Source organism: Carassius carassius, chromosome 16 (assembly GCF_963082965.1).
Source record: "Carassius carassius chromosome 16, fCarCar2.1, whole genome shotgun sequence".
Lineage (NCBI taxonomy): Eukaryota > Metazoa > Chordata > Actinopteri > Cypriniformes > Cyprinidae > Carassius > Carassius carassius.
In genome coordinates, this window is record NC_081770.1 from 21,747,758 (window position 1) to 21,981,754 (window position 233,997).

General features: G+C 37.4%; 12 protein-coding genes across 29 annotated transcripts; 7 read left to right on the forward strand and 5 right to left on the reverse strand.

The window, feature by feature from the left end:
- Window positions 1-1,609: 1,609 nt before the first annotated feature.
- tmem59l (transmembrane protein 59-like) lies at window positions 1,610-21,014 on the reverse strand. The gene is made up of 8 exons (XM_059569558.1): window positions 20,736-21,014; window positions 19,022-19,127; window positions 16,224-16,318; window positions 15,981-16,133; window positions 9,643-9,751; window positions 9,330-9,444; window positions 3,518-3,635; window positions 1,610-3,310 (listed from the first exon to the last, which is right to left on the reverse strand). Exons 1-8 carry the CDS (start codon window positions 20,898-20,900, stop codon window positions 3,152-3,154), a joined length of 1,020 nt encoding a protein of 339 aa, XP_059425541.1. The 5' UTR covers window positions 20,901-21,014; the 3' UTR covers window positions 1,610-3,151.
- A 743-nt stretch (window positions 21,015-21,757) lies between these two features.
- Window positions 21,758-29,035, forward strand: crlf1b (cytokine receptor-like factor 1b). Its single transcript, XM_059569559.1, has 8 exons — window positions 21,758-22,074; window positions 23,402-23,680; window positions 23,773-23,902; window positions 23,996-24,162; window positions 24,865-25,022; window positions 26,333-26,501; window positions 27,472-27,653; window positions 28,225-29,035. Exons 1-8 carry the CDS (start codon window positions 21,945-21,947, stop codon window positions 28,246-28,248), a joined length of 1,239 nt encoding a protein of 412 aa, XP_059425542.1. The 5' UTR covers window positions 21,758-21,944; the 3' UTR covers window positions 28,249-29,035.
- Window positions 29,036-29,452: 417 nt separating this feature from the next.
- Window positions 29,453-34,580, reverse strand: rex1bd (required for excision 1-B domain containing). Its single transcript, XM_059569560.1, has 5 exons — window positions 34,442-34,580; window positions 32,606-32,688; window positions 31,886-32,090; window positions 31,341-31,429; window positions 29,453-29,725 (listed from the first exon to the last, which is right to left on the reverse strand). Exons 1-5 carry the CDS (start codon window positions 34,442-34,444, stop codon window positions 29,653-29,655), a joined length of 453 nt encoding a protein of 150 aa, XP_059425543.1. The 5' UTR covers window positions 34,445-34,580; the 3' UTR covers window positions 29,453-29,652.
- Window positions 34,581-35,617: 1,037 nt separating this feature from the next.
- cpamd8 (C3 and PZP like alpha-2-macroglobulin domain containing 8) lies at window positions 35,618-79,654 on the forward strand. Of its 3 annotated transcripts, none has more exons than XM_059569561.1 (43): window positions 35,618-36,083; window positions 39,258-39,409; window positions 39,594-39,616; window positions 41,312-41,477; window positions 41,922-41,974; window positions 42,361-42,378; window positions 43,023-43,077; window positions 43,235-43,348; window positions 43,545-43,629; window positions 43,715-43,823; window positions 44,325-44,552; window positions 44,659-44,829; window positions 45,878-46,006; window positions 46,088-46,283; window positions 46,830-47,005; window positions 47,124-47,273; window positions 47,351-47,509; window positions 47,601-47,743; window positions 47,848-47,910; window positions 48,329-48,560; window positions 49,849-50,002; window positions 50,866-51,005; window positions 51,583-51,634; window positions 51,761-52,059; window positions 55,526-55,751; window positions 55,870-56,046; window positions 56,184-56,265; window positions 58,912-59,068; window positions 59,355-59,429; window positions 60,481-60,646; window positions 60,730-60,816; window positions 60,893-61,029; window positions 61,678-61,833; window positions 62,094-62,156; window positions 62,811-63,058; window positions 63,156-63,243; window positions 67,785-67,859; window positions 68,039-68,144; window positions 68,976-69,086; window positions 71,442-71,654; window positions 73,461-73,535; window positions 78,323-78,526; window positions 78,653-79,654. In XM_059569561.1, exons 1-42 carry the CDS (start codon window positions 35,980-35,982, stop codon window positions 78,514-78,516), a joined length of 5,607 nt encoding a protein of 1,868 aa, XP_059425544.1. In that variant the 5' UTR covers window positions 35,618-35,979; the 3' UTR covers window positions 78,517-78,526; window positions 78,653-79,654. The 3 variants fall into 3 exon arrangements, with proteins under 3 accessions (XP_059425544.1, XP_059425546.1, XP_059425545.1); XM_059569563.1 differs by having other exon boundaries at window positions 48,332-48,560; XM_059569562.1 differs by having other exon boundaries at window positions 35,619-36,083; window positions 78,323-78,512; window positions 78,636-79,654.
- A 920-nt stretch (window positions 79,655-80,574) lies between these two features.
- cimap1d (CIMAP1 family member D) lies at window positions 80,575-84,041 on the forward strand. 2 transcript variants are annotated; one of them, XM_059568710.1, is made up of 4 exons: window positions 80,575-81,436; window positions 82,479-82,589; window positions 83,139-83,252; window positions 83,412-84,041. In XM_059568710.1, the coding sequence occupies exons 1-4, from the start codon at window positions 81,388-81,390 to the stop codon at window positions 83,885-83,887; spliced, it is 750 nt and encodes a 249-aa protein (XP_059424693.1). In that variant the 5' UTR covers window positions 80,575-81,387; the 3' UTR covers window positions 83,888-84,041. The 2 variants fall into 2 exon arrangements, with proteins under 2 accessions (XP_059424693.1, XP_059424692.1); XM_059568709.1 differs by having other exon boundaries at window positions 80,580-81,436; window positions 83,409-84,041.
- Window positions 84,042-84,923: 882 nt separating this feature from the next.
- Window positions 84,924-86,148, reverse strand: cks2 (CDC28 protein kinase regulatory subunit 2). Its single transcript, XM_059568711.1, has 3 exons — window positions 85,959-86,148; window positions 85,547-85,674; window positions 84,924-85,411 (listed from the first exon to the last, which is right to left on the reverse strand). The coding sequence occupies exons 1-3, from the start codon at window positions 86,021-86,023 to the stop codon at window positions 85,368-85,370; spliced, it is 237 nt and encodes a 78-aa protein (XP_059424694.1). The 5' UTR covers window positions 86,024-86,148; the 3' UTR covers window positions 84,924-85,367.
- A 1,897-nt stretch (window positions 86,149-88,045) lies between these two features.
- On the forward strand, window positions 88,046-106,023 carry shc2 (SHC (Src homology 2 domain containing) transforming protein 2). Of its 3 annotated transcripts, none has more exons than XM_059569570.1 (14): window positions 88,046-88,189; window positions 91,467-91,697; window positions 95,512-95,582; window positions 99,760-99,820; window positions 99,913-100,032; window positions 100,841-100,894; window positions 101,016-101,067; window positions 101,161-101,287; window positions 102,166-102,343; window positions 102,759-102,852; window positions 103,260-103,427; window positions 104,241-104,530; window positions 105,489-105,628; window positions 105,713-106,023. In XM_059569570.1, exons 2-13 carry the CDS (start codon window positions 91,557-91,559, stop codon window positions 105,618-105,620), a joined length of 1,488 nt encoding a protein of 495 aa, XP_059425553.1. In that variant the 5' UTR covers window positions 88,046-88,189; window positions 91,467-91,556; the 3' UTR covers window positions 105,621-105,628; window positions 105,713-106,023. The 3 variants fall into 3 exon arrangements, with proteins under 3 accessions (XP_059425553.1, XP_059425552.1, XP_059425551.1); XM_059569569.1 differs by lacking the exon at window positions 88,046-88,189 and adding an exon at window positions 89,171-90,041; XM_059569568.1 differs by lacking the exon at window positions 88,046-88,189 and having other exon boundaries at window positions 90,068-91,697.
- Window positions 106,024-108,922: 2,899 nt separating this feature from the next.
- On the reverse strand, window positions 108,923-126,847 carry ankrd24 (ankyrin repeat domain 24). Of its 6 annotated transcripts, none has more exons than XM_059569566.1 (23): window positions 126,788-126,847; window positions 120,732-120,862; window positions 120,544-120,632; window positions 120,404-120,468; window positions 120,274-120,331; window positions 120,099-120,169; window positions 119,803-119,909; window positions 118,810-118,985; window positions 118,315-118,343; window positions 117,513-117,593; window positions 116,643-116,743; window positions 116,365-116,484; window positions 116,003-116,039; window positions 115,746-115,896; window positions 115,494-115,648; window positions 113,286-113,452; window positions 111,841-112,526; window positions 111,415-111,752; window positions 110,854-111,087; window positions 110,578-110,754; window positions 109,889-110,044; window positions 109,309-109,374; window positions 108,923-109,228 (listed from the first exon to the last, which is right to left on the reverse strand). In XM_059569566.1, exons 1-23 carry the CDS (start codon window positions 126,821-126,823, stop codon window positions 109,157-109,159), a joined length of 3,303 nt encoding a protein of 1,100 aa, XP_059425549.1. In that variant the 5' UTR covers window positions 126,824-126,847; the 3' UTR covers window positions 108,923-109,156. The 6 variants fall into 6 exon arrangements, 4 of the variants coding, with proteins under 4 accessions (XP_059425549.1, XP_059425547.1, XP_059425548.1 ...); XM_059569564.1 differs by lacking the exon at window positions 126,788-126,847 and adding an exon at window positions 124,266-124,756; XM_059569565.1 differs by lacking the exons at window positions 116,003-116,039; window positions 126,788-126,847 and adding an exon at window positions 124,266-124,755 and having other exon boundaries at window positions 116,643-116,762.
- A 3,201-nt stretch (window positions 126,848-130,048) lies between these two features.
- Window positions 130,049-168,112, forward strand: shdb (Src homology 2 domain containing transforming protein D, b). Of its 4 annotated transcripts, none has more exons than XM_059569572.1 (9): window positions 130,049-130,220; window positions 130,811-130,948; window positions 131,071-131,415; window positions 140,719-140,869; window positions 148,654-148,866; window positions 161,155-161,232; window positions 163,794-163,953; window positions 164,908-165,027; window positions 167,453-168,112. In XM_059569572.1, exons 3-9 carry the CDS (start codon window positions 131,077-131,079, stop codon window positions 167,637-167,639), a joined length of 1,248 nt encoding a protein of 415 aa, XP_059425555.1. In that variant the 5' UTR covers window positions 130,049-130,220; window positions 130,811-130,948; window positions 131,071-131,076; the 3' UTR covers window positions 167,640-168,112. The 4 variants fall into 4 exon arrangements, with proteins under 4 accessions (XP_059425555.1, XP_059425554.1, XP_059425557.1 ...); XM_059569571.1 differs by having other exon boundaries at window positions 130,811-130,863; window positions 131,003-131,415; XM_059569573.1 differs by lacking the exon at window positions 130,049-130,220 and adding an exon at window positions 130,418-130,496 and having other exon boundaries at window positions 130,811-130,863; window positions 131,003-131,415.
- Window positions 168,113-172,905: 4,793 nt separating this feature from the next.
- s1pr3a (sphingosine-1-phosphate receptor 3a) lies at window positions 172,906-177,609 on the reverse strand. 3 transcript variants are annotated; one of them, XM_059569577.1, is made up of 2 exons: window positions 177,491-177,609; window positions 172,906-175,417 (listed from the first exon to the last, which is right to left on the reverse strand). In XM_059569577.1, exon 2 carries the CDS (start codon window positions 175,309-175,311, stop codon window positions 174,112-174,114), a length of 1,200 nt encoding a protein of 399 aa, XP_059425560.1. In that variant the 5' UTR covers window positions 175,312-175,417; window positions 177,491-177,609; the 3' UTR covers window positions 172,906-174,111. The 3 variants fall into 3 exon arrangements, with proteins under 3 accessions (XP_059425560.1, XP_059425558.1, XP_059425559.1); XM_059569575.1 differs by lacking the exon at window positions 177,491-177,609 and adding an exon at window positions 176,655-177,227; XM_059569576.1 differs by lacking the exon at window positions 177,491-177,609 and adding an exon at window positions 176,419-176,648.
- A 15,434-nt stretch (window positions 177,610-193,043) lies between these two features.
- mier2 (mesoderm induction early response 1, family member 2) lies at window positions 193,044-203,465 on the forward strand. 3 transcript variants are annotated; one of them, XM_059569578.1, is made up of 13 exons: window positions 193,044-193,159; window positions 194,613-194,785; window positions 194,893-195,018; window positions 195,922-196,042; window positions 196,341-196,420; window positions 197,097-197,166; window positions 197,265-197,416; window positions 198,420-198,501; window positions 198,646-198,740; window positions 198,879-199,009; window positions 201,315-201,439; window positions 201,699-201,810; window positions 202,782-203,465. In XM_059569578.1, the coding sequence occupies exons 1-12, from the start codon at window positions 193,069-193,071 to the stop codon at window positions 201,776-201,778; spliced, it is 1,326 nt and encodes a 441-aa protein (XP_059425561.1). In that variant the 5' UTR covers window positions 193,044-193,068; the 3' UTR covers window positions 201,779-201,810; window positions 202,782-203,465. The 3 variants fall into 3 exon arrangements, with proteins under 3 accessions (XP_059425561.1, XP_059425562.1, XP_059425563.1); XM_059569579.1 differs by having other exon boundaries at window positions 198,649-198,740; XM_059569580.1 differs by lacking the exon at window positions 193,044-193,159 and adding an exon at window positions 193,171-193,635.
- A 3,783-nt stretch (window positions 203,466-207,248) lies between these two features.
- plpp2b (phospholipid phosphatase 2b) lies at window positions 207,249-224,649 on the forward strand. Its single transcript, XM_059569581.1, has 6 exons — window positions 207,249-207,727; window positions 220,235-220,386; window positions 220,609-220,871; window positions 220,953-221,010; window positions 223,871-224,047; window positions 224,184-224,649. Exons 1-6 carry the CDS (start codon window positions 207,667-207,669, stop codon window positions 224,319-224,321), a joined length of 849 nt encoding a protein of 282 aa, XP_059425564.1. The 5' UTR covers window positions 207,249-207,666; the 3' UTR covers window positions 224,322-224,649.
- The last annotated feature ends 9,348 nt before the right edge of the window (window positions 224,650-233,997 follow it).

The following is a 233,997-nucleotide window of genomic DNA, read 5'->3' on the forward strand; positions in this document are numbered from 1 at the left end:
TGCTTCCATTTATTTTAGTTGCCACAAAAAAGTCTGTTACGCTGACGGATATTAGAAACTTGTATTTGTTATAATAGGCCTTTTATTTTATTATCATAATCCTAATCATAGGCTTGTAGCGCAAAGAGTTTTACCGTTTAATACAAGTATTCTTCTAGTTATTTAGGCTATTATTTTAGTTATTTAAGATACCTAACAAATTATTCATTCTGATTGGTCTGATATTTCAAAATCCAGCGCTAGTTTCGCGCCTCTCGTGTCACGTGCAGCTTCCCGCTCGTTTCATATAACCGCAACGCCACGGTTGTAAAAATTACCTCAGATTCAAGAGTAACTTAGTTCTGTATTAATATTCTTGTATTTTTTTTCCGCCGTGGAAGCTTTAAGACAACACACAGGTAAGATTATAACGTTATTTGAATTTAATGTATTTATTTGCGAGTATAGCTATACAGTAATCGGGATAATGTGAAATCATCTAGTCATTATCGCAAAATAAACCGTCAGGGTGATACAAATCCCTGGCCGTACTTTAAATTATTCCATACCTAATATATGTGATGCAACTTTTCATACCTGTTGTAATTCATCGATTGTATTAGATAGAGCCAGGTGGGAAATGTTTCATCACAGCCGATGGGCACATGTGTGTGACAGGGTGTTAAATCTGAGGGAAGATGTTTTTGAAGAACAGTCTGCTGGACATCTCGCCTAAAATGTGCCGCTGACCTTCACAGGTTCGCACCTGCTTCACAGCACAGGTGGTTTGTTTTTCTGGAAAATAACTGTAAATGGTAAGAGATGCAATGCCTTTTTGGGATGTAAATGTCACAGAGTTCTGAGAAGCAGTTTTAATGTGTCATAAATGGGCTTTTGACACCTCTAATGTAATGCCAGGGTTAAATTGAGGGTATATAACCAGTGATTCATTTAAATTGCATCTGTGTGCATGTAATAAAATAACCCCCAGGCGTCTACTGTAATCTCTATGTGAGTGCGCTCTCTAGCGGATATAGTGTGAATGCACACGTTTGCACTGACATATACCTCGCACCATCAAGCATTGTAGATTCCACTATAGGCTAAAAATCACATTTAAAGAATTATTGGTAAATAATAAGAAAATTAGTTATATAAAAATAATTTGTATCAAAAAGCCACATAATGCCAGTAACCTTAAGCTCTAGAGACACTAAAGCTCCCCCTTGTGGTTAATGAATACAATTACAGTGAAATTTGACTTTAAAAGTGCAGATGACTTGAATGACAGAATGTGGTTGTAATGGATGAAGAAAGTCAATTTCAAACACCATTTCTTGAAATATACAGTGACTAAAATTCTTGTAATTAACATGTACTGTAACCCAATGGGTCTTTAACCATTTTCAGAACAAGGTGAGACAGGATTCCCATTACTCCCAATGTATACAATTAATTATTAAATGCCTGTAATAATAAGTACTGATGTATAGTCATATACATAAAATTTTACCTTATCACATTTGACCATAAAACAGTTCGTTAAACTTAAGCATTTTTGACTTTAGCTTTGGTTATTTTAATATTGACAGAATTTATCTGAACAGGAACTTGACCCACACCAGCTTAATTACAACATGAAAACACTTTATTCGTCTGATATGATGGAGTATCTTATGGGAAACTGTTCAAAAGAGAGAAACAAAAGATATTACTTGTATTTCATACATTAATGACGAACCAGTAGATATTAAATGGCTTATTAAGGTATCCCGACTCTTGATTTCTTAGTAATCTATGGTCATAATTACAATACCTACTGAACATTAAGCAAAAACACAAAGATCACAAGCGTACAGCAGTTTGTTACCAAAATAGATGGGATGATATATTCAACGTCTCCTACTCATAGCCTACTAGCATGCACTGTGACAAGCTTCAATGGGGAAAAATAGCAGCACAAGACAAATAGTGCCATGAAAGCCTGTCAAATCTATAGTCTAGTTACAAAAGATATTTGTCTAAGCTTGGTACCAGGTGTTCAAAACCAGCCCCAACTCCACCACATCGCTTTTTCGGGCAGAGATGAAGAATATAAGGGGAAAGGCTTTGGAATAATACAACAATTCACATTCAGTCTGAACAGCAAGCATTTTTCCTCTCTATAATGGTTTATGTTGGGAATAAATTTACAATTATGCCTCATGAAATCTAAAGGAGCTAAATGAGAGATGAAAGACTACAGGCATATGCTTTAAGCTTCGAATAAATACATAAATAAATACACATCATGCTTCCTTGACATGAATGTGATTAGTTTAGTCAGGCTTATTATGGATGCATAAATATGCATATGAAAATCTCCCTCAATACCTGCTCGCACACAAAACATCCTAAAGCCTATAAAGACAGTTTTTTAAATGTAACTATACAACTGAACAAAATTTTTAATTTTACTACCGCATTCACAATCTGTAAAGTAATTAAGAGTCCTTGTCAGTTTGATTACATATCAGTTCAAAGGCCGCATTCATGTTTTGTAAACGTTGTTACGAAAGCAGATCTTTCGCTAATTGGTTGCGTCTTGTTTTTCCGTTGCTCGTTTCACATCAAAGTGAGAATCTAGGAGTGCGACTCTCTCTGACAGATTACCTTCAAAGCTTATCTTCCAGTTCAAATGTGACGCTAATTAATAACGGGGAGGGGCGCTTTGAAAGTATTCATCGTAAAACTAAACGTTCACTGTAGTATCTAAACGCCAAAGCTTGACAAACAACCCTGCTCTTCTTTTGAGGTTGTAGCACAATCTACCGTCTGAGCCCGTGTTTATACAATGTGCTTTTTTAGTAATTTGAAAAGAACGTATTACAACAGCGATAAGAAATTAGTTGCGAAGTTCTTCGTGAGCTCTAGTGTATGTATACATTATAGTCAAAAATGTGTTAGTACATTATGTGAACAAGCACCTATACTACAATTCCATGAGGTTTTTCAAATTCAGTGAGAAGACTAGTATTCAGACAGGACATACGACGTAACCGATATAATAAATGTCATCATGCATGTTTTTTTGTAAATAGAAAAACAATGTAACTTCCTCTTAAATTGCGAGAAATAGCTCTGGAGATGAGTTGAACCCTAGTTGTCAAAAGTATCGACCTCTTCCATGCTTTTACAGCAATGTTTTGCTGAGGTCAACCTTGACCGGAAGTGGCCCCGCCTCCTTGCTCTCCTCCGATTGGCCGATTGTCATTGCGATCACTGGTGTCAAGTGATAGGGGTTGACCTTCTGGGTGTCATCAATGTACTCTTTATCTCCGTTGATGCTAAGCTGTAGATATAACATTGATTATCAACATTTATCTTGCCAAATTATGTATTCAAAACGCTTATTTCAAGTAGCCACGTTTTTGAAGAAGTCCATATATATATATATGCTGGATACTTGTTGGCTGCTTCTCTTCTGCTCCAACTCATCCATTTAAAGAAATATTCTCTCCTTGTCTGGTTTGTATTTCTATGATAAATGAACGGGTACCTGAGTCCTGATGTGCTGCTCGGGTGCCGTGACCAGACTGGCACAGCTCAGCCACAGCATCACCATGATAGACAGGAAGAGACAAGCTGCTAAAATCCAACGCGGCAATCCTGAGCGCCTAGGGGAAAGATACAGGAAGAAGTTACATATTGATGATGTATACATAAAGAAATTATGACACCTATTCTTATTACATAATTTCTACAAATTACAGAAATGATAGAAATACATAATTTATCTACTTTAAAAAAATGTTTTTAAATAAGGCATTCAATAATATACTAATAACCTTTTCAGCACACACTAATACATATTAGGGCCGTCAAAATGACTGAAAAACTAAATTAGAATTTTCTACTTAAATATTATATTTGAATTTAAACTGCATAATTTCAGTTAGGGGGGAAAAGCTTTTGGCATCCCTCCTGAGGCCACAAGAGGGTGCATCAGGTAAAATATTATGCACGTTTCTTCAAAGAGTAATAAAATAACACGACCATCTATGAAAAAAAGTAATGTTTATTAACCATATATAATTAATAAAGTTTCTTCATTAGAAAAAAATATAACAGGACCATGAATGTATGTAAAGTTTAATACAAAACCAATAACAAAGAGTAGGCTACTTTCTTCATTTAAAAACATGAGATACAATGGGATGGGAAAAACACGCCATAAAGTCTCGAGACATGTTTTTTAAAAGTTTAACTTAAATGAATTTTACATGGCTTTTGAAACATGCTGCTCTCTTGTGTGAGTATAACGCTGATAGATGTCCCTCTAGAAAATGTTATAAATATGTGGTCTGTGTGAACGGCTTTGTTTCAGTTTTGATGTAAACAATATCTTCTCCACACTTATGCTCTCGTTTCTCACAATATATTGAATGATCAACGTAGCAGCACCACATTTAGTGGGTTCAACTGGATAGGCTAACTGTTTTTTTTTGTTTGTTTCATTAAAATTAAAATGTCACTTTAATCGTCGCATTTTGTGCACCACTGATAAGGCTGCCTGATGGCTGACGCAGACCTATAATTCAAATGCAACGTTCGAATGTTGATTCTTTTTTATAATTCGCAGAATATTCAAAATTCTATATTTTTTTGACAGCCTTAATACACAATGTATACATTTATTATACATATTTTATTTTTTATTTAACAATGTGATTATAAATCTCTTTTACAAGAGCGTCCTGGCCAAGATTGACAGTAACACAGCTCACATGAGGTTAAAAAATAACATCCATCCATACTAGTGATGCGCGGGTCGTCTCATTATGTTTTTTCAAACCCGTAAAAACCTCCGTTTTAACAGAGTTTAAGATATTTTAGATTTAGTCCGAGAGCTCTCAGTTCCTCCATTGAAGCTGTGTGTACGGTATACTGTCGATGTCCAGAAAGGTAAGAAAAACATAATCAAAGTAGTCCATGTGACATCAGAGGGCCGGTTTGAATTTTTTGAAGCATCGAAAATACATTTTGGTCCAAAAATAGCAAAAATGACGACTTTATTCAGCATTGTCTTCTCTTCCGTGTCTGTTGTGTGAGAGAGTTCAAAACAAAGCAGTCTGGATATCCGGTTCGCGAACGAATCATTCAGTTCACCAAATCGAACTGAATCGTTTTAAACGGTTCGCATCTCTAATACGCATTAATCCACAAATGACTTAAGCTGTTAACTTTTTTAATGTGGCTGACACTCCCTCTGAGTTCAAACAAACCAATATCCCGGAGTAATTCATGTACTCAAACAGTACACTGACTGAACTGCTGTGAAGAGAGAACTGAAGATGAACACCGAGCCGAGCCAGATAATGACTCGTTCACGAGTGAAGAACCGGTTGCATCGGTTTTCGGATCACCAGTAGTTCTTTCGGACAGTTCGATTCAATAAACCGGTTGAAGAAAATGGTTCACCAGTTCTTTTGCGCTCGACGTAATGGCGTCATTGGCGATGACTGCAAGCCTTCGGTTTACCTGCGCTCATAACACTAGCACAGAATCAGTTCAGAATCAATCACCAAAAGAATCAGTTCGGTTCAGACGCTCTGTGTGTCAGTCTGCTTCACGCTGAATCACACATGCGCAGTATCATCAGCTCCTCGGTTCACGAATCGGACGCGTTTGACAGAAACGGTTCTTGACTCGTGAACGAGTCAGTCTTTCATTCGTTATCTGGCTCGGCTCGGTGTTCATCTTCAGTTCTCTCTTCACAGCAGTTCAGTCAGTGTACTGTTTGAGTAAATGAATTACTCCGGGATATGGGTTTGTTTGAACTCAGAGGGAGTGTCAGCCACATTAAAAAAGTTAACAGCTTAAGTCATTTGTGGATTAATACGTATTAGAGATGCGAACCGTTTAAAACGATTCAGTTCGATTTGGTGAACTGAATGATTCATTCGCGAACCGGATATCCAGACTGCTTTGATTTGGTAGAGAAGACAATGCTGAATAAAGTCGTCGTTTTTGTTATTTTTGGACCAAAATGTATTTTCGATGCTTCAAAGAATTCTAACTGACCCTCTGATGTCACATGGACTACTTTGATGATGTTTTTCTTACCTTTCTGGACATGGACAGTATACTGTACACACAGCTTCAATGGAGGGACTGAGAGCTCTCGGACTAAATCTAAAATATCTTAAACTGTGTTCCAAAGATAAACGGAGGTCTTACGGGTTTGAAACAACATGAGGGTTGAAGTTATTAATTACATAAATTTGCTATCTGGGTGAACTAACCCTTTAAGTCAATGAACGTATTTACTCGTGACAAAAACTGATTTGGCTTTATTAAAGTGTGTGCATGATCGCATTAAATAAATAGTCTAAATAAATTGTTCAGATTAACAAAGCACGAGGCTTTATCGGGGATTAAACTTGGAGTTATGTTCTGTATTCCAAATATGAAAACAAGCGTATATGCACCAATAACTGCGCTTTGTATCTGCTGATTGCTGATCGAGATTTACATACTTGGACAACTGACCATCATTTCATTCACAAACGAGATGTGTCAGTTCATTCAACTCTTTCACCTACGAGAAGATCGTATTCGTTCACTACATTCAACAAGTCACATGCTCCGTCACATCTTGAGTAACTCTTTTTGACAGGATGAAACAGTTCACAGAGCTGTTCACGAGCAGCGCATGCGCTGCTAATAGCGCGCTGCTGTGGGAGGAACTTTATTGAACGAAAAATTAGTCTTTTACTGTCTATGGTCAGTGGATTACGTAAACGAGAACAATTCGTTCACCTAAAAGATTTGCTCACGAACGAACCTTCATAGTGCAATAACCTATAGCCTATATTGATAAGGTTACGATACGAAGGTCTAAGTAGCAACGTAACTTCCGTGATGTCCCGGATGCGCAGGGCGGGTCGGGGCGGGTCAAGAAATTTTACTTTATTTGCGGGGCGGGCCAAATAATTTCATAAAAGCGGGACCCGCGGGTTGGGTTTTTTTCCAACCACTAATCACTAAGCATCACTAATCCATACATATACACACACACACCCACACACAAAAGGATATCAATAACTAGTCAAAACATCTGAAGAATCTGCAGGACATGGAGGATTTTTCTGAAGAACAGTTCTCAGTTTAACTGTTCAGAACAAACAAGGGACTCATGAACAACAATCACAAAACAGAAAGACAGTCATGGATCATCCAGGTAACAGCACACAGTATTAAGAACCAAGGGTTCCCAAACTTTTGAATGGGGTTATTTGAATAATTTCAGCAATTTTTCCTGTGTTGTGGACTAAATGTAAACATATTTTATGTACAATATCTTACTCAGGACAGTACTAAATAAAAAATAACATGCATTTAGTATGATCTCTCTTATTTTGTTAAAATTATTCACATTTTCACAGATTCTGCAAGGGGTTCCCAAACTTTCGCATGCCACTGTACAACTCACAACGATGTGTGAGGGTCTTGAGATTAAACAGTGTCTATAGCATGTAAACAGTGGGAAGATGAATGCATATATATATATATATATATATATATAAATAACTAACATCACCATAGTCCAGTACCGACATAAAAGTGGTAGCAACACTGCCATTTAAATATATATATATATTTTTTTAATGTTTATGTTTTAAGATCAAAATGTTTTTAAAACATTTTACTGTGACATAACACAATAAAACAACAACAACAACAATAAAATTTCTATGTACAGTCGTGGCCAAAAGTTTTGAGAATTACATAGATATTAGTTTTCAAAAAGTTTGCTGCTAAACTGCTTTTAGATCTTTGTTTCAGTTGTTTCTGTGATGTACTGAAATATAATTACAAGCACTTCATACGTTTCAAAGGCTTTTATCGACAATTACATGACATTTATGCAAAGAGTCAGTATTTGCAGTGTTGGCCCTTCTTTTTCAGGACCTCTGCAATTCGACTGGGCATGCTCTCAATCAACTTCTGGGCCAAATCCTGACTGATAGCAACCCATTCTTTCATAATCACTTCTTGGAGTTTGTCAGAATTAGTGGGTTTTTGTTTGTCCACCCGCCTCTTGAGGATTGACCACAAGTTCTCAATGGGATTAAGATCTGGGGAGTTTCCAGGCCATGGACCCAAAATTTCAACATTCTGGTCCCCGAGCCACTTGGTTATCACTTTTGCCTTATAGCACGGTGCTCCATCGTGCTGGAAAATGCATTGTTCTTCACCAAACTGTTGTTGGATTGTTGGAAGAAGTTGCTGTTGGAGGGTGTTTTGGTACCATTCTTTATTCATGGCTGTGTTTTTGGGCAGAATTGTGAGTGAGCCCACTCCCTTGGATGAGAAGCAACCCCACACATGAATGGTGTCAGGATGCTTTACTGTTGGCATGACACAGGACTGATGGTAGCGCTCACATTTTCTTGTCCGGACAAGCCTTTTTCCAGATGCCCCAAACAATTGGAAAGGGGCTTCATCGGAGAAGATGACTTTGCCCCAGTCCTCAGCAGTCCATTCACTATACTTTCTGCAGAAGATCAATCTGTCCCTGATGTTTTTTGGAGAGAAGTGGCTTCTTTGCTGCCCTTCTTGACAACAGGCCATCTTCCAAAAGTCTTGGCCTCACTGTGCGTGCAGATGCGCTCACACCTGCCTGCTGCCATTCCTGAGCAAGCTCTGCACTGGTGGCAATCCGATCCCGCAGCTGAATCCTCTTTAGAAGACGATCCTGGCGCTTGCTGGACTTTCTTGGATGCCCTGAAGCCTTCTTTACAAGAATTGAACCTCTTTCCTTGAAGTTCTTGATGATCCTATAAATTGTTGATTTAGGTGCAATCTTAGTAGCCACAATATCCTTGCCTGTGAAGCCATTTTTATGCAACGCAATGATGGCTGCACGCGTTTCTTTGCAGGTCACCATGGTTAACAATGGAAGAACAATGATTTCAAGCATCACCCTCCTTTTAACATGTCAAGTCTGCCATTCTAACCCAATCAGCCTGACATAATGATCTCCAGCCTTGTGCTCTTCAACATTCTCACCTGAGTTAACAAGACGATTACTGAAATGATCTCAGCAGCTCCTTTAATGACAGCAATGAAATGCAGTGGAAAGGTTTTTTTGGGATTAAGTAAATTTTCATGGCAAAGAAGGACTATGCAATTCATCTGATCACTCTTCATAACATTCTGGAGTATATGCAAATTGCTATTATAAAAACTTAAGCAGCAACTTTTCCAATTTCCAATATTTATGTAATTCTCAAAACTTCTGGCCACGACTGTACACGATCATTGGACCATTAAGCTGTTTGAACATTTAAACAAGTCCCTTTCACCTTGACATACAGCCCAGGAAGTCGTGCTCAGCAGCTGGGTCCTCGGCATGTTGGTTGACATGCTTTGCTTTCACCACAGATTTTGCCGCATTCCTCTCCCCATGTGACCGCCCACCTGGAAGGATGCAGAGGCAGCACTTTCAACATGTGGACATTGATTTTATGACCCTCCAGCTTTGGACAAAAGCACCGGATGTGTTGCAAATGAAACTCAAAGCTCAAGCTCTGGTCCTTGGCTCCTCTTAAATGAGCTTTCAGAGGAAAAAAAAAAAAGCTGTTAGCAAGCATCTGGGGTGAAAGCGGTCACTCTTACCAGTATGTGGTCGCTGTGTGTGGGAGTTGACTTTGGGCCAGGGTTTGTCGACCACATTGGAGCGTGGGGCTTGTAACTCAGGCAAGGAGTACTCAATCTCTGGCTGGCTCTGGGAGAATCAACAAACACAATGTCAAGGGCAGGAAACAGCATTATGGGATTTGCTCAGCAGAAAGGCTTCTGAATGAAACGGTTGGGTATCTGAACGTTTTGTTGTGGTGAGGATTTCAACACAATCATGCACAGAGCGGCAAAGCAGAAATACAATTTGCAGAGTGACAGAAAGATGCTCTGATTCTTACAAACATACAGATGATGAATAGCACAGTTATTTATGATGATGTCGAGGGCACGTTTCAAAAATAGGAGCAAAAACTAGCTGCTAATGCAGCTCGTGCTTGCGCCTGCATCACGTACAGCTAGAATGAGCTGAAACAGAATCCCAAGAGTAATCACTGATAAAAGTGTAATACCTGATTTGATGTCATTTGCAATATTGTATGAAACTGGGTCATCACTGCATGTTTGCATGGCAACAGTGATGTTTGGTCGATTTGAAATAGTTGGGGTCAAGAAAATTGTATTTATATTTAAATAATAGCTGAGGTATATACAATGCTGTTTCTTTTTTTCTATATAAATTAGAATTATATTAGCTATTAGAATGATTTCTGAAGGATCATATTTTATTTGTACATTTTATATTATAATAATCAAGTATTTTGTGACAAAAAAAATCTTAGCTGTTTAACTAATTTTATAACCTGCAAATGTGTTCTCAACAACATTGACAAGCAGCATACAGGAATATATATATTTGTTTACTTTTCTGTTTGTGTTGCACCTGGTAGCCACGCCCACAGTGGAATCTCATTGGCCGAATCCTGCTTGACATATAATACCGGTTTAGTGAATACCAAATATTGTCTAATTGGCTGTGATTTTGGCACTTCGTAAAGCATTAGTGCTCTAAAAGACATACTACTTCCCACTCAATTGTTGTCAAGTTGCACCCGGTAAGGACATGACATAAGACGGACAAGTCAACATTTTGGTTTAACCTATTCAAGAACCCTTAAAAGCTACAGTCAGCTGCTTCCAGCTTGAGAAACCATGCAGGAACATCATGTTAACAGAGTCCCTCAATTCCACTCTCAATTACGTGGCTGTCTGGCGGTGCTAAGCCACGCTGGTCAAACAGAGCACTAGACGCCAACTCTGACGAAAGCGAGGGAACTACTTGACTTGAATAAGAGCTTGTAAGCGGCCACTTTCAAGCAGGATCCAAAGGATGTGATTTGAAATCTGTCTCATTAGTCTACAACTAGATGTGTCCCTTTCTGCCCTCCATCTGTATGTGTAAATTAGTACATGTTTTTTCAGACTATGTTTCTTTAGTTCCCCCTTGAGATCTTATTAAAGAGAGATCTTTTCTTTCTTCCACTGAGTTCTTCTAAATCGGGCTCAGCAGAGCGGACCTCTGAGATACCTCTCTAGAGAGGCTCCAAAATGACCACAGAGAGGCAAACACACATGGTTTTCCATGTCAAGCTGCGGCAGACGAGAACGCAAGGAACTGTTTGGAGTGTCATGTTATTTCTTCAGTCTAATAGTCTGTAACTGGACGCATAAGGAGTACATTGGGATTGTACTTTTTACATATGTATAACTGACTGGTGTGTCCAATCTTAATTTCTAAAGATTAAAGGAATAGCTCAGACAAAATGAAAATGCTGTCATCATTTACTCACCCTCATCATGTTCTAAAGCCATATGACTTTCTTCTGCGGGGAGAAAATCTGAAGTCTGTTTTCTATGCGCTTTTTTATGCAATTACAGTGAATTACAGCAATTACAGGGAGTGAAGCTTTCAAGCATCAAAAAGGGTAAAAGTATCATAAAAGGTCTTTGTTTGACATGCACTATATTGATCTTGAGAACTAAATAGGTTGGATTAATGAACAAATCATTCAAGGGTGCTTTTCATGCACAACAGCATAACTCGCTGCTTAAAGGGGTGGTACACCCAAAAATTTAAATGACCCTATGATTTACTCACCCTCAAACCATCCTAGTTGTATAAGACTATTCTTTCAGACAAATACAATAAGAGTAAAAAAAAATGTCCTGGCTCTTTCAAGATTCATAATGGCAGTGAACAGGTGTCGAGATTTTGAAGGCCAAAAAAGTCCATCCATCCATCATAAAGTATACTCCATACAGCTCCAGGGTTTAATAAAGGCCTTCTGAAGTGAAGTGATGCATTTGTGTATGACAAAATATGCATATTTAAAATTTAAACCATAATCTTTAACTTCTGCTAACTGTCATACCCACGTTCATGAGAGTGGTTTTGCAGCAGATGACGTAGGGTGTATGTGTACCATAAGTTCTGGTGAAAATATCCCAGTCTTGCGAAAACGAAATTTGGTTTACTGCAAATCCTCAGACATTTTTCTTTACAAATCCTCATTCTGTACTTCAAATTTGTGACCTGTGTTTTCTTTTGCCCTCTCCTCTGCGCTTAATTTACACCAAATCACTATGTTTTGCTTTATTTCAGATGATTGTTTCAATCATGGTACTAGAGCACATTCACACATGCTCACTAACTGTGCTTTTATTCCTTTGACGAACTAAAAAACAATGAATTAAATTAGTATATGTATGAAATGAAAGAAAATAACTACATTACTACATTGATTGCACTACATGTTAGCTTACGTATTTTGCTCAAGGGCACCATAAATTTAGTCCACATGTTGTAATAAATTTCAAACCACAGGCCTAGAGCTATAGTTTCAGCCACACAACTTTGCGATATTGTTTGCAAATGTTTATAGGAACTGTGTTTCAGAACTACATTGCTAATGACTTGCAAACAGTGTTTTTCGGAGAGGCACCCCAGACTGGTTTTGCGAATAGGAATAACCTATTGACTGAATTTTGCTTTCTTACACAAAACTATTGCAAGATTTGCAAAAAACATATATAGCGAAAGAATCACTTTTATGGTGTTTTTGCATCCTTTATGAATGGTGTTTACATCATATGGAAAAGAAAGGTCACATGTCAAAAATTGTTTGTTTGTGTTCCATTGAGAAAATTTCATATTGGTTTTTAACAACAAAAGGATGCGTACATAATTCAAATTTTTGGATGAACTAATTCTTTACATAAACAAACATGGGAAAACATGAAGTCATGAAATGCAACATAGTATGGGCAATTTAGCTCTGCGAAAAGCTTGAATCTCGCAGTTGCGTTAATTGAAAGGGATGCTGTCAAAAATATTGAATCCAGATGTCAGCAAGGGATGAGAATCAAAAGGGGGAAAAATTAACATCTGAGGAAGTTAATGTTGACTGGCCACAGACCAATGGAATCTTGCCATTAGTGAAAGCGGTCTGATGTGCATCTGTCACGCATTACCGCAAAACTCGTCAAAGGTGATCAATGCAGCTTACGAGACTGCCAAGAAGACGAGGCCGAGATTGTTGACTTCATAGTAAACAATCCCATTTCCCTTATTAGGAATTTACTTGCTTTCTCCAAACTCATCTTTTCACATGTAGAAGCCATCCACATTGAACTGGTCTAGAATTTAAACAAGATGGGCGACCTCCTTCCAAACAAAAATCCATCGCACCAATCAGTGGCCATTCAGCAACGAGTCGTGTTTACCCTTCAGCTCGGAGGAAATAGTCTGATTCCTGTTGATTACCTCTGAGGGACTCATCAAAACCCTGGACAGAACGGACAAACATTAAGCCCAGACTGCAGCGTAACCAATGTCAAATGTCCGCCTGGTACTAATGTGAAACTAGGCTGCAGATCATAGCGTATATCTTGGGGATTGGGGGATTTTTATATGGCATTTTTTATTTTAATAATAAAAAACAAACAAATATCTGGGTTACAGAGGTATTTATGGAAGCCAATGGGTTGCACCAAGATGTAAACAATATGCCTGTTAACATGATTTTAGAGTGGAAAAATGCTTACTAAACTTTTGTGTAAAGTTATATCCAGTTTTTAAACAAACTTAAACTACTGTGCAATGATTTAAACAGCAGCTGAAATAATATGCAGAAAAATTTGTCAATTGCTTATAAAATTCAAAGATGCTTTTAAATTATCAAAAAATTGGCCAGATTCTCCTCTGTGCATACCTTGTTTTTCTTTTTAAAGAAAACAAGGGATAAGTCAAAATAATTTTTTGGAAATCAACATTTTGCCATAAAAAGTGTCAATTAAGCTAAACTTAATTACATAACCAAAATATACCACTCGCAAAAGCAAACAACCAGATTTAACATTTAAGCCAAAAAAAAAAGCATAGCGCTACTCCTATTCAAAAACATATTGCCTGAATTATTTGGTATTAAAATTTCTAAAAATACCCATTTTATGGTTTTATTTGGATGTCTAAATATTTCCACAAATGTTCAAATGAAATTTATGCTCGTGGAGAACTTGAGCGTCAGGAGAACTTCCACTGGAGAACAACAAGCATCAATCAAAGAGCCGAACAAGCTGGTTCATAAAGAATTTTACATTTGGTTTCTACCAATACTACTTGCTAGTTATCAGATTTTTTTCAACATGCAACTTCAGGGAAATTTGTGCAGTGCTGTGGGAAGCACTTGGGGAAGGTCTTTCTGAAGTGCAAGAATTCCCTCCAGACTTTCTGACCAAGATACGTTTCATTAGTTCCTCACAAAAATCAAACGGATAATAACATAAATCACATTTATGGAGGAAACTTTCAAAATCCGGCTCACACCCCGTCAAGTCTAAAGTTCCATATTCTGTCTTTTATGCTGTGCTATTTTTATTCCAGTTGTGCAGAGGTTCACGTAACTGAAAACTGCATCATCTGGGCCAAATGCACACCACAGCAGGTCTGTTGAAAAACAATCTGTTTTCCTTTCTCTGTTTAGATGCCTGAGGCAAAAAGCCCATCATTAGTGCTCCACTTCCCCCAGAAATTGAGTCTCGCTGTTTGGACAAAGTTCTGATTCCATATGCTCGATTTAGCGCATAGGTAGCACGATGCTACCGTTAAACTTTGGGTTTTCACAGTTTGTGCAATCTCTGGCCTGCCGCAGGACGGCTATGGAGGTTCTCTCTCGCCTCTTTTCCTGTCACGACTGTTAAACACATTTATCAGGGCTGCGACTAAACTGAGAAATCATGGATGGGTTTGTAATGATGAATTTCTAAATTTCTATTTGCTCTGGTTTATTTAAGTCACACTTTGTGAAGTGAATTTTTTTACATAACTATCTTTATTCACAAGATGTTTTTGCGGTCGTCTAATGATTGTAGTTGGTTTAGAAACAGCAGGAATCTCACAAAAACATGTCAGGCTATGGATACGGTTGGATGACCTCCAGGGAGAATAAGGTTTCTGATTTAACATCTTTGAAGAACCAGCCCCATGTTCTCATATGATCCCAATAGTGGAGTGATGTGACCGCAACCTTCATAAAACATACCAGATCTTTAAAACCAAGAGCATATGAGAGTCACTGGTGGAATCTTCACAGGTCTCATAGGGAAAAACAATTCTGAATGCATATAATAAAACTCAAAACATTTGAAATGGAGGAGAAAATGCTGTGGCTTGTTTATTCTTAATTTATGATGCCAAGAGCATAGAAAGCATTTGATTAAAGAATTTGGTCTATGTCTGGTTAATAAATGAAATATTTCATTTTTAATGTGTAAAAATGTATTAATTTAATATTATTAAACATTTTTCATTAAATATTGTACATTATTAAACTTTTATTATTAAAATATATATTTTTTATAAATCATGTTAATAAAATTGTTGGATAAGAGAGTAAAAAAAAGAAAAATGTAATAAATTAAAACATTATAAATTTAGTTGCAATTATACTTCTTACAAATGGGATGTTATTTCTCGTCATTTCTCATAACTCAAAGTAGAAAAACTGTTTCAAGCAATAACTAATTTAATGAAAAAAAAAAACTTTTTATCTTTGAGACGTAAATTCAGTAATAAATATATATATATATATATATATATATATATGAGACAATAAAAAAACATTTCATCAAATTACTAAAACTTATTCAAATGAAAACTGGGGTAAAAAGTTAATTCTAAATTTTAATAAATATTGTAGCATATAAATAATACTAAAATAACACAGGAACATTTTGTGCAGTTCATTGTAGAACTTTAAATGTTTTCAGGATTTTTTATTTAACAAAACTGAACAAAAGTTGTGTCACTGTTTAAAGCAAAACTAGTCGAGAACCACAGTTGAGGTTTACTCAGAACACAAAGACACCGACGGACAAACCTGAAACACAACAACCTTCCCATCATCAGCCTGCAGGTAGAACGTCCAGGTGGAAGAAATGAAGCTCTGGGCGGAGCTGACGATGTCATTGCACCAGCTAGACACGGCATCCATAACAGAGATGGGCTTGGGCCGGTTGGTCAGGGCCTTGAGCTGCAGATCAAGCCGAGAGAAAGTTAATGGAGTTTGATAGAGATGTCAAAACATCACTGCAAGCCCAAAAGAAACAACCGAGAGTTGTACCTTCCTCCGTTTGATCTCCGGCTCAGCGGGTTGGCTGGCACACCCCGTGCTGCACGCCTCCTGCTCCAGCAGTTTACTGTAGGCCTCCTGGCATGCTGCACACACACACATAAACGATACCTGTCAGGCGGCTCCATCTCCATTCAGCCCTCCCCACGGTCAAGCAGTCATCAATATCAACAAACATCTGAGCAGCAGCATCCTCCCGCACAAGAAAGCGCAGGATTGATTTTCAATAAAACAGATTCCCTCATGCCTAGCAGTTTTCCACAGACAGCTCTGTTTGCCACTAGCACACAATACCATCTCTAGATAAAAATGAGCGCTATCAGCTTGTCTGCACGCTCTACAGTATATGTCCTTGGGCTATGTGTACTTCATTCCAAAACATAAGCGTTGTCAAATGCATTTTGACAGGCAAAAAGATACAGTTTTTGAATTTGGGCGCACCAATTCAACATATTTTAGTGGTTCTTAAGCGCTGTTTGAGTCCTCCTGGGACGTTTGTACTTACAAGCGCTGGAATCATAATTACTGCATGCGTTTAAGAGATTTCAGACAGAAAAAAAGGACTTTAGGTATGGTCAAAACTTTCCTTATTCTGCAGATTTTTAGCAAAAAGACTGCATTTACACTGCAGGTCTTGATGCCCAAATCCGATTTTCTGACTATATCCGATTTTTTTGACGACCCGCTTACACAATCTTTTAAAAGTGTCCAGTATCCGATTTTTGCATTTACACTATACACTGCTGAAACTACCAAACGTAGACGTTCTGACCCGGAAAAGGAAGTAAAACAGCACGAAATACAATGGATGCAGATGCAAATAAAATTATACAGTGTTTTGCTTTCCACAATATTTTGAAAAGTCAACAAAAAAGTCAGCAAAACATTGGTCTCGTACGGCGGAGAAAAAAAGAGGAGAGCCCTTGTTGCAGCCTGGGCGAATTTTGCGCCTATAATAAGTCATGTGATCTCAGTTGGTGCTGTCCACCTGAGTTGACGTCATTTTTTTTTATGACGTACGACTCGCATTTACTGGGGAATATCCAATTTGTCTGCTTACATGGCACACGCAAATGCACGTATCCGATTCATATCCGATTTATTACCACATATGAATGAGGCCTGAATCCGATCGGAATTGGGTCACTTGAACCATGCAGTGTAAATGGGGTCTATGATTGGGAATTCAGCAATAGAGTGAAAGATAAGGTGGTCACATTTACTGTTTGCCAAATTTTTGCTGAAGAAATCCAGGCATTTCAATAGCAATGTAGAATTGTGTGTGAGGGTGAATGATTTCCACACAGTTTCAAGTTGGTCACACTGATTTATTGAGTTGAGCAACAAAAAGCAGCTTGCTTTGAAAGTGACTTTTTTGTGAGCTGCGTTTCATACAAGATTACACTATTGATGATAGACAGGAAAACTTTTGCAAATGTTAAACTGTGTTCAAGTCCTCTTGGTAAGTTTGTGTCTACAAGCACTGAAATCCGAGCTATGATATTAGCTCAATTTTGGGGCAAAAAACTGGACTCAAGCCATGCTAGGTGTACATGACTTTCTTCTCTAAGAAGAACACAATCCGTGTTATATAAAAAAATATCCTGGTTCTTCCAGGCTTTATAATGGCAGTGAATGGTCGCAGAGATTTTGAAGCCCAAAAAAACTGCATCCATCCATCATAAAATGTACTTCACATGGCTCCATCAATGCATTTGTGTAAGAAAAATATAGATATTTAAAAGTTTATAAACTGTAATCTCTAGCGTATTACTAACATATTCTCACCAGAGTTTACGCTACACCTATGTCCTACATTATCCGCTGGAATGCCACTCTCTCATGAATGTGTGTACGACAGTAAGTGGAAGCTAAAGATTACGGTTTATAATAGTTTAAATATGGATATTTTTCTGACACAAACACATCAATTTGATTCAGAAAGCCTTTATTAACTCCCCGAAGCCATGTGGAGCACTTTTTTGATGGATGGATGCACTTTATTAGACTTTAAAATCTCAACAGCCATTTACTGCCATTATAAAGCTTGGAAAATTCAGGACATTTTTAATGTAACTCCAATTGTATTCATCTGAAAGATAAAAGATATATACTCCTAGGATGGCTTGAGGAGGAGTAAATCATGGGATCATTTTCATTTTTTGGTGAACTATTCCTTCAAGATGCGGTCACATTTACTGTTATTTCAACAGTAACAGTACAGTACCATCAATTTTTTGTGCGTGAAATAAGAGACATTTTTATTTGAAGGTGAAAGAAACTAAAACTGTAGCTTGGTAAGCTACAAGCTAATCATAATTTGAAGTAGTTAGATACAATTTACATAACTGAGTCCAAAACATTGTACAGGGAGTATTTTTAACATCTGTTCATGTTCAATGATTAAGACGTGTTGGCGCCAATAGCCTTGTGGGCAGCACGTCGACATACAGCGTCATTGGGCTTTGGGAGTCCTGTGTTTGAATCCCAACTTGAGGACCTTCCCCGAACCCCCCCCCCCCCCCCACTTCCCTTCCCTTCCCTTCCCTTCCCTTTCATTTATGATTTGTCCTATCACATTACCGGCAAAAAATGCTAAATAAATAAAAAAAATAATGATTTGAACACTACATATGAGTAAGAGGAACATTTAGGACAAACTGACTCACTAGAATTAATCTGTCTTTACAAACCTTTACTGTTTAGGTGAGCATGTTTGATGTAGTTAAGTTAGTAGTGTAGGAACTTTTAGTTAGCTACTTCCCAAAACTGGTCAAAATTGTTCATACCTCCCTGACACTCTTCCTTGCTGGTATTGATGCCTGTATTTCCATTCACAAACTGGCAGATGGAGTAGAGCCGGCAGCCCCGGTGACAGGCATTCATGATGGAGTCCTGTAGGAATAAGGTAAAGGCTACATTCAGAATGTATTTTTTTTGTAGATTGATGTATGTAACTCCAAGAAAAACTTTGATTGGTGTTCAGATTGTTTTTTATCCACAGGGTCATGTGGTCACATGGAAGTTTTCTCAAAGGATGTTTAATTCCTGAAAATGATTATGCAAGATGTGACATGCATACGGTTTTTCTTAAGGCACATCAGAATCGAGGATTGATTGTGGGTAGAGACAGTAGAGCACTGGATGATGTTTAAAGACAGAAGGGCAAAGTGTGGCGATTCAAACCCTTGGGAGGTCAATTCATGACCTTTAGAGTAACAGAAGTCACCTGACCCTGCAAGAACCTTCAGCATCACCTTCAGAATTGACAGGAAACTAAATAAAATGTATATGTTTACATTACATTTGTTGAGTGGGGACGTTTGCTCTGATCTTTTTTTTTTTTCAAATCCAGGACCAATGACTCGTATGATCCATTTTCTTTATAATAAATTAAAAATATACAACTCATGTAGTCGGATTTTCTAACGAATTATGATTCACAAAAGCCATGTATCTTTAGTTTATCACAGTCACTTATGAATTAGTTAGAGCGGTTATTGACTTGCAAGAACTTTATTACTTTCATTATGTTCCACTTGAAATAAATTACGATTCGTTTCATTATGAGCTTTGGTAGTATTCTATAAAAATGAACGAATTAAAGTTACATTTTAAAGTCTCTATAAAGTATGTGAGAAGTTATTTAAATACACCTTTTGCGATACTTAAATAAAACGTAGCGTAATTGTTATATCCGTTATGTCCATATCAAATTATTGTAAAATTGTTTTTAAGGGCAGTTAAAGCTAGAATTTATAAGAATAAGAATCGTTCAAATTAATTCTCATCCCAAAGGATGCACCATCCTAGTGCGAAGTGATGCAGGCAGTAAGAAAAATAAGGATCTCATTTTATATATATATATATATATGTATATATAAAACAAAACAATTTCTTCACATGATTATACACAAGCTTAACGAACGTAATTAATCGACGTCGCCCTCGGATATGGAGCTATTATCAATCCACGTCTTTACAAGCGTTTATGGGCCAACATCAAACAATAGAGACGCGCTCGCGTGCTTCTATTGCGCGCTCAGTTTTGCGCATTTGGAACGTGGAACGTTCGTTGCGTTTAAAAAACATCCGAATGACAGATACAGCCAGACAGGTCTACATTGACCGTTAAATTCATGCGTCATAAAGCATCGTTTTCGGCCTGTTCTTGGTGGATACAAAGTGATGTTAACGTTTCCATGTGGTGCCAGGAACTGGGACACAGAGATCCATGAATCGATTAAGAATTAGTTCGAGATGCTGCCAAATAATGCTCCCATCTTTGCGCAGTGTCTTTGCGCAGAACAGTTTTGTCAAAACGAACCCTGCACGTTCCCTATAGAGATAATCAATTCCGGAAATACTTTATTTATTTATTCGCGTCTGCAAATGGCTGCGACTCTGCTGAACCAGTAGTAAACGCAAAATCCTATTAAAACGCATTTTTTCCACAGGCCGTTACCATATAGTACTGCAAAGCATCTGGTACGTGACACTTACTTTGGCGGGGCTTTTGTTTTTGATGGACATCTGGCATTGCTTTTTGCAGTAATTGATATCGCCCAGTTGGTTGTCAAACAGATCAGTTGATGCGGCCGCCAACGCCACCAGAATCAGAGAAACGAGCGCGGGAACGCCGCGCACCCTGCCGCCGAACTGGAGCATCTTTTTTCCGCAGGATTCGGTGCACTGGTGCGTCTCGAGCGGTCCCTGCCGTAGCTGCTTCGGATCGGCTCTATCAGCCTCGTGCCTTTGATGCGCCGTGTCGTCACTCCTCACATCATCACGCACGCGCTGCGCGTCTCCAGCCAGTGCATTGCACTGCAGCAGATCGGATAAAACGGATAGAAACAATAGGGAAAAATATGTCTAGTTTTTTAATGTAAATAAAAACAGCACAGATGTTTCATTTCTACCACATTAAATACAGTTATAATAAGGGACTGGAATGATCTCATTCGGCCAGAAATTAAACACAAATTAAAAACAATAATTAAATAATAATAAAAATAATTAACTCCTTAAAATAGTGTAGGCTATACTTTATATAGGCTATACTATCTAAAATAATAATAATACGAATACTACAATAACAATATAACAATAATGTAAGCATTTAACTTCTTAAAATAGTATTTTCTATTTACTACTAGTACTACTACTTTTCTAAAATTGTATATTTTAAATTTAAAAGTAAAAAAAAAAAAATCTTATTTTCCTCATAATTGCCAGTTCGTTGTAAAGTAGCACTGGGTTTGGAGCTGCATTGCACAAATCAGACCATTATAACTATGCGATGTAGACAAAAATTAATCGTGTGTATTGGCTGTCTTTTCCCTAATGAACAGCAGACAAAGGGTTTTTTTTTTTTTTTGGAAATGGGTTGTTTCATTATTTTCTGTTGTGGCAAACTTAATATACAAAAAAAATTTAAAAAAAAGAAAAAGAAAAAAGAAAAGAATACACTGGCTGCAGATGCGCTACTAATAATGACTTGTGGCTGTGTGGTAAGACATAGGAGGAGCTTCAGAAGAATAAACTTTTTCAGTTTTTGAGGCGTGCACTATGTTGATTCTTCTCCAAAATTGAGAGTGAAGGTGAATCTGAGCGTCCTCATCGCATAATGGTGCTTTCCAGAACCAGTAATGATTTTTACGAGGCTTTCTGGTGATTGAGGCTTTTAATTTTTAGCAATTCCTGTGAAGGAGAATGGATCATGCGTGCGCGCGCTCCCATCAGCATGACGAGAATCGAGTTGAGAGCGCGCGCGACAGACGAATGGCAATTCTAGTCGTCATGTTGTTTTTTGTTGCGGTTCTTCCATATGCGCTCACAACACGTAAGTACAGTTTGAAGTGTATTTGAAGTTTACTTTGAAGTAAAGTTATTTAAGATGTCTAAAAACTTCTCTTCATTTAAAGGTCTTGTCGGAGGTGTTTATGTTTTCATTTTCATCTCTACTCATGTGTATATGTCATATTTGTCTAAGTTTACGGTAAAATTCAATAGTTAAAGAAAGATATATTCATTTTAACTGTGGTACAATGACAGAAATGTTCTGAAAACTCATACTGTTTAAAGGCAACCTTATAATCGTTTACAGCACTAATAATAAATTGTATTTAGAAGAAACCAATGGAAATTAATGCAAAAGTGTGTAAAGACATGCTATATTAAGATGTAAATAGATCTACAATAGGATAATAACTGTATTAATAAACAGAATAACCTAAAGTAAAATAAGTCGAGTTATTGACAAAAATAGCTCGTCTTGGAGTGCATTACTGCCTTTTATAAAACAGTCACTACGTGATAAGATTATCAAGGATAAAAATTACTCTATTTAAAAAGCAAATTCATTAAGTTACACATCCTTCCGCTAAAAGAGATGAAAACTGTGGACATGATTGAAAATGATAGTGAATAGAATTGTTCATTCACTGGTCAGTTTTCATTGATTTCATTGGTCAGTTTTTCCAAACAATGCTAAAGGATGAAATGCTTCCAATAAGGTAAGTCTTTCCTAACAAGTACAGTATGATACACTCTAAAAAATAAAGGTGCTTCACGATGCCATAGAATAACCTTTTTGTCTAAATGGTTCCATAAAGAACCTTTAACATCTAAAGAACCCTTCTGTTTGACAAAAGGTTTTTTGTTCTGAAAGAAGGTTCTTAAGATTATAAAAAGGCCAGATAGAGATGGTTCTTTAAAGAACCTTTGACTGAAAGGTTCTTTGTAGAACCAAAAATGGTTCTTCTATGGCATCGATGTGAAGAACCTTTTAATTGCACCATTATTTTTAAGAGTGTAGTTTATACATTAATTTTTCAGTCTTGTTTTCTCAACTTTTCAGTGTTTCTTAGTGTCCAGTGGCACATGTTAAAGAGTTTGTCTGCCTCCCACCAGGAGCAGAAATGATCTGCATCAATACTCGGTTTCCCTGAAGGCCAGTAGTAGGCTAGCTCTTCCAATCCAGCCATCGTTCCCTCTGAACATTTGTCTTAAACATGAATAAATATGAGCTCTGTGGACGCACAAGACAAATATTTACAAGATGGAAAACCACTTAAGTTGCTGAAAAATGACCTTGACCTTTCCAACTGCGGTCATAAATCCAGTGGTAAAATTGCTGGAATCATGAAATCTCTTCTTCTGACCCCCAGACTTGGCTGTCATATCCCCCCAGGATCCAGTGCTTCATATCGGCTCGAGTTTGACTGCGGTGTGCACCATTAGTGCTGAGCTGGAAATAACAGCTAGATCCTTGTACTGGACGCTGAATGGAAAACGCTTGGCTAGAAACACTTATAAGGTCCTTAGTCCGACCGAATCCAGCGTCACACTCCATCAACTCAATGGCTCCATGCAGCGGTCAGGAGACAACCTGGTTTGCCACCGAAGCAACGGAGAAGTGTTGGCTGGATCATGTCTTTATGTTGGCTGTGAGTTTGTGAACACTTCCAGCTTGTTTTTTTGCCATGTGTTTTTGAATATTCATGCTGTCCTCTTCTTTTTATTTTAATTTGACATATAGCACCCCCTGAGAAACCCGTCAACCTGACATGTTGGTCACGAAACACCAAGGATCTCAGCTGCAGATGGAGTCCGGGAAGTCAAGGAGAGACATTCATCAACACCAAATACATCCTCAAGTACAAACTAAAGTGAGATTTTGACACCAAAAAAACTTTATACCCACACCTGTTTTGCAAGAATCCCTTTTAATATGCAACTCTTCCATTTGTATAACCATCTAGATGGTACGGTAAAGAGAAAGACTGTGAGGAATACACAGGACAGCTGTATATATGCTACGTTCCTCGTGACCTTGCCATTTTCACACCATATGAAGTTTGGGTGGAGGCATCCAATCAGCTCGGCTCTGCCACTTCTGATGTCATCACCTTAGACATTTTAGATGTAGGTAAGTAAGTCTAAAATATATTAGTTTGGTGGAAGAAATTGAGTTTGAGATCAAGGTGACTTTGGATAACTTCATGCTTACTAACTTGCACAAAACCATCTGAGTCTTGCATATGGTGTGCACACACTCGTCTGCGAGAAAAGATTTTTACAGACTATAAAAAACACTTTCCAACAGTTGAAACGTTTCCAAAAGGCAACTCGTGAAAATAGTACTTTAAAGGTCAATGGGCAGCTGAAAGTCTGTTGGCAATTGGTTAAAATTCTAAATCAAATGACTTATTTGACATACCAATGCATTAATCGAATTAATCACAATTAAACTACATCCATCAATCAGCACTTTTTGCTGAGAAAAGCAAAGATATTACATTACTACATCTTTAAGGCCTCATTTCCTCATCTTCTGAAACAATAAGCTCTGGAATTCTCCATGATTGGCTTTGCCCTAAAGGCAAGCTTGATTAAAAAACGTAGCAGTGGAGCACGACCATTTCAAACAACAATGGAAACGGGAGATTGCCGTAGTTACGGCAAAATATCATCTAGCTAATGATCGTCGAAGAAAGTTTATTGGGAGATTCAATTACAAGCAGGAAGGAAAGGAAGAATAGTTTAACAGTTACCTACTTTTATTGGGTTTAATCAAGAGTTCCGAAAATTACTTTCGTACATGTTTGATGTTGTGAAATATTCCTTTCAGTAACTACAGATCCGCCTCCTGATGTCCTTGTGAGCCGCGTTGGAGATCTTGAAGATCAGTTAAGTGTACGTTGGGGCAGTCCTCCTGCCCTGAAAGACTACCTATTTCAGGCCAAGTATCAGATACGATACCGTGTGGAGGAGAGCGACGAATGGAAGGTATGGCTGGAATGGTTAAGTCCAGACGAGTGCAAATCCTGCTCCTTGAGGGCCAATGTCCTGTAGAGTTTGGCTCCAGTCTGCCCCAACACACCTGTCTGAAAATCTTGAAGACCTTGATTAGCTGGTTCAGGTGTTTAATTGGATTTAGAGCAGTTCCAAAAAAAGGTCTTCACAGCAATGACCATTACTCAAGAACCATTTTGGGTTTCCAAAGAACCTTTCAGTGAAGAGTTCTTAAAAGAACCATGTTTTAGTTCACTCTTAAAAATAATGTTTCTTTATTAGCATCGATGGTTCAATGAAGAACCTTTAACGTCCATGGAATCGTTACATTCCACAAAGTTTTTTTTTTTAATGTAAAAATGTTTGTTAGTTTTTTTTTTATGTTTTTCACACTAAGAAAATATTTAACTGTTCACTGAAAGGTTCTTCCGGAAACCAATGGCTTTTATGTGAACATCACTAGACGTTCAAGGTTCTTTATGGAACCATATATACCAATAAATAACCTTTATTTTCAAGAGTATGGAGCAGGATTTACCACCCCTGTTTTAGTACAAAAGAGAGGGGGTGTCCAATCCTGATCCTTGAGGACCACCAACCAGCAGTTTAGCTCCAGTCCTAATTAAACACACCTGAACCAGTTAATAAAGGTCTTCAAGATCACTAAAAACTTCCCAGCAGGTATATTGGAGCTAAATTCTAAGATGATGCAGGAAAATGGCCCTCCAGTATCAAAATTTAAAGGAACAGTTCAGCCCAAAATTAACATTCTGTTAATCTTTAATCAGCCTCATGTGATTCGATGCAAATTTCCTTGTTCTGTGGAACACAAAATTAGAATTTTTAAGAAATCTCCTCGCTACTCCTTTCTTAACCTTACCCCAAAATGATATCCTGCCTCATAAAGATATTCCACACGACTTGTGTGCTATATATTCTATGCTATATATAAGTCTTTTTAACTTATTTGATCGTTTTTTTAATTGAATGATTCATTTTTTAACTGACTAATCCAGTTCCAACATTCAACTCACTGACGCAAGGATCCAACACTTAACATCTCACTGGAAGGGACGATTATCAGCTATAATTACACTCTTTCTTTTCAGAAACCTGTCTATATTATATTGGAATATAATGCACTAGTCCTATGGACCAATATAACAATGTTCTTTTAAACCTGCATAACTTAAACAAGGTTTGGAATGACACGAAGGTAGGAAAAGACAGAGTTTACATTTTTGGGTGAACAGCTTTCCACATACTTAGATTATTTGTCATTTTTATTTTCTATTTCTCATGAGGTCATAGATGATGCTGGGAACCAGACGTCTTGTCGGTTAGCGGGTCTCAGGGCCGGCACAGTGTATTTCGTCCAGGTACGCTGCAACCCAATAGGCATCTATGGCTCAAAGAAAGCAGGTATTTGGAGCGACTGGAGCCACTCGACTGCTGCGTCGACACCTGGCATTGGTAAGTTTAATCAAAAAGTAATAAAGCAGTGTCCCTTTACTTCACATTAGACTTCTGCATCACAAAGGCTAATTAGATTCAAACCATATGTAAACATTGAAAAAAAACATCAAGCTACTTGATAGAGATCTCTTACAAGTGGATTCAAAAGACTTTAGCAAAATGTCAGAGCGCTTTAGGGGACAATTTATGAATTCTTTGGCCTTTTTTTAGATGAATAAATTAAAAAAAGTCTTTAGAGAATGTTCAGATTAAAGGGCCGGTCAACCTGAAACTTAGTGGAAACAGATTTGGTTCTTAAGAAATTATGTTACATGTCTTGCATTAAAGAGAGGATCTTATTAAGCTCTGTTTTATGCCAAGCAATATGAGTTATTGGTAAGTCTGAGCTCCCCCTCCTGCATTCTGTGTTTAATGCTTCGTAGCTCATTAGCAGGGAGCTGGTAAATAGCCTATTATTCATGGGTAGGTGCACATCGCTCAAGGCAACACTGCACAATCAACAGCATTTAAGCAACTATCCTCAACTGGGGTTGAATTTAACAAATGTCTTACAAATGCATTTATCAGATGATTCACATTTAAAATATGTAGATTCATTTAATAAAATCTAATTATGGGTACTGCATAGGTGATTATGGGTGATAGACTCCAAATTGAAGAATCCCGATGTACTTAACACATTATACACAATATTGCTAGTGACTTAAAATTAAGCAATGGTGTGGATATCGCCTTTAAATTTTCTGTAAACAATGTGTCACCCCATATTGAATACTGTCAAAAGGATGAAAAATAAATGAATAAATTTTTATAATTGACCAGTTCAAGTATATATATATATATATATATATATATATATATATATAAATAACTGAGTATTTGCCACCAATATTTACAGTTACAATTTGTATAATTTCTCACCAAAAACTCTAATTTAATATCACATTGATGTATTGTCATTTCCCAGACAGGTCACATATTGGTTTGTGTGATTCGAAGCCCAGCGAGCACAACTCAACGCTACGAAAGGAGCTTAAGCAGTTTTTCGGCTGGATGCGGAAACACTCTTACGGCTGTACGGACGCCAGCATCAAACTCTACGACCAATGGCGTGTCTGGCTGCAGAAAGCCCAGAAAACGCACGACCAGGTCAGTAAGGACAAAACTCACCTCTTTATGCGACATATCAAGACCCGTTGGCACACATGATACAGGCCCTGTGCAGAAGAAAAAAAACCACCATGTATTTTGAAGTTTTATGTGCCCCACAAAAAAATAGAACCAAAAGATCCGTTTATTCTTTTGATCAATAGGCTCACATTTGCTTGCGTTTACTTATATCGAAGCATCATATAATCTTCAGACGTTACCACAACAGAGAGGAAACAGCCACTCAAAGTAATCAGCTGGAATGCTAATAAATTCCTTTTAGGTTAGACTGCGCGGCAAAGCTTCAGCTGCGAACCGAGCCCGAGAAGTCTTGTGTGGCGTTCTCGAACGCTAACCGACATCCGTTGCACGCTCTCTGAACCGATTCAGTGGTTACTGTTGCTTTGGCACTGACGACTGTTGGGAAACTTAGGTCGCTTCATTAGTCACACTGTCCCTTTGAAGAACACGATGTAACTGCCACAAGAATGGCTGGTACCAATTACGCTTCTCTGTCCCCATATATCAACTCGTCACATTCACTTGTAAATGCCATTCTCTTGCCTTTCAGGTACTACAAAGCGGTAAATCATAGTGAAACTCTAAAGAAGGCTTGGGAGAGTTTGCGGGGGCCTGCGACAAGGGTTTTATCACTCTCCAGTGCTTGAGACTTTCATTTGGATGAGCCAAGACTCTGAAGGGATCTGCAAGGAGCCTGTCGTTTGGCGACATGATCTACTGTTTGCCTCCTGCTGTAGTCCCCATCAAATACGTCAAAGGAAGCGCTTTTGTCTCAGACATGTTATTTATGAGGGCATTAAAAACAAAGAAAGACTCCAAATTATGAGAGAGCGTATAAAAAAATAAAATAATAAAAAAGGAGATAATGGGGGATTCTCTCATTCTTATTGACCTTTCATCCAAAAATAAAAGACCTTTGCAACTCAACACAGACAACACAAAACATTTCTAGAGAATTCGGAAGCAACACTTTAAGACTGTTTAAATATTTGTGTCTTAAACTGATAGTTCGCTTATAAAGTGAATGTGAACTGGGGCTGCCGAACTCTACAATGAGCAAAAGCACAATAAAAGCATCGTAAATCTGACTTGTGGTTAATTCTTCTGAAGTCATATAATAGTGTTGTGTGACAAACACATTGAAATTTGAGTTGTTATTCACTGAAAACCATGATATCCTTCCAAAAGCTAGTTCATGAGAGAATTTGAAATGTTGTGAATGAATCGTTCTTTGGAACCAGATCTTTTGAATGAATCAAAAGTTCCAGTTAATGCGCATATCTGTATAAATCATTCACAAATCTTTGAGTTCATTTAACTAATATGTCTTTAGAAGGCTGAATATAGACACATGGACCACTTTATGGTCCTTTTGTGTGCTTTTTGAAGCTTTCACATAAGAAATAAACTCACACAGGTTTGGAATGAAATGAGGGTGAGTGAATAATGACAAACTTTTAATTTTAGTGCACTGTCCCTTTAATTGTTAAACACTCAAGTTTAAATTGGTATTTGAAATGCAATTTGCTATTTTTTGACCTCGGTGTTAAAAACATCATGTAAATACTGTATCATTATGTATAAATAGTTTTGTCTGTATAAATGTCTTCAAAATATTTAAGGAATCATATATTTTGTAACACATTAGCCTTTTCTGAATATTATTATTATTATGCGAATAATAATTAATGTTATTTACATTCAGAATGAACAGATAAATGCTTTAAATGAACATTGTGTTGGTTTAGCAAACAAAATGTCTTAAGCTATTCTGAAGGTATAAAAAATAATGAAATAAAAAATGCCAGACTCTCTTCAATAAAAATATGCATTGCAAAGCGTGCATCAGCAGCAGCAGCAATGCACTCTGTCTATGCAACGCCTGAGACAGCGATCAATACTTCAGATGACTCTTCATTAGAAAGGAAAGTTCATAGAGGATCTGAATCCATCTCTGTCTCCTGAGACTGACTGAATCTCACTCCGGCTCCTCGGAGTCGTACTTGAAGTCTTGCAGAATCTCACTCAAAGCTGCTGAATTCTTTATGATACTGAAAGAGATGGAGAGAACAGAAATGTTTTTTTTTATGAGACTTAGAAGAACAAAAGGTTTTAACCATTAATCTGATGAACCAAGAACTGTACATCAAAACCAGGATGAAACATTACAACAGTGATATATATATATATATATATATATATATATATATATATTTATATATAAAGTCATTGTCAGGTGTTAAGGAAAAACTTGCACTTACTCCTGTTCATTTATTTTATTGATCAATTAACATTTTTTCACTAATATGCAAGAAACAAACAGCTAAATATTTAAAGCATAATAATAAATACTTTTTATTTTTATGGTTGATTTTTTTACACAAACGAGTGTACATTTTACATATATATACATACAGTGTGCCATGGCCGGCTCTAGGTTATTTGGTGCCCAAGGCGAGAGAGACCCCACCCCACCGGCGGTGGGGATAAATCTATTCCCCCCTCAAAGTGATCAGTGCTACTACACTAGTGGCGAGACGGCTCACAAAACTTATCGCGAACTCCGTGGTTTGATTAAAGTCCATTTTATTTTAAAATGTGCTACTTTGGCTGGCTCTGATATAGCTGCCGCTCAGCCTCTCTGTATTCATCACTCTGCAGACTTGCTTCATGTCCCGCCCACGGCGCTATCTGATTGGTTACACCTCACGAGTAATAGCCTATCAACACTTGCGAGACGGTTGAAGCCGGTCCGCTGGGCAGTGGAGTTGCTAACTTGGCATTTCGTCGCTAGATTTAGCGACTAGCGACAAATCTAGCGACTTTTTGGCCAATCATTATTTAGTCTCCGAGACTCTCTGGTGCTGCCGTACGAGCGCGAGGTCTCTCTTTCCCAGCGCGAGCCTCTCTCTCTGCATCTGCGGTGTTCAGCGAGTGCAGAGAGGAGCAGTATTATATTCTGTTGCTTTCTAACTCTATTTTACAAGCAAGTATAGCCGACATCAGTCACAGCACAACCACTGACTTTATCGTATGTGTATTTGATTTCATTAGTGCAGATGTTTGAGAGTTGGTTATGTACGTTAGTCTTAATGGACCACGTTTCAGTCATCATAATATTAATTCCGTTGAACAGAAACATTAAAATATAGTAATAAAAACAGTTTTGGCTAAATTAAATTGCAGTATTTGAGCATAGGGAGGCAATACAATACGACGCACTTACGTCATAAATATGCTAATTAGCGCATGACGTCATCTAGTTCATGTTCTCATGATTTATTTTTATGAATTAAAATGTTTCAAAACACCCCCCAACCCCCCCCCCTTTTTTTTGTTCACAAATCGCACCCTGGTTATAATCATCAAAATTAAAAGAAATAAACATTTGAAATATATCAGTCTGCGTGTAATGAGTGAATATAATATCCAAGTTTCACTTTTTGAAAATGGAATTAGTGAAATAAATCAACTTTTTGATATTCCAATTATATGACCAGGCCTTGTATACACACACACATCATTCATTAATATTAATTTTACACATGATTACTAATCAATATAATATAATATATAAAATAAGTAATTTAATTAAACAAATTACAAATTAATATTAAATAAAACCATTTTCAAATATGCTAAACATATATACAGAGTTGCACTTACTCCTGTTTGATCTCACGGACTTTCTCTTGGAAATCCTCATCTTCTGGGTGATCCTGGGCATTCTGCTTGGCCAACTGTAACTTAGCTGTCTGCAAAGTCATAAATATAGATAAACATTAAGAATACAGTAACCAATTACAGAACAGATACATTTGGTTCAATACCGTTTCAGTCTTATGCCTAAAGAAGGGGTGAGAAAAATAATTATAGAAAGCTAATTTAAGTTATGCAGGACTGAAATGTCTAAGTAACCTACATTTCTAACTAAATATGTTTGACAGTGCACATCCTAACATTCCTATAAAATATCTTAATGACCCAGCGCACGTCTGAAATGCTGTATCCCATAAAGCAATGCACTCAACTTTTCATTTCCAACCTGATGAATCGACTTGAAGTATCTGCAGCTTCAATGTTTAATCACTCATTATTTTATCAAATTTGCAATGAAAAGCAAATTAGATCTAAAATAGATTAAATCTGTTTACAGTGCATATTGTGTCATGTTAGCCAAACATTTGAAAAAAAACAACAACATTGCCCACCAGCTCTAGTTTCTCCTTCTCTTTAATCTGCATTTTGTCAATGTGTTCGGAGAGGTCGGGCCGGTCGAAGTCTTGGTGCAGTTGCTCTTTAATCTGCAGAACCTCTTTGGAAATGCCGCAGAATGCTTTCGTTATCTCATGTACCAGCTGTTTGTAGTGCTCGAAGTCATAGTGGGGCCCTGTCCTTAAATACGCCTCATGACCCCTGAGAAAAAAACAACAACTCTGTTACCTCAAATAACCTGTGACAAACAGGCAGATAGACAGACAGACAGAGACAGACAGACACAGAAACAAACATACAGACAGAGATATTGACAGACAGACAGACAGACACAGAAACAAACATACAGACAGAGATATTGACAGACAGACAGACAGACACAGAAACAAACATACAGACAGAGACACAGAAAGATAGACAGAGAGACAGATTTATAAACAGACAGAGATACAGACAGACAGAGATATTGACAGACAGACGACAGATAGAAAGAGATATTGACAGATAGACAGAGATACAGACAGACAGATAGACAAACAGATAGATAGAGATATAGACAGATACAGACAGACAGACAGACAGACACAGAAACAAACATACAGACAGAGACAGACAGACAGAGACACAGAAAGATAGACAGACAGAGAGAGACAGAGAGAGACAGAGAGACCAAAACAAACATACAGACAGAGACAGACAGACAGAAATAAACTGACTCCTCAAATAGCTTGTATGCCTCCACACGCTCAGCTTGAAGTACATAAAATCTTCTGACCAAATTTTTCAAATCTGTAGGTGCCTTTAAAAAAAGAAAAAATAGAATAGATATAGAAGTCACAAACATCTAAAAGACTAAGAACAATATGAATCCCTTGCTGTATATATACATATTTATATACAGTATTACTAAATAGTCAAAAACATGGTTATATTTTGTTAGCGACATAATTGTAAATGCAATCATAAATATATATTATTCTTTTGTTAATATGTCACTTTATTACTACTAAATTATGTATATGTAATAAATGTTAATATGTAACTGCATGGTCACACTTTATTTTAAAGGGTTACTTTAGCCAAAAATATAAATTGTCATTAATAACTCACCCTCATGTCGTTCCAAACCAGTGAGACCTCCGTTTATCTTCGGAACACAGTTTAAGATATTTTAGATTTAGTCCGAGAGCTCTCAGTCCCTCCATTGAAGCTGTGTGTACGGTATACTGTCCATGTCCAGAAAGGTTAGAAAAACATCATCAAAGTAGTCCATGTGACATCAGAGGGTCAGTTAGAATATTTTGAAGCATCGAAAATACATTTGGGGCCAAAAATAACAAAAACTACGACTTTATTCAGCATTGTCTTCTTTTCCGTGTCTGTTGTGAGAGAGTTCAAAACAAAGCAGTTTGTGATATCCGGTTCGTGAATGAATCATTCGATGTAACCGGATCTTTTTGAACCAGTTCACCAAATCGAACTGAATCGTTTTAAACTGTTCGCGTCTCCAATACGCATTAATCCACAAATGACTTAAGCTGTTAACTTGTTTAATGTAGCTGACACTCCTTCTGAGTTCAAACAAACCAATATCCTGGAGTAATGCATGCACTCAAACAGTACACTGACTGAACTGCTGTGAAGAGAGAACTGAAGATGAACACCGAGCCGAGCCAGATAACGAACGAACGAACGAACAATTGACTTGTTCTCAGGTCAAAAACCGGCGGCATCAGTTTTCGGATCACCAGTACAAAGAACCGTTTCTGTCAAACGCGTCCGACTCGAGAACCGAGGAGCTGATGATACTGCGCATGTGTGATTCAGCGTGAAGCAGACTGACACACAGAGCGTCTGAACCGAACTGATTCTTTTGGTGATTGATTCTGTCCTAGTGTTATGAGGGCGGGTAAACTGAAGGCTTGAATCAAGGGCAATCATCGCCAATGACGTCATTACGTCAAGCGCAAAAGAACCTTTCTGGACATGGACAGTAGACCGTTCCCACAGTTTCAATTGAGGGACAGAACAGTCTCGGACTAAATCTAAAATATCTTAAACTGTGTTCCGAAGATGAACGGAGGTCTTACGGGTTTGGATATATATTGTATATATATTTTTTTAATATTTATGCTTTATAAGAAATAAACAGCCAATATGGCAATAATAGGCATGCTAATAAGCAACTGTCCTGCTGAAAAAAACAACAACAAAATTTGTAATGGTTTTGTAAAACCACTAATTCCTTATTAAATATGTCTCAGAAAACACTACAAGTAAACATTTGTTAATAATTTTAATGGTAAAAAGTTGATGGTTTGTAATAGCTGTAATGGTACTTGAGGTGGAAACCATTAGAATTTCTGTGAAGTTTTTTTTTCGGTTAATATTGAGAATTGGTCCTTATACTAAAGTGTTACCAACCTTATTGTATTCAAATTCGATTTCTGCATAGACTAGCTTTAGCAAATTCGCTAAGTTGTATATATTTCTATTAATTTAATATTCCTAAATGTGATTATATGATACAAGCTGAGTTAAAACGAACTCACCATGTTGCTGTCACCGTGCTTTCGGCGTTTTCGTAGCTTGGCAGATAAATCTTCAGACCAGCAACATGTGTATATTTCGTTTAGTCACGCAGCACGCTGTTGCACGCACTTCCTGTTTGCGGTTCGCGTAATACAACGTCATGTGACGTCACCTCAATGCTATTGTGCTGAGACGAAACTCAGAGGACTTTTTTTTCAGCGTTGGTTTGAGGCAGATACCTTACTCAGTTGTTTAATGAAAATGGCCACTTATAAAATTATGAAGAATTTCTTTTGTCGTTTTAATATTCCCATTACCTCTAAAGAATTTGCTATTGTGTTTCAAATGACCCCCTATCCTTCTTGATTTTGTATCAGTTCCAAATATTCTGGTTTATTGGAATGCTTTTGTGTCCGATATTCCCTGGAGGAAAGTTTGGCTGATTCCAAATAGATACTTAGTTACTAATAAGATGAAAGAAGTTTCCTTTCGAATTATCCATCGTTAATATCCTATTATTTTCTTAAAGAAATATAAAAAAATATATTTATACAAACTTTTCTTTTTGCAAACAGCATGTAGAGAATACATTTTTACGTATAATGTCTTATGACTTGTCTTAGCTAATAGAGGCATAACTTCTTAATATCATATTACAATAAATATTTATAGTAATATTACAGTAAAATATTTTCTATATTCTATATATTCTCTATATTGTTCTCTATAAATGCCGCTTTTAATTAATTCAGTGTCTTAAAAACATAAAACTGTCATTTATAAATCACGTTCTTATAATATCGCTTTATCCACCCCACGCTGATATTAGACGTCTCGCGCTTAAAGGACCACGAGGGGGCGCAAGTGTCCTATATTATGCTAAAACCTTATTGCGCTTCCATATCAAAATGAATTCAAACATTAGGTTGAAGTTTTATATTTTAAAGCTATACTTTTATTATGCCAATATGTATGTCAGGCTCAGTTAAATAATATTTAGGTTACATTATTAAAATGAGTTAAATTAATGCATGCATTAAATTAATTCATGCATCACCTTAAATTAATGCATGTCGCTAAACATTAACCGACAAAAGCAATCGGATCTTTTCGGTCAGGGACCGTGCAGTCTTGTCTCTACTAGCTCAGAGGGGCTTGTTCTGACACACCACTGAATGAGACAAAAGCCTGAAGGGTTCAAAGGGGCAAAAGCAGACTGCCCCGGTTACATTACAGCATGTGGAGCTCAGCTCGCTGGATCTGATGTGCATTAAATACCGTGCTACACAAGGGGTGGGGTGGATGGAGATAAGTTTTAATGCTGAAATATGAGCAATCGGAACTAAGGCGGATAAATACAGCAAGCCAAGAGGGATTGTCTGTACGTTTGGAAAGGAGTTTAAAAAAAAAATCAGTTGCACGGACGCAACATTGGCAATTGGGATAAAAACGTTGCACGCGCTGCGCCGGAGACTCGTGCTTTCTCCTCGTGGATTCTTGAGTTTGCACTCGAAGTTGTAACTAAGAATATTTGTGGAATACACGCCGGATAGACTAAATGAAGGACAAAATGAGAGTGTTGCATGTGCACCACAAATCCTGGACTCTGTGGACTGTGTTCATGGTGTGTGTAATGAGTGGAGTTCATTCACAAGAAAGACAGTAAGTATGTTTGTAGCGCTCTTTTATGAATGATACCGAACCTCTGTTTTCATTTCAAGCACGAATGTCTAAAAAAGACTTCAGTCAGGTGATAACGGCATCCTTCAGTAGTTTGTCGCTCGCCTTTGGAAATGTTTTGTGGTGCAACAACAAATAAACTCAGTAGCACAGCTGCTGTTGATGTGTGTGGGTGTTACTAACGTGTAATCCGTGTATCATTGCTAGCAAAAACTCGATGCATTTACTAGTGTAACACACCATGGGGATCCTCTTCAAAGACGTTTTCATGTAGTTGCCAAGATTTTTGAGTTTTGTTGTAACTAACTGTAGTGTCTGTTATTTTGAATGAAACTTTGGTCACCATGGTACAGTACATTTTTGTAAAAGGTGGTACAGCTGACATTGTTATTTACAAACTCCCAAGAGAAGTTCTTTCAAAACAGGTCATTATTATGTTTCACGAATAACAAGCATTTAAAGTTTATGTCATTGTCTTAGTCAGATATCTCACTGTTGGTAAGATCAAGAAGCAACATTTTCAGCTTTAATGCTGCTATTGTAGTGAGATAAATATATGTGCAGAACTCAATTTTTTTGTCCACATGTTCTCGAGAATACATTCCAGTTCACTTTCCCAAGGGTATAGCCTATTAGAAGACTTTCTTAGTGGACTAGAAGACTGATTCTTTTGTAGGACACTGGGTTCATTTTTCTTATCAAGTGCCATTTTCACTTTAGGGTTCTTCTTGGTCCTTTGAGAAAGTTATTGATGTTGCATTGATAGTAATGTTGTTGTCCAAGTTTGATCGTTTTTATTGATGCTGCAACGTCAAACACTAAGTTGAACCTTGTTCAAACCTCTTAAAAGATTGGTTGACAGGATTCCTTTTGGGTTAATTGACCCAAGACCTGTAGAAGTCCATGAATTTCATCCTTCATACCAGGGCTGGGCAGAGCTCAGTGTCTGTACCTGTTACACTTGGTTGTGCCAAGTATTTCAAGCACCAGAGAAAAAGGTCAATAACTAGCTTGCCCTCTCTGACAAAGAGCTACATTCTCTTGAGTCAGCCAGTAGCGGTTCCTTTCCTTCCTTCAACAAGATAGTGCTATCATGTAAACACTGAATAGTTTTATGCCCACCGCACACATGAGAGTATTGTGAGATCGGGAGGTGAGGATCAAATGCAGTCAATTCCACGTAGATGCCTTGGAAGGGATTTTCTCATGCCTTGAGACTTAAATTGCTTCTGGCCTTGCTGAACCGTAATGCCAACCACCTGATATCTCACACTCAGGCATGCTATTAAACTCAAGGACACTGAGCTGCCTGGGTTTATTTGGGCATGTAATGGGTCAGAGAGTCACCTTCCAAAATTTTTCTCATCGTTTAAGGTCACTGGAACCAAATTTGTTACTGGATTTGGGTAAGTAGTCTAGACAACTTAGATTCCAAAGAGGTGAAAAACACTTACAGAATTAGTTTAGACTTGGTTAATTCTATAACAACATTGCCTTGACCTTTGTCTTGACATGTCTTTGAGAAAGTCCTATTAGTTTTAATTGCATTGACCCCCAAAATTAGGTTTAATGCAGCCCTTTTATGCTCGCTTTCTTTGCGCTTTCTTTTAAGAGTAAAGGCCAACACACCAAACATTTAAATGAATCACCAAAAAATGGTCTAAACACTGCAGATATTAAAACTAATTTTTCAGTTTGAACTAAAATCAGTTACTCCAGAGCTGTAGGTGGCGCACTCCACCGTTCAGAAGCAATGTTGATGTTCAGCATCTTCTTTGAATAGTCTTTTTTTCGCTCAAAATATTTGCAGCAAAACAAGTGTGTCAAACCTCCCCCCAACAGTCATTTACTGTTCCCTACTTTAGGCCACTAATATAGTTCATTTGTGGAAGTTAAAGAAAATGAGTAAGTGAATTTGAACACTGAGTGCACAAGAAATTGTCGCTTTTGCATTGTTTGTGCTTTCTGTTGAACTGTCACCGTCCCACATCAAAAACAATACCAAAACCTTTTATAACTTTGCCTAAATGCATATCGTCGGAAAAGTCTCAGGATTCCATATTTGGTATTTTGTGATAGAAGTAATATTTTAAAAACAATTATAAATCTGTGAACGAACAATGCATTAAAAAAAAAAATTCAGTGGCCACTGTTTTTGATATAACGCCTAAATAAAATTTAATATAAATGTTTTTTTTTATTATTATTATTATCAACTTCAATTTTGGAACATTACTTTAGACATATTTCTTTAATTTTATAGTAGTTTTAGAGTCAAACCTATGATGTAAAATATATATTTTCTATAAAAATAAAACTTTATAGTCGGTACATTTTCATTACATTAAATTTAAACTTTATAACTTTTTTTGTATTTAATTTGTATTTGTATTTTTCTGTATTCCAAAGCATTAATGAATTATAACAATATAAGTTTGAATAGTGCATATTAATGTCTGTGTTGTGGGGGGGGGGGTATTAAATGCACGCCATTGATCATACATCTCTAGCCATTGATTATACATTATTTGTACATTCATTATTGCAGTGCATGAGTGCACTTGATAATGTCCACTACAAATGGTGCTCACTTGCTCACTGTCACCCACATGTTCACTGTACCTCGAAAATGGTCTGTAACCTACAATGGTTTCCTCAAATAGTGCACTATATTAGGGTATGGGGTGTTTTCAGACACAGCCCTAGTCATGGTCCTGCAAAGTGCCTTTGGAGTCCCTTTTCAAAGTGGTCAACCCCTCATTGTAAATGAAGTAACAAGAGCAATTTGTTATATTAGAAGATTTGGTAGGCTAAATTGAGTAGTCGGGGGGCCGTAGTGATCAGCCTTGGCCCTTCACCTTGCGCCCTAATTTACAAACTGACTATTGATCTGGAATTTATTGTTTCTTTCTCACAACACCCAACATGGGCAACAAAGAATCACAAAATACTTGCCAGTTTGTGTTTGAACTTCTGATATTTGTTTTATGTTTTCCCAAGTGGTAAGGTGGGGACCCTTATTTGTTTGATTTGTGTGTCCTATGATGTGAGATTCAGATGTATGCTCTAGACAAAACAAAGTGTTAGCGTAATTGGTACCTGGAGTCTTGTGATGTAAACACACACAGCTGTTGCTCTCCGTCCTTTGATTCACAGAGGATACCTGATTGCCGCACCATCTGTGTTCCGTGCCGGTGTGGAGGAGGCCGTGAGTGTGACCATCTTCAATGCAGTAGAGGACACACGAGTACAACTGCAGCTCAGCGTCAAGGGCGAGATTGTGGCTCATAGTCATGGCACTGTTCGAGGTTCGACTGTTTAAGCTTCTTTTCCATAAACTATGTCAAATTAAATATTGGCTCCAGTCTTATGATCATAATTTCTGATTTATTCAATGAAGCCCTTTATTTCACTATAAATTCATGCATTGATGCAGAAATCTTGGTGCTTATGCAGATTTCAAATTAACCTATCATTTATTTTTCATTTCAGATAAAGGCACCATCAAAATAAAGGTGAGACAATCATATGCCAGTTTTAGACCATACTGTATAGTCCTTAAAGTGATAGTTCACCTAAAAATAATTCTGTCATTAATTACTGACCCTCTTGTCGTTCCAAACCCGTAAGACCTTTGGTCATATTCAGAACACAAATTAAGATATTTTTTATGAAATCTTAGCGCTTTCTGACCCTCCATAGACTGAAACACAACTGACACGTTCAAGGCCAGGAAGGTAGTAAAGACATTGATAAAATAGTTCATGTGATGTCAGTCATTCAACCTTATTTTTATGGAGCTACGAGAATATGTTTTGTGCGTAAAGAAAATGCAAAACATGCCTGTGTCGTGAACCTGTTTCGAAGTCTGACTGACGTTAATGAGGACTATTTAAACAATAGCCGCATTTCCACTGTCGGGCCAGTGCGTGCCAGGGCTTAAAACGGGCTAGGCTAATAGCCTCGGGCCAGTAGCACATAGGCCAAAATACTGGTGTGTTTCCACAGTCCAGCCTGAAGCTCTGCTGCGCTTCACTAAAACCCGCCCTTTACACGTCTCTCAGAAACAACGTCATGCAACCTCATCATTTAACCAACAAAGAGAAGTTATCAGAAAACTAAGAAATAAGTCACTGGAACTAGCGCAATCAAAAAATGAACATGATAAAAGCGGCAGTTTGTTTGCATACTTTGTTAGATATTTAAATCCAAAACATCTGTGTTTTACTATAATACGGTGATGCATCATAATGAATTCATTTATCAGGATTGAAAATTTGTCACACAGAAATAAAGAGTTATGAACAGTCTACTTATTCAGTCTAGTCTGTTTCTGTTTATTTGAAGTCACAGTAGCCTATATACATCACATTTTGAAAGAATTATAATTTCTATATTTTTATAAAAGCTTCCGAACAAAAACTAAACGAGACAAATGACAGATAAAATATGATACTAAATAAATACACGATTGTGATAGAAAATAGGAAGCTGAAGTCTGATTTCTTCAAAAGGTCACATTTACCATGTTTACAATGGTAACGTTAATACCTAGCGTGCATAGTCTTTTTCATCACTTATAAAAATTTCTGCCTTGTATAGTGATTATAATCCACATCGGATCGAATCGCGTTATTTCAAACACTCGCTGATGACTGAAAGTGAGTTTTAAGCTCAACTTATTTTAAAAAGTTTTTGAATGGTGGTGTTATAGCTGTAAGCTTTATGTAATGATCCGCGGCTCTGACTCCAGATGAGGAAAAACTCCGCTTTTGTTCATAACCAGCTGGCCCGCATTGGCCCAAGGTTTTCGTCGGGCCAAAAAACTATGGCCGTTGGCCCCGAGGAAGCCCAGACGATGCACGATCAAGCCCCGGAAGTGACCGTGGAAACGCAACTGGCCCTGGCACGCACTAGCACGCCCGCTTTAGGCCCTACAGTGGAAACGCGGCTAATGTCCCTACTAACTTTCTGGGCCTTGAACATGGTGGTTATGCTGCTGTCTATTCAGGGTCAAAAAGCTCTCGGATTTCATCAAAAATATCTTAATTTGTGTTCCAAAGATGAACGACGGTCTTACTGGTTTGGAACGACATGAGGGGGGAATAATTAATGACAGAACTTCCATTTTTGGTTGAACTAACCCTTTAAAGTAGCATCTGCACTGAGCTCAATAAGACCTTTATGCCTAAAAACCACAATGTTCCTAGGTGCCGTCAGATCTCAGAGGCCAGGCACATTTGAAGGTTTGGGGGAACCGCCAGCTCAATGAGGGTGGCTTCATCTTCCACAACCACACCACTGTGACGGTGGATAGCAAAGGCACAACTGTTTTCATCCAGACCGACAAGCCAGTCTATAAACCCCGGCAGAAAGGTCTCTCTCCTTTCACCAAATGGGAATGGGTTGCTGATGATGCTAACTATGTTTGTATTGTTAAATGTCTCAATACTGTTGATATTGGCTGTGTTTAGATTTCTAGTATACTACATACACACTGTATACGTCCTGCATTTTAAAAAATGCCAAAAATAATGCAGCACTAAACACTCTAAAACAGTAGATTGTGACATTGATGTGACATGACCTCCATACAATTCCATTTGTTTGCTTTTAAAATAATAATTAACAAAATATAAACAAAATATTGGTTAGATGTCATATGAAAATGCATATGATGCATACAGAAAATGTGCTTATTTTGCACACTGTACCTCCTGCATGCTATTCCAAACATAGCTAAATAGTGTCATGAATAGCTTTGCAAAAGAAGTTGAGTTTTAATAAATTATTATATGTTTGTTTTTCTCTCCTTTCTAGTTCTTATAAATGTATATGCTGTCACACCAGACCTAAGGCCGACCAGTGAAAAGGTGAAATCCTGAAATGTTAAATTATGCTTTGTATTAGAGAAGCATTGTCCTATTTACCATTAGCAGTGTTTATTTAGAGTCTAAAATCTTATCTTGCAAACATTTTTAGAAAGACGCAATAGGTAGTTTAGCTCTACTACCTTCATCCACATACGTCAAAACACAAATTACAGAAACACGTTCACCAGAGACACTTAGAGACAAGCTTTTTTCCAAAAGTGGCTCCAGCTATAGTGTGTGGAAAATATAAGTTTGCATGCCGGCAAAATTCTGCAAAACTTCTCTCAGATGCAGGATTGATTCAAATATTGAGGAGGTTAAAGTAGATGTAGTTATACAGTTTGTTGTCCTTATCCCCCTAATCGCTTCTTTGTTTTGTTTTACAGATTGAGGCTTACATAGTGGTAAGTGGAGGCTGTGGGGTGGACACTGCTCTGGTAGGGAAGCATGGTTGGAGTGTTTCTTTCCCAGCAGGGTCCATGTTGCACAGCTATAGAGCTTCACAATTGGTCGCCGGTGTTGGGTTTGACCCTAAAGCAGATGCTAGCGGGCAACTAGGAAGATAAAAGGGAGCGACTCTTCATGAGGCGTTGCCCCCCCACTGCTCTGTGCTTAGCTTCCATCTCTTTCCCACATGCTGCTTGGTCTTTGAAGCGTCTCTGGGGCAAACACTGTTGCTCAGTTCCAGAAAATTCTTCTGAAAGCTGTGCAAATGGCCAAAGGGGGACCAGAAAAAATGTTTGCTATGTATGCGATGTTTCATGTTTATGTTAGTTTGGCACTGTCGGCCTCTGGCTCTCGCTGGAGGAAGTGTCAGTTGGGGTGTGTGTAGTTTTGCACTGATTGACGGGCTCCTGGAGTGTTGACCCTTTGAGTCAGGGCGAGGTCAGTTTGCTTGAAAGCATCATTGGATCTGAGACATGTTTGCTTAAGCTTGGTTCTTTGCTGCCTTTTTATGAGTGTAAAGTGGCCTCTGGATTTAAGGCAAGCAAATAAGCAAGAATGCTTTTACCCCATACTGTTTAAGATTACCACTTTGTTTACCTAGGACCCCAGAGGATCCCGCATAATCCATTGGAAAGCTCTGAAGTCTGTATGTTGTGGTAAGAATTGTTACTATTTATTCCTTTGACTATAATCAGGCTTTTGTATAGTTTAATAATGTTGCAATCATTGCATAATCACACTGTACAACTTTAGTTTATGTGACTGCCACCATGATATGTAATAAGCTTTGATCACCATAATATTTTCTGTTAGGAATTGTCAATATGAGTTTTCCACTATCAGACCAACCAGTCTTTGGCGAATGGTTAGTCTTCGTGGAGATGCAAGGCCACACATACAACAAGTCGTTTGAAGTGCAGAAGTATGGTAAGGATTGATTCAAATAAATGTAACCACACAAAACAGTAAGTCATCTCTAAAACATAGAAACTTAATAACACTCTAAAGCCTGAATCTCTAATATTCCATCATTTTTATAAACTCATGTTTTTACATCAAGGACAGTTTCAAACAATTTGTTTAAAACTAAATGATTTTAGTCTGTTTTTTTTCTCTTGAACAGTCATGCCCAGGTTTGAGCTCATCATTGAGCCCCCTCCCTACATTCGAGACCTCAATTCATGTGAACAGGTCATAGTCAAGGCAAGGTAATGGGACAAAAACCTGCCTGACATCTTAAGCTAATAATTTTATAATAGCCTTCAATTTCTTACTCACCCTGCCTTTTTCCAGGTACACCTTTGGAAAGCCAGTGTCGGGCAAATTAACAGTTAATATGACAGTCAATGGCATAGGCTACTACAGACATGAAGTTGGCCACTCAGTGGTGAAATCAATGGAGGTGAGCGCATGATAAAGTATTTCTTTGCTGAAAAGTCTTGCATATGTTCTGCTTTCATGCTGTTGATTCCATGAGGTTCCTTAACTTGCTCAACCAGTGAAACTTTTTTAGTTGAGAGAAGATTTGGAAGCATGGCTGCACTGGTCTGTCAGGGCTCTATCCCAAATGCCAGCCTCACCCTTTGCGGTCCACCTTTAATTTCACACTTGTAACAACATGCAGACTGTTGAGTAGTAGTCCACTGTAATGTCTAGACCAGTGCAAGCTCAGCAAAAGAAGACGTTGGTTTCCACTGAGGTGTATTCCATAGCCACTCCTTGTGGTCTGCATGGACAAAACTGCAAATCCAAATTAAAAATTGCCAATTTGGACAGTGGGGAGATTGACCAGCAACCAATCAGTGTTAACCAACTAGTCAAAGTTGGTCTTTTTAGCACATGTCCTTGTAACATCAAAAGTAAGTAGCAATTATCTGCAACAAGTTTCTTTTCTTATACACAGATTAAAGGCTCAGCCACTTTCAGGCTCTGCGTGAAGGACATGATGCCCCTAGAGGTTACAGACCATTTCAGAGGTGCAGTGAACATGTGGGTGACAGTGAGCAGCGTGGATGGCGGACAGCAGACCATGTTTGATGATTCAACGCCCGTCTACAAGCAGCTCATTGACATCAAGTATTCCAAAGATACTCGCAAGCAGTTCAAACCTGGTCTGCCCTACAAAGGGATGGTGAGAGGAGGATCAGTCTTCTGGTAGAAAACAGATGATGTTTCCTTTTATCCTTTCTACTAATCAATGCTAAATTGGAATGATCGTTTTTCACCACTGACCCCAGATTGAGGTGACCTATCCTGACGGGAGCCCAGCGGAAGGAGTACAAGTGCGGGTTAAGGCCGAACTTACCCCGAAGGACAACATCTACACCAGTGAGCTTGTCTCACGCAATGGCAAGGCCACTTTTGAGATCCCCTCCATCCCCACAGCTGCCCAGTATGTCTGGCTGGAGGTCAGTGGGAGGGATTTGGAGATTTGTTGGATCCTTCTTTTAGGGGTGGTGAAGGGTAGCCAACCTTCCTGCAGATGTGATGTCACATAAGCCACTTTCACACTGCACATTGGTTCCGGAAAATTGCCGGAACATTGCCGGGTCACCTTCTATGTGAACGCAACACGTCCCGGGATTGATTCTGGGAGCGATCAGTTAGTTCCACACTTTCCGGGTTGATGCTGAGATTGTTCACCAGCTTAAGTGAAAGTTAACATGCCTAGCGTTTTCGACTTGTACATTAGACGTCACATCATGATGTCACGTGTCTTTATGGGACCTTTACAGGTTGTGTGTGAAAGCACGCACATGTTCCGGGTAATCACTGGCAGTGTGAAAGGGGCAAAATCTAGTGACCCTGGGAACAATTGGCGGAGCACATTACCTGTGTAGTTTCCGGAATCGCAGTGTGAAAGGGGCTATGGACTACTTTGTCTATCACCTTGGTACTTTTCTGTGCCTTTACCATGGTAGTTCCCTTGCTAGTTCCCGTGACTCCCAGGTTGGTCAAGTGCCACTGGGATAGTTCCTCTAATGTAGGGGTGTCCAAACCTGTTCCTGGAGTCAATATCCTGCCGAGTTTAGCTCCTATCCCAACACATCTGAACCAGCTAATCAAGGTTGTAAGACTCAGTAGAGACCTCCATGCAAACGTGTTTGATCTGCAGGAGACTAGCCCTCCAGGAGCAGGATTGTATACACTTGCTCTAATGTCATTTTCTCAGTAGAAGTATTGATCTAATCCTGGATTTTATTGACCATGAATTTTGGTTTGTTTGATCAATGAGAAGGACATGTTTCGGGTAAACTCTAAGGATCAACATTTGCATCTGTGTAAATCTGAAGTTTGGTGCAATATGATTTGTGAAATACAGGAATGCAGTCTAATTGTTTTTGTATAGCTCTTCACCAATATTTTGGTAGTAGTAGCACCAAATACAGTGCAAGTCACAGTACCTTCTATTTCTAACTTTCAGATTCAGTTAATTTCTTTTCTTTTTGCTTGCAGTCAAAAGTGACTGCCATTGATGGAAGACCTGCAGGAGACCAGTATCTCCCCAACTATCTGTCCATCAGTAGCTGGTATTCTCCTAGCAAGTGCCACATCCAGCTCCTAAGTCCCAGTGCTCCTCTTGTGGTAAGAGACACTGCCAATATAATTAGCGATCCTTGATAAGACAAACAAACTTTAATCGTGGAAGCACCTGTTTGTGCCTAGATTGGACAAGAAGCAGAGATCTCATTGAAGTCTACATGTCCCTGTAACTTCACATTGCATTACGAGATCGCCTCTCGTGGGAATATCGTGCAGTCAGGTCAGAGACATGCCAAGAGCTTGGCCCCCCGTGAAAAAAGAGCCACAGTCACCTTTGACGCAAACATTCACACCACCACAAAACCGCCTCGAGACACAGGTCAGTATTATTGCAATAACTGCAATATGCCTTTTTCAGTTTAGTGTCTTATGGGCACTTTTGGTCATAAAATATGTTGTTTTAAAATAGTGTTTGTGATACTGTTTTCTGTGATTTAAATGACATTTTACACTTTTATCTTGCTATGGCTGATTTTACAGATACAAAAATGTATATCATAAATACAATTCAATTATATTTTCACTTTTATTTTGCATACTGTGACAAATGACAAACAATACAAATATTCACCTTGATTTTCTTTGTTTTTGTCTTTAATCTAATGGTCTTTACTTACTAACTTAATGTTGTATACTAGATAATTCATAAAAATGTAGTGGATTTGTTACTTTTATTCTAATTTTTATTCTAATTCAACAGTTTCGTATACTGCGCATTGTTCTGAGAATAATATTTCTTATTTCATGACACAGTGTTTTGAAACATTAATTAAATAATGAAGCTTACCTTTAGCTCATAAAGGCACTATTCCTCTTTTTCCTCCCCATTTTTGTCTGTCCATCTTTATGTCCTCTGTCTGCCCAGACTCTGGTGTGTCCTCTTCTCAGGCTGAAACAGACAGCTGCGTATCGGTTCTCCATTTCAACGTGACTCCCGCCATGGCCCCCCTCAGTCGCCTACTGGTCTACTATGTTCGGGAAAACGGAGAGGGTGTGACTGACAGTCTGCAACTTCCTGTGCAGCCCCGTTTAGAAAATGAGGTGGGTTAGGTTGAAGCTCACTGCTTAATAATCTGGTTTCTAATTTATTAAAGGCACAGTTCACCAACAGTTCTTTCATTGTTCACACCTTCACCTTGTTCCAAACTCTTTTCTTAAGGTCTCTGTGTCTTTGTCCTCAAACGAGTCGATGCCGGGCAGTCCAATCAGAATGAAGGTCCGAGCAGAGACTGGCTCATGTGTGTGTGTAGCTACTGTGGACAAAAGCATGTACCTTCTGAAACCAGGCTTCCAGCTCACTCCTGAGAAGGTCGGTTCCCATATGAACCTTCAAACATGTCACACATAGCTCAGAAATGGTCTTAACAGTTTCTTCTGGGATTGCAGGTGTTCAAGGAACTGGCTGAATTTGATGTATCTGATGCTTTTGGGGTACCCAAAGATGAGGGACATTTTTGGTGGCCCGGCTTGTCATCGCGAAGACGACGTTCTTCTGTGTTCCCATGGCACTGGGACATCACTAAAGATGCCCGTTTTGCTTTTACTGTGAGAACATTACCGTCTCCCATTTTTTCAAAGAACACAAACCTCTAGTGTAGATATTAAAGGCTAATATGTTTATGTAACTCTATTGTAGGAGACAGGGCTGGTGGTGATGACCGATATGGTTGGTCTGAATCACAGGCAGAGTGGAGGGATGTACACGGACGAGGCCGTGCCCGCTTTTCAACCGCACACCTCCACATTAGTGGCAGCTATGCACCCCCGATCTGGGACACGGTACATATACACACAGTGTCTGAAATTATAAAGGTTAATCTGACAGGGGGTTGTCTCTAAGGTCAGTAAGAGAGTCGTTTCTTATGCCAGTGTGTTTTTTTCAGGGCAGAGAACCGCAGGCGTACGTTCTTCCCAGAAACATGGATATGGCATTGCTTTAATGTCAGGTAGGAAAATAGTACTTTACGGAACTAAAATTATATAAATTTAAGATAAAAAAATAGTTTTTTTATTAAGCATTAAATTGATCAAAAGTGACAGCAAAGACTAAACAATTATATTTGAAATAAATGCTGTTTGTTTGAACTCTCTATTTAAAGTATCATGAAAAAAGACTCCTATTTGCACCACAATTGTTTCACCATTGATGATGACAAGAGATCTTTCTTGAGCAGCAAATCTGCATATAAGGATCATGTGACACATGGAGTAAAAAAATTGCTACTGAAAATACAGCTTTGCCATCATAGGAATATATTATATGCTAAAATATATTCAGATAGAAAAAAGTTTTAAACCAAAAAATGCAGCCTTGGTGAGCTTATGTGTGTGTATAATTTTGCAAATTGTAACTGTGATTGACAGCAGTGTTACTGGAGAGGCTGAGTTACGTTTGGACATCCCTGATTCCATCACCACATGGGTGACGGAGGCTATCGGTCTGTCTGCTGAAAAGGGTCTGGGCTTGGCTCAGATGACAGAGCTGCGCACATTCAAGCCCTTTTTCATCGACTTCACCCTGCCATATAGTGTCGTCCGTGGTGAACAAACCAAAGTCCCACTGACAGTGTACAACTACCTTCCCACGTGTGCTGAGGTGTGTGCATGTGCTTTTACGCAGAATAATACAGCAACATTTGTTACAATCTTAAAAGATTCATGATTTTTTTTTGTGTGTTGTTCTTTGAGGTCCACTTAAAATGTTATCAAGATTTTTACATCAAAAAAACATCATAATTTAGAAGCAAAAGGCTATTTTCTGTCCGGTTTTTACCCCCCAAATCTGAACACTCTGTTTGAATAAACGTGGTGGATTTTAGACTCAGAAGTTAACGCCCACTGCTATTACTGGCTTAAAGTTGTTTATGTTTGACAGTCTACATCTTTCAGAGATGGAAGTAATGAAAAACGTAATGAAAACCGTTACTCAGTTACATTTACAATATAGTCGGCACAGCATTGTCTTTTAGTATCAATCTTTCTGAAAATCTTGCATCGAATTGTGCCTTGTTTGTAAATGAATCCATGGTAAATGTCAACAAAAGAGAAAGTTCTTACTGATGCGGTCTGGCATTTCATTAAAAATAAAGATCATAAAATAAAATCTATCGTTTGGTTTATGCATAGACCTGCGTTTGCCTCTCTCAATATTTACACTACATGCGTGATTCGGTGGGCGGGGCTAAACAGGCAGTGATGTAGAAGCAGGCGTTGATCTTCTGCGGAGGCCATGTTTAGCCGTACTATTACATAATACAACGGTATATTATACAACCTGACATTTTAATAGATTGGCTTAAATATCAGCTATTTTTGGACTACCAATATAGTTTTGAATTCTGAAACAGGATGTTTTTATAGCTCAATGACCTCTTATATATCAGTGTTATCATAGAGAATTGGGGAAAATAAGTAACCAAACAAGACACCCTAGCAACTGCCAAGCAAACTTGGAACACCATAGTAATTAAATAGCAATGCTTTGGCACCATGGGAATGGATTTTGCATGGACAAGCACCATTTACATGACACTTGCATGTCTTTGACTACCATAGATTCTATGTAAACCATTTTTTGCCTTCATATCAAGTGGACTGAAATGTTATTTAGTATAAGCTTTTTTTTTTTTTTTTGACTTGAGGTATGTGCAGAGAAAAGATTTGCAGCAGTGTTGGCACTGAGAGGTTTTAGAGTTGAATCCTTGAGGAACGATGGCAGGCAATGAGATAGGCAGCATGGAGAATGTGCAATGCACCTCAGAAATTCCCCAGAATCCTTTAGGAGCCCTTGGGAGTTCATGCATTATAATGCGAAAATGCGGAGCGCATGTGTTTGTATGATAAGGAGAAACTCCATTATTTATTTTTACACTCATTCTCCATAGGTCCATGTGAAAGTGTCAGTGCCCAAAGGGATCAAGTTTGTGGGTCACCCAGGAAAACACCATCTTACCCGGAGAAAGTGTGTGGCGCCTGGGGAGGCCACGCCCACTTTTATAGTACTGCTCTTTTCTGATCTGATATCTGCCAATATCACAGGTTAGTCCATTGAATACTTAATCAATAGGTAAACCAAATATTTCACAGAAGCAGTATTATAATTCATAAAAACTTGACGAGGTGCATCTTGGGATACTTTTTAAACTGTATTGAAAGAGTTAACCTGTATGCTGGACACTTGGATCACAATGTTTTTAGGATCATGAGAAACAAATTCAGTTGCCTGGTAGTTTATAAATCTTCTGCTTGCTTCATGTTTGACAAGAATTGTGTATTTGTTCTCACTGTTGTTTACAGAATGTTTATTACAACAAGACATTGCAAACATTCTTGGGAATATTAATCAATCATTATCGCATATTTTGACTCTTTGACTTGTTTCAGCCTGCAGTTTCTTAAATGTACTGCCATTCTGGCCTTAGCAAAGCACAGCGGCCAAATGAAACCCTTGTCATTGACTTATCTAATGACCCATGCTGGACAACAACGATGTTCTTTTTAAGCTATCAGACATGGAAAAGTACATAAGGGCATAGAAGTGGGGGCCTTTTCTATGCATCTCTGTGGCATGTCAATGAATTTGCAGGTCAGTGCTGGCCAATGGGCCCCCCATGGCTCTGTCCTAGTCCCCCTGGCTCCAAGTCCTTCCTTCTCACTACACACATACAAAGGGGCTTTGCTGGCAAGCAGCCATTCTGCTGCGAAGCCATGTGTGTATCCTATTATCCCCAGGCCATCAGGGTCTCAGAAGACATTACAGGGTTTGCTGCCAGAAGTCTCCCATGTGTGCACTTTTACATGTATACTTTTCCAAACACCAACTCTTCCCCACAATGCAAATAAATCATTTTCAGTGTCGGTGAGTTGTGATCTGTCATTTCTCATATTTGTTTTCATGGCAGCTCGCGCCCTGGCCTACAGTGAGCCAAGTTGTTGCTCCGATGGGCTGCAGTCCAACAAAGCAGGCAAAGTGGGTGAGGAACAGGAGGACAGGAGAAGCCCTGCGGGAATGGACTATGTGCGCAGGAGTGTACTGGTAGAGGTGGGAACCCTGGGTCTTACTGTTGCTATATATTCTGTTGCAAACTGGTGTATTATGTAAGCATTCCGATAGTTTTTTAAAGTACCGGTTGATTGGCTGAGCACTGTATAGTAAGCACTGGGAATCGGTTGTTGCTGTGTTCCAGACCAGAGAATGTGATTGCTACAAAGTTAAAGGATTAGTTCACATCCATTTTTATTTTCTTTAGAAAATGACCGATCGTTTCACTAGGTAAGACCCTTATTAATCAACGGGTATCATGTAGAGCACTTCGAAGCTGCATCGAAACTGCAATTTGGACCTTCAGCCCGTTCAGCCACCATTGAAGTCTACTATATGGAGAAAAATCCTCTAATGTTTTCCTCAGAAATCTTCATTTCTTTTTGACTGAAGTAATAAAGAAATAAACATCTTGGATGGCATGGGAGTTAGTAAATTATCAGGATTTTTTTTATTCTGGAAGTGAACTAATCCTTAAAAAAACGTGTAGAGGAGTAATGTGATTTGCCTGGAGCAAAGAGTGTGTTTTTTAGCATTTCGTTTGCTTAAACATCCCTTGTTCTTGCTTTTTCTATAGCCTGAAGGTTTACCTAGAGAGTACACATACAGCGTCTTTTTCTGTCCAAATGGTAAGGTCTTTCCTGTTGTTTAATAGTTCTCTAATTTGTTCATAATGATAGTAATGAGTGAAGAGTGGGGAGTGGGGAAAGAGTGGGGAGTTTATTCTCCAATATTTCTTCAATGACATTTTGCAGAACGAATCCATATCTCCACACCCAACAAATATGAGTATCAATACGTCAAGAAGCCAGCGAAAGTCACGCACATACAAGTGGCCATCAAAAGTCATAACGACGCCCACATTGCCCTCTCGCCCAGTGCACATGATGGCACCGAAATGGTGGAAATTGTCTTGGGTGGGCGGCAAAACTCACGCTCCTGGATCTCACGGGGTAAGATGGGAGAGCCTGTAGCCAGTGCCCCGACGCCAGGAATCCTATCCTGGGATGAGTTCCGAAGCTTTTGGATCAGCTGGAGAGGAGGGGGAGTGCAGGTATGTTAGACTTGAAAACATTAGGAGATGCAGTTTTTGATTTGATGGCTAAGGGTGCACACACACAAGTTCGTTTGACTAGTGTGATCACTCATTCCATGCAGTTTGTTTAGCCATCCCTGGCTCTGTTGGAAGAGCTGGGCCAGCCAGAGCACAGTTCAGTTGGGCTTGGGTGTGGTAAACGTGTAGTGTGAGCACTAACCCCACCCGAGTCCGGAACTTGAAGTGATATATCTGCAGTATATTGTGAGAGGGCAAAGTCCCAAAGAGTCCCAAATGACTCAAAATAATAAACATTAACATTACATTTACATTTAGTCATTTAGCAGCTGCTTTTATCCAAAGCGACTTACAAACTAATAACTTTAACCACAGTTAACAAAACGATGGACTCCACTGTGAAGTTTCCCACTTATGAAGTCATGACTACAAGCTTGTTGCATTGAAATGATTTGTTGTCAGAAAGAATAAAATGTTATATTCCATTGGTTGATAACCATAAACATTCACCGCGCTAGATAGTCAGCTTGCTCTCAATTCTGGAATTTTGGTTCAATACTTGCTTATTTCACTGTTTATAATGCATACAATATGCTTAAAATGATTGTTCATATATAAATAGGCACCACAAGACAAAGTGATGTAGTTGTTGTTGTAAAAAAAAAACTAATAAAGAATAGCATTGACAGCAATTGTCCCCTCCACATGTTTAAAGTTTATGGCCCGCCTAACTCTGATACTCGAGTATCAAATAAATCTCTGTGTTTCCCAGAAGTAAATACGACTTGAGAGTTTGTTCATGTCCAATGTCTAATTGGTAAACTCGTATTTATGATAATTCCAATAGCACTTGAAGGCAACATAAAGAGTGCTCCGGCCTGAAAAGTAAAGTGCAATGTGAGTGCAGGCCAGCGGTGGAGTGGGGAGGGGGCACAATCGCGTTAGGACTTGGTTCAAGGCAACCATGCCTAGTGTGAGTACACCCTAAGATATAGATGGCATTTCGGGATGGGAGTTTAGGTCAAACTATAGGATGTAATATGATTTATACAATTTTAAGACCACAAGTTAGATCTACATGATTAATCATTAAAAAATTGTGATCTCGATTCAAAAACCCACACAATCTTATTTCTAAATGACAATGATTTGTCTGTGTCTAATAAAACATTGACAAAGTCATATCAGAACATTCAAATCAGTGTTCGCACTGCCACTATCACAGAGAGAGCAGTTATCATGTTTGGATATGAAACCGCTTCACAAGCAGTCTTTTCAACCACACAGTATTATCTTACAGTCATTCATATTATCGCAGATGTATTGGGATAATAGTTTATAGTTTGGATATAAATACTGATGTCTATGGTTGCAATTAAAATGGAAAATATAAATTCTCGCTTCAAATTGGTGCTTCAAATAACATTTGTGGATTACAATATTTATTTCATTGTTTCACCAGTAGGTGGTGATAGACAATTGTAAAAAAAATTTTTGTCATCGATTCACTCATTCCGAGCGCCAACCTCCCGCTGTCTCTCGTGAGGCCAATAAGGAAGTGACTAAAACTGCAATTCATCGACTGGCCGCTTGAGGCTGGCTGCAAAAGGGAGTCTGTTCCATAGACTCCCCATGTTAAAATGCCCAACTTTACAGCAGGAAAAAAAATGTTTACAGCCTGGTTCAAAAAATGATTTTGGTCTAAATAGCTAATTTTGCCCTTCATGACAACTGTGAGGGGGTGAATTTTTTTATAACTCATCCGTTTAAATTATATTAAGACTTAAAGTTCTGCATAATTAAGGGCGTGGCCACTTGAGTGAGGGAGATTGCCGCTGCTGACACTGCCGTCGTGCTAGGTGGGCGTGGCTACAGCAACTAGCTCCCGCCTTTTTGCCCATTTTTGATTGTCCGGGAGAGTCGCGTGGTGACGCGCTGCCAAGATGGCGACGGCCCACTCTACACACTTTAGGCTTCAAAAACTCTCTTCAGTAGTCTACGGGTGATGTCACGGACACTACGTCCATATTTTTATACAGTCTATGATTCATTCAAGAGATTTATTTAAAAAATGCTGATTTTTTTCAGCAACGGAACAAGTGAAGTATTTATGAGTGAGTCATTGAATCATTCACTCAAACATATTTTTAAATCAATTAATTAAACATTTTCTAAATAGAATGGGGCAATACATTTTTTGTCTCTGCCTCTAGTAAATTACATATTATTTTGCTTAGTTAAGAATCGTGGGAGAACTGTGATCTCTGTTTAAAAAATAAAAATAAAAATTATGATTCTCAATTTATCCAGAGTCTTGCAGCTTTACCACAAGTGGTTGCTGTCATCAAACTGAGCAGGTTTGTTCGGACCGTGGAGGAAGTGGCACTTAAGTTTCACTTCGGTAGGGAAAACGTTTAGCTGAGTTACAGTTCACGTTGGGAGAGCGCAATTTAGCAACATTTATGAATATCAAAAATCCATTTGGTACGTTTTGTGAGTCTTTTCCATTTGGTAAATATCTGGGATGATAGTGAAAAATTTTATACGACTTATTGATGGAGTTGTGTTGTGCTACATTTCTAGCTTGTTACTGGAAAACTGGCTACACCATTTTCAGAACCGCTCAGCTAATGTCATGCTATTAAAAAATGTAGTTGTGTTAGTAGTCGCTATGTTTAGTTAGTTGCTCCCCAATCTAATGAGGTCATATTCTACTGGCTAATACCATTGCAAAGACCCAGTGATTTATTATCATTGAGTAGCTCTCACTGGCACAGAAATATTCACATCCAGCACCTCTACTCTGTTGCACTGGTATATTGCTTATAGCTGGGGCTAGATTTGTTTTGAAAGGGACCTATTTTCATTGTTGGATGTTGAGTCATGTTCCATTGTACATGTCTAATATAATAACAAATCTTGATCATATAGGGAGACTGTCTATTAATGTGAGATTTCAAACTGAGTCTATGTAGGCTTAAGGTGATGTTGGTAGCTTTTGCCAAGATTTGGCAATTGTTTTTTATGAGCACCCTGTGCCTGTTAAATGCAGTATTCATCAAACTGCTTTTTGAGTAGAACTTAATTGGTTTCCATGTTGTTATTGAAATAACGTGTGTCATGCTTGTTTTTACTCTGAATGAGTGCATGCCTATCTCCGGCATGTCATGCATGGATCAGTTCATCATTTTGAAAGGGTGTTTCCGAAAAATAAATATTTGGAAAGAGGCCTTTATATATTAAATAAAAAACACCTTCACAGTGCTTCTCAGTTTATATTCGTCACTGTATTAATCTGGTTTTCCAGATGGACCACTTGAAAAGTGTCTAATTTTTTTTAAAAACAATTAAAAAAACTATCTATCTAGGACTAAACTATCTAAGATAACAAACTATCTTGCCCTAGCTGTATACCAGTTTATCACTATAGTCTAGTTTTATGGTTACATAATCTTTCTGGTGATAGGTGGGGCATGGCCTAGAACCATCCAGTGAGACCCTGATTCTGCAGTGGGCTGGACCACTCCCTTCTCAGGTGTGGCATATTGGTTTCTCCACTGGCTGGGGTTCTGTAGGTGAGTTTAGGATCTGGCGCAAAGAAGATGCAGATGAGAACCACAATGAGGCCTTCACTCTGGGAGTCCCCCACAATGTGGTGCCAGGCTCAGAGAGAGCCACCGCCGCCATGATTGGTGAGAATGAATTTCTAGTGTAGCCACTAGCCACCCAGCAGAACAAGCAACTAATTCACCTTAAAGTTTCTTTAATTTAGACATGCAGTTGCTATTGTGACAGTCTTTTGTGGCCCAGGTGATGTTATGGGGCCTACTCTCAAAAATCTCGACAAGCTCCTCAGACTCCCCTTTGGTTGTGGGGAGCAGAACATGATCCACTTCGCTCCCAACGTCTTTGTTCTCAAGTACCTTCAGAAAACCCATCAGCTCAGCTCAGAGGTGGAGGCAGAGGCCACTGACTACCTACTGCAAGGTACAAGACAAGACATGCTTTCATTCTTAAATGTGTCGTCCTGATTATTAATCTTCTGAAGAATTATTTTAAAGTGATTGAAGGTCTGTATGAACGCACTGCAAACAATGCCTTGGGTCTTCTAATGTACCTGGCAGGTTATCAGAGACAACTGACATACAAGAGGCAGGATGGTTCCTACAGTGCCTTTGGGGAAAGAGATTCCTCCGGAAGCATGTGGTAAGCCTCTACTGTGTGAAGTCTGTACATGCTGTGTCTGCTAAGAAGTTGGCTTTAATTACAATAGCGTAAACCATATTTTAGTTTCTAGTATGGCCTTTATTTAACCCCCCTTCTCCAGTCAGAGAAAGGTGAACTTCACAAACATCCATGTTTCATTATTTTTCTACAAATCTCTTCATATATTGACACACCCTTCTACTCTGTTTGATTTATTATAGAAGCTAAACCTCATATTGAAAGCATGTGGTGTTTGTGTTCCCTAAGAAAACCCAAAGAAAAATGTTGTCCTCATGATATATATTTGTTTAGCACAAAAATATTTGAAATGATTCATTTATTTAAGCATGGTTGTCTGACTTTTAATAGAGCCTTGGATTGTAAAATGCCAAACTGACTGTACCCTGGAGCCTTATTAACGAACTACTAATAAGCTCCCTGAATCCAGTCACTGGAGTACAGATTTATTGGTTGTTTTGGGGGATTTCTTCCCGTGGTTCAGAACAGACATCATTAACTATGCCCTCTGTGAGGTCAACAGACCCCTACTCCCACTATATTGCCTTTTCCACCACTGGACAGACTGGAGTTACAGGAAAATGAAGTTAGCCTTGGATGTTGGAATAACAAAAAGTAGGGTGCATACTTAATCCCTGCTCCCCCTCATTTCTGTATAAACTTGCATGACTACTCATTTTAACTAGTTATTAACCAGTCATCCTGAAAAGTAGTCAACTACACGGCAGGCTAATGTTTATCTTGTCCTTGGTTTTTGCTGTTTCTGGAAAGTGCAATGCTACATTGGCAGAGAGAATGTGGGTGGAGAAAATGTTTGCACAGTTAAGCACAGGTGAGAAACAAGAATGAATTGAGAAACCTTGACACCACTAAGAATGCTGCATTGGGTACTGTAGTTGATGGGCAATTCCATTTTAAAGCTGCTAGGACATGGTCCAGTAGGTATGTCAAACCCTCTTCCAGATTGTACATTCGTCTGAGAATGCATATAAGTCCGAAACAACCCTGCTTTTGTTTCTGGTCCAGTTTCAGCTACTAGCACTGATCATTTATTGCCAGGTGAACAGCAGCTCCAGAGCTGGGTTAATATGTCCCAGGTTGGGCTGAATGATAGGACAGGAAATTGTGGTTCCTAATGAAAAGATTGGCCATAATGGTGCAGCAAGTATTTAATGTCCCCATCAGCGCCTTGGTGCCCGAGTAATGCCAAGGCCTTCAAACCTAATCTTCTTCAGTGGAAAGAGCAGCTAATGTTCAGGAACACAGTGGAAACTTTTATTTATAAATGCCTGGAAGGTTGGTGCAGCTTTAGCAGAGTTTCGTAATGTGTGAGGATGCCTTCGAAAGTGGAGGAAAGATGTTTAGACCTTGGACCAGATCTGGCAACCCATCTTCTGGCATCACTTGCTGGCATCGGCATGTCTGGATCCAATGTGAGCCACATGCGGCAGTAATCTACCCTACACCCTCCAGCAATCCCACAAACTCCTGTAAAGTTGCTGCAGAATTTGTTTTCCTTTAGTTCACCTAAAACTAAAAAAGTAGTTTCAAACCTGCTTGACATTCTTCTGTGAACCACTTTTTGTGAAATGTTAAATATATTGGGTTAAATATGATAGGGATCTAGGCTGCCGGGATCAACAACAAATGCTCTAGACGTGGAGGAAGAAACCCAGATTAACACAATGCAGGTCAAATTCTGTTGTTGGGGTGCCTTAAAACCACATTGAAAAATTATATGCTTAAGGTTAGTAGCTCCTCACCTCAAGTTTATGCATACTTGGAGTGGTTCACCACAGATGTTTTGGGATCATTTTAAGAGCCCTGTTTGCCTTGAGAGTCCTGGCGGAGGTTTCTAAGCATTCCAAAGCATTAGGTAAGGCGACTTCTTACAAGGGTTATATTGTGAGAAAGGCACCTTGCAAACCTCTGACTGAACGTCTTGCGCAAGCCTACCTAAAAGAGTCAGGGGTGTCCCCTTCACTTTGCTGCTCTTTATATCATCCAAACATTTACTAGAACCTTTCCCCTAGGTCAGGCAGCTAAAGTCTCTGATACATATTACTTAACATTATAAAAATTCCTGTAGGCTCAATGCTCCAGTCTTACAATCTCTCTTGGGGAACATAACATTCAAGGCCAGGCCTGCAAGGACTCTGTAGTGTTGTTTGGGTGTTTGTTTTGACATCCCTAAAGCACATGCAACAAAAAAATCCCTGATTGTTTTTTTATTGACCTTTATTTTAAGTGAAGTCACTTGTATCATCATCTGGCCGCTTTTAGGAATGTCGTCATGACATGCCATGTAGCGTTTACAACAAATAAGCACATGGTTTGCATGTTTGTAGAGACCTGGTACAGTTGACTCACAGAAGTGAAAGCATTTACGAGACAAAGTCACTCAGCATTTCCATTAGCTGTTTCTTAAATCTGTCAAAGTTCATCCTCAATTGGAACCCATACTTTGAATGCAGAAAAATCTACTTTGTTCGCAATCACACTCTATTATGCAGCGTGACGTCCAGGCAAGAGTTTGCGTATGTTTGACAGACTTTCCAAGACTGATTTAAAAATCGTTTACAAGTTGTCTGTAATGGACTCACAACATAAGACATCTTGGTCCTCCAGGTTGACTGCATTCGTACTGAAATCATTTGCTCAATCACGTGGCTTCATCTTCATTGATCCTGAAGAACTACGTGCTGCCAAATCCTGGCTGATCACTCATCAAAAGGAGGAAGGATCATTCCCAGCAGTGGGTCGGATCCTCAATAAAGACCTGCAGGTACATAAATGGAGACTTACTTTTTGTTTAATACTGAGCAGTTTGGAGTATCTCTGAAATTTGAGTGAGGTGGGTGAACTGGGAAAGGTCCATTTAATTTGTGATGGTTTAGACATAAGTTTCTACAATAAGGATAGCTTGGACCAAAAAACGTTTACACTTGATCCTTTTAGAAGTCCTAGAAAAATCCTTAGCTTTACAAGTTCTAATCAAAGTATGGAAGAGGTAATAGAGGTGTTTTTTGTCATCACCTTGATGAAAGTTGCTCTGTTCAATTCCTTTTAAGGGTGGGATTCATGGAAAGATCTCCTTGACTGCGTATGTGGTGGCAGCTCTTATGGAAACTGGGATTACAACCGAGGTGAGAGATCTACCACATCTTCCACATCTTGTTTATCCTGTGTCTCATTAAGCAGCGAAGTCTCTTTTCGCACAAATTTCTGGGATCTGTGTTAAGAGGGCATTCCTGTTTGTGAGATGATGGATGTTCTGGCAAAGAATCAACAGTATTTCTTTCAGCCTTGTGATAGGTAATCTAATATGGAAGCTTGCTGTCTAAATCTAAAGATTTATGATAAGAACATGCAGAGACAATGGAATTCTTTTGAAATTTTCACCCTGCCTACATTCCTTTCTTCAAACCTAAGAGATTTGACAATGCTATTAAAACCACATGAAAACCAAGTCACGATTCTATACATTGGCCAGCTAATGCATGCAGTACATGTTCATTGCCATTAAAAGTGCAGAATTAGGGCTGTCAAAGTTAACATGTTATTAAAGTTTTTTTTGGTTTGATATTATAACTGATTGGAGTTAGACTTGTATGATAAAGCTGATCTTGATTTAAATAATTTAACTGTTTGACAGCCCTAAAATGAATAGGTTCAGTCATTTGTACAACCTGTGATTTCATTAACAAAACAGCACCCACTAATTCCCGCTAAAATTAGCTTGGTTAAGTCTTGCCTACCTGCTCTCTGATGTGTCACTTTGGTAATGTGTAGCATTGCAGGCTTCAGAATACAGCCAAAATGAGTCACTTCAAAGATTCACTACTTTCACTCTCAAATCGACTTGATGAAAAGAATACCAGTCAGATTAGCGTGCATGGCTGCTCAGGGCTAGCGTCCAGCTTCCATGAGAAAAAGGACATATGGTACAGATAAAAGTCAGTCCGTTGATGCTAAACAGATGAAAGATCATTAGGGAGGTTGTATGTTTCTTAGGAAGGAAAAGCTGAAGGATTGGAATGGATTGGTAGTGAAGGTATTTGAACTTTAGCACAAGAAACACCTGCTAGCTGTGTAAAAGCTTACATGCTACACGTTAGCAACACCTACAAGTATGTTCAAATACACTTATTAAACAATTAATTCTCCTTATTCTGCTCTGAATGTTTTTATATTCAGGAGGAGAACGTTGCTGTGGCTAAAGCTAAAGCGTTTTTGGAGAGCAACACATACTCTGCTGATGACCCATATACTACTGCACTGTCCGCGTATGCACTTACATTACTCCGTAGTCCCTATGCTCCATTGGCTCTGCGCCGACTTAACCACATGGCCATCACCCAAGGTACTTTATTAACATGTATTAAAATACAGTTGTTGGTTGAGCTTGGGATGTTCTTGATCCCAAATGTTCAACTGTCTTTGCAGATGGCTTCACTCATTGGAGTCTTACTGGCAGCACTGTAACTGATGAAGACACGTTCATGGGCTTCAGCGATGGCCTCTCCCAATCAGGTATCCATCAATCATCAATCAGTTAATCAACTTGCCAACAATATTCAACCTATTAAACTTTTTTCTGCTTTATTAGTTGTTTCGGCTGAAGTTGAGATGACAGCTTATGGTCTACTCACCTACACACTTCTGGGTGATGTGGCATCGGCTCTACCTGTAGTTAAATGGTTGTCGCAACAAAGGAATGCCCTTGGTGGTTTTTCCTCAACTCAGGTGACAAATCTGTGTTATGTTCTTCAGTCCTTGATTTATTGTGAATAAAAGATGCATGTTATGATGGTTTACTATATTTACTTCATGTAATGAAGAATGCAAATTTTCTGTCTGCCCCCCACACAACATACTTCATTTGCTAAGGATCAAAAATCCTGTTTCCCACAATTTCCCAGATTCAACCTGTGAGCTTTTTTTTGTAAGCTTGCATGCTGCCCTGGTGACTTCATGTGCCTCTGCAAGTCTTGGAAATTATGAAAATAAATCTTGCAATTATTGGATGGGTGGACTTCAAATCAGTAGGGGTTGGGGCATCAAAAGTAACTAGCTGTTTTATGGATGGTAACTGTAATATTATTGCTGAAATCTGATTAGTAATTCATTACTAATAGTTAGTGCACAAAGTAAAATTACTACTGTGACTAGTTACTAACACTGACGATGATTGGGATAAAGCGGCTTCAAACAGCAACGGACTGCTTTTGTACTGCTTAAAAAGTGGAAAGTTGATGACAACAAAAAATCACACATCAAAATGACATGCGCCTACTCTATTGTTAAAAATAAGGTGGATACAGTAAGTAGAGTACATTAGATAAAGCATAGGCTAAACGTTATTTTCTTCTGTTTTTTTTTTTTTTTAAACAGGATACTTGTGTGGCATTGCAAGCCTTGTCTGAATATGCCATCCTGTCATATGTGGGTGGGGTCAATCTCACCATATCTCTGGCTTCCACTAATCTGGATTTCCAAGAAACATTTGAGCTCCAGTGGGACAATAAGAAGATTCTGCAAAAAGCCGTGGTAAAATAGCAAATCACCCACTAATGCTATTGACATTTTTACATTCTACTGTCAGAGAGGTATTTTCAGTGAGGGCCTGAACTTGATACGCCCCTCCTTTCAGCATCTGCTTGGCACATCACTCCATCTTGTGATTAGCAGTGTCAGTTTAAATGCGTGTAATTTGGATGTTGGACAGGGGCCAGGCGGTTAATGTATTTGCTTATACTTGCACAGTTAATCTGATTGATAAGTCTTGCATTCTCTCGTACTTTGTTCAGATACCCAGCATTCCAACAGGACTGTTTGTCAGTGCTAAAGGAGAAGGCTGCTGTCTAATGCAGGTACTATTGGTTTCTGGCAAACATAATCCCACATTCTCTCCATGGATAAACAATTGTACTCTTCCTCCTCATCTAGAGGCGAATCCCTCTTTGGACAGCCAGCTCTCTTTCCAGGGGAAATTCAGTACTAATGTTCACATTCTTGCCTTTAGAATGGAAAGATCTGGTAAAACTTAAGCAATTTTGTGCCAGGGGTATGTTCTTTCTCCTGTAATCTACCCCCTAGATAGGATGGTCTAGTGTAATTTTTTGGGTAAGATGTCCCTCAGAAACAATAGACCCATTCTGAGCCACGTAAACAACCAGAACCATGTCAGCACCTTGACCTAGAACGTTCTGTTCGTAGGTTGTTTGGAGAAAGAAATGCAAATTTTAAGAATCTTGCATCTGTGCGCAAACAAATAGTTAACAAAACCCCTTACACCAAATACTACATTTTGGCATGTAATAAGAATTATTTGTGCATAAGGACATAAATCAAAACTTTGTGTTAAGTGGTACAGTTTTCTCATGGTAGGCAATTAAATGGACAAAAAAAATCTTTAATATTTATTTATTTATATCTGCTTTAAAATTTCTTTGAAATGGGGTACTAGATAAAGCCATGGTGCTATAACCTCAAAGTATCAATTATGTCCTTCTCTCCATCTTTAGATTGATGTATCCTACAATGTTCCTGATCCGGTGGCTAAGCCTGCCTTTCGGCTTAAAATCGATCTCAAGGAACCCAGACAGGAACATCACATCCAGCCATCGTCACGACACATGTCTCCTCGGTCCCGTTCTCGTGCTGATAATCGATCAGAGCTGAGCCGCAAACGAAGAGCTCCTGTAGATGATGAAGACCCTGCGGCCCACCAAGACCATTTGGACTACCGCGTTTCTTTAGAGGTTTGCACCAGGTAACAACATCATTAAAATGATTTGATGCATTTTAGGCCTATTTCACTTGATTTGTTTGATATGAAAGAATAACTAACTCCAAATGTACCTCCTCAGGTGGCTGCATGCTGGCTCATCCAATATGGCTGTCTTAGAAGTCCCTCTTTTGTCTGGCTTCCGTGCAGATATCGAGAGTTTGGAGAGGGTGAGATTGCCCTTTTTTGTGTATTCTCTCTCTCCTAGAACTTGCCATTGTTTGCCACATTCACATTTTACAACATTCAAAGTAGACACAAGATTGACAAGGTGTCTCTATAATAGGCCAGTGCATCTCTCTCGCTCTTTCCTTGTCTACTTCTCAGCATGTGTCCTCTTGGCAGATGAACAGAGTTTACATCTGGAGGCCATTTCAAAGGAGGCAATATGGCGTGGAATTTATCAGTCTCTTCACTCTCTCACCAACACACACAAACATAAACACACACAGAACACTCAACACTCTTTCTTATTTGTATTGTGTCAAATAAAATAAAAACATGAAATTATATATGAAACACATTTTATATAATATATCATGGGCATTTCCTCCAAGGAGACAAGGGAGGCTGTGTCTATTCAAAATAATGGGTGAGAAATAAAACAGCGCCAATATTACAAAATATAGCATTAAAAAGTGTGTAAATGTCCAACAGCGACACCTAAGTTCCAGCAGGAGTCCGTGTCTCTCTCGTCTCCCCCTGAGCCCACAGAGTTTTAAAAGACCCCCTGAATCATGCCGTGAGTTTGTTGCGGGTAAATGAGAATGAATGGGATAAAGTCATGTGAGAGGAGGCAGTGCTTTCATCGTGATGTGACTGGACATGACTGGTTATGCTCGGCTGTGATTGGTTCATGTGATAAATCCCGCCTCTTGTGTTTATGCTTGTTCCACATTCACAATTCAGTCTGAATTAATAATATAATGGCATTAATGGGGAAAAAAGTAAACAACTCATCAACTTGGATATAACCACTTTGTTACATCAAAATAAGACTTGAAATGGCATAAAACATGATCTGTGGGAGTTTTTAGTGAGCTTGGTGAAATTGAAAGTAAATCTCCACTTCTGTGACCAGTATTTACCGATCTTTGATGACTGATGATCCATAAAATTCAAAAATTGTTGAAAGTGTAAAGAAGCCATTACAAAGAATAGCTGAACATTAGTTCACAAATAAAATATATTGTTTAAAATATTATTGCCTTGAGTTATTATTTTGGAATAAATGCAAAGGCCGGAACACACCAAGCAAGCAACGGTCAGGTTAGTTTGTTTGGTGTGTTTCACTAGTCGGCTCTCGTCGGGCTCACTTTGGCAGCAGTTTGCCCCATTCAACATGTTGAAAAGGCATCGGGACTGTCTGCGCTCTGATTGGATGTTCAGTTTAGTAAACAAGTCTTTAAGAATTAAAGCGAAAGTGATGAAAACAAGCATGTAAATGAAGTCGGTACAGACAGAAGGCTGTTTAAATGTTACGTGATCTTTCCCAGTAATACGCAAATGTTTTCATTACAACATGAGTCACTTAAAATGATTAAAGTTATCAACATTACTAATATTCAAAATGTTAAGCAAGCGCTGCTTTGTTTATGTTTCGCATATCTACGTTCTCGTATATCTTTGTTTCGGTTTCTCCTTTTGAATGGTGAATATGTATACTATTGATAGCCTCTGATGTAGACCATTAATTCCTCTCACACATGCGCAAAACGCACGTTAGTTTGCTGTCTGCTGTAGTCTGTGTGGTGTGTTCGAGCGTTTCTGCTGCGTGTCAGTTGCGTGACGGCTGCTTCGCGTTTTCTGTGTCTTTACACACCAGAATCATGCCTGACGCGGCGCTGGCGCTACTGTAGGTGACATAGAGGGAGGGCGCCGACAGACCAGGATCTTGTCTTCACGACAACAATATCTATACTTCATGTTGAGCATAAATATAAAGCCTACTGATAAAGGACACCGTCAGCAGTATTGACGGCAAAATAGACTATGTTTGACAGGTGCAATATGCCAGTGTGTCACCGGCCTAAGGTTTTCAAAAGGCATCACACGAGTGTGAACATCACTACAACTAGGAAAAAAACGATTGTAATTCAAAAGCAGCTCCCATTGGCATTTAAACAGACCTTTGCTCTTAATTCCGATCGGTTCAACGCAATAACGAAATCTGAGCAGGTCTAAAAACTGAAACTGTTGATGCTGCAATTTGGAAAAGTTATATATATATATTTTTAAATATGAGCAGGCCTACAAGCTGGGATTGGTAATGCTGCACTGTAATCATAGTTATTTATTTATATTTTTCATTATATTTTATTATATGATATGGTTTGAGACTGAGAGTATTTTATTTAGTGGAGAACATTGCAAAAGTATTTTATTTCTTATTCTTTTTTTTAATATATATATATATATATATATATATATATATATATATTATTATTATTAAAAAGTATTTTTTTAAAAGTGTAAACAAATTGTTAAAAAAGTTTATAGTAATAAACAACCTGCATTTTAATGTTTGCATTTCTTTCCCTTACTGTACCGAAAATGAACCGAACCGTGACTTTAAAACCTAGGTGCGTACTGAACCGTGATTTTTGAGTACCGTTGCACCCCTAATATGTAATAGACCAAAATACAGATCAAAGTATCTACTTCTAAACAAAAAAATAACTTTTATTCTAGCTAGCATTCTTTTTTTTATCAACACTTAAATATATAGGTAGGTTTCATAAAAATATGTAATTTTGAGCAAAAAGGTGAGAAAATCAATTTTTTTCAGAAACTACATCTAGATAATATTCCATTTGATTACGATTATGCATAAAACCATTAAATTGCTTCCATTACACAGCCATATACCACTTCTTGGATCATCATTTGACTAATTTTACATTTATATGTCTATAGTTGATGATTGCAATATCTATCATATGCATCCGTTTACATAAGAGATCGCTAGTTTTTTCGTCCTGTTCAAGTGTGTTTTTTGTTCTGGTTGTTTTGTACTCATTCAGAAGATGTGTAATAGCGCCCCCGAGTGTATAATAGTGAAAACACAAAAAGCCGTAAAAACTTGTCAGTGACGGGGAAGCGTTGTCTTCTTAATGATGAGATAACTCGTCAATGTTGGGGAAGGAGTTATATATATAATCTGATAGTGTAAGTAATGTTTATTTAAACAAGAAAATGTGACTGGGACATGGATTTACTTGTGACTTACAAATCTTAAAAATGTGGAGTTTGCCTCATTTCAGAACACCACCACACACCACATACGTGACCTAATTCTCAAGAGGTCAAGCAGCTCTAGTTGGGCTTACAGACCATCCAGAGGCCCATAATGTCCACAACAGTGGCCTGTAACAGGAAATGCTTATGGGGGTATGGGGCAATTAACCCCACCTCCCCCTCCAGCTGGGGGTATGTGGATAAATGGAGTTTGGTTTAGGTCACCTTTGCTGTCCCCAGTCAACTGATTGTCCCTCATTAGTCATGTTATAGGTCCCAGGCCTCATGTCCTCCACGCTAGTAAACCGACGCTACCACGGGAGCTGTATAACATGAACCGACTCCGAAGCTCACCGTGGTGGAACATGTCTCATTAGCGCCATTAGCTAGTAACGAGCTGGCTTTACACAGCCACCTCTGGCTGGCTCCATGTTTATTGCACGACCTCGGCTGTTCACATTCCTTGTTTCGCTATGGGAAGCAAGATTGCTTACACCGTCATGTCTCATTGTTTTAATTTATAGTAAGGGGGAGGACATGCTTGGAAGATTGTTTGCTTCTCATATATTCCACAGTGAAAATCAATATTTTTTACAACGAACGGTGAAGTCAACAGTGTTGTTTATGTATAAGGCTATAAATGTCTAATTACAACAACGATCTTTGGTCCCTAAGGCAGCAAGATTCCTTTTTTAGACTTTTTATTTTGGCAACGCTAACAAGCAAGGCGTTTTTTCCTGAAATCATGCTCTCTGCTGTGGCTTTTGGACAAATCAAATCACTCTTGGTCATTTATTTGGGGCTGCAGTCACACTGTGTATGTTTGTGTGTGTTTATGTTCGAAAGTGTCCTTGTGGCGCCAGCTCACACTGGGCCTCTCATAAACTGTGTCCGAGCACTCACCACCTTTCTCTTTCACACACACACACACAAATAGGATGTTAGGGTGCTAAACAGACCCTGATTAAAAATATCTTCAAACACCTCATGGAAGGAAGCGCTGTAAGATACTCACGTAATGAGTGTATGACATGAGCAAAATTTTGATCAGTTCAATTTCATGAAATGTGCAGTGAATGATATTGTTCATTGACAGGCTAGTTGAATTGTTGTGACAGCTAGCAGGTTTGAAAAGTCAGATATACAGTATGAAGGTGAAGAGAAATTCCTGCATTAGTCAAGTGTACCAGTCAGATGTTTACTTGTATACAACTGTTAACTACATAGAAAGTGACTTTCTCTTTAACTTGCAACTTTCAACAGAGTTAGCTAAATGCTAAATGAAAAATCTTGGTTTAGACCCAAAACTTACCTGGCTAACCAAATTAGCCACATTGAAAAAATGGTTTACGTGTATTGTGCTTGTACTAAAATATAAAACTATTTATTAAATTATATTTGAGCTTATTTTAGCATTTAAGTTAGCATTGTTCACAGTGCTAAATAATCCTCTTTGTAATCATTCTGTTCCCAGCTGTTGTTGGATAAGCGAGTGGGGCTGAAGAGATATGAAGTAGACGGACGAAAGGTTCACTTCTACTTTGACGAGGTGAGTTAATGTCACATTACTACATCTTCGTATAGCTCTAGCAGCACTTTTACATAACATGGGAGCTGTACCTTAAAATACTTGAGGTTAAAATCTCATATATCTCCAGGTGTTCTGTCAGGGGAGTGTATTAAGGATTTGTCATTGTAAAGTCCGCTGGGATCTTGTCTTTTCCACAGATCCCAAGTCAGTGTATGACATGTGTGGCCTTCAATGCTGCGAGGGAGTATATTGTTGGCAAAACAGCTCCAGTGCCAGTGAAAGTCTATGACTATTATGAACCAGGTGAGTCTGGACCATCCTACTCCATATAAAAGAGAATTGTGGTGGCACCACAGTACAGCAGTATTTGTTTTGACGGTACTCTGGTATATGAATATGGTAATCATTCAGTACCATGCATAGCATTTACAAGGTATTTCAAATAAAAACAGGGTATTATCATGGTTTCATCACCAAGAAGGCAATAAAACCTTGGTTGCTTTATAAGTTGAGTCAGAAATACACTAATTACAAGTTCCCAGCCCATGAATGACTAAACAAAGTTGTATGTACAATTGGAGAAACTCTAAATTTTAGATATGTGTGTATGAATGTCCTTATGGTGAGTTTAAAACATAGTGGAATGCAAGTTTGTTGTATTTGTTAATGAATGATTTTACAAAATATTATTTTAATTGATTATAGTTCTGTTTGGGCTACTTCAGTGTTATTTTTCCAACTTCCGAATGTGACATTGTAATAACTCTTTAGTACAAGCTTCCCAGGAACACTTGAAGGCAGCATATTATAACAAGTTCTTTTATTTGAAAAATCCAGTGGAAAAAAATCATGGACAACACATTTTTCTGTTGAGATTACAGATTACACTTAACAACCAACAAGTAGTGTACCAGTGTAGTTCGGTTTGTGAGTAAATGACTCTTATGAACAACGATTCTTTTCTGAATCAGAAAAGAGCCTCACAAATGAGTCACAAACAAATGTCTGAATTTTCTAAGTCGTTACTGAAATTTCATAAAGTTTTAACTTTTCGTTTTATCCAATCTTTGTGTTTTTTGAATTACATTAATTTTGCACAAGACAATTTTACTGACTTTGTGTGTGTGTATACAGCATTTGAAGCCACTCGTTTCTACAATGTGAGCGAGAGCAGTCCACTAGCACGAGAACTATGTGACGGCACCACATGCAATGAAGTGGAAAGCTCCAGCAATCACTGGACAGGTCAGTATTAGGTATCATTTCAACCGGTTGACCGTTAACCAACAGTAAGAACTTTGACCGATTAATACAATCATGCAAACGGTTTAAAGTCATTTAATTAAAAAAAAAATTTCAGTAATTTATCGAAATATTTTTTTAAAAATCTGCCGCATGGTTAAAATATGCTATGCATATAAAATTGCGTTTTTGAGAGAGAAAAACACCAAGAAATCACTCTGACTGACCACATATTCAGATTTTCAGCAGCTACTGAACTGGGTGTCCACTTGGTCGCAAATTTTATTATTTAATTCAAAAATGACATGTGAAATGTTCACAAATATTATAAACATAGCTATGCTATTTTTGTTCCCCTCACTCCACAACAACAGCATTCAGAGAAGAACAAGAATGAAAAATATAGGCTATAAAATGACAAGCCAAAACAAATTAATTTAGTCTAAAGTGAAACTGAAACCTACATTGGATCTCTTATTTGACACAAATCCAAATGCTTCCATATTCGTGATGTATTTGAATGACAAATTATTTATCATGTAGTTCACTCGTGTTCCAATATCCACATAAAACAAAATGTTTTTGGTATAACATCATGGCTGTATGGTGATAATGCTTAACAACACAGATTGTACTACATATTTAACCTGAGCAGTGTGTTTATTTCTATATGTTTGGCTGACTGTATTTCATCATGGTAATGAACAGGTTGCATTTTCAAGTTAGAAATGCTTAACTGCGTGTACGTGCAGCACAGGCGCAATCACTTGAATAGTTTTATCCACTTGAACAGTGGAAACAACTACTCCTAGTCATACAGATAATCGACACTGTAAAATGTTTGGTTGTATTTGTGTACATTCACAATAAAAATAAATCTTGTGCTTTTGTAAATTGAAGGAAAATAGGATGCCGCCTTCTGCCGTCTCGGTTTCCTTTCGCGCATCCAAAATATAAACCAAAACTCTGCATACTTTGTACAGTTTTTCTTTCATTTTGTTAATTTATTAAGTGAAAATATATTTCTCATATAGGCATATTTATTCATTATATTTAGGCTCGGCTATCTAGCTTTATTGTCTTTTTCTCCGCTTGCAGTAGCACTGTAGGTACATGTTGTGATGTGACCATGTGAATTGTGTTCTGTTGCTTGCTGCTTTTTGCACAGATAAAATTAATTCCTGGAAAACTAATTTTGGTATTTTTGACAGGTAACAGACACTTATCCTTTCTAATTTAATTAAATTCTAATTTAAATTAATTTTGTCGGTTAATGGTTAATAATTGGTTGTCGGTTAGGAGAAATAACAGAATTGAACATCCCTAGTCAGTACATGTTTGTCTCCTAGTATATATATACATATATATACACAGTACAGACCAAAAGTTTGGAAACATTACTATTTTTAATGTTTTTGAAAGAAGTTTCTTCTGCTCATCAAGCCTGCATTTATTTGATCAAAAATACAGGAAAAAATGTAATATTGTGATATATTATTACAATTTAAAATAATTGTTTTTAAATGTATTATACTTTAAATTATCATTTATTTCTGTGATGCAAATCTGAATTTTTAGGATCATTATCACATGATCCTTTAGAAATCATTCTAATATGATGATTCATTATCAAAGTTGGAAACAGTTCTGCTGCTTAATATTTTTTCAGAACATGTGATACTTTTTTATGATACTTTGATGAATAAAAAGTAAAAAAAAAAAAAAAAAAAGAAGCTATGTTTTTAAAATATAAATATTTTGTAATAACAATATACACTACTGGTCAGTCATTTGGGGTCAGTAATTTTTTCTTTATTTTTAAATAAAATCAATACTTTTATTCAACAAGGATGTGTTAAATTGATAAAAAGTGATAGTAAAGAAAATATATTATTAGAATTTTTTTGAATAAATGCAGTTCTTTTTAACCTTTTATTCATCAAATATATTAGACAGCAGAACTGTTCCAACACTCCTAATAAATCAGAATATTAGAATGATTTCTAAATGATCATGTGATAGACTGGATGTTACATGTGACACTGAAGGCTGGAGTAATGATGCTGAAAGTTCAGCTTTGCATTACAGGAATAAATTATTTTTTTAAAGTATATTCAAATAGAAAACTATTATTTTAAGTTGTAATGATATTTCACAATATTACAGTTTTTTTCTGTATTTTGATCAAATAAATGCAGGCTTGATGAGCAGAAGAAACTTCTTTCAAAAACATTAAAAATAGTAATGTCTCCAAACTTGGTCGGTACTGTATATATATATATATATATATATATATATATATATACTTCTAATTTCAAATGCTTCATATTAAATGACCCATTCACTCTCCCACTCAAGGCTTTGTGCAAGGTGGCCAGTGCAACAACATTTTTGATTGTCCAGAAGAAGAACACTACGAGCGATGTACGTGTTATCGTGACTGTGGCTATGATGGCGAGCCCGTGTGTGGTTCTGATGGCCAAATCTACCAAAACCAGTGCCAGATGGAGGTGTCCGCCTGCAGGAATGGCACACGGATCGAGCAGATGCCCTTCAGCCACTGCCCACAGAGTAAGTTCTACGACCTCCCTGCATATTTATGGCCTAGAAATGTTGACAAAATCCTGTTTTTTTTTTTTTTTACACAATTTAAGGACCCAAGCTTTGTAAACCTGTACCAATCATTACAAAACTAGTTTTTGCCAAGATTTTTGCCATGTGATCTTGAAACAGTTGCTACCCTTTCTAGTAACTTTAGGATGTAGTCATGCTCGTTGCATAATTAGAGAGACGTTTTTTCCGTCCTTTTAAGAGGTTAATGCGTAGGACTTTTTGATAAACACAGGCATGAACATGTGAAGAAGACTGCAGATGTTTCAGCCAAACACATCTCCAACCTAAATCACCGTAATGCGTTTTAGAGCTTTCATAGGGTTGTTTTGGTGTGTTGATGAGATTCATATCTTGCCACTTGACATCCGGTTGATGTTTTTTTTTTCATATCACAGACAAGATTAAAGCCTCATCCACTTTGTGCATCAAAGAGAATCAAAGTGTTTTCAGTACTTTGCAATTATCCGTGTCCAGACAGGCCCTTATTCAAAGAATCAAACCCGTGTTTTTGCTACAGAGAAAGACTGAGGTGTGTGTACCTGCTCTGGTAGGAACATCTGTTCAGGTGCTGCAGTTGCAGATGATATAAACACATGCATATACTCATACACAAACCAGTATATGGTGTATTACAGGGCTCCCCAAATGACAGAGTGCTTTTGTCCGGGGCCCTTTGACAGAGAAAAGAAAGAGGGAGGCAGAGGGTTAGAAAAATCCTTTCACATTCCTTTCCAACGAGCGGACCAACAACAAAGGGGCTTTCTTGTTTTACAGAGGACCAACATCGGGAGGGGGACACAAAAATGGTTATGCGGGACACCAGTGCCAATATGGTAGAGCGCAGTAGCATGTTTAAGGCTGAATAATTATTTTATTTGCAGGTGCACTGTTTTAAACGAGGGAATAGTATTTGGAATTTTAGGAGCCATGCAATGCAGGTTCAATGCACAGATTATAAATTACAAGCAGATTTGGTTTTAGTCTGCTGGTACGGTTATAAATTCACAGTGATTTTTCTGTAACATTGTGAATGTTGTGATTATTTTAATTGTTTCATTTTAAATTTTTGCATCAAAATTCCTACAGATTAATTTCAGAATTGTTTGGCAGCTTGATTGATTTCTGTAAATCAGTTAAAATTGTTTCAAATAGTTCAAAACTCATCAGCAATTTCTATTTTGCATCATTAAAAAAGTTTATATATTTTGAAATCAGGTTTTGTAAAGATACATTTGTCAGTTTAAAGTGTCAATAGATTTAGTTCAGGATCATTGGTGCTCTTTCTAAAAATTCAGAAGCAAATATTTTGCTGCTTAATAGTGTGATTCATTTAGTGAATCAGTTAAAATAGTTTGTTTCAAGGGATCAATTCACAACCATTCAGTGTGTTTAGTTTTTTTTGTGCAAATAATTTTCAAATATGCTTCCATAACATTTTTCTCATACTAAAATGTTTTAGTAAGACTATAAATAGGGAAATATTGATTTTTATTACCACGTGTTGTAAATTGGCCCATGTAACTAAATTTATTTAGTGAAAGCATTGTGGAAATAGCTGAAACAATGGCTGTTTTCAAGAATGTCTCATAGCAATAGATAACAAAATATCAGACCATCTGGTATCAAAAGTTCAAACAAATGCTATTAGAGTTGTAATTGGAAGCCAGATGTGAAACACTGAGCAACCAGTGTATCTGTTTCATAGGTAAAGTACTGCATTGAACTTTAATTTGACCTGTTTATGTGTGCATTGTCATCCTACAGTGGAGGTGGCCGTAGAAGAGCGAGAACATGGTACAGGAGAAGAACCAGAACAAGAACCTATACTTATTCCTGCAGGTATCATCTTCTCCCCTCTTCTACTTTTCTTTGAACACATCTGCATCAGTGCCCTGCAGGTGTGAGCGTGTGCCACACATGGGCAGGTGTTGAAGAGTTCAGCGATCAGATGCTACATGCATAGAAGCTTATGCGTGCACAGGCTTGCATATCAACCCAGACTACATTAATGCTCAGATAATTAGTATCCCAGCCTCTTGTCGCTCACCTCGCACCTTCCCGTATAGGGCTTGGCCTGTTCAAACACCATTAAATGTTAGAAGTTAGCTGGATTTGATATGTACAACTGAAACAGGTTGAAAATCAATGCTGAAGTATTTTTGGAAGGATTTAAATCCAGAATATTCTTGATTTTATTGCCCTTATTGGAGTCCTTTATAATATATGAAAACTGAATTCAAGTGAATTACCAATTAGTTCAAAATACATTTTCTAAAACCAAGTATTATCTTGCAGAGTTTTGCTTGTTTTGATTATGTTTGGATATTTTATTGGAAAACAGGACAAAAGCAAATATATATGCAGTGTATTACCCTCATTGGAATGAAGCTAATTTAATGAGGAAAAACATTACAACCCATTAAGTAGCGAAATTAGCACTTAAGGCAAGTTAGAAGCACTCATGATATCACATGCACTTTCAGCTAGGTATGTGTGTAAGTATGTGTCTGTGTCCTCTGGAAAACTCCCAGACTGATTAGACAGTTTCTTGCAGAGCTGTTAAGACTTGCCTAGTGTTGTGTTGGGCCAAGAAAATGTGTCTATAGGGCTGTGGTTGTTGGGGTTCCTCAAGGTTATGGTTTTGGCCCGCTTTTATTTATTTATTTATACGTTTCCTTTACCTAGGTGCCACCTGTTTAAATGTTTGCAGGAATTTACAGTTCTTTTTTGCTTGAGGTAATTACCAAGTTTGTTTGCACCCTATTAATGATTGAGATGACTTTCTTGGGTTTGCCAATTGAAAATCTGTTTGGAAAACTCACACCATCACCTGTGTAGCAGAAATGTGTTTTGGAATCTGAGAGCATTTCCTTGACACAAACCTAAATGTTTTTCAAAGCAGAATTTCTGATGCAGCGATGTCTTATTCTGACCTAAGCTAAAAAAAAGAAAAGAAAATAAATAAATAAATAAATATATATATATATATATATATATATATATATATATATATATATATATATATATATATATGTGTGTGTGTGTGTGTGTGTGTGTGTGTGTGTATATATATATATATAGTACAGACCAAACGTTTGGAAACATTACTATTTTTAATGTTTTTGAAAGAAGTTTCTTCTGCTCATCAAGCCTGCATTTATTTGATAAAAAATACAGAAAAAATATATAATATTGTGATTATTACAATTTAAAATAATTGTTTTTAAATTTATTATACTTTAAATTATCATTTATTTCTGTGATGCAAAGCTGAATTTTTAGGATCATTATCACATGATCCTTTAGAAATCATTCTAATATGATGATTCATTATCAAAGTTGGAAACAGTTCTGCTGCTTAATATTTTTTCAGAACATGTGATACTTTTTTATGATACTTTTGATGAATAAAAAAAAAAAAAAAAAGCTATGTTTTTAAAATATAAATATTTTGTAATAACAATAGACACTACTGGTCAGTAATTTGGGGTCAGTAATTTTTTTCTTTCTTTTTTTTATAAAATCAATACTTTTATTCAACAAGGATGTGTTAAATTGATAAAAAGTGATAGTAAAGAAAATATATTATTAGAATTTTTTTGAATAAATGCAGTTCTTTTTAACCTTTTATTCATCAAATATATTAGACAGCAGAACTGTTTCCAACACTCATAATAAATCAGAATATTAGAATGATTTCTAAATGATCATGTGATAGACTGGATGTTACATGTGACACTGAAGGCTGGAGTAATGATGCTGAAAGTTCAGCTTTGCATTACAGGAATAAATTATTTTTATAGTATATTCAAATATTATTTTAAGTTGTAATAATATTTCACAATATTACTGTTTTTTCTGTATTTTTGATCAAATAAATGCAGGCTTGATGAGCAGAAGAAACTTCTTTCAAAAACATTAAAAATAGTAATGTTTCCAAACTTTTGGTCTGTACTATATATATATATATATATATATATATATATATATATATATATATATATATATATATATATATATATATATATATATATTCAATTCAAGTTTATTTGTATAGTGCTTTACACTAATACTAACTACTTTACAGAAAATTAAGTTTCTACAAAATTTAGTAGTAGCTTATCAGTGGTGACTGTCAGTTTATGTGCATATGGCAGAAATGTACGGAAAAATCAATTAAAGATGTAATCAAACACACGATGAACACTATTAACAGCAATTATTATAGGATGCAATCAAACTTATAGCAAACATTTGGTAGTTCTATATGTTGTTTCAGGGTTAGCATCATCTGAGGTCCACTGAGGGGTTTGCATCATCTCTTCTCAGGTGTTCTGGATCCAGACTGGAGCTTGTGTAAATCCTAGTTACCACGGGATGTAAATCCTGTGGCAAAATGGAGAAACAAATAGAGACGTAATTAGTGTAGCTGCTGTTCCAACCAAGTAAAATTTATTTGTTTAACCCAAGCTAAAGAATAATAATGTGAATTTGATGAGATATAACTTCAGTCCAAAATTATGAGATGCATTATTTGAATGCTTGGTGAAAGATGTGTTTTTAATCTAGATTTAAACAGAGAGAGAGTGTGTAGATGTTTAATCTGGTCTCGTTGACATATATAGTTAAGTATCATCAGCATAACAGTAGAAACTAATCCTGTATTTTTCTAATAATATTAACAAGGGGCAACATGTATATTGAAAACAGCAGAGGACCTAGGACAGGTCCTTGTGGCACTCCATATTTTACTGGTGATAAATGAGACGACTCCCCATTTTAAATAAACAAAGTGGTAGCAATCGGACAGGTAGGATCTAAACCATCTTAAAGCCTTTCCTTGAATACTGGGAATTCTTTGCCCTTGAGTTTTGTAATCGATCTATGAATATATCATGATCTATGGTGTCAAACGCATAACAATGAGATGCAGCCTTGATCTGGAGAAAGAAGCAAGTAATTTGTAATTTTAACAAGTGCAGTTTCTGTGCTATGGTGGGGATATATATTTGAATGTTGCAATAATGTTGAAGGATTATATGGAAATAAGTAGATTTCGGTTTCAGGTATAATTCCAAACTCCAAGAAGGACATGTATTATCCTTGATGATTAACTGGTGCTGAGCAGCTGTGTTGACAAAAGCCTATAAACTTAGATGTCTTTTTCATTTCTATGTTAAAGCTTTGCAAACATTCTCTGTGGAAAGATAAATGAGTTAAGACACCCAAGCTGTGAATTCCTAACATGAGAGATACATTTACACACTTGGTCTATTTAAACATATGACGCTAATAGAATCAGCTTGAGCTGCTTATATATATATATATATATATATATATATATATATATATATATATATATATATATATATATATACAGTCGTGGCCAAAAGTTTTGAGAATTACATAAATATTAGTTTTCAAAAAGTTTGCTGCTAAACTGCTTTTAGATCTTTGTTTCAGTTGTTTCTGTGATGTACTGAAATATAATTACAAGCACTTCATAGATTTCAAAGGCTTTTATCGACAATTACATGACATTTATGCAAAGAGTCAGTATTTGCAGTGTTGGCCCTTCTTTTTCAGGACCTCCTTTTTGTTTGTCCACCCGCCTCTTGAGGATTGACCACAAGTTCTCAATGGGATTAAGATCTGGGGAGTTTCCAGGCCATTGTCCCAAAATTTCAACATTCTGGTCCTCTGAACCTCTTTCCTTGAAGTTCTTGATGATCCTATAAATTGTTGATTTAGGTGCAATCTTAGTAGCCACAATATCCTTGCCTGTGAAGCCATTTTTATGCAACACAATGATGGCTGCACGCGTTTCTTTGCAGGTCACCATGGTTAACAATGGAAGAACAATGATTTCAAGCATCACCCTCCTTTTAACATGTCAAGTCTGCCATTCTAACCCAATCAGCCTGACATAATGATCTCCAGCCTTGTGCTCTTCAACATTCTCACCTGAGTTAACAAGACGATTACTGAAATGATCTCAGCAGGTCCTTTAATGACAGCAATGAAATGCAGTGGAAAGGTTTTTTTGGGATTAAGTTAATTTTCATGGCAAAGGACTATGCAATTCATCTGATCACTCTTCATAACATTCTGGAGTATATGCAAATTGCTATTATAAAAACTTAAGCAGCAACTTTTCCAATTTCCAATATTTATGTAATTCTCAAAACTTTTTGCCACGACTGTATGTATGTATATATATATATATATATATATATATATATATATATATATATATATATATATATATATATATATATATATATGCGCAAAGAACGCCCCCTACTGGCCATTTTGTACATGTATTTTAGTTTTGGATAAGTAGTCTGGCAATGGATTTATTTGCTAACTATATTTATTTAAAATGTTATTTATAATTAACAACTATAAAAATGTTACTTAAAATACACAGACACGTTTTAGCAAAAAGTAAACTAGGCCCAAAACATACACTTGAGGTACATCACAGCCAAAATGAAAAAAAAAAAAAAACTATTTTTTTTTTTCTTAACTTAAATTCCAGAATATCTAAATGTCCCTGAAACAAATCAAACAATGCTTTTGTTGAAGATGGAAAATTGTTTTGCAGCATGTGATTTATTTAATAGGAGGGGAGGAGCCAGGCTCTGTAGCGGAAGTGTCCTACTATTCTTATGAGTACGGCCCAGACACTGACAGCTTTTCACCAGAGAGTGAGGAGAAGTTAATTCCTATAGCAGAACAAGAGGAGGCAGCAGACACCAAACAACTGGGTGGACATATCCTCACAGTGGACACAAAGGACTCACCTGAGCGATGGTGAGATACAACCCGTTTACCAGTCAATTAAAGGACTATTTCTTGACTTGTCACTTCAGTGTCACTTGCGTATATAATATAAGCATCAATCTTTTGTCTGTTTCTCTGCTTCCTCTACAACAGAGACCCCTGTCCATCAGCAGCAAATGCAGGATCTCCACATTGTACATTCTCTGTGAATATTTTTGTGTGTAAGAAAGGCTGGTACAGAGCAGTGGACCCAATCTGTTGCAACGAGATGACAGCTCTGAGTGTGTATGTGTGTGTTCGGAAAGGGAGATAATATCAGTTCTCCTCTCTTTCATTTTTTAAATCCATTTCCATAGCTCTTTACGTTTAGTGATGGTATGACGTTTCCCTGTATTCCTCTTAAGTCAATCTCTTGTAATCTAGTTTTAATAGTCTAGTATTTATGTTTGTAAGTATAATTTACCCAAAAATCAAATATTGTGTTTTTGTTTTCTATCTGTGGTATTTATTTGTGGCTAGTGCCTTTGTTCGTTCGGTTATAATTTTTTTTTTTTTTTGTCAGTTCCTCAGTCAGCTCCTTCCTTCATTCTAAACACAATCTACTGGTGTGGCTTTACAACCCATTAAAATGTGTTGTAATCGACCATGCACTTCAAGAGCAGAAAAAACGCACAAGATTTAAGGTGTGCGTTAAGGTGTGTAGCTACTATTTTTACTTATTGATGTCTGACTTATTCATTGGAGAGGAGACTGCAACTGGTAAATAAGCTTCTTTCCCAAGTCACCCTATGTTAAATTAGTCTCTGCATCACAGAAAACAAACTCTGTTACACAAACTGGAATATGATTTGTACAGAATATAAGCTATTTTGACTAAACCTCCATGCTAAATGAAAATCGGCAGGCCCACATGAAATCTGCACTTTTAAACAGAATGCCTCTAATGTGATTATTCAAGTTCACTGAATAATTTAATGATGCGTTAAGGTACCAGTAAGATTTTATTACTCTCAAGGCCCATTTAACATACTCTACTTTATTACAATTACCCTAAAATCAATGCAGAAAAATGCAGATATGCAATGTGAAATTTGAAAATTACTGTAAATTTTGATGAACTTAAAAGGACATTTGGAAGAAAGTCAATGAGAATAAACTTTGTATGCAATTTGTATCATGTGTGTAATCTTTGTTTTATGTTTGAATTACAATTTGCATTCTGTCTGTTCTATATAATATGCAAAATTATTATTAGTGTTTTTACAGTAAGTATATGTATAGTAAGTATGTAAGTAAGCATAGTAAGTTATAGTATACTGAAAATACCATATTTGTATTTTGGGTGAAATTTTCGAAGTAATTTAGACTAGCATTGCTCACAGTCAGTTATACTGGTGAATTTGGTTTGCGATGATTCTCCAGTGCGTAAAGGCTGAAGTATACTGCGGTTTTAATGCAAACGCTTAGCAAATGCATTCAGTCTAAAGTGTAGTATTTAAAAAGTTGCTCTCTTATCTCCACATTCAGAATTGCTAAATTATCTCACAATTGCAAGTTCTAAACTCAGAATTGTGAGCTTCCAGTTCTTTTTTTTCTTTTCTCTCCCACAGAATAAAACAATAAAAAAGGTTATTGCGACCTTTTAGCTCAACTTTTCTGATCTTGCAATTCTCCAAAGTCAAAAATGGGAGGAAAAAAAAGTCACAGTTGTAAGACACAAATTTGGATTTGTGTAGATTTTACTCATGTGTCATGCACAGTACAGTATGCATACCCTAATGTATGCTTAAAAAAAAAAACCTTAGTATACTTTGGGTTTATTATGCAGAGCAGTCGTGTGTAATCACAATATTACTTTTTGAGCACAAATTCTTCCTAAAAGTAGATTTTTTTTTATGTTAAAGTTGCATTTTTAACAGTTTTTCAAAGCTCTCTGAAAAAACATTGACCCCACGTGTTGCTGTATACTGGGTCAGCTTGTGATAGTTTGCCTGTTGACATCCAGCTCTGGTTACCACAGCACTGTTAATCTTTAATATTTGCTTACCGGTCAGTGCAGTGGTGAACATGTTCACCTCTCATGCCCCGAGCTTTCAGGTCCTGCAATTTTTTTAATAGCTCTCCAAGTCAATGCATTTCAGTTGGACAGATGGGAATATGGTATGTATTCACTTATAGGTCCTTCAGAAGTTTGTAACTTCTCAAATTCCGTAGGCCTTTTCTATGCAGCTTTGCAGGGGGGCCCCTAACTGCTGGTCTCCTAAGCGACCCATGCTTGATGGTCCATCTCTACTCAGATGAACAGAGTGAAGGCATGAAAGAGAATCGAGAGGAGGAATTATCTGATGGAGATAGTGTTACATGAAGTGATGGCACCTTTGTGCTTCTGTCTCTCAAACGCATGTGTATATTTAATGGGTTTGGTGGCCCCTGATTGAGTACTCCAGGTTGAATGAAGATTACTCCAAAAAGTGTTCAGTTTTCCACTTGGGCGGCTTTAGTTAGATCTTTGGACGGTGGAGAACTTGACTGGACTTGTCCAGTCCAAGAGAGGTCAGAAGGCAAGATTTGTGCTGCAGAGAACAGCTGATATTGTGCTGCTAGGAAGATGAAGAAGTTCTACTAACCATCACCTCACCTTTGAACGTGGATGTTTTGAAGATCTAGACCTACTTGAGTTTTTGCAAGTAGCTGCTTGCGTTTTTAAATTGTCTGGAAAAACTGATGCTGGCGTGAACATTAATTCCTTAATAATTGCTTGTCCTTGAGCTCTGTTTACTCGAATTCTCTGGAAAAGTTGGCATAGAGATTTGATAGTAAGTAGGCCTATGTCCAATTTTGCAGGAAACGGACAACTTAGATTTGTAGAAGGGTTAAACCTTCAGTCCCAAATGCAATCTTGACTATGAGTGATACGGAGAGGAAGCGTCCGGTCATTGCTGGCAGAGAAAAAGGTGAGTTGTTTTAATGTATATTTATTTGTATATACGATGTACTAAACAACGATCTCACCTTCAATTTAAGAAAATTATGTTTGAAGGAACTATTGGTGAACGGCGCGTTCAAGCTGATGTACAAACGAATAGCACTGGGACTATTCACTGTTTGTATCAGTCCGCTGTGCTGTACATCGTTAACACCAGAAGGTGGCGACAAATGACGCTCTCAATGAGTGAATTCATATATCTTACGGATTCGTTAAAAACGAAACGTAAATGTCGCTACCGTGTGTTGCTCAGAGACGGTTGATTTTACTTTTTCTACCTACGTTTGGAACTACTTTCGTTGGCGGAACAACAATAGACAGTGCCGTCTAAAATACAGGTTACTCAATATTGACTCCTTGAATAACATAACTATTGTTCTTTTAGTTGCAGTATGCTGATTCTAAATTTAAACATTATTATCTTAGTAAACCTAAGGGTTTTTCTTTCCACTTTTTTGTAGCTGCTTTGAGATAGAATTTGTGAAGTCCAACTGACCTTTTTCCAAAAAAAAAAAATTGATTGTAAGCAACACACAGCAGTGTTGTATTTTGAAACAAATGCTTCCAATGTACTCACACCCCCATCAAATCTTAATTTTAACTGAAAAAGAGTTACTTTTTCCTTCAAAGGTCACGCGTTCAGCAAGGTTACAATAACTTTGTGCCCAGGCCTGTCAAAACATGCTGAAGTAAATGTGAAAGAATGTTCTGTGCTCCCAGAAGCCCTCCTCGTGCACACAAACATTTGTGGGCTGATGTCATGGCATTCCCCTGGTAGTATCAGAGAAGATAGCCAAAGGCATTGTCTGTCCTCCACTCCAGGAAAAACCATCACGCCACTGCGATGAGCTCACATTCCTGCTGGGCTGCATCTACAGGGTGTGGATCTCCGTCACAACTGCCTGCCAAAAAATGCATCACTAAATATTTCTGATTGCAAGTAGCGGGCTGTGCATATGTTGTATGTGCATGACTACAGTATGACGGCTGTTTTCCATTCTTGTTTACAGGGCCAGGACCTGGTCGATACATCCTTCCACCGGCTATCGGCTTTGTAGGCCACGATTTCACCAAGTCAACAAGTCCTGCCTACTCCTTCCATGGCAGGATGAGCAACAACAGTACGTTTATATGAAGTTTCAGTTAAAATAAATGAGCTCGGTGGGAAATGACCTTCATGAGCTTTTCTACAAATCATCTCTGTTGATGTTTTTACTCAAGTCATTTAGTTCTTAAACCTGTATTTTGCTAATGTCACCACTAGAGTGAGACAGACTACTGTAAATTCCCACTGTTGTGCAATGCTGTAGATCAGAAGTGATATTTTTATTAATACTAATTTGAGGTTACTTTTATTTTTTACATTTTTACAGATATTTAAGGTAAACTATTTTTAAACTATATTAAAAATTAAGTACTTTTTCTTTTTGCAATATAGTACAGTATGGTGCATGCCTTGGAACTTAGATCAATTGTATTTTCATGCCTTCCCATTATTAGACTGGATTACTTAACATTTAACCTTTTTGTCATTGCATATGATAAAATAAATCAAAAGGCTCTTAAAACCTACAAAGTAGCAGATAATTACACATTTGTGTGTAATATTTTATGTTCATGTGTGTTTAACAGTTCTGTAATGCTGTGTTTATTCTGCTTTGATTGTACAGTGCATAGCATTGACTGCAGTCCAGGGCCTAAATACCATATCGATGCCAAACTGACTCGCTTTGGGAGAGACGGCACTCCTGCCTATTCCATACATGGCAGGACGGAAACTCGAGGTAAGTCGGTTATTTCGAAGTGTCTTTCTGTTGAAATGGTTCCTTATTTACTGGTGGATTGAACCACTTCATGTTGAAACCAGCAGGAAACACTTAGCTGGAATGAGCTGACTGAGTTTGACAGTTTCTAACTCTTACTGTATCTGATAATTACAGCAGCAATCTACTCCACCCCTGGACCAGGAGCATACAATCCTGAGAAAGCCTCTCTGTGCAGCATCCATCGCAATCCACCGTCCCACACCATGGGTTATCGAACACAGTATCGCTCCGTGGACACCGTACCTGCCCCAAACAAATACACCCTCCCTTCTCTCATGGGCTCCGGTGTGTTGACCAAAGCATCCAGTGCCAGTTACACCATCTCTGGGAGATGCAAAGCTGGGGGTCCGTCTGAGGACTTATCTAAAACTCCTGGTCCTTGTAGATACAACCGCACAGATCCCAGTGTCTACCTCCCGAGGCAGCCGGCGTTCTCTATTCTGGGGAGACACGCTGCTGCGAGGGCGTCCACAGCGTTACCTGGTCCTGGAAGTCATAACCCAGAGAAAGTGACTGTGCACAAGCCCACACCTCCTGCTTTCTCTTTAGGGATCAGGCACTCTGAGTTTGTGACCCCTTTAATAGTAGATTAGTAGTATCTTGAAGGCTACATATAGATATTTTTCTGTTCGGTTTGAAATATTTCATTGCATGTTTAAAAAGGTTTGCCATTTCTCGTCTCATATAGTGAACTCTGATCATGCTTAAAAAAAATGATTTCTAGTCTTTTGAATATTGCAGAAGTGAGCATAACTATAATCATAATTTAAAGATATAAAAAATTCCATTGACTTTTTACAAATGACAAAATCACAAAAAATCATTTTACAGAACTCAAATGAAACAAAACCATTAAAAATTATAATACAATTTATGATAACCGAAAAAAGGTTTTAAGTTTTCAGTTTAGTTGAACCTTATATATTTATCAAATAAATAGGTAACACTTTAGAATAATGGTCCATCAGTTAATGTTAGTTAACTACTTATCTAAGCAAGAACAATCCTTCTACAGCATTTATTATTCTTAATGTTAATTTGAACATTTACTAATGCATTATTCAAATCAAAATTTGTGCTTGATAACATTAGTTAATGCACTGTGAATAAGCATGAACTAACAATGAATAACTGTATTTTCATTAACATTAACAAAGATTAATAAATACAGTAATAAATGTACTGTTCATTGTTTATGTTAATTAATGAATTAACTAACATTAACTAATGGACCCTTATTCTAAAGTGTTACCAATAAATATATTTATACGTAAATTAAATTATACGAATATATATATATATACATTTAAAATTTTTCTAAATATATACAGTATGTGTGTATTTAAATGTACACAGTACACACACATATATTATGTACACAAAAACTTTTATTTTGGATGCATTTATTTGACTTATTATTATACACATATACACTGTATAAGAAAAAAATTATGAATTGTATTTTTTGTGTATGATATCAATAAAATATAAATACAGTTCCCTATGGGAACCCTGAATATTTGCTGTTGCTTTACATGAAACGCTCATCATTGTTGCATCATTGACCATTGTGTACATTACTTAATGTCACATTACACAGATAACAAATTAGGATGCAAATGAGCAACAAAAAAAAATATTTATTGATTTGTCTACAACAAATGAGTATCAAACAAACATTGACTGCTCAGCATACAGGTTGGAGATGTTAACAACAGCAGTTCAGCAACAAACAAAAAAATCATCACAGTGTACAACAAAAACTATTCCTTATATTCACAACGGGGGCGATTTACTAGTCCTGAAACACCATCCAACTTATTTTACGTGACTTAAGTGTAGATCTAACACTTTTTAACACTTTGGAGGAGGAGGCAACCCGTTCCCCTCTGGGCTCCCGTTGCCATCGGTTCTCCGAATGAAAAAGGGGACGGGAAGGAGTCACATTTCATTGCCATAGATCTGCAAATAATAAAACTTATATACAAATCACAACTTTATGGAAAGAAATGCAATGCAACGCATGGTCGGAGTCGACCAAGTAGTGTAACTTCCAATGACAATCTTGAAATCTCATTCCTTGGGGAGAGGTCTTCGGAAAAGCAGAATATGAGGCTCTGTATGGGGGGAAAAAATGGGATGTTAGGGTTTAGGAGAATGAGCAGCTTTTGTGAAACAGTTTCTTTAGGCTGCCAACCTAGCAATAATGAAGCTGTCAAATAGGGTTTTAAAACAGCCCATAAGTTACCAACCTGGTTTATGGATCATGTAATGGATCCAGCCCTGACTCTGCTGGACTCCCAATCCTCTCCATTCCTCCTCGGACATTAAATGGGAGGACGGCACCAGTTTGGAAAGCTGCTTGGGAAGCATGACGTGTCTATGAGAGGAAGGAGTGGGACGATGTTAGTTTGACTAATATTTCATACTTCACGGCTCTTCAAACCATTTTTCCAAGCAACATAACGCGGTTAGGACGACAGAACCAGGGATATAATACATTATACATTGTAGAATACAAATAAATGTTGAAACGCACCCTTTTCTATCATTAGCGGATGTTTTTAATATATATTTTTCAAAAGTGAAACCGTCAAATGACATAACAACGGTCATTATGATGTTTACGTCAACTCGAAAGTGATCTGTTTAATAATTCCTCACCTGTACTCGTATTCCTCGTCGGAATACTTGTCGGAATAGTAAATCTGCTTCTTCGCTGAAGACATTGTGGTTAAAGGCTAAATTCAGGGCAAAACCAAGGTGAAATCCCAAATAACTCACTCAGGGTAGTCTCTCGGTGTTTTCCTGAAAAGGCGCCGCTTCGGTTTTGAACTCAAACGGTCCCTCCCGCGCTTCTGATAGGCTGAGCCACTCTTCGTTTAGGCCCCGCCCCCTCCACGCGCGCCTGCGTTTGACAGCACTACAGTAATGGTTCTCTGGTCAAGTTTGCCAAACACTCACAACGTGTACAAAATGATTTATTTCGCAGTTTATTTTCAGTTCGATATTCAAAGGCATTATTTATCTTGAGACCTTGTTTTTCATATAAGATTTTCTTTTCTTTTCAATAGTATGACTTTTATAATTTTTTATTTTAATTTACTTAAGTTCAACCGTGTGAACAACGTAAGTGTGAGACTGAAGTGTGAAACCCCAGGATGGTGTTTATGCTCAGAAAGTGTGATTTATACAGATCACTCACTACTTTTCTCTGATGACCTTCTATGATGTATGATAGTGGTAAATGCGTTAACCTTTTCTTTACTCCAAAAATGTCTCCTGACAGCACTTTTGCACGATGGCTCGTACTTTTGCCATTTATCCTGTCAAACGACCAAACAACTCATAGACTTCTAGAGCACACATCACTATTATCCTGTGGATTTTACATAGCCCATAATTACACATATTTTTTTATCATTAACCAATATATTTTTGGTTTTAAGTAGGCTAATTTCAGCCCTCCATCAGTGTAAGTCTGAGGGAAATAGCATTTTACTGAAATAGACAATACACACCATTTTGAGTAGATGTGTGACTTCAATGTTATTTCTGTTAAACAAGCATGGTTATAAAATGCTTTTTTACTGTATAACAACTCTGTAATGAGCATCTAAAGTCGCCAAAGCCAATTACTTAACACCATGAGCAAAGATACTGGAAAGTGATGATGTTAGAAGATGTTCACAAGATTTAACAAGCGTCTACAAGAGCAAATCAGAACCGCACGTGTGACACACAACTGAAAGTTCATCAAGCTAGAGGAGACCAAAGGTTAAAAGGATGAGTTAAGCAACTCTTGCATGTAACAAGTGATTTAACAAGATTACAAGCTTCACATTTCGCAAAATCAAAAATTTCCAGTTAGTGTTTCAAGCTTTGCTCATGAAACTCGTGAGAAGTTGTGACAGGCTAAGTTAGCTTTTGTTCGAAAATACACAAATGGCCACATTTCAGATAGAGTTGTTTGAGCTGGCAGAGGTTTGCTCCATCTTTTTTTCTTCTTTTGTTTGTTGTCATCTATTTTTTTTTCAAATGGTATAACATTTAATGTCATGGCTGCTGATTTGACCACAGTGTTCCTGTGACCTTTTTAACAAGCACATATCGTTGCAGTACAAAATCAAGCAGAGCGAGGAAGGCATCAGAAAGCTTCTTTACTGTCTCTGTTGTATCTCTTATCTGTTTATGTGACAATATATGACTTATTTGGTGTGCGTAGTGTTTTTTTGTTGTCATGTTGTTTATCCAGTGGGAGTGATTCTTGGTTTCACAGTTCATTTGGTTTCTTTTTTCTCCATGTGGTACTCTTTTTTTTTTTTTTTTTTTTACTTAAAAAAACTTATCAGGCTTGCTAGAACTTTAACTAAAGGTTAACTTCAGTGACTCTTTTGTTAATGAATTGCACATTGTTTCCGTTTCACAAGTAACACGTAATAACTTTTCATGTTCAAGCAGTGAATTGAAATGAGGAATGAATGCATTTGTGCATGTTTTAAAGCTACACTATAACAGTCTGTTAGAATGAAAATATACTTTTTATACTCGGGCAAAATGGCATACTAATGAAATTCATGCCACCTTTTAGGAACTCTTAGCAGCACCAACATTAGCATCATCATTTTCATGTTTGAACGCGCTTAAATTTATACAGTGTTTAAGCATTTTGCAACTTTGCAAATATTGACATTTGTATGCGTTAGACCAGAAAACCGGTAACGTGATTGGGCATGTCATTGTAGGAGGTGTGTGTATGTCATGGTGTGTGTGTGTGTGTGTGTGTGTCCTGGTGTGGTTAGAATGGTTTCTCTCACTCTTTGGGCTGAAACTTCACATCTCTTGACTCTTATGTGCTTTTACATTGCAACTTGCAGCAGACAGCACTAGATTTGGTGAGTTGTGATCGGCTTTCCTCTATCTCTATCTATTTATTTTTTTTCATCTTTAATCTCCACATGTCTGTTTTTAGTGTAAACATTAATAGTTATATTGCGATGCATTGGTGTGAAAGTTTTATATGAGGATGTGGTATGTGTGAAATGTAGAAAATGTATTTTTATTTTGTGGTATTTTTTAGGAAAGCTAATATTAATAGAGCGTCTTCCCCCACGTTGACCACATTTGATGTTTAATGTCATGTTATACTACACGGCAGATAATGAACTTGCTGTAAATGTCACCTGTTGGATGCTATTGATCTATTTATGTATGTGACTTTTAAACAGGACCGTTTGAGTAGGAATAATTTTTATCAGATTAAAAAGTAGTATTTTCCACTTTGACACGAAATAATGTAGTAAATGCAGCTTTCCAGTATATTTATTAGTTAACTCAAACAAACGTTATAATAAATAGAAACGTTTCATTTTATATTTTATGTTAATCTATGCAGTTAGCTTAATGATTATGCTGTAATCAATGAAAAAAAAGAACTAAAAAAAAACATTTTGTTGATTAAAAACAATCAATAAAATGTGTTTAGTACCATATTACTGTAGAATTGCACTCGTAAGTTTACAAACCCCACTTTTTTCATGCATTTACCCTATTATGCTAAATTTACAGAGGTATATTTATAAACATTTCTTTTTAATAAAATGCAATATAAATACATTCAAAAAAAGTTTTTTTTTGTTGTTGTCAATTTTAGTGCTCTGAATGCTTAAGGCGGCAATGTACAATTTGAGGACATGCAAAAGTTTCAGCTAAATATGTATAAATTAACTTATTTTCACTGGTGGAATTCATGTAACTGCCTTATGTCAGAATGATTCTTTACAGTTATAAAGAAAAGGTTTTATGATCCTACTTATTTAAAAAGTTATATATATGCATCTTGCAGTTTTAAGATCTCACTGTATGCCTTGATGAGCCTCATTTTGAAGATCCCATCTGCATAGTGGATTTTAGAGAAGTGTGACAATTCACGTTTAACTCCGTTAATCTACTTAATCTAAAATCTGAGATTAGATTAGATTAGACAGTTGCATCCTATGGAAAATGGTGAAATATAAAGAAAGGGTCAGAGTGCTCCAGAACTGAACATTTTTGGCTCCCGGATGAGAACCAGACCGTAAATCAGTGAAGTAATCTTGTTTTCTCTTTTTCCTGATTCTATTCACTTTTATGTTCTCCTCTGTGGCTTTGTTCGTAGCAGAGATATTGATCCAGACCGTGACCCCGTACATACACTCTCACTAATTGCAAATGTTCATGGTGACCCCATTCTGGAAGCTAAAGTACCCCAGCTAGGCATGCAGTGTATGTAACAAATGGAAAAACAACAACAAAATCTCTGCACAACACCTCTGAGAGGTCACCAAAGAGCTGTTGAATTAGGAAAATGTAATACTTGAAAAAAGGCACTTGTGAGTCATGAAGCAAGCGTGAGTCTTTGTCAACACCACAAAACTGAGGTTTCCACCAAAATAGTCCGTACACATAGGCAATGGTAACGGAATATAGAATATTTTAGTGCTTCCTGTTTATTCGGCCTTGTGGAGTCTTTGCGTTTACTTTTTGGGCAGTTGCGAAAAAAAGTGACGTCAGAGCAAAAGTAAGAGACTATTGGTCAAACAGGCACAGCGTCTTGCGCAAGTCCTGTAAATGTGACAACTTGGATGTTTTCTTGACTTCGGCAGTGAGAGAGAAACCAGAGAGAGTCTCAGCAATTGTTTTATTATCCATACTGCAGCAATATGAAGAACTCTCTGTGAATGAAGAAGCCAGTAATACTGTTGTGAGGTATTTAAAAAGCTCATTTAATCTATGTTAACTGATGTAAATTATGCGTTGACATCTTGAGTACTCATAAATGTACACTGACTGTGTATCCAGCTACTGAGATGATATACGGTAGGTCTTTATTTTCTGCTTGAAGTAATCATTGATGTCTATAAATCCTAAATAAAACTATCCATTGGCAAAGTCCCAAGTTTATATCCTGGTCTGTAACATGAAAGGCAATAAATAACTTAAGCTATAAGCTCATTTCATGTTTTTAAAAAGAGAGTTAATAAATTTTCATGAACTCACTCTCAGATCCTTCTTTCTTCTGGGGAAGAAAAAAGAAGATATTTCAAATGATGTTTTATGATGGCTTTAGTTATTTATTTTAATGTTAATGAACAAATGTACTTGTCGGGATGCTAAAAATAATGCTAAATGTTTTAATAGCGCCACACTATCATCCTGCTGGCATGGGAGAAAGTATTGCAGCATTCTAAACATAACATGCATTGCCTTTAGCTACTAAAGCTAGCCGTAGGACTGAATGGCATTGTATGTATCAGATTGTGTGTAGGTGAATAAGTGCAAGATGCTGTGAGGAGGTACTCAGGCAGATGTGCATTAGCTAATGTTGCCTAAACGCAGCTGGGTTGGGCAGGGCTAATAGACGGACCATAACACTATGACATCATCAAGAGAGTGGGGGAAGCTGGGCTGAGAGAGAGAGAGAGAGAGAGAGAGAGGGAGAGAGAGAGGGAATGAAGAAGAGAGGGAGGGATTAAGCAAGACTCAGTAAGGGACAGAGCAACTGTCAGAAAGCAGAGAGAGGCAGAGAGGACGGAGGGCTAGACTCAGAACCTTGCGGATTTCTCCTTTGCTTCGACTGCATCTTTCCTTGTACCTTTCCCTAGCCATCCCCTCCTTCCCCTCCCTCTCCCCCCCCCACTGTCCTCTCCTCTCTGGACCGCTCCTCCGGGCATGCTACTTAAGCCAAAGTATGGACGCTTCCGGAACGACTCTGTGACCTCCTCCGACGACCTGATGCAGAGCCTATCCATGAGCAGGAAGGTGGTGGCCACGCCGGTGGCCTCCTCATCCACACCTGGCTTGGAGCTGCCGCCCCTGGAGATCGCTGCCCTTCCCCTGCCTTCGGCCCAGGTGCTGGCCGACTCACCCGGGCTGGACGGCGAGCAGGACAGCACCACCACCTTCTGCATGCTCATTCCTAAGATGCCCCAGTGGAAGTTCTCCAATTCGTTGCTCAGCCGTAGCCCGTCCAATAGCAGCTCCAGCTCCAATTCCAGCAAGGATTCCGGCAGGGCGCCTCCGACCGATAGTTCCCCTGCTGGGGGGGCGACTGCTGCCAGTGGTCCTGTGGCTAGTCTTGCAGCTGTGTTCAACTCCTGTGACCCTGTTTGTGTGGGCCCATGTTCCCTACAGGCCGCCAGGAGACAGAGGGCCAGTCCGAGAGAGTCCAGCGCAGGGGCCACCGAGGGGAGTCCAGGGGGCTCTGGGAACTTCAGGACCGGGATGAACCGGAGGACCAGGGTAGAGGGAATGTGGCTAGGAGATAACTTCACCCAGAAGGGCAGCTTCGTCAACAAGCCCTCACAGGGGTGGTTGCACCCAGACAAAAAGATCAGCAGCACGGGAGCTTCGTACATCGTTAGGGTGAGTCCCCTGCTTATCATCTTGAAATCTCACCATGCTTTGCCGCCTAGTGTTGTTTTTCAGGTCTGCAGTGGTGTCAATAGGCAACTCTGTAGTGTTATCGACAGTCATTCATTTACGTTCACTGCACCATCTTATGCAGCTCTGAAGTAGCCGAGAACAATATGTCCCCCCTACACTCAGCTTACAAACAACTGCAACATCTTGTCCTCTCAGAAGCTGAGTTCAGGCAAAGCTGCTTAGGATATGAGAACAGTGGTGCTCTATTCAGTGTATTGGTTATGTCAGGGTGCAGTAGCTTCAGGGGAAAAGAATATACAATTGAATCCAGATATATTGCTTTGTGTGGTACAGCGGCTGCATCAGAGCAGGAGGCAGGCGTGAGTAAACAAACTGCAGATGTAAACAACTAAACAAGAATTGAAGGGAGGCAGAGGAGGGTCTCATTGTTTACGACTGAAAATGAGTGATGGCTGCTAATAAAATTTATACTCGATCCCAAGATGGACATTTGTGCAATTCCTTAATTTTCCCTTTTGGGGTCAATACAGATTCTTATTTGCATGTGTTTTCTCTTAGAAATAATAATGAAATTTCAATTAAAGGTAGCGTAGTATGCTTATATAAAGACAGAATGTTTAATGCAACCATTTCAAGCTGATGTTGAGTATAAAAACATTGAAAACGTATTCCTAATATATTTGATTCTTTGTTTAGTTTTGCTGAAGTAGAAAAGTCTGTAATAAAATTGTGAAAAAATGCTAACCAAAGACAGCTACTCTTGCAGTTTGGTAGATAGTTGTGGATATAAGCCAATATCTTCAACTATTGGCTGCATCTCGGCGAATCAAGGGTTCCAAACGTTAGCAGACTATTTGACGTCAATAACAGCGATCCTCTTTCAACCCACTTTCTCACCCCTCCTCCCCTGCAGTCTCGTCTACCCCACCGTGTGTTGTAACAACACGGCCCTCTCTCCAGCAGCCCGGACTGGGCCTGCGCACGCTCCTTAATTGCATTACACAGGCACCATTCATTCGTTTATTCAATTACATTTAATTACAGTCATTTGTATCACATGTGTTGCAGAGGAAACAGGCAAGGGGGGGGGGGCTGTTAGCCAAATAACACTGTTGCATGATGGTACACCTCAAATAAAAGGATTTTAGATCAGGCCTACATTTTCTTCTATTTTTTCGGCCTATTGTGGTGAATGCTAGCGGCTTGATACGTAAAAGCATTTTAAAGTGTTGTTTTCAAATCCCAATCCGAATTTACATTTGTGAATAAGTAGTACTTGACTAAATCAGATGATTCCTATACGACAAACATTATGAGAAAGAACAGAAGACTACAAGAAGCAGACATTTAAAAGCAGCCCCTATACATATATGTGAACCATAAACCACCCTGGGCATTTCCTCCAGCAAAAACGTTTCCTGTCTTAGAAATAGGTGTGTGTGTGTGTGTGTGTGTGTGTGTGTGTGTGTGTGTGTCTGTGTGTGTGTATATGTGTATATATATATGTATATATGAAAAAACAAGTGAGAAACATAATTCAATGTACAGTAGCTGTTGTAGCTGTGCATGTGCAAGTTCATGATGGTGTTTTTTGTTGTGAGGAGAGTGTTAATTTATCATGCAGCATAAGAGCCACAATGAGGCCTTTGAGAAGAAGAGGAAGCAGAAGGGTTTCTGTAAAACTAAAAGGAAGAAGCCTAATCACACTGATTGAACACTTCCCGCTGCCGACTAATCTAGTTAAGAAGTCTGCAATTGCTCGCTTTGGAAAGAAATGGTCTGGTGTCAAGATATACTCTGTAAAAAAAAAAAAACACCCTCAACTGACTAAAGCTTAAAGGTACAGTACATCCAAAAATGATTTTTTTTTTCACCTTTCAAACTGGTATGATTTTCTTTCGTCTGTAGAACACAAAAGAAGACATTTTGGACATGTCTCAGTGTTTTATTTATTTATTTATGTGTTTGTTTGTTTTTTGACCTCATTGACTTTCATTAAAAAAGCAGTTCTTGAAAATATATTTGTGTGTGTGTTTGTGTTCCAGAGTGGAAATAAGAGAGGTTTTCGTTTTTTTAACGTATGGGACCGAAAATTAGGGATTTTTTTATTTTTGGGTGTACTGTCCCTTTAAGACAAAAGGAGAAGATGTGAATGTAGTGTTACAGGGACTGATTTATATTCATAAAAGAACTGTTTCAAGGTCATAATCGGTTCTCGGGACTCCCCCGAAGATCTCCTGTACAGTATTTGTTGAAGAATAAAACACAGAGTTGATTTCAGGAACTAAAACATTAAGAGCTAGTGTCTTAAAGTTATACAGTAGTTCACGCAGCAGTTCATTTACTCACCTTCATGTCGTTCCAAACCTGCATGACTTTCTCTCTTCTATGAAACGCAACGGTGACCATACACTGGAAGTCAATGGGTTCCAGTGTTGTTCAAAAAAGTCATTTTTTGTGTTCCACAGAAGAAAGAATCTCATACAGGTTTGGAGCGTCATGAGGCTGAGTAAATGGTTTCCTAAATTGTCTCTTTAAAGGGTTAGTTCCCTTTAAGTTGGTGATTTACTCCAAACTATAAATAACTAGTGTAACCACTTTGACTCAACCATAGGCCACGTGATCTGTGCTTTGGGTTGAGGTGGGTGTAGGCCTTCAAAATCCGTTACCAAGCCTAAAACAACAAAAATGATCTGGGATTAGCCTCTGTAAGCATCCGTAACCACAAACACCGTTATTCAGACATATGTCGCATTGTCTGTGGGGGTGGGCACTTTGCAAGATGTTCCTGCGACCCTTTTGAAGGCATTAGTGACTAACTGCCAAATTGATGTTCCCCTGCACCTTCATCACTTTCCACGTCCCAGAAGGGCCAGACTGCAGTGATACCTCTTGCCCGGTCCACCCCCAGCAGCCATGATGCGGTTATTGCCGTAAATCTCCTCACACTTCGCAGTAATTACCTTCCCCAGCACAGCTATTATGCCGTCTTTTTCAGAACCACTGAGAACAAGCCGTCTTGCTGAAAGTATACGTTTAGTATTTATCTGTAATTATGTGCCTGTATATCTGTAAGATAATAACTTCATAGTGTAAAACAGCTTCAGTGATTTGAATGGGGGTTTTTGAGAGCGCTCAAACTAGACTGTCAGTGAAAATGTCCTTTGATCTCTTTCTGTACAACAAAAGTGTTATGATTGATAAGTAGCCTAACTTGCAGGGATTTTACTCACGTTAACTTTCAATGTTAAATTCACATTAAATATAAACTCAGTCATATTGAAAATATGTTATGGCATGACACCCATATCTGTTAGTTAAGTAAACAGTCATGTTTTTTATGCATAGTTAATAGATTTCATCATTATGTTACTTTGACCATCGGCCACTATGGATCAACACAATATATGAAGTTGAGAACCAAGATATTTCATGATTTTTCAGCTAATACGTTTGAGAATGTTTCGAATAAAAAGGAAAAAATAAATAAATCATAAATGCTGTTGTGGCTGCTGTGTGTCACATGACACCCCCCACCCCACCAACTCGTGCCCCCTCAAAAATAATGAGTGAATGACGCCCCTGGCTTAAACCATCCTTGTGTTTGTGAGCGAAAGAGAAACAATTGTTGCTTTTGTTTTCAGCGACTAAATCATGGACTTTGGATCTTGCCAACAGGAATTAGATACATGTTTCCATGAAGCAACGATGACCTTTGGGAAATTGAAAGTAATTATGTATAATGAAAGTAATGTGTGTCATTTTGTGTTCTCCTTTGTTTTTGTTTTTGCAGTACATGGGCTGCATTGAGGTTCTGAAATCAATGAGATCTTTGGACTTCAACACTAGGACACAGGTCACAAGGTAAAGTGTTTTTTTTTTGTATTGCTCTGAAGTCTAAACCTTGATCGATTGTTTTTTTTTTTTTTAGATTTAGATTTTATTACACACCTTCCTTTTTTGTTTTGTTCAGTTAAAATTGTTTGCTTTGATGAACTGAATCAATTTCCTTGAATTTTGTTTTATTTTTTATTTATTATTTTTATTTCATTTTCAGATAATACTCTTTCAGATAATGATTTTTTTTGGTCTGTTTTTTTCATGTTTATTATTTTCTTTTTGTTTATATTAGAATTTTCTAACTTTTAATTTTAGAACTTTCAAAATTTTAACTCATAATTGAATTTTTTTTATTACACATTCACCTGTTTTTGTTGTTGTTGTTGCTTTGCTGAGCTGAATCAGTTTCCTTGATATTTATTTTATTTTAATTAAAATAATTTTATTCATTATTTTATTATTTTCATTATTATTTCAGTTTATACCCTCTATAATGATGTTTTATGTGGTTTTATGTGTTCATTTTTTTTGTTTATCTTAAAATTTTCTAAGTTGTATATCTCACAATGTAATTTTATTTGCTTTTGTTTTATTATTTTATTTTATTTGTTTTGTTTATTTTAGCATTTTTTATTTGTTTTTAATCACAAATATCTCAGCTTCCATATTTGTAATTTGTTTTTTTGTTTTGTTTTGTTTTGTTTTGTTTTGTTTTGTTTTGTTTTGTTTTGTTTTGTTTTGTTTTGTTTTGGAGAATGATTTGGTATGTTTTCTGTTTATGTAATGACGGATGATGGTATGAGAGTTAATTGTGACATTATGCTGTTTTTATCTGAGTGATATGCTTTCCACAGAAACAACAGATTATCACTTTGCAGCTCTTTTTTGGCACCAAATCGTGTTTGCATAAATGTACGTCTACATTCATATGTCAGCTTGCTAGCATTAGTTCTTATGTGTATATTTATTTATATGTGTAGAAGCATGTGCATTCTTGTAGGGGTGGTGGGGCGGAGCTCCAGATTCCCGAGTCCCTCTCCCTGCCCTTGCTCATCAATCAGCAGTAACCCGAACCCTGTGGCCCACAATGAACTTAAAGTGCAGATAGCACAGGCGAGATGGAGACGGAGTGATACAGCCATGTATTATTAACGACTCTCACTAATGACTGAGGAGGCCTATTGGGGCCTAAGATGATGCAGATTGCACGGGGTGGAGTTAGAGTTGATAAACACAGAGGACTGGAGAAGAGTGATTGTTTTGAGTAGAGAGCGGCAGTCTGTTATGACATTATAATGGCTGTAATGGGAATGCTTGGAACAGGCTGCATATTTAGCTTGAAACTATTTTGCAGCAGAAACGAATGGCTTGTAAATCAGCTGATTTGCAGCACTCCGGGGAAAGAGGGAGTGTGGAGTGTTGTCATTGTCATGTAGTGTGGCCAATGAACAATTTTTAATAATATCCAAAAGGCAAAACATACACAGATGCATAAACTTGCAACAGAAAAACCAAAATGCAAATGATCCCAATAACATCATAAAGAGCACAGCATTTATTGGAAAGTCCTTTGCTGGGACAGTTGGCACTTTTTAAATATTAATGGGTTATTTGATAGCACACTGGTGTTTCAAAGTCACTCAGTCTACTGTTGACCTCATAACCCATGTGCCCCTGTGCCAAACGCTCTGCTGCCATCGATATGGTTTCATAAATGACACTTTTTGTTTTAATTAGTTGTGTTAAGGCATCCATCAGTAATCTCTAAGTTTAGGGTTTTTCAACGATTTCAACAATCATAGATGTTTCTATTTTTGATTCGATTAGTGTTTTTGTTCATATTTTATTTGATTATGTTTTGTTTATGAATTTTGTTCTGCTTTGCTTTGCTTTGATTTGTTTTATTTTGCTTTGCTTTGGTTTTGTTTGTGGGACGGTATTTGTTTTTTTATGTATGTGTGTTTTTTCTTTGGGTTTTTGTTTTCATTTTGTTTGTTTGATTATTTGATTTGTTTTCTTTTGCTTTGATTTGGTTTCATTTATTCTGAGATTTGTTTTGTTTATAAAACCACATTTATTTATGTATGTTTTGTCTTTCGGTTTGTTTTTTTGTTTTGTTTATGCGTATTTATTTCTTTATTTATGGGTGTATGTTTTGTTCTTTGGCCTGTTTTTGCTTTCTTTAGTTTTGGCTTGCTTCTTACATTGTTTTTATTTGTTTTATTTTATTTTACTTTGATTTGGTTTTCTTTTGATTTGCTTTGATTTGGTTTGTTTGCTTTGTTTTGTTTTTGACACAGTATTTATTGATGTATCTATGTATGTTATGTCCTTTGGTTAGTTTTCTGCTTTTTTTAAATTAGTTTCCTTTTGCTTTACCTTTTTGAAATTGTGTCCTATGATTTTATAGTTTTGCTTTGCCCTGTTTATTATTTTATCCATTGACAATATACTGATGGTCCCCTGTTTGATGACCTGGTCTGAATAAGCATTATGCTTAGGCTCAGACTCATTCCTCATTTATTTTCACACTGTAGTTGCACTGAAACACATGGGAAATTGTTTGTTATGGGTTTTTTGTACAACCCGAATTCCGGAAAAGTTGGGACGTTTTTTAAATTTGAATAAAATGAAAACTAAAAGACTTTCAAATCACATGAGCCAATATTTTATTCACAATAGAACATAGATAACATAGCAAATGTTTAAACTGAGAAAGTTTACAATTTTATGCACAAAATGAGCTCATTTCAATTTTGATTTCTGCTACAGGTCTCAAAATAGTTGGGACGGGGCATGTTTACCATGGTGTAGCATCTCCTTTTCTTTTCAAAACAGTTTGAAGACGTCTGGGCATTGAGGCTATGAGTTGCTGGAGTTTTGCTGTTGGAATTTGGTCCCATTCTTGCCTTATATAGATTTCCAGCTGCTGAAGAGTTCGTGGTCGTCTTTGACGTATTTTTCGTTTAATGATGCGCCAAATGTTCTCTATAGGTGAAAGATCTGGACTGCAGGCAGGCAAGGTTAGCACCCGGACTCTTCTACGACGAAGCCATGCTGTTGTTATAGCTGCAGTATGTGGTTTTGCATTGTCCTGCTGAAATAAACAAGGCCTTCCCTGAAATAGACGTTGTTTGGAGGGAAGCATATGTTGCTCTAAAACCTTTATATACCTTTCAGCATTCACAGAGCCTTCCAAAACATGCAAGCTGCCCATACCGTATGCACTTATGCACCCCCATACCATCAGAGATGCTGGCTTTTGAACTGAACGCTGATAACATGCTGGAAGGTCTCCCTCCTCTTTAGCCCGGAGGACACGGCGTCCGTGATTTCCAACAAGAATGTCAAATTTGGACTCGTCTGACCATAAAACACTATTCCACTTTGAAATAGTCCATTTTAAATGAGCCTTGGCCCACAGGACACGACGGCGCTTCTGGACCATGTTCACATATGGCTTCTTTTTTGCATGATAGAGTTTAGTTGGCATCTGCTGATGGCACGGCGGATTGTGTTTACCGACAGTGGTTTCTGAAAGTATTCCTGGGCCCATTTAGTAATGTCATTGACACAATCATGCCGATGAGTGATGCAGTGTCGTCTGAGAGCCCGAAGACCACGGGCATCCAATAAAGGTCTCCGGCCTTGTCCCTCTCTGAATCTTTTGATGATGTTATGCACTGTAGATGATGAGATTTGCAAAGCCTTTGCAATTTGACGTTGAGGAACATTGTTTTTAAAGTTTTCCACAATTTTTTTACGCAGTCTTTCACAGATTGGAGAGCCTCTGCCCATCTTTACTTCTGAGAGACTCTGCTTCTCTAAGACAAAGCTTTTATAGCTAATCATGTTACAGACCTGATATCAATTAACTTAATAATTAATCACTAGATGTTCTCCCAGCTGAATCTTTTCAAAACTGCTTGCTTTTTTAGCCATTTGTTGCCCCCGTGCCAACTTTTTTGAGACCTGTAGCAGGCATTAAATTTCAAATGAGCTAATTAAGTGGATAAAAGTGTAAAATTTCTCAGTTTAAACATTTGCTACGTTATCTATGTTCTATTGTGAATAAAATATTGGCTCATGTGATTTGAAATTCCTTTAGTTTTCATTTTATTAAAATTTAAAAAACGTCCCAACTTTTCCGGAATTCGGGTTGTAAGTGTGTGTGTGTGTGTGTGTGTGTGTGTGAACACAGGGAGGCCATCAACAGGTTGTGTGAAACTGTACCTGGAGGAAAAGCTGCCTGGAAGAAGAAAGTAAGAGAGAAAACTGTAGCATTTTTTATTATTAAGCTTAAATCTAAGAAAATGTAGTGACATCCAAATGTTTGTTTTGCTGCCCTTTTTAGACCACCAATAAATCCCTCCAGTCTGTTATGGGGAAGAGTAATCTACGTTTTGCTGGAATGACCATCGGCGTCAACATCTCTATTGATGGCTTGAGTCTCCTCGTCCCAACCACACGACAGGTCGGCCTCCTCTCATCCTCGATATCCCTTCAAATCCTATCAGAACAAACAACTTTTCTCACTTGTTTAGCTTTGGAAAGTTTGATTCATTTTAGAAGTTCCTCTGCAGCACTGTAGTAAATAGTTCAATGTTTTGACTTAGCTGCTTAAATGATTAGATCTCCCAAAAATGAATATTCTGTCATTAATTACTCGCCCTCACATTGTTCAAAACACGAAGGACCTTCGTTCATCTTCAGAACACAAAGAAATATATTTTTGATGAAATTGATGAAAGCTTTTTTCGTGAATAGCGGCCAAGACTAACTCGGAAGAGAAAAAAATATTGAATAAAGTGACTATTTTTGTTTTCTTTGTGCACAAAAATATTCTTGTAGCTTCATAAATTTAAAGTTGAACCACTGATGTCACATGGACTATTTTAATCTCCTTACTACTTTTCTGGACCATAAAACTTTTCAGTTGCCTTGCAAACTCTCAGCTCTCAGATTTCATCAAAAATAACTTAATTTGTGTTTCGAAGATGAACGATGGTCTTTGAGGTTTGGAACGACATGAGGGTGAGTAATTCATGACAGAATTAAAATTTTTAGGTGAACTAACCCTTTAAATGAGGATGTTTCTAATTTTCCAAGTCATATGTTTGTTGGAAGTCTAATTAAGAAGTTATTTGTAGTAAATAGTTATTTGTTTAAAAAGTAGCTTCAAAACTCTTGTAGTTCCTTGACAGATATTTATTTATTTATTTATTTGTGCTGAATATTGATTTGAAGACATCGCATCATCTCCCTCTCACCTCTTCATGTAGGTGATTGCCCATCACCCCATGCAGTCCATATCTTTCGCCTCTGGTGGAGACTCGGTGAGACCTCTTCTGCACATTTAATGCCTCTTCTTTCCACTCTTACCATCTCTCTCTCCACTAACAAATGCCACCTGATTCTTTCTCTTGATTCTTTCTCTGATTTCATCTTGTGCTGCAGGATACACCTGATTATGTCGCTTATGTGGCCAAAGACCCTGTCAATCAAAGAGGTATTCTATTTCCCTTTGATTTTCTGTTTTACTTGTTTGTCACATGCTATTTTGGCTATAGATTTCTGACACATCTTTTTCTCGTCCCTCTAGCGTGTCACATACTGGAGTGCTGTGACGGTCTCGCTCAGAATGTGATCAGTACCATCGGCCAGGCTTTCGAACTGCAGTTCAAACAGTACCTACACAGCCCGCCCAAAGCAATTCCCACCATGGATAGGTGAGATTCACATAATTTTGCATAAACCATATTGTCTGTTTGGGCTTTTGAATGCATCACAACATGAAAATGACGGTCATTTGTTTCACCTGCAGTTAATACTGAGCTTCAGTGCTGAGCAGTTTTCGCAAGGTTGAAACAGGATACACACGGCTTGTGTTTCACACAGCCATCCTGTTTTGATTCAAGGCCGTTATTCAAAGCTAAATTCATTTAAGGAGCTCTCAGAAACCACACGACTGCTCAGTGTCACATCATTAATGGATCATTTCTTTTATTTCGTTCCGTTTCAAATCATCATTGTAACATGTGCTTTCTTGACTTTAATATAAACAGTCTTCGAAAACATAGTGGGCTGCCTTGTAGTCTACTTCCCTATACTGGCAGCATCCTAACCAAAACAGAAGTGATTCGACTTATGTGAACCGCTATACTAAGGCAACAGCTGTGTGTGTGTGTGCTGTTAGCATGTTGCTAAGCTAACAATATCGAACTCATAAGCTGCAAAAGAGGTCCATTTCCAATTGTAAAAAATGATGTTTAAAGCACATCTCACACACAAAAGCCACTTTTCTTTTGTTGTTGTTGTTGTTGGTTAATTTGGTGAGTTTGCATGACCGAATTGAACCTGTAGGGGAAATTGTTCACCCTCGCATGAAATTCCCAATTGCTATTAAGGTGACTGGATTTTGCTCACTCAGAACAACGGTAGATTTGAAACCCAGCTTTATAATCATTAAACATAAAGCAAAAACAAATATTAGGTAAAATCTTTAAGTACACACTGCTGGATAAAAAAAGGATTTATATATTTATATTAAATCTACACTTACTTTCACTGATCTCTAAGACGCTGAATAGCTTTATTTGATGGTTAGGACCATACGAACAGAAGAGTCAGCTTGGGGTGATGACGAGGAAACTTCCGAGCATGATTACTACAACAGCATCCCAGGAAAGGAGCCACCTGTGGGGGGAGTGGTGGACTCTAGACTCAGGCCTCCTGCGGGCCTACTGGGACACGTCCATACGCAACCACAGAGCAAAACCGCTCAGGTAAACTTCATTAGAGATGTGTGTGGATTTTTATCGCTGTCTTTTATGAAGTTTGTGGTTTGCGGAGACAATTCGCTAAGGTTGGTCTTAATAAAGAAACAACCATTTCTGTGAGCGGTGTTAGTTAGCATAACGCTAATGGCTTCAGGCAAATAGCTGTTTATGTATACAGCACATTCTGTAATACAATCTGAAAGCTCATATGCCATTTGAATGAAGTACCTTCTGCACTGCAAAAAAAAAATCAATATCTATCTATCTATCTATCTATCTATCTATCTATCTATCTATCTATCTATCTATCTATCTATCTATCTATCTATCTATCTATCTATCTATCTATCTATCTATCTACTCATGCCTGGATCAAAGCCAGTTCTGGAAACTGATCTCAGACCTGTGCTTATTTTTTCAGACGGGGTCACCAGCCAGAAGAGATGCAGACAGCCTCTCTGCCGCCCAGTTATGCTATGAAGCGCACTGGGACACGGAGAACAACAGCAGCTCAAGTGAGACGCCTGGTGGTTATTTAGCAGCCTAACGTTACTCTTGTGACATTTTACAACTTTGAAGAGATTTCTGAGCCTTTTACTGGCTTTGATATTCCAAATGTTCCCTTCTAATTGCTTAGTTATTTACACTCTTTAAATAAAGCTTCCTAAATGGGGTTTTTGCAACAATGCCATAGTGGACAACAGGGGTCTTCAAACCTGTTCCTGAAGGGCCTTAGAAGAACCATTTAGGTTCCACAAAAAATGGATGTGTATTCTAAAGAACTTTTTCAGAACCTTTTTTCATCCGAAATGTTCTATGGGTGTTAAAAGTTCTACATGGAACCATCAATGCCAATTAAAAACGTTTATTTCTAAGTGTCTACTGTAGTAACCTGTTTATTTTCCTTTCACCATTTCTGTAGCTTTGACTTCCGATGGTTACCTCCGAGCAGACGGTCATCCTATAGGTAGCCGCGATTACGAGGAGCATCTGTATGTAAACACCCAGAATCTGGACAACATGGAGGCCTCAGTGGATGCCCGAGGAGGACGCAGATCTGAGAGTCCAAAGAAAGACATTTTTGATATGAGTGAGTGAGTCCATTACCAGAGTGCGATTTGTGAAAAAAACAGAGGGGGGGATTGTTTTGAAACATTTTAATTCATAAAAATAAATAATGAGAACATAAATTAGATGACGTCATGCGCTAATTAGCATATTTATGACGTAAGTGCGTCGTATTGTACTGCCTCCCTATGCTCACATACTGCAATTTAATTTAGCCATATAATTTAGTTATCAATAAAACTGTTTTTATTACTATATTTTAATGTTTCTGTTGTCAGACAAAGGAATTAATATTATAATGCGACTCGTATAATTACACTTCGACACGGCATTAGATCTGGCTTTTGTTCACACAGCGCTCGTCCCGGGTCGAACACGGCAATGTTACTAGGTCCCCGACCCGGGGTTCAATGCTGGAATCAATCCCGGGACGTGGTTGCTTTCACACAGAAGGCGACCTGGCAATGTTCCGGCAATGTTCCAGCAACATGCCAGGTCGGACAAGCAGTGTGAAAGGGGCTAGAGAGGCAGAGCCAGCCAAAGTAGCGCATTTTAAAATAAAATTGACTTTAATCAAACCACAGATCCATGATAAGTTTTGTGATCCGTCTCACCACTAGTGTAGTAGCACTGATCACTTTGAAGGGGGGATAGATTTATCTCCACCGGGGATAAAATTAATTAAGCAGAGGCGGGGATACGTTGACCAGAAAGGGGGAAATCCCACGCGTCCCCCCCGGCAAATCGCACCCTGTCGATTACAGATGACTGTCTTATGATTATATAGGTTTGATGAATACGTTAACTACCATTCATACTGTTTCCAACCCAACAGGGCCATTTGAGGACGCCCTGCGTCTACACGAGGCTGGAGGAGTTTGTATATTGGAGGACAAGTGGCCCAGTCCACCGCGGCGCCGGGCCCCCGTCGCCCCCACGGAGGACCAGCTGCGGCGGGAGATGTGGTACCATGGCCGCATGAGCCGCAGGGACGCAGAGAATCTGCTGGGCCGAGATGGAGATTTCCTGGTGCGGGACAGCGCTACTAACCCGGGCCAGTATGTGCTGACTGGGATGCAGTGTGGGCTCCCCAAACATCTGCTGTTGGTGGATCCTGAAGGAGTGGTGAGTGGCGCTTCCAGCTCAGTTTTTATATTGTAGATTTTGATAAGGATCCAGTTTTATGTAAGAATTAGGTTTCTAAGAATTCATAAAGTAATCAATGAAACCCCCAAGTTCTCTTGAAAAGGAGGATTGGGGTATGTTGTACAGGTATGTGGAATCAAAGTATATTTCACTATTCATATGAAAGCAATCCAGGCCTTATTTGCCTGACAAGTTGTCTATTAATAATGTCTATTACTGATTTGCTTGATTGTCATAGTTCGGTAGATGATAACAACAACAATAATAATTAAAGATTATATTTATATAGCATACATTTTTTTGAAAAAATACACAAAATAAAAAAATAAATAAATAAGTGAAATAAAACAGATAAAAAAATTCTAAAATTATGTTATTATTATTATATATTTAAAAATAAATATTTTTATTTGTATAGAAATGTTCATAAATAAAATGATTCACAGGACACAATATAAAAGTATTTTGATAAGTATATTAAAATTTAATAATTCTACAAAAATAATTAAAAACTAAACAAATAAGAAAAAAATATTGAAATGAGAATACAATACTATAAATTGTAATGCGTTGTATATTATAATATATAATAATGTTATTTAAAAAAACTGAAGAAAATAACTACATAAATGTACAGATAAATATGCTAAAAATTTAAAATAGGAATTATTATTAAAATGTCAGTAATAAAATAAAAACGGAGATTATAATAATAATACTTTTCATAATAATAATAATTATTATTATTATAAATGTTAGTTGGCTAAAAAAACTAAAAACTTAACAAAAAAGGGATACAATTCTAAAATGATTTTTATTATTATTATGAACAATAATAAAATTTTACACCGGCAAACCAATTATGAAAACACCCTTAAACCACATCAGTCTATATTTTCCTTATATGGCCTTCATTTCTTAATTCATTTTTGATTAGGTTCGGACTAAAGACATGCTTTTTGAGAGCATCAGCCACCTGATCAACTACCACCTGACTAACAAGCTGCCGATTGTTGCAGCAGAGAGCGAGTTACACCTCCAGCAGGTGGTCTGCAGAAAGCCCATATAGAGTACATGGTAAGAGGTTTGCTGCATTTGTCTACAGATTATCAAAGCTGTTTGGTTGGGGAATTCATAGCTTATGTATTGTGTTTTTTTTAGGGTGCAAAGCTGTCCCCTGTGCTGCCAATCTAGAGGCCCCACACTATTGCCTTAAACAGACTCTGAGCTTCCACTGGGACTTGTGGGATATCGCTGTTCCTTAGGGACTGACCCCAAACAGCTTTCAGCATGTCTTGCTCAATCCACCCCTTCTTCAACAGAGGAGACCCGAATTGAGAGTTTGGCATTGGGAAATAAAGTGCTTGTGAACACTTTTTCCCAGGAGACTGTTCTTGGCATTGCCTGTCAGAAATGTGAACTTACTGTATGTAAAACACATGAGACTGATTCCCTTCTTTTACATCCATATGAGCGCTAAATGTGATGTATTCAGTAACCGTGGCTCTGATCTTCTCTGATGGTCACCTCTGAAACTCTGAACTTCATTGTGTTGTGCTTCCCAACAGTTTGCTGTCAGGATGCAGTATTCGTTAAGGTCGTTGTATAAAGCTCATAAGCTCTAATGCAGTCTTTTCAAATGCACATGTTTAATTTATGAACTCAGGACCAAACGTTTGGGTCATGCTCATGTGATATTGCCCTTTAGTGATTCAGACATCCATTATACTCCACAAATATTCCATTTCTCTTTTGTGTTTAGTCACAAACAAATACCCACAATGTGTACAGTTTTGTTTAAAGGTGCATTCGGTGGTTTTTTCGTGCTCATAAAAAAAAAACGTGATCACATAAACAAAACATAAGTGTAAATTTGTGGGCAAAGAAGGTTTGCAAAATTTGGGAAATATTTCACCTAAAAGTGCGAGACATTTACAAAAAAATCTGCCAATTTTAGTGGAATGGTGTGTGCATACCAAAAGCGACTCAAATATTTGCATCGTGTTACTCCCTCTAGATTACACACAGTATGTTTTATGTTTTACGTGTCATTAATGCGAATAAAATCATTGCAAAATGCTCTTTCTGATACAACTGGATGTGTCAGACTGGATTATTAACCGCTGATTGACTTGCGCGACAACGCAAATTTAGCTTTCCGGTTGAAATTTTTCAACTTGCACGGAAGACGCTATTGAGGCATATATTGCACGGTTCGTGGCAATCGCACCGCCTGAGAGAATCTGCTTCTATTGTTGTCTTTGCATTGACTTTGTATGTAATCTACTCATGCGAATAATACTCATGCTCACTTTTGGTCTGCACATACCATTACTTGAAAATTTCCCACTTGAGTTGAAAATTTAAATTTTTCAACTTAAGCGGAAAACACGATTGAGACAAATCGTGTTCACCGCGATTGCTTCGCTCATTTCACATCATTCGTAAATTTGCAAATCTGCATGTATTTGCTATTGACAATAGTAAATTTTCCCTCAAAAATGTTGATGCTAATTGCTAATGCATCCCTTGCTAACTTTATTATTGGACCCTAAAAAGTAAATTCTCATCAATCCTGTAGATACGCTAGTAGCGAAGTGTAGTCTGGTGATGTGAAAAACAAAATTAGACAATGAAACTCATTGCGCATTACCAGTGAAGATAGCAGGAGAATCTGTCCATGTACAACTGAAAAAAGACAAAAGAAAAGAAAAAAAAACACCACAAACATCGGTATGGCATACACAAGTAGAAAGATTTGATGATGCGAAAAAGCATTTGGCACCATGTGGCTTTGGTACTTAGTAAAGTAAACAAAAAACAGCAATGCTAACGCTAGCTAACTACTGAATGCACCTTTAAGGTCCTCATATGTATTATTACGCTGTTTATCTGGACACAAAAGTCAACCACAAACATTTTTATATATATATATATATATATATATATATATACACATTTCAATAAATAGTTTGTAATGTCAAACCATCTTATTTCAACCTAAAAGCTGCTCTCTGGAGAAATGTCATCAACTGAAACCTGCCTCTATAAATGTAAAAATATTCTGCTTGTATAAAAAGAAGAGTCTGGCTCACTACATTGTATAAAGAACCACATTTTTTTGTCTTACCCCACTATCCAAAAAGAATATTCCAGTGCCTTAAAAGTTTTTATTTTTTACTTAAAAAATCCTTTCACTTACTTGGGGTTTATACATCCTTTCTGCATCCTTGTTTGTGTTATTAAGATCTTGTATGCCAGCAGCTACATTTGGTATAGCATAGCACACTACTCTATTAGAATATGGCAGAAATAGAAAGAATAGCCAGGGCTTTTCTAGTTAGCATATTTCAATTAGAGTCAGATAGTAGATGCTGTAGCTACATCATTCGGGTCCAAAAAGCATCTTTATCCTCTGACAAGCATTTAAAAGTATCCATGAGTTTTTTGTAAACAACATATAAATCACAGATATTTTGAAACACATACTTACAAGGCTCTTGCTCCAGTCTAGCAACTGACATTGAGATAAATGTTAATGCTAACGGCTAACTGTCTCCAGGTATTCTAGACCTCATTGCCACCACGAAAACTACTTTACTTTCTCAGGATGTTGTTTCTCCATGCTCTGTTACTCTGATCTAAAAGCATTCTCAATAAAACTGAACAGCAAGGGAAAAGTTAATGTTTGGTTTATTTTTTAAAGAAACAGTACTCCCAAAAGGCAAATGTTGCCATCATTGCCCATACGACTTGCAATGTTGGTCACAAGTCATATGGATTATTTTATGATTTTTTTGTTATTTTTGAGAGCTTGCCATTCAAATGTTTGTGGTCAGGTTTGATGCTTTTGAAAGAAGTCTCTAATGTACAACAAGTATGCATTTGTTTGTTGCTCCAGAATTTTTTTTTACTATTATCAATGATGAAAACAGTCATGCTATCTAATATTTCTGTGGAAACCATGATGCTTCTTTCAGCACCCTTTGATAATTAGAACATTCAAAAGAGTGGCATTTATTTAATAACAAATACCTTTCGTACCATAAATGACTTTTCTGTACCGTCCACCTTCATTGTATGGAAAAGAGCAGCTTGGACATTCTGCCAAGCATCTCCTTTTTTTTTAACAGAAGAAAAAATGAATACAGGTCCAACTGACTTAACAAAGTTGAATTTTACATGAAATATTACTCTGATTTTAAAAGGAAAAGAAACCTGTACTAACAGAAGTGCTCAGCTGTTTGTGATGAGAAAAAAATGCGTATTTTTAACACCACGGAAATTCATCATAACATACTTTTTTTCCACAAAGTAAATTTTGACATACAGTACTGTGAGAGGCCTGCAGAGAAAGTGTCAACCACACAGTTACAAAGAAAGGAACATCAGCAGCATTTCTCCGTTTATTGAAATGTGGTACAAAAGTATTTGTGTTGTCCCTCATAAATCATCACACACAGGAAATATAATCATCTCTATAATCATCTTCTCATCCACAGCTTCAGTGCCTCTTGTTGGCGGTACACAGTGGTGATATACTTCGGTTCAAGGGTACTTAAAGCAGTCACTTGAACTCTTTGTATTGCTGTCAGTTGCAAAGCACTAATTTTGACCTTTCTGTGTCATACGGAGGATTTGAAGCAAAAGTGCCTGAACCTCTTCATCCATCCGGCCCTGTTAAGCCATAAACAGTCACATAGGTATGTGTAACATAAGACGCTCCTGTAGATGTATGGTTGGGATTTGGGTCTCACCTGTACAGCAGCTAATAGATGAGAGCGATATACTGAAACGACAGTCTTGTGTTTGCGCTCCCAGTCCTGAGCACAAGATGAAAGGAAAGACTTTAGATGTGTGTTATTCATTTAAAAACACACACTTTTAAAAATAAAAGCTCTTTATTGGCAATCCATGGAATCTTTCCATGCCGCAAAAGGTTCTCTAGAGTGGAAAAAGGTTCTTGAGATCATTAAAATGTTCTTCACACTAAGAACAACATGGTTCTTTTCACTGAATGTTTTTTAGGGAAGCAAAATCGGTTCTTCTACACTCTTAAAAATGAAGGTTGCAAAAGGTGGTCTTCACAGCAATGCCACAGAATAACTTTTTTTGGATCCCCAAAGAACCTTTCCTTTAAAAGAACCTTTAGTTTCTTTATGTGAAGAACATTTAAAAAATCTGAAGAATTTTTGTTCCACTGTAAAGAACCTTTTGAGCAAGGTTCAAAGGATCTTACAGGTTCTTCATGGAACCATCAGTTATGCCCATAAAGAACCTTTATTTTTAAGTGTGTAATTATCAATAGGCTGATAAAGCAAGGAGCGTTACGCTCACCTGGAGTTGCTGTGTTAATGCGGTTACACGGTTCTGCAGTGCTAACTGTTGTCCAGGTATCCCTGAGGACGGTGGCGATGGAGAACGTGCCAGTGGAGGAGTCAAAGCCCCCAGAGCCTCCTTCAGATGAAAAACTTCCTTAGACAACTCTGTGATCTGCAGGAAAGTGGTAAGAAACCGTAAAAAGAACGAAACAAATGCCCATATCATGGATTTTTGCATCATTCACAGTGATCTGTGATAATGGACAGGCACTAAAGGGTTATTTTGATGGAATTTACTGATGCACTTCTCTGATTGGTGGAGTTTTTTCCAGAATTATGGGTAATGTAGTTTTTCACCACTAATGAACATGCTTATGTACTGATGACCTTAACAAATATATATAGCTTTGATTAAAAACTTTGTAGCTCACACTAGGTCTATCTTTATGGTTTATAAGCTGATAAAAATCAATTCTCCTATTGAAAAAATGAATGGCATTTTACTTCCAGAACCTGACTGCTGCACTCTATTCACAACTCCTCTCCTGTGGCCTCATGGGATAGTTAAGTGTCCATTAGATGTGCACTTCAGAGTCTCACTGGAGAGATACTGTTTTATCAATACTGTTAATTCGGACATACTACAGATTGTATAGTATGGAAGTAGGCATATTCGGATACAGCCAAGCTTTTTTTCCCTCACACCTTGCGGTCTTTCTCTTTTATGAGCCCCTGCGAGTCTTGGATGTCCTGGTGCAGCTGTTGGATGTGGGTGGACTCGGCCTGAAGATCCTCCAGCTGCTTTTTAACTGCCTCCAGCTGGGATTCAGCCACCTGACGCTCGCTCTTATTAAATAAAGCCTCCCTCTGCACCTGGAAAACCTGCGGAAGGAGACTTTTTTTTAAATAAAACTTGGCTTGTTTTTAACATGTGCAAATAGGTGGAGTGGAAACTGTCATAACATCAAGGACAACACACACCTCAGTGCAGGTCTTCTCGTGCTTGCGTGCTAGATCGGCTAATTGTGCCGTCAGAGTATTGATCTCAGCCTGAAGCGAGAGTCTCTGGGCCTCATTGTATTCTTTGGACACCAGTCCCTGTTCTAAAGCTTTCTGCGATCGCAGCTCTTTCAGTTCCGTCTCTTTTACACTCAGGGACTCCTGAGCCGCTCTTGCACTCTGCAGACTCTCTTCCAGAAAGCGCTCTAGCTCTGTCTGAAGTGAGGAAGAATCAAGCTCAGAAACCATAAGAGTGTCCAAACCTGCTCCTAGTGGGACAATGTCCTGCAGAACTTAACTCCAACTTGCCCTTACTCCTTAATTAGGGTTGGAGCTAAATTCTGCAGGACAGTGGCCCTCCAGGACCAGGAATGGACACCACTTTTCTATGCATAGGGGAAAAAGCATTTCTGTAGTATATTATTCTTTATTCAAATGCGTGTTTTAATTGAATCAAAGTGCTTTGTGAATAATTTTGATTGAGTCATTAAAAGGTTTCATTCGCAGATTGTACAATGCGACATTTTCCCAATTGTAACTTACTTTGACTTTATCATGTTCTTCCTTGCTAACCGAGTCTTTTTGCACAGCCTGCAGCTCGGACTCCAGTCTGGCGATCTCAGTTTGAGCTTGCTCACGCAGTGCCCGCTCTGCTTGGAGCTCTTTTTCTGTTTGCGCTAACTTCTGGGCTATTGCGGAGAGCACCTCCTGGTGTTTCAATAATGGTACTGCATCTCTCAGCTGTAGTGCATCCTGAGCTCGGCTTTCTCTCTCGGCACAAAGGCTGTCCAGAGCTTGTGCTGCCTCTTGCCTTGCAACTTCCAGCTCCTCCTGTATCGCCGCTAAGGTCCGTCCGCCTGGCGACAGGTGCAGGGAGTGCTCTGATTGGTCAAAAATGTGATTTATTTTTAAAGGCAGGAATCAAATGGTTATTTCGGAGAGTCTCAGAGGGACAACAAGTGCACTCACCAGATGCAATGGAAACCTCCGAGCTCTCGGAAGGGTCCTCGTCGTCTTCATCTTCACCAATCTGGGATGGAGGGCGGAGCCTTTCCAGCTCCAGTAAGGCTTGGTTGAGTCGGGTAGCCACTTCGGCTCGTTCTTGAGCTAGCTGGTTAAGCTGAAGACCCAAAGTGACCTGAACCTCCTCAAACTGACCTCGAGGGACGCTCTCCTTCAACAGCTGCTCAAGTTCTTCCACCCGTGCCTGCAACCTGTTCACCGGCGCTCCCTCGCCCTCCTTGTGCCCTGCTGTCTTGCATTGCTCCAGGGCTTTTTCCAGCTCTTCCACCCGCTTTTTAAGATTCACAACTGTCTTGTTCTCCTCCTCTCCCTCTTCTCCTTTCTCTTTATCCTGCAGATCTGCCTCAAGTTCAATCACCCTCTGTTTCAGCTGTTGGATGGTGTCATTGTCACCTTCACTAAGCCCCTCCCCATCTGTCTTTTTGCTAGCTAGCTCTGCCTCGAACTCCTGCTGGTTCTCCAGACTTGCCCCTTCCTCAGGGAACTTGGAGCCCCCTTCAGGCTTCGCTCCTGGTTCCTCCAGTGAATAGACCCCCAGACGCATCTGTTCTTTGAGTTCCCCTAACTCGGCCTGGGCTTGGGCCAGCTGTTCCTCCAGAGCTTTTTGATCTTTCTCCTCTTTCTCCTCAGATCTAAGGAAAGCAACCGTTAGGAAAGCACATTTTTTAATTACTCAACAGGTTTCATATGTGCATAAGTGACTGATATTAGTTTAGATTAGGTAAGTTCCAGTTTCAACTCCAACAACTTCCTAGTAATAGAGGTAAGAAATACCAGAGGCTAATAATATCACAATACTTAAGCCATGAAATTATATTATTGTGTAATTTATATTTTCAACTGCAGAATGTCAAGCAGACCGACTGACCAACATTGTTATAAAAAAACTCTCAATTGCATGCACCAGTATTGGCACAAAATGTTTTAGATTTTATTATTCAGAACCAAAATGTTTCATATTTGCTATTGTATAATAAAATATTGATACTTGGAATTCATGTATTGACACAATGTCGCCAAGCAAAATAATGTGATACTATAACATACTGATTTTGGTTATGGTTACGTTTCCTAATTTTCATTTACATAGGTTTATGTATTTTTTTTTTTAGGTAAGTGTACATTTTCTATCAATAGTGAAAGATTTTTTGTTCATTTTGAGGAAAGATTGTGTAAAATTAGGATTTACATTCTTTGCAGTTTTGCAATATAGCTGAATTCTGCAAAGACAAAAAAAAAAAAATAATAATAATAATTATTATTATTATTTCAGACAAAAATGCACCAAATGAATAGATACAGACAACATATACAGTAAAGTAAGTGCTTTCTGAATCATATCAAGAAAAGATTGACAAAATATTAGTCTGATCTAATTTTAACCATATTACCCAGGATCCTCTGCGACGCTTGAGGCTTCAGTTGAAGCCTGGGCTCTTGAGTATTTCTCCTGTAGTTCCTCAAACTCTCTCCTTAAAGATTCATACTGCGCAGTGGGAAAAAAATCTGGGCCCGAGCCTTGCATATCCGTGTCATCCTTCTCAAACATTTCCAGCATCTGCAGATCACAACACAATAGAGATAAAAATATTGCAATAATTAAGATATTTATTGGTTTTCTCTTTTAAAGACTGCACATGTAGTTGCCATATGTTGCCTCAGCCATTATCCTCATAGCGTTCTTTGATCTGTTTGTTTAACCCTGGACTTCAATCAAAATACAACCCAGTTTCGGAGGACCTTGCCAAACATGGCTGATTTATGTCAAATGTGCAGTTTTAAGTAATATATTTGCTACAAACACTTTCTACTAAGCTCATCTGAACAAGAAAACATGAGTTTGCCGCACATGTTCCCCTAACATTTTCCACAAGGGCTTTGTAAGTGGAATGCATTATTAGCACTTCACATACATGCCATGCTATTTTTACCAGAATGCAGTACCACACTGATCTGATCAGTGCTATTATAATGTCAGCTGTGATTTAGCTTTATAAATAAGCACTCTGTAATTAGGAATTGTGTGTCAAAGTATAATCTCAAAATGACTGAAACATCATTTATACAACCAACTAGTAATATGGTTTAAGGTTTATCACTTTTGAGGTGGCGCTGTTATCAAATTGATGTAGTGTGATCAGTGTGAGGTGACAATGGCACATACAAAATTTGGTGTAAATATGTCGAAGCTTTGATGAGATACAGCTTCAGAAGCAGTTTGGCATTACTCCAGCAAATTTGTTCATGCATTAAACAGAAACCGTTTCATCCACCTACACGAAGTCCATATTGAATTTGGTGAAAATCAAACCAGTGGTCTAGGAGGAGTTCGAAAAAGTAGGTTTTTAGAGAAAATCTAAAGGGAGGGTAAGGAAGTTTCGGCCGGTTATGGGAAAATTGGTATCAATGTTCTCGGCATGATCCAAAAAAATTATCAAACTCAGTATCATGATAATAGAAAAAACTAATCAAAAGCTATTAGAATTTTTTGAAATTCCACTAAATATATATATATATATATATATATTTTGGATCACAAGGTGGAGCTGCCCTAAAAGTTTTTGAGTACCTTCAGGGCATGCTACTGAAGACACATAATAAGTTCATTGACGATACACCAATGCTGTTGTAAAACATAGCATTTTTTGTCAAAATTTAAAATGGCTAATGCCCAAAATGGCCAACATTTTGGGCATTTGGGTTTTGTTCTATATCGTACTGAATCCTGTGAATTTTGGCCAAACCGTTCAGAATTTATAAGCAAAATATAGACATTTTTCATATCTCCTGACCACTAGGTGGCACTGTGCCGAAATTGTGCAGTTAGCCTCAGATCATGGTTGTCAAAACACGCACCAAGTTTGGTCTGGAATAAGCGTCACATCCACTTTGTGAGCTATTTGACAAATGGTTCAATTTTCATGACCTTTTGTTTCTTGCCCTTACAGTTCTAAAGATATTAGCACAAACGTGAGTGCAAATTTGGACAAGTGGTGGAGCTAGAGGGTTTGACTTAGAGACTCCAAATTAGGTGTGGTTAATGTTGGGGCTGTCCTCTATCAGTGTGCCAAATTTCTATGGGCTGCCTTAGATTTCCAGAGCAGAAGAATTAGAAGAAGAACCTTCGGTGCTTGGCCCCTAATAAATAAGAGATTATATATTTTCTTAGGTTAAATTTTTTATTTTATTCTAATGAATTTTTTTTTTACTTTGTTGTTACAATTAAGTTTAAAAATAAGTTAAAAATGAAGTGTATATTTTCAATGTTAATGAACAGTGATGAGAATGACTGTTGAGGATGCAAAAAATACAAAAGTAAAAACATCTATATCTGGGCTACATACATAAACAGCATCAGGTTGAACTAGCGCACGTGTTGTGTGTTCACATCTTTAAATCTCTAAAGCAGAAGAAGCAGGTCAGATGCAGTATGTGGTTAGTGCATATTTATCGTGCCCATCTGAATAACCTTTAAGAAGCTACTGAAAACACATAGAAACACAGACAATGAGGTCAGCGTTCTGTATGTGTGCGCATGCCTGTGATTTAGTGCTCTGCTTGCATTCTGCAAATGTGTGTTTAAAGGAGAGAAACTCCACCTGCACTTTGAGAACCAGGTCGGCATTCTGGTTGGTCAGTTCCTCCACTTTTCTTCGAAGCAGCTCTACAATGGCAGGATTCTCTTGAGATGCGCCCTCAGCCGGAGAATCAGCATCCAGACCTCGTGACTGCTTAGAAAGTAACTTCTCTGCTCCTGATGCGACATAAACAGAAATGTTCCACTTAATTAGCTCCAGGACTTTTTCCAGCTCTGCCACTCACTTTTGTGACAGGAAGTGTTCTTGGCTCACCTGGGAAGTCCAACATGTCATCTGAGTCCTCCGTGTCTTCAGAGTCACAGGTCACACCGCTCACCTGAGCCGCTCTCAACTCCTCCAGCTCGGCCAGCAGTCGGTCACGCTCGGCCTCAACCTCGCGCAGACGCTCTCTCAGAGAGTTTAGCTGCAGAACATTTTGATAGTTAGTAATAACTGCTATATGACAAAAATCCCACAAACTTAAAGGGACAGATTCCCCAAAAATGAAAAATCGGTCATAATTTACTCACCCACGAGTTGTTCCAAACCTGTATTAGTTTCTTTGTTCTGTTAAACACAAAATGAGATATTTCGAATAATGTTGTAAACCATTATCTTCCATAGTATATGGGGAAAAAAATTGTATGGAAGTCAATGGCTACAGAGTCAACTATTTTGGTTACCAACATTCTTCAAAATATCTTCTGTCTTCAGCAGACAAAAGAAACTCATACAAGCTTTTGTTGTGTGGTTTTTCTGTTATTGAGAGGAAAGCATGCAGCACATATTTACATATTCATCATATTACTTTTTATTTTTATTTTTAACCCCATTTTGTTTCCTTTCAGTGGAAATTGCTAGCACGTTTATTATAGTTAAAGAAGTGCAGTACCTCCTCCAGGGCTGTGGTGGCGCTGCTCTTCTGCTGCTCCAGAACCTTGATTTTCTGCAGCAGACGACCTCTCTCCAGCCTGAGCTTACGGATCTCTTCAAAGACTTCCTCGTCCTCCACCTGCCACACAAACACACATTGAAGAAATAGTCTTAACGCAGAAATAGTCACATGGAATACTGCGCAAATATGATGACCTGTGACTGCTGACTATGGGTTATGTTGGCCAAATTACAATTACAATTCGTTATAAGTTTTTCATATTGGTCATCACTCACAAGGTTCTCAGATGGGGGAAGTTGGGTCCTGGGGGCAGGAGAAGGCAGGGCGGGGCTCTGTGAGTCAGGTGATTGGGTGGGGACAGGCGTGCTTGAGCCGTCTGAGGAAGGGGGCGGGGCCTGCAGAATTATTAAGCATAAGCCATGCATATTTAACTAAAACAATGGATGTCCTTCAAAAACCATGTGTATGATACTAGTGCCCTATGACTTCTGTGATATTGAAAACACAAAAGGAATCATGGAATTCAGTCATAAAAATGGAACTGAAAATATAACAACGAATTTAATGGAATTTTGCATATTTCAGACGAATTAATCAAAAGGGCTCTGCACTTGATCAAACTGTGATGTGGACTAATGTTTGTAAATACAAAAGGAAAAAAATGATATTTAAATTTGAAGTTATATACTGTATTAATTAAAAAGAAAAAATTTAATTTGCGATAAAATAAAACTGATTTAACAGGGGTCAAGATTAAGAACAAATGAATCTGTGTTGCGCATGTGTTGTGAACAACTGTACTTCGTAATTTTTGAAAACATTCTCAAGTGTGCATAAATATGAACAATCCACACAATTATTACTTAATAAGACCCAGTGCCATGCATTTAAAGGAATAGTTATACAAAATGAAAAATCTGTCATACTTTTATGGTGTTTATTTCTACATTTGCAAGCTTGAAACAGAGCAGTGTAATCATTTATTAAAAAATGTTGTGTTCAACAGAAGAAGAAAAAAAAACATGAGGATGAGTAAATGATGACAGAATTTTCAATTTTGGGTGGACTATCTCTTTAAGAGCTTTTTTTTTTATGCTTTCCCTTTTTAAATTTCCCATTTCCATTCCATTCATGAATTCCAATACCTGAGCAGGAGATTTTGGAGGAGGAGGGGCTTTCCTTTTGCGGGGTGTGGTTCCACTAGATGGGGGATTGGGAGGAGGAGCCTGACGGTGTGGGCGGAGTTTCAAAGATGGACAAGTTAGTAAGCAAAGCAGCAGCAGCAGTGTTAGTTAGATTTGTAACATGTGCTTCTGTCTCCAAACTACTGATTCGACTTCTTAAAGGTGAAGTGCATACTTATGTGATGTTAAAAAGATAGTGTGCCATTTTTTTCTATGTTTAAGTACTTTTCTATTTTCCAACATGCAGAGACAACTATATGTAAAGATGTGGTCACATTCGCGAAATTAATTTTTATTAGTAATAGTGTAGCGACACATAAAGCACCAGTCACACAGAAATCACTCTCAAACCAAGCAGCTTTCTGTTGGTCAAAACAACAAATTTTTAGAACCTGTTGAGTGAAAATTATTTGCCCCCTTTGCAAAATTCACAATTGCACCGAATTACTATTAAAATTACAATTTTGCCTATGAAAATTTGCAGAAGACGACCACAATTTAAGACAATATTGGAGGAAATTTTAAAATATTTTTGTAATCCCACATGTTGCCACTAGGGGTCCAAACATTACACACTTCACCTTTAAATCAAGCTGTCTGGATACCACAGTTAAGATACTCTCAGATGTGTAATAAAATCAACTATATTTGTGAAAAATTGGTATTTTACAGCAGCATAATCCATCCCTGACCATCCTTGAGGATTTTCTGTAGGGTAGTTATTTGTATGCATGTGATAAAGTGTTGGGAGAGGTCTTTTAACAGTTACCTCTTCACTCGAACCCTCAGTGGCTGGGAATGCATGGGACAGAAATAAGAAACAGACAGCAGTGCGGTGAGACTCACACACACACACACACACACCATCACTCCAAACAAACTCACGTTCAAACACATAACTATATATAATCTTCCCGTTCCACCACATGCTCACAGTTGAATTAAAAAAAAAGGCAACATGAAAGCAGACAGGCAGCACATTTATCACTCTGTCAGGTGGTACGACCACAGGGGCCATTTATTAACACTGGGATCCATTTCCAACTCAGAGCGACATATGTTTCCAATCGGCCTTTGTAACTCGAGTTAGCAAACTTCTCTGTGTACCCAACTTAACATCTGCTTTTTAGTCTCTCCTCTCAGATTACGAGCGTATCCAAATGAATATGGGGGCCAAACATTAGAGAACCACTAGGGACCAGATGGTCCCTCTCTCTCGAAGGAATTAAAGGTGAGGACCAGATGTGTATGTGGTTACCTGCAGAAACGCCTATGTTCTGCAGAAGCTGGGTAATGTTGTGGTTGCCGGCGGTAATGCTGTAGTGGGCGGAGTTGTGGCCCAGGGCATCGGTAAGATGTGGGTTAGCTCCGCCTTTCAATAACACTTCTACAGTCTCCATGCTGTCACTCTCACAGGCCAACATCAATGCTGATCTGCCTCGAGAAAAGAAAAACACGAGTTGAAACCCAGATGTCCAATATACAGTATGAAATCCCCTAAGTATATTTTATCTATTTTTTCTGTTGAAAATGACATGACAGTTTTATTTTTCAAGATTAAACTGAAGGACTAAAAAAAAAAAGAAAAAAAAACATTTTCATTATATACATATATATATATATATATATATATATATATATATATATATGTGTGTAAAACAAATGATATTATATATCAGGGTAATTGTAGCTAAGTAAAACTAAAACCTATAATCGACTATTGTTACTTGATATAAAATGAACTGGAATAACAAATAAAATATAGAAAAATATAGAAAACTTGTTTTAATTCAGCTAGTTGCTGAGGCACAATTTCTATCAATTTTTATTTAAAGTTGATGTACTAAAAGAAAAACCTGAAAAAAACCTAATGAAAATACAAAATAATAATAATAAAACTTTAAAATCAGAATAGAATATAAACAAATAACAAAAAATTCAAAAAGTTAATAAAAGCTATAATAGTATCTCTGCCAAAATGAAAGATATATTTTCCCCCCTGCTAAATACTTCTATTTCGATTTAAGTGATTTTACTTTTAGTCATTTTCAACTTCAGCTTATTTTATTTCAGTTAGTTGCAAACACAACATTTCTAATTTTTTTTTTTTCATCTAATATGCATATCTTATTTGATTTAAAAAATGCAGTAATTTCCAATTTGGTAAAAATAATATGAATTAAATCAAAACTACATTTTCAATCTTTTGTGCACTTTATTTTGTATACAAGCTGTTTAAAGTATACCCAACCTGCCCTGGCTGTCCTGTATATTAGGATTGGCTCCTCGTTCCAAAAGAAAGGCACAAAGTTCGACTCTGCTCATCTGGGCAGATAGAATCAATGGAGTTGACCCATCCTACGAGAAAACAATAAGTTAAACCTCAACTCACTGTACTTAACATTTGGCAGATACTTCTCAGTGTCCCTATGGATACATGCATACTAATAAAAAGCATATCCTGAATGTCACTTCAGATTAAATCTACTGCCAAATGTACACATATAAATAATCCTTTTACTCTGTGTTGTGTTCTGTTGAACTTACTCCATCTTGAACATCAAGGTTGGCTTTAAAGTCCCACAGAATCTCAGTGCAGGACAAGCAGCCACTTACAGCTGCACAAAGACAAAGACAGAACAACATCTGAACCAACAACAGCCTCGTGCTAACGTCCAGATGCAATGTTCAAACGTTTGAATACTGGAAGAGTTTTTATTACCAGCATGGTGTAAGGACGTCCTCCCAAAACTGTCTGTGGCTTCAACAGGCATCCTCTCCTGCAGAATGAACATTATAACTATACTACTTCAGCATCGGCTCTTTCTAGGACTTTCCTTCATGACTCCTACCTGAAGAAGCCTCTTTAGACAATCTGACTGTCCATTCTTAGCAGCAAGATGGAGAGCATTAAACCCTACAGAGAGAAATGAATGCATCTCTTTGAGACCTACAGTAGAAGAACCTTCATTACTAGTACACTAAACCGTACCAGTGCCGTCTGTTACACTGATGTCCACCCCATGAGAGAGGATGACCTCCAGACATTCCAACCGTCCTCGAGACGCACAAAGATGGAACCTGTGAAATTAGCCATTTCTGTCATTGCTCATGTGCTATTGCTTGTCAAGTAATTAAATAGATTTACAATATTTAAGTTGAAATCAGAGGTCCACTCACGCTGATTTGCCCTCCGAGTCCAGTTTGGACGGGCAGAGAGCTTTCTTCACCAGCAGGGTGGCAACTTTTTCTGGGTCATTCTGCTCTACAGCCTGCAACAACCTGTCATCTGTCTTACTCCAGTCCTGACTCTAAAAACACACAAGACACATTATATTAACACAAACACACATTTTTTATTTTATTTTATACTTTCCATATTTGACCAAAATCTACTACACAAGTTATACATTGTCAAATTCTTCAAATACAGTAACATGAAATCATTTTCTTTAGCAGTGTTTTTAAAGTTTTGTAAATGTGCTTTTAAATGAACAAGATACATTTTTGTATTTAAAAAAAAAAAAAAAACTGTCAATAGCACATTTGTGAAATGGCATGTTGTTGTGTCATTACCACGAGATGTCACATTATCCAAAACAACAAAATATTTACAGATACATATAGAGCAGCACCAAATTAAGAATTTGGTCCCACTACTTATTATTTTGTAACCACATTCCCTCATTTTAGTCAAATTGTGCTGGTGTTGTACAAAATCGTCCCTTTTTTTAAGTATATGGCAACCATGTTTTACTAACTAGTTCCCTCCTTTTAATTAAATCGTGAACATGTTGTATTAACATGTACTTTGTTTTTTATTAAATCGCAACCACATTGTACAAGTGTGTTCCCTTGTTTTAGTTTTACTGACTCATTCATTCAAGCTGAATTGTGAACACATTAAACAAATGGGAATTGACTGGCAACCGACTTCTTGTTTACACTTTTACGCACGTGCCCAGTGTGGATGAATGGTCACGTCACACGTGACATACGTTTTCGGTTATGTAGTGTAGACGGAGATCGTTTCTGAAACGCAGCTAAAACACCAGTGTAAACGCGGATCGTTTTAATTCTAAAATGCCAGTTTAAAACTAAAATGGGAAAACGTGTAAACGGTTCAGGAGAGAACTTTTAATTATTTTGCATGTCCCCAAATTAAAGATTTAAACCTTTTTTTATGTCTGGTCCATACAAAAAATAGTTTTGTCCATGAATTTGTTTGTATGAGTTTGAATTTTCCAGTCTGATTTTTATTCCCAGTCCGCCCCTCCTGTAAATGAATGGCAAAGACATGGTTTCATTTACAACCCGAATTCCGGAAAAGTTGGGACGTTTTTTAAATTTTAATAAAATGAAAACTAAAAGACTTTCAAATCACATGAGCCAATATTTTGTTCACAATAGAACATAGATAACATAGCAAATGTTTAAACTGAGGAAGTTTACAATTTTATGCACAAAATGAGCTCATTTCAATTTTGATTTCTGCTACAGGCCTCAAAATAGTTGGGACGGGGCATGTTTACCATGGTGTAGCATCTCCTTTTCTTTTCAAAACAGTTTGAAGACGTCTAGGCATTGAGGCTATGAGTTGCTGGAGTTTTGCTGATGGAATTTGGTCCCATTCTTGCCTTATATAGATTTCCAGCTGCTGAAGAGTTCGTGGTCGTCTTTGACGTATTTTTCGTTTAATGATGCGCCAAATGTTCTCTATAGGTGAAAGATCTGGACTGCAGACAGGCCAGGTTAGCACCCGGACTCTTCTACGACGAAGCCATGCTGTTGTTATAGCTGCAGTATGTGGTTTTGCATTGTCCTGCTGAAATAAACAAGGCCTTCCCTGAAATAGACGTTGTTTGGAGGGAAGCATATGTTGCTCTAAAACCTTTATATACCTTTCAGCATTCACAGAGCCTTCCAAAACATGCAAGCTGCCCATACCGTATGCACTTATGCACCCCCATACCATCAGAGATGCTGGCTTTTGAACTGAACACTGATAACATGCTGGAAGGTCTCCCTCCTCTTTAGCCCGGAGGACACGGCGTCCGTGATTTCCAACAAGAATGTCAAATTTGGACTCGTCTGACCATAAAACACTATTCCACTTTGAAATAGTCCATTTTAAATGAGCCTTGGCCCACAGGACACGACGGCGCTTCTGGACCATGTTCACATATGGCTTCCTTTTTGCATGATAGAGCTTTAGTTGGCATCTGCTGATGGCACGGCGGATTGTGTTTACCGACAGTGGTTTCTGAAAGTATTCCTGGGCCCATTTAGTAATGTCATTGACACAATCATGCCGATGAGTGATGCAGTGTCATCTGAGAGCCCGAAGACCACGGGCATCCAATAAAGGTCTCCGGCCTTGTCCCTTACGCACAGAGATTTCTCCAGTTTCTCTGAATCTTTTGATGATGTTATGCACTGTAGATGATGAGATTTGCAAAGCCTTTGCAATTTGACGTTGAGGAACATTGTTTTTAAAGTTTTCCACAATTATTTTACGCAGTCTTTCACAGATTGGAGAGCCTCTGCCCATCTTTACTTCTGAGAGACTCTGCTTCTCTAAGACAAAGCTTTTATAGCTAATCATGTTACAGACCTGATATCAATTAACTTAATTAATCACTAGATGTTCTCCCAGCTGAATCTTTTCAAAACTGCTTGCTTTTTTAGCCATTTGTTGCCCCCGTGCCAACTTTTTTGAGACCTGTAGCAGGCATTAAATTTTAAATGAGCTAATTAAGTGGATAAAAGTGTAAAATTTCTCAGTTTAAACATTTGCTACGTTATCTATGTTCTATTGTGAATAAAATATTGGCTCATGTGATTTGAAATTCCTTTAGTTTTCATTTTATTAAAATTTAAAAAACGTCCCAACTTTTCCGGAATTCGGGTTGTACTACACATAGGCCTACTGAAGCTCACAGTGTTTTCAACCTCTGCTGCCTCAATATAGGAGTACACGAGCACATAAACATAATTTCTAGAACTGCTCTGTGTAACTGTATTTAAGTTGATGTATATGCTTTTATTTATTATTCTTTAATTTTCACAAATTTAGAAAAGTAATCAAAAAGTACTCAAAAGTAATTAGTTACATTACTTTAATAAAGTAATTGAAAAAGTTACACCACTATTACATTTTAAACAGGGTAACTTGTAATCTGTAACCTATTACATTTCCAAAGTAACCTTCCCAACACTGCATTGTACATATTCATTCCCTCTTTTCATTAAATTGTGAACATGTTGTACAGATTAATTCCCTTGTTTTAGTGAAATAAGTTGAATAAACTTGTTTATTCGTTTAAGTTAAATTGTGAGCACATTTACAAATACATTTTCTCTTTAGTTACCCTGCAAACACAATAAATCGCGACCGTGTTGTTATAATTTGGTCCTTTATTTTAGTTCAGTTGTGACCACATTGTACAAATTTGTTTGCTCATGTTAGGTAAATCAATACCAGATTAAATCATGGCCATGCTGTACGAATTTGTTCCCACAATATACATAAAACAAACTAATTAATAAATTCGTTTTTTTTTTGCACATCTTAGGTAATTTTGCTTGTGTTTTCCTGCTCCATTCTGCTCCATTTATCTCGTTTTAAGGTTTTTATTGATATTTTTACCTAAAAAAAAAACCATAACATGTCCATGTGTTCTGTATAGCCTCACTAGGAGGGCCTGTACATACCGTAATCACGCCGTAACACATGCAGAAGCTTTTCATTGGGCTAAAGATGACATGAGGATCCATAGAGCTCAGAGGACGTGTGAAACCTCTGCTTCTGTCCACGACCCATCCACTCTATGTGCTCTCAACAAGGACGATAAATACTTTCGCAAAAAAAGTTCAAATGAACTGAACCTGAACACAACCACTCCTCACGCTACCAAAGCCCTCAGAAAACAGCCAAGGTTATAACTTTGTGTCTAATCTGTCTGTAAGACGAAGGCCTAAACGCTACTAATTCTGATTATATATCCGATTGCTGAAATCTGTCCTGCAAATGCAGCTTTGTCGTGTGCAACTCTTGCTATGCCGTCCTGTTCTGCTGTCTGCAGAGATATACGGCACACACTGCAGTCACTGCCTGGCGCACACACACACACACACACACCTCCCTGTCCCGTTGTCCTTCTTTTTTACTCTCTATCCCAATTCTGTCTCACTTCTCTGCAACCACCATAGGTTTTACCGTCCACACACTGTTCCCTACGTCTCACGTCGCGGCTAATCGTCCTCTGTTCCCAAAGCTACTGTATTAGCATCAGGGGACGGTGAGAACTCAGCAAACACAACAGCGAAATACACAGTCAGCAATCAGACTAAACGAGGTATAAAAATACCCACAGATTGTGTTCTGCAACCCCTCCCAGTGACTAGAAGTGCTTAGTAGTGTATCACTTTTATGCTAAGTCAGTCTGATTGAAACACTTCCTGTGATGCCATACAGATGCTGTAGAACAACAATATTGTGATTTTTAGTCAATGTTTGTTAGCTTCGAGGTCAGTTATATGCTAATGCACTCCTAAAAGTTGATAAAACTAGATTTTAGCAAATATTGGCATGTTGATGCAGTTTTCTTGTTATAAATATTGATGACTCATCTTTCTTACATATAGGCATAGCAATATTTTTGACTGAAATGCTCTTTTGAACTCTACTATTAGAGGAGAACTGGGCCGGTTGGGTAAAGTATTTCACTTCTGTAATGTGACATGTTTCGAGTTAAACATTCACCAATATTAACAAATGTAGGTCAGGATGTGATTCTTAACCTCATCTGGATCATGACAACTTGTCTCCAATTTTTGCAATAGATAAAAAAAAATAAACAAAGAAATACTTATTGTTATTGCTTATTACCACTAAACATATTAACAAGCTTTTGTCAATGCTAAAATTAAAAACGCTGAGATTAAGTAAAATATAAATACAAGATAGAGAACTTTAATGAAAGAACTTAAATTAATAATTTAAAGTGAAAAAATAACAAAGATGACAAAGGCACATAACAAAATTATTAAAGAATTAAATGAAAACTGAAAATATAAGATTTTCAGTTTTCATTTTATTAATAAATATTATTTTATTAATAAATAGTATTATATTAATAAACAGTGTGTATGTATGTATGTATGTATGTATACTAAAATTACACTGTTATCATTACTGTGACTTGCAAAAAACAATTAATAATTTATATTTATATTCATTTTAAGAATTTATATTTATTATAATTTATATGTATTTATTTTAGATGCTTTTGTTTGTTATTTATGTATTATTATTACACAGTTTTTTTATAATTATTTATTTATTTTTATATAATACATACACTGCATTATATTTTATCTATTGTGAAACACCATTTATATACGTTTATATTTGCTATTTATATATTATTCTTGCATATGCATAATTCTTATATATATATATATATATATATATATATATATATATATATACATGCATTAGTAAATAGTACTGTAATCTACTGTAATGCATAAAATATATTGCATTTTATTTAATTTTTGTCTATTGAGAATCACTACTGAGAATAATAGAAATGATGGGGAAATCTGTTTAAATATCCTTTATGCAAAATACAAAGGAATATAAAATAAAACATAAAATTAGCTTTATTATTTTTTCCCCACCCATTCAGACGAATAAAACTTTTCTAACACACATATATCTTTCTTTGACTTCATGACCCCACCGACAGCAGACAGTATGTGGACATCTAACCCAGACCTGAAGTTTGTTCAGAACACATCCAGCTCACTTTCTCTACCCTACAGTGGCTCATCTATCCGTGCATCCCAACACAACACGAGGATGGTGTATTCGCCTTCACACACTGGGCTCAGATCCAATAATATAATGTGTTATGAATATTAGTGAATATGAAGGTCCATAAAAGCATCTAATTATGAAGAGCACAGAATACATCATATCCTGAGTCTGAGTGAATGAATGTGTTTCAATAATTGAACACAATAGTCGAGGTCTCTGGTTACAGATGTCTTCAACTGCTAAACACGTTTGCTCATACAAAGTCACAAGTCACCAAAATACTTAAGATATCTAACAACCTGAATACTATATATATATATATATAAAGTTCTGTAAACATAATGGCTCATATTAATAGACACACATACTTAAGTAAGAAGACTAGCACACTTAGCACATGACAGGCTCTTACCTCTGACTTCTTGAACTTTGCTTTTAATGTTTTCATCTTGTTTTAAATTATGTTCATGAGCTGTTATGAATAAAACACATTTAAAAAAAATGTACATTAGGAAATTAAAATATATCCTGTTTTACAAACACATGCGTCATTTAAGTCTCATAAAATGTGAATAAATACAAAAGTTTCTGTGAATAATTTGTTCCATAAGTATGGCATTAAGTCGAAAGCAGCTTTGCGTCGTTGTTTATTTTAGTATAATTATTTATTTTGAATAATTATTCTTGCTCTAAGCATATTTTTGATGGAGACTCAACACTACAAGTCATAGAAACACATAAGCTTTATACAGAGGGCATTAAATAAAACTAGATCAATGCAGAATGACTTACATTCAGTGTTTGATGGGATTCTTCGGCGTTCCTCAGGTCTGCTGTATGGATGTACTGTGGTGGGATGCCCTGACGTCATTTGCAGACTTCACGCCTGTCCAATCAGCGGTGAGGGGCGGGCAGTAGCGTCTTGATTGACAGATCCGCGCACCGCATGTTTCAAACTTCAGGAGTCTGGTGAGCATCACCGAGACGGGCCTTTTTCCCCTGATATAAAACAGTGTTAAATAATACAATAAGGTTTCTGACTTTAATATAAATTATTTAAGATATAAAAATGCTAAAAATAAATATAAGCCAATCAGATGAAAGCGTTTCACCTGACGTGTCTCAAATATTGCTTTGCATCGACAGGAAACTCATTTGAAGCAGATATGATTATTTTCTTTTAGCTGGTGAGTATTATGCTATATTTTAATTCATTTACCCACCCATTGTATTATCGATTATATAGTTGATTATTTAAAAAGTGCATATAAATTACTGAAATTATGTTGTTACTGTAAGATATATTGTTAAAAATAAGTACATCATAAAATTAGTGAGGAGAGTGTGCACGTGGACATTATGTGGCACATATGTAGCGAGTCAGAGGTGACAATACACATGAGTGACCGCGTGAGGGCGATATAAGCCCAAACATTCTTGCAGTACAACACAATAGGAAATATAAAATCCAATGTATATATGCAATATATTTTATATTACAATGTCAAATATACAGCATTATGTATTTTACATATAAAATAATGTGAAATAAGTTGAATTATACAACAATGTATATATGTGTGTGTTTGTGTGTATGTGTGTGTATATATATATATATATATATATATATATATATATATATATATATATATATATATATATATATATATATATATATATATATATAATAAAACTGCTAAAAAGGACCTGAAAATATATTTAAAAATATAAACTGTAAAATACTATAATACTGTTAAAATATTTCATTATGGTATTACTTCTCATTTTCCAGAAGTAGGTCTTATACATATTGTGTATGTAAAAGTTACTTTTATTCCAGATTTACTTTTCATAAATCAAAAACTGTGATTAGCCTCAGATACAAAAAAAGAAAGAAAAAAAGCATTTGCCCTGCTAAAGCATTAATAAAAAAAAAAAAAAAAAAAAAAAAAAAAGTCTAAATCTATAGATGAATGTATAGAAATGGTTTGAGAGCGTTTACTGGTACAAAAATGCACATTTAAACCTAAAATGTTTAAATCATATATTAACATTTTTCCTATTCCCTCTTCAGAGAAGAGCAATTTCCCTCTCTGTACTGGGGTTTTCTTTGTCCCAGGAGGCCCTTCCTCTCTCTAACATGTCCCTGTTTGAAAGGGGCAATTTAGAAAAGTGAGGGGAAGATGTGTGTCAACGCTGGCTGGCGATGGAGGGGCTATGACCTCATCCTTCCCTCCATGTGGGAGAAAGAGAGAGTGAGATCATGGCTGTCGTAAAAACAGCTTCTTTATACAGTGAGGTTTTAACGGCATGAGAAATATATATATATATATATATATATATATATATATATATATATATATATATATCATCTGCTTCTTCTTTGTTTGAATTCAATTAGCATCTGAAGCTCATTAAGACATCTGTATGAGAGGATGGCAGCCGCAAGCTAGCGGCGCAGATGTGCGCTTGTTATTTGTTGTGTGTTATAAACGATTAGCCCTGGGCCTCAGTTTTATGACTTTCTACCTCCGTGTTCAGGCTCCACAGATGTGTAGCTGAGGAGGATTCTGGTGTGCAGAACATTCACACACCTTCACATTCACATCATTAACACAGTGTGAGACTGTTAAAGCAGATCAACGACACACGGGTGAAAACTGGTGGTGGAGCAGTTTTTCATTTATTAATCAGAATCTCTATCTATCTATCTATCTATCTATCTATCTATCTATCTATCTATCTATCTATCTATCTATCTATCTATCTATCTGTCTGTCTGTCTGTCTGTCTGTCTGTCTGTCTGTCTGTCTCTATCTATCTATCTATCTATCTATCTATCTATCTATCTATCTATCTATCTATCTATCTATCTATCTGTCTATCTATCTATCTATCTGTCTGTCTGTCTGTCTGTCTGTCTGTCTGTCTGTCTGTCTGTCCGTCCGTCCGTCCGTCCGTCCGTCCATCCATCCATCCATCTATCTATTGTTCCATCCATCCATCCATCCATCCATCCATCCATCCATCCATCCATCCATCTATTCATCTTGTTTGAAGAGGAAAATGTGGATTAAAAGCACTCTTAAAGTTCAGTTTATTTAAAGTTAGCCTTTTAGCAATTAATTAATCAAACAAATAGATTAATAGATGAGCATTATAGCAGGTCGGGGCTAGTTGTCACAATGGGAGTTTCTATAAAGACTAGGCTATTTCAGTGAAAGGGGGTTTAAGTACGAAGTCCAGTTCAATTATGCTATAATCCCATAAGAGTCTGTTTAATGGCTGTACTTTCACAACTTACCCCATTAGAGTTTAAAAAATAAACCAACTAAAGCCTATTCACTGGAGTGTTTTTTTAATTTGTTTATTTAATGCAGTTAACAGTAATGAATCTTAAACTGTGCCAACATAATACACCTACAGTAAGCATGTTTTCAGATCTGTGCCTTGCAGCTTCTAAAAATGTTCGGCTAAAGGGAAAATACAGCACCGCTGGATGTGAACACCTCCCCTTTAAACTCTCTCTCTCTCTCTCTCTCTCTCTCTCTCTCTCTCTCTCTCTCTCTCTCTCTCTCTCTCTCTCTCTCTCTCTCTCTCTCTCTCTCTCTCTCTCTCTCTCTCTCTCTCTCTCTCTCACACACACACACACACACACACACACACACACACACACACAGCCGGACGCGTTCATAAGAGCTCTGTTCTTCTTGTATTATTTTCCAGCAGCGAGCGCGTTCTTCATCGCGTTCCTGGCGCCTGCGTCGTTGTCCTCGTGCAACATTCTAACATTCGCGAGAACCGCGTCAGGAGTTCCACGAGAATATAACGTTGAAATCCAAAGTGTGAGTATCCCAACTTTAGTCTCATCAACAGCTTTTAATCTGATCTCAAATCATCAGCCGTGATATTTAGACGAAGTATTCGTCATGTCAGCTAGGAAATGTTTAACGTTGACTGAAAGTGCGAGTCTCCATCATTTAGTTTACGAGATAAATTCCAAGCTGTTGTGCGTTTTCATTTGTTCTTAATCGAAATTTAATGTTGATGTTAAGGTTTTTCGTGAAATAATGTGTTTTTATGGCGGAATTGAAACGGTTTATTGTGGGTATCAGAAGCACGTGCGAATCTCTAGTTTGTTTGCTTTCGTTCTTAAACAGCTTGTTGCAGCTGCTCCTCTTTGAAGCAGTTTTACTATCTACCAAAGTTAAAAGCTCATCTATCTATAATAATTATCTATATAATTATCTATCTATCTATATCTAATTTAGCAGTTGAGCATTAATCATTTTCTGTCAAGTCTGTGGTAGGACATCATATTGATTAGAAGACTGTTACATACACACGTTTATATTGAAAAAGTGCTTCTCAGATTTAATAATGTGGATATTATTAGCTGAATATGTTATTACATTTTTTATTTCTGCTGTTGCAGGGATGTTGAGAACCTCAAGGTCTTTGCTGTCCATGGACCACCTGTAAATCCAGGTCGGTATGTCCAGGGATCGACTGTGTTTGAGGACCACAGCTGTGCCTTTGAACTGAAACATGAATTCAGTGCATTATTCCCAAGGTATTCTGCTTAGTTTGTGGATAAACATATTCTAAATCCCTGAGTTCATTATAGGTCACCATTGGACTCTTTAAGGACCTTTGCAGTCTTTGTGTCCTTCCCTGTTGGACATTCACCAACAGCATAGAATGGCAAAGTGGTTCAAGGACTATTTAAGTTTCGGGAGCAAACGTGTTCCCCCGCAGCCGCCAAAACCAGACTACAGCGAGAGTGAGATATTGAAGGCGTATCGTGCACAGAAGAATCTTGACTTCGAAGACCCTTATGAAGACTTCGAGAACAGAGCTAGAAATGACAACGGGTCGAATGAAACGTCCCACATGGGCTTCGGCTCTCCTCTGAAATCCTCGAGTCTGGATATCAAGGTTGTGTCGCCAAAACATCGCCTCATAAAGGTGGACTCGCAAGACCTGGGACGGAGCAAGATTCTCCTAAGCTCTGTGTCTTTAGAGGAACCTACAGATCCGGTGAGTTATTTAAAACAGTGGTTCTCAAACCTGTCATGGAGGACCCCTAGCTCTGCACATTTTGTATGTCTCCCTTATCTAACACACCTGAATCAGCTCATTAGTAGTTACATGATTTGGTGTCTGATAAGGGAGATATACAAATTAGGGCTGCACGATGTGTCGTTTAAGCATCGAAATCGCGATGTACGAATCCACGATAGTCACATCGCAGGATGTGCGATGTAGGCTGTCGTAGTTGATCTGTTATTCATTAACTGTACGGGCCAGCTGCTCCCCGGCCCTTGACGAATGTGATTCGCGGATTAATTGCACAGCTTAACCATCATAGAGTGAAAGTTTAGTGTTTTTAAGTCCTGTCAGTTTAACAGGGCAGAGAGAAAGAGAGAGAGAGAGAGCGCGAGAGAGAGAGAGACAGCGCGCAGGAGACTTTGACTTTTAACATCTCTTTAATTACAATCTATACCAGAAATGTATACACCTTCAACACCTTAATACATAAATAGCAAAACCTTTAAAAAAAAAATAATAATAAAAAAGCATATTTTACAGCAATACATCACATCCTCCCTCTTCATTGGGTTTACATAGAACATTTTCAACACCCCGTAAATACAAAAAAGAATCAGTATCATTCACCAGTTCATAATACTTGTACTCCATAACCAGCCTACTCTTTACCAGAGCTTTGAACATGTCCAAAGGATCATTTTCACTATTGAACTGCATTTTCCTCTTTCTTGTCAGCCACATTGCCATTTTTGCCTTACCAAATAAAACATTTATCAGGACAATTTTACTTTTATTTGAGGTGCTATTTTTTGGACCAAAAATAAAAAAACTATTTGTAAAAATAAAACCAAAATCATGACTCAGGTTATTTAACACACCCATAATTCCTGTTAGCCTGGGACATCCAATAAATATGAAACACTGTTTCTGGTAGCCCACAAAACAAACACTCCTCTCCTTGCAAAGGATTGAGATGAACTTTATAACGGTTTGTTGCTAAAATCCCATGATTTTCCATTACAAATCTCCACTTCTTTTCTCAATTGGTTTCTTATACAACGTCCTCCAACATCCTTTTGGAGAGGACTCTGATTCAAGTAAATTAGTCCATTTGGTCTCTGGAATATCTTGCAATGCTCTTAAATTTAAGTATTTCACGCATACCAAATAAAAAGCCTTCTTTGATATTGTGTCAAAATGACCAATTTCAGGTATTTTAAAAGACCGTAATCTTCCATCACCGTCCTGCCAATCTCCTACATTTACACCCACCCTGATGCTGGGGAAAACAGTTTCAACCATTTCTGCTTGCACAGGTACAGTAAAACACTCCTGCAATTCAGTTAATAATTTTTCAACAATCCTAACAAAATGAACACCAATCCTCGAGGCCAGTTTTTCCGCAGCAATCCATTTGCCCCCCGACTGAAGCTGACCGATTTTACATATTCCTGCTTTAACTAAGCTTGCACATACACCTTTAGATTTTAACATCACGCTAGATAAAAGAGGATTAAAAATCAAAGGTTCTTCCAGCACCCACTTATGGGTTACTTCGGACAGCTCTCTTTTAACAATAAATATTTGCCACACATTTAAGACTGATTCATAAAAAGGAGTCCATTAAAATCTACTTCCTTCAAATTCATTAAGAATAGGTGTCTATCCAGGTTCATCCGCCCAACTCTTCTTAATAAAGCACAAGCTATTTCAGTCCAGTTCTGTGGCTGATTATATAGGAGTCTTTTCACAATCTGCAGTCTGAACGCAGCGACCTTGGACTTAATGTCCATGAGGCCTTGACCTCCTTCACTTAACTGCAGGTACAGTACTGATTCTCTTAGCCAGTGTTGTCCATTCCCAAAAAAATTTACCAACACTCAATGAATTTCTTTAATAAAACCATCTGGTGGATTTAAAACAATTAATTTATGCCATAAAATAGAGGCCGCAAGATTATTAATGACCAGTACTCTCCCTCTATATGATAATTGAGGTACAATCCAATTCCATTTTGATAACCTCTTACAAATTTTATCATTAACGCCTTCCCAATTTTTCCTTTGGTATTCTTCTGAACCCAAAAAGATGCCTAAAAACTTAAATCCATCTTTTTCCCACCTTACATTTCCAGGGATAACAGGTTTTACATTGATATGACCACATTCCTTTTTTTCCGTGCACCAAAAAGCTTCGGTTTTGCTCCAGTTCAGTTTAGCAGAAGACGCTCTCTCATATAAAGAGATACTGTAAGTAACAACATCAATATCTCTTTGATCTTTCACGATCACAGTTATGTCGTCTGCATATGCTGTTAACTTAAACGCATTGCAGCTACCATCTACTTTTAGACCAGACATTTCCTATCTCAACATGCATAGGAGTGGTTCCACTGCTAATGCGTATAACTGACCGGATAGTGGGCATCCTTGTCTTATGCCTTTAAGCAAACTTATTGGTTTACTTAACCCACCACCTATTTTTAGAATACAAGAGGCATTCATATATAAGAGTTTGATCCACGACATAAAACCTTCTCCAAACCCAAAAGCAGTCATTGTATCATACAGAAAACCATGATCCACTCGATCGAATGCTTTTTCCTGGTCTAGGAACAGTAAACCAACATTCACTTCCTGTAGTTTAGTGTAATCTAAAATGTCCCTTATCATAAAAATGTTATCATATATGGATCTTTCTGGTATGCAGTAGGATTGATCTTGATGTATTACGTCTCCTAATACAGTTTTCAGCCTATTTGCCAACACTTTAGCTATTAGCTTATAGTCCGTTGTAAGAATTGACACAGGCCTCCAGTTTTTAAGATCACTCAAGTCCCCCTTTTGGTCTTCCCCGTTGGCAACTTGTGGGAAGGCGTTTTTCTTTAAAACACTCTTGGATCACCTCATACAAATCTCTTCCGATGTAGTTCCACATAGCTTTAAAAAAGTCCACTGATAGTCCATCGATTCCAGGGGCTCTTCCCGCCTTCATCTGTTTAACGGCATCAGTCAACTCCTCAAATAATAGAGAACTGTCCAAACTCTCCCTCTGTGTTTTAGTCAGAGAAGGCAACTGCTGCAGAATCTGTGAAACACATCCAGGATCCGTTTCTTCCTTTCTATACAAGTTTGAGTAAAAGTCCACCGCAATCTTTCTCATTTCTCTTGCCTCAAAAGTCTTTTGTCCATCGGGTTTTGTCAGACAATACATTTCATTTTGTTGTTTTGATACCTTTTCTAAATTAAAAAAAATATGCAGTGGGAGCATCGATCTCATGAACAGATATAAATCGTGATCTTATCAGGGCACCTTTTGCCCGCACTTGCAACAAATCTTCTAGATCTCGTTTCTTTTCACCCAAGATGCCAGCTGAACATGCATTAGATTCCTGAATCATTCCAGATGTAATGTATAAAATCTCTTGTTCTATTTCAGAAATTTTCTGTTTTATTTTTCTTGTTGAAAAACATAAATACTGCTGACAAAATATTTTTATGTGTGTCTTTCCTATTTCCCACCATTGTTTCAAATTATCAAAATCATTTTTCCTAGAAACCCATTCCTTCCAAAACATTTCAAATTTCTCAATGAACTCTTTTTCTTTCAACAATGCAGTATTAAATTTCCAATATGGACTTTTACCTTTTGCTTGATTCAAAACAATATTCACTGTGATAAAATTGTGATCTGATAGACAACATGGAAAAATATCACACCCCATTATTCTATTATTTTCAGCACACTTGACATAAAACCTGTCCAGTCTGGCTACACTTATCCTTCCCTGCGAAACTTTGGTCCATGTAAAGTGCTTCACCTCTTTATTCCTGTCTCTCCATACATCTACCAAATCATTCTGAACTATAAAACTTTTTAAAACAGCAGCTGATACAGGATGTGGTTCTTCATTATTCCTATCTACCAGAAAGTTAAGAGAACAATTCCAATCCCCACAAATGATTAACATACCATCTAAAGTGTAGCTTTTTAAAAACTCTCCTAGTTTTCTAAACATGATTATTTTATCTGCCCCTTTATTTGGCGCATAAATATTTATAAAAACGAATATCTGATTTTCAACCTTTGCTTTCACCATCAAAATACGTCCTCTCTCTATTTCTGTTTCTGATAAAATGTTAACATTAAGATGAGTTGCAAATAAAATAGCTACACCTGCACTAACATTTGTGCCATGGCTTGAACAGAACTTTCCTTCCCACCACAAATTTAACTCCGATTCATTTTTTATATCACTGTGGGTTTCTTGTAAAAATATAACTTCTGAGTCTTTAAGTCTAAGAAACTCCGAGAGTAAAACTATTTTTCCTCCATCCCTTAACCCATTAACGTTCAGTGATCCTAATCTAAGAATCTGCATGGCAGGGAAGATGGAAAAAATCAAATGACAGAAAAGAAAAACAACAATTAGGATATATCCCACACCCATGTGCTTTATTTTTTCCATTTTGACAATTTTACGTTTTCTTTCTGAGTTTTACGTACGTTTGTTAGAAACTTTTTTTAGCCGAAATCGTTTCTGTTTTGAAATGACCTCGTAGCCCGTCGACTTCTGTGCTTTCACCACGGATTTTATAAACTTATTAACATCTGGGAAATATTTTACAACATCAACTTTTTTCCCTTTAGTTAAATCCAGAAAAGCATTTAATTATTCGACAGAGTACACCTCCTCCACCGCCTGACTACAATCAATCTCCGAGAAAACCGAACAATTGTCACTATCCCCCAAGTCTTCATCACTGTTTTCACTCTCCATAACCACATTATTCTGTAGCATGCTAACACTCGCAACCTCTTCAACATACACACCTTCCTTCTCCACAACATTCACTACATCCCCCAAAACAATCGCGCCTACAGCCTTATCACCAGCTGGCATAGATGAAATAAACTCACTCACCTCCGACTTTGAGCTTGGATCTAAAGCACTCTTCTCGGGTGGAGAACCAGTCTGAGGGATAACGCTGGGTTTCTCTGCTGAAACCGTAGCCTCCGAATCGTTCTCGTTAACCGCGTTTGTCTTTTGTTTTTTCCCTGGAATCATTCCATCCTTTTGCGACAATGGGCCTTTTTTTTTTATCTTGACTTTCGCTTTTTTCGCTTTGCACTGTTTGCTTATCCATTTCGTTCTTTTCATTTTCTGATTGTATCTTATGCGGGCACATGAACTTTTTATGTCCTAAATCCCCGCATTCGTAACACCTCAAGCTATCAGTTGTTGCAAAAATCATATAGGAACTGTCCCCGTGTTGAATACGAAACGAGATGTCCAATTCCTTAGATTGCGCGTTTAACAACATGAAAACTTGTCTTCGAAAAGACAGCACATGTTTTAAAGCTGCGTTCTTACACCCGAGCGGCAACATTTTAATGGATCCAGCAAACTTTCCAAAACGACTAAGTTCTTTTAGAATTTGCTCGTTGGAAATGAATGGCGGAGCATTTGAAATAGTAACCCTGGTAGCGGGTGCGCGCAAAGGGGTTACTTGCACCAGGGAATCGGCAACAACAATTCCCTTTTCAACAAGGCTGTTTACAAATTTTTCCTATTTTAAAAACACCACTACCGCCTTGTTCATTCTGGATGCCGATGCTATATTTTCGTGCCCCACAATCTCGCCCATTGCTAACAGTACATCTTCTACGGTACAACCTTGCTCCGAGAACACTTTACACCCATTTTTTATTGATAACCCCGGCGTTCTCTCGCCTGGGAGAGACGCCATGGCCTTAAATAAATCAATAAATTACCCCCGTTTTTTTGTATTTTTCCCCCTTTTTCAAAACCATAAAATAAAAAATTGATACAACAAAAACAACAAAAAAAGTACCCAAACCACAGAAAAAGAAGTTTAAACTTGAAAACAACTTCAAACCGTGCCGCTCTCACCCCCCACACCACACTTCCGCTCCCAGAGAGACAGAGAGAGAGAGAGCGAGAGCGCGCACGAGAGAGAGCGCGAGCGAATTAGCCCCGGCCGCACGCTCACTGTCTTCAAAAAACACGTGCGCTGTCTTGCTCTCTCTCCCTCGCGCATATTAATCAATTGACACAATGGTGTCGATGTTTAAATCATTTAAAATGAGAATGAAAGTGTGCTCACCCCATTTTTGTTTGTCAGAAAAAATTAGATTAGATTTCGTATTGCAATATATCGCAGAAAAATAAAATATTGCAATGTTATTTTTTCCCAATATCGTGCAGCCCTAATACAAATCGTGCAAGGCTAGGGGTCCTCCAGGACAGGTCTGAGAAACCCTGATTTACAATACTTTAGTAAAAAAGCCAATATTTGTCTATTTTGATATTACCTGCATTGGACGGGTAATGCAAGTCTATGAGTAACAAATAAGATAAAAATTTATTTCTACATTTTCATGTTTTTAATCATTTTGAGTGAATTTTGCATAAATATTGTGTGAAATGTTCATTTAAAGTTGACATTATTTGACCAAACAATGGTAAATGGGGAGTGTTTATGCAAGTTTTTTGAGAACATTTTATATTAAATATATATATTAGGTATGGGCGATTATATCTCATGCGATTGCGTGCATTTCGTCAGTAAAGCCAGTTCCCTGATTACCGCTAAATCGCCATCACCTGCTTCCAAATGGAGCGGCATTTAATAGACAGAACCGTAGATCACTGACAAGCTACGCAATATTGCGTTCATTATCGAACGCAATTCATCTGCGATAATAAACACGATATTGCGTCGCTTGTTTGAAGTGGATCAAAAAGTTGATTAAGCTAATTAAGTTCATTATAGTGGATCAAAGTTCATTTAAGTTGTCCTAAGATGAATGTATTTTGTTTTTGGGTTTTAGTACAACTTTGATGAAAGGTTTTTATCCGCTTCAAATGTTGACTAGTATATATGTAAAACAATTGTTTTGTTTCTTTTCTAGAAACTATACTATTTTTGAAATGTATAAAATTTATTTTGAAATTACTATATATATGTATGTGTGTGTGTTATAATATATTTGATAGTGTTTTCTTGCAAAATAATCTTTGTTATAGTTACAACTTTGAATGTATATACACATACACCAAACGCTAAGAAGTTGTAGATCTGAGGATCAGGTGATGAAATACATAAAACAAACTGTCAAACAAGTGATTTGCGATGTGAAACAATCTTTCATGTAAACCCTCTGTTAACCCTGCATTAGATTTCGTGTCTCGGAGCACCGTAGGTGTCAAAACCCCTTGATCCGCCACAGCTGAAGCTCCTGAATAATACATGGAGTTTAGTTAGACTGGTGTGGTTGGGGCGGTCCCATAGAGGAGACTCACAAGAGCCAGGAAGGTTCTTTCCTGTGATCAGACATTAAGTAGAGACTCAATACTGGCAGACAGTGGAGGAATCTGCACACACACATGGCCACAGACAGATAGCAGCCTTCACTGGAGTCGTATTGATTGTAATCAGTACCAGTGATGAGCGAGCTGATTGGTTGAGCTTGAAGAACTGCTATGCCAATGCCACGCCATCGATTTAAATCCCAATTTAATGGCGACCCTCTAAGTGCATTGTCTTGAGAGCACCGTTACGCATCATTCCCTGTTAACCTTCATTAATTTCCAACGTAATCCTAATTAAGTTTTTATTGCGTTCCTAATGAACATTTCAGATTTATTGTCCTCGTATTCTTGTTAAAGATCAGCCAGACAATTGGGCGATTTGCCTGGTGGGAGATTGTTGCTAGCTGTGGTTTGCAGGCTAAATGGTGCCACATGGAGCCGTTGGCTAAAGCCCTTGTTTGAGAGACCATATGGCCGTCTTTGTAATTGTCCCAGTGCCAAGTGATTGAGGGCTTCCTCCTGGGCCTGGTATGGGAGACAAACGCACCTCCTAACACACACATCAACACTTCCCCACTGCCTCCTTCTGCTTCACGGAAAAAGGTAGCACATCTTTGCAAGTGTGCTGGTTTTCAATGTCTTGTGCTGTATGAGGTGGTGTTTCTGATTCTACATGATGGAAAGTCTGTGAAGACACAAGGGCTGCTATTTTATTTTTATTTTTATTTTTTGAAGGACCAGGTGTGCTGTGCTTGTTTGTAAGGCTGCACAATATGGTCAGAAATTTTGTAATTACATATCAATGACAATTTAATAATACTTATATTTATATAAAACAATAATAGTAGTAGTAGTAGTAGTATAAAAATAATAATAATAATAATAATTATATATATATATATATATATATATATATATATATATATATATATATATATATATTACATATTTATGTAAAATGTACAATATATAATATATGAATATTTATGTATATATAGAGTACTATATAAATTACTAGTAATTTGCACAAATTACTAAAAACGACAAGTAACGTAGAAAGACTGAAACAGTATTTTCTTGTAAATCTTGTAATCCTTTGTTTTATTTACAACTTAAAAAAGTGAAATGACAAAAATTATATAAAATAATCATAATAATGAGTAGTAGAAGTATTATACACAAATACAATTAAATTATTTTTTTTAATCTATATATTAGGGCTGTCAAATGATTAATTGCATCCAAAATAAAAGTTTTCATTTACATGGTTTCTATCAACATGGTCTCTACTCGGAAGATGCCTGTTGTAATGTAATGATCGAGACTCTGGACTCTGAGCATAACATGTTTTTCTGTAACAAACTATAAAATATTTTCTAGAAATATGTTAATGCCCTGGCAGTGGCAAATAGCTTTGGTTTTGTATTTAATTTAATTTGATTACATTAATGGTATAAGTTGAGATTTAAAATAAATATTTGAACTGCTACTATGTAAAAAGATTCTAATCCAAAGAGATGTTCTTCATCAAAGTTAAGTTAATCATTTTATTTTACAGTACAACTGAAAAGTCAAAAACTTTCTTTTTTAAATAAGCTCTTAATGCTTCTCTTTCCTCTCTTTTGAGAACAGGTGGTTTATTAGCATTTCTCGTTACAAGTTAAAGATGGTTGTGTGTTTTGTTACCAAATTAATGTTATAAGTGATGCAAACTCATAGAGATGGAGTTTGTTTAAACTGCGCTGCTCTGAGACACTCAAAGCATTGGATCATGAGCTGCTCGCGTGTAAATTAACACGTTGCTGTGCCTTACTGTGAAACACACAGTACAAGTGTTTTTTTTTTGCCTTATGTGAAATTATTTCCCTTCCTTCATCCCTCAGCAGACTGAAATAATCTTCAATTTATCCCCTCTTCTGGTTGAAGATCGTCACATGATTTTGTTCTTGTTTCAGGTGGTTCCTTCAGCTCCAGTCATGGGAGATACCGATTACTCTGACCCCTTCGATGCTCGTTTGGACCCGCATCCCGAAACCACTCAAGGCCCAATCCCTCCTGAGAACAACGGCTACATGGAGCCCTACGAGGCCCAGAAAGTGATAACCGGTCAGTCAGACTTTGTCCTGTTTCTTTTGGTGCGTGTTCCCGTAGCCCAGGGGAGTCTGGTTTGCCCTTTGAGTCGTATGGAGAGAATGAAGTATGAGTGTGTCTTTCTCAGTGACTCCCCAGAGAGGGACTCACTGCTGAGTCGCACAGATTAGTTTTATATTCATGTAATCTGTTCCATTGTTTTATTCAATACAAATGGTTGAACTTTGCCCTTCTCACTTGCTGATTTGAGAGATTTAATCATTAAAACCTAGACATTTTAAGAAATAATCAGGGAAGACCGTTCCAAAAGGTAGCCACAAATATTTTACTGTTTTCTAAGACATCTGGCTAAGTCTTAAGGCAGCACTGCATGTATCATTTGCAGTTGAAGTGTGCCCACAATGCATTGGTGGTACCAGCAGAGTCCAGAGAAATGACGATTATAACTCGTGTAGAGTTGTTTAGTCATGACATCAGGTTGCTGGCCAGGAAGGCTTATTTGCTATGGGTTCCCTCAGGAATTTCCTATGGGTTTTAGAATAGTGCTTTTTGATTTATGAGAAAATAGGGTCTGTAGTTAGCTTTAGCTCAAGAGGCTTTCATATTTGGTTTGGTACCACGATGTGAATGACACAGTCATGCCTCAATTTACTTAATTTACCCTATTTTTACATTCAGATTACCTCACTTAAAATTAAACTTTTAAAACACTAATAATTTAATAGCAGTGTTAACTGAAAAAGAATATTCATTTTTCATACTGTAAATTTATAATGTTGTGATAACTTGCATTTTTAAGTAAATGTGTTCTAAATTGACATGCTTGAAATTGCAATGCCCAAGAATTGCAATGTAATTGTAAAAGCCCATTTTAAATAAACCATAACTACTTATTCCTACGCCAACATATTCCTCTAAATAAATAAATAAACTAACTGTAAAATTCAGCTTCTATTTTAGCTAACAAAATGTGCATGCAAAACTGTGGTCTTGAATCAGCAGATAAGGTGAAATAGGAAAGCATTGGTATTAAAATTCTGGCTGATAAATATAAACCGATACTTATTTAACTGATAACTTACAGAATTTAAATTTATATTCCACTTGAATAGAATAAATTTAATTGTCTGAACACATTAAAATACTCCTAATATAGATTTTTGAAAATCACTTTCATGCAGTGTGTAACACAGCTCTAAGTGATTGAAAACATCCTGCACAGGTTAAATCTGAAAGTTCACCATGTATAAAGTTATTGTCTCTCAAAAGAAAGAGTTGACTCTGAATCATTGATATGAGTCATTTTTAAAACGAATCCCAAGCCATTTCGGGTTGACGTCAACATGAAATTTTAGCATATTGCCTGCCCACTTGTTTGTCTTTTCAAGTTGGTCTGAAAGTCATGGGGAAATTGGGGAAGTCGTGGCCTAGTGGTTAGAGAGTTTGACTCCTAACCCTAGGGTTGTGGGTTCGAGTCTCGGGCTGGCAATACCATGACTTAGGTGCTCTTGAGCAAGGCATCGAACCCCCAACTGCTCCCCGGGCGCCGCAGCATAAATGGCTGCCCACTGCTCCATGTGTGTGTTCACTGCTCTGTGTGTGTGCACTTTGGATGGGTTAAATGCAGAGCACCAATTCTGAGTATGGGTCACCATACTTGGCTGTATGTCACGTCACTTTCACTGAATGAAAATGCTAATTTATTCTTAGCCACTAGTTTTTTTTTTAGTGGTAAAAATAGCGGTATCCCCGGTAAAGCTGTACACACAGCAGCACTGCGCTCACAAACACTGCTTTATCAGGCGTTACAGGACTGAGGAAATTAAAATGAGATCAATCGACCAATCACCACAGATTAGCATCACACAAAAGAGGGGTTTGGAAAAATGTATCGTTGAGCAAATCGTTTGGTAGTCATTTTAGTCATTGCAGTCAAATGTATATTATAAGCTACAATGAGAGTGTTTTTTGCCCTTGCATGCATGTCAACCTGTTGTTGGAGACTCCCAAAATCGAAATATGAACCTTGCATTACCCATAATAGGGGCACTTTAAAAGTTTACCCTTTTTTTTAAGCTGCAAAAGTTGTGAGCTCTGTAGTATACATAGTTACATAGAAAACAATGAGAAGGCATCGCAGTGAAATATGAATATGAGCTCTGTGTGAACAACCACTTAGAAGGTAGCTGTCTATATAGACAAACCTTGCTAGGTTTTGGAACACAGCTGAAATGCGTTGCGTTCCTTAGATATTTTCAGGGAATTGTGTTCGATTTTCTCACCGTGGGACGCCAGCATCCACCTTAATTTCTCATCAGTTCTGTCTTGCCTTCAAGGCAGCCTCATTTAATTTTCAATCCATCTCTACAGGTTAATCTCTTCTCTCATTCTCCATTAATTCTCAGGTACGGGGGAATCTAGCAGCCCCTCTCTTGCACGTCACAAATGCTTAACATCAACACACACTCCCATAGCTCTCCCTCTCCCTCCACTTCAGGGTCTGTCCCTCAGGGCCTCTTCTTTGTCACTATGGATACAGCTAAGAAGCCCATTAGAAGCAGGATGTGTGAAGGTTAAAGTTTGTCTTTCTCTTGTTACTGTACGCCTGCCTGATTTATTCATTGAAGCACACGTCCATGCCAGTATTCCTTTCCAGGCAGTCCGTCCCATTTCTGGTCTGTTTGGTTTCACGCTTCGTGTAATTTTTTATGTCTGGGCTGTTCTTCGAATGAAACTCAAGTGACTAATTAATGGATGTCTTTGTAAATTAGCATTTAGGGTTGAAAAGATTAAGAGAATGTTCAGATTTCTATATGGCTTTATTTTATGTATATAATGTCTATTAAATACTGTTTGCGCACAATATATCAGTTCCATATAGGTTTTTTAACCGATATTACAATTATTTTAATTTATTGTATTGATTAAATGATTGGATATTTAATTTTGCATGCCAGTGTTTTTGTAGTTTACTAAAGCTTTTTTTTTTTCTAAAATAATTATTTAATTAAAAACTTAAAACTTAAATGAACATTAGAAATGTTCCCCTAACTGAAATGGTTAAATTACTTCAATTACTAAAACTGCAACTAAAATTAAAATAAAACAGAAAACATAAAAACAAAAGCTAATTCAAAATGGTAATGGATACTAAAATACTACATAAATAATACTAAAATTACTTGTTTAGATTTCCTTTGCCATTATCTAAAACTTAAAGGGTTGGTTCACCCAAAAATCTAAATTATGTCATTAATAACTCACCCTCAAGTTGTTTCAAACCCGTAAGACCTCCGTTTATCTTAAGAACGGTTTAAGATATTTTAGATTTAGTCCGAGAGCTCTCAGTCCCTCCATTGAAGCTGTGTGTACAGTAGACTGTCCATGTCCAGAAAGGTAAGAAAAACATCATCAAAGTAGTTCATGTGACATCAGAGGGTCAGTTATAATATTTTGAAGCATCGAAAATACATTTTGGTCCAAAAATAGCAATATGGACTTTTATAACTTTTTTTAATGTGGCTGACACTCCCTCTGAGTTAAAACAAACCAATATCCCGGAGTAATTCATTTACTCAAACAGTACACTGACTGAACTGCTGTGAAGAGAGAACTGAAGATGAACACCGAGCCGAGCCAGATAATGAACGAAAGATTGACTCGTTCACGAGTCAAGAACCGGTTGCATCGGTTTTCACCAGTTTTCACCAGTAGTTCTTCTGGACAGTTTGATTCAATAAACCGGTTGAAGAAAACTGTTCACCGGTTCTTTTGTGCTCGACGTAATGACATAATTTGCGATGATTGCCCTTGATTCAAGCCTTCTGTTTACCCGCACTCATAACACTAGCACAGAATCAGTTCAGAATCAATCACCAAAATAATCAGTTCGGTTCAGGCGCTCTGTGTGTCGGTCTGCTTCACGCTGAATCACACAACACATCACACATATCCTCAGTTCCTCGGTTCTCGAATCGTCTGACAGAACCAGTTCTTGACTTGAGAACGAGTCAGTCTTTCATTCGTTATCTGGCTCGGCTCGGTGTTCATCTTCAGTTCTCTCTTCACAGCAGTTCAGTCAGTATACTGTTTGAGTACATGAATTACTCCGGGATATTGGTTTGTTTGAACTCAGAGGAAGTGTCAGCCACATTAAAAAAGTTAACAGCTTAAGTCATTTGTGGATTAATGCGCATTGGAGACGCGAACCGTTTCAAACGATTCAATTCGATTTGGTGAACTGGTTCAAAAAGATCCGGTTACATCGAATGATTCATTCACGAACCGGATATCACAAACTGCTTTGTTTTGAACTCTCTCTCACAACAGACACGGAAAAGAAGACAATGCTGAATAAAGTCGTAGTTTTTGTTATTTTTGGACCAAAATGTATTTTCGATGCTTCAATAAATTCTAACCTACCCTCTGATGTCACATGGACTACTTTGATGATGTTTTTCTTACCTTTCTGGACATGGACAGTATACCGTACACACAGCTTCAATGGAGGGACTGAGAGCTCTCGGACTAAATCTAAAATATCTTAAACTGTGTTCTTAAGATAAACGGAGGTCTTACGGGTTTGGAACGACACGAGGGTGAGTTATTAATGACATAATTTAGATTTTTGGGTGAACTAACCCTTTAATATACATACAGTTAATATCTTTAAAGAAAATAATAAATTAATAACACAAGCTAAATAACAATTTAAATTTAATCTTTAGCAAATCTCAAAATGTATATATTTTTCACGCTGTACATAATCATTGATAAACCTTTAAAAAAAATAATTTTAATGTAAAGGTAAAGTTTTAGTAGTTTTGTTGTGTGTTTTTATTGTTTTAGTTATTTTAGTACTTGTTTTATTTCAGGCAAAATTTCTTTTTTTATTATATAAAATATTTTTAAATTTTTTTTGTTTTAGCTAACAATAGTAGGGCTGCAACTAACGATTATTTTGATAATCGATTAATCTGTCGATTATTTTTACGATTAATCGATTAACCGGTTTATGTAATTATTATTATTATTATTATTTTTTTTTTTTTTCCCCCAAGTAAATTATCTTTCTTGTCTTTATCTTTCTTTTTTGTCTGGTCTTTATCCTTCAGCATAGATTTTTAAGAGATTTTAACCATTTTGCACTGTCATATCCTAATCAAAAATATACCTGGAGTTGTTTTATTGTGTTAGTAATCCTTTGTCGAACTCTTCTGCAATCAGAACACTGACCCATACTCTAGCAAATTTCACAAGGAGATTTCAAATAATGTTTTCACCATGGCAGTCCTTAGAGCTCCTAAAGTAGTTTAACATCCCGAACGAAGCTTATTAAGGAATCTTTCAGAAAATATTTTCACGAAGAATAAGAATAAAACAGAATAAAATTGCAGTGCATTGTATTTTATTATTTACTGGGAAACAGCTTTATAGCTTATGCTGTGAAATTGTAAACAATCCTTCGAAAAAAGTGCCAATGGCATGAAACCTGAATGGAACTCACAATTTAAAGTAAAATCCATCAGAAGGTTGTCCAGAAAAAAAATTGGACACACAAAAAACCTGCTGTGTGAAAAAGAGCAATGAATACTTAGAAAAAAAGTGCATTTCAAATATCTTTAAACATTTACCTCTCTCATTCAGTCATAATTAGGCTGCAAGACTGAATTTTGAACAGGTAAACAACAAACTGATCACAGAACATGTTTGTAAAGCTTTAAATGTTAACTGTTAAAAAGCAATGTTATCAGCTTTTACGACTAAACATTTGCAAACAACATTGTACTGGAGAATCTGCACAAATGAAAGTCTTAGGGGCCGTTCACAAATCGCGCCTAAAAACGTGTGGAAAACGCTAGGCGCACCGCTTTCTCCTTCTTTCCAAAGCGCTCGCGCAGAAGCGCCCCTGAGGCGTCTGCCTTTGCTAAGCAACCATGACGTGCTCTCTCCTTGAAGACGCGGAAATTTCAGCAAAGGATAAATGGATTTGCAGCTCAAAAAATCGCTTGCAGAAGCTCTGCTACTAAATTTATTTCAAAATGGAAATCCATATAAAACTATGATCAGCTGTTCCTTTAATCTTGACTGAGCTTTTAACGTTGTTACGGGAAAGGATGAAGCTGATTGGTTAGTTCTTGTCACATGACCCGCGGTGCGCTTGCCGCATTCTGAAAAGTTGAAATGTTTTTAACTCGACGCGGTGCGGTGTTGGAAATAACGAACTTGAGCGCGCAAAAGACGCGATATGTGAACGTCCCCTTAAACAGTTCAGTAGTGCAGAGTTTAGAGGTTACTCTTCTTTTTTGAAGGCTCAAAGTAAAGTACTCCCACATCCTGCTGAATGCTGCAGAGACGCTGTTCGGGAAGCACGTGACATAAAACGAGGCCAGCTATTGGCTATTCGCACTTCTCCTGCTGTACTGGCTGAGTAAAACCTCCGGTGGCTCATTACTGCCACACTTTGGTCACCGCAGATTTGAAATATGCACGAAATGAGCCGCTTACGGCAAATAAAAGTTATTTAGCAACGAATCGATGACTAAATTAGTTGACAACTATTTTAATAATCGATTTTAATCGATTCGTTGTTTCAGCTCTAAACAATAGTAACACTGGTTCTGCAATTCATTAGCATTTACAACGATATAAATTTGTTATTAGTGTTTAATGTTATTTATTTAAACAAAATATTTTATAATTTAAATTTTAATATGCTATCGGATAAATAATTATCGGTTTATCGGTATTGGCCAGAATTTTATTGGGATCAGCCCGAATTTTAATACTGACATCTCACTAGTTCACTCTGATTCAAGTCAAAAGTTAAGCAAGCAAGCTTAGGCTAAAATGAAAGCATGATGTTTTTCAAAACATTTTGTATTTGCAGTTCTTTTCATATAAGCTTTTAACCGGCTGTTATTTTTGCTGAAAAGCACTTGAAGGTCATTCAGACAGTCATCCTGTTGTTTGGTGCTTGTCATTCGAGAGGTATGATAATGGAAATGAAAATGCCCATCAGGAGAGATGAGATTTCCCAGTCCTTGAGATTGGACTGGGTCTGCACACACACGCACACACACTCACATTTCTTTCTCTCTTTGTTAAGCCCTCCCGTAAGCTGTGCAAACACAATTTGTCATACACCGCCACTCTTCACCAGACATTTTCATAATTAATGTGGCCCAGGCGAGGGAGCCCAGCTGTGGAGCCCAGGGAATATATCGATTTATTGTGTCTTGATTTAACAGTGCAGCCTGTCTCACACCGTTTTAATGAACACATGCCACAATGAAACTTCTAGAAGATGCCTGAATCACCTTTCTAACCCAACTGTTATGACAATAATCTTACAGCCAGATGTTGGACTATCAGCACAAAGTCTGGTTCACTTTGCAACTTATTCTGACCACAAACTGCACTTGGATATGCCATGTGACTAACATACAATGTGATTGACCGCAGTTTGAAATACAGTAAAAGTTGTCTTATCTAAACAAGGAGAGAAAAATGCATAGCATGTTGACTGAGTTGTTAGTTAAAAACCTCCATCTTTTTGCCTCACTAGATGTTAATTAATGAACTGGAGTGGTGTTGATTACTTGTGGATTATTGTGATGTGTTTATCAGCTGTTTACACTCATTTAATTTCTGACGGCATCCATCCACTGCAGAGGATTCATTGATGAGCAAGTGATGTAATGCTAAACTTCTCCAAATCTGTTCTGATGAAAAACCTTCCCATGTTTTTCTAACATTTCATTTGGGAAAGTTTATAACCAGTTTGTTTGGTGTTTCAGAGCTGCAGAGGAGAGCTGGTGGTGGAGCAGGAGGATGGGGGCGAGGGGAGGTCCAGCTCTATGACACCCCATATGAGGAGCGCGTCCCAGGGCAGCCGGATCTGCCTGAGGAAGGGAGGGAGAGCAGGCTGCCACAGGACGACGACAGGCCCGCTGACGAATACGACCAACCGTGGGAGTGGAAGAAGGAACACATCTCCAAGGCTTTTGCTGGTAAAACGACTAGCCGCTTTAACTTGCTTGGTTTTATGCATCGTTTGAGTTTGAGGGGGAGAAATTTAAAGTTGTCCATTCAGACAACTAAGTTTTTTATTTAAATTTATTGTTAAATTTCTTATTCAATCGTTCATTACAGATTGTGAATTAAATTTTTTTAAATTTTAATTTACCTTACTAATGTTCCTTTAAATTAAAATTGTAAATAAAATATGCATAGTTGTATATTAATTTAAAAATGTAAAGGAGAAAAAGGAATTTAAAAATAAAGAGTAAAAGTTTAACAAAGTAAATGAAAAAAAATATATATATATTTCTCCACAGTGACATCCAAAAGATTTGTTTGCAACAATAGATTTAGGTGAACGATTATTTAACATTTTTAAATAAAATCAAGTAATAAATAAAATATTAAATTAAATGTTTAAAAGTAATTTATTAATAAAAAAATTATTATATATCATTTATGTGAAAATTAAATGAGCAGCATGTCCTAATAAAAAAATAAAATTAATTAATATAAAATAATTACATAATGTAAAATAAAGTAATAAGAACTGTTTAAAAGTACATTAATAATGAATGCATATTCATTCATTCATTTTTTGTAACAGGTAAGATTACGGTAAGTGTTTTTAAATTACATTTCTTAATAAAAATTTAATAAAATATGTATTTTAAAAAAGCTTAAGTTGCATCAAAGTAAATTTTATGTAGTACTGTAGTAGAAATTCCTGGAAATTACTAAGTATATGGTTGGCACGTCTCCACAGCACCATCCAATGGATTCATCCAATGTACAGTAACTGCAAAATTTGAGGTGAAGGATTCAGTGGGAAAATTTTTTTCATTGTTGCCTGCAGCAGAAAAAGGCGCAAAGGAAAATCAATCGGATTAAATCGCTGAATATCGTATTTCACATGCATACGCGCTACATTATGGAAGTAAAACGGTTGCGAATGCGGTTTCATGTTGATTCTGTTTCATGTTCTACCACTGATCTGAGGCCAGTTTTATAGATCTCTGGATAATGATTTAAAGCGTTTTGGAAACCGAAGCCTTGAAGGGAACCGCAGAAGAGACAATACAGCCTGTAGGAATCAATTCTTCTTTCTTCATTTGTTTCATTGTGTTCTTTGGAATATTTTGGTTTAGATCATTAGCATTTTTGTTTTTTTGGTGGCAGATGGATGTGAAAAGCGCTCCATATGGATGTTATTGGATCCAGTGAATGTGGCCCTGTGTGTGTGTGTGTGTGTGTGCGCGTGTTTTGCAGAACTCTTAGGCAGTAGATGAAAGCAGTGCCGTGGGGCCAATCCTGTTTAATTGAACTGTATCTCTGCGTCAGGGGTCAAGGTGACACTGGAATAAATAATCCCCTGCCTGGCTCACCACGCACACCTCCCAACACACAAACACACACTTTTTTTCCATTAAGGACTTTCTCAGCATGTCTGGGCTTCAGGACAGCAGAACCAGTGGCCAACAGTGCCATGCATGAGCACAGCACTTCCCAACATCAAAACTGCAGTGCGTTACTGCCGCAGAAGCACTCTGTATTTTTAGCTGAGAGACAGAAAGTGAGCTCAAGGGGCCCGTGGTAGCTGCTGATGTGACGACCAGCTTTTGTAGCACAGAAATAAAGAAAATAGTTATGATTGCATATTGTGTGAGCTATAAAAATTGCGTCTGATCCTGGTCTAATGGACCCTGATTATTTAGGGCTTCTTCAAGACTGACTAGTCAAAAGGAAATGGTCAACATTTCATACTATTTGGCATTCTGTGTGTTGACGTATGCAAAAATAAATAAATAAATAAATAATAATAATAAATATATATCCTAAAGTCGCTGGAGATACTGAGGCCAGTTTTATAGATGACTGGATAATGAATTAAACCAGCGTTTTTGAAATGGAGGTCTTTGTTAAGATCGACTAGTCAACTAATTGTCCAATATTTGTTCTCAGACATTTCTAGTAGCTGCACAGCTCCACCACTGAATAGCGATGCTGAAAGCGTTTGTGTGTGTTGGTGCGAGTGAAGAGATTTGTGTGCAGAGAGGAGGTGATGGTGAGGAGGGGGCTATAGCCTTGCGAGTGGAGGGCCGCAATCAGTCACACGCTGACACCTCCGCTCTCCTTCAACCTCCCTCCCTCTCTCACTCTTTCAGCTCTGACAGGTTTGTCTTCCTGCAGTGCTGACACACTCGGGCTGATAAACCACCGCAGGGGTGCAGGGGCATCTCCATCCACCTCCTCCCCATCTACCCCTCCAGCAGTGGTGATTATCACACTCGGGGGAGAACGGAGTGAAAAAGACGACTGGACTGAGAGCGGGATGAGCTGAGGGGGACAGAGAGACAGATATGCGTAGTGTTTTTAGTGCTGTCAAATGATTAATTGCATCCAAAATAAAATATTTTTCTTTACATGCATAATATATGTGTGTTTACTGTGTATATGTATTATTTATATATAAATACACGCACATGCATGTATATATTTAAGAAAATTTTTGTTTATAAAATATATTTATATATGATGTCATTTATATGAATATAAATATATACAATGAAATACATAAAGTTGGCAAAATATATGCTGTATGTGTGTGTCTTTATATACCTAGTAAATATACACAGTACTCGCACATATATTATGTAAACAAAAACATTTATTTTGGATGCGATTGATCACGATTAATCATTTGAAAGCACTAATATAAAATATATACACACACACACATAGATAAAGATAAGCTTTAATAGATCCAACTTTTAAATTACATATACTAGGGCGGGGTGATGTGGCCTAAAAAAATCTATAAGTTTTAACTGTATTTTGTTTTGATTTTACCTTATGGGATTTGATCTGGATTTCCTCCTCGAGGTTAAAGTGCAATCAGAAACAACAAGCCAGAAAGACAAGATGGCAAGCCCTGCCATTGTAAACCGTGAAAGCATTACATAACATAAAATCTAACAAAACATTCTTAACGTACGGGATACAGTTTGTAATGTTTGTAAGACTGTCAGAGGTCTTCACTATTTTTTTTTTTCATGGGAGCCACATTGATAGGGCAGAGTCAATCAGAGAGCCATTTTTACCACAAAGTATCAAAAGTTGCATCTAATCGCAAATGGCATGTCTTTTATTAATCTGTCATCCCTGATATGCAATGCAGTACAAAAGGGGATATCATTCTTTATCATTTACCAGTCAAATTTATAACTGAGACAAGATGATTTAAAAAATAATAATAATAACAAGCAGTATTACCTTAATGCTGGAATGTTTTTTTTTCATATATATATGCAGTTGTGGCCAAAAGTTTTGAGAATTACATAAATATTGGAAATTGGAAAAGTTGCTGCTTAAGTTTTTATAACAGCAATTAGCATATACTCCAGAATGTTATGAAGAGAGATCAGATGAATTGCATAGTCCTTCTTTGCCATGAAAATTAACTTACTCCCAAAAAAACCTTTCCACTGCATTTCATTGCTGTCATTAAAGGACCTGCTGAGATCATTTCAGTAATCGTCTTGTTAACTCAGGTGAAAAAAATTGACGAGCACAAGGCTGGAGCATGCACACTGAGGCAAAGACTTTTGGAAGATGGCCTGGTGTAAAGAAGGGCAGCAAAGAAGCCACTACTCTCCAAAAAAAACATCAGGGACAGATTGATCTTCTGCAGAAAGTATAGTGAATGGACTGCTGAGGTCTGGGGCAAAGTCATATTCTCCGATGAAGCCCCTTTTCGATTGTTTGGGGCATCTGGAAAAAGGCTTGTCCGAAAAAGAAAAGGTGAGCGCTACCATCAGTCCTGTGTCATGCCAACAGTAAAGCATCCTGACACCATTCATGTGTGGGGTTGCTTCTCACCCAAGGGAGTGGGCTCACTCACAATTCTGCCCAAAAACACAGCCATGAATAAAGAATGGTACCAAAACACCCTCCAACAGCAACTTCTTCCAACAACAGTTTGGTGAAGAACAATGCATTCTCCAGCACGATGGAGCACCGTGCTATAAGGCAAAAGTGATAACTAAGTGGCTCGGGGACCAGAATGTTGAAATTTTGGGTCCATGGCCTGGAAACTCCCCAGATCTTAATCCCATTGAGAACTTGTGGTCAATCCTCAAGAGGCGGGTGGACAAACAAAAACCCACTAATTCTGACAAACTCCAAGAAGTGATTATGAAAGAATGGGTTGCTATCAGTCAGGATTTGGCCCAGAAGTTGATTGAGAGCATGCCCAGTCGAATTGCAGAGGTCCTGAAAAAGAAGGGCCAACACTGCAAATACTGACTCTTTGCATAAATGTCATGTAATCGTCGATAAAAGCCTTTGAAACGTATGAAGTGCTTGTAATTTTATTTCAGTACATCACAGAAACAACTGAAACAAAGATCTAAAAGCAGTTTAACAGCAAACTTTTTAAAACTAATATTTATGTAATTCTCGAAACTTTTGGCCACAACTGTATACTAGCCCATCATGCATCTAACCATCCAAGTGCACACTAGGCGTTAAGAGCTGTTAAGAATAAAACGGGCCATTCCACAGTGAGTGTCATGGACATAAGACAGAGCAAGTCTAAATATATTTTGTAGTCTATATTTCCATCTTGAAATGCCACTGGTTTGTCTAAACTTGATGTCACCACACTACAGTTGAAAATCATCTGAACGTAGTGTCAGTTCATTTCGTCATAAATAGAACGAGGCATCAGTTCACTGATGATGGGGGTCGTGTCGCATCACACCGCGTCCAGTGTAGTCAACATCACTGGGTTCTGTTGTGTTTTGTTGGATCGCACCACTCGTGTCCGGTGTAGACATGGTGTGAGTTTTTTTAATGGGTTATGTTATAGCCTTGCTTGTTTTTAATGTTTTTATGAAATATCTATATTGATTGCATTTACTGCCATGCGAGCCACAATGGAAAAGCTTTAATGGTAAAATTAAAACTCTTTACTGAGTGGGCATTAGGACCCAGGGGAGTTTGCCACTGCTGCCACTACAAGTGCAATTACGGTTTACTCTATCATACTCATCATTCTGTACATGTATTCTCCGATTAAATGCAGTCTGCGTTAAGAATGAGCCACAATGCTGACGTGATCTAATTGCTAGCACACCCTGAGTACAAGTGAGTTAATGTATTCCTCTTATCGGCAAGACATATCGGCATAATTTTTCATATTGGACCGATATTTACATTTAAAGCCATTATCGGCCATTTTCTGATATTGGACCGATAATATTGGTCCATCCCTAGTCTTAAAGGTGTAATAACACGTACTAAAAATAAAAAGTTGTAAAAAATAAAGTTTCCACAGCTGTTTGCAGTGTTTTGTTAGCACAATCTTTATCCGTGTTATGTTGTATAAAACAGATCCCAGACTCCTTTGCTTACACGCTGACATGGCTTCACAACAGATGGTTTGGTTTTATTTGCATTTCAGCTCCATTTGTGTCTCGGTTCGGTTGTTAAAAGTGTGACTATGACAGTAAAATCTTGGCCTCAGTCCAGTGAGCCTTAATTAGGCCATTGCAAAGCTGTCACTATCTACTCAATTACCACAATCACTTAAGCCACACGGCCGCTCGGCACGTCCCTCAAGCCTCTCTGCACTCATTACCACGCTAATCAACCGCAGAGACGCATTCAGCCACACGCCAGCGACTGTAGATCATTGAGTCACACCAGTAGAGGATGTTGAAAGCTGGTGTAGCTGGCCGTCATTTTGTCCATCAATGCTTGTGTGTGTTCTTGACATGGTTTTGGGGTTTAACTGAGTCACAGAATAAAGGATTGTGCAAAATGGACATATAATTGATGTATTTTTGAATATGTCCCCTTTAAAACTTCTCACACACTTTTCTTGGAAGGCTTTAGCCCAAACTGAAGTGCCATTGGATCACTTTTGGTTTGGTTACAAGGACAGCTGAGGGAACATGGTTGGTGTGAGTGAAATGGAGAGAGAAAGTGGTGGCTCGCATGTCCCGGGTCCGTCAAGCGGCTGTAAGCAAGCCCGGGGGAAGTGAGAATGGCTCATATCAATTTATTTCCCTCTCTTGCTCTCTTTTTCTCTTTGTGACAGTAATGAAAAGGCATGTCCTGGTAATTCGCTCTAGCGTAAATGCACTGAGGCAGGAGAGAGAGGGATACATGGGTGGGGGGAGATATCATCTCACTTAGGAGGAAAAATGAAAGCGAGAGAGGAAAAGGGGCGGTAAGTGGTTTACAGAAGATAAAAAGCTCAGACAGTGGAGCGTAAAAGGATGAATGTAATGAAAGGGGAGAAATGAGATTTTCTTTGTACTATTTTCCGGTAATTACAAGAACAATAAGTGAGGTAAATACCACATTAACTTTATTTGTCATTGTGACCATTGATACGGTCTCTGTGCTGTAAATATAAATAGAATTATCCCAGTTTTCTCAAATTTTACTCGATTTAGGTGATGTACAAAATATTTGTCATTCACAACGACTTGGTGACGAGGTCAAATTAATCAATGCGATAAACCTGCCATTGTTTATGCTCTTTTTTTTTTTTTTTTTAAATAAAGTTTTACAATTTCAATTATGTGTGTGTGTGGATGTGTGTGTGTGTGTGAAAAAAGTAATTGTGTAGGTAAATATTTATATAATTACAGAAAATAAAATGGAAATTACAGAAATTTAAAAAATCTATGAAATATGCATAATGATATATTTATCAATATTTATATATATTAAAAAAAAGTTGGATGGATTGATGGATGGATTATGATAGATCAAATTATGCATATGCAGACAAACATTTTTAAATATTCTTTCTTGTTACTTTTGTAGATAAACAATTAAAAAGAATTATATATTGCATTTTTTTAAATGGCAGCAAAATATTGTCTTAATCGTCACATTAGCAGTAAAATCTGTGCATGTTAGCTGCCACAACATGTTAATTGAATTCAGATGCCAATATAAAAAAAGCCTCCAGATGAGGTTTTACAGCTCACATAAAATGCTACCAAAGCATAAAGTGCATTAAGAGTTTGTTTGCACCTTTGGTAATAACATCTATTGTGTAAATTGAGACTTAATCACAGTTTTGCACTGATGTTATATCGTTTCTTTTTATTACATCCTCAAATGAGGCTTTCATTATTCCAGATGGGCTCTCACACTTAGAGTATTCTGCTGTCTCTGCACATTTCTAGCCAGAGACGCATTTCTCTATAGCCCTGTGCTTTAGTAGTAATGATGTGCGAATGCTGTGGCCATCTGTCCCAGCGTGATGTATTGTAGCCCAGAGATGACCTTTGTGGCGAGTGGCTGGTGCTCTTCAGTGTGGGGTTTTTTGCTGGTCTGCTAACAGGCACTGATGCGCTGCCCTTTGTCAGCCTGACTGGGTCTGACAGGCTTGCTGGAACCACAGGAGTGATGGGACAGTTAATGTAGAGCATAACAGTCATACAGTGAAGGGCCGGGAACGTCTCGAGCCAGTGTTAGATGGTTGTACACATAAAGGTCTATAGGATTCGAGAACATGGTATGTAAATCTCTGTCTGTGTAGATCTATTAGGCACAGACCAAACTGCCCTTATACCATCAAGTAGCAAAGTAGTTGTTTGGTACCAAATTTCAATAATCTCGTCTAGGGCTGTGCGATTAATCGAAATCAAAATAAAATTGCGATTTGAGTGTGCGCGATTTCTAAATCGCTTTATAGCACGATTTTCCGCAGCCCCGACCTCCTGCAGTATGTTATCTGAACCAGTCAGGATGCAGCGCACCTAAGTGGAGCGCGAGAACAGAGCAGACTGGGCATATGCCTAACTCCAGGTTCACACACTGTCTGTGATGCGTAGCCTTTTTTTTCGAGCAGAGTGTTCACACTGCACGCAGTAAAAAGATGAGAACAGAAAAGGTTATAAATAGAAAGGTCTGAAAAGATTTAATATCCTGCACATGAGCACAGAGAGAGTTGTGAGTGCACAGGACACAGGTTGAGTGAGAGGAGACACGTTGTAAGGCAGCGTGTATCTGAGCCTTATACAGTCTATGATCCGAGCACGCGCATCTGGTTATGTTAACAGAGCAAAGGAAATCTGCGTGCGAGCGGATAGATTCGCGCTCGTGCATTATGCTGAAATATGCTGTTTGTAGCCATTTGTATCTGGCTAATTGCTATACCGGCTTACCATTTTCCCACGTAAACACCCTGTATTATGAAAATAGGCAGAATCTCATGAAAATTACATGCAAATCGCATACTGTCGTAATCATGTATTTATATGCTTCATGTTTCATTATTAGAAATGTGTGTTATGTACATAACTGAAAGCGGTAGTGTAATGGATGTTCATGAAAGTGTGAAAATGTCAACAAGCTGAAAAAATAAAATGGAACCAGTATCAAAGTAAAGGTATCAATATCGAAAATTTTTGAACTATACCCAGCTTTACTATAAGGTGTATATAAACATTTGAAATAAATTAAAGTGAAATTAATAGTGTAAACATACCAATTAAACTCACCAAAATCTACATTTGTAGTTCTCAAGATATCGGTTTCAGCATAAGATATTATGTTTAAATATTAATCTCTCACACAAAAAGATTTCATTTTAATTTAAATGACAAAAGCATTATAATCAAGATAAAAATCATTAAATGCAAAAAGTGTACATTTCTGTATCCTTTAAGCACACCCCGTTCCCATTAAGCTCACATCATGTTATATAAAAAAATATTGTTTATTTTAAACAAACTTTTTAAAGAATAATTGCATTTTTTTTTTTATTTGAAGGTACAAAGTCAATCAGAAAAAAAACAGAACACTAAAATCAAGCAGCATTTAAATTGATCAGTTATATATTCATAGTGTAGTGTCATTTAAGCACATTTCAACATCTAGACTACTCCACGTTCAGCTGAGTAACATATTCAGAAGTCTAATAACAAACCAAAACAATAAAACATTTCAGTCTTGGGGATGATAACAGAAACTAGCTTCATTATGTAACCTCTTATTAAAATGGATGTCAACTTGTATATAGTCCCTTAAGCCTGGAATACACAACACAATTATTTCCCTGATTTTTCCACCGATTTACAGTCTGGAGAAATTGACACTTGTTTGCAAAGATCAGAGCCAGTTAGCAGATTTGAGTTGACAGATTCCATTGACAATCACAGTGTATGATGGTCACAGACTTAGACTTACCTTATTATTTCATCCAGTCAGAGCAGATCATACGTGTTTGATATTTTCATCAGATTTTAAAACACATTGTATTAATTTGTCACACATCTCCTTTGAGTTTTTTGTGTCTTGAAGGAAATTAAAGTCTGGTAGTGTGTGATCCTCAGTCGTTTTGTGTATGATGTCCAGTTTTCCTTCTATTTACAGTGTCGGTAAGTTTATGATGCCTGGTGTTTTAAAAATCTGTTCAGATTTTAAGTCATTTAGTGTAATCCTGCTTTTCCTGGACAGATACCACAGGTTTCTAATGGCTCCTTCTTTATACGGACGACATGCCACTTTCATCTTTGGGAATAAAAACTATAGTTATGTCTCAATTTTGTCATCTTAAAGCTGTGGAAATAAGGTATTAACTTAAAGCATCAATTATATATTGCAGCCATTTGCTAAAATCATTTAAGTTCTTTTTTTTCCCCATATTGACAGAAAAACACAGAATTGTTGACATTTTTGCAGATTTATTAAAAAAGAAAAACTGAAATATCACATGGTCCTAAGTATTCAGACCCTGTCCATTTCTTCTGATAATCCTTGAGATGTTTCTACAGCTTCATTTGAGTCCAGCTGTGTTTGATTATACTGATTGGACTTGATTAGGAAAGCCACACACCTGTCTATATAAGACCTTACAGCTCACAGTACATGTCAGAGCAAATGAGAATCATGAGGTCAGAGGAACTGCCTGAAGAGCTCAGGGACAGAATTGTGGCAAGGCACAGATCTGGCCAAGGTTACAAAGTTACAAGGTTGCTGCACTTAAGATTCCTAAGAGCACAGTGGCCTCCATAATCCTTAAATGGAAGACGTTTTGGGGCGACCAGAACCCTTCCTAGAGCTGTCCATCCGGCCAAACTGAGCTATCGGGGGAGAAGAGCCTTGGTGAGAGAGGTAAAGAAGAACCCAAAGATCACTGCGGCTGAGCTCCAGAGATGCAGTCGGAAGATTGGAGAAAGTTGTAGAAAGTCAACCATCACTGCAGCCCTCCACCAGTCGGGGCTTTATGGCAGAGTGGCCTGACAGAAGCCTCTCCTCAGTGCCAGACACATGAAAGCCCCCATGGAGTTTGGCTAAAAAACACCTGAAGGATTCTCTGGTCTGATGAGACCCAGATAGAACTTTTTGGCCTTAATTCTAAGTGGTATGTGTGGAGAAAACCAGGTACTGCTCATCCCCTGTCCAATACAGTCCCAACAGTGAAGCATGGTGGTGGCAGCATCATGCTGTGGGGGTGTTTTTCAGTTCCAGGGACAGGACGACTGGTTGCAATCGGGGGAAAGATGAATGCGGCCAAGTACAGGGATATCATGGACAAAAACCTTCTCCAGAGTGATCAGGACCCCAGACTGGGCCGAAGGTTCACCTTCCAACAAGACAATGACCTTAAGCACACAGCTAAATAATGAAGGAGTGGCTTCACAACAACTGTTCTTGAATGGCCCAGCCAGAGCCCTGACTTGAGCATCTCTGGAGAGACGTAAAAATGGCTTTCCACCAACGTTTACCATCCAACCTGACAGAACTGGAGAGGATCTGCAAGGAGGAATGGCAGTGGATCCCCAAATCCAGGTGTGAAAAACTTGTTGCATCTTTCCCAAAAAGACTCATGGCTGTATTAGATCAAAAGGGTTCTTCTACTAAACACTGAGCAAAGGGTCTGAATACTTAGGACCATGTGATATTTCAGTTTTTCTTTTTTATTAAATCTGCTAAAATGTCAACAATTCTGTGTTTTTCTGTCAATATGGAGAAAAAAATGAACTTAAAAGATTTTAGCAAATGGCTGCAATATAACAAAGAGTGAAAAATTTAAGGGGGTCTGAATTTTTCACTGATAACACTATATGGGTGTAACAATTTTTTTTTTATTACAAATAAATTATTAACAGCATATTTCCTGATTTTTACATTCATGTTATTTTGTATTTTATGCTTAATTTATATTATAATTATTCATATATAATATATATATATATATATATATATATATATATATATATATATATATATATATATATATATATATATAGAGAGAGAGAGAGAGAGAGAGTCCAGAGGTAGTAGTATAGTGTAGTATAGCTCATCTGCATAGTTGGTCACTTCAGTTGGTTCATTAAGAATTGCACTAGATTATTTGTGAAATCATCTGCATTATTGGTGGAATTAGGCAGAATATTTACAGGGTTAGTCGGGTTTGAGGGAGGATTAGCAGGGCCACTCTCTGATTCTAGTTCTCCAGATGGGACCATTGTACCGCGCCAGGCATCAATAATGCACTGGGACCGGGGCGAAAGAGTCTGTGACATTCTCTTCAATAATTCACCAGTCAGCGGGGGGATGTATGGGCCCGCCTGTTTCTTTTTCCAAACATCACCCCGTCGTGTTCTTTTCGAGAGGGCGCGATGAAGGGGGTGGAGGTGTCGGATGGTGGTCTGTTTATAAAGATTTCACACATCTCCCTTTGGCCTATTCTTCATCTTGTAATCCTGTTTGAGAGTGTGATGCACTTGTACGTGATACAAGGCACCCCATGTAAGTGTGTGAGGTGGGATAGAAGTGATTGTGACGCACAAATGTGGAATTGTTGGACCGATAATTTTACTTTTTAAAATGCACCCATTCAAACTAGCTGAATAGGTAGTTAATTAAAAACGATTCTTAAAATAATCAGAGAATAAGATACATTTTGAACTTTTGTTGTTTAGTGGCGCATGCATCAATTGAGTTCTTCATGGAATTCTTTACATTATTCTGAATTCAAAATCAGAAAACGGTGCATCTCTAGCTTTGAAACATCGCAGTGGCTCCTGTTTGAGTGTGTATATATGTGTTGATAATGAGATTTATGGGATTGGGATGGTAATTAGATGTTGAGTCAGCGCTCAAATTGCATTTCCTGCCTGATAAGCAATGCGTGAAGACTGACATCGGTGGATTGTCTCTCTTTTTTCAGTTATCTCTGTTTCTCACCGTTCTCTCTCTGTCTTTCACTGTCTTCATCACACGCTCGCTCTTCGCCGACATAGATGTGAGAGATCTGACCGAGCTGCCGTGGCCTCCTCCGGTTGGACAGCTGGAGGAGGAGCCCATCTGTGGCGAGCAAGGTGAACTTTGACCCCTCCTCCCCACTGCTGCCCCTCCAGTGTCGTGTATCTGTCAAGCTCGCTGAGTCACTGTTTTGCTGGAAACCTCCCGTTTGCTTTCCATTTGATTTAAATCTCTCCCACTCATGCTGCTCTCATCACAGTAGCATGTGATGACTGCATGGGGCAGTTCTGTCTTCCAGTTATGTTTTCACTTGGGATGACACCATATTATAATTCTAGCCAATAACAGTGTTGTTATCATTAGCTAAAACTATTCAAAACCATTTGTGTTAATTGACAAAAAGCTGAATTAAACTGATATGAACATGAGATGAAAATTTTAAACTTAAAGGTGCCATAGATTGCAAAAATAACGTTTATGAGGTTTTTGAACACAGCTGTATACAACAAGCCTATAATAGTAAAAATCCACCCACTCATTGTTTTCTAAGGCTAATAAATCATAATCAGTCTCTCCACACGAGTAGTTCCAGATTTCTAACTATTATGATATTATACTCTGAGAATGTCCCGCCCATTTGTGACACTCTCTGCCCTATTAGCATATACACAGCCCTAAGTGAGAAGCAGCGGTCCACCATTACTGTTTTCTTGCTGTACCTGCTGTGAGCGCCAAAGAGCCATTTAAAATGTTGTGTGTTGGGATGCACCAACAAACATAGGAGTCTTAGACCGCTGAGGACACGGTAGTTACATTTCACTTTCAAAGGGAATGTCCCGAGAAAAAAAAGAAAAGTCCTATACGTTTGTGCTAACATTTTACACCGGACTGCCTCACAAACAGGGTCAGTTCAGAGCTGGTGTTGTGCAAAGACTGCTTCTAAAGGAGGGATCAATACCAACGCTGCGTGCGCAAACGTCCAGACTCCAGACAAAGTAAAAATCCTGCATCATATTTTGTTTTTTCAAAAAAGCTTCTTGCCTCTCTGTAAGGCTTATATTGCTAAAGCTGCATTGTCTCTGCCTGTTTTCACTAATGCTGCCTTCACATGCTACCAGAATGACGTTAATAGGAATGTGGTAGTTGCATTTGTAAAACATTGAATTTGGAAGCAATGTGAGGTCAGTAACAATGTCACCACCAGTTAAACCGTATCACCGGTATGCCCATGAACATGAACTTTTGAAGCTTCGCACTTTTCTGAAAAGAGAGATGGGGGCACCAGCTCATTTTCATTTAAAGGGGACAAACAAAAAACTGCGTGTTTTGGTTCATACCCAAAAAATGGCAATTTCAAAAAGCTATAAAAAATTATCTGTGGGGTATTTAGAGAGAAAACTTTACACACTCAGAGAAAAAATTAAAATATTTTATCAATGCATTCTATCGCACCTTTAAACAAAAATTAGAATAAGTTACCTTAAAGTTGTAACAATATTACTAAAAATAAAGCAGATTATTTAATATAATAATAATTATTAATAATTAATATAAACATAATTATTTCCATTTTGTGATCGATCATCAATAAATGGCGGATTTTGTATTTCTAAAAGACTAAAAACTAAAATCATTCATTTTAAATAAATAAATAAAAGCCCTTAATGAACTGACATTAGGAACCGGGAGGACGGGGGGTTGTTTCTGCTGCTGTTCGCGTTATTAACAGTTAACACTGATCGATCCAAAAAAGAGGAATCTAATCACCTTCAGACAAAAGTTTGCTTCAAGAATGAACAAACTGCTGTATGTGATCTAATCGCATGATAATATTGTGCATCCCTACTAAATGTAAAAACACAAGCAAGTTTGCTAAATTATCGGTTTATAACCGATAAGGTGCCGAAAACTTGTGTATCCCTAGTTTTCGCACTCTGTTTGATACTTGAGTTTGATTCCACTCCTCCTCTGCATCCACAGGTCTCTTTTCACATTGTTTTTTGGCTTTGAACCTGTTTTGCGTTATAAACGTGCCACCTTAATTTCCTACAACCCTCCTTTGTTACTCTTTGATGTTTTGGTTTGGATTTCTCCTTCTCTGCAAAACATGTATTGTTAACTGTCCAGGCATGATGTTGCACACATTCACATTTTTCAATTGTCATGTTGCAGTCTGATACTAAAATAGTTTAAATTCTTTTATTTTTTTTTCATTAATCTACACTCCATAGCTCATAATTACAAATAGAAAACTGCATTTTAGAAATGTCTGTAAATTCATAAAAAAAAACAAAAAAAAAAACACTGAAATATCACACGTACATAAGTATTCATAACAAAACTTGAAATTGTATTGTAGTTTTAGGCTGCAACATAAAACTGAAAACCGTGAAGGTGGTCTGAATACTTTCTGAATGCACTGTATCTGATGTTTAATATCGGATGTATGAAATGATAGGTGGCGTAACTTGGAGCAACAAGACAGAAACCAATTTGCCAACTGCATTCACATTGTGCCACAACCATTCATCATGGGAACCCTAAATCTGTGATTATCATGAACAAGTTTTGTTTTGTCATGTCATTCCTGGTTAATATACAATGTTATAAAACTTTTTCAATCACTTTTCTACTGCTGTTTGACATCAAGTCATTTTCTCTCACCGTGCCCATGCAGTGCAGTTTGAGGGTGCTGAGTGGGACCGTTCCTGTTCTCCCACAGAGCGCCTGAGGTGTCCCAGGCCAACCACAGGCAGCATGAAGCTACGCAAGCCCAGCGAACCTCATTCAATGATCGGCGAGAGAGTGGATCCCACCCTGCCCCTGGAGAAACAAGTGTACGTCCAACACGCACCACAAACCATTAGAGGTTTGAAGAAAAAACTAAGAGAGGAACAGAGACAGCTAAGCTAAAAAGGCCGCAATTAGAATGCTATCACATAATACACCTTACATTTGAAATTCTGTCATCAGTTACTCACCCTCATTTCGTTCCAAACCTGGTTGCACTTTATTTTACAGTACGTGTACTTATATGTACTTATAGTGTACTTAGAGTGTATTTATCTAAGAAAGTTCTGGTAATAAAAGGTAACTACATAAGGTAGGGTTAGGTTTAGGGGTAGGTTCAGGGTTAGTACCTAGTTATTACATAGTTATTGTAATTACAATAATAAGTACATAGTATGTACATGAGGAACAGGACTGTAAAATAAAGTGCTACCCCAAACCTGAATGTACGTACTTTCCTCTGTGGAAGATATTTCGAAGAATGCTGCAATGGTACAATGAAAGTCAATGGGCTTTTTTTTTTTTTTGGTTTCCACAGAGAGAAAAATAACTCAAAGGTTTGGAACGAGTAATAGTGACAGAATTAGCATTTTTGACATTTTCAAGGCACACGATGGACTCAGTGTGACGTCTCATGCCTGTGGGAACATCAACCTAGTGTGTTATTGTTTTATGGCTATGAGAATATGATTTATGTGGGCGGTGTGCAGGCTTGGGCCATTAGAAAGTGCATTCAAGTACATCTGAAATATTGCTGCAAATTAGTCAGCTGGGGTCTCACAGGAAAACATGCCACGACAGTCACGAACACACGCTCACTAGCTAAATATTTACAGGTGTCATATTCCACACATTTGAAGTGTGGTTGAAGAGTTGATTTAGGAACGTTTTCTATCCTTTTTGACCCTTAGAATTTAATGAGCTAATTTTATTACTGTACGTTTAAGACTATTATATGTTAATGACTTCTATTATGATTTGCTGACGACTTTGTCTCTCAGATGGTATCACGGCGCTCTCTCGCGATCCGAGGCCGAGTCTCTGCTGACCCTCTGTAAGGAGTGCAGTTATTTGGTACGAAACAGCGAGACCAGTTGCTTGGACTACTCTCTCTCTCTGAGGTACAGCACTGCACCTCTTTCTCCATCAGCCAAAGCAACGTTTTATTACTCCATTCCTTCAATTACCATTAAATGAAGTGAACGAATCTCATCCCCATTACCCCATTTCAGCTAAATGCCTTGTGTTTTGCTTCATTTGTGTCTAGTTGTCTGTATCTTAGTTGGTTTTGTTTTTCATTCTTATCTACAGCTAAGAATTGCCTATTTTAGCCTCCACAGCAATGTGGAGACTTACCTGCTGTCATTTCAACATATTTGCTCTTCTGTTGTTTTACTGTGTTATCATATGGAACACTTTCTTAGAATTGTGTTTTTGTTTGAATTTCCTCCCTTGCCTCTTTGGACAAAACGTTCCCGTCTCATTTGCACACTGATGTTCTTTTCGATAGGCTATCAGCTCGATCTGGTCAAATCTCCCAGCTCTAATTACCGCCTTGATCCAGAACCCCTGATCCCCCTCCTCTTTCTTCTGCTGCTTTTATTCTCCCCGAGCTGTAATCAGGCAGGTGAACAGCTCTTCAGTTCACAAAGCTTCTCCTGGCGGCGTTAATGAATATGAATGACCTGCAGAAAGCCTTTCACACACCTGAAAACACTCCGTAATCACACACACCTAGTACTGCAAGCACACTTTATAAGTCACAGGCAAAAACACTCACTCCAGAAGAGGCTTTGTTCACATGAAATCTGATTTTTACAAGCTCTATTCAAAACGCATTTGTATGAGAACCATGGGAACGAATGAACGGCGCTGTCTGATGTCATATCGTGGGCCGTCTGCAGCCTCGACGTGGAGAGCTTTGAACGAGCTGCCTTTGAGATTAACAGCCCAGACTCTATTCGTCACGTTCCTGGCAGATAATACCTTGTTGGAGACACGACATGCTCCTTGAACATGTTAAGTCTTGAATTTTAAAGCACTGCATGATTTTGAAAGAAGCGAGAAAGATGTTCTCAGCCTCCATGGGTTTTCATTCACACTTAAGTTGAATGGTGTATAGTAGAGTATGACAGCTTCAAACTAACAAATGACTTCCTGTTTCTATACATAGAATCATCCAGCCCTTCCAGCCCTTTTGGGCTGAGCTGTCTTAAAGGGGAGGCCGAGAATAATATTCACACCAGACTGTGCTGAAGTTACGATATTCTTTACACCATCACTCAGATTGTCCTATTTATCGCCGGTAATCTTTTGTTCACCGCTGACCCAAATACCAGATTCACAACCCCACCTAGGGATCAGGTTATAGTAAAGCTGTCGAGTCATGATAAAATGATCGGAATTTATCTGTGGTTAGTTTGCTGGCATCTCTATTGCAGAATTATAAAAAAAAGTAGCATGCCGGTATTATGATTCAAAAGCACTGTTTGATTAGCATATTTATATACAATGGTAATATACAAGTACACTGTAAAAAATAAATCCGTAAAAGTACAAGCAGCTTGTTACAAACGACATTATCCATGAACTTTAGAAACGTTTCAGTTAACTCGAACACAATGCAGTAAAGTGTGAAATACTGGTAAAACACCTGTAATTAATAATTACAGAAAAATTCCTTCAAATTGTACAGTACATTGTGCCCTATTTTTACAGATTTGTTTTTTAGCATGAAAAAATATCAAAGTATTTCATTTATTTGGGGGAAAATACTTTTTTTGGGGTTAATTGTTTAATTTAACAAAGAATTTTACGTTTTCATGTCGTTATATTTTGTGGAAAGCATTTATTTGCTTATCCAGTCTAATTTCATAGAACAGAGCAGTATAAGTATTTTTATAGTTATTATTTGCTTTATTTTGGGTAAACATTTGTTTGATTTGCAGCCATATTTAATTTGTGCATTTTAATAAAACAGGTTAAAATAATTTGGGGTTAATTTCTTTTTCTTTTTTTATACTTTTAAAATACCACAGTACTGGCATGGTATTGTATCATAAAAAAACTTGTATTACCATGATTTATTTAGTAAGATAATACATTGCTTTTTTAAATAGAACAGAGTATTTCTTATTTTATTGCGGGAAATCTTTTTACCAGCTTTATAGGGACCAATTCTCACTATTAACTGGCTGTTTATTAGCATGCCTATTATTAACATATTGACTGTTTATTAGTGCTTATAAAACACATATTCTGCATGAGCATGTTCTACATCCCTAACTTCACTAACTAATTAACTACCCTACTAACTATTAATAAGCAGCAAATTTCAGAGTTTTTTTTTAATTTTATAAAGTGTGACCACAGTAATTTTTCTGTTGTATTTTGGGGAAAGCATTTATTTGATTTTCAGGCATAATTAATTTGTGAGTTTTACAGAAGAGATTAAAATTTGTTTTGTTTTTTGGAAAGCATTTTCCAGCTTCTGTTGTTGCCCAGCATGCCTGAAGATCAATGGCAGTGTTGCATGTTCTTTTTCAGGAGCTGCCAGGGATTCATGCACATGAAGTTCAGCCAGTCCAAAGACGGCCGCTATATCCTGGGCCAGAACAGCCCTCCATTCGACACCATCCCTGAAGTGATCCACTATTACACCACACACAAACTCCCCATCAAAGGAGCTGAACACTTGTCCTTGCTCTTCCCTGTGCTGGTTCAGACTCTCTGATTGGTCAGGGCACTGCAGTCCTCAATGCTATATCGGTGGAAACATACAGGAAATGAAGAGTTCTTCAACAAAATCAGCAACAGCTTACACAAACTTTTTGGTCCCTTGTGTTTTTAATTGTGCAACAGCATCTGGTTGAGGACATCAACTTTTAAAATGGACATGTCAGATCAAATTACAGTTAGATCTACACACATGCTATTTCACGTTCTTGTTAATAACACTTTTCCATCTCACCGAATGACCCTCCTGTGAACCGTACCAGACTGCTGGCAGCCAGACCTGTTGCTTGTCTTCAGTCGGTGTTATTCTCCGCTGGGATGCTAATGTTTATTGATCGATTAGCAGCCTCTTAGGATGAGCAGACGGGCCTCTGTATTTTTATAGCTGCTGTAAAAGACACTTCAACATGGCTGTTTATGACTATCTGCTCTGAAGTTTATAAAGCCTTTTGGTTGTAGTAAAGAAGACCACACACATGTTCGGTCCACTCAAGACAGTGGTCCTCAGAAAGCCCTTTTAATCCTTACATAGTCTTTGTTAGACTTTGCCACTGTGGCTGGTCGTAGATCAGTGCATGTTGGCAACTTCTGTTGAGGACAGTAGCTGATTCTAAATGAAAAAAAAAAAAAAATCAATGATGTGATGTTTGAATCAAGATCATTTGCAGAGATGTTCCTGTAACTGGTATATTAGATCACCGATACAGAAAAATGCTAAAAATGTGTTTCTGTAGCTGCTGTTTTAAACTGATTTACATGTTATAAAATAAACTTTCTAAAGAGAGTGCTAGTTGTAAACAACTGTTGCTTCAAACTGCATTTCATGGCAGTTGATAATTAGAGATATAAACCATTTTTATTTATTCATTTTTATGCTTTTCAGCGAAAAACAATCTTGTGGTCAGGGTCTTCCAATTGGTTGCTAGTATGTTCTGAGTGGATGAAAAGATGTTCCAGGCCGTTGCTAAAGTGTTCTGCATGATTGGGTGATTTCTAGGGAGTTATAAGGGATTTGTAGGTAGGGCTGCCCCCTAATAGTCAACTAGCCATTAGTCTATGAAAAGAGGCTTATTTGATCAAGTTTCCATCAGTTGCTTAGTCGCATAAAAAAAAAATTACAGAAAGTGGCGTAGTCCTTGACGGAAAGATCATTAACAGCTGTCTCTGTGGTAATTACAGTACATCAGTCAGGACATGTAAACGTTATTTTTTTTTATCGACCCGACACCAAACTTATCAAAAACATGTAAGTAGCAGCAGCGTTACATGGTCACTCGCGCTAACATTAACCCAGAAAAATGTGTGCTGTTGTAGTGTTTGTGCGGAATGTGGAAGCTGGAGAGTGTATGAGATATGACACTGATATCGTAGGAAGCACCAGTAGTCAATTTAATTGCTGTAGCTTGCCATGCATATTACTTTAATGGCTTCACATTGTTTATTATCAAGAGACAAAAAAGATGGTGTTGAGATTGACTGAAAAATCCGTTAATGGTCCTACACACTTTTTTTTTTATCCTGGGAGCATGTGCCATGCACATAAAGATTAAGAAAACTGAATGTTAAGCACGATTGTGAACATTTTGTTTTCCCCATTGTGGCCCACCAAAGACAGTTTTCCTAAATCATGCAGTGATGTTTGTGTGTTCATGTGTGTGTACTTCCTCATTATCTCCATTCTGCCGAAGCGAAGCGTTCTGGGATTGCTTTCATTACACTGCCAAATGAAACGGCAGAGAATGATTACTGGTGTGACGGGTGGAGAAGATGGTTCAGATCAGTCCTTGTTCCTCCAACTTCGGAACGGAAGATGGTGAGATAAAAGGGGGGAAATTAAGGGTTGTTTGCAAGCAAATTTTTGGCGCTTTTTTAATGCAATAACATTTTACTGTGCTTTGAGATGTCGATCACAATTTTTTGGCAGCACGTAATAATCTATCAGATGCGCTCACTGAAAAAGACACCTGCGATCAGAGCGGAGCCAGGAATAATTTCACACTCAAACCACACCAATCTCAATCAAGCCCAAAAACTCAACCAATGCTAGAGGCTTCTGTGTTGGCTATTTGTACCGATTGTTCCCAGCTGCTCTGACACACATCCCAGGCATGTCCACATGTGCGTCTCGAGTGCCTCGTATCACATTGTCCGAGACAGACACATTAATCTCACTCATACATGGCACAAACAGGCGCACACTCACTCTTGTAGGGAACGCCATTTCGACAGGTGTGTCTGCTAGACTGTAACCAGAGATCGGTCAAAATTTAAACAGCTGAAAGGGGCTGCTCATCTACCATGTCAATACCTCAAAAGCCCTACGACGTCTTCCTCACAATGAGCGCTGCGCTAATTCCTTTAGTAATTAGGCTCTTACTAGTCATGGAATAATTTGGCTGTACAAAGAGAGGCTTTTCTCTGCCGCAAGCTCAAGACAAAAGCAGAGCAGTGAAAAGGGGGCCCAGATGTGCACTGAAGGGTGGAAAACAATCGACAGAAAGCTGCTGTCATTATCGTGTTACCGGCACTCGAGCGACGTGTCATCTGGATTTCATTGCGGTGAGGACTGGCAACTTATACCATCTGTTAATTTACTGACATCTGACCTTTGAACTCTCCTCCCACCCTTGTGTGCAGCTGGCCTAGATAAAGACCTCATCCTGGAGAGCTTATCTCCTAAAGCCCAGTCAGATGCCGCTCGCATACGGCTGCAGCTGAGGGCTATTGTTAAGGATTAAAAAAAGACTGGGATCTGGGGGAGGATTGAATTTATCCTCAGCTCTATTTCAAAGGTTAAGGACAGATCATCCCCAGAATTCCAGGTCTTAGGTTAGTAATTCAGGTGTTCATGTGATGTGATTAAACCACCAGGAATGTTCCTGGTTCAATACCCTTGGTCTTGAGAAAAGATTCTTATCAAATAATCACAGGCCAAACCCTATGCCTAGCCTAAACTTACCCCAAACTTCAAACAGGGAATGATTCTTGTGAACTCTAGACATTTAATCACGTCATACAAGCTGTACGCCTTAGGATCTCACTGTGGCAAATTACATTTACTTAACTCCGTCCACAAATTTGCAAGTCCTGTGCCTTTAGCATTAGTCCTACTTTGCTCCTGGAGGGACACCACCTTGCAAAACTAGGCTCCACCATACGTGCCTGGGACTTTCTAGTGATCCTGAAGTCCTTGATTCGCTTCAGGTGGTTTAATTAGGATTAGAGCAAGAAGATGCATGAAGGTGGCCCTGGAGGAGTAGGAGTGGACACCTCTGCTTAAACTTATAACCCTTGAGGGCACATCTTTGGTTTACTTTCCTCTGAATATCAAGTATAGGTCACTGCAGGAATGTAATGGGAGTTACCAGATCAGGGTGCTTCTAGACCATGATACCTGATTGGCTGACGTCATAGTGACGGTAGGTTTAGGGGTGGGGTTAGGTAAGGGGGATCATTTTGATTGCATGATTTAGAAACACACAGCAGTTTGAAAACACCCACAAAATCATAAACGCCCACTTTTGCTTTGCAGAGACCTAAGTCTCATGAATATAATAATATGCACACTTTAAGGGTTGATAAGTTCCAAAGGTGTATCCTTGTGGGTAGTGCCCAAAGGCAAGCTAAAAGTCCACTTTTTGCAGTATTTCTTACAGTGAAGAACCACCCCATGTTTTAGTATTCCACAATTTTGATTTCATATTTTTTTTAAGAACTATAACATAATTTGGGCACCATTTTATTGGCCCTTGTCATGTCAAATAAGACGACTGGGCTTGTGCCGGGCTACAGCTTGTAAAAGTCTGTCACTGAAGCATCTTATCCTGGCTAAGTTTGGATCAGTATTTGGTTTGAGGCAAGGTTGCTGGATCCTGCTAGCAAATGGCACCAATAATTTTGGCCAACTTAATTTACACAGTCTTGTGTTGTTTCAAACTTGTATGACTTTCTTTTGTAACAAGATATTCTGAGAAATGTGTTTTGTCCATATAAAGAAAGATATTTGTTTTGGACCCTATTGACTTCCAGTGTTTGGACCAAAACCATTCAAAGTATCTCCTTTTGTGTTCTCCAGGCGAAAGCAAGCCTTACAGGTTTGGAACAATATTAGGGTGAGTAAATTACACAACTGTACATTTCTGTGTTTGCTTTACCTTTAAAACCAGTGCTGTAGCTAATGATAACTGTTCTACACCCAATCTCAGGTCTTCGGTTAGCAAATCTGGTCTCTGAAAAATTAGGAGGTCCCAATACCAAACCTGGTCCAGAAGTGCACCAAGGACATCATTATGGTTTCTAAATCTTGTTCCTGAACACATTTCCCAGGCAACACCCGTACTACACACAAACACCTCCTACCTCAGTCAACCCTTGAAAGCTTGTTAAATGTGACCCCTGGTCCCCGAATGGGAGAAAATCAATTGAGTGCTGCTCTCGCATTGGCACATCCTGAGTCGCTGGTCCAGATGGAGTTATTGTTCACACTGAGTGCTGGGCCAAGCAATGTGCCAGTCCGATGCATTCAGTCACAAAGATTCCCATCAGCTCTGACAAGCACACAGACAAATGAATATTCTCAATAGTGGCCATCCACAATAGCTCAGTGGTCTGTGCTTTGATCCATTGTAACAAAGCCATTCATTATAGGAGGTGTAGAGGCAAGTGTGTAATACCTCACTTTAAAGGATTAATGTCCTCTGTGTGGCGCACGCTTATTTGGAAGACTTTGTATAAAGCTTGTTGTCATTACATTGTGTGTTTTTGCTCAAGGTTAACCATTACGCATCACGCTTTGGCCATCATTGTTGTTTCTTCATGGCACTACAATTGTTTGGTGTGAAATGTTTTGACAAATGAATTCGGTGATACTGACTGTCTTTGTTTTCTTAGCTACGGGATGCCAGCAGACATGATTTTACCTAGGAAATGGTTCGGCATTGTTAATGAGTTCGATTTGTTTAACATTCCATTTTTTTCCCGTCAACCTGACTTCAAAGATCACTATGATGGAGAGAGAGCATCTACAGCTAAGGATGGTAAATTACTTAATGAAATGTCATACTTGTCAAATGATATAAAAACCGTTCTTCAACAAAATGTCACTTGTTCTCACAATGTTGTCAACGTGAACAAAAACTCATGTTGAACCTTTTTTTTTTTTTAAACAATGCAAGGAGCAATACAAGCAATTCCAGCATTTAATCTAACTGATTCAAGTATGACTAACCAGTAACTAATTGGTAGAAGTAGTGGAGATAGTAGAAGAGTAGTAGAGGGGAAAACTGATAACAATGCTCATTGTTTATGTCCTGTGGTTATACTATAATAATCCCTACATTTTTTACATTTATGGATTAGCCCAATTCATTTTCCCATTTTAAGTGCCTTATTGTAACCCAGATTTGCTCAAAATTATGTCAAAATTCATTCAACCAATGCCGTCAACTAAGCTTAATATCCGATAATACCTTTATGATCTAAACTAGTACTTGCATGCACAGCCCTGATTAGTATAATGCATTATGCCTCAAAGATTTACGCCATTGATCATTAATTTTTTATTAAACCATTTACTACGAATCTACTATGATGCATCTACCAAGTGACTAAATAATAGTGCTCGGACTGCATTCAGACTAAATGTGTGTGCATTGCTCTTTCACTGTTGCTCTGTGGGGCAGTTGATTTCAATGTGAAGTCACACCTCCCTCTAGTGGTTACATGCAAATAAAAGCTGCTCCGACAAGGCAACCTCAAAATAAGATGCCTGTTCTTCTTCACACTAACATATTATAGTCACACTTTAAATCTTATGGCAGTTTTATGTCAGTTAACAAGTACTATTGAAAAGAACAATCAAAATTTCAACACATTCATAATGCACCAACCTCATCTTACATTCTGCCATGTAAACCGATCCACAGAATATTAACCATAAACATCCAATCTTTTTTAAAACACTCAGCTTGTGTAACAGCTAGCTTGTGTAATAGATAAGAACAGCAAACTATTCAAAATGTTTTTGTCTAGTAATAAACTGTGGGAAAATGTTAAAGGTCAGTCATACACACAGAGTGCTCTAATAATGCATATAATACTGTTAAGATGTTTTCCTTCATGCAAATTACTTTGATAAAAAAAAAAAGATTGCACACCTAAGATTTTCGAGTAATAACATTCTGTAGTGGCTCTATGTTATGTGCTCACAGCACATGTTTCATAAATATTAATACATGTAGAAGTAGAATCAGTTTGTGTATCCTTTGGTCAGTGTTTATTCAAGCTCTCTTTGTGTTTGTTGCTCTTTAAAATCTCATTGTCAATGGATGCCTTTTGTGTGAAAGCAAATCCACGTTTTGTAATCCCCAGAGAGCTGAAGAACAGTGTATCATTGCAAGGAACCGTCGCCAAACATCTTGTGAAATAACAAAATCCAACGCTCGTTTAAGCTGACTCCCATAGTATCTTTTTCAAAACTTCCCCAAAGAAGGAAGCGCCCCAGCTTTAACCAGCACCGCGGACAGTAGGTCACCAGGCCCTGAGGAGTGCGTGACAGCCGGTGGCGACGTGTCCCCATGCTGATGGTGGGAGTTTGACGGGGTGGGAACTTTCCCTCGCATCATGGAGGACTTAGCAGCAGCACTTGACGCCACGGCCATGCTTGATTTGCTGTTCTCTGCTGTGGGGATGACAGTTCCCGGGAGTGCCGCCCCTGCCACCGTGGGTATAGAGTCCAGCTGTGTTGGACAGCAACAGCAGCATAACACGCGGATGAAGGCGGCCCGCATCTCACGACTGGAAAGTGTGTAGATGAGGGGGTTGAGGGCGGAGTTGAGCACGGCCGGAGCGATGAACCAGTCCACTTTATAGAGAACCGGGCACCGCTCTGGACTGCATCCCACATCCAGCAGCAACAGCAGGAAAAGTGGAGCCCAACAAGCCACAAAAACTCCCAGTACTATCACCACCGTGCGCAGAAGTACGAGTGAGCGATCCGATGGCCGGGAACTCACTCTACGCCCGCTGGACGTCACTAGCAGGTAGATGCGCACGTATAGCACCACGATTGCCGCTAGTAGGGCAGAGAAGACGCTGATGCAGAAGGCTATGTAGCTTTTGTCGTACAGTGGTAGGACAGTGGAGCAAGTGTGGATTCGGCCCAAACAGTTCCAGCCGAGACTAGGCAAGGCACTCAGCAGGACCGAAACAGCCCAGCAGGCTCCCAGGAGAGCTAGCAACCTCCCTCTACCTGCGGTCTCACATGGCCGTAGACGAACCATCGTCATGTGGCGCTCAATCCCAATAGCGAGCAAGCTGAAGGTGGAAGCGCTGAGCGCCACAAACATGCTCCCCTCTCGCAGTAACCACTGACCAGTACTGAGGAAATAAGTTTGGCGGCCAGAGGTGAAGATGTTAACTACGTACGCCACTCCAGCTAACAAGTCTGAAAGTGCCAGATTCCCGATGAGAAAGTACATGCGGCTGTGGAAACGCTTGTTGCGCCATAGTGCCAGTAGTACAGTGATGTTCTCCAACACGATCAGAGCGCAGATGCAAATGATGACGCCTGTCCTGTATGTATTGGTGCTTTTTGGTTTTCCCCACTTGCCCGAGTGGTTGTAATGGTTAACTATAATAACATTCATTCCAGGTTCAAACTTGTCATCCATTTTCCACGCAATCTCCACGAGCACTTTTGAACAGCAGATGGCGTCTACGAGGACCTTCCAATGAGAAAGTTGGGAAAGGACTCCACCACTTCACACATTATGATTCCTGATAACAAATATAAACAAAAACAGACCAAAGAAAATATTATCTGACCTGACACCAGTTAATAAGAAGTGGTAATGTGGTTTAATATGCCTGAGCAAAGTGTTTTAAAACCATTTAGGATAGTAAGATTTTGTTCTAGCTCGTTTAATCTGGTCTAAGGTATAGTTTAAGATGGTCTAAGCAACATGAAACCAGCCAGCAGACCAGTTTGGGAGACTGACAAGCTAGTTTCAGGCTGATTTAAGATGTTTTTATAGCAAAGGTATGCAGGATTGTATCACACAAACAGTTGGATGGGGTTTTAGCTTGTAAAGGTGTAGAAATGTTCAGATATTTTTTTTTGTGCCCAATACTACAATTAGGTCATATTTAAAATGATACATAATGATCTATATCTATCCTTATTTCTATATTATCAGTGACTAGATTGCAATAGCCTAATTATCTGTGTTCTTGTTTATTAGATTAACTTCTTTAATTGTAATAATTAGGCTATTGCAAAATATTGTCACCACATTAGTTAACAATATGGCATGCAGACACAAGAAAAATCAGGCACAATACCGTTGAGAGTTGTGACTCCCACTTGAATTATAATGAGACTAGATTTAGGCTATTGTATAACATTTGGTGTGATCGGTTGTTTTTTCTTTGATCTTATCATAACTGGGCTATATTAATCAACGGACTCTGACTGAGACGATATAGAATGAATTAAAGCAAACTAATTTACGAAAATACAAAAACATACATGCTAACAGTTATGCCATAGTTTTAATTCGTTCGCTGACTTGGCATTAGTCCTAATGTATAAAAAAGAAAGTATGCTGAATAAACCTGAATAAATAAAGGTTTTACAGTGGCTTGTCGGGAAATTAGGCTATTGCCATGGTAGAATTTTGTACATTTAACGAAATAAAACGTCTGTAAAGTTCTGCATGTGTGAGTTAGAATATCGACAGATTTCCTTTATAAGATTAGAGGTGATAAAACAGACTTACCGGTTATTTATCTCGAGAGATGCACCTACATCTTGGGTTATTGGTTAATAAATAAAACTTTATAGGTTTTAGCAGATGAAAATCTTCCAACAGCCTACTCAACGACCAAACGTGTGGAATTGTTTATCCTCGAAGCACTTTTCCCGATTTGAAACGGTTTGCTTTCTAACTAGACTATGTCCAAGTTTTTGGACTTGACTGAAAGTGTTGTCAGATTATTAATAAAAATAATTCACCTGCGAGTTGTGATCCTAAACTCCAAATTACGCTCCTATCCACAAAAATCTGGGCGGGAACTCAGCAACACTTTGGATTTTTTTCCAGGCAGCGCCAGTGAGTGAGCGTTCCGTCGTCTGTGTTTGGATAGTTCTGAAACTGTGTTTGTTTATATAATATTTCAGACCGTGATGATGAAGCACGCACGTGCTCGAGCATCCTCTGATTTCGGTGTTTTTCTAGGCTGGCATCGCATGCAACTGTGGGAAATTACTGGGTTAAGTCACACAGAATGACCTAACCTCGTACAAGTCATCATAATGATGACCTCAGGCACTTGACTTAGTATGCATACAGAAGTGTTTTACACTACATGCAAGCACAAGAGGGTTACAACAATTAAAAAATATGGAATCTGAGGGTACCAAAAATCTAAATTTGGAAAAAAAACTGCCTTTAAAGTTGTCCAAATGAAGTTTTTAGCAATGCATAGTATTAATCGAAATTATTTTTTGATATATTTAATTTAGGAAATGTACAAAATATCTTCATGGAACATGATCTTTGCTTAATATCATAATGATTTTTGCCATAAAAGAAAAATCAATAATTTTGACCCTTACAATTATTTTATTTTTTTTGGCTATTGCTACAAATATACCCATGCTACTCATGGTTTTGTGGTCCAGGGTCACATATATTCTTCTCAAGTCATTAATAGCCTATTGTTAGCATTGCCCGTTTGTGAACGAATCAGATCTTTTCAATGAATAGTGTGTTCCAGTTGCTTCAACTTTATTGTCATTGCACATGTACAGGGCAACGAAATGCAGTTGCCCTGTAATAGGCTACTTACTGCGTCTGTGATCCTTAAGAATAATCCTTAAATCCTTAGAACCCTTAATGACGATAGAATTTTCACTTCTGGGTGAACTATTCCTTTAATGGGGCATCTAAAGTAACCCAAAGTACGTGACAGATTGTATTTTTCCTGAACACATTTCCCCTGATGGCAAGCCAAGACCCACAAAATTTCCACTCGCAACATTTCATATCCATTCTCTGATCAAACATTGTTTTTCATGGTACAATGGAAAATGCCATTTATTCCCTTCCCTTCGGGGGGACAGGTCATCACTCTCCCAGAGCCTCAACCCACTCAAGACAGACATGCAAAACAAAACAAAAAAGTTCTGTCTGGTTTGATATGTGACATGGTTGGCCCAAAGTTAGACCTTGGCTTTAAATAGCCATGTGTTCTGCTCAGTGATTATTAAATATAAAAACATCAAAGCTTCTTCTAGAATGCGTGCGTTTCTTGCACATGCCCTTTCCAAATTTGTTCTCCCTTTCTGTGCACAAACCAGACTTCACATTCTCACAGTATTCCCAAGACAGTGTCCAGTCTAGCACTCCGGCCTGGGGATGGTGCTTGGGCAAAGGAATGTTTGGGGAGGGGGGTGCTGCATGGACCACTATCACGTTCTCTTGGTTCCGATCTCCCCCACTTTACATAGTCCAATCATATGGAAGATCTCAAGCTGGGTGAAGGAAATGTGGTGGCTGCATGAAGATTTACACTCTTAATTATAAAGGTTCCAAAAGGAGGGGTTTCACAGCAGTGGCATAGAACAACCATTTTTGGTTCCTCAAAGAGTGAATAATCTTTTGTGCAATGGAAACATTCCATGAATGTTGAAGGTTCTTCAGGGAACCAAGGATACCAAAATATCCTTGGGTTCAATGGATGTTAAAGGTTCTTAATAGTTCCATAGAAGCCAATAAAACCTTTATTTTTATAAAATGTAGTTGCCATTAATAATATTCAAAGACACATAAGACATTGTTATGGAAGTTGTGCCTACTTCCTCATTTTGTTTAATTTGGACTCTGGGAAAAGTAGATGCCGTAGATGCGAAGCCCCTTGCGGTTTCTCTTCCGATTAATCAGCTGGTCATTTTCAAGGTATGTTTTTAATAGCAACATGTGCTAGATTTATTGAGCTGGTGTTTGGTATGCTTATGGGTAGTGCTGTGAGTCAAGGCTTCCTGACACTGAATTAGTGGTGAGTTGGCTGGTTTGGAATGTAAAATTCAGTGGGAACTCAAGGGGTATGTGTTTATGAGTGTAGGAAAAAGAAAAATCTCTTGGGCCTTAACCTTTCTGCCCTGGCCCATGCCTCCATTCTAACTGCCCTGAGCACATACCCATACACCTCCCATCCCTCACACTCAGACACCAAACATCTGGCTTTTGCTTATACAGTAACTTACCACATTTTACTAGTTCCCATCAATAAAAGCTTCCTTTTCCATTAGCTGCACATCCATGCTACATCAGAACACAACGGCCTGTTCTCACATTCACGTTCTCATGATCCTTCAGGGATTCAAGAATGTCTTCTAAGTCCTGTTTATATAGCAATCATAGTCCTCTCAGACAGATATCTTCTGATACTCAAGAGTATCTTATCTTGGCTTTTCCCATTGTCGCTTATCAACTGGCGTTTGGTGCATTTATATTTGTGGATCGCCGAAGAGGGATGCACACATTCATCTGTCAGATTCAAATCAACTCAAAAATTAGAACAATTGTAAAGAAATATTTAACCTTTTATAATTGAGATACACAACTATTTTGCTGAAATCAGAGGTTTGAATCCAAAATGATTCATTTATGCTATTCTTGCAGTTAGCTTATGTGAGATTAGTTAGTTTAGCATAATTTTGAATGAAATTATATATAGAAATTAATTTATTATAAACCAGAGTTATTAAAGTTAACTAAAACCATAAAAACATTTTCGTTACTTAAAATAAACATTATCTGAAATAAAATCAAATGTTAAAAAAAAAATCTATTTCAGCTATATGCTAAGGCAACATTTGTCAGTTTCATTACACTTACATTTAGCAGACGCTTTTATCCAAAGCAAAGGACAATGGAATCAAAATCAACAAAAGAGCAATGAAATGCTACAACAAGTCTCAGTTAGTTAAAGCACTACATGTAGCAAGGGTGTTTTAAAAAAAAAATGTATATAAAATAAAAAGAAAACAGATAGAATAGAAAAAGAATAGAGCAAGCTAGTGTTAAAGGCCTTCATCGCTTTTGTTAAATGTATAATAATTAGAAAAGAAAACAAATGCAGTAGATAGAATACTAAAAGATAAGAGAAGCTAGTGGTTTTTAAGAAAACAAGCAGTTAGTAAATGAATAGAGTTCGAGGCATCAATGCCTTTAATTTTATGCGAGCAGCTAGTGGTAGTCAATGCAAATTGATAATCAGAGGTGTGACGTGCATTATTTTTGGCTCATTAAAAATTAATCTTGCTGTCGCATTCTTGATTAATTGTAAAGGTTTGATAGAACTGGCTGGAAGACCTGCCAAGAGAGCACTGCAATAGTCCAGCCTGGACAGAACAAGAGCTTGAACAATGAGTTGTGCAGCATGTTCAGAAAGAAAGGGCCTGATCTTTTTGATGTTGAATAAAGCAAATCTGCAGGTCCGGACAGTTTTAGCAATTTGGTTTGAGAAAGTCATTTGATCATCAATCATATCTGGATTTGGATCAAGGTTCCTTTAAGTTTTTGAAGGAGTTATGGTTGATGTGCCTAACTGGATGGTGAAATTGTGATGAAACGTTGGGTTTGCTGGAACCACAAGCAGTTCTGTCTTGGCAAGGTTGAGCTGAAGGTGATGGCCCTTCATCTAGCAAGAAATGTCTGTTAGACAAGCTGAGATGCGAGCAGCTACCTTCGGATCATCAGGATTGAATGAGAGGTAGAGATGAATGTCATCATCATAGCAGTGATATGAAAAAGCATATTTCTGAATGACAGAACCTAATGATGGCATGTAGACAAAGAAAATAAGTGGTCCAAAAATTGAGCCCTGAGGCACCCCAGTAGTTAGATGTTGTGACTTGGACACCTCACCTCTCCAAGATACCTCGAAGGACCTATCTAAAAGATAACACTCAAACCACTGGAGTGCGGTTCCTTGAGATTCCCTTTCAGCGGACAGATCCAATAAAATACATGTATTGAAGATTTAGAATCCGCTTTTGCCAATCTTAGAGCTTCAACAACTGAGAGCAAGGCAGTCTCAGTTGAATGTCTACTTCTGAAGCCAGATTGGTTGCTGTCGATGAGGTTGTTCTGTGAGAGAAATGCAGAGACTTGGTTGAACACAGCTCATTCAAGTGTTTTTGCAATGAAAGGAAGAAGGTAAACAATTAGCATTTACATTTAGCAAATTTGTTTAGCGGAAGTACCAAAAAATGAAACTAGCTAAAACTAAAAAGACTAAAACTTATAAATAAAAATGAATATACATTAATAACTACTCAAATTAAACTGAACACAGCAAATATAAAATCAATTTTAAAATATTAACAAAAACTATTATAGTTTAGATTTCAACCGTCATAATCATAGCGATCATATATAGCCACATTTATGTCAAGGGAAACTTTTTAACCACATGAATTTATTTGGCTTGAGCTAACTCTGTTAAGCATTAAACAAACTTCTGCCATTTGCCATTGAAAATAACTTGGATGGCCGTCATGTAAACAAGCCTAGCACTTTGAATCCACTCGGTTCTTTCAGGACAGGCTGGGAATGCTTTCCTAATACAAATGTTCGAGGGTAGGGATTTGTGACATTTGTGCCTTCTAGATGTGTCCATTTCATGTCAAGTGTAGAAAGAGGTGATCTATCATATCAAGGAGTCTCTGTCCCCACGGACTGGACAGAACCATTCGTCTTTTCTGGAATTCAAGAACTAAGCATTTTGTCTCTATGTCAAAACAAAACTTTTTCTATGGTTAGCGATGGTGTGCAAGGTCAAAATAAGACTCCCTTAAGGCTGTCATGGAAGGCTGGAGTGAAACTGAATATGTGTTATTATGCGTCTAGTTATTTAATTGTGAGAGAGCCCCAAAAGACGGTTACACAAGATTCATCTTGGTTGTTGTTTTTTTATTTTTAACAAACAATAAATTTTGAAATGTTTTGTATAATTATTTATAACATATTCTCTCATTAATATTTCTGCATCAGACAAATTCAATGTCACTGTTGTTTAGAGGATGAATACACTATAGGAACTGACTGTGGTCTTTTACCAGTACATACCAGACATAAAGAGGGGAGATAGAGATCTGCAGAGGTAGCACGTGCCCTGTTGACCTTCTCACCACATCCAATGAAGATCAAGACTGACTAACTATTGAACAAACCTTCCCAAAGCTCCATGGCTCCAGGACTGTGCCTCACAAAGTAAAGTACTAAAAACAACATTTCACGCCATATTACCCCCAATAACTCAAAAATCCTGTCACTAGAGAACAACGCCACTTAGTAAATCCTTATTACCCAAATAAGGGTTCTTTTTCATGTGTTGCTAAAGTTCAGAAATGTTTAGCTTCATTAAAAAGGACATAAGATTTTCTAGTAGTGATGATACCATAATTATAACAGATCTTACAATCTTGATATTGCCCTTAAACTACTGTACATTTATTTTTGAAATTCCACAGAAAATTACTATACCACAAAATTACGATCACTATTAGTACTGCTCGTAATATGTGCAAATGTTTCAGAACTAAAGAAATTAATATTACATTTGAAATGTTGAGAAAAAGCTTTTTTTGGGTTGTGGCTCATGGGGGCCACCATGTTGAGATCACATGACCAGCTAAATACAACAATAGCTTCGGTAACACATTTGACTCTTCACCAGGAGTTTGTTTGATCACAATGAAGAATCTGCCATTATGTCCGACAAACAAACCAGACAGGAGAGTAGATTAATATCGGACTTGAACTTGACAAATAGTGTGTATTTTCCGTGGTTGTATTCATACCTGAAGTAACCTTCATTGTCTTTCAGCATGTTGTCATTTTCGTCTTTGCTCCACAATGTATATTTTGCTGCGTGAGAGCATGATTTGTGTCGTGAGAGTGCCTTGGCTTGTCGGACATAGCTACAGTAACTAAGGGGGTGGGTTTTGCGAATGGTCAATTCTGCATTTACGCCACTAAATGTCAGTTTAAAGTCCAAGACTAAAGTCCCAGTCATATCTATGGAAGCTCATCCCTGCCTTGAGGTGTGGTCACAGCTACCATTGTCCTGCGAATTTTTGCAGGTGAAATGTAGTAATTTCTATACGAATCCCAATACGAAGATTTCCCCACATGGATTTCATAACAGGTTGAAGTTGGTCACACTGATTTGTTACATTGATGTTAACAGAAAAGAATGTTGACGTTAACAGAAAGTTACTTGGTTTAAAAGTGACTTCTGTATGAGTGATAGTTCGGCAAAAAAAATTCACCAAAGTTTCGCTAATGTAACTGAACCTTTTGAGTAAAAAATACAATTATTCAGAGATTTATAAAACAAAGCTTAAAATAAATCACAGTTTAGGAGAAACAATGTCATATTTCGATAAAGTCGCAATTGCAACAAATTAAGTTTGCGAGTCAAGTCGCAAATACATTTTCACTTATTTTTTCCTGTGATGGAAACAAGTTTTCAGTTCCTTTTTTAGAACAGAAGATAATGTGTAATGTGTGCAAGTTTCATGCATTTCCATGAATGACACTGAACATGTGTGAGAGTTTGAAAGTGACTAATAATATTAACGATAATGCAGAATGATAAGACAAACTTCTGGACTGGTTTAGATGAACGGGTACCGTGAGTGTTATTCTTTGAATAAACTTAGAATCAGCTCAATGTGATGTTGATCACAGATATAAACAATTGCATTTCCCCGTGAAATTCCTCTTAGTTTATGATCTGTAAAATGTCAAGCTGCACTGAGATAAAGTCTGGCATGGTGCTGTTTCCGCTGGTCTCAAATCAGCCTACACACAACCAGAACAGACTTAAAAAAACTCAGTTTGGATCAGGTCTGAGATCTTGGAAGTGCATCTGTCTGGCACATTTTCCCCCTACCGCCCTGCGTCAGCACCTTCACCACTTGTGTTTATACGCCTCTGAGACTGAGCGTGTTGTTTAAATCTGAGCTCTAACAGAACTACCTTTTGTGGGGGGTCTGCAGGCACACGTAGCATTGCGCTAACGCTATGGCATGCCATATGGGTGAATGGGTGATTAGAGCGACCTGCAGTGTGGAGAAGGTGTGGAGGTTGAAGATGCTGGAAGGCCATGTGGTGCTGGGAGGGTTCCTTACGAGAATTTGGTGTGAAAATAAACTTGGCGTGGGGAAGAAAAGAGATGGAGAAAAGAAATGAATTGAGCTCTAATGAGCTCATCCTTTCCTTGGCCTCCTCCCAACTCACAGGCCAGATGAAAAGCAGTGCCTATTTGAAGTGGAAACTGACAGTGTTTTAGTTGAGTTTTAGTTATCCGTTAGCAAAATCAGATTTGATGTAATCAGTAAATGTTTATGTTTACAAGTTATGGTGTTTAAAATTGTTAACACAAGTTAGTTTAACACGATTATTGGTTATATTGTTGTATTTGCATGTTTAATATTTATATTTTGAGCAGTTCACAGTATGTACCTTTCCAGTTTCAAAGCTAACTTTAGCAGTGTTAGCCTTGCCCTGGAACATTTTTTTTTTTCATTTAAAAGTGATTCTAACACTCTTAAAATGTGTGAACAAAAATGCTTAAAACATTTTAACAGGAGTTTTAAAGGGTTAAAGCATCAAAAGCCTTTCAGTGTCACAATTTTATCTTATGTTAAAAACTAAAATTGAACCTTATGCAGTATTTATAGCTACATTTCCAACAATTTCAAAGACTTCAAATGGAAAACTTCTCTGTGATGTGTCACACAATCACAGCCAATCAGAACCAGTGTTGGGGAAAGTTACTATACAAAGTATTGCATTACAAGATTGTGTAACTCTATAAAAAAAGTAACTAATTGCATTACTTAGTTACTTTTTATATAAAGTAATGCATAACACTGTATTGTCATATCTTGTCCAGGCTGAATAGTTAGAGATTAGTTTAAGAATGTTTATCTGTTTCTTTAGAAGTTTCAGTATAAATCCAAGTGCACCTTACAAACTTTTAAAGATACGCTAAGGCCTGTTCATACCAAACTACAATTATGAAATATCGCACAACACAAAAAAGTGCATATCACAAATATAAAGGATAATAACACAGAAGAACGATATCATCGGGATCACTTTCAAAACAATTCTTTCCAGTTGATGAACAATAAAAACAATGACAATCAGAAACCAGCCGACTTTTAAGAGTTTGAGCATTAAAGTAGAAAGACATAATAAACTTATGCTTATAATAAACAGACCCTTATCATCCATTGGTGTGGACGCTAATATAGTTATATAGAATTTAGTCATATCCCACTCTGTCTTAAATCCTAGAAAGGGTCTGTGTCGTTCAACAGCAGTTTTCCAAAGTATTTTTAGCTGTAGGTCAGCATACCCATAAATGGTTCATGCTGAGGTGCCTCCTGGGAAGGAGTTTTATCAGTAATAAAGTGCCTCATATCAAATCACAGCCTCGCAAAAGGGTTGTTGATTCTCACGTCATCCATTCCACATCAGCTCTAAAGAATTGTTTTCTATGGACTGGAACCAAAAGATTAAAACAGAGCCCTCTGATGAATGTCACAACTAGTGTGAAAGGCTAAGCCTTTTTTTTTGCTTCATTCGGAACAAGTGACAACATTATTATTTGTTGATTGCTTACATTTTGTCCTCAGAGGACTTTTCAATGATTCATTTAGGGTAGTGGATCAAGTATTTAGCTTTAAGTCATGTTTATGCACATAAATACGAAATATCTTTAAATGCTAGTTGGTGTCTGCAGTTATTTATATTGGAAAGCGCTAGGCACTGGTTATTTAGCTTGACACTCAATATCTGTCCGCAAATGCTTTTCAAGATGTTGCTTTTCCATGTAAGACCTCTGAAAATGGCCGTTGAATGATTCCATAACACTTCGAGTAAATCAACAATGTTGTATAGTGAACTAGCGCTAACCGATTGAGCTCCTACACAAGAGAGGAATTGTGTTGGATGTCTGAGGCACTTGTGTGTACCTGAGTCGGCGCGTGAATGCACTGTGTGTCTGGCCGATTTAATGACGCCACTTGCAGCCCAAATTACACTCAACTTGCTGTGTACATTTGGAAAAATAACACTTGAAGTCCTGCAACACTGAATCTCTTGTATCACATCAAGAGGTTGAATTAGTGCTACTTGCAGCTAGCTAATCCTGTTGACGTACCTGGTTATGTTTAGCCTCTTAATCTCACTAATTTTTTGTTTCATTTAAATTCTGTGATACACTGAAGGCAAGACTATGTAAACTAAGAATGTGTGAAGAGAGAAGGATATTTGTCAAGGTAAACAGAGAGGCCGCGTTGGGTAAAGTTGTAAACTTTAATTGCTGCTTACAGGAAACGCTCCTCCGAGTTACCACCTCTGGCTTTACAAAAACTGCCTCCAGCTAGTCTACAAGGAACTGACTGAAAACTATTTAAAAAATGGCAATAAATGTATAATGATAATTTGCAATTTAGAAGGCGTTTTATTATTACTGTTAAATTTTAGTATCAAATCATCACAACAGGAGACATAGGCCTATAATATAAAATTCGCTGGCAAAACTTGATGCGACAATGCTAGGGTGGCGTTTAGATGCCAAACTGTCTTTGAGGGGTTGTTAGCATATTATGTCGCAAGGTGGTTTGTAATTGGTAAACCCCCAAGATATTCTGGACTCTGTAAATATATAGTAGGCCTATTTTATTGCCCGTTTAATCACCCGTCTGGTACTTTTGCGTTTATCGTGCTCGTCTGTATATCTGCGAACAACATAACTTTAGACGTTTACTCTCAGATAATCCTGTTTTTGTAAGAGCTCAGCCGGTGGGTTGTCGTCCTGAAAAGAGACCCAGGCTCAGTGAAATAAGCACAGCCTGATTCTTAAACACGTCGGCTACCGGCTACAGGAAGAGCTGCAGCCCTGTGGCAGTCTAAACTAAACAAAATAGAGGTTTAAATCCCACTTAATCTAGATTTCAAGGATGCGGTTTACTCTGGGAACTCACTGAGGGCTATCTGATCATCAGTGCTGTTTGTCTATGGCCTTTACGCTGGCATAAACATCCTGTTTATACTGTGAGAGAGATGTTAGAAACACTCACTGCAATGTCCACGTTTTAAGCAAGAAAAATTAGATCTCATTAACATATCCTTTTTATTTCATAGGTGGAATCTACAAATATAGAATATTTATACATATATTTAAAAAGCATGTTCATTTAATTACTGTAAAATTCCTCTGTACTGTCTACTGGCTAAGTCACATGAGAAATCCGTAATGATCAGGCACAATGCAAGGATCAGACGTTATCCCAGACTTGAACTTGTGACATACACAAACTAGACCACAAAAAAAAATAGTTTCCTTATTTCAATGACAAATTCCTTCATTATTTCCTTAAAACGTCGACAGCAGACCTGACCGCTAACATGAGCCTGTGTCCGCTGAGTTTGTGCGTGAGATAAAATGACTCATACGTTTGGCTGCCTTCCCAACATGACACTAAACATGATGCGTGACCACTTTTATGTAGAGTAACCTCTTGTAGAAGACTGATATGACCTACTTTTCTTGCCAGTGTATCGGATATTTCTGTCAAAAGTGCTGGTCAGTTATTGTCCACTTCAAGAAAGCGCACAGAAAGTCGTTACATGTTGCCCTCTTGTGCTTTATTAGTGTCAAACCAGAAAGTATATGTATTTCGAATACTACACACACACATAAAAAAAATAGTATAGCCTACTATCAGTGATTAAGTGTACAAACATTCTTAAATGTTTTTTAATGTCTGTGCAATGCTTTAACTGTGATAGGAAATCTGGCAAATGGAGGGAAATAGTACTTGTGTTTGTTTAGGCCTCACTCATGAATTTAAACTATCAGCACTGCTATTTTAAACATTTTAGGGGAAATTAAAACATGTTTTTTATTCGGTTCACCAGAAGAACAGGCTTTCCAACATCCTGAAAGCACTGGTATAATATATTAATCGAAATACCTCAAAATATGTAAGATGTTGTGCGCTCTGTGGGATTATGATTCCTCTTGTCAAGATACAACACTTTTTTTCTTAGCCTACAGTTTTACAGTCTTAAATATAACAATATGATTGTAATATTTCTTCATATTTTTTTACCCAAACTTTCTGTTTATTTTCAGATTTAAGTTCGTTTCTGATCAAAGTTCCAAAACTGTTGTAATTAACTTTCTGAAGAAAAATTCTGAATTAAACAAAAATGTTGTTTTGTGCTTTAGTTACATGACCGAGTTAATATTTTGCCTAATAATCATGTGTTCGGTATTCTGTTCTTATTTTGGTGCTTAAGACATTCATAGAAAAGAACACATTAATAATGTGAGATAACTCTGACACTGGCAATGTCAGTTGTTCAATAAATCACAACGGTTTCAGATAAGTCAGCCAGCATTTGAATCATGCAAAAACCATTTCGGACTGTCCAGGACATCTGACGTACAATGAAACTGCAATATGTGCCACATGTTTGCTTTCATTTTAACAGCTGATAGAAAAAGAGAACGATTGATGTAGGCAACAGAGAAGTGATAACTGGAGAACTCATGTGAAGGATATGCGAAAGTCTTGTGTTTACATTAACATGCTCATATATGGTAACCACATTATGGTTTTATCAGTACATTGCCTTGAAGGTTTATTAAATCAACTTTAACGATGGTAAGAGGTTATTCTCATTTTAGGAACCCACAGACATTGCCCCCTGGTGGTTTCTGATAATTGGTACATAGCCTATGTTATATATTTTTGGACACCACCATCCACATAGGATATTCTTACAGTTCTGTGAAACAGAAACACAAACTTAGAATTGTGAGACATAGCCTAATCTCAAAGATAAAAAAAAAATAGAATAGAAAATAGAAATAGAGCTTTTTTTTTAGTTCTGTGTCTTTCATCTCTGCCACAGAATAAAAAATAAAAAAGTTAATTGCGAATGTTATCTCAAAATTCGTATTTTTTTCCCTCACAATTGTGTGTTTGTGTCTCACTTTTCTCCTCAGAACTGCAAGTTCATGTTTTTTTTTTCCAGAATTGCGAGATAAGAAGTCATAATTTCGAGATTTAAAGTCAGAATTGCAAGATATAAATTTGCCGTTTAGAATTTATATTTTGCAATTCTGACTTTATATCTCAGAATTCTGACTTTATATCTTAGAATTCTGACTTTATACCTTAGAATTCTGACTTATATCTCGCAATTCTGACTTTAAATCTCAGAATTCTGACATTATCTCGCAATTCTGACTTTAAATCTCAGAATTCTGACATTATCTCGCAATTCCGACTTTATATCTCAGAATTCTGACTTTATACCTCAGAATTCTGACTTTATACCTCAGAATTCTGAATTTGTATCTCGCAATTCTGACTTTATATCTAAGAATTCTGACTTTATACCTCGCAATTCTGACTTTATATCTCAGATTTCTGACTTTGTATCTCGCAATTCTGACTTTATATCTCGCAATTCTGACTTTATATCTCAGAATTCTGATTTTATACCTCGGAATTCTAACTTTATATCTCGCAATTCTGACTTTATATCTCAGAATTCTGACTTAATATCTTAGAATTCTGACTTTGTTTCTCGAAATTCTGACTTTATATCTCAGAATTCTGACTTTATACCTCGCAATTCTGACTTTATATCTCAGAATTCTGACTTTGTATCTCGCAATTCTGACTTTATATCTCAGAATTCTGACTTTGTATCTCGCAATTCTGACTTTATATCTCAGAATTCTGACTTTATACCTCAGATTTCTAACTTTATATCTCGCAATTCTGACTATATCTCAGAATTCTGACTTTATATCTTAGAATTCTGACTTTATACCTTAGAATTCTGACTTATATCTCGCAATTCTGACTTTATATCTCAGAATTCTGACATTATCTTGCAATTCCGACTTTATATCTCAGAATTCTGACTTTATATCTCAGAATTCTTACTTTATACCTCAGAATTCTGACTTTATATCTCGCAATTCTGACTTTATATCTCAGAATTCTGACTTTATACCTCGCAATTCTGACTTTATATCTCAGAATTCTGACTTTATACCTCGCAATTCTGACTTTATATCTCAGAATTCTGACTTTGTATCTTGCAATTCCGACTTTATATCTCAGAATTCTGACTTTATACCTCAGAATTCTAACTTTATATCTCGCAATTCTGACTTTATATCTCAGAATTCTGACTTTATATCTTAGAATTCTGACTTTGTTTCTCGCAATTCTGACTTTATATCTCAGAATTCTGACTTTATACCTCGCAATTCTGACTTTATATCTCAGAATTCTGACTTTGTATCTCGCAATTCTGACTTTTTATCTCAGAATTCTTACTTTATACCTCAGAATTCTGACTTTATATCTCAGAATTCTGACTTTATACCTCAGAATTCTGACTTTATACCTCAGAATTCTGACTTTATATCTCGCAATTCTGACTTTTCTCAAAAATCTGACTTTATACCTCAGAATTCTGACTTTATATCTCAGAATTCTAACTTTATATCTCAGAATTCTGACTTTATATCTCAGAATTCTAACTTTATACCTCAGAATTCTGACTTATATCTCGCAATTCTGACTTTATACCTCAGAATTCTAACTTTATATCTCGCAATTCTGACTTTATATCTCAGAATTCTGACTTTATATCTTAGAATTCTGACTTTGTTTTTCACAATTCTGACTTTATATCTCAGAATTCTGACTTTATACCTTGCAATTCTGACTTTATATCTCAGAATTCTGACTTTGTATCTCGCAATTCTGACTTTTTATCTCAGAATTCTTACTTTATACCTCAGAATTCTGACTTTATATCCCAGAATTCTGACTTAATACCTTAGAATTCTGACTTTATATCTCGCAATTCTGACTTATCTCAGAAATCTGACTTTATACCTCAGAATTCTGACTTTATATCTCAGAATTCTAACTTTATATCTCAGAATTCTGACTTTATATCTCAGAATTCTAACTTTATATCTCAGAATTCTGGCTTTATATCTCAGAATTCTAACTTTATACCTCAGAATTCTGACTTTATATCTCGCAATTCTGACTTTATACCTCAGAAATCTGACTTTATACCTCGCAATTCTGACTTTATATCTCGCAATTCTGACTTAATACCTCTGAATTCTGACTTTATATCTGAGAATTCTGACTTTATATCTCCAATTCTGAAAAATAATTTGAATTGTGAGAATCTCAACACTTGATTGGTATGTTTCTTTTACATTAATTAGCCGTTTGGAGTACACAAAGTGTTTTTAAACAGTTTTCCAAGGACACTTCCCTAACCCCGCTACTGTTTGAGAAAACAGATAACTCCACCCCCGATTCACACCATTGTTTGATGCAAGGTTGCAGTGTAAATGTTTTTCTCATTTTAAAGGCAACAAATGTGATTAATTACTGATTTCCTTATATATTTCCTAATAAAAGCTTTCTGGATCAAATGACATGCAAGAGTCAAGAGAACGGAAATATATGACAATCGGCTGGAATCTGATCTCCATTAAAATGATCCTCCATCAATCTTCATTTCAAGATTGAGGTTTGACGGTCATATTTTAAACAGTCCAATACAGCGGAGAAAAAGTATTTATATCATTTTGTCAGATCTCATAATCTATTTTCGAACCTGGTGTAAATAAAAATGTTATTTGATATATAATTTATAATAAAGAGATATATTACACTGTGAATCATATGTTAAAATGATTAAATGTTGCTGTTGTTTTTTACGGTTTTCTCTACATGTTGATTTGTTCCACAGCAGATTACTTGTCAGCTATTCTCAGTCAGACCACATCCTCTGAGAAACTGATGCAGGTGTTTTCACACTTTATGTTAATTTCTGATCTGAAACCAGTAGTATGGTTTATCTTAGTCACTAGGATTGGGCTTTGGGCAAGTAAGCATAGTTTATAGAATATCAGGGCAAAAAGACGACCTGTACTGATAGGCACACACTGATACACATGATGAGTTTATCTGCGAGCAACACACTCGTCACTCCCCCTTCATTCTCTCCAATGATTCTCCATGTGTGAGGCTGTGAGCACGTGCAAGTTCCTCTTTTTTGTAATTCAGGCCTTATATAAAAATCAAGATCTTTAGAAAAAGACTCATATTTGAAGAGCTTGTCTAAAGGGGGTCTTGGTTTTGTTTACCAAGACTTTGGATATAATGAATCCATGCTATGCTAAACTGTATTAGGATTTTAAACAAGTAACTGAAATATCATATGGACTCTCTACCAAAGCTGTGACCATTGAAGGGGTGGGATTTTCAATTTTCATATCTTAAATTCGACATTTTGTCCAACTCTAATCTTGAATATTGATTTCCACCCTTGTGCATTATAGTACATTTAAGTTGAAAGCATATTTTATTAATATTATTAATAAGTATCAAGAAAGCAAATTAATAATAGCATATAAAACATGTACAGCCACTAATTTAATCCCATTTTCATCCTTAAAGAGAATGTGTACTTTTCTCATTGAAACAAACTGCATTGCTTATTTAAATAATCTAAATAATATTTATTGAAAGAAAGAATGATTGCATGAATGAATTAATGAATCAATCAATCAATCCAAAAAGTTAGTGAAAGAATGGATTATTCTTATTATTATCCAGGAAGATCACTATTGTAATAAAATTACAATAGTGATATAAATGCTCCGTTGTTCAATAAGACCCAAAAGTAACCACATGAACATATTTATTAATAATACATAATGAAATAGTAACTTTAAAATGTAATAATATTTAACAGTATTTTCTTACTGTTATATTGTATTTTTGATCTAATAAATTGTTCTTAGTGAGCTCTAAAACGTCTTTAAATCATAGTAAGCCTTACCCTAAACTTTTGAACACTACGGTGTTGTATATTTAGCCTTCATATGATGATGATAATCAAAATGAGGAAGAGCTGTCTTAAAAATATTCTCATAATAAACACTTTAAAATGGCTATAGCTATGACTTAGGACAGCTGAATCCATAAAAAAAATTTATGGATCTTCGACTGACATCATCTTCTGGAATTAAACATCTCTTTTATATATATGTCTTTACACTAGCCATATTCACGTGAAGTTAAAACATCTGCAATTTCATTCATAGTTTATAACTTTGAAAATACGTCATCTAGCCTATTTTAGACCCCTTCACATGCTACTATACTTTGCTCACAAAAATCACTGGTGGGATCGATTTCCATTTAACACAGACATATACAGTGCAGATGTGATGCTGTGTTATTAATTTGAGATGGTTTGATTGCTATCATGAGACTCAGCTCGTCTGAATCTAAGTTCAATAGGAGTTCTACACAACATCCGGGCATTCCACCGCTTGCGCAGAATCGGAATGGCGGAGGTAAGTGAGCTGCGGGGCTCGGTGGAAGAACAACACAGCGATTAAATGATTCAGCCGCTCCGCTACACTTTAACAACCAGCCGCGCATTAACGGAGAGTTTAAGACCCGGCCCGTCTGATCGAGCGACTCAGAAAGCGGCAAAGATAGCCGGTCATTAATGAGGAGGAAGTTAAAATGGGAGCACTCCTCAGCGTTCCGCCGCTCTATCTCTCTCTATTTTGTGTTGCGTTCGCGAGCGTTTAATTCGCCAGTTCGAGCACCGTTCGAAACCACGGGAGAGCGGCGCGAGCGCTGGTGCTGAAGCGTGTCCCAGGTACGCGCGGATGGCAGGTCTAAAGTTCCAAAACTTCAGATACTGTCACTGCCTCGACTTCCCTGAAAGTGTTTCCTTCTCGCACCGGTTCAGAGTCACGGTGCAAATGTTCAGCACTGCCTTACAGGAAAGCGCCTGAGTGACTAACTTCAGTAAAGCTCGGTGTGTTCACATACAAATGCGTTTAGTGCCCAAGAAGAGGAGAGACTTAAGAAAAGACACTTTAGATATGTTTGTGGTGCTTTCCTTTGAGCTTTATACTATGTCTAGACGTGTTTTAAGAGGTAAACATACAGAATTATATTCAGTTTAGTGATATAAAGCCTTTTTTTTCTAAAGAAGACTTGAAATATGAGGGGAAACGGTATTGATGTTATCTAGAACACGCCTCATTGTGGTCATATGGCAATTTTGTTCCGTTTCTTAAAGGTCACTATCACATTTAAAAACTACCAATAACTATTTTGGTGTAAGCTTGGTGTGAAATGTTTACCATGGTGCATTTTTGTAAGGGTTTATGTTCTTTCGGAAATGTTCTAATGAGTTGTTCTCATGGACAAGTTGCTTCACAACATTGTTTTGAACTTAATTCATGTTCATCATATGAAATATTGCTTGAATTGGTCTAAAAGTCTGTGAAGTGTCATTAAGAATTATTTTAACTATGGTATTCTGGTGGAAATGATGGTAGCTGTTGTGAAATTGTGCAAGGATATTGTTTTGAGACCTGTCATAAGTTTACTTTTACTTTGTAAGCACTTCATTTTAAAAGTTAAGAATGGAGAAATATTATTGACATCCATACTGGTTTATTTGGATGTCACAACTTATATTTACCAGGTGGATTTGAGATGCATTTACCTCCATAAATACAGGGGCTTCAAAAGGTCTTTGGACACACAAGTCACTCGAATCAGTCTGCCAAAAAATATATCCTAAAGCTTTTCTCAAAAGTTTATTTTAGCCTTTTCTCCAATTAATTTAAAATTATCTGACATCTACCAATGTAACTTTAGTGGATGTATGAAGCCAGTCAACCTTTTGATCTTGGTGCATTTTAAACGATTATTGTTCTAAAATTTGAATTTAATTCCTTTGTTATGATTTAATTCAAATGATCTGTTCTCACTGTGCTTTAGCTGTGCAAATGGGTTCCAAGGACCAACGGCTCAGTCGTGTAGACATTTTCCACCAGGGCTATGCGGGGCCACTGGAGGCCCTTCCCCGGGCAACCACGTTCCTAGAGGAGCAGGACGGGAGCCTGGTGGCCCTGCGGAGGCAGGCGATAAAGATGGCAACTAAGTCCCATGCAGTGAGTGGAACAATGTTTTTTCTGTGCATTGATAGATTGGATTAATTTTGTGTTAATACTGATGAATGTGAGGGTAAAAAAGGATCATTTCGATCACCTTTCCACAGGGTGGTGAGATGCCCCTTGAGCAACTGCTGGCACTTTATGGGTACAACATGCCTGATCCTGTCCTGCAACAACAACGGGAACCAAACGAGCTGGCAGCCAGTCTGCCTGAAATGACACTGGACAAGGTCACTATCACTGAAATAATCAAACTATTTGTTAAAAGTAACTATCTGCGCTTATCCGTCTTATTTATAATGTAAGAGTGGGTGCGATTGTTTGTTACTTCAATGTGCGGGGCTTCTAGTGTCATACGCTTCCTATAAAAACTGTCCGTTGTGCTGCTTGATACTGCAAGCTGGGATTAGTTTTTTCGTTTTGTTTTATTATATTAGCATGATCATAAAAACACAGGTTTGTAGCACAAAAAGGTTTGCCGTTTACTGAACTTTCTTATTCTTCTGGTGATTTACCTATAGCGGTTAATTAATCAGAAATATCAAATAAAAAAAAGCTTCTGTGTTGCAAAATACGGTGGATTTTTTTTTTTTTTTTTACATTTTACAATTTCAATAGCAAAAAACAACTTCGTTTATCATTACCATGACTTTTTATCTCAAACTGTGGTTTTATTATTATTCACAAATTAGAATGTATTTCTTATTTTAAATCTCATAAATCTCATATCTTAAATTGTGATTTCACTCTAAGGGTGTAGTAACCTTTAAAAAAAGACCATGAAAAAAGGCAATTTTTTTATTTAAAATTATAGCAATGTATTAAGTTCAGCTCACACATAAGTCACTTTTAAACAAAGCAGCTTTCTGTTGATCATTGGCAAAGTTGTGTGACCAAATTGAACCCATTGTGAAATCTTTTGCCCTCGAGTGAAATTCCCAATAGCATTGATTCATATTTAAAATGACTTAATAACACAAAAATTCACTGAACAACCATTAATGTGACTGCAACTTATCTATGATTTTTCTTTGTCCTTCTCAGCAGACTCTTAAAATGGTCCTTGTAACTTCTTTAGGAAACTTAGAAGGTGAAAATTCTGCCTTATAGCTGGAAGTTAAATCTTTTTATAGGTTCGGATAGGTAAAGCTCTACTCTCAGGAGCGGAGGATGTGGACAGCCATTCCTCTGCTGATGACCTCACACTCTCTGTCACATCCCATTCATCTGACCTCTTTCAATGTCACCTAAGAGGTACAAAATCAAATTAAAGTGCCACTTTTTGTACTGTACTGGCAACTCCTAAGCGAATATTCTTGTAAGTAATGTCAGTCCTTAACAATGCTAGTTGCCCTTTTTTTCTTTGCTGTTTTTTACTTTATATTTTGTTAAAGATGATTTGTTCACACTAAACACAACTTAATCATATTTGCCTGTTAGATATCACTTAGATAATAAGACATTTAGAGTGTGTTAATTTAATTTTCTATTAAAAATCTATTTTCTGTTTTCAAAAATGTTTGTGCTTACTCTCACTTCTTCACTTTACCAGGCGATGACAAAGACACTTCAGTCAACTGGTCCGAAGACGACTCAGAAAGCACCTCTATCCCCTCCAGTGATGGCTGTAAGGTAAAAAAAAAAAAAAAAGGTTTAATTTTATAGTTTATTTATTTATTTACATTATTGATCACTGATGTATTACATTTTAATACATTTCTATTACAAACAATTGTGTTTGATGTGTTTTGAAGTTACATCTTTTAATAATTACATTTATGTGGCTTTATATTTAGAGTTATTTATTTTGGAAATTATAATGTTCCAAGAATAGAGCCCAGTGGGACAACGTGGTTTAAAAATTTATTGAAATGTCAGGTTTTCTTAGCCAATACTTTATTAAAGATTTCATGCTGGAAATCATGATCTTCATTGTTTTTATTCATATTTACATTCAGCAAGGACGTCTCAATTTGGTCAAAGTGTAGTAATTCTATAAATCACCAGACAATGAACATATGAGAATGAAGGATCGTGTGACACTGAAGACTGGAGTAATGGCTGCTTTGTCATCACTGTAAATCTTTTATAAATCCATTAGAGATATTTCACAATATTGTTTTTTTTTTCAATCAAAGAAACATAGTCTGAGTGAGCATAAGATACTTCTTTCCAAAACATCAAAACAAATGTTTCCATGGTTGTGTTTATAAAATAGAATTTATGGTATTTTGTAATGATTTTAAAATGTCAGCTTAATGTTAAAAATCATTGTAGTAATGCTTTTGTGCCATGTTTTGGTTATCAGGATATCATGGTGGGCCCCCAGTATCAGGCCATAATTCCTTCTCTCTGTACACACACTTTTTATGAAAGAGGTGAGTGTCTGGTGTCTTTTACACTGGTGGTCTGTTTTGCATAACCAACCTGCAGAGTCCCCTGGGATCCACAACTGTTTTGTTACTGTTGTCCCCAGCCAATGAAAATGAGGACCAGTTATTGTGGACCCCAGATGTGTTGTCCAGTCTGGCTGTAGAGAAGTTTTTGCTTGAAGTCCAGAAAAAAGAGAGTGATGATGGACCTACAAACACTTTGACTACAGGAGATATAGTCAAAGACAATGAGCAGGTTAGGTTGAATCACACAGATGCAGCACTTGTCTTTTCATACAGTCTGGAAGTGGCTGAATTGGAGGGTAACACTGTTACAACCGTAACATTGCTAGCAATGTTATGTTGGTTTTATTTATTAACTATTACAGTATTTATTTATATGTTGATTTAATATTTTATTTAATATAATATTTTCAGTTTTTGTTTCCATTTAAGTTTTAGGAATTTCTTTTTTTTTTTTTTTTTACTTCTATATAGTTTTAATTCATTTATATTTCAGTTTTGTTGATTTTATTGCATTAATAATTTTTTTTAGTTATTTGCCAAAGCAAAGCAAAATGTCTAATTTTTGTTTACTTTTAATGAAAATTTAATGGTCCAAGAATAGAGCCCGGTGGGACTCCTTTACTTTCACATTAAAGTTCACATAAAATTTACACTGTATACTTTGTTAGCACACATTCCTAGCCTTGGGGTAAACAATTTATCTGTTCAAGTTATTCAACAGAAAAATGGTCTTGTAATCTTTAATCAAAATCTGAAAATTTGCTTTGGTCTGGAATGGCATTCCTTCTCTAAGGATGTCAGTTTGACAGCCTGGCCAGATTATTCTTAATCACTGTTAGTTTGCTGCGAGCAAGGGATCAAAATGTCAGGTTTTCTTTTAAAAGATATTTAAATGTTTAACATTCTGCACAATTTTCAGGTCAGTAATGAAGGTTTTTATTTAATTTAGAATTTTTTTTTTAAAGATTTTACTCCATTTTATGCTGGAAGACATTATCATTAGGTTTTGCACAAACTTGTTAAGTTCATGCAACTTAGATGCTGCTGTCATTAAAGCAAAAGAGCAACATGCCAAATACTAAGACATTCAGAAATTACATGCGTAGATGCGTTTTGACTATTGATCTCATTCTTTCCAATCTCAATGTAACTTTTTGTCTTAAGTGGTTAATGTTTGATCTTTCAGTGGTTGAACTTCCTTTCAGTGGTCTTTCATTCTGTCTCTTTTGTAGGCTCTATATGAACTAGTGAAATGCAACTTCAATGCAGACGAAGCACTAAGAAGATATCGCTTTAATATTAATGTTTTCAACGGTAAGGCCCCTGTAATTTTTCTGCTTTGTCTTTCTTTGTTATTTTCTTTCTCAAACCTTATTTAGTATGCAGTCAAAAAATGAAATCCATGCATCCATCTCCTAGGATGTATAGCAGGTTAATTTCAATGTAAAAATGTTCCAGAAGAGCTTTGTGGCTGGAGTGAGGAGGAGTGTCGTAACTTTGAGTATGGTTACCGTGCCCATGGGAAGAACTTCAACCTCATACAGGCCAACAAGGTAAACCCCCATATCTTTTTTACGTTTCCTCATATCACACATTGTTTCCCATTATAGATTGCTGATAATGTTTCAACCATTTTTTTGAGGAATAGGAGTCCCTTAATGTGTCGGTCTCTCTTATTTCCCCTTACCCAGGTCCGCACACGCTCAGTGGGTGAGTGTATAGAGTACTACTACATGTGGAAGAAATCAGAGCGGCATGAGTATTTCACACAGCAGGCCACCAAGCTGGGTCGGAAAAAGTGCAATCTGCCATCTGGCAACACGTGAGTCTTTTTGAGTAAAGATTTAATAAAGATTAAAGGGGTCATTTGATGCAATTTAAAGTTTTCTATTCTCTTTGGAGTGTTACAAGCTGTTCGTGAATAGATAAGATCCCTAAAGTTGCAAAGACTAAAGTCTGAAACCCAAAGAGGTATTCTTTATAAAATATAAAATTCTTATATAAAAGACTCATTCATGGCCTCCTAAAATGCCTCGTTTAAATGAGGGGGGCTAGGGCTGGGACGATAAATCAATGCAGAATCGATTCATTTTGAATTTTCATTGCGATTCCTCTGGAATCGATTCTGAGCTTAGATTTTAACAGCAGATGGCGCTCTAATCTAGTTTTTATCCGCACAATCAAGTGCTCATGAAAAAGAGCTGAAGAGCGTTGTGTTCGGCTGAGTCTGTAATTTTACCTCAGTTTAGAATGCTTTTATGATGCCAGATTAATGTAAACACAGCCCACTGTGAACACCCTTGTAATTCGCTTCAACCTTTTCGAAATTTATGAATTATTGTTTTAGGTTAAATTGTGTGTAAGGATTTGGAAACAAGCAGAGTACGGCTGTTTCTAAAGCATGCAGCGACATCTGCCGTTCAAAACTAAGAGCAGAATTGATTCCAGAAAGAATCGCGATGTATCCGGGAAATCTCAGAATCAATGTCTACGTCACTGTGGGAAGATTTGCATAATGCCACCCAAATGTTCGCACAAGGAAAGAAGGCTTTACTTTTATTTTCACTGTAGTATTGTTGCTGCTGCGGCCATGTCGTGAAGACGATGTGTGTTTTTCGTTATGAAAGTGAAACTACTTTGTTTGGCCTTCCAAAAGAGGACACAACTAGAAATCAGTGGTTACGTTTTATTGAAAACACTATTCCAGAACCGTTCAATGCAAATATTCAGATGAGTGCAGTGCTTTTGACGGAGGACGAGGACTGTTTCCTGAGAGAGTAGCCTACAATGTCACTGTTTTGACAAATAATGCTGACTTACAAGCCTTTTGAGCAGTGTAGAGTAGCACTTGTTGTTTGTCTGACCACAAATGCAGACATGGTTTTATGTTTACGCGGCGCAATGTGATGCAACGTATAAAAACACAGTATAAGTCATTATCTATAATCAGTAATTATGTCCCCACTGGATGCAACAAATGCCTCGTTTATAGTGTGTTTTATTGTTTTTGTCTCATCACGCCAGGACTCATCATCATATGGTAAGGTGCGTAAGGTATTTGGCCAGTCACAACACACTGGATAGCTGCGTGTGGAAAATAATGTGTTTTTTTTAACCTTAAACCCTATAAACACATTTCATTACACCAAATACACCAAATAATGTTCTTTTTTAGCAATGTCATATGACCCCTTTAAACAAGTAATAATGAAGTGGTGCAGAACAATTTAAATAAACAGGTTGCATTTAAATAATTTGGATTCTGTTTCAATAGTAAAATATCGGAATAGTTCACCTAAAATTGAAAATTTTCTGAAAATGTACTTGGCCTAAGGCCATCTAAGATGTAGGGTTTGCTGCTTCACCTGGAGGAATGTATCATTGCATCACTTGCTCACCAGTGGATTCTCTGCAGTGAATGGGTGCCGTCAAATTGAGAGTTCAAATAGCTGATAAAAACATCATAATAATCCGCAAGTAATTCACATAACTCCAGTCCATCAATTAATATTTTGTGTGAAAAGTGAAAAGATGCGTGTTTGTAAGAATGAAAAATCCATCGAGGTGTTTTAACTTTAAACTTCTTGGAATAATATTCCATAATCCATGATAACGCTACCTCCATTTGTCCTCTCACATCAGAATCCACCAACATATATTTAGAACAGTTTTGGACCGCTATTGATTGTAAACGGTGCTTGATTTGTGCATATTTCCCTCCTGATTCAGACAAGATGTCTTAATGATTTCCTACAAACATGCAGCTTTTTACATCACAATACAATCATTGATGGACTGGAGTGGTGTGGATTACTTGCAGATTATTTTCATATCAGCTGTTTGGACTCTCATTCTGACGGCACCCATTCACTGCAGAGGACCCACTGGTGAGAAAGTGATGTATTGCTAAATTTGCCCAAATCTGTTCATCTTCAATGCTCTGAGGGTGAGAAAATCTTAAGCAAATATTTATTTTTGGTTGAACTTTTTACAATTATGCTAATTGTGGAGGCTTTTATTTCTTGGCATGACAGGCTTAATAAACCAGGACAAATTTGATCACAGTGAAGACAGAATTGACCTTTTTTTAAAATAATGATCTGATGACACTTAAACATGTCTTTTAGAGAGGATGCTGAGCCAGATGGAGATACTGGTGATGTGGAAGTTACTACTCAAGGTTTGCCAAGTAGGTCTTCCATTCAACTCCGACCTCCATCGCCACCTGCAGTCATGGAGCTGGATAAACAAGGTGCACTTTACTAGTTCTTTGATATTATATTCACCCTTCCACATGCATATGAGCCCATTAAAACCATCCATTGGTACCAGCTTCTTCATTTACGTTCATTTGTTTATGTCCAACATAAATGCGTTTTGTTTCTTGATTTTGGGATGGATGGTCAATGCGTTATGATTTGTTTCATTGTTGTTTTCCATCTGCCACATTTTTCCCATTGTGTTTGTGTTCTATTATGTTTTGTTGCCTTTCATTTCGTCGTATGATCCAGAGGACAGCCTGAATTACGCAGCTCAGTTTCATGGTCGTCCACGACGGAAACGCACGCCGCGCTTCCTATTAAAGCCCTAAGCACTGACAGCCTAAAACTGACAGACAAACAGGTAAAAACAGAAATATAGATGTGCCAGGAAATGGATCATGCCTGTTATGCAGTACATTTTCATGCCCATCATCATTTGTGTCTCCATATAGACCAATAATATTAATCCAATAATATCAACTACTTTGGCTTGGGTTAATGTTGCCATTTTTGCTGTTTTTCAGTGATGTAATGACGTGTAAAACTTTTTTTTTTTTTAAATTGCAGTTTATTAAGAAGTTTTCCTGAAAAGATTTGTCGTTTTATGTAGCCATAATGATCTACACACATTTTTGGGGAGAATGTTTGTTGCAGAAATGTGTATATCGGAATTTCACAATATGGTTTAAAAAAAAAAAAAAAACTTTTACTTTTTGTTTAAAATAGTGTTATTTTAGTATTATTTACAGTATTATTAGTATTACTTTCCAATATAGGATTGTAGAATATATATATATATATATATATATATATATATATATATATATATATATATATATATATATATATATATATATTATTTTATTTCTTTCAGTAGTTTTTTTTCTTGTTATGGTGTTGCTTTTATCATTGTATTTTCAGACTTAATTTTAGTACTTCAACTTAAAATTAATGTAATTACTTTTTGAAATTTCAGCTTTTTCCATCTATACTGTTTATAACTTACCCTAGCTTTATGTCAATTAACGGAAATGTAGTTGTAGTTAACAATATCAGTAGTATGGTATCAAAAATTCTAAAAGATATTTATCAATACAGTTTATATTTTCTTACCATTGTGAAAATCATCAAAGTGTCTGAATATGACCAAAGAATATTTGTTCAATCTAATACTGCATAACAGTTATGACCCAATACTACAATAATTAACAGAGTGGTGCTCCTTTCAAAAGTTCTTGCCAAAATACAACAGAAACTCATTTTTTTTGTTCGTTTTTCTGCTTTCCCTCAAATACTCAACCAGATTTTCTTTATGCCTGTTCATTCTTCCAGGTTCAGAGCGAATCGATGGAGAGATGGAGCTATGTGCAGGATCTTGCTCTAGCCCACAGGAGCTGCAGTCGTTCAGACAATTTTCGCTTCTCCCAGCAGAACTCCAGACGTCCACCCAGCTTTACTTCTCCTCTCTCCCTTGTAGCCACTCCGTCCCTTCTTCTCAGCCAGACTCAGTGCTCCTTGGAGCAGGTTTTTACCAGCTACAGCTGGAGTCTTTTCCCGAAGATCCTGCACCTGCTTACTTGGAGAATGTTGCCTTAAGAAGGCTTCAGATTGACTTGTCTTCACCTTCCTCACCAGTCTCAGATTTTGGGAAAATCGGTAGCCTCTTATGCACACCTTAGTCCATCAGCTCCACACCCATCCAACACAGCGACTCGCCCTTACAGCGAAAGAAAACATTCCAGATCTAAGCAAACGTGACGACTCGCATTCACCTGGAAACTGCAGTCAGCTGTTGCTTTTCAGGCTACATAAGAAGAGTCTGAATTACAGGGATAGTTCAGTTTGTCATCATTTACTCACCTTTGTCTTTACAAACATGTTTACATTTCTTCTGAGGAACACGAGAGAATATATTTTAACTTCCTCCAAAAAACGCATGAAGCTTTTTGAAAATGTTCCCCATTGACTTAAATACTGAAGAAAGTAGTGCATATAGGTTTGTAACAGCATGAGCGTGAGTAAGAATTAACGATGATAGAATTAACATTTTTGGCAAACAGTCCTCAGGACTGTTTTTGGCAAACAGTCAGTTTTAATCGAGAATGTGTTCATAATATTTAATCTGTGCTGTCTTTTAAACTATTAAACTAGTAATTGGGTGTTTTAGGAAGCTGGCTGACTCTGTCAGACTACTACATGCAATGAAAGTGTTTTTAATGTCCTGATTTTAAGCTTCTTTGGAAATTTGAGAGGGTGTACATCTCCTTAGACTCATTTTCAGGAAGTGTTCAGTAATTTACTGCTTGTACAGTGAATCGCTTCTTTCAGTGCATGTAGTTCTTATAAACGTTCAAAACATTTTTGAAATCACTTATTTCTTTTTGTTTAAAGAATAGTTCACCCGCATTACATCACTTGCTCACCGATGGATGCTCTGCAGTGAATGGGTGCCGTCAGAATGAGAGTCCGAACAGCTGATAAAAACTTCACTCCAGTACATCAGTCAATGTCTTCTGAAGTAAAAGGCTGTTTGTTTGTAAGAAGTAAATAATTAAATATGGCATTTTAACTTTATACTGTCTGTCCTCTCACATCAAAACTCACCGACATATTTACATTTTTGGGGGCTGTTTTCAGTTGTAAATAATGCATATTTCACTCCTGATTCATATAAGATGACTTTTACACTAAAGAAAGCAAATATGGATGAAGGAATCATATTTTCACTTCTGAAGACGTTAATTGATGGACTTGTCTGACGGCACCCATTCACTGCAGAGCATCCATCGGCGAGCAAGTGACGTAATGCTACATTTCTCCAAATCTGTTCAAATGAAGGAACAAACTGAGTGTGAGGCTGTGTATACTTCGAGCTAATTTTCATTTTTGGGTGAACTATTTCTTTAAAGCATAAAATGTTGTACTTGCAAAGACAATATCCTCAAGTGAACTACTAATGCAGTTGCTTCGTTTGTTGCGATATTCTAGCTTCCCGTCATAGATTCTTTTTGTGCAATAAATAAATAAAAACACACGTTCCTCGGGGGCTCTGATCGTTTCCCTCTCGGTCTGGTCCGTCAGTACTTCAGTACTAAGTGTTGAAGAGGGGTTTTGAATGGTTTATGAATATACGCTCCACATATGCTTCGCCAACAAATGTAATCCTGATGTAAGTAGCGGATTCACTGCATTAAGTTTCTCAGGTTTTGCAGCCAGTTTGTGCATCTGTTGTATTTGCGTGAAGCCAAACCTGTCAGCCCACCGTACTACCCACAATCCTTTGCTACACAGAGAAACCGGCAATGCCAAATCTAGTGTAGTACCTCATTTGTGACTGGACTTCTGTTAGTTATGAATTGAAAGCATCGTGTATCATCATCCATATCCCTGTATGCTTCAGTGTGTTTTCTAATTGTTTAGTCGGCTTTAAGTTTTGTCTATAGTTTAGGTTCAGAAGACACGAAAGTGAGACAAACACTGCCTTGACTTTTTTTTTTCTAAGCAATTTATGTATTACTGCTCCTGTTATATTGATTTATTGTCCCTGTTATTATATTTTGTAAATAATAATAAAAAAGAATTAGAAAACAAATTCTGTCCTATAAATTCTGCCTGCCTATAGTTGAAATGCTACATAATGACAATTAGCCCCAGACTGACGTATAAATGTTCTTCATAATTAATTAATTTAATCTATCTTTAAAAAAGGTTCAGATCTTAGAAGAAAGTAATCAAATTAGTATTTTTATTCAACAAGGATGGATTAAAATGGTCAAAGGTGACAATAAGGGCATTTATAATGTTACAAAAGATGAAGGCTGTTCTTTTAAACTTTCTATGCATCCTGGGGGGGTATCCAAATATTAATAAATAAGCAACATAAGTTTTATTGATAATAAGAAATCTCTCTTGAGCACCAAATGATTTTAAAAGGATTATGTGTCACTGAAAACTGAATTAATGGCTCCTGAAAATGATTCAGCTTTGTCACAGGAATGAAGATAATTCAATTAGAAAACAGTTCTTTTAAATTAATTTAATATTTCACAATATTACAATTTTAACTTTTTTTTTTTAATCAAAAAACAACACAAAAAAACAAATACAAATAAATGCATCCTTGGTGAGCATAAGAGACTTCTTTCAAAAACATGAAAAAATCTTACCAACCCCAAACTTTGGAACAGTTGTGTATATAATTTATTTATATATTACATTTAATTTGATAACTTTAATACAATTGAATTATGATTTAATATGATTTTATCTCATGTTGACTCTTTTCAATGAACTCATAATAAACAATGACATCACATCTCAATATTGTTTCATAAAACCGGTTTACCAAATAAACCAGGCTTATTTCGGTTAGTCGGATTTATTTTGAACCAAATCAGCTGACAATAAGTCAGACTAACTGAAATAAACCTGGCTTATTTGGTAAACTTGTTTTATGAAACAGCCCCCTGGTGGACTACTTCATTTATTTAGTATTATCAACATCAGTTTGAATTCCTGTATTATTGTATTGTGTCCACCAGAGGGCAGGTGAACATCTTAAGACAGCGAAGAAAGAGGGACACACTTCTATATAATCCGTGGCCTATATTAGACCAGACCTAAAAAAATGTATTTCTAATGAAAAGTCGTTAAATCCAGTGAATCTCAGTAGAATTAAACAATCAGTAGCCTGTTAATCATCAGCGTTACTTTTTATACTAGCATACATTATGAAAGCATCATATATGAAGCATTTGGAAATGAAAAGACCTACAGGAACCAAAACGTATTTTTTGTATTTTTCACAGCCTTTAAGTAAGGTTTCCACGTAACGCTCTGTTAGTTGAGTAAACGTAGACTACAAGGCCTATTATTTTTTCCAAACATTTGTCAGCTGCAGGGGTATCACTATAGGCCCTTTGTAAAGAGGCTTTATTAGCATTAGAAAAAAGGATTTGCATGCTCATTTTTCAAGTGTTTAGAAGTACCAAAGTTACTAAGTGCTGTTATTATTATTATTATTATTATTATTATAAAACGAAAAAAAGAGGGAATGGTTAAATATGGCACATCAAACATTATGCCATTCTAGACAATTACTGTAGTCTAGTTTTGTTTATATTATAAATCGATATGAATGAATATGATCTGATTGTTTAAAATTTATAAGCATGCACCTACTGTAAACAGGCCAATGTTTCTTCTTATTAAAGCCCAGTTTCACAGGCAAGGTGTAAGCCTAGTCCCAGGCTAAAATGCATGTTCGAGCTATCTTAACTGAATACAAATTTCAGCTGACATAAAATAAATAGCCAGCAATTTTCGTTACTGCCAGAAATAATTAGGATATTAAATAAAGATCATGTTCCATTAAGAAATTTTGTGAATTTCCCACCGTTAATAGCTATATCAAAACATATGTTTTTTTATTATTAGTAATATGCATTGCTAATAAGAAAGGACAACTTTTAAGACAATTTTCCTTTCTTTTTTGCACCCTCAGATTCCAGATGTTCATATAGTTGTCCAAATATCCTAACAAACTATACATCAATGCAAAGCTTATTCATTCAGCTTTCAGGTGATGTATAAATCTCAATTTTAAAAATAACTGATGGTCCATTGTCACATATATGGGTTGTGGCTATCTATCTATCTATGGTCTAAATACCTTGGTATTCACACACATGTTGCATACTTGAAAATCAAACAAATGTAACGATTGAATTGTCCAAGTTCATATTTATGTAATGATTTGCCATAGAAGTTTGTGTGCGTGATATTTCGTGTGTGTAAGAGCAGCAGTTATTTGTCCAGGCAGCGCGCTCGCGCATGCGCGTCCCTCGCTGTCAAGGTGTGGACACGGCGCGAGCGCGAGCGGCAACACAGTGGCGTGCTTTTGGAAAAGGACTAGGAGTGGATGCGTCTTCAAATAAAGCCAGCCGGAAGGGGTGAACGCCGTGCAGTCCGTTTTTACACAAGCAGTATGTGCACCAACGCGGCACTGGCGTCGGCCTGTGAAGTGCCTGATCTGTGAAGTCTCACACCGTCACCTCAGAGCCGAAGTGAAGCACGAAGAGCGCAGGTACAAGAGCAGAGCCGGAACAACTCGCTTTACTGGTCGCGCTCGCTTTGTTTAGCTACTTCCAAGCGGATTATCTCTGATATCATCACATAAATGAAGTGACTTTTAAAGTGCAACCGAACTAAAGGAATTATGACGGACTTGAGGAAAAATAAACTCTTCGTCCTGGTGGACGTGCTGTGTGTTGTTGTAGGTAAGCGAGTTTACCAGTTCATATCTCAACTTAAAAGTGTTGGTTGAATGCTGTTTTATTCATTTCTAACATTGGTTTTGTCTTTTTTCCCCTCAATAATATAGGCTTATTATGTTACTGGGTTGTTGACAGATAACAGACTTTGACGATCCCAAAAAATAATAATTATTACATTTGTATTTTAAGGTAAACTGGCAATTGTAAATATGAAAGAGACGACTAGATTAGTCAGTTACATTTAAATCAAGCTTTAATTCTCTTTTGATATTTTTTTATCAGTTTATTTTTCCCCTAACCTTGCATAAGCACACAACCTTGCAAAACTGGCTTTGTACCAAGTTGCAATAAACAATTTTGACATGCTGTCGCCATGTATAATCTGAAGACCAGTCTGGTTTAGTTTTTGACTTTTGTCAATATTTAATATACATTATCTTACTTAAAAAGCAAATGCTTTAGGCCATGTTAAAAAAAAGTGTCAGGATAAGGCGCTTTTTCATGTTTAAATGTGTATTCGGAGGCGTGTTCTGTGTGTGTTTACAAATGGAGTTGCATTCATCCTTGCTTCTTTTCCTGGATTTTGCAAGTTCAGGAAGCTGAGTATTTGTTTATGGAAATGCGATCCAAGCCTGTCAGTATTTCCCACAGTGTTTGACAGGCTGTAGTGCCACAGAAATGTGCATTTTCTTGCATTTTCGGCTTTATTCTGTGCTTTGCTTGCAGACCAACCATGAGACAAACCCATTTACCATAAACATCCTAACATAGTCACATAGTAGTACCCATTACGGAAAATCAGACTTGACTCAGTGCTGAAGTGAGTGCGAACCAGCTTGACCATCACTTCCTCGGGAACACTGTGTTTTTCTTAACCACATGAGGTAACCCTGCTATGACGCTGGGAGATGATGTTTCTGCACCTGCCCTTTGAAGTCCTTTATTGTGTCTGTGTTCTCCGACCTCCAGCATTGGATTTCATGAGGGCTAGAACTTGCCCTAGGCACGATCCTTCACCTTTAGTCTCAGACTACACCTTTAGCGTGGTGCACATGTCTCTGTCTAGATGAAGGGACTGATATGAGGTTGTCTGTCCATGTTGTGGACAGGGATGGACAATACTGTCTTAGTCAAACAACTTACATCGACAAAACATTAAAAAAACGTTTTAATGCAGTGTAATCTGGTGCACAGTTGTTATAGTCAATTAAGATTAAATCTATTAAAAAAAAATGTTAATCGAAATTAAGATGAATTAAAAAATAAATACATGTTATATGGAAAACTCAAGCTTAAAATACACAATAAAATGTTTAATGTTTAGTTGGGGACTTAATAAAGTAAGTTTAAGTACTAAAATGACTAAAACTAAAACTGAATCAAGTATAAATTAAAGCCAAATAGAAATATTTTTAATGAATAAAGAACATAAAAAACTATTGAAATGAAAACTGAAAATATAAATAAAATAAATACAACAATAAATACTACTTGAATTGATATAATCATAGAGTATAGATAATACTAAAATAACATGAATGTGTTGTAACCATCAAGTAAATAAACACATTTCCCAAAACATTTGAAATGTTTCGAGGTCATTTTCCATTTTTCTTTTTACAAATAACTAGTGCAGTCAAACGATTAATTGCGATTAATCGCATCCCCCCAAAAAGTTTTTGTTTATGTAATATATGTATGTGTGCTGTTTATTTATGTATATATAAATAAACACACATACAGTATATATATTGGAAATATTTACATGTATATACATTTATATTTTATATTATATATATATTTAATATACAAACATAACATTTTTTTCTTAAATATATACATGCATGTGTTTGTATTTATATATATATATTTATATTTATATATATATATATATATATAATATATATATATATATATATACACACACACACACACACACACACACAGTACGCATTTAAATATTATGTAAGGAAAATCTTTTATTTCGGATGCAATTAATTGTGATTAATCATTTGACAGCAATACAAATAACGTGATTGAACTCATAATATCTTACCATTATTGAGGTGGTTGTACCACATGAGTCATGACGTGTTATCACCTGAACCTATCTTGCCCTGTCATGAAAAGCTCAAATAATCAGATATTTTAAGAGACTTGTTGACCTTCACACACAGTGATGAGGGTTGCACCGCATGACATTGTTGGTTCTCAGATGCTTTTGGAAAGTTTACACAAAAAGACCATCAATATTTTTCCAACTTAACAGAATAATTGACAGAAAATGACAATTCCGTCAATAATACAAACCGCATTCAAGAATTCCCCATTTGTTGCAGATATTTTTTCTATATGGTCGTTTTTTTTGATAAAAATAAATTTATTGGAAATAAAGGCACATCTGAGAAAGGTCAATAACTTCTTCTCATTCAGTGTCGCCCATAACTATATATATGAGTGTTTATGCATAATTTGGTTTCTGATTGATCTACAAGGAGATAAAAAAAGAGCTCAAAGTCCTGTAAATTTGAGACACTTGGCCTTGAGCTAACGAAAGCAAGCACAGGTGGAATTATTCAGTCATTTTCAAATAAATATCAGCCTCTCAGATTGCTTTAGAAACAACAGAGAGTCCCCAGAGTTCAGCTACTGGAGACTTTCTGTAAGTGTTTCTGGGCGGTAATATCCTTTCCCAGCCCTGAATTTGACATTCAATCCAGCCCACCACCCTCTGCTTCTCTTTTCCTTCTGTCTAAGTAAACTTTCCCTCCACACAAACACAGTCTGGCTTTTGCTTGAGCTCACAGGCGTCTCTTTTACTGTTCCCTCTATGCTGGTATGCTTTATGATTTTTACATTATCAATCATTGAGTATTTACAGAAACAATACTTGGTAGATCATATTCAGCGTCTATTTGAGTCGAAGCTTCAAGATCAATGTTTTACTTCAGTGAAAATTAAATTGATGGGAGTTATCTGTTTAATATAAAGCCAAGCTTTTGGCCCAGTACTGTAGGACTTTCCAAGCCTTTTTTTACCAGTAGCTCAATATTTTCAATAAAGCACTTTATTTAATAACTAATATTGTAATGTACAGTGGAGGAACATTTCTTGTTTCAGCAGATCCCCTTTATAGATTGAATTGTATTGGTATTTTTTAATAAAGTATAATTGTTATATTGCTTCCAGGGCCATAACTACAAAGAAGTTATGAAACATGAATGCCAGAATAAATCATTTCTTCAGCAAAGTACAAGCTAGAACACGCATGTAGTTTACACGAACAAGAAGTAGAATTTATTTATTTTCATGGGTTAAATGCTATGTGTGTGTGTGTGTATGTATGTGTGCTCAGTTAAAAACAGTAATATTGTGAAATATTATTACATTTTCTGTTTTTAGAATGTAATTTATTCTAGTGATGTAAAGCTGAATTTTCAGCTTCATTACTCCAGTCTTGAGTGTCGCATGATCTTTTAAAAATCATTCTAATGTGCTGATTTTGTGTTCAAGAAGCATTTATTGTCAATGTTGAATTTGAGCTGTGCTGCTTCACTTTTGATCAATTTAATGCATCCTTGCTAAATAAAAATATACATTTCTTAAATTGTATAGTTTTGTATAGTTGTTTTTAGAAACATTTTAGAATTAAAAAAATAAGCATGAAACATTTTAGAAGAAAAAAAAAAATTAAGTGACTGCTCTTCAGGTAGAATTGGAAAAATTAGCATCATAGACCTATTGCCAGACTAATTCCCAAGAACTACTGGCGAAATAATATGGGAAAACGACAAGGAAAAGTTTAGGCTGTTGGAACTGTCATGCATTATTTTTCAGGTTTTGGTTAAACTTGTTCAGAAAGGACTGCGTGAGATGGCAATTGCAACATTGACAAAACTATTCAGAAATTGGTCACATCATGAGACTATTAACATAACGCTGTTCCATTAATCACAGAAACCTTCTTTAAAGCAAAAGCATGGGGAGGTAGAGGGCTGGGGTGGACGGACTCTGCTGTATGGCGAAAGAGAAGAGGAGGAGGGAGGGTTTCTTCTTGAAGTAGGATTCCAGACTCTCCTGCGAGGCTGTATGCTCAGCACATAGCTTCCAAATGAGTCAGGCGGCCTTGCCAAACTACAGCTCAGGGACTGCTGCCGGCAGACACACCGCCTTCAAAACTCTCACTTAAGGGGCGACAGGATTGTATTTTCGTAACCCTTATGATGGCACTCCAAAAAACACACAAGAAAGTCAAGAACATCTCATTTTCATCTTCAGAGTAGGAACAGAACGTGATCGTTATGGGTTCGGCTCGGATGAACTGGGCTTTGAATGTTGAAATGGAGCCAAAATGGACCAAGGCTGGTGTTGAAAGCTGAGTGTATTTGTTAATGCACCTTGAAACAAGTTAGGATTCAAGATAAATCAGTAAAAACAAAGGGTGTGTTTGATATTGAAAGGTGGTGAACCAATGTTAGGGTGAAGGTCGAAGCCGACCCTAAAAAAAAAAGGCTACTCCCTGTAGCCAAAACCAAAGACAAGATTTTTTTTTTGAGTGGGTTTTCCCGTTTTTATTTTTTTTCCATTGAAAATACACCAACTCATGCGTCCTTGAAACTGCAAGCAGCACAATTCAGATTTACTGTAGATGTATGAACTAAATGCTCTCATAATTTCAGTTTCTTGGGAAAGCTACACTGTAAATATTAGTTTTCGAAGCCTATTTTTCTTTGTAGTAATCTATTTACTGAGTCAATTTCTGACTGAAAATTGTTTCAAAGTACATCGTACACCAAATTTATGCTTGGAAACCTTCCAAGTAGTTAAGGAATAATTGACGATGGGAAAAATAATGCACACCCGAGGTAGTGATGCAAAGCAGATTTCTAATAATTCAACAGTGTCAATTGTTGCGTGTATACTACGGTTAACACCACCAGACACAGATCAGATTATATATTTCAAAGTATTCGTTCGGTTTTTGTAATCAAACACTATTGTGAGTAGGATAATTTTTTTCTGCATCTCATCCAACGCATCTATTGCTAATTACAAAACATCATTTTAGACCTAGTAATGGAGGATTGAGCCATTGATAGCAGACAAACGGAGTTAATAACTATGAGCTATGAGAAAGGGAGAGAGAGAGAGCGAGAGTGTGAATTAGCCTACCTCTTTTTGAGTAGGCTATGTGTATCTCAAAAGTGTTCGGCAGCAGCGTCCCTACTAATAGTGAAACTTTAAGTACACTTTCTTCACGTCCAGTGGCGTTGTTACCACTCTTGTGAGAAATGTCATGTAGCTTGTCATGTAAACCATTTTAATGATAAAATCGTCAGAGTAGCGCTAACAAATTTATAGAGCATGTTATGTTTCCATGTGTGCATCTGTAGGGAGAGAAAGGGAGAAATAGAGTAGGCTGTGTGTTTACATACATCATAAATGGTAATTTTGTGGCAAAACATGGAAATTATCTATTGCTGTTGTAAGACCTTTAATATAACTAAAATCATTTGAAGTGATATGGAACTGTAATGCGGTCATGACCTGACTAGAACTAAGTTCGCTGTGCGTTTCCCCGATAATAATTGCATACTTTAGAAGGTTCAGCCAATCGGATTCAAGCATTCAACGGGCCCCATAGTATGTTAAAATAAAGCTATGTTCTTAAAGGGACAATTCACCCAAAAAATGAAAATTCTGTCATTAATTACTCATTCCATTTTAAACCTGAGAGATCTTCATTCATCTTTGAAACAGAATTGAAGATATTTTAATGAAATTAAAATAGAGCTTTCTGACCCTGCATAGATAGCAACGCGACTACCACACAAGGCCCAGAAAGATAGGGACATCCTTAAAATAGTCCATGTGACATCAGTGGTTCAACTATAATGCTATGAAGCTACGAGAATACTTTTTGTGCTCAAAGAAAACAAAAATACAACAATAAAAAAAAAAATCATTTTAACAAGTAGCTTGTTGTAAAGTGGTTTAAGCCACTGAACGCTAAAGTTAAAGGAAAAGTTTACTTGAAACTAAATAAGTGTCATTAGGGCCTTTCGCACCACATTAACTTTTTCATAGTACCAGAAATAATTGTGGAACTACCCACTTTTGGGCGTTTTCGCACCGCAGGAACTGGATGTGAACTGTCTTTTTCGAGAAAAAACAAATTAGCTCCTACTCTGGAGCAGGGTCTTACTAGCACAAATGGTACTACCCAGGATGTAAGTATACAACGATTGGCGTTCGAAAACGCCCTCACCCGCCATGATTTAAAATGCCATTTAAACATACAGTATACATTGTGTCATCTTATTTTGTAAGTGTGATGAACAGCAATAGATAGACGGACACTGAAGTGCAGGCACTTGTAGCACTGCCAGTTGTCCTTGGAGATTCTTAATCTTTTTTCCGTTCCTTCAAACACTTAACAGTACGTATATGTCGACATTTAATCTCCATTATTGTGAAACTCGTGAGAAACAGCAAAAACACAACTACGATCACAGCGTCTTCCATCCTCCTGTTGTTAACGTTGTTCTTCTTTGTTAACGTTGTTGAACATCGTGCACAAATGACATGTCGACCGTCTTACGTCATGTCCTAGTACACACTGTTGGTGCGAATGCAACCCTTTAAATAGTACTTAGGAAAAAGTTTGCGCACAGTCGTCCCAGTACTTTAGTACTGTACATTTAGTTCTGGAACTAAAGTGGTGCGAAAGGCCCTATTTTATTAACTCTCCCTGTATGACTTTGCTTTCTATGGAATGAACAAAATGTGAAAAAATTAAGGGGTATGAATACTTTCGCAAGGCACTGTATACGGTCTCTGGTCCCCATTCACTTTCATTGTATCCAGACATTCTGATGAACATCTACTTACGTTCAGTGTAAGAATAACATGAGGGTGAGTAAACAATAATAGAATTTTATTTTGCTGTGAACATTTCCTTTTGTTTACTGAATGAAACTGCTAGTTTCGTCCAGTAATAGCCCTGGCGTTCCTCCAGTGGTGTGAGGGAAAGTGTAACTGTTGCAGACTCAGATTGCCACCAATTATCCCACATACCGTAACTGCACATAGGTTTGAACCAAATAAAGTAACACACTGTTCTGCCCTTCGTATTTATAGTGTTCATGAAGGAGTGGGCGGATGCTCTAAACAAATAGAGAAACATGAATGAGGTGGAGACTATAGGACTTCATTTTTGTCTGTGGGACGGGCAAAAGGATGACCTCGCCCTCTCGGTTAAGTCACCATGTTGCTTTGTTACAGTTTCTTGAAATGCTGCATTGACCTTATAATTTTCTCCCCCCATATTAGGAGCTCATGGATCAAGTCTTATATCATTTAGTCACCCTCATGTTGTTCCAAACCCATCTCATGTAGGACTGTCACTAAAATTATTTTGGGAATCGAGTAATTGGATGAGTATCATGATGATTAATCGAGTAATCTCATAATTTTCGTGGTAATTTAAATTGACCTAAGCAAACAATAGACTTTGAAATGACTTAAAAGACACATATAATAGGAATGAGGCAATTAATATTGCCTCAAATAAAATATCAAAAGCAAGTCAATTAAATAAAACAGTTGAAATAGATAATGTAGTAAAACAATATAAATATAGGCTATGTACACTATATTTTATATCAAATGCCTGAAGGCATTAATGAACTAGTAATTGTTAATCGACACGGGTAAGATTTTTTTTTATCAAGTACTTAAATTCAATTGAGGGAACATGACAGTGCTAATCATATGACTTAGCCAGACTTGGAATATAGAGAGCAAGTTGTATGGACTATTTTAATTTGGACACCATCCACTTTCATTGCAAGTAAAAGAGAGAAGTGTTAACATTCTTAAACTACGTTTTATCAAGGAAAAACTACCTGATTGTGAGCAAATGATGATAGAAGTTTTATTTTTAGTGAAATGTTTAGTTAATAGCTAGAATGCATTGCATTTATTCGCATAGCATGAAGAAGAAAAAAGCATTAAAAACACTCATAAAAAGACCTCATTCCAAAATGGGGTCCTTTAATGTTTTACAGGAAATTTCACTTCCTGTACCTTGAAATGGTAAATGGAACTAATTTGTTTCGGGGAATGGTTGAAGGGTGATGGCTAGGTGCAGTTGAGACCAGGTTCATTTTTCTTTAAGCACTGCCCCAATACTGCAATATGTTGGGTGTCAAGCACAACTTTCTTCAAGCACATCTCGCCCTCTCACTTCTGCGTGCCACATCTCTCCCTGCAGTCCTGTTTTATTGCGTAATTAAATAAGTGCTGAGCTCGCACCTGCCAACTGAGGCTTTGAACTCGAATCGTTTGAAGCTCTTCCACATTGACCACGTTTAATGTACCTTACACTGACTTGATTCAGTGGGTACACATTCTGGAAAATATTTTGTGAGTAATATTGATGAATTTCACTGATGAGAACCAGAATACACAGCTCAGCTTTTTTAAATGTAAAGCTGACAGATTTTAGACTCCATTCTCAATTCTTCTCGATGTTTTGATTGTGTTTGTCATTACTCAATGACAGTTTGAAATTTAAAAAAGGACTTCTCTGGGGGAGATCTTTTAGTTTTCCATCTTGCAATTTTACTCGTCTTTTGTTTCCTAATAACGTGTTTCAACAGTTGAAAAGTTTGGAGAGAAAAAGGGAAAAATTTGACTGTTTTATTGGGCTTTTATTTTCATTTGTTTGGAGTGTATTCAACTGGCAAACACACAGAAAAGGCCATCCAAGCTCAGCTCCAGATCCTCAAAGTGTCTGAATCTCAATGGAGTGATAAAACTGGAGCCATTGTTTTGGGGTCTCTTTAAACAGGATGGTCTATGAGAACTGAGGGAAAGTTTATTTTTTTTACATTGTTCGTAAAGAATACATTTCCTTAATGGAAACAAAAATACAAGTTTCCATTCAGTAAGCAATTTTAGCAAGTGGATCACATCATTTTGAGTAAACTAGTTTGCTAGTGAACAGTTTAAGGTAATGTAACAGTTTTTGTTTTCTTTTAATATAACAAAATATAACGCATAAATGTTTTTGAAAAAAAAAACCTTTTTTTAGGTGAAAAACAAAAAGAAAATAAAACAACTAGGCTAAATGTTTTTTTTTACATTTATTTTGTAAGATGATAACAAAAGAAAACATCTGTAACTGTTTTTCAAAAAAAAAATTATTTAGCATAACAAAAGAAAACAAAAGATATTTGTAAACACTTTTGGGGGAAAAAACTTGTACAGTGCAAAACAAAAAGTTTAGAGTTTTTCAAACTTTTTTTTTGGTAAGGTGCAAGTAAACTGAGCTACAGTGTTGTATGAACGTTGCTCTATAAAAAGCTGGACTATTTTCTTAAACTCAGTGAGCACTTTATTATTTACATTCATGTTATGAGCTTGTTGTTTGTGTATCTTTAAAATGGACCTTGCAGAATAACAATGATGAATAAAAAAAAAGCTGCATCTGTTTGAGGCCCTGTTTACACTAGTGCGTTTTCGATTTAAAATGAAACGATCCTCATCTAAGGTAAACGATCCTCGATCTATGTGTAAGGTAAATTTCTTATTATTTAGATTTCAGACACGTCTGCATGGCTTGAATTGGTTGAATGTACCTATACATGTCATGTTATTGTTTACACGGTCGTCATGTATACGCAGATCAAATGTGTGCAACTATGCCATCGTTTTCAAAAGACTCAGTCTTGGTCCGTTTACACTGAAATGCAACCTCAGAGTTTTTAAACTAAAACGTGGTCTGGAGCGTTTTCAAAAGTCTCCATTTTCGATTGTCGAAAACACCGGAGTAGTGTAACCATAGCAAAAATTATGCGCTTTAAAACTTAAATGCACTAGTGTAAATGGGGCCCGATTGAGATGTGAGTCTAATTTAGAGTTAGTTAGTAGAGGTCGACTGACTGATCGTTTTTGCAGATTAATCGGCACCGATAGTTGAATGGCGGAACTATAGTTTTACAAGTTGCGTCCGTTATTTACTAATACATTTTTCAATTTTAAAGTGTCATCAGTTAACATTAGTTAGGTACTATGAAATAATTAGTATTATTCATTATTCACATGTTATTCATTTAAAAAGTATGGTTCAGTACGTTTAAAAAAAAAATAGTAAATCACTATTTTAGTTTTTATATTTAGTATCCATTTTAATAACCATCAAGTGATTAATATTATCGGCAGAATCCTTCGACCTGGATTTTTGACCAAATTGTGAATCATTACTCTAAACATTAAACATTATCTCTCCAATTACATGGAACTTAATAATAATTACTGTTTTTGGGGCAAAGCTACATGAGTGGTATTGTTTTAATAGTGCACCGCTGAGGATCTCAGCTTTCAGGTTTGTCAGTACATTATGTTTTGTGTGCTTATTGTCACTGTTCAGACCACAGTGTATGTAAATACAGTGTCATTTCAAACACCATTCTTCTTTGTTTTGGGGAATACAAAGACACTTTTATTTGTTCTTAAGTGCCTCTATGATTCTATTACTCTTTGTCTGTTGTCATGACAACATGAAGCTGCTTGTCTCAAGAATACACTGGAACTCAAAATGACTTGTTCTGGATAGGTTGTGTTGCACCATTGCATTTCAACTTATTTTTCAAAGATTTTCAAAGTTTCTAAATTTCTAGTGCCAAACTTTTAAATTACATCAAAGTTGAAGGGATTGGTAAATTTTTCTTTTTCTCTCTCCCTATAAACTATCAACAAAAGATGACTCTGAAGACCACTATAGCAATTTTTCTCAAAAAACGCATTCAAATTGTTGTTTTAGAACACAAAAAAAGAGACAAAGTTTTATTTGGTAAGGTGCAGAGCAAAACAAGACAAACATTTTTAAACATTTGTCTGGAAAAATATGTTTGTTTTGTAAGGTGCAAAACAAAAGAAGGCATCTTTGTAAAGACTTAAGTATTTTGTTTTGAAGAAAAAAAAAAAAGGTGTAGCAAGTTTGAGCTGCAGTCTTGTATGAATGGTGCTCTATAGAAATGTTTTTTTTTTAGTAGTATATTGTGTGATTATTAATGAGTCCCTTATGTACAGATTATGAACTTCTTGTTTGTATTTTTTAATGGACCTTGTAGAATAATATTGAACAGATTTATTTTCAAATATGAAAACTGCCTGGGTGAAAGCAGCTCCTTCACATTGAGTCCTGAGTTAAATTTGTGACCGACCTGACTGGGGTCTGACTCACAGATCCTCTTGTACATACCACAGTGGTATAAAAGGCACTTCTGGTTTGTGTGCTGGAAATCCATATTTAGACACTGAATCAACCAGAAAGTTCAGAATAATATTGAACATTTTTAACTGCATGTTTTCCTACTGATGTAGCATCTTTCTGATATCTCTATAGGTATTTGGTGTTCATAGCATACCTAAAATATTTACACAAATGCTATAGATACCATTCAAGCAGCATAATATTTTAATGTTCTTGTTATAAAGATATGCAAACTTACTACAACACTTTTATACATCCATTGATCAATAGAAAATGGATTTACAGGAAGTATGATTGTCCTTACTGTTCTCGAGTCGCTGTGGTTTAGGATCACATGGTTACTGGGTGAAAAGTAACATTTCCGGATGTCCCAAGGACATTTTCCATTCATTAAAGGATCACGCTGTGGCTAGATTCAGACATATGCATCTCTAGCCACATCAGTTCACTGACTAATGCGTTGTGGAAAGGATGTCTGGGCTGTGGGTGTGTACAGTCGTGTTTATGGTATGGATCACAACGTGTTTTGGGTTAAGATGGTGTGGTCAGGTGACTTCCTCATAGCTGTGGGATTAATTTCCGTGTGACTCTTAGGAAAAAAAAGAGGTTTACTATAAATAGTCACTGCTTCCATAGCAGAGTTCAGATGGTAGTCTAACAGTTATTTTAAAAAATGATTATGCTGCATTTCATGAAATCATCTATGATGCAAAAATAACTGCTGCAGTTTTATTTGTGTATGTATTGTATTTTGTGTGTGTGTGTGAAGCATATATAAATTCATGATTTAATGGATTTAAAATGTTTGTCATGATGAGAAAATTTACAAGATGTAATTTATTTTTGCGTGTGTGTGTGTGTGATTATCTTCTGTAACAATAACAAAAAAAAAATCTACAGAAATATGTTTGACTGAATTATATCCAATTATAAAATGTCCAAATTGGTTAGTTAAACAAACATACCATGATTTTTAAATATATTATAGAAATATATGCATTCAGTTATAAAATAAATATAAAATTGTTGTTTTGAAATTAATGTAATTAGAAATGGTTGAAAAATATTTTATTTTATTTTAAATATGACTCAGGTTCTTGTCAGGTTTCAGGATAATCACCCTTTATATTCTCCACATTAGAAAATAACCAATTTATGAAGCATTATCGCTTTAAATCACTTTATTTATTCGTGCATTTATTATTTGTCTCATTTCCTCTTTCCTGTAGCTTCTCTGCCCTTTGTGATATTGAATATTGTGTCCCAGCCATACAAGCGAGGCATCTACTGTCCAGACGAGAGCATTAGTTACCCTGTAAAAGACGACACAATCACCAACGTGACAATGGCTGTAGTCACCATCACCTGCACTATCATCATCGTGAGTCCCTCATTCACTCATCCCTTCCATGATCTCATCATCATCCCATGAGTCACGCGCTGATTCTCAACACAGTGTCCGTTTATGACTCTGCACAGCAGAGGGTTTTATTATGCACAACAACACAGAGTTATGTGCTCACTGACATTAACAACTAACCTGACTGTTTTAATCTTTGTCCCAATTTTAATTTCTAAACAGTTACCTCTTCTGTTCTTCTAGATATCTTCGGGTGAAGCATATCTGGTGTACAGCAAAAAAATTCACTCCAACTCTACCTTTAATCGATATGTGTCAGCCATATATAAGGTGCTGGGTCCCTTCCTGTTTGGCGGAGCCGTCAGCCAATCACTGACAGACATGGCCAAGTACACCATTGGGCGACCACGGCCACATTTCTTAACAGTATGTGCTCCCAAAATCTGCAACGGATACATGGCCACGATCAACTGCACTGGCCCCAAAAGTGATGTAACTGAAGCCCGGTATGTTTCTTACTGTATATGTTCTAACGGCTTGATTTCAGTGAATTTCTTTTGAAACCGTATGTGATTTGTGTGTCGTAGGTTGTCCTTCTACTCGGGTCACTCCTCCTTTGGGATGTATTGCATGCTGTTTCTAGCGGTGAGTGCTACAGCAGCCACAAGCTAACATGTTAAACATTAAAGGGGTCATGAACGGAGAAATCAAATTGATCTTGTTGTCTTTGTATTATAAAAACATTTTGCAAGTTTCAGAACTTAAAACTATCTTGTTAGTCTAAAAACAGCTTATATTGAAGCCAATCTGCAAAAATGACATGTGCCACTTTGACACAATAATCTGGATAAACACCACGTCTGCAGAAGATTGAGAACCTGTCTAGCCCCGCCCACCAATTCACACATCTAGTGTAAATAACAAGAGCAGCAATTCTTAAGAGAGGCAAACATCCATCTATGAAGTATGTAGGCTGTCAAATTTACACAACTGTTAGCCAATCAAAGCAGCGGGCGTTCACTACGAGTCTACAATCCGTCAAAACAGAGTGTTCAGATGAGGGGGGTCAAAACAGGACAGAAAATAGCCTATTCTACATGATGAGGGTTTTTTTTAATGTAAAACTATTGATAACATTATAAGTGGACCTTAGAGAACAATATAAACAAAAAAAAAAGCCAGTTCATGATCCCTTTAAGGGTGGGATTATGTGTTTTTGTGACCAATGACAGATGGGGAAACCTGTTTGAAAATAGTAATTAATTCTACAGTTATATTTCAATTTGTCAATGAATGTAATGACATTTACTGGTGCTCAATACATTTTCAAGGCAAAATCTAGTTATTCGATAGGAATCCATGCCATTGGGAATTTTCAATGTGAAAGACTTCCTCACAAACATTTTGCATTGTCCAAATTGGTCAGGCAAATTCACCGCATTGACTGACAGAAGGCTGCTTGGTTTGAAAATGACTGTGTTCATTCATAGCTACATTTGACAATTATCCTTTTTGCCTGTGAAAAATTTGCTAATATTTCACTAATATGACTGCACATTAAGGCTTAGTTGGGTGCAATTGTTTTTGATGCACAGAAAATGGGAAACAGTGAGGAATAAATGGTGTACGAGTTAAAATTTTTGCAGTTATCATTATTCATTATTTTGTTGCAGAGTTTGCAAATGAACTGGAACTTATTTAATGAAACTATGTTAACATAACAAAAATAAAAACTAATCTCTGAAATCAGCCAAGACAGGTTCTGCATCATTCGTCTTAGTACAAAATGATTTCCTGATGAATTACAAAGCAAACAAACGTACTACAAATCTTAAAGGGTTAGTTCACCCAGATAGCAAAATTATGTAATTAATAACTTACCCTCATGTTGTTTCAAACCCGTAAGACCTCAGTTTATCTTTGGAACACAGTTTAAGATATTTTAGATTTAGTCCGAGAGCTCTCAGTTCCTCCATTGAAGCTGTGTGTACAGTAGACTGTCCATGTCCAGAAAGGTAAGAAAAACATCATCAAAGTAGTCCATTTGACATCAGAGGGTCAGTTAGAATATTTTGAAGCATCGAAAATACATTTTGGTCCAAAAATAGCAAAAACAACGACTTTATTCAGCATTGTCTTCTCTTCGGTGTCTGTTGTGTGAGAGAGTTCAAAACAAACCAGTCTGGATATCCGGTTCGCGAACGAATCATTCAGTTCACCAAATCGAACTGAATCGTTTTAAATGGTTCGCATCTCTAATACGCATTAATCCACAAATGACTTAAGCTTTTAACTTTTTAATGTGGCTGACACTTCCTCTGAGTTCAAACAAACCAATATCCCGGAGTAATTCATTTACTCAAACAGTACACTGAAAGAACTGCTGTGAAGAGAGAACTGAAGATGAACACCGAGCCGAGCCAGATAAGAAGAATCGAGGAGCTGATGATACTGCGCATGTTTGATTCAGCTTGAAGCAGACTGACACACGGAGCGCCTGAACCGAACTGATTCTTTTGGTGATTGATTCTGAACTGATTCTGTGCTAGTGTTATGAGTGCGGGTAAACCGAAGGCTTGAATCAAGGGCAATCATCGCAAATGACGCCATTACGTCGAGCGCAAAAGAACCGGTGAACCGTTTTCTTCAACCGGTTTATTGAATCGAACTGTCCGAAAGAACTACTGGTGATCCGAAAACTGATGCAACCGGTTCTTGACTCGTGAACGAGTCAGTCTTTTGTTCATTATCTGGCTCGGCTCGGTGTTCATCTTCAGTTCTCTCTTCACAGCAGTTCAGTCAGTGTACTGTTTGAGTAAATGAATTACTCCGGGATATTGGTTTGTTTGAACTCAGAGGGAGTGTCAGCCACATTAAAAAAGTTAACAGCTTAAGTAATTTGTGGATTAATGCGTATTAGAGATGCGAACCGTTTAAAACGATTCAGTTCGATTTGGTGAACTGAATGATTCGTTCGCGAACCGGATATCACAAACTGCTTTGTTTTGAACTTTCTCTCACAACAGACGAAGAGAAGACAATGCTGAATAAAGTCGTAGTTTTTGCTATTTTTGGACCAAAATGTATTTTCGATGCTTCAAAAAATTCTAACTGACCCTCTGATGTCACATGGACTACTTTGATGATGTTTTTCTTACCTTTCTGGACATGGACAGTATACCGTACACACAGCTTCAATGGAGGGACTGAGAGCTCTCGGACTAAATCTAAAATATCTTAAACTGTGTTCCGAAGATAAACGGAGGTCTTACGGGTTTGGAACAACATGAGGGTAAGTTATTAATTACATAATTTTGCTATCTGGGTGAACTAACTCTTTAAAGGCTATTTAGAGAGCCCTCTGAGATAATGCTAGCATTTGTTATTTTCCAAAGGCTAAAAAAAAAATTACAACCGTTTTCTTTCAGTCTTTTAATCCTCTCAACAAATTAAGTCATTATTATTCCTCTAATGAAAGTCACCTCTTCTTCTTTTCTCTCACCAGTTCTATGTTCAGGCCAGGTTGAATGCAAAATGGGCTCGTCTCCTGAGGCCCACTATCCAGTTCTTCCTGGTGGCCTTTGCTGTGTATGTAGGTTACACTCGTGTGTCTGATTATAAGCACCACTGGAGTGACGTGCTGGTGGGGCTCTTCCAGGGAGCGCTCATTGCAATTCTCACCGTAAGTTAACCAATTTTTCCTTTAAAGGGACAATTTGCCCAAAAAATATCCAGAAACATCATTAAAAAAATATAAATAAAGCATAGTATTGTGATTTTATTACTGCATAACTGCTAACAGTCATTGTCTCTTGCAGGTACGATATGTATCAAATTCCTTCAAGGTCCGTCCTTATCCTCAGGGCTCAAGTCCAGAGACAGCGGACAGTGAGGAAAGGAAAACAAGCTTACGTTTACCTTTAAGCGAGGTGGTGCACAATAACCATGTATGCTAATCTAGACCTGTGTGAGAGAAATGAGGCCGAACACTACATCTCCCACAAACCACTGGACTGAGAGGAGGGGGCAGAGCAAGACTGCAATGCTCACAATGGTCCTCCTTTTAGTGTGTCTTCATTTCTTTTAAATGGAAGAGAACTTTTTATACATATTTAATCAGATTATTTTAATCAGAATGATTTGCTGAGGATGTTGTGGGGTCGGATTGATGTGGTATATATACTGGACCAGGTTTTGGACAAAGTCAAGTACGGCATGTATAATCTGAATTATTAATCTAACGGTTGTGTAAATAATGGCTTGCTTTACTTATATAAATCGATGAACCCAACAGAATCCTGCATTCTGTCGTTTAAAATGTCAGAAATCACTTTTGCTAATATTATGTGCCTTAGTAATCTGGACTGCAAATAGTGAATAATGTAAAAATAAAATTGCTAGGTTATCTTTATTGTTCCCCTGTGTTTAAACCGGAAAAAATGTAAACGTGAGATACCACTACAGCATCTGCAAGCATCTTTATATTTTCAGTTTATGCATTATTGAACTTTTGAATTGTTGTTTTTGTGTTTATCCAAATTCTTATTAAATATCGGTCATATTATTCTGCTTGTTGGTTCAGTGCTGCATTGTTGTAATTTTTTTATGTTTCAGATTTTCACGTTTTTTTAAGTGAAAACTCACTAGCCTAAATATTATGAAATGGAATCTATTTTGATTACATTTGCATTCTACTAAGAAAATAAATAAAAATACATTTGCATGGTACATTTAATGTTTGCATATCCAGTTAGCATATTTTAATTCAGAAGTCTAATGTCAATACTATATGTGTTTATGTAGGCATGAATTAACATGAATTCAATCCACATGTAAACTTTAGTTTTATATACCGTAAAGGACATATCAGCCAGAAGTGGTTGCCAAACACGTTTGATCTTTTTGGTTTGCAAGTGTTGTTTATTTTAGCTTAAGGGCACTTTCCTGTCCATCCGTCCAGCACTGCGGTAGCCAGGTTTTTAATGTTTACCATTTATTCAGTCACAGCTATGACTACAAATGAGATGGTCAAAATTAGTCGGCTTTCTTTCAAAATGAAATCTCAAGAGCTGAATTAGTCCTCCAATTACAATGCAATGTCAAGGTGAAGCAATTGAAAAGAAAATGCATTGTTGAATACTCTAATATTCAATTATTATATAATAAATTCAAATGTCGTATATTAGAATGTTGAGGAAAAGTTCATTTATTTCAGTAATTCAACTCAAATTGTGAAACTCATGTATTAAATAAATTTAATGCACACAGACTGATGAAGTCTAGGTCTTTGGTTATTTTAATTGTGATGATTTTAGCTCACATTTAACAAAAACAAATTAGAATACTTCATAAAACCAAACATTTAGTGAATTTTTGGCCTTCCAGAAAGTATGTTCATTTACTGTACATGTAATCAATACTTGGTAGGGGCTCCTTTTTCTGTAATTACTGCCTCAATTCGGCATGGCATGGAGGTGATCAGTTTGTGGCACTGCTGAGGTGGTATGGAAGCCCAGGTTTCTTTGACAGTGGCCTTCAGCTCATCTGCATTGTTTGGTCTCTTGTTTCTCTTTTTCCTCTTGACAATAGCCCATAGATTCTCTCTGGGGTTCAGGTCTGGTGAGTTTGCTGGCCAGTCAAGCACACCAACACCATGGTCATTTAACCAACCTTTGGTGCTTTTAGCAGTGTGTGCAGGTGCCAAATCCTGCTGGACAATGAAATCAGCATCTTCAAAAAGCTGTTCAGCAGAAAGAAGCATGAAGTGCTCCAAGATTTCTTGGTAAACTTGTGCAGTGATTTTGGTTTTCAAAACACACTAGGACCAACACCAGCAGATGACATTGCACCCCAAATCATCACAGACTGTGGAAACTTAACACTGGACTTCAAGCAACTTGGGCTTTGAGCTTATCCACCCTTCCTCCAGACTCTAGGACCTTCGTTTTCAAATGAAATACAAAACTTTCTATCATCTGAAAAGATGACTTTGGACGAATGGCAACAGTCTATTTCTTCTTCTCCTTAGCCCAGGTAAGATGTCTCTGACGTTGTCTTTGGTTCGGGAGTGGCTTAACAAGAGGAATATGACAACAATAGCCAAATTCGTTGACACGTCTGTGTGTGGTGGCTCTTGATGCCTTGACCCCAGCCTCAGTCCTTTTTTCTTTCACACTTTTTCATTCCACTCAACTCTCTGTTAACATGCTTTGATACAGCACTCTGTGAATAGCCAGCTTATAGCCAATGCATTTTTGTGACTTACACTCCTTGTGAAGGGTGTCAATGATACTCAGAGACCATTCTGAAGGCTCAGGAAACCTTTGCAGGTGTTTTGAGTTGATTAGCTGATTGCCATTTCGTCATATTCAAATTTTTGGAGATAGTGAATTGGTGGATTTTTGTTAAATATGAGCCAAAAACATCACAATAAAAAAACAAAAACAAAGACTTAATCTACTTCAGTTTGTGTGCACTGAATTTGATTAATACGTGAGTTTCACAGTTAAAGAAATAAATGAACTTTTCCTCGACATTCAAATTTATTGAGAAGCACCTGTAATAGTATGTGCACTCAGTGTGGGCAGATCTGTAGTTAGTTGCACATGCTCAGTTCTTTGTTTGTGTTATATCATAGGCTAGCAGGCACTGAAACCACTGGTCAGGATGGTAACAAGGCTTCCAACCTACCCTCGTGTTCCTAAATGGCAATGGTGTGACAAAAAAACCTTCTTGTTACTCCATATCATGTTGTGCTCCTTTTACCTCAAATGTAAGTTATTATTTTGTGGGTTTCCATCTGGCCTGATTCCTCTCAGCTTATGTAAGAGCGGGCTTTAGAAGATGTCAAAGAAAGCCTAAGTTGCTCTAACAGATTTAGCACCTTTATTCCTTTGGGGATGATTTTAGGTCTGTTGTCACATTTAGCTGTTGATACCTCCTCCAGTAATTAATTAATGTGTCATTGTGTGTGAAGATGGCTCAGTTAGCTGGTCACATTCAGCAAAATTCCCCCGTCAGTTGTTTTGCACTTTCTATGATAGCCATTTAGACTTACCACAACCTTAAAATACACAATAGTGTTGTTCAAAGCAGCAAAGTTGGATTTACCAGAATAGGGCTTGAAATGGTTAACCCTGGGTGATCCTAAACCCCTCCTGGGTTTTCTGTGATCAGATTTCACACTGCTCATACTGGGCTTAACTGTTAACTGGGTATTCATTAACAGACGTTTCACACTGTACATTCATAAACCCTGCATTAATGGTCATTCTTTTTTGCGAAGTCACTGATTGGACGAATAGCAGGCAACCTGTTAACACAGCTTTCCCAGCGTCTTTCCAGTCTTTAGCTGTTTTAAGGCTCACGAGATGCACAAAGGCAAGAAAACGATGACAAAAGTACAAAAGGGTTTCATAACCAGGGGGCATTTGGACTGGGGGTAAAACCAGTGCTGATTACCAGGGACCCAAAGGAAGAGAGGGCCCTTGAAAAGCCTGGATATTTTATTTTACCTGGATATTTTCAGTGGGGGGTGGGGGGGGGGCATGGGGGCCCATCAGGACTGCCTATGCATAGTGCCCAGGATCTTGTGCAACGCCCCTGTTCATAACCCCGGGTAAAAAGGCGGTGCACTGCTTTCAAGTTACAGGTGTGAAATGCTTCTTTACCAGGGGTTAAAAGCGGTGTGGATTACCGTGGTTTAAGCACAGTGTGAAAAGCCCTAATGAATCTTTTTGCTTGGGTGAACTGCATTTCATGTTATAGCCTATACACATTTTTCCTATGCTCCATGATGCAGTGCACAATTTTTTAGAGTAACTTCCTTTTACACTGTAAACAGTCAGCAAAAGGTTCGCTCTATGACCGCAATTATAAGCATTTTCAAAAACTGGGTACGATGAGGAGACATTATTATACTCACCCTTCAACAATCGATCATTAAAAGAAAATTAAGCATTAACAAATTACTTTCAACATATCATCATGAATAGCTATAGATATTGTTGTAAATCACATCAAAGTACACCAAACGTAACGAACGTGAAACTTCCACAAACCAGAAGTGCTTTACATAATTTTAATCGCAGGAAAAGGTGGCTATTACGTTGGCTACTTTTATGTTTTTTTTTTTATGACGTTTGTGTTGTGTTGTGTTGACGTTACGCTAATGTCATTTGGTTCAGAGCCCTTGAGAAACGATTTCCATCAAAATGGCAGGTGTGATTTTACTCCCATTTATGTTTATGATCAATATGCCTTCTGGAATTATTTTTAAACCTTACCTGTATGTTATCGATGTTGTTTTCAATGTTGTTATCGATGTTGTTGATACACGTAGCTTCACGTTTGCGGGAAACAGCGCGAGCCGCGAGCTCGTTATTTTTAGCTCCTCCTATTTTAACGCATTTTCATGTTGATACGAGACAAGAAAGTAGCGCCGGCGCCAATCAGCGGACTGATATACAGCACTGCTATGTAAACATTAGGAGTGATCTGGGGGGTATTCCAGAAAGCAAGGTTAACTTACCATTTGGTAAATCATAACCTCTGGGTTGATTTACCCCAAACCCGCATACCATGAGTATGTCGGTTCCAAAACACCCGAGAAGAGTTAGTTTAATCAACCTCCTACTGGTTACCCAGAGTTAATGCGCGTGCATAAAGGCATTTTCAATGGATCGCCGATTTCACGAGTCAAAATGGAAAATGACAACGAAAAAAAAAGAGCGGCATACTTTACTGAGGCGGAGTTGGAGGTTTTAATGCACGCATACGAAGAATTCAAGCCAATAATAATGAAAAAAAGCAATACGGCTGCATGGGCTAAAGAAAGAGAGTTGGCTTGGCAAAAAATAACGGACAGAGTAAATGCGTGAGTGTATTAAATTGCAAATTTTATATTGCCTCCCCTTTTATTATAGTGCACAATAATTAAACACCCCTTCCGCATCCTTTTGACTGTTAAATCACTACGAAAGCATTTGCTTTTCCTGCCATTCATTTCTTCAGATTAAAATAGTGTATATTGACTAGGAATATATGGTTTCTTATTTAATAAGGTGTAATCCTTCTGGAGCCAGAAGAACTTTGAGCCAAGTCAAAATGAAACACAAAAACATTCTGCAAAAAGGTAATATTTGATTACACAATTACTGAACTATTTATTAAACACGATTTAGTATATTCTTTCTGTCATGTAGCTAATAGAAAGAAGGCTGAAGCCCGTCTAACTGGCGGGGGCCCACCACCACCTCCCCTAACCCCATCTGAGGAGCTGGCTCTGTCCCTTAATAAAGGGCGACCAGTGGTTGCTGGCATTCCAGGGGGCACTTCATCACACACACCATGCACCACAAGTAACATGGTGACATGTAAGTTTGCCACTGTGATTTGTTCTCATTATGACTTAATAAATTACTCTCTGTCACTTATAAAGGCTTTTTGAACATGCTTAACGTTTTTATGCAGGCTTACATTATTTAACTACATATGATGTATAGGCTACTGTGGTCTTAGTTATATTGCTTTGATATTTTTTCCTGCATTATTGGTTTCTCTTTGATAATATTGAGAATTGTATGGGTTGTATTTTCTTATAGATACTGACAGAGGGATTGTATTATTGGACCCTACAGAAAGAACACAGTCTGTCACAGCTGTAAGCGTTTTGTTGTCAGGTACCTTTAGTTGCTTTTAGATATTTTTTATGTTTATTTTTGCCAGATAATGTATACTTGCATATTTCCACTTAAGGATGAAGATGACGATGAAGAGACCACATCTGCTGTGACAGAAGTGGACAATGCTGGTAGATCCACTGAGGTATGATGCACACCATTATAATGTATGCCCCCTTTTTACATTAGAGTAACAAACTGTCATTGTCCTTTCACAGTACATACCTGGGGATTTGCCCACAGATGAAGGTCCTTCAACCTCAATGCACAATCTAACCAGAGTAAGAATTTGAGTGCAGTTGTCCATATTTTACTTTTATTGTCTGACAGAATCTCATTCATTAAACTTTTTTTGCCTTCCTAGTTGCCAGCAAAGGAGCTGTATAAGGTCCATCTTCAAAAACAAATAAGAAAAAGTGACATGGAGATGGACCTTATACAGCTTCAAATTAAAAAAGCAAAACTTGAAATTGAATTACTGGAGCATCGCCTTAAGGTGAGAACTTCTGATTAATCTGTTGCATGTTAAAAGTGTTGTGTATATAAAGCATTGTAATAAAAAAACAACAAATTTTATTTCAAGCTTGTTTTGCTTCATTTTATTTCATTTTTACTTTCATTGTTTTGCAGGAAATCAAGAAATGAACTGCAGAGCAGACCAGTGCAAACATTTTAATAAAAGTAATTTTGACAAATCCTGTCTCTCAATAGTCTTCCATCTCTGTTGTGTGCAAAACCCTGTTGGGGTTCCTCTGGGCCATCTTCCTCAATCCAAGGAGGGTGGCTCTCTCCTCTTATAGTGGCAATGTTGTGAAGCACAACACAAGCCACTATGATGTCGCATGCCCTCTCTGGACTGACCCGGAGCCCACGCAGACACTGAAACCTAGACTTCAGGATCCCTATGGTCATCTCCACCTTGGCCCGTGTTCGGCTGTGAGCCAGGTTAAAGCGGGTCTGTGGTCCGGGATCAGGTTCAGGGTAGGGTGTCATTAAATAGGGCAGACAAGGGTATCCTCTGTCCCCCAGCAAGTAACCATTGTACTGTCCTGTAATGATTCAAGTGTACAATACAAATATAGTAAAAAAAAAAAAATTATACAGCAAAACATACCCTCCTGAAATGCCTGACATAATGATGACTCGCGTAAAATTCTGGCATCATGCACAGATCCTGGCCATTTTGCCTCCACATTAGTAATGATGTGGGTTGCCTCACATATTACCTATAGTTAGTGGGAAAAAGTAATGAGTTTAACAAGACAAAAAATTAGGAACACAAAATGAAATTGTTACCTGCACATTGATACTATGAATGGATTTCCTATTAACATAGTCTCCCTCATTTACTGAAGGAGCTTTAATAGGAATGTGTGTGCCATCAATGCACCCAATTACATTTGGAAATCCTGAAATAGAAAGTCATATATGGAAGTTTAAAGTGTGTGTGTGTGTGTGTGCAGGATGAATACATGTATAGATATAAATAGTATGACTACATATTTAATATGCGTCATAGATTTTACTACAAAGGACAAACCTGCCACTCTGTGGAATTCCTCTTTAATAACACGCAGAGGTTTATGGCCAGGGAACTGTACAAATGTGTGTAAGAATCGTTTAAGTGCCTGACATACTGTGCGAATGGCTCTACACACAGTTGCCTTTCCCACATGCTCTGCATCGCCCACATTGTACAAAAAATGCCCTGACGCGAAAAACCGAAGTGATATGCACAGAATGTTCTCTGTTCTAAGCGCAGACCCGCGGTTTGTGACATTTGCAATATGTGGTCTCAAGAGATGTGTTAAATAAATTAACGAATCTTTTGAAAATCGATAACGCTCTTTCAAATAATCATTAGGAAATGAAAATACATCAATTCGCGGTCTTATAACTCTCTCCCGGCGAAAAAAACCTCGTATAATTTGTGCCTCCACGTCCACAGGATCGTCATCAAAAGGGCACGCCATACTCAGTAACCTTCTGAAACAAACTAACCCTGGAACATAACCTGCTACCGAGCAGGTTATCTTCAGAGAGTAAGTCCCTATGGTTACATACATACCCAGAAAGTTACCTCCATTTTTGGAACCGAAAGTTGAGGTTATCCACTAACTTACCCTTAAACTTACCCGGGTATGTCACATAACCTGCTTTCTGGAATACCCCCCTGATAAGAGCGCTGCATTTATTAAACGTAAATATGGCTGGTTTTCACGTTAAAAGATTTTTTTGGCGAGTGCGTTTATTAATTTTTTTTTTATATTGTTTACAATATGCTTCTGAAATGTCGGTATCCTTTGGTACTAGCCTATATATATCTTATAACTTATCACGCCATTTTCATGTTCAAAATGTCAGGTTTCCTCATTTTCTCCTTATAAATACATCTAAACAGCTACAAAAACATACTAAAATTATTACAATTATTTTCTATAGAGTTCATTATTGGCCAAAAAAAAGGCCTCCTTGCTTTGGGAAAAATGGAAGGTGTAGTAATTCTGAGCCATATGTGGCATATAGCCTGGCAAAAGTAAATAATCCAGAAGGGATCGGCTGTTCATTTTTAAAATGCACAGAGCTGGAGGCCCACAGAGACAATGCTACACTTCTTTCAGCTCAGGGGTCAGTGATGCCTGGCTCCCAGCCATCCCAACCACCGGCTGGACGGGTTTATATATTTATCCTCGCTCACTGTTGCTGCTGTTCTCTGCGGCTCTGTGAGGAATTATAACAGGTAACTCACATTGGATGGTTGTACACTTCATGAACAACACACTGAATATTAATTCAGACACTAACTCAAGATGTAAGGCTGTTCAATAAATGTTAATGTAACTGTTAATACATTTGCAACTTTCTACCTTCAAATTGAAGCTAACTCTAAGGAGACGTTTGGCTCCTGTTGAAGTCAGAGGATCCACAAGAGACATCTGGACTGAGCTGCAGTGGCTCAGGCCTGAAAAATACAGTGTCTGTTAACCTGCCAAGGCTAGGCTGCAGATAGTGAGTGGGTGAGGAGGGGGGGGGGGGGGTATGAGTACTATGGCTGGAGAGAGGAGACATATTGAGTATTTAAAGATCCAAAAAGTTAATGTTGGAGCGAATATGAAAGACAAGAACCATAGGGGTTTCTTAGCTATACCAGACATTAAATCTGACAAAACATATCTTTGGGTCCATTGGGTATGTCGTGAAAGGTTAAATGATTTATAAATAAACTGTAAATATATGTTTTCATAATAATAATAATGATTATTATTATTTAACATAAAAAATAATAATAAAAAAATAAATTATATCATATATGATCTCCAGTGTTGGGGAGTAACTAGTTACATGTAACGGCGTTACGTAATTTAATTACAAAATAAATGTAACAGTAATCAGTTACAGTTACTAAGAAAAAATGAGTAATTAAATTACAGTTACTTATGAAAATTGTAACGATTACAAAGAGGATTACATTTGAATATTTACACACATCCACATACAGCTTATTTCTTTCCCAAATTGCACTAAGACATATGGCCCATAATCTCCGAGACGCGGAAAACACATTCGAATCCAGTCATAAAAATGGAATTCAGCCTATAACGCGGACGCAATATGCCACATTTTGGACGAATAAATCAAAAGTAGGTCAGTACACTTGAATCAAAACCCGATATGGACTGATGTCTGTGAATATTAAGCCGCAAAAAGACTGAATATGAATCCTGCACGTTCTGCGTGTCTGTGGAAATCAGGCGCTGACTGGACATCGGGAGAACCGGGACTATTCCCGGTGGCCTGGCAGACGATTTGGCCTTCTACTTTAATATTGTTATTGTATAATTGCAGGCCGAATATACTAAAGCGATTATTTCCGAATCCGCCATTCGATAATTAAATCTCTAATAAATCATGAATCGGTTAGTCGTGACTGGCAATGGTTGGGCTCGCGCGC

Coding starts and splice junctions, on each gene's coding strand:
- tmem59l (XM_059569558.1), bottom strand. CDS start 20,900: ATGCTCCAGTTCGGCGGCAGGGTGCGCGGCGTTCCCGCGCTCGTTTCT. Junction 16,319..19,021: donor CAAGGAAGAGTGTCAGGGAG/GTATGAACAATT, acceptor GTGTGTGTGCAG/CATGCCAGGAGGCCTACAGT. Junction 9,752..15,980: donor GGAAGGTTGTTGTGTTTCAG/GTTTGTCCGTCG, acceptor TGATTCTCCCAG/AGCCAGCCAGAGATTGAGTA.
- rex1bd (XM_059569560.1), bottom strand. Junction 32,091..32,605: donor GCATACAAGCTATTTGAGGA/GTCAGTTTATTT, acceptor TTTTTTTCTCAG/GGGTCATGAGGCGTATTTAA. Junction 29,726..31,340: donor GTCCGTGAGATCAAACAGGA/GTAAGTGCAACT, acceptor CATCTCTTTCAG/TATCATAAAGAATTCAGCAG.
- shdb (XM_059569572.1), top strand. CDS start 131,077: ATGGCAAAGTGGTTCAAGGACTATTTAAGTTTCGGGAGCAAACGTGTT. Junction 148,867..161,154: donor CATCTCCAAGGCTTTTGCTG/GTAAAACGACTA, acceptor TCGCCGACATAG/ATGTGAGAGATCTGACCGAG. Junction 165,028..167,452: donor GACTACTCTCTCTCTCTGAG/GTACAGCACTGC, acceptor GTTCTTTTTCAG/GAGCTGCCAGGGATTCATGC.
- plpp2b (XM_059569581.1), top strand. CDS start 207,667: ATGACGGACTTGAGGAAAAATAAACTCTTCGTCCTGGTGGACGTGCTG. Junction 220,872..220,952: donor AGTGATGTAACTGAAGCCCG/GTATGTTTCTTA, acceptor TGTGTGTCGTAG/GTTGTCCTTCTACTCGGGTC. Junction 224,048..224,183: donor CGCTCATTGCAATTCTCACC/GTAAGTTAACCA, acceptor TGTCTCTTGCAG/GTACGATATGTATCAAATTC.
- shc2 (XM_059569568.1), top strand. CDS start 91,005: ATGCTACTTAAGCCAAAGTATGGACGCTTCCGGAACGACTCTGTGACC. Junction 100,895..101,015: donor TCGCCTCTGGTGGAGACTCG/GTGAGACCTCTT, acceptor CTTGTGCTGCAG/GATACACCTGATTATGTCGC. Junction 101,288..102,165: donor GCAATTCCCACCATGGATAG/GTGAGATTCACA, acceptor TTTGATGGTTAG/GACCATACGAACAGAAGAGT.
- cks2 (XM_059568711.1), bottom strand. CDS start 86,023: ATGTCTTCAGCGAAGAAGCAGATTTACTATTCCGACAAGTATTCCGAC. Junction 85,675..85,958: donor GACGAGGAATACGAGTACAG/GTGAGGAATTAT, acceptor TTCCTCTCATAG/ACACGTCATGCTTCCCAAGC. Junction 85,412..85,546: donor TTACATGATCCATAAACCAG/GTTGGTAACTTA, acceptor CCCCCCATACAG/AGCCTCATATTCTGCTTTTC.
- crlf1b (XM_059569559.1), top strand. CDS start 21,945: ATGGATCATGCGTGCGCGCGCTCCCATCAGCATGACGAGAATCGAGTT. Junction 22,075..23,401: donor TCCATATGCGCTCACAACAC/GTAAGTACAGTT, acceptor TCTGACCCCCAG/ACTTGGCTGTCATATCCCCC. Junction 23,681..23,772: donor ATCATGTCTTTATGTTGGCT/GTGAGTTTGTGA, acceptor TTTGACATATAG/CACCCCCTGAGAAACCCGTC.
- s1pr3a (XM_059569577.1), bottom strand. CDS start 175,311: ATGGATGACAAGTTTGAACCTGGAATGAATGTTATTATAGTTAACCAT.
- mier2 (XM_059569578.1), top strand. CDS start 193,069: ATGAGACTCAGCTCGTCTGAATCTAAGTTCAATAGGAGTTCTACACAA. Junction 197,417..198,419: donor TAGTCAAAGACAATGAGCAG/GTTAGGTTGAAT, acceptor TCTCTTTTGTAG/GCTCTATATGAACTAGTGAA. Junction 198,502..198,645: donor TAATATTAATGTTTTCAACG/GTAAGGCCCCTG, acceptor AAAATGTTCCAG/AAGAGCTTTGTGGCTGGAGT.
- cpamd8 (XM_059569561.1), top strand. CDS start 35,980: ATGAAGGACAAAATGAGAGTGTTGCATGTGCACCACAAATCCTGGACT. Junction 50,003..50,865: donor GATATCTGCCAATATCACAG/GTTAGTCCATTG, acceptor TTTTCATGGCAG/CTCGCGCCCTGGCCTACAGT. Junction 56,266..58,911: donor GATTCCTCCGGAAGCATGTG/GTAAGCCTCTAC, acceptor TTGGTCCTCCAG/GTTGACTGCATTCGTACTGA.
- ankrd24 (XM_059569564.1), bottom strand. CDS start 124,328: ATGGATCCTCATGTCATCTTTAGCCCAATGAAAAGCTTCTGCATGTGT. Junction 120,469..120,543: donor CAGTGTAACAGACGGCACTG/GTACGGTTTAGT, acceptor TTCTCTCTGTAG/GGTTTAATGCTCTCCATCTT. Junction 116,744..117,512: donor CTCCAAAATCTCCTGCTCAG/GTATTGGAATTC, acceptor CCCCTTCCTCAG/ACGGCTCAAGCACGCCTGTC.
- cimap1d (XM_059568709.1), top strand. CDS start 81,388: ATGAGTGATACGGAGAGGAAGCGTCCGGTCATTGCTGGCAGAGAAAAA. Junction 81,437..82,478: donor CATTGCTGGCAGAGAAAAAG/GTGAGTTGTTTT, acceptor TCTTGTTTACAG/GGCCAGGACCTGGTCGATAC. Junction 83,253..83,408: donor TGGCAGGACGGAAACTCGAG/GTAAGTCGGTTA, acceptor TGATAATTACAG/CAGCAATCTACTCCACCCCT.